The sequence below is a fragment of the Talpa europaea genome, assembly GCF_964194135.1.
Source record: "Talpa europaea genome assembly, chromosome: 7".
Taxonomy (NCBI): Eukaryota; Metazoa; Chordata; class Mammalia; order Eulipotyphla; family Talpidae; genus Talpa; species Talpa europaea.
The window spans coordinates 57,773,628-58,045,182 of NC_140074.1; the positions used below are offsets into that span (position 1 = coordinate 57,773,628).

At 37.9% G+C, this 271,555-nt stretch overlaps 2 protein-coding genes across 3 annotated transcripts; both read left to right on the forward strand.

Annotated features, from left to right (window-relative positions):
• Positions 1 to 44,331: 44,331 nt before the first annotated feature.
• Positions 44,332 to 175,558, forward strand: SLC44A1 (solute carrier family 44 member 1; the record flags this gene model as incomplete). Its single annotated transcript, XM_084239241.1, has 15 exons — positions 44,332 to 44,364; positions 89,759 to 89,848; positions 98,549 to 98,691; positions 126,141 to 126,277; positions 139,044 to 139,137; positions 146,205 to 146,374; positions 148,472 to 148,561; positions 151,152 to 151,291; positions 152,908 to 153,094; positions 154,034 to 154,199; positions 155,420 to 155,576; positions 156,260 to 156,343; positions 164,634 to 164,771; positions 173,041 to 173,277; positions 175,268 to 175,558. 15 exons carry the CDS (start codon positions 44,332 to 44,334, stop codon positions 175,556 to 175,558), a joined length of 2,157 nt encoding a protein of 718 aa, XP_084095367.1.
• A 36,708-nt stretch (positions 175,559 to 212,266) lies between these two features.
• Positions 212,267 to 264,174, forward strand: FSD1L (fibronectin type III and SPRY domain containing 1 like; the record flags this gene model as incomplete). 2 transcript variants are annotated; one of them, XM_084238160.1, is made up of 14 exons in its annotated part: positions 212,267 to 212,320; positions 227,461 to 227,556; positions 230,064 to 230,195; positions 233,480 to 233,581; positions 242,060 to 242,082; positions 246,059 to 246,180; positions 249,451 to 249,660; positions 250,720 to 250,818; positions 254,056 to 254,185; positions 255,084 to 255,116; positions 258,267 to 258,367; positions 259,067 to 259,318; positions 262,484 to 262,572; positions 264,052 to 264,174. In XM_084238160.1, 14 exons carry the CDS (start codon positions 212,267 to 212,269, stop codon positions 264,172 to 264,174), a joined length of 1,566 nt encoding a protein of 521 aa, XP_084094286.1. The 2 variants fall into 2 exon arrangements, with proteins under 2 accessions (XP_084094286.1, XP_084094287.1); XM_084238161.1 differs by lacking the exons at positions 212,267 to 212,320; positions 227,461 to 227,556; positions 230,064 to 230,195; ... (1 more) ...; positions 242,060 to 242,082; positions 255,084 to 255,116 and having other exon boundaries at positions 246,066 to 246,180.
• Positions 264,175 to 271,555: the final 7,381 nt, after the last annotated feature.

A 271,555-nucleotide genomic window follows, 5' to 3' on the forward strand; every position in this document is an offset into this window, starting at 1 on the left:
CTGGATATATTTCTCTGTGAAATTTAAATTTTTTACTGTTGGAAAAAATATTTAAACATTATACAGACTAAATTAAATCTGTGGAGCAGATTGGACCCAGGTTTAGACTGTTGTCTTAGTATCCTGAAAGGCAGTTTGTCTTAAGGAACTCCTCCTTCTGCTGTTCTGATTGTACACAGAGCTGATCCCCAGGCTACCAGGAAATCCTGAGCAGGCCGTGGGTGGGGTGCTCCTCTTTCCTTCTTCCTTCTGTAGCTTGTCTTGCTGGGGCCCATTGTTCAACTTTGCATGATGAATGCTTTGTTGGGTTCTATTCCATGGAGTTAAAGGAGCATGGAGTGTCTCTCATCACAGCCCTTCTTTTCTCGGAAAATAAATGGCCAGCTCCCTGAAGTTGGGGATTTTTTATGCAATGACTGTCTCCTAAGAGATTTATTGCAGCAGCTTTATGAGAGATTTGTAGTAAGTAGTGTTCGGGCTGTAGGTCTTAAATCCTCAATGCCACAGTCATAACTCTCCAGGAAGGAAATGATAGAAGATCACAGTAGCTAATATTGCATTATGATGATGCTGTCTCCACAGAAATGATTGCAGTCTTGCTGCTGCTGTCTTACTTAGGAAGCCTGAGCTCTTCAAATGCTTGAGATATCTATCCCGTTGGTGCCTTGTGAAATCCAGAAGAACCTACAGTCGAGGGGAAGAGAGAAAATATTTACTGAGTGTCTACCACTCCCTTTTCACATGTGGGGAGACTGAAGTTCAAAGAAATTATTTTTTCAAGGTCTCCAGCTATAAAACATCTCTGATTCCAAAGCAGATGTTGTCTACCATGCCATATGAAACATTTTTATATATGAGAGAATGTCTACTAAGTCAAAGTTGATAGGAGTGAATGGTGAAATATTTTTATCATTTTAGCCTGAATCATTCATTTACCCTGAACCTATTTTATTTTTAGACTTAGTGTACAATAGATGGGAAGTCCAGGAAATAAACAGAATGATATCATGGGGTTTCAATGAGACAAACCCACACAGTGGCATGAAGATGATCATCCCAGTCAGTTCAAAAGTCAATGTCATGGTGAAGAATGTCAGGGTACTCTTCTAGATTCAAAGAGATTGAAAAGATAAATTAGCAAATGCAGTATATAAACCCTAATTGGATTCTGGTTTTAAATGGAACTCTATAAGGCATTTTGGGAACAATTGAGAAAATATGAATATAATCTAGATGCTTAATGATAATCAGATTACTATTAGTTGTTGTCTTAAGAGAAAGGAGGAGGAAGCCAAAGTATGCAGGCATATTATGCGAGAGATTTGTATTAAGTATTGTTACTCCTGATATTATGGAAAGGCTCAAATGCTAGACCTGAACAATAGCCAACAATTCTTGTGTGATCTGCATCTTCCCCACCCACCCTACACACACTGTTATATCTCATCTCTCAACACTCTTTCTATCACTCCTACATTTCCTTCTTATCCCTACTCAAAGTTCATCTGATCCGGGATACCTAACTAGATTTCACTGATGCCACAAAGGTACAAGATAGTAAAAATATGCTTTTATAAAGCTGCATGAAAGCATCATAAAAGTGAAAAACCACTGTGGCAGTGAGCTCACAAGGTAACTATAGTTACTCACAGATAGTCCCCTCCCACACTGAATATGGCTGACCTGTGTAACCTGTAGGTTACTGCAGAAATGACAGAGCATGGATTCCAAAACTAAGTCATAAAAGATATGAGACTTCCATCTTGCTCACTCGTCCTGGGGGAAACCAAGCACCTTGCCATGAGGAAGCTAAAGGAACCCTATGGAGAACCACATGTGAGGAATCAAGGTTTCTTTCCAACAACCACTATCAACTGGCCATTCTTATGCGCAAGCCATCCTGGAAATAAGCTGTACAGTTGCAGTCAAGCCCTCATGTGACTACAGTCCTGACTAACATCTTCACTGTAATTTCATGAATGACCTTGAACTTGAAGCACCCTCTCCTGAATTCTGACCTACAGTTACTATGAGGGATAAGAAGTGTTTTTTTGTTGTTTAGTCCAGTAAGTTTTGAAAATAATTTTACATACAGCAAGATAATTAATGGATCCACTAATGTAACTCCTTTTTTTAAAGATTTTTTTTTTATGCATACAAGAACTGGGGTACAAGCCAAAGGTATGGGGGGTGAGAGGATTCACCAGAGACGGAGTGGGGAACAGGACAGGAAGACTGACTGAAATACACTGCTGAGGGGAGCAGCGGGCGAGTCAGGAGAGGTCTGCTGCGCCATGTGGGTCAGCAACCTGGGTTGGGATCAAACTCGTGCTTCACTGGCTATGGATAGCTTCACAGACTTAATCACTTGCACTACCAGGGAGGCCCCATTATCATAACTCTTAAGCCCTTTTAATTCATATAGTTCTATTTCCTTTAAGACCCCACCCATCCACACAAACCCACACAAGCTTAGCAAAGAAGTAGATCACTGTCCATGTGATTAATCCAAAGGGCTGTCCTGTACTTCTGGTTCACTCTTCCTTGCTTTTCCTACCCTCTTATAATTCGCTTTGCCTCTGTTGAATGATACTCTCTTCAAGTCTATAATGCTCTTGCAACAGGTTTGGGGCAGATTTCAGCTGCCACTCTCTGATTCTGTTAGTTTCCATTCAGAACCTTGTCCTAAATTTTCAGGGAGAAGATATCTCTAATTTTGGCCCCATCGTCACCTCAGGATTCAGGCAATTTAGGCAGGCCTACCCACCCTATCCTGCCTGGGGAGAAGGACTGAGCAGTTTACATAGGAAGATGAGCCTCCCTCATCTTGCTGGATAGGTCAGATTTTGCAACCCAAACTACTGCCATGCTAGACAACATCCTTACCTCTGCAAAGAAATAATTTGTGGGTAGAGATGATTATTCTGGCCTGTTTGCCCCATGTTTTCGACAGTCTTCTTTAGTTCTCTTTCAGCACCTTTCTGCCTCCATCAATGGGCTCAAATTCCATCAAGAAACATTCTCAGTATATATACACTGTGAAGGCCTCCCTGGTGTTGCAGGGGTTAACATCTCAGCAGTATCAAGCTATCACCAGCCACTGCAGCATGAGTTGGGTCCCCAGGTAGGGAGCTAATCCACATGGCACAGCAGACCTCTCCTATTTAACCCGCTGCTCCCCTCAGCAGTGTATTTCAGGTAGATCTGCCTGTTCTGCTCTCCACTCCGTCTCTGGTGAATCCTCTCACCTCCTGCACCTCTGGCCTACACCCCAATTCTTGTATACATAAGTAAATAAAAATAAATCTTAAAAATATATATATATATATATATATATACACACATGTGTGAATCCTTAATTCTAAGAGAGCCAGCATGTGCATTTATCTGTATGTATGATGTGTCTCTGAATATCTTGTATGTGTTTTATGAACATCTGTGTGTATATGTTGAAGTGTGTCTGTGTGTATATATCTGTATCTGTGCCATGCATTGTATGTACTTGTGTTTATGTCATACATGTATGTGTATGTCATACATGTATGTGTATATCTACATATTCTTGTGTGTCTATGTGTTGTGTGTCTCTATGTATGTATTTGTGGGGGATGAGGGAGGACGGAAGGCTTAAAAATTCATCCAGTTTCAACAATTTGGGATCCATACAATCTCCCACCATGAGGACACCTTAAAACAGGACAGAGTCTCAGTTTTGATAATCAAACCACAGTGATAAAAGATACTTGCATAAGATGAATATGAATAAAATATATACAGAATATACAGGAATGCTTTTGCAAACCTAAAAGTTTTCCCCAAAAAAGTTTTTTAAAAAACAGTTGTCCAGGGGCCTCCCTAGTGGTGCAAAGGGTTAAGACACAACCTATGAAGCAATCTGTGGCATGAGTTTGATCCCCAGGCAGGGAGCTACCCACTTGGTGCAGCAGACCTCTCCTGACTCACCCGCTGCTCCCCTCAGCAGTGTACTTCGATCAATCTGCCTGTTCTGCTCCCCACTCTGTCTCTGGTGAATCCTCTCACCCCATACACCTCTGGCCTGTACCCTAGCTCTTGTATGCATAAATAAATAAATCTTAAAAAAAAAAAAAAGTTGTCCAGATTAGCAGGAAATTTCATTTTTCCCAGTGAACTTGTGTCCAAAGGCTCCATGCAAACCTGCAGTGTATGTGCCAGTGATCCAGACCCCTTTCTAGCCTTGCATACTAAAACATTTAAAAGAAGATACAAATAAAAGAGAATTCTTAGAAAAAGACAAAGAAAAGAAGCACAAATAGAAAGACCAGCAGTTAATTTTGGGCAGAAGTGCATTTTTAAGGGAACTGTGGAAGGAAATCTGCCTGTGTGATTCTCCAGGTCTAAACTGGGTAAAGGGGAGGGCCCCAAGAGGAGCATGGGAAAGCTGCCTGCTTAGCAGAGCTTATAGGCCTTAGATATTCAAATCCTCCTTAGACTTGTGTGTGTTGCCATGGGTTCGACATTTACAGACGGCTGCTTGGGGTTTAAATATTCTTCTCTTACCCCCACCCCACAAGTCAATTAAGACATCTTTGGAGAAGAGTGGGTCTGCCTGGCTAGGCTTGGAAACAAAGTGCTCATTTCCCGGGGGGAATGTGGTCTGTCCTCACACTCAGCATCCTAAGCAACCTGTTGACGAGCACATAATTACTAGAACTGTGTGCTACACAATGAATGTTCTTGGAGATTTTAATGATCGAAGTGAATGAACATGCTTCAACATTTGGAAACGTGCTTGAGAAGAATAATTGCTTTAAAGTGTTTCATAAATTGTTGCTAGGAGACCGCATCAAGATGGGCCTTTTTACTTACAACTTGAAGTTCAACTGGCAGGAAATTCTCCCATTCAAAATATAGATAAGCAAGCAGAACAGTTTTAAAAAGAAAGAAAGAAAAAAGAAATCTACAGGCTGTTAGAGAAAATTTTTCACCAGAAACAAAAGGGAGAACAGGAAGCAAGACCATGCTGACAGCAGGTATGGACTTGCAGCTCAGATCTTACTAGATGATCGTGTCTTTTATTCTCAAATTTATCATTGGAAAATGGGGCTATCAAAAGCTAACTCATAGGATTAGTGATAATGAACCAGTGAATGTACTCAGCAGGTAATACTCAATATTTTATTTCATTATTTATATTTACTGTTCCAAAAGGTTGCAATTAATTTACAAAATTTTCCTGTCTTAGTTTCTGTTCCCATCAAAGGCTCCCTGTTATAAAGAATTGCGTAAAAAAAAAAAATTAGGTATAAGTGGCTATTTGGGAGGTAATACCTGGCAGTTCAAGTGACACAGTTAACAATATAAAACTGAAAAGGGAAAAAAAATTCAATAAAAGGTGCATCAATGAGCAAAAAGTCCACTAAGCCTCAGTCTTGCTGGCAATCACCTCATGGACCATATAAAACAGATTTCAGAATTCTACTAAGAGATAGGAAAGCTGGGTATAGTCAGAAGCGCGGGAGGGTGAGAGAACTCACCAGAGCCAGAGAGGGGAGCAGAGCAGGCAGAAGGACCGAAGCACATTGCTGAGCAGCGGGCAGCAGGAAGGTCTGCGCGCCATGTGGGACCCTCCTCTGGTGGCCGGGGAGCAGCCGGGGAGCAGCCGGGGAGCAGCCGGGGATCGAACCGGCGCTGCAGAATCTATACACTGATTCTTCGCCCATGTAGAAATTTCTGGTGGAACAAGAAAAAACCCTTAGGAAGAGAAGCAGGAAACTCAAGCATGTGATTTGGGAACCTGCTGAGTGTGAACTCAGAAGTGGGCCAAAAGACATGGGATGGAGCATGAAGACAGTGCGACACTAAAAAGGATTCAACAAGGCAAATTAATGAAGAAATTGAGATCAAATTAAAATGGATGGTCTGTTAAAGGTTGCTAAATTTAGCAAAAGTTTATTTTGTGGAAAGGATGGCTGTGATTAACTGGCAACATTTTTTTTGCCTTTTTTATAGACTTCCAATAAATAAAATAGCCTGGAACTTGGGTAAGAATTCCATCTTAGTAGGACCAATAAATGACTGAGCAAATTTTTTACATACAGCAGTCACTACTGACCAAAGTCTAAGGTAAGTGGAGCATTCTTATGGAGGTCACCTATAGATGGACTTGAGGCTTCAATCATAAAATTTGTGCCAAATTTAGTTGCATTTGGAAATTATATTACCATTCTGAATGGGTCAGAAAGCAAGTGCTTCAGCTACTTCCCCGCGGAGCAGTCCCTTTCCTGCCAGAAGTTGTTTGCCTCTGGATCACTAGCAAGCCAGGCAAGGCTCAGACATGTGATAATGGTAGCATTGTTTTCTTTTAAGAAGCCCATGGACCTCCCCGGTGGCGCAGCGGTTGAGCGCTGGGTTGCCAAGCTGCCCACAGCCTCTGCAGTGCCAGTTCGATCCCCGGCTGCTCCCCGGCCACCAGAGGAGGGTCCCACATGGCGCGCAGACCTTCCTGCTGCCCGCTGCTCAGCAATGTACTTCAGTCCTTCTGCCTGCTCTGCTCCCCTCTCTGGCTCTGGTGAGTTCTCTCACCCTCCCGCGCTTCTGACTATACCCAGTGCTTGTATAAATAAATAAAAAATAAATAAATCTTTAAAAAAAAAAAAAGAAGCCCATACCTCTTAATTAAGTGTTGCTGATGAAATACATGTCTGGGATATTCTTTTAAAAGGATAGGAGTATGTGGAGATAGATGGGAGGCTTGCTCATGAGCTAATGATGGACACCTGCGCTGGGCTTTTAGACTATTTTGTCTACTTTTGCATCTATTTGAGATGATCTACAATAAAAAGGTTTAACAACAAACCCAAGAGGGAAATAGGCTGCCTTAGGAGATGATCAGGGCACATACAAAGTCTGTTTTAGCTGGAGGTGCATTTTAGATCTAAGAATGTGCTCTTTAAAAGGAAGCCCTGGTCTCCCAGCTCTAGAAACAGGTAAGGGTGACATCCGGAGTATAGACAGCCAATGCAACTTCTCAGACTGATGCTTGAGCTTAGAGACCCAGCCCCCTGCATGTGGCTCTCTTTCCACTCAGAGGACCAGCCTAAGGTGTTTCATTAAAACAAGTCTCCCACCCCCAACATGTGAGTTTTCTAAGTTACTTCTGTGGGTGTGACCATGTTCATGATTATGATGGAGGAAAAGTGGGATTAATAAAAGAATCTAGAGCCATTTAGTTTTTATTATACTAAGACTCCATCATGAAGCTAAAATAATCACCAAAAGAATAATATTGCAATAAAGGCAACTAATATCTATTGAGAGCTGACACTAGGCTACACACTAAGCTAAACACTTTATTTGTATCATTTGTCACCACAAACCTTTGATTACTCTCCCTGTTTTACAGATAAGGAAAGTGAGACTTAGAGAGGTAGTATGACTCACCTGAGGTTGCATAGCTGAGATGTAACAGAGCTGGAATTCAAACCTGCTATATTAGTTTGCTAAGGCTGCCATAATAAAGTATCACAGTCTGGATGACTTAACAGAAAATTTTCTCACAGTTCTGGAAGGTAGAAGTCTGAGATCAAGGTGTTGACAGGATTGATTCATTCTGAGGGCCACGAGGGAGGGATCTATTCTAGTCCTCCCTTCTTGGCTTATAAATGGCAGTCTTCTCCCAGTGTCTTCATATTGGCTTCCCTCTCTATGTGTCTGTGTCCAAATTTCCTCTTGTTATAAGGACACCAGTCATATTGGTTGGCGGCCCACTCCAACAACTCATTTTAATTTAATTACTTCTTTAAAGACTATCTCTAAACACAGTTTGGAGGTACCTCGGGTTAGAACTTCAACAGATGAATTTTTGAGAGGATACAATTCAGCACATAAAACCTGTATCTGATTCCAAACTCTAATTCCTCACCCTCTTCACCAATAGGCTAAATTGCCTATCACCAAATGGACATTGGGCTGGGTAAAAGTATTCAGATTTTGTGTCAGTATGCCCAGTGTTCCCAGTGCACTGATTTCTTTGATATACTTGATTTCTTTGTCATATTTGACCTGATCCATTTGAAACTCTCCACCATTGATATATTAGTCAGGGTAAGCTAAGTTATGTAGAAGTAACAAATTACCCCCTCAAATCTCAGTGACTTAACACAGCAAAAGTTTACTTCTCACTCATACTGGATGCTATAAATGCTTCCATGTGATGACCCCATAATCCAGGCTGGTTCCAAAAAGTCAAAGTAGCCTTCTCTGGTTGCTAAGACAGGGGAAGAAAGAGCTGAAGGGCCATACACCAACTGAAATGCTTCCATCAAGAAGCATTTGTCATGTCACTTAGATTTACAGCACAGTAGCCAGAATTAGTCATATGTCCACTTCAATATAAAAGGGTTGGGCAATGAGCAAGAGCATGGAATGCAATTGTTCAGTCTCCACCTATTGATATTATGACTGGTGCAGCCCATAGAGTTCTTATGATTGCAAGATGCCCTTCAGCAATAGCCATCAGGAATATTTAAAATTGTATTATTGGGCCTCCCTGGTGGCGCAGTGGTTGAGCGCTGGGTTGCGAAGCTGCCCGCAGCCTCTACAGCGCCGGTTCCATCCTCAGCTGCTCCCCGGCCACTGGAGGAGGGTCCCACATGGTGCGCAGACCTCTCCTGCCACCCGCTGCTCCCCTCAGCAGTGTACTTCAGTCTGCTGGCTCTGGCTCTGGTGAATTCTCTCGCCCTCCCGCGCTTCTGACTGTACCCAGTGCTTGTATAAATAAATAAAAATGAATCTTAAAAAAAAATAGTCTTTAAAAAAATAAAATAAAATTGTATTATTTACAAGACCTGGAAATTACACAGCATCCCTGGGCCATAGTGAGGTCATGGAGAGAAAGAGAACAGGGACCTGGTGGGTACTGCTTCTATTGGAGTTTTGGGTAGGGGTTTAGGATTTCTAGGACTTACTGTGTATTTGGTAGTTTCAAGTCATACAAGCAGGAATTTAAAGTAGGTAAGAGCAACAAAAGAAGTAAAAAGGACAAAGAAAAGACACAAGTCATTCCCAACTGACTAGTTATCTAAATCAACCAGCATCTGTAAAATATAAGGAGCCTGGGGTAGGGGAGTAGTTATTATCTAGTTATGTGGCTGGCATTATGTTTGAGTCATCACTCTTTGAGGTGGATGCCCCTTCGATATAGATGCCTCAGCATCAGGCTTGAATCGGGCACTCGTATTACAAAAAATAAATGTCAACTCTGGGAGTTTACAGAATAGCAATGTTTCATTTACAATGACATATATATTTTTTTTCTTTCTCCCAATTTTCTTCCTATGTCTCCGACCTTTCCTTCAAGAACTCACCTCTCCATGTCTATCACAAATGTCAGCATACCTCATCACTCTATTTTCCAGCCTTCTGTCTTCTACCTCTATAGATTCTCCTTTTGAAGTCACTTCCATGCTCACATCTCCAAAGACCAAATGTACACTGAGTAATAACAACCAAGAACATCCATATTAAAGACCTAGATCTACAAAGATTACAAGCCACATAATAGTAGCCCATTAGATATCTCCTCCAAATGTTGCACAGGCTACTGAAACTTATGGAACAAATAATCTATTCTTTCTTCTCTATTTCCTATCTCTAGATCCAAGCCATCACCAAAGTCAGAAACTAGGGAATCATCCTTCATCCATCCTTCACTAACCGAAGAATCACCAAGTCCAGTATATTTTACTTTGTAAATATCTCTCGATTTGGTACCTTTTCTAAAACCTTACCACCACTACATTCTCTTTCAGGTTTTTCAGGTCCTTGTTGCTGTGTTAACCTCCTCAGTCATCTCTTTATCTTATTGTACCACCCTCCAATTATTCATTCCTGAACACGTTTTTAAAACTTCATTGAATTTCTATTGTGTCCCCAGACAATATACCTTGTGCTAGTTACACAAAGATAAAAGACACAGCAAAGTGGGGACAGAGAAAACAATTGAAATTTAGATAAGTTCAATACTTCGAGAGCCCAGAAGAGGGGCATGATACCCAGAAAGATCTTTTAAAAAGGCAATATTCATCATACTTTCCACCAACATTAAATCCTTCCATGGTTCACCACTACCTTCAAATAAAAGTTCAGACTCCTCTAACAATTGAACAACCCTTGTGGCCTTGTCTTCCAGCCCTTACAAGTTCTTTTTCCACTGTCTACTCAACTACTCATAGTTGCCCAAACCCTGGGCACCATGCCCACTTTTTCTAAGTCTGCTGGCACCCTCTGCCTGTCATGTCACAATATGATAGAATAATCCTCCTTTTACCTGCCTCTATCCAGTGTTCCTTCTCTATCACAGTGGAGAGAAGAGAGAGAGAGAGAGAGAGAGAGAGCAAGAGAGAGAGAGAGAGCTTGCATCAGCCTGGCTTAAGCAAAAAACGGATGTTGTAAGCATATGAAACTGCCCAGAGATAGCACTGGGCTTCAGTCCAGACACTAAACTCAAACACTTCACCATTTTCTACAACATAATCGTAAGTCTTAAACATTTCATTATGTATATGTTACCGAAGATGTGTGTCTGCTTGGGGAGGTGACACATGGGACAGACGTCTCTGCTATGGCACTGAGGTTGTGCTCTCTTCCCTCCGTCTCTCTGCCTTCTTCCTCCTCTGCCCTCTCCTAGGAGCCATACAGTTTCTTTCCTTGTTTCACGCAAAGCAGTTTAGAAGACAGTTTTTTCTTGATAAAAGGCCCTTGAGACTTCAACTTCTGCCCCAAGTGTCATTTCAAACATTTTTTTCTAATCAGATAGAGAGCTCTCCCTAAGAGAGTTCTGGTGACCACATTTTCTCTGCCTCATTATTTGTTGTTCCTTGCAGTCCTGCCATTTGGCTGTGGATAAAGATTGCACCTCAAATTCCAAACGAGTTTTTGGTTAATAAAGCAGAGGGCTCACTCACAGGAAAGCATTCCCTGGAGCCTGTTCCATTCATTCCACTGAGTCACCACAGTGCCCAGAATAGTGTTTGGCATTCATTATAGATATTAGATACTGTTTGTGGAATATGGAGTTATCTGAGTTAACAGCTTCTTATGAAGAGGGAATGGGTAATACCTTGGAGAAAGACAGGGCTATGGTGTGCCAGATGCCAGGCAAGGAGAGTGCGAAGGCAATTATTTACACATCTGCCCTTGGGGAAGGTGGTTCCCTGTATGTAAAAAAATGTGTCCATTTCTCTGTATTCTGTGCTTTCTGTAACTATATATTTCCTTTATCAGTTTTTTAAGTCCATGGGAGGTATTTTAATGGAAATTAAGATGTTCTGAACTGGGGCCTCCCCGGTGGCGCAGCGGTTGAGCGCTGGGTTGCAAAGCTGCCCGCAACCTCTGCGGCGCCGGTTCGATCCCCGGCTGCTCCCCGGCCACCGGAGGAGGGTCCCACATGGCGCGCAGACCTCTCCTGCCGCCTGCTGCTCCCCTCAGCAGTGTACTTCGGTCCTTCTGCCTGCTCTGCTCCCCTCTCTGGCTCTGGTGAATTCTCTCGCCCTCCCTCACTTCTAACTGTACCCAGTGCTTGTATAAAGATAAATCTTAAAAAAATAAAATAAAATAAACCCTGCAGTACCATACACCTCATTACCTCAATAAAAATAATTGAAAAAAAAAAAAAGATGTTCTGACCTTCTGACCTGACATAAGTGATTTTGGCCCCTCAGCAAGTGCCAAGTTCTTTGGGTCAATGTCAGTAGCTCCCAGTGGCTAGAGGTGAATGGTGGCCTGCATTCCCCACCATACAACCTCCACACCAAATGAGTCTTAGACCAAGTTCTGCCCAAATTACAAAGGTTTACTAGTCAATCCAATAACTGGTTCTTGAGAGTCTTAGGAGGCTCCATTTTCTGACTATACGTAATACACACCCCATCAGTTCTTAGGTAGACTCAAGCTGATGGTAGGATGAGCCAACTCTTTGTGGGGTCCAGTCACAGTTTTCATGAAGGAGAGACTCACAGGACCCAGGGAACACCAGACCTCAGTCACTGTACAGAAAGTTTGATCCCTGAACTTGCTGGAGCCACATACCTCATCCATATAAGAACAGTGAGGTTTCTATCTAATCTACCACATGCCTTTAACCATTGCTCATTTTACCAATTCAAAATGATTTTTTTTTTAGATTTTATTTATTTATTTTTGTGTAGAAGAACTGGGGTATAGACCAGAGGTGAGGAGATTCACCAGATACAGAATGGGGAGCAGAATAGGCAAATCTACTGAAATACACTATTAAGGGGAGCAGAGGGTGAGACAAGAGAGGTCTGCTGCGCCATGTGGGTTAGCTCCCTGACTGGGGTTTGAACTCATGACTTCGAGGTGGTAGTGCTGAAACTTAACCCCTAGGCACCAGTGAGATTTTGTTAAGGATATTTGAAGTGCTATGTAGCCATCTTCAAGATGTGAATTCTTAAGGAGAGAATTTAAAAAGCTGACCCCTATCCCAGACGATACATTGAAGGTCACTTGTAAATATTTTTACACGTGTAAAATGTATTAGTAAAGTAAATGACCATAAATGCAAAAATAAAATATGTAAAAAAATAATATCTATTCCATAATGGAACAGCAGTTATAGGGCAATAAGGAGAAAGGACTTCTTTTGTGGTAAGAGCAGAATCCAGAATCCAAGCAGAAGAGCCTCAGGTGAAAGCAAAAGATGGGGGCTTGGGAGGAGTCTGGCTGGAGGTCAGCGGATAAGCAGAACTCCCCTGCTTACAGATTAAATGACTTGTGTTTGTTTTCATGTTGGAGGCTGTTCTATCCTCCCTGGATTTGAAAGAACTAATTTCAGCCCCCCTTCTATAACTCCCATTTTTAGAAGGAGTGGTGGATTCTCCTGCTGTCAGCACAAATATAAAAATTAGGAACACATCTGATTGCACCTGTAGTTACCCACTTGCAGCCACAATTAACCATAAGCACTCTCCAAAAATGGCAAAAGCAGTTAAGCATGCCTGCAATTAAGTAATTGTGGGCATCATTAGTTGCATCGTTAGTCACATGAGTAACTTTTATGGTCGCCATAGCTACCTTCTAATACCAAATTACACACCCAATGAGGGAGCAATAGGACTAAAGACTGACCCCCCCCACTCCCCGCTCTAATCTTGTGAAAATTGTGTGCTTTTTTTCTAATTATTTCATACAAGTGAATGGGGAATGTGTGCAAACACAAACTATTTATGTCAAACTAAAAAGAAATGGTGTCCCTGGATCCTGTGTATTATGTTCATCATTTTCTTTCTTCATTTTGCTATACAACAAAGTAAACCAACCTTTTATTTTTTTTCTGGGAGAATCACTCACTTAAGATAACGAGGTAACAATATAATATTTCATTCTGTCTGATAAAAGTTTATTTTATACCATAGTTATCATTTCCCAATTTGAATATCTTCCACAAATTTTCAATTGGAGAGCTTCACTTCCTGTTCAAATTGAAATTATTAAATATTTCTTCCCAGAGGGTTTCAATCTAGAAGGAAAATGGGCACAGACCTTGGAGAATAGTTCCTGCTTGGAGAATGATGATCTGTGGAAATGTTACTGAGAAATGTATTTTTAATGAATCACTAGCCAGAGAATGAAACATCATGTTCTTACAAATCCCAAGAAATACATATTCACATACTAGATTAGAGAAGGCTAGAGAAATGCAAGTTTTAATTTATGTTTATTTATGTAGTTCCAAGATGCTTGCTATAACAACAGATTAATTATTCCATACTAAGTAAAATGTTTCCAATATACACATACCGAAAAGGATTAGCTAAGACCCATCAATATCATTTAAGTATTTAGAAAGTATGGAATAAATGACTGAACAGCTCATGCTCCATCATCTGTCTATTGGCCCATTTGCCATTTGGAGATAGAAAATATTTTCTCAGGCTTTCTGACTCTAGTCATTTTGGACAGAGATGAAAAATTTTTTTTTTTTTTAAATAGAGGCATGTTTATTTATTTATTTATTTGTTTGTTTGTTTGTTTATACATGCACTGGGTACAGTCAGAAGTGCGGGAGGGTGAGAGAATTCACCAGAGCCAGAGCGGGGAGCAGAGCAGGCAGAAGGACCGAAGTACACTGCTGAGGGGAGCAGCGGGCGGCAGGAGAGGTCTGCGCGCCATGTGGGACCCTCCTCCAGTGGCCGGGGAGCAGCGGGGGATCGAACTGGCGCTGCAGAGGCTGCGGGCAGCTTTGCAACCCAGCAATCAACTGCTGCACCACCGGGGAGGCCCTTGGACAGAGATGAAAATTTGCTTGGAGAACAATGCTGTCCATCAACAAACCCTGTGATTATGGAAATGTCCTATGTCTGCATGATCCAATATGGCAGCCACTAGTCATGTGTGTCTAGTGTATGCTTGGAAAGGGACTGGCATACCTAAAAAACTGATTTTAAATTCAACTTAATTTCAATAAATTTAAATAATCACATGAGGCTAACAACTACTGTTATTATACAGTACTGCCATAGTACATATGGCTATAGCCAACAGAAGGGATCAACAGTGACTTCTAATATGATCAAAATGTGGCAAATGGAGAGAAAAATACAGGAATCCTAGCTACCTTGAGTCTGTGTATTATAGGGCCTTGACCCAAAAGAGTGGGTTTTGCCTCTAGGGAAAGAATTCACCAATGAGCACTAGGTGTAGTTGAACCAGGCAAGGCTTTTTTAAAGAGATTCATGCATGAGGGAGTCAGTTTGGAAAGGAGTTAGAAGATATTTAAAGGTTAGGTCCATGGGTTGGGGAGAAGGAAGGCAGTGTCATAGCTTATTCTGGGTTGGGCTATGCCTGGACCTGGGCAGATAGGTTACATTGCAACTACCCATATGTGCTCTCTGCCTTCTTCTTCCAGGAAAATGTGAGATAATGATTTGTCACTTTTTATCTATCATGGCACCTCATGGTCAGTGCAATAGACTGAATTGTATGTACTGGGCTCTCCAGTCCATGATTTAGTCCATCCGTTCAAACAGGACCAGGGCAACTCATTCTACCAGCTCAAAATTTCTTTTACCTAGGCTGTCTTATGTGTTGGGAAATAATCCATGCAGACTGAAGCTGTAACTGCACTGGCCTGAGGCTTCATGGATATTTTTATTGACTCTATTCCAACACCCAGAAAGATAGCAGCAACAGGCCAAGTCCCTATAAATTCTCAAGGTAAAGAGTGAATCTCTGTCACGTGTGTCTTATAAGATCCTTTGTTATGGCTCACTGATTTTGAACAACTAACTAGCAGAGTCTGAAATCCATGGTCCTCTCTGGAGTCTGGAGTTGGCTCAGCATCTGGAGTTGGCTTGCCCAAGTCTCAGGAGCTGAGAACAGAGGAAGAAAGGAGAGTTTCCTAGAGATAAAGGGAGTGCTTCTAGAAGGGTGAATTGATGCATTGTGGCAGAAAACAAAATCCTGCTTTCAAGACTTTGAAAGACAAAAGCTCTGACCCCTTGAGCAATCACAGCAGAAATGAATCCAATTCAATTAAATTCAACTCATTTCAACAAACATACCCCAACATTACCTGGGAGCCTTCTGTTTCTAAGCAGATGTATGTGACAGCCAGGAAAAAGTGTTTCGTTTTGGAAATGTATCTGGCCTTCCACCTTCTTATATCATGTTGCTTGTACAATAGATCAGAGCTGATATTTTCTACCAGCTGGGTTTTAGGATTTTGTATTCTTTAGAGATTGTGCAAAGAATGGACCATAGTTCTTCAGAGATTCAATTTACAGTTGATTGAATGACTTGAGTGGCAGAGATCCCAAAGGTCATTCATTCATGCTGATAATACTGCTTGGAAACCCCAGACACATTCTACCAGTTTGCTCTCTTTACTTCCAGTTAATCTTGGGGGGAGAGAGGAGAGAAAGTATCAGACAATAAAGTAGCTGTTATTTGTTTATTCATTCAATAACAGTTATGATAACTATTATGGATCAGGAATGGTGGTTGGTACTAAAAGAACCATCAACAAAGTCAGATACTAAACAAGAATGTTGTAAGTAGAAAAGGCTCTGGGATTCAAGGCAGAAGACCTGAGTTCAAGTTCCAACTTTGCCAATAATTATTACTGTGATTTGGAGACAAAGGCCTCATTTGAAAGATTTCCAAAAATCCTTTCAGTTGTAAAACTAGATCTCCATTAGCATGACTAAGGCCTACTGACTGACCTTTGAGAACTGAAAGAAAAACACTCCCTCACCCTCAGAATTCAGCACACATATCTCCTATGAGATTCAAGCTGAGAGGACAAATTAAAGTAGAAGACGCCCAGTTCTTATATGCATAAATAAATAAATCTTCAAAGCAGAAGATACAAGGCACACAAGGGGTTAAGACACAGCCTATGAAGCTACCTGAAGCCACTGCAACATAGTTCAATCCCCAGCCAGGGAGCTGACCCACATGGTGCAGCAGACCTCTCCTGTCTCTCCCGCTGCTCCCCTCAGCTGTGTATTTCAGTCAGTCTGCATGTTTTGTTCCCCACTCTGTCTCTGGTGAATCCTCTCACCGTCGGCACCTCTGGCCCATACCCCAGTTCTTTTATGCATAAATAAATAAATCTTTACAAAAAATAAACTGTGGGAGAGACTAAAGACTCTATCCACCAATAACTGTCCTTTCCAATCTGACTTATCCCCAAATCCTTATGATTTTATATCTCATATTGGCCTACTTTCCATATCCACCTGGATCATCTTTCCTCTAGAATACCTCAGTTTCCTTCCTGACATTCCTGCATCCACCATAGGGAATTGTCCGCTACTTTTAAAAAGTGCTGCTAGAGCAATATTTTATTTTATTTACTTTTTTTAAGGATTTATTTATTCATGCATACGAGAACCAGGGTACAGGCCAGATGTGTGGGAGGGTGAGAGGATTCACCAGAGACAGAGTGGAGAGCAGAACAGGCAGATCTACACTGCTGAGGGGAGCAGCGGGAGGGACAGGAGAGGCCTGCCATGCTATGTGAGTATCTTTCCGGCTGGCCGGGATAGAATGCTTGCTGCAGAGGTGGTGGATAGCTTCACAGTGCTGCACTCAACCACCTGCACCACCAGGGAAGCCCTAGAGCAATATTTTAAATATGCTAATCTGACTATGCCATTCCTCTGATTAAAACCTTTCAATGACTTTACAGGACAGGGAGAGGAGCACCTCAAAACCCCCAAACCTGCCCACTCTAAATAGGTTCTGCCATCTGCTGCATCAAAACAAGCATTTAAGACTTTCCATGGAAAAGAACTTAAATACAATTAGTGTGCAACAAAGAAAAGACAAAGAATATAGTTTCCAAATCAAGCACCTGAAGTTACCCACCCTCTTGTGGGTAAATAACCAGCCAAACAGTGTTGGCCCAAGGCAGGGCCACTGAGGCCCAAAAGCCTGCCACAAGTCTAAGGCATGTTCCTGTGGGGACCCATAGAAAAGTGTCAGAAACAACTAGACAAGCCTGGGAGGAAAAAAAATCAAAATCAAGACGAAAGTTGCCATTATTAACTCCCCACAGGTCTCTCACCCACATCTGTTTCAACCAATCCAGGACCAAGAAGCAAGTGCAGTTTCTTCACATGTCTCTCTGCTCCATGTGCCTCCTCCAGGTCTCCTTCTGTCTCTGCATCCTTCTTCCTTCCTTCTTCAGTCCCCACTCCACTTTCTTCTCCTTCCCTAACCTCCACCCTTCCTAGCATGGGGCAGGGAAACTGGCACCTCCCCTTTCCCTGGGGACTACCATTATACTCTCAACCTAAAGCAAAAGACACACACACACACACACACACACACACTCACACTGCAACATACAGGCATTAATCAAATATACCAATTGTAAAGGCAGGAATGGACACAGTGCAGGTTTTCTGATCTCATGCAGACCGGGTAAAGGAGGAGTCAGAGTCCTCAGCAGTTTTTTGCAGGTCTTTTATTGGGGTTTACCAGGCATATGGCAGGCAGGGGTGCTGAGGGGCTGGGAGGCCTGCCAGCCCCCAGCAAGTCTTCACTCTATCTGGGCTCTCCGGCTTTCTCTGCTTCTCTCTCGGCTTCTGCTACTTCTTTCTCGGCTTCTCTTTCAGCTTCTACTGGCGTCCCCGTGACGTCGCTCTTAAAAGCACAGTCTTAGCCCAGGTGTACCCACTTCAGGTGCCCGCCATCAGGCATGCATTCAGGATCACAGGGTTCCCTCATCTATTCTGATGGCGGGAGGGCAGAAAAGCCTGATGTTTTACCTTACCCTACACCAATTCATGCAAAATTTCAAGAATCTAAAGAAAAGGTGAATGGCAGTGAAGTCGTTTTGAAGAGTGGGGATCTTGGGTTAACTCTGGGAAGAGTTTCACCAGAGCTCCCCTTTCAGCAGCATGCAGTGGGGTTCCCAGGTGCGGTTCTTTGCAAGACAGAGATGTTAGTTATGCAAAAGAGCAGGTTTTTTATGAAAAAGGAGAAAAGGAAAAGGATGTTTTCATAGACATAAGCGGGCAGAAAGAGCTGCCATTTAGAAGGAGCAGCCTTAGGTTTTATTGCCTTCTTTTGGTAAGGAGGGGCTCATCTCTGCGTAGTGAAATAAGTAAAATAACTAAGTAAAATTTTGGAAGGGCCCTGAGAATTTACAATGGCCCTCAATTTCCATATCTTTATCTCTGGGGTATATGCTCCTGACACTTTTGGTGCCTAAGGAATTTTAGTTCCTACAGCTGGGTAATGGTTAAATTCCTATAGCTGAGTTAATGGTTATGTCAATCACTTCTTCCCCCATCTCCAACTCCCGGCATTGTGTGAGCCAGTTTTCTGGTCTTGTGGTGTCTTCTTTCCAATTTTTCTATTCTTATCCTCCATCAGCAGTATGTAATATCTCTCCCCAGGCAGGGAGATCTGAGAAGTTTTCCCAGAGGAGGTGATATTTGACCCGAAATTGAAGGTGAATAAGACTTAATTAGGTAAAGCAGTGAGAAAAGTGAGCTTCAGACAGAAAAACATATACAAAGTGTCCTGTGACAAGTGGGCACACATTGAAGAATGCTGGTTTGATCAAGAGGAAGTTTCAAGGATGTGTGTGCATCAAGAAGTTGGAGAGGTAAGCAGGCTTTGTTGTCCATGGTAAGCAATTTCAATCTTATGCTAAAATAATTAGAAGACACTGAAAGATTTTTCTGGATATAAGATTCTTGGTTGGCAGGATTTTTCTTTGAACAATCTACCTATTTAGTAACATTCTCTAATTGATGACACTGCCATCATAGCTTCCTTAATTTCATCAAGCATGAGTTTCTTTGAACATATTTATAATGACTGCCTTAAACATTTTATCCATCAAATGCAACATCCGGGCCTTCTCACAGGTAATTTCTGTTGCCTGGTTTATTTGCTGTGTGCAGGTCACACTTCATATTTCTTTGATGTGTTTATATGGACAATTTAAGAAATAGATTGTATTAATTCTGGACGTTGATGCCCCCCACCCAGGGTTTGTTTTGTTACATTTTGGTTGTATATTTGTTTAGTGACTTGGCAAGAGCATTTCTCAGTGAATCCTGTTTCCCTTTCAGCTTGGAGTCTTTGATGTTGCTCCTCAGAGGGCACAAACAGCCTTGTATAGTCAACCTGTTATAGGGCAGCCCCGATATTGAACGGGTTGCCTGGCTGTGGGTCCTCACCCGCGCGCTTAAAAGGGACTTATGAATACTCCACTACAGGCACACACAAAAGGTTAATAAAAGGTTTATTTACAAGGGAAAAGGAAATAAGGAAAATGTACAACTCAGGGAGAAAATAGGGAAATAAAGTCTTTAATGCGTCCTACCCGATCCGACGACCTGGAAACCCAAAAAGTGTTAGGGGGAAGTGATGTCCTGAGTTAATCCCATACAGGCTTTGTGGACTCCACCCCCACTCCAGACTAAAACCATCAGGACATTGGGGAAGACAAATCCCATCACCACCAAGGGGAGGGTGGCTGGGACCTGAGGGTGGAGTTGGGCAGCCAGGTTGGATATAAAAAACCAAACACGTGGGCCTAGGGCTCTCTCTCTGGCTCGCGATCGCTCGCCTCCCGGCTTCACCGCTCCTGGCTGGCGGCCAGCTCTCAGAGCGCCATTTTGGGGTTCCAGATCGGCGGATCGGGTAGGACTCATTTAAAACTTTGTCTCCCGCTTTTCTCCCAGAGCTGTATATTTCCTCATTTCCCCTTCCCTTGTAAATAAACCTTTTATTAACCTTTCACGTGTGCCTGCAGTAGAGCATTGATAAGTCCTTTTAAGCGCGCGGGTGAGGACCCACAGTCAGGCACCCCGTTTTGTATCGGGGTTGCTCTACAACAAAAGCACTCTCCGAGCTGGCCGGACGCTGCGAGCTGGCGGAGAGTCAAAATGGGGGACCCCTCCAAAGCCCACGTGTCTGGCTGTATACGAACCTGGCTGCTTAACCCCACCCTCAGGTCCCAGCCACCTTCCCTTTGGTGGTGATGGGATTTGGAGTTCCCAGTGTCTTTGGCTTTGGCCTGGGGTCAGGGTGGAGTCCACAAAGCCTGTATGGAATTAGCTTTAGGAAATCCTTTTTCCCCCTAACAAACCTGGGATGACAGTAGTTTTCACAAGACTCTCTTAGTCTATTTTCTTGATCTCTCCATTAAGCTGCCTTTATTAAATTTCACTAATTGACAGCTGATTGCTTTATTGTTTTTGACAATGGCTGGGACATAAATTGATCCACAGTCTGAACCAATTAAATTCCAGCCCCAGGGGTAGTTCTTAAACCAGTCTTTAAGGCTTTATCTGACCCAAAAAAGGATCTTCTAAATGTTTCTTTCCCTGTTCTCTCTGATAAATTAGTTGGCCCACAGTTTAACCCCTTGAACCCCTGGGACTTCCAGTTTTCTCTTTACTGCTTACCACCAAAATTTTCATTGTTTTTGAAGGGCATCTTTTTACTTGAACTTCTCTCATGCTGTTTCAGATAAAATCAAGTTCACTGGGGAGAGTTCAGCACCTTGTTCTTAGGGATTGGCTCTTTCCCAGGGCAAAATCCTCAGGGTCAAGGCTCTGTAGGTGGGGGCAGGGACAGAGGTATGCTTCTTCAGCATAACATCCCTGCTTTACAAACAGGTAGGGGTAATAGCTTCTGGTCTTCTTGGTTTACCTCTTCTGGCATGAAATCTCCACCAGCAAGCAACCTAGAGCAAGAACTATAGGGTCCGCAGGGTTCTTGATCTGCTGTGCTTTGGATGGAGCTCGCATCTATGTGAGAGCTAGGTAGAGGAAGTGAGTCCCTGACCACTAGTTATTTCACCAGAAGCCAGGAGATGAGAAATACTGGTGATCTTCCCCTCCTGGAGAGACATCACATCTCTTGACAGGGAGCCAAGAGAAGAGCTCCATTTTCTTGGTGATATACCTTCCCAGATTGGAGCTTCTGTCATCAAGTTAACATTGGATGGGAGCAGATTATGCCAAAGACTCTTGCTATTCTTATTAATATTTAGTGTATTTTCTCTAGTAAAAATTTATTTATTTTTTTTTTGTTTTATGCCCTTCATGTAATTTCCAGGGATTTTAATGTGTGGTTTATATCTAATTTTTATCTCTATCTCTATATGTTTACTAGTTGTGTTATAGAGCAACCCCGATATTAAACGGGTTCCTGGCTGTGGGTCCTCACCCGCGCGCTTTAAAGGGACTTATGAATACTCTACTACAGACACACGCAAAAGGGTTAATAAAAGGTTTATTTACAAGAGAAAAAGAAATAAGGAAAATGTATAACTCAGGGAGAAAATAGGGAAATAAAGTCTTTAATGCGTCCTACCCGATCCGACGACCTGGAAACCCAAAGTCACTCTCAGAGTTGACCAGATGCTCCGAGCTGGCTGAGAACCCAAAAATGGAGAGCCCCCAAAGCCCACGTGTCTGCCTTTTGTATCCACCTGGCTGCTTAACCCCACCCTCAGGTCCCAGCCACCTTCCCTTTGGTGGTGATAGGATTTGGAGTTCTCAGTGTCTTTGGCTTTGACCTGGGGTGGGGGTGGAGTCCACAAAGCCTATATGGAAATAGCTTTGGGACATCCTTTTCCCCCTAACAGTTGCAGTTGTTTCTCTGAGGAGTATATCTATAGAGCCCCTCACATCACTGTTCCAGAAGCAGAACACCTGAGAGTTTTACTTTTTTGAAAGATTTTTTTTATTTATTTATGCATAAGAAAACTGAGGTGTAGAACAGAGGTATGAGGGGGTAAGAGGATTCACCAGGGAAAGAGTGGGGAGCAGAACAGGCAAATCTACTGAAATATATTTCTGAGGGGAGCAGCAGGTGAGACAGGAGAGGTCTGCTCAGCCATGTGGGGTAGCTCCCTGGCCAGGGATTGAATTAATGCCATAGTGGCTGGCCATAGCTTGTTAGCGCTGAGACTTTAACTCCTGTGGCCACCAGGGAGGCCTCCAAAACATTTTAATTAGCGGTAAACCTCTGGAATACTGGCTGCATTTATAATCCTAATAAATTTATTTCTGTTCTTTCCTCAGTGTCCTTAAAGGTAAATTAAGGAGGTAAGTGATCTGATCTTTGCAGATTCAACCAGCTCTAACAATCTAAGAGTCTATGTGCTCATGAATAGTAATCTGCAAGAAATAAATTAGAAAAGGAACAAAATGCTCCTCCTAGCAGATGCTAAATTTGAACCAGGACCAATGCATTTATATGGAATATGTGTTTTTCCCTCATATCCTTCTACTTCACATACGCGAAACTATAGTTTGAAAGAGAACAAGAAAAATAAGGTTTTACTCAGCAAATAATCATTTTTGTCATTGGCACAAATTTCAAGAATTCAGCAACAACTAAATGAATAAGCACAATTCAAATCTGCTGCCTTCTTGCATTTGTTTGATTTCTAATAATAATTTCCAGTTTTAAATTGCTTTTTAAAAATATTTTAGTAAGGGGGGCCTCCCCTGGTGGTGCAGGTGGTTGAACACAGCACTATGAAGCTGTCTGTAGCCTCTCCAGTGCCGGCTGGATCCCACCCAGCCTGCAGGTGAGGGTCCCACATGGTGCGGCAGACCTCTCCTGTGGTGCCTGCTGCTACCTTCAGCAGTGTATTTCATCAGTATGCCTGTTCTGTTTCCCGCTCTGTCTCTGGTGAATCCTCTCACCCTCCCGTGCATCTGACCTGCACTCCGGTTCTTTAATAAATAATTATTAGCATAGCAAAAGTTTGCAAACTAAATCTACTTTTAAACCATATTGTCTATTTTTGCATAAAATTACAGGTCAGAATAACTAAGCAGCAATTTTTAGCTGGCTTTGTTGGAATACTCCATATAGGATTCAGAGCGAACTGTTGACATCCGGTCCGTGTAGGCTTTTGGAACAAGTTGGTCTCATCAGACTCTACCTGGGCTTTTTTTTTCTCGAGGGTACCAGGGACTTTTTGTTGGCTGGGCTGTTCAGTCTTGTCAATGGAGGCAAGTTTATAAATCTTAAATAAATAAATAAAAGAAGATAATTTATATATATATATATATATAAGAGGTCAGTGAATACTTTAGAAAATCTTATGAAATAATATATACACCCTCTATCACATGCATAGTAAAAATGCATATATCCACAAAGTAATATGTGCAACTTGAGATGATTCCCCAACCCTTAATAACTCAGAGTTCCAAATAAGTTTAGATTGTTATTTATTATTTATAGAGGCCATTTTGAAAAGCTTTTTAACACTTATAACTGTGAGTGAAACAACATTAGCTCTATCTCACAAAAAGAAATGAGACTTCAAAGGAATTTACTGCTCATTGTTTTCCAGGAAGGTAAAAGAAAGAAATAAGGCTGCATTTTCCCCAGAGTGTTTATGTCTTCCAAGAAAAGGGAGAGTGAAGTCAAAGCCCAGTACTGCCCAAATTGATTCTCTAAGAGGAGACCCCCTTATTCTAAATGTGTTGGGGCCCTAAAGGGTTACACTTCTCTCACAATTCAGGGGCTGCAAGATAATTGCCTTGTTGCTGAGCTCCAGGTGACGGAGGAGAAAGATAGCAAGTTATATTCAGATTTGCTCTTAACTTCACATATTTGAATATGATTGGTCAAAAAAAAAATTGTAACTTCTGAAGTTACAATATAAATGAGAAATCACAATCTAGCATTCATTTTAAAATGGGCCTTCGTGGTCCCTCAATACCTTTGATCATTTGGTAGAATTAAATGTATATCCTTTCTGAAGGATAACACCTTCCTCCTAGGCCATGGAACCCCTCATGTAATTTTTCAAATGTAATGAATGTTACACAGTCAAAAATCATCAAGCATACAAATAAGACATCATAAGACCAACATTTAAAACAACAGAACAAATAGACAACATAAACAGATTCACACTTTTCTGATATCAGAAATATGAGACCCAGCAACAAAACAATTTTGCTTACTATGTTTTTGTGGTGGTGGTGGTGTTACTGTTTTAATAGCTAATAAAGAGTATTTTTTTAATGCTGAAAAAAGATCACTTCTGATTGGAGAAAAAAATAAAGAATAGGAAACTATAAAAAAGTGATCTGATATGAATATCTATAAATAAAAATTATGATGACCAAAATTAAACACTCATTAATGGATTACATTTACTAGAATTCAGAATAAATGAGCTAAAAATAGTTCAGAAGAAAATAACCAGAATGCCACATGAAGATAAAAATATGAAGGTACTTGGACTCAGCCTGGAGGCTCCCAGATTCCACCAGCTAGCTGCACCCAGACCAGCAATGAGCCTGGATTCTCCGAGGTCAACCAATGGGCATGACCCAGACTCAGTCTGGAGGCTCCCACTGTTGACCAGCTGGCTTCACCCCAACTCGGACTCATCCTGGATGCTCTCAAGGTGGACTAGTCAGCTGGACCTGAGTCAACCTGGTGGCTCCTGAGGTCACTAGCAGGCTGCACCCGAACTCAGACTCAGCCTGGAGGCTCCTGTGGTGGAGCAGCCACTTGCACCCAGACACGGCCTCAGCTTGGAGAATCCCAGGATAGAAAATTTGGCTGTACCCACACTCAGACTCAGCTTGCAGGTTCTTGAGATCAGCCAGGTGTCTGCATCCAGATTTGGACTCAGCCTGGGGCCTCCTGACAAGCCAGTCTACCTGGACTCAGCTTGGAAACTTCCAGGGCTGACCAGCCTGCTGCACCAGTACTCGGACTCAGCCTGGAGGCTGCCAAGTGTACCAGCTGGCCGCACCCACACTTAGCCTCATAGCTGCTGAGGTTGACCAGCCAACCCCACCCAGATTCGGGCTGAGTATGGAGGCTCTTGAGGCTGACCAGCAGGCCACACCCACACTCAGACTCAGCCCAAAGGTGCTGAGGTGGACTAGCCTGGCAGACCCAGACTTGGACTTGGCCTGGAGACTCTTGGGGCCAGCAGCCAGCAGCCTACAGTTAGCAGCCAGAGGGCCTGGTGCAGTACTCATACAGGCATTGTAGATAAAACATTCTACCTACTCTCAGCTTACACACAACACATGAATACATGTTGTGTGCATATAGCACAAAAGCCCATATTCCATACATGTGCACCACAGGCATATAACATATATAACACATGTAATATGCATGTAAATGTGCACACACAAACCACACATGCACTGCAGACACAGGACACTGCACGATATAGTAAAACATGCACCATATGCATGCAACATGCATAAAACTTGCTACTTGTGCCCACTGTGTACATAAAACAAGAGAACCCAAAAGATTCCCATAATGATTCTTTGGCATCCCCAGGCATTGAAGAAAGGGTGAGCAGGCACAAACAGGAGGCTCTGACTGACCCTTTCCTCTTCTTCAGGAACCAGGAGGGAAAGACTCCCACAGTGAGAAAGATAGATGCCCTCCCTGGCTGGGGAGGAAAGAAGAATTGGTAACCAGTCCGCCAAAGACACCAGAAGGCATCCAACAAGAAGAGAGACCTTACTATATGAGCGTTCACCAGCACATAGATCAGGATCCCTACAGTGGGCTAGAAGAGCCTGGAAGAAGATCTGGAGGAGACACATGGAGAGAGACATGCGAAGAAGGTGTTCTTGCTTCTCACCTTTGGACTTATACCAGGGACTTGAGGGACATGGAAGGAGACACTTGAAAGAGAAGAGACCTGGGTAAGAGAGCCATGGGGAAGGTAACAATGGTGTCCTTTATCTTAATGGTGATTTTGCTCTTTTCCTTCCAGACTTATCTGGCTTTCTCTACCCCATTCTTATGGTTCCCTTCCCCACTAGGTCTCTTAGACTTGTGGTAAGCTTTCAGGCCTCAGTGCCCCTGCTTTGGTCCAACCTTGTTTGGCTGGACATTTACCTATGATGAAATAGGTAACTTTGGGTGTTTCATTGGGAAAAATTTTAACTATATTCTTTCTCTTATCTCTATCTCACATGAATTGTAGGAAACTTCCTTTCCATTGAAAAAAGAAAAGATAGGGCCTCCCTAGTGGCACAGGGGTTGAAGTCTTTGTTCTATCAAGCTATCACCAGCCATTGCAACATGAATTCAATCCCTGGCCAGGGAGCTACCCCACATGGAAGAGCAGACCTCTCCTGTCTCCTGTATTGCTCCCCTCAGCAGTGTATTTCAGTAGATCTTCCTGTTCTGCTCCCCACTCTGTCTCTGGTGAATCCTCTCACCCCCCACCCATAGCTCTGGCCTACACTCCCTTTCTTGTATGCATAAATAAATAAATAAATAAATAAATAAATATTTATGCATATAAGAACTGGAGTACAGGCTAGAGGTGTGGGGGGTGAGAGGACTCACCAGAGACAGAGTGGGGAGCAGAAGAGGCCGAATGATGGAAATACACTGCTGAGGGGAGCAGCAGGTGAGTCAGAAGGGGTCTGTTGCCCCATGTGGGTCAGCTCCCTGGCTGGGAATCGAACTTATGCTAGAGTGGCTGCAGATAGCTTCACAGTACTACCTCTTAACCCCTTGTGCCACCAGGAAGGCCCCTAAAAATAAATCTTTTTTAAAAAGATAAAAATATTGGAAATATAAGCATTAAGATACACAGAGGATGGAGGGATTAGGTCTGATACACATTTCATTGAAGCTCTAAGAGGAGAAGGAGAGAACAAAACAGTTGTAATGCTTCTAAAAGGTATTTATTTTTGTCACAAATTAGGTATACATGAAGGAAAAAGGTAGAAAGGATGCCATAATCCTCATCACTCATCACTCAGATTCCATGATTATCAAGATTTTCCAAAAGTTGTTCATTTTCTTTCTTTCTCTTTTTGCCTTTCCTTTTTGGTGCATTTTAAAGCAATTTCAGAGCTCATATCATTTTGCCCCAAGAGGCAATATTTGAATATCAAATGATGGAGACTTTTCCAAAACCAATAAAAGATGCCATGCACACAGATTCAAAAATTTCAACCCTTCCCAAGCCGTATAAACAAAAAGAAATTCGTATCTGAACACTTCATACAGAAATCACAGAATGCTAAAGAAAGAGAAAATCTAAATAGCAAATGGGGACTGACATTATTTGCTCAAAGCAATTCAGTCAATATATGGCAGGAGGACCTCCTTTAGGGGTCACTTAGTTCTCAATTTAGCATCTTTTCTCAATACTAAATTAAGCGATGAGCGACACTATAAAATTTTTGCTCAGGTACCACTCAAAGAATTGATGTATTCGCATCTGCCTTCACCATAGGGACTAGAAGAACTAATACACAGTCCTTTACTTTAGAGCCCAATGACTTTGTGTCTTCATCTTATCAATGACAAAAATGACACCCAGTGAAGTTCCCACAAGTCGGGTAAAATTGAATATTCAGGAAACTTATGTTTATGATGAAAACTGCTAGCCAGGCCACAACTTCTGGAGAAATAGAGGTGCAAGGAAGAAATGTTTAAAAGATGGGGAAAATAGTCCATCTAATTTGAGAAAGTTATGCTATGCAAATATTTCTTTCTTTCATTTCATAATGAAAAAGGAACTCCATATCTTTCAAAGAAGTAGACAAAGGATTAAAAATGAATGATTTGTCATGTCCCTGGGGAGGTGAAGAACAATGAGAGAACCAACAGAATTCAAGCCACTTACAGCTGTGGTTAAAGGAGACTGAGTGAAGCAATCTGCAGCCACTGCAGCAAGAGTTCTATCCCTGGCCAGGGAGCTAACCCACATGATGCCGCAGATCTCTCCTGTCTCGCCTGCTGCTCCCCTCAGTAGTGTATTTGGGTCAGTCTGCCTGTTTTGCTCCCCACTCTTTCTCTGGTGAATCCTCTCATCCCCCAGGCCTCTGGCCTGCACCCCAGCTCTTGTATACATAATTAAATAAATGAATCTTTAAAAAAATAAAGGAGACTGAGAGAAAGGTGAAAACTAATGACATTTACTACAGTCTAGTCCAGACATTGTTGGAAAGTGTGAACTGTACAGAATATCTTAATCAAATTTTGTGTGGTGGATCAGAAATCTGTGATTGATGACAAAAATTCACCAATGTTTAAAAAACAAAGTTATTTTCAAATTTTAAAAGTTACATGTTCTTATTATAGAAATTTCAGAAAATATTGAAAAATCATACAATAAGATAAAAATTATTAATAATTCAGTGGCAAAGAGCTAGCCACTGGTAATATATTATTGTTTCTCATCTTCCATGTTTTTACAACTATTACTGTGACAAATATCCTCCTTTATAAATCTTTGAAAACAAGTGGGAGTGACACCAATGTCCAGCTCACAGCAGCAGCGCCAGCCTACCAGGGGTTTCTCCAGACTTGTTATTCCCACTGTCTGCAAGGATGGGGTGTATCTTTGCAAACCTCTTCAAAGGCCTTTGTAGCAAAAAAGAAACACACATTCTCATGGGGGCCTGGATGGCACAGGGAAGACCACCATAGTACAAGCTGAAGTTGGGCAAGATCATGACCACCATCCCCACTATGAGCTTCAACTTGGAAACCACAGAGTCCAAGAACATCAGCTCCACCCTGTGGGACATGGGCGGCCAGGACAAGATCCGGCCTCTGTGGCACCACTACTTTAAGAACACACAAGAGGGCCTCCCTGGTGGTGCAAGGGGTTAAGCACCACACTATGAAGCCATCTGCAGCCTCTGCAGCATGAGTTCAATCCCCAGCCCGCCAGGAAACAACCCACATGGCATAGCAGACCTCTCCTGTCTCACCCCTTGCTCTCCTCAGCAGTGTATTTCAGTCAGTCTGCCTGTTCTGCTCCCCACTCTGTCTCTGGTGAATTCTCTCATCCCCCTCTCATGCCCCACATCTCATACCCCAGCTCTTGTATGCATAAATAAATAAATCTTTTAAAAAAAAAAAAAACCGCACACACAAGATCTAATCTTGTTGGCTGACAGTAATTGCAAGAGTGCTTGAATGAGGGCCATGAGGAGCTCATGAGAATGCTGGCTGAGGACCAGCTCAGGGATGTCGTCCTGAAAGTGTTTGCAAACAAGCAGGACCTCCCCAACACCATGAAGGCAGCTGAGATCAGGCACATGCAGGGCCTGCACTCTGCACTGCAGGAACTCAGACATTCAGGCCACCTGTGCCACCAACAGAGACGGGCTCTAAAAGGGACTGGACTGGCTGTACAATCTGCTATGGAACAAGAAGTGAGCCTGCACTCCTCTCCTTCCTCTTGCTCCCTCTTTGCCCTCATGTTTCTCTCAAGTGACAGATGTACACCTGTGGTATGAGTGCCAGAAGCTGTTTTGAGGTTGGCCACAGAGCTTCACCAGGCTGTAAATGTGCAGACACAGCTGCACTAGCATTTTATTTAATGCAAAGTTTTTGTTTCCAGTGAGGCCATTTCTGGTACTCCTGTGCGATATTATTCAGCCCTTTTTCATTGTGAAAAGAGAACCAACCCACTGTTTATAACTGAGAAGGGATGGTAGGCATGTGTCCTCCAGCACTTGCTGGATCAGAAACCCCACACACTCCTCTGGGCTCCAGATCTCTGTTGCGATTCACTGTGGTTTTTAGCCCAAACTCAGTGCATTTTTAAAAATAGTTCAAAATACAAGGAGAACACTAGACCATAGAGGGAGAGAGCTGCCCCTTGTAGATTCTGCAGGAACAGCCTGCGTGAGGTCCTGTGCTGGTGAGACCACAAGACACTCATCTGCATGGTGACAATTGCGTCCCTGTGACTTGCTGCACTGGGTCAGCCCATACCCATAGCACCTATGCTTGTATTTGTGCTTAAACAGCCGCCCCAGAGGCTAGCTGGGGGATGTAGCCAGCCACCTGGACTCCTGGGAGGTGCATGGCCTTCCCTTGGGTCCGCATGGGGTCCTCTGATTGGACAACTGGCAGAAGCAGAGTCGGCCCCTCTGTCACTTGTCACTCTGGAATAGCTGGGGTCTCAGGTGGAGGAGTGCAGGCCGGTGGGCAGCTGGACAGGGCCGTGACAGCCCCAGAACCCTGGTTTTCTCATTCTGCCTGCAAGGGTCAGATTTGCCATCGAAAACGGTGACCTCTATTTTTTTCTTTTGTATTTCTATAAATAGTGAAGAAGCTGGAGCTGTCAAACTTTATCTTAGGGGAAAACCTCAGAATTGGTTTATCTGGTGTCGTGGAACCTCTTATTGCTTTCATTATATGATTTGTAATCAAAAATAAATCTTTGAAAACAAATTTGTTTATTTACTGTGAACAAATTCCTGGAAGTGAGTGTATACAAGTTAAAAATAGCACTTTTTAAGAGATTTGGACTTTAGTCAAGAGAGCTGTATATATATATATTCCAGTTTTGCCACTTAAGCTACTTCAACAGCATCTCTAGCTCTCAGTTATTTCTGTTAAAAAAAAAAAAAAGAAAGTAAAGGGGGCCTCTCTGGTGGTGCAAGGGGTTAAGCACCGTACTATGAAGCAATTCGCAGCCTCTGGAGCATGAGTTCGATCCCTGGCCAGCCAGGGAGCTACCCACATGGCGCAGCAGACCTCTCCTGACTCACCTGCTGCTCCCCTCAGCAGTGTATTTCAGTCAGTCTGCCTGTTCTGTTCCCCACTCTGTCTCTGGTGAATCCTCTCACCCTTCCACGCTTCTGACTGTACCCCAGTTGTGTATGAATAAATAAATCTTTTTTTAAAAAAACTCTAAAAAAATAAATATTTATAATGAAATTAGTGTATAGTTCCTGGAAGTGATCAGTAAGTGATTATTAGTATTTTCTTTGGATAAAAGATATAGGGGATTTTATTGGGTTTTTTCCTATACTTTTGTATATTTTCTAAATTAAAAATCATCTATTGCTGTTATTACAGAAAAACATTACTCCTTTTAGAACATAATGCTGCTTCTTTATTGGGTAATAATTCATATTTCTGTTTCTCTGTTTTTCTCTCTGCAACACAAAAGTAAGGCCTTCACAGTCTCTGTGGTTTTTAAAAGACTTGTAGAGAAAATAATAACAACTGAAACATGTTGAGTGCTAACTATATGCCAGGAACTTTGCAGTGGATGCCAAAGGCGGGGCAGTGGGAGTGGCTGTCCCTGCTGTTAACAATAGAGAGTGCATGGTCTGTAGGGAATTTTCAAAAACAATCAACCTTGTCTGTCTGCTTTTTATTGTAATATGTGCCCACAATTTTAAACATTGTCAATGATAAAACACTGTTTCTTAAAACGTGTTTAGTTGGTCTACCCTCTTAACTATTGAATTTTAATAATATGTAGTTATATAATACACGTATGGTTATGATATAACAATTATTATATAATATGCATATATGTATATATGACCTTCAAATTAGCAAATTTATATTTTATTACTTCTCACTTACTTGTATTGAAACATGAAAGTTAAATGTTACATGAATTAACATAACAGTGAAACTAAAGAACTCTTAATTATACAATCAACCCTGACGAACACAGCTTCATGGGTTTGCTTTGAGATTAAGTTCATAATAGTTAGGAATTGTTCAAGTCCACTTAAAGCATTGTTCATGTCTTTGACCCCTGTGGCATAACATATAGTTACATTTAAACAATAAATATAAATAAGCAGTAGCTCTAAAGATGAAGAAACAAAACTGGATTATTTTAATCCAATTATTCTATATGACAAATATGTTTTTAAATTATAGTTTAAATTTAAAACAGTAAAACAATGAATTGCAGGGTGTAATACCTTGCTTTGCAAGCATATATTTTAGTTCATACAAAACATATTTTTTGGTTCTTGTAATTTGAAATGTATTCTTTTTCATTATTGCTTTGAAATTAAAAGATAAATTAAGAAAATTATCATAACTGATAATAATTTGTAGCCAAAAGCCTTAAGCTAAAAATGATCTGTTCTAGGTGTCAAGCATGCCAATGATACCCCAGTAAACTTGCAAAGTGTTTTCCTCATGTAATAATCATGATGCAGGGCCTCCCCGGTGGCGCAGCGGTTGAGCGCTGGGTTGCGAAGCAGCAGCCTCTGCAGTGCCGGTTCGATCCCCGGCTGCTCCCGGCCACCGGCCACCGGAGGAGGGCACCACATGGTGCGCAGACCTCTCCTGCCGCCTGCTGCTCCCCTCAGCAGTGTACTTCAGTCCTTCTGCCTGCTCTGCTCCCTGGCTCTGGTGAATTCTCTCACCCTCCCACACTTCTGACTGTACCCAGTGCTTGTATGTATAAATCAATCAATCAATCAATCAATCAATCTTTAAAAAAAAAATCATGATGCAATCTCACAGATGAGGATATGGGTGCTTAGAGAATTTATGCAACTTCCACAAGTTTCCACAGCTAGTAATTTGCCAGGCTGGTTATCAAATCCAAATTTGTCTGACTCAAGAGCCCAACATTGCAACCAGTGTCAGGATGTTTGAGGTGCTAATAAGAAAGGCAAAGCAAGGAATAAAAGTTGTTGTGCTTCAGGCCACTTTTGAAAAAGAAGCCCTGCTTTGAAGTACATTACATTTACCATGAAACTTGACTCCTAAGATTATAAACTATCTCCACCATTACTCTCTTGAACAATTACCCAGGGGCCTGAAAGAGTTTATGCATCTTCCCATAGGAAACAATTTACTTTCCTTTCCCAGGAGAAAAAGGGCCATTAAGTTTCTAAATAAGACACCTTTTCCTATTACCTACTTGCTCTAATAGATGTTTAATTTTTTTTCTAAATAAAGTTAAAATAATACAGAGGATCTATTTTCAGAGTTTAGATGAACCAAATGGGCTTTTTCAATAGGTTAATACCTGAAGGCCTTGGTGCATATTCTATATTAACGTGCCCTGACATTTACTTCCTAGAGAGCCTCCAACATTTACTGTGTTTTTAAATGCAAAACTGCTCTCAAGCCACAACTTTTAATTCCCAGCTGACATTATCCTTTCCTTTCACCTGAAGTCATGAATGAATTGTGCTTGGCAACACATGAAGAAAATTGCTGATATCAGGGAAAGGATTGGTAATAGAATCAGAACTTTAATGCCGGATCAGGTTAGTGAAGTCTGTCCTCTGGCAAAATTTCAACTAGAACTTTCAGTGAAAGATCTCACGGTAGAAGGACTTAAATCCTAGGAAGGCAGAACAAGGGGGCAGGGAGAATTCGGACTTAAAACATTCACTGAGGAAGAGTTATATATCATAAAGGTTCTTGTAGTTTCACATATTTCTAATTTATAGATGAGAAAATCACTATTAGCAGAGGGACTAAAAGACTTGCCCTGGGGCCCTCCCTGGTGGCTCAAGGGGTTAAGTCACAGCACTATGAAGCTATTGGCAACCACAGCAGCATGAATTCAATTCCCAGCCAGGTAGCTAGTTAACATGGCATGGCAGACCTCTCCTGTTTCACCCACTGCTCCCCTCAGCAGTTTATTTCAGTAAATCTGCCTGTTCCGTTCCCCACTCTGTCTCTGGTGAATCCTCTCACCCGCCCCCTCGCACCCCTGGCCTGTACCCCAGTTCTTGTATACATAAATAAACAAATATTTAAAAAAAAAAAAAAGACTTGTCCAAGTCCTCACAACCAGTAAGTTGTTATACAAACCCACCAGTTTCAAATCTAGTGCTGTGCACTAGTTGCCTCTCCCATGCCATGACCACTTCTATCTCCAAAATAGCAGGTGAAGTTATGAAAAGAAAAAGCAATGGTTCAGAACATGGCAGTTGATTCAGTTGGGCTCTGGATGCCAAGCCTGCTAAATAACAACTGTGTGGAGAAACGATTAGCTCATATAGCAGTAATGGTAATACTTAGTAAATATTCCATTTCTCTAGTAGTTCTTCCTCCTTACAGGTATATAAGGACATGTAACTAGGACTAGCTAACAAAATGCAATTAATGTCATTTCTGGGCTGAAGCAGTAAAAAAATAAATCAATGGGACAATCACCCAACTCTTTCTTATCTCTGAGAGGCTGAAAGATCTTGAGTTACACAGAAGTAGCTAAAATGTCTTCATACTCCATATGCCTGGGTACCTGGATAACTGCATGGAGCAGATACTTCCAACCCCTTCTCTTGCTAGCTGAGTCAACTGTTGTATGATATACACTGTGAGGGAGAAATAACCCTTTGTTCTAGTAAATCACTTTGATTTGAGGGTAAATGTGTTGCAGCAGCATAATCTAATTAATTTTTTACCTCATTTTTCCAATCTCTAAAAAAGCGATGATGACATTTACTTAATAGAATGATTGTGAGGATTAAATGAGGCTCTTTAGAGGTTACAATTGAATGTATGATCAAATTAGTGAAAAGCAGGAAGAAGGAGTTGAATATATGGCTATTTTGGTGAATCATTGTCTCTCTAGGTTTTTTTCCAAATGTAAAGGAAAATAGACTATGTGGTCAGCAAAGATTCCTGTCACCAGCTGCAAAGTTTTTTTCTCATCTCTAAATTTCTCTTTGACTTCAAAATGTGTTCATCCAATTGTTTAACCCAAATTTAGTGTTAATATTCTGTGCCCATTGTGGTGTTACAAGCTCCAAGGTAGGTAATTGGAAGTGGACTTTTTCTAAATGCAAACTGAGGACCAGGCATACATTTTCTGAAAATGGAGAGATGGTTCTGGAAAAACTTGGCATAGTCTTTCCTACTTTTGAAGAAGTCATAAATGAAAGTCTCCAGGAAGGAGCCTAGGGAGGCTGATGCCAGTCCTCCAAGAGGGGAACAACATGTCATTTTTGCGTTAGTACTGTTTTAAAATATCTTTCTACATGCCTGCAACCAGCTGAGGGGGAGTAAGAGAGCAAAGCTGTCAGACCAGCAGCATCTTAATTATGGAGATTAGAAATTTTTTATGCAATTGACATAGCCTCTTCTAAATTACATAGTATTAGGGAAAACGAGTCTGTCGAGTGCCTATGAGAAAGAAAGAAAGGAGCTTCAAGAGAAAGAACAGGTGGATTGTGACAGTTTGTCCAATAAAATAATAATTGTTGGGGGCAGGGAAACCTTATAAACCATCTAATGTTACAGTTTTCATTGCCCGACACAAACCTCTTAATAGGACTTGAGGGCAGCTGGGCATGACAGTAACTAAGTTTCACACAGCTAGTCCAGCCAGATATCACAGCACTCTCCTCCCAAACCCACCCTTGTCCCCTAACCCTTCCTGTCCCAGCTCCCCTTTGCTTCATTCTGTTCTGCAGCATCACATTAGAAGACAATCTATTGGAGCACTTAGAAAGTGAATGAGTTGGCGGTCAAGTCAGGCTTGATTCCTGGGTAGTCTATGTCCTTTGCTCAGTGGGAGAAATATCAGTTAGTCTCCCTGAAGTGGTACCTTGGTATACTCAAAAGTTCAATTACTGCCCATGGCCTAGTAATTTCCTGCCAGGGATAGGAGCATCTGCTTCTAAAAGAATTGAGGCCACTGAAAGCATCCTGAAGACTGAATGCTCTGATGAGACTATGGAGGCCTCCTGTCAATCATACTTAGGCATCATTTGGCTGAATTGAGCAGGAGAGTTGATGAGTAGAGACAACAGCTTTAGCACCTACTGTTTTTATTATTTAATCTCTCCTTCCTATAGACCTCTCTGTAAGATACCATCATAGTGATCTTTATAAAACAAAATGCTCCATTATTCTCCAAATCCTCTGCTCCTCTTATCTGTAGGAGGTGAAAACTCTAAGGCCTGTGCATGACAGGAGGTACTGTGCATGACAGGAAAAACTTTAAGGAGTGCTAGGAACCATGGCAAAGGAGAGCTTGTCACAAGATCTCCCATCCCAAATGCTCTTCTGACACTGTGACATTGATATTTCTGCTATTGGGGATGGGACGGTGGTGACATCTGTAGTTCCTTCCCTTGAATCTGAATGGACCCATGACTATAGCCAAAGCCATACTATGTGCTGAGACCAAGTCACAAAAGAAATGAAATGCAGTGTGAGTCTGGTCCTCTTGTGATGCGCACACCATGTTGCAAGGAAGCCGACGTTACATGGTGAGATACACCCCCTAAGTATTATGGCATTAATCTCTAGGCTTGGGAGTGAGGAACTTTGAGATAATTCCTGCCCCACACATTCTATGAATGTCAGTCACTGCTGTGAACCCACAAAAGTGAGGATGGCCTCGTTGATCTTTCTTAATCCCTAGCACTGAGAGATGATAATAAAGAATTGAGTTATTGTTTTAACTAACCAAGCTTTCATTTGGTTTGTGATGCAAAAATAATCGCCAGAACTTAACAGATCTTATTCTTTTCTAAGCCTGTACCTTTCCTTAGGTCATTTTATGCTTAGAATTCCCTTTTTCTCCCCTATCTTCACTTAATCAAAACCTACCCTTATTCAGGGTCCCCCTCATTGCTACTTTCTCCATGAAGCCTTTCCTAATTATCACATTTAATAGTGATGTGTTCTTTCTCTGTACTGAGTATTTCACATATTTTCTCCACGATTAATAGGTCATTTGGGTGTACCCTTCTTCCCTACAGTCATTTTATGTAACTATTTTAATATTTTTAAAAATAGTACATGCTTATGTCAAGACTACAAATAATATACAAGGGCCAACTCAGAGACTAACTCAGTCTCTCCTTTCCATCTTATTTTTTTTTAAGATTTATTTATTTATGCACACAAGAACTGGGGTACAGGCCAGAGGTGTGGGGGGGGGGTGAGAGGATTCACCAGAGACAGAGTGGGGAGCAGAACAGGCAGACTGACTGAAATACACTGCTGAGGGGAACAGCGGGGAGTCAGGAGAGGTCTGCTGCGCCATGTGGATAGCTCCCTGGTGAGCCAGGGATCGAACTCGTGCTGCAGTGGCTAGGGCTAGCTTCATAGGTTGCGTCTAACCCCCTGGCACCACCAGGGAGGCCCTCTCCTTTCCATCTTAATCTATCTTACCCTAACTCCCCAATTTTCCTACAAAGATAACTGGCTTAATAGAGAGGTATATATTCCTTAGAAACTCACAGATACACACACATACACACAATTTATATAAACAGGATTTCATCATAATACTGTTTTATAAACTGCTTTTTTAGTTGGTGATATGCTATCTTTTGTGTCAGTAAATCCTGATCTACATCATACTTTTTAAATAACTGTATACTATTTCCTATTATTTAACCAAATATAAAAGCAATATGCTATTTGTAGAAATTTAGTTCCCCCACCCCCAATTTAGACTGTATAGATATTGGATACATTGGATACATTTCTAGGAGAAGAATTGTTGAGGTAAAAGAAAAATTACCTTTAAAATAACTTTAAATTCTGATATAAAATTTTAAATTCCTCTTTAAAAAGAGGTAATTATATCCCCAACAATAGTGTATGAGAGTACTATGACAATGGATATCATCAAGTTTTTAAATCTTTGCCTGTTTGTTAGGTGAGTGATAGCTTCTAATTTTTTCTCCTACAGTTTTATTATTAGTGAGGTTGAGTAGCATTTCACAATTTATTAGTCTTTGTACTTCTCTCACTGTGGATTTTGTCTATGGCCTTTACCCATTTTTCTATGGGTTGTTTTCAGTTGATTTTTTCTTCTCTTTCTTTATTTTTTAATTTATTTATGCATACAAGAACTGGGGTGTAAACCAGAGGTGTGGGGGGGGGGGTGAGGGGTAAGAGGACTCACCAGAGACAGAGTGGCAGCAGAACAGATAGATCTACTGAAATACACTTGAGGGAAACTGCAAGGGAGACTGGGTAGCTTACAAGCAAGAGAAATTTTTAATACTTCCCACAGTTCTGAGGGTTACAAGCCCAGGATAAGGGTGCCAGCATGGTCAGGTCCTAGTGAAGGCCCCCTTCTTGGTTCTAGGCTGCAGACTTCTATGTGTCTTCATGAGGTGGAAGGAGCTAGGATCTCTGTGGGACTTCTTTCATTTATTTATTTATTTATTTATTTATTTATTTATTTATTTATACAAGAACTGGGGTATGGGCCAGAGGTGTGGGGGTTGAGAGGAGTCACCCGAGACAGAACAGGGAGCAGAACAGGCAGATCTATTGATGCACTGCTAAGAGGAGCAGCGGACGAAGCAGAAGAGGTCTGCTGTGCCACATGGGTCTCCTCCCTGGCCGGGGATCGAACTGGTGCTTCAGCGGCTGCAGATAGCTTCATAGGCTGTGTCTTAACGCCTTGCGCCATGAGGGAGGCCCCTCTGGGACTTCTTTTATAAGGCACTAGTTCCATTCAGGAGGATCCACTCCATAACCCAAACACCTCGAAAATTCACATGCTATAAATATCATTAGGGGTTAGGATTTCAACATGTGAATTTCAGAGGATACAAACATTCAGAACTTAGTGGTCAACCCTTTATATATTGCTTTATAAATACTACCAGTTGTGTTTATGATAGCTTTTACATCTACACATTTAAAATGTTTATGTAATTAATCCTATTTGTCTTTTGCTAAAGTGTTAAGTTGTAGTGACATCCAAAGAAAAGCCTTCTGGGGCCTCCCTGGTGGCACAAGGGGTTGAGCACCGCACTATGAAGCAATCCGCAGCCTCTGCAGCACGAGTTTGATCCCTGGCCAGCCAGAGAGCAACCCACATGGCAAGGCAGACCTCTCCTGTCTTGTCTGCTGCTTCCCTCAGCAGTGTATTGCGGTCCATCTGCCTCTTCTGTTCCCCACTCTGCCTCTGGTGAATCCTCTCACTCACCCACTGCATCTCTGGCCTGTATCCCAGCTCTTGTATGCATAAATAAATAAATCTTTAAAAAAAAAAGTCTTCTATAATTCCAATATTATATGAACAAATATATTTTATTCCAGAATTTTTACAGAAAAAATAATTTATTCAAAAGTAATCATTCTAATGTTTCAAATAACCTTTCCTTTGAGACTTTCTGTGCATTTACAAATTTAAGTTCCTATGAACTCATTGACAAAATTCATTTACTCATTGAAGAAATACTTATGAAACATTCCTAGATAACAAGTTCTTTTTTTCTTTTTTAATTTTTTAAAGAGATTTATTTTATTTATGCATACAAGAGCTAGGGTACAGGCCAGAGGTGTGGGGGATGAGAGGATTCACCAGAGACAGAGCGGGGAAAAGAACAGGCAGACTGAGTGAAATACACTGCTGAGGGGAGCAGCAGACGAGTCAGGAGATGTCTGCTGTGCCATGTGGGTTGCTTTCTGGCCGGTGGGGGATCGAACTCGTGCTGCAGAGGCTGTGGATAGTTTCATAGGTTGCGTCTTAACCCCTTGCACTACCAGGGAGACCCAACAAGTTCTTTTTTAGACCTTTGGTACACTGAAGTAACTTGGCTAGTGGAGGTAAGAACATAAGGGTTAATGGGCCTCCCTGGTGGTGCAAGGGGTTAAAATGCAACCTATGAAGCTGGCCACAGCCACTTCACCACGAGTTCGATCCCTGGCCAAGGAGACACCCACATGGTGCAGCAGATTTCTCCTGACTCGTCCACTGCTCCCCTCAGCAGTGTATTTCCGTCAATCTGCCTGTTCTTCTCCCCACTCTGTTTCTGGTGAATCCTTTCACCCCCAACAGCTCTGGCCTGTACCCCAGTTCTTGTATGCATAAATAAATAAATCTTTAAAAAAAAAAAAAGAACATAAGGGTTAATAGGGAAAAATGTAAGGTGGCATTTTTTTTAACAAAATTAATCAATCTCTGTGGACCTCCTCTGAGCTTAAATACCATGTGGATTCATTCCACTCATTACATTTAAACTATACTATAATTCTTGTTTTAAATGTCTTTCTACCTCACTAAAACGTTAACGACATAAGGACAAGGAATGTACTTCATTCATCTTTGAATCCCTGGCATAAAGCTACGTATCTGGCTCATTATAGTGACTCAAGAACTATATTGTTAAATAAATGAAAAGCCCTACTTTACAAGTTGCCTCTTTCCTTCTCAAATTAATTCTCACCACTCTGCCTCCTTCCCATTCTTCCATATTAGACAGTCCCCCCCCAAAAAAAACAAAAACCAAAAAACAAAACACAACGCTAGTTTTGTTGGAAACAGCTTAAATCTCTGCAGACTGATGTTTGCATACAGGATAATCAAACACGTTTAGCTCATAAGAACTAAAAAATATTGAATAAATGAATACAGATTTTACAAACGTCACTCATGTAATAAAAGAAATGAGACACCTCCCTAAACACAAGTTCATAGCAAGCAATTTTAGACAACTTATAATTTCTCTGATCTTCCAATGAAAATCCAAGTGAACCATAAACAAAAGCCAGCGTCAATTAATACTGCAGAGACATCAACTTACAAGTGTGGACAGAAATGAAGTAGTGGAGATAAGGATTTATGATCGTAGCCTGACTCTTGCTGGGAACAATGTTGTCTTTTTCTATCACATGCCTGAATTCAGCAAAGGTTTTTTCAGGGGTTTCTAACTACAGGGATTAACTGGGAGGCTGAGACACATTTCCATCTTCTCAAATAGAGACCTGTTCTTGTCTCTGGTAATGAATGAACAGTAACAGTCCTTGGTTACAATTAGTTTTCGCTTTTGGAGCATTTCCCAGCGGTGATATGTGAATGCTTCCAGGAGGAGGTTGTGAGGCAGATCTGGAAGATAGGGCTCAGCTGAGGGGAATGTGCTCTTGTGGGACGCGGCTGTGAACACAGTATGTGCTAAAATGTAAATAACACAGTCAAAGCACCAAATGCCATATTATTTTTTTTTTAATTAAAGGACTATTCTGAGCATTTACACACACACACATACACACAACACATTTATATTTGTTGCCTCAAAATCCGAAATCACCTGGACAATGAGTCAGGCTTTATTAAAAGTGTTGGAAAGATCATTAGTTCAGTATTTTCCCTTGGTGAGTGACCAGCACCAAGCCCTTCATCCAAAGCTGGAAACTCTGAAATTCACACGGCCAATTATGCAATACTAGACTACTGGGAAGCATTTCTGGCTGGCTCAGCTGGTGATCCGCTTTTACCCTGCAGCACCAAGATTGATAGACCTTATAATTTTAGTGGTTAGTGCAGATGCTGTTCTTACATAAGTTTTAAAAAAATCTCTCTTTTTCTTAAAAGTGAAAGAAAAACAAATCTAAGCCATTTCCAAGTGGCTTGTTTGGATGGCACCTCATAGTGGAGAGATCAGTAACTTGATTGTGGGCTAGAGAAAACAAATTCTCCTTACGATGTCTGATTTTGTTGTAGTTTAATTTCATTGACGCTGTCTATGCTTGTTTATGAGAAAGAGTGAAAGGGAACAGTAGATTTCCCCCCTCTAAATCATTTCTTTTATGAGGTTTCTTAGAGGTAAGGGGGAAGGGAAAGAGACTCATTCTTAGAAGGTACGGAATATCAATTCATGAGCTGTTAGTTTCTTTCATGCTAATGAGGAGGTATAATTTTAAAACATCACATTCATATGCATATATGGTGCATACATACATAATTAGTATATTTACAAAGCACCTTGCAGAACCTTAGAACTCCTAGTTCCGTTAACCCTTCAAGGAAAAACTAGAGTTCAGATCGTTCCAGCACAGTGAAATGTGGTCTTTCAATTATATTCATCCATCATCCATGTTTTGGAGAAAAGGAGACCTCCAAAAAAGTGAAATACATTTTTCTGAAGCACTGCCACAGTCTGTTACATATTTATCTGCTTTGCAGTTCTAATTACAAAATAAGCACTAGCTACTACATGGAATAACTACACTAGCCAAAAAAAAAAAATTTATAATCTGAGAGAAATGCTCCCATATTGACTCTGCTAAGAGAAACAACTCCCCTTTCCTTGAATATAAAGAAGGAAGACAGATGGCTTCTTGTTTAAGACTATAATTTTACTTTCAGCCTCCTCCCTCAGTTAAAAACAAGATGTACTTTGAGGGAAAATCTCAAGGGAAGTTTTTTTTTTTTTTTTTATTCCTGCCTGTTTTGAATTATTCAACAAACATTTGAGACAGCTGAGGGAGATACAAAGGATAAAATGCTTTTCTTGTTCTCAGGGAGTTTACATTCGAATTGTGGAATTTACAGTCAGAATTGGGACCAAAGTCATTAAATTTTATTTTTTCCACTTCTTTTTAAAGGCCCATTTAATAGTTACTGTCAACACACTTAGGACTCAGCAGCTCAGTGGTATGGTGGATTCTCAGGTCAAACTGAAACTAACCATAGGCAAGAATTAGGGATCTCAAACAGTATTTGTTGAGTGCTTACCTATCTTTTAGTTATAATCAGTCATACACTGGCTTATAAATCTTCACAACAACCTTCCTGGCTAGCTCTATTATTAGAGGTTCACCAAGGAGAATAAGGCTTAGAGACATGGTGCATCCACAGTAAATGTGCTAGGAGATGGTATTGGAAGATACCAACCAGAATTCTTCTGTGGTCTTTTCTTTGGCTGTTGCAGGTTCCCATCTTGACTTTGCTTAGATTTCCTTTCAACACACACTATCTTTAAAACTTGCTGTCTTTTATTTGGGGGAGGCAGGCCTTCTAGAGTCTCACTCTGTTGCATCTTTGCAAATAACCTTTTTTTCCCTTTTCGGATTTTGAGACAGGATAAAAAGAAACATGAAAAAGGTTTGTAACAGCACCTGGTATGACAGTTCTTTTCATATTAACCATGATCTCTGGCTTTGTTCCTGCCATCTTTTAACTGTTCTTATCTCACATTCCTCCATCGTTTCTGCCAGGGTTGTAAATTTCTTGACAACACCTACTCTAACTTGTTGCTACCGCAGGGTGTAATGTCGTAGTGATAGGGACTTATACGAGAGCAGAAACTTTGCCATTTTGTTCACCTCTTTATTTCCACTTCCTATGAATTACTGGAACTTAATAAATATTTTTAATATGCATGAACTAATAATACTCGTTTATTGTTGGGGGGGTATTTTGTATAAGGGAGTTAAGATTCATGTAAGGATGAATTGAGATGCCGTGAATCCTTTTAAATATTCTCTATTTCCTGCACTTTATAACAGTTTCGACCTTGGTTGCATATCATTAGGCTCTTGGTTCACTTCAAGGCTTAGTTTCCACATCAGCAAAATGGAACTAGTCGCAACAGATGCTTCCTCGACTTCTATCACCTTACCCCTCCTCCAGGGAAGGGTTACCGTATACACACTTTCCTCTGGATAAAGAACGGCCGTCGCAGGGGTTCGTAGCCATTGGTGTCCTCGGGGTGCCTGCCTAGCAGCGAAAGCGAGGGGCTTCAGGCGCCTCAGCAGTGCCTCCCGTACCCGGAAGCAACACGGCCCCATTTCGACTGCGAGCCAGTTCGGACGGCGGGTTCCTCAGCCCCAGGCGTCTGCTGGTCCCGAGGCTGCGCTCTGCCTCGGTGCCACAGCCAAATGGTTTCGGCACTGCGCAGGCTCCGACGCGCGCCGAAGGGCCCGGCCTCGTTCTGACCGCCGCCGCCTGGCCGCCGACTCGGCGCTGCACTGGGGGCGGGGAGTCTGATGGGAGACGCGCGCGGCGCTGAGGAGGCGGCGGCCTGGGAGAGGGAGCGCGAGAGGAACTGGGCGCGGGAGGCGGGAGGCGGGGGACAGGGGGAGGCGCCGCGGCGGCCGCCGCCCGCCCCTTTCCGCTGGGGAGCAGCTGCAGCAGTAGGAGCAGAGCAGGAGCCGCGCAGCCGCCGCCGCAACCGCCGGGGGATGTGGCCGGCGCCCGCCCCGAGCCGCGCCGCCTCTTGAGTCCCCACCGCCGCCCGAGCAGCCGCCGCCGCCGCGCCGTGTAGGGCCTGGCCGCGCCCTCCCCGGGCGCCCGCCGGCTCGCATGCCGAGGGGCTCCGGGGCGTAGCTGCGCGCCCGGCGCCGCCTCCGGGCTCCTCCGGCCCCGCCATGGGCTGCTGCAGCTCCGCCTCCGCCGCGCAGGTGAGGGGCTCCCGCCTCCCGGCCGCCCGCCTGGATGCCGCTCCCGCGCCGCGCCGCGGGCGCCCGCCGCCCGGTGCCGCTGGCTGCCCGCGAGCCTCCCTGCAGCCCACTGTGCACTCCTGAGACTCCCGCCCCCGCTTCTCCCTCCTGCTTGTCCCGCAGATGCCCCCGCGCTCGCTCCGCGGCTGCGGGCTCCGAGGCTGCCGGCCCGCAGGAGCCTCTGCGCGGCCCCCAGTGCACCCTGAGCTCTTCCCTGCCCCTTTCCGATTTGGCCTCCACCCAGTCACACCTGAGCGGCCCGTCCCGCCCGCCTGCAGGTAGAGGCAACACAGGCTCCTCCTCTCTGCTCTGCCCTGGGTGGCACCCCCTTCCCTAGTGTTTCGGGCCTTGCGCCTCTCTTCCCTTCCGTGCTGTGTCCCCCCCAATCTCTCCCCCCCACCCCGCTTCCTCCTGCAACACCCACTGACTATATTTTCTGAGATCCCGGAGGAGTACCCCCAGCATGGGCTCTTCACCCTTTTGCCATCTTATTCCAGTTTCTGTTCCATTAGATATTCTGTCCTTTTCTCTTGGCCGCTGTCCCCCGTCCGGGTTCAAGTGTTTAAGTGGATCCTGGAGCCCTTGCGTGGCCCAATTCCCAGGTCCCACCCGCTCCTTTTCCACCATCCCCCCCTTTGTGCCTTGACCCCGGGCACCGCGGCGGCCTCCTGGCTCACCCAGGCCCCTGCGGGAGCGCCGAGGACTGGGCTGGGAAGGAGATTGGGCACCTGGTGGGTGACGGGAGCGTTAGCGAAACTCTCTCTTTGTTGCCAGTGTAACAGGAGGAAGAGGTGCCGAATTTAGTTTTTCTGTGGGCACTGGCAGAATGTTGTCGCTGAGGACTGAGATGCAGGATTTTTTTTTCCCAGCTTCTACCCTGCCCCCATCCGAATTTCTCTAACCTCCCTCTCTTGCCCATTCGAGCCCTTAACCTGGATGGAAATGTTTAGACAACTGTTTAAGGATAGAATGTAATAGAACTTGACTGCTGGCCACTAATAACTGAGACGGCCTGTTTGTAAATTACCTAATTTAGTGGATTAGTGAGTGTATTTACAAATACGATAAAGAGCAATCAGGAATACTGCATCAAACTGTCTGGTGGTAGTGTATGAAAAACAGGCTTTGACAACGTCTGGGATGTCATCTCACAGTTTCATTAGCGTAGAATTTAACTGTGGCCTTTGATTTGTGCGGTTTTTTTTGGGGGGGGGCAGAGGCTCTTGTTTTTAAAAATAAAGGCCAGTTGCTTCTTGGTGAAGAAAAATGCTAGTTTGGGGGAAAAATTCCTCCAGAGATCTAGCATCTGTGATAATGCCAGAAGTGTTTTGCTGCTGCTAAATGACTATATATAACTCAGTTTTAAATAACCTGCATACTTATTCTGAAAATCTGAGATCTGCTAGAGAAAATGACTAGAATTGCAGATGAATGAAGGATATTTATGTTTTTATCAAGTATCCAGCCTGTTTGTCCAGTTGTGTGTGTCTCTGTGTCTGTGTGTTCACACTTACTCGTGATCTTTTTTTTTCTTACTAGGATCATAGTCAGGCTGATTTTAGTTAAACCATCCTATTCAGGTGAAATAGCAAAGAAAAACTGTATGTGGTAGTGTTATGAAGAGGTGGCTAGATCAGGAATTTCATTTTTACAGGTAAAGGTAATAAAGGTGTAGAATTACACAATGTCTTTCAACTCGTTAGGGATTTTTTTTTTTTTTTGCGGGGGTAGAGAGGTCTTCATTATATAGTATTCATCTAATAATTACTTAAATATTATTCTCAGGTGTCTTTTATAGTACCTCTAAAGAACTGGACTTCTTTACCTCTTCTTTTGCTGGTGAAATGCGTTTAAGACCAGATAGTAGTCATAGTTTATGGATGGATGACCTGTTCAGTGCGTTAGCAATTATATTTAGGAGGGAGAGATGCTGCACCAAAACTCTGTTTTAATAACAGGTAGTGGGGCTTGGATTTGTTTGGATTATACTTTTCAGAAGGCTGTCACATACAATTTCTTTGCTTTTTCCTCCTCTTGCAGTCAGTTTCCTTCATGCCATGTTCTACAGACAAGATGCATGTCATGCACCCTGAGGGGTGTGTGTTTTTCTGTGGATGCCTATAGCCAATCAGCAACTGTTACATGCTTTTAGGTTCAGCTTTAGGGACCTGTCGTGTTCAGTGGAGCGTTGAAGAGCAGGTTTTGTGCCAAAGAGCTAGTCATCGTTGTTTTTTTCCTTATTTGAGATTTTACCATCATTTATCAAATGTCAGATGTTGTCAATCTGCTGACATTTAATTTTAAAGCTCTTTTCAGTAGCATCTCCAGCTTTGAATAATATTGTATCTATAAGTGTTGTGTTGAAACAGAATCACAATGCAGTGCCAGATCTCCCTGTGTGAACTCAGCATCACTTTGAACATCTGTAGGAGGCCTGAATTGTATTTTCAGACAGAACATGTTTCATTCACCCCTTCTCCTGGATTATAAACTTCCTGAGCATAGGAAACGCTTTGTTTTCCCATCTTTTTATTCACTGAGTGCCTCATTATACCTTCTGCATAGTATAGTATACAAATAATCAGTGATCAAAATGTATATACACTAATTTGGACATTTCGCTGGCAAGTAACATTGAATATCATTTTGGCCCTGACCCTTGTGCTATTTCACGTCCATGGACTGGTTGATTAATTCCAGGATCTTCTCCTAACCTCAAATTTGAACTATTTAAATTAAAATTCACCTCCCTTTCCTACATTCTTTCCTATTTTGTCAGTGGTACCTTCAGATTATAAAATTGAACAGGTTTTCCCTTTTCTTCTGGTGCTCTGCTCAATGCTTATATTTTAATTGGAGCAGTTGGCTAAAACATCTTAAAAGAGCTCGTCTGTAAACTAAAGATAACCTGCACAGCACACCAGAACAACATGCTTTAAGGTAATTTGCAGTTTGGCATAGTTTTTTTCAGTAGTATTGTCAGCAACTTTAAAACCCTGGCAGGTTTTGTCAATGTAAATATAATGTGTTTTCTTTTTGTAGTAGGGATTAATATTACTTTTGAACTCTATTTTTCCTCAGTTTCTTCTGTGTTGTACATCCTCATAAAAGAGTTTTAAGTATGGTCTTTCTTTGAGACTATTTTCATCTCTTATAATCTGTGCTGGTATTGTCTTCCTTTTCTTGGCTTTGTTGGGATATCATAATTTGCCATCAAAATAATTATTCTAATTTAAGATCTAGATCGAAAAAAATGTCACATTCTATACTAACTTGTATTACGTTGCTGAAAGAGCAAATTATTGGCAAAATAATTCATGCTATACGAGGTATGTACATCTAAGACTCTTAAGTATGTCTAGTAATTCAGGCTCCTTCTAGAACACTTAACTATGTTTTGCTTTTTATTAGTGACTACTACAGGTTGTTTGCTAATATAAGTAATTGCTTAAAGCAAGCCAACACATGATAGCCTTTGCTTAAAAATCTCTTTGAAGAGGACTTAAAAGTGTGACAGTCTTGAGTTTCTTTTTACAGCACTAATCCTTTCTAAGACTCTTAAAATTTATTCCCATCTCTCATAATTCATTTGTTCTGTTATAACCTGACATAATTTCTATTCTTATAATGTTAAACTTCAAAGTTCACTTGTAAATCTTCAGATTTATTAAATGGTCTTTCCCATTGACAAACCAGTTTGAGTGAAGGAGGCTTTTGAAAGATTACTTAGCAAATTGCCCTAAGTCTTTGTCATTAATGGCTAGATCATTATTTCTCACAGCAGTGCTTTGGAGGCCAGGAGATTTTGCTAGTGCTCTGAAGTTCTATGTCCTTCAGTTCTAACCTTAGAATTTGTGAGAGGGAGGAGGAGAATCTTTCTGATTGAACAAACTGCCCCTTATCTGTCTGACTTTAGGGGAAATGGTACTTATCTCCTGTCTTGTCCCATAATCTTCCAAGTGAAAGCTGTATATTTAACTTTCTTTTTCTAACTCTCACCTTGTTTTCGGGAGTAATGAAAAACAATCAAGTGGTTTGCAAATGCTGGTTAGCATTTGAGTATGTTAACTTTTCCTTAACAGAACTTTAATAATACTGGTTTCCCATATGCTCTGTGGAATTTGAAGTCACATGGTTTCAATGACATTTGAAGAGTATTGTCAATTATTGACAAGACCAAGTTATTCCATTAAAATATATCTAGCAAGTAGACTTGCTCTAACTGGAACAAAAATGTGATGGCAAGAAGAAAGGTTTTTGTTTTGTTTTGTTTTTGGATGTTGTGCTGCTAGCTTGGTAGAGCCTCTTCTCAATATATGTACATTATAGTTAATGTTAAAATAGGCTGGGCAATAATGTAAAAATGCTACTACTCTTCATATTGCTTTTCATGTTTTTATTTCTACAATCTCTCTGAAGTTGATTTTACTTCCTTATCATAGCCGAGGAAATACAGATACACAGATTGGGAAATTTGGCTGAAGTCACAAAGCTACTAGGTGATAGATGTGAACTTCAACCCAGCTTGGAAAATTAGAAGTCCTGTGGCTCCCTATGTTTATGTGCATGCCTGCTTCCCAAATCTTAAATCTCCATCTCTTTATCTTTATCTTTATTTTTTTAAAAAAGATTTATTTATTTATGCATACAAGAGCTGGGGTACAGGCCAGAGGTGTGGGGCATGAAAGGATTCACCAGAGGCAGAGTGGGGATCAGAACAGGCAGATTGACTGAAATACACTGCTGAAGGGATCAGCGGGCGAGTCAGGAGAGGTCTGCTGCGCCATATGGGTGCTGCCTGGCCAGGGATTGAACTCATGCTGCAGTGGCTGTGGATAGCTTTATAGGTTGTGTCTTAACCCCTTGCACCACCAGGGAGCTCCGTCACTTGATCTTTAGAAAAGGTCCAATCAATTAAAAATTTTCTTTTTTGTTCAGAAGGGCGGTTTATTAGGAAAAAGAGAAAAGAGATAAGAAAGTGCCTGCATATATACAAGCAGGCAGTGTTGGGATGAGATCTGCCTCAATAATATTTTGAATTAAGGAATTTTGTAGTTAAATTATGCCTCCATTTTGAAATCCCTGTAACAAACTAGCAAAACTCGTTCAGTTAGAATGTTCTCAGGCTTACCAAATGTTATTTGATGTGTCATCTTACTTAAACATGTTATTGGCTTGGGAAGGTAATTATTTACAAAAATATATATTCTGCTACTGGTAATTAGTTAATGGCAATTTTTCTCTTGCCCATCCCCTCAGAAGAAAGGAATATTTCAGTTTTTTACTTTGATTCAGATTATGCTGGGGACTCTCGGGGGTATTAGAGGCAAATTATTCCTACTATCTCACTTTTCTCTTGAGCTGTGTTGAATTTTGAGGTATGTAGTAGTCTGGGTGAGACTAATGAGGTAGCTAGGACCAGAAACCTATGCTTGATCTTTCTGTAGTACTGTTAATTCTTAATGTCTTAAGTCTTCTTATCTTCCTGACCTTGGTTGCACATTGGAAACACTTAGAGAACTTTAAAAAGCTCTGATGTCTGAGTCCTGCTCCCAGAGATTCTGAGTTCATTGGCCCAGGGGTACTAGCTGGGTATCAACATTTTTAAAAGTTCCCCTGGTGATTCTCATGTGCCACCAAGGTTAAAAACCACTGTTCCATACCTTTTCTTTAGGCATTTTAATCTCTTTCTGTGCTGTCATTTACAGTTCGTATGCTGACAACTCACAAATTAAGTTAAATTGAAGCAAATTCTGTACCAGCCTCTGATCTTTATATCTAACTGATTACTTAGCACTTCCACTAGAATATCTTGTAGGCAACATCAGCATTCTTAAGCAGCCAGTCTGTTGCTAGGTATATATCTCATATAGATACAAGGATAGGAAAGGACTAGTCCACTCCAAAATGGGCCGGTTGAATTTACATGGTAATTTTTTTTTAAAGATCTTTATTTATTTTTATACAAGAAGTGGGGTACAGGCCAGAGGTGCGGGATGGTGAGAGGATTTACCAGAGACAGAGCGGGAGCAGAACAAGCAGACTGACCAAAATATACTGCTGAGGGGAGCAGTGGGTGAGACAGGCGAGGTCTGCTGCGCAATGTGGGAATCTCCCTGGCTGGCTGGGAATCAAACCTGTGCTGCAGATGCTGTGGACAGCTTCAAGCTTCACAGTGCTGTGCCACCGGGGAGGGCCGGTAATTGTTTTGATAGCAGGAAAAAATGAATGGGACTGTAGGTGTAGCATCTTTAAAGAAAAAGCACTTGAAAAACTTCAGTCATCAGAGAGACATTGTTATGTCTACTGTGGGAATTTATCCTGTGAAAATGGTTCAAGTTTCTGGCATAGTAATATTTCTTCCCTTTTTAGTTCTTTTTGTTTTCTCATTTATTTGGAATATAGTGTAACATAATGTTCCTATTTTGAATTATTGGGGGCATCAGACAGTACTTCTGTTAAAAATTATTTTTGAAAGAGATTTGTATTTTTCAGTATGTTTTAATATATTCAGTAAGGGGGTACTAGTTTTTTTTCTTTTTTTCCCGTGGTGGACTCCTGTTTGATTTCCTATCAGTTGTATAATAGAATTTACTCTAAAAACATTTGGTTGATAAACTGCTGGAATAAATTTTTTTTGTAAAAAGAATATTATTCTTAATAGCTGCTCTCTACAGCATCCCACAAACAAATATTTAGTCACAGTCATTTGTTTGGTATGGAAACTCTGAACAACTTTTTTGCTGTTATATTTTAGGTTGCTAGAAGTGCTGAAAACATTAAACAGAAGTGTTTGAGTTTTGGCTACATTTTATAATGTAAAATAAGAAAAACAGCAAAAAGATGGGAAAATCGAAAATAGATGATTACTTCAAGATGTTCAAGTAACAGGGAAGACTTTACAGTTGGCTTTTTTGGGGTAACAGTATAATAATGATGCTAATGAGCTTGTAAGGTTTTTATTATGAACTACTTAGGATGATTCAGCTATAAGAAATTTAAACACTTAAATGTAAATAGATAAACACTAAGGAAAATTTACTTCAGAAATTGAGAGGTAGGGTGGCTTTCTCTTTGGTTAGTTCAATGACTTATTGTCAATAAGGACTTGAGTTCCCCCTTTTTGTCATTTTAAGGAAGGCAGTTTTTTTCTTACTTTGCTTTCCTTTCCATCCTAAGGTAGATGTGTGTCTTGCTGAGCTTACAATCCCCAGCAGTTTTCCTTTAATAGGAGTTAGGGAGGGCTGCATACTCATCCCTAAACAATCTCTAACAAGGGGGAGGAGAAGTTCTCAATAATTGGCTTAAACCAAGCAGGATTTCCCTGTGAGTCATATGAAGGGTGAAGCAACACTAGGACAAAATTATGACTGCCAGCAAAGCAGAGGGATGGCAATGGTGACTGGGTGAGCAGCCAGTTGTATCAGCTATGTAGTTTTTTGTTTTCTTCTGTCTGTAAAACACATTTATATAGTATTTCCTAACATTTATATAGTATTTGCTTATAGCTCCATTATAAAACTTTTCACAGCTCATAGTTGAAATCCACATAATTGTCCTCTTATTTGCCCAAGTGATGCTGCTTTGGCGCTACTGAAACTAGTCTTTCTTTTTTCCCCACCCCCACTGCCTCTTTCCCAGTCTGAGGCATGGATAGCTTATGGACAAAGAAGAGCATTTAAGGTTTGAGCAATGGTTAAGTGGCTAATTGGCATTCCCACAGCCACTGGTCCCCAAGAAAACACTGAAAGTTAGAATAACCTCTTTTCTTTCTAGGTCTGCTATCCTTAACTTCTCCTTTCTATGCATGTTTATCTCTGTCTAATTGGTACTCATTTTTTCTCTTTGAATCTTTTTCACCCCTACCTGAAGCATTGAGCCATTATACTGAGTAGAATATACTAGGAGAAAGAAGGAAAAACAGAATGTCTTTTCTCCCCCTACCCATTTAATTTTTTATACAACAGCAATAATAAACTGAAGATTCATCACTATTTAGAATAGTTCCTTTTTTAATTTAAATTTTATTTTTATATTCCCCATACAATTACAAACCCCTTATTTTGACCCCAATTCCTCCTTTCCCCACCCCCCACTGCCCACAGAGTGTCTCTGGTTCACAGTTTGTTGATTTTGATATTTTCTTTCTTATAGTTGTTCTTTTTCCTGGTCCCTTATTTAAGTTTTCTAGATTCCTGCTATGAGTGAGACCATCCGGTATTTTTCTTTTTCTTTCTGGCTTATTTGGCTGATCCCTTCCAGCTCCATCATGTTGCTGCAAATTGCATGTGTTTATCTTTTTTGAATGCTGAGTAATATTCCATGGTGCATATGTACCACATCTTCTTGATCCAGTCATCTATTTTTGGGCATTTGGGTTGTTTCCAAAGCTTAGCTATTGTAAATAGTGCTGCTATAAACATAGGGGTGCAGGTGCTCTTTGGAATTGATGTTTCTGTGTCCTTTGGGTAAATACCTAGGAGTGGAATTGCTGGATCATATGGAAGCTGTATGTTTAATAGGTCAAGAAATCTCCACACAGCTCTGCATAGTGGTTGGACCAGTTTGCACTCCCACCAACAGTGCAGGAGAGTTCCTTTTTCTTCTCAACCTCGCCAACATTTGTTGTTGCTAGTTTTTTTGATATGTGCCATTCTCACTGGTGTAAGATGGTATCTCATTGTAGTTTTGATTTGCATTTCCCTGATTACAAGTGATGTTGAACATTTTTTCATATGCCTGTTGGCCATTTGCATTTCCTCTTCAGAGAAGTTTCTTTTTGGCTCTTCTGCCCATTTTTTGACTAGATTATTTTCTTTGTTTTTGTTGAGTCTCATCAGCTCTTTGTAGATTTTTGTGATCAGTCCTTTATCATTAGTGTTGTGTGCAAAAATGTTCTCCCAGTTGGTGGGGTTTCTCTTTGTTTTTGTTATTGTTTCTTTTGCTGTGCAGAAGCTCTTTAGTTTGATGTAGTCCCAGCTGTTTATCTTTCCCTTCACTATCACTGCTTTGGGTGATGTGTCTGTAAAGATGTCTTTGATGTGCATATCAAGTAGTGTTTCACCTATATTTCCTTATATGTATTTTATGGTTTCAGGTCTTATGTCTAGTTCTTTAATCCATTTTGAGTTGGTTTTTGTGCATGTTGTGAGGTAGTAGTCAAGCTTCATTCTTTTGCATGTAGCAACCCAGTTTTCCCAGCACCATTTATTGAACAAACTTTCTTTGCTCCAATACATATTCTTTGCTCCTTTGTCAAAGATTAGTTGACCATAAATCTGTGGGTTTATTTCTGGATTTTCTATTGGATTCCATTGGTCTCTGTGTGTTCTTGTCCCAATACCATGCAGTTTTGATTATTATGGTTTTGTATTATAGTTTGAAGTCTGGGCATGTGATGCCTCCATTCCCTTCTCTTTTTTTCAGGAGTGCTTTGGCTATTCAGGGTTTTTGGTCATTCCATATGAATTTCATCAATAATTGTTCAATTTCTTTGAAGAATGACTTTGAAATTTTTATTGGAATAGCATTGAATCTGTATATTGCTTTAGGTAGGATGGCCATTTTAATAATGTTTGTTCTTCCAGTCCATGAGCAGGGGATGTCTTTCCATTTCTTTGTGTCTTCTATTTCTTTTAATAGTGTTTTATAGTTTTCTTTGTATAGGTCCTTTACCTCTTTTGTTAGATTTATTCTCAAGTATTTGATTTTTTTGTTTCAATAATAAAAGGGATGGTTTTTTTTTTTTATTTCTTCTTCAGATTTATTGTTTGTGTATAGGAAGGCTACTGACTTTTGCGTGTTGATTTTGTATCCTGCCACTTTACTGAACTGATTGATTAGTTGAATTAGTTTTTCAGTGGAGTTTTGGGGTTCTCTGTGTGTACTACCATATCATCTGCAACACTATTTAGAATAGTTCTATGAAAAGACCTCTCACAGTATAAAAATTCTCTAACAAATAGCTAATTTACAGAAGGAGAAATAATAGGCTAATATTTAAATATGTTCAGTCTTGCTAATAATCAAATTAACTCAAATTGAAGTGCAGAGACACATTTTTACACCTGTAACTTTGATAAAAGTTAACAGAAAAATATTAATTGTTCATGTGGCTTTGATTCATATATACTTTATTGATTTGTTGAATAAATTGGAATGACCCTCTTGGGACACTGCTTGATGATATACATTGAAAATCATTAAAAAAGTTAATGCCCTTCATTTAGTAATAAAAATATAGTGGTGCTATGTGCAAGATTCTTTCTACTGGGCATACTTATAATAGCAAAGGAGTTTAATTTTAAGCATAATATTTCTGGTATAAGTTTTTTTTTCCTTAATATAAAATTCAGTTGAATTTAGGCTATTATGTGCAGCTTACTCCCCCACAACCAACAAAATGATGCTCTCTTAATGGTAAATGGACTTCTGCCTTCCTTATAAAGTCTTTTCCCTATTGCTTTAAAGGGCTATTAGAGCCCAGAGATTATAGATCATCTTGTAATGGTAGGAGTATGGACTGCATAGCCAGACTGCAGGGGTTTGCAGCTCAGCTAGGTTATCTGGGCCAGATGTTTAAACATTTTGTGACTCACTCTCCCCAGTTGTAAAATAGGAACAATAATATTGCCTATTTCATAGGTTATAAATAAATAAATGTATGAATAAAACCTATCTCTTATGTGCAAACTATATAATCCATGAAAATATCTTAGACTATCAATATTAATGTAAATAAGCCTCTCAGATGTTCTCAGATCCATTAATCCCATCCTCTGTCCCAGATCCTTTCCTTTGAGTTTTGGTAAAGAGATACCAACTTCCAAAAATGTTAAATTCTGTCAGAATGATAAGTAATAAGGGTGAAATAAACAGCGATAATAAGGGGGAGTTAAATTGAGTGGTCAGAGTTCAGGGAATTAGGAAACTGAGAAAGGATGATTCAGCTAGAGAATTGACATCATATCCTGAAAATGAACCTCGAAGGAGGGAACACAGAAAGAATGTCAGGATGGACAGATTTTAGTAGAAAACAGGGAGAAGAAAAGACATTAGAGGAAAAGAATGATCTTAAGTGAAGGCAGGGAAGCTCTAACTTGCTGAATGTCAGTTTGGAAAGGAGACCTACCTGGAATGAAAAGAAGAGATGTTATATGTAGGGGAGGCATTAATATTTGAAAAGGGAGGGCAATGGCAGTCATGGAAGGGTTTTTAGCATGGTTTAAGGAAGATTAACCTGACAGTGTTGCTTGTGCCTGATGTGGTAGAAAGGGGGGCTACCAGAAGATGTTTACTAGCTCACACCAAGCAGAAGACACATTATGAAGTTGAAATAGGACACTTTCCTGATGTAATCTGGATATTTGAGATAAAGGATTGAGAACTGGTTTAGAATGCTATTTAATGGGAGACAGGTATTGTAATTGGTAGACATGGGAGTTTGAGATGGAGAACAGTGTGTGTGGAGGGGACAATGGAATTAGTTTTGTGTGGTAAAATTAAAGTGACACTGATAGGAATACCTCCATGTGGCAGTTTCCCAAAGGCAATTGAACACTTGAACTAGATTTCAGAAAATACTTTAAGTCAAGTGCATAGAGGAGATGCTTTAATGAGGGTGGGCTCCAAGGGGAGCACAGGGGCATGATACAGATCAGATGCAGGGAATAATCATCATCTGTTTTTAACTAGGGATTTCCCTGTGCTCACTGCTGGCGGCCTGTTTCACTTAATAAATTTCATTTTATTTTCCTAACTTTGAGATGGGTACTACTAGTATTTGTAACTTTTTACAAATTATGAAACTGAAACTGCTAACTTGTAAACCATGGAAACCACAAAAGCAGAAATAAGGAATGCTGGAGAACAGTGATGCATAGTTGCACAAATGCATAAATTGTTAGACTGCATGGTAACAAATCTCAGTGGATCTAGAACATCCATCATGATCTGATCCATCTCTGAGAGACCCACTTTTCTCACACCAAAATAGTTTTCTTTGGTCCTTTGCCCTGGACTGGTGATATTCTTGTGACTGAATGTAACTCCTCTGAATGTAACTGAATGTAACTCCTCACCTTCTGCTATACTGAGAACTACATTTAAATAGATACATTATAATAAGGTACATTTAAGTGTGTCTTAGTAGATAACACTTTTCTGTCCTTTAAATTCGGAGATTGTGTGTATCGTCTGTTTACTCTCGTGTGTGTGTGTGTGTGTGTGTGTGTGTGTGTGTGTGTGTGTGTGTTGGGGGAGAGATACTGGTTTTAAATCATTGTAGTCCAGGGCCTCCCCGGTGGCGCAGCGGTTGAGCGCTGGGTTGCAAAGCTGCCCGCAGCCTCTGCAGTGCTGGTTCGATCCCCGGCTGCTCCCCGGCCACCGGAGGAGGGTCCCACATGGCGCGCAGACCTCTCCTGCCACCCGCTGCTCCCCTCAGCAGTGTACTTTGGTCCTTCTGCCTGCTCTGCTCCCCGCTCTGGCTCTGGTGAATTCTCTCGCCCTCCCGCCTTCTGACTGTACCCAGTGCTTGTATAAATAAATAAATCTTAAAAAAAAAAAAAAAATTCTTGAAGGTCACCAACTTTGTTTTAAAAAAAAAAAAAAAATCATTGTACTCCAAACTTGACTTCAGAGTCAGGGTATGACGTTTTGGAACCCCTGATCGCTGTTCATTTTTGCCTGGGCCATTCTTCTTTTTTCCTTTTTCTTCTAAAAAAATATGTCTGAACAAATCTTACTATGGCAATAAGTTTACTAAGGGGGGCTACCCTTCCATCCTTTCCCCACAACTCAGATTCTTGAGGATAGTTTTAAATAAAGAATATACATAGAGTCAGTCAGCTTTTGGAGATCCATGGCTTCTGAAACTGTTGATATAGTTGATGCTAAAATTATTTAGTACTGAGTTCCAGTAAGACTCTGGGGTGCGGTAGGAAAGGAAAGGTGAAGAAAATTTCCACAATGAAGTTAACTCTTCAGCACAAATGATTGATATCCATATTAGGATCCACTTATGAAGGCGGAGATTTTTACTATCAAGACAAAAGTTAGAATTTTTTTATTTACTGAATTGTCTTTAGAAATTCAGCATATTTAAATAAGAGTTTACTCCCTTGCTTGCTTGGCCTTGAAGTTTTAAAGATGTCTTCTGCTTATGATATGTAGTTTCATGACAATTCTGAAACTGTCAAGTGTTAGAGGACAGTTCTAAAGACATTAACGTTTGAAGTCTAGAATGTTAAATACGTTTGAGGCTAGGCATACTTTTACATTAAGACAAACATTTTGCATTAGATAGTGGTGGATAAAGCAGATTTCAGTTAGGAGGATTTGGAAATAATCCTTTAATAAGGCACCTCATTTTAAAATTCAATACAATTCTAATTTTGGTGATAATATTTAAAAGTTTGTAGTTTAATCTGAGAATGTAAGCCAAGAACAATTGAAAACACGTTTCTTTCGAGAGGTTGTGGCAGAGAAGGAGCCTCCTGGCTGGAAAGGACACCTTCCCACCGTCTGATATGCACTGCTACCTGCCAGACTAAGCTCAGAAGGTGGTTCTCCACATGCCAGCCCACTTAATGATACTTATCTAAGAATACCTTAATCAAGGTTTCTCAAGTGTGTGCTCTCAGGCACCAGGATACTCCTCCAAGATGATCCTCCAAGAAAAGGTTCTGAAGTCAGAAACCTTGGGAAGTTCTTGTTTGTTCCCCCAAACCTCCACTTCCTCCCCCTTTTGTCTTTATAGTGCACATCATCATATTAAAGGCTTACTGTCCTCCTACAGTTCTTATCCCTACCTCCAGAAAACCAATTAGTCTTTGCTTAACTGGCTTTCATTGAACTTATTTGTCCTTTAATTTTTTTTCACTGCATCTTGAAGAACTATTCTGCAGAACATACTTCAAGAATAAGAGAAATATTCCTTGTCAATTCCATTCACAAAAGTGAATGCAGTAGAATGTTGTTGGTTCAGGTTGCTCTCAGGTAGAAAGTGCTCAGCAGATCTGAAGCAGTTTGTGCACATCACAAACTTCGACATGTTCTGTAAAATAATGGCAAAATAATGTAAATAAATTTCCAGTTACTCAAGCATATTATCATAGTTTAGATTCTTACAAGTGAATCATTTTATAGATTAATGGTTCAGTAAGTGGTTTCCAAAAAGATCCTTTACATTTGAAACTTCAGTATCTAAACTGCTGTAAGGCCAGCAAGTCCTACAAGAGAGGGAACCAGCCATGTGCACTTGGGGGTTGGTTTTCCTCTTTCCTCTGGGTCTGTTACAGAGACTTTAGGAACAGTGATAGTTGTCACTTAACACTTCAAATGGCAATCAGGAGATGGGACCTACTGATCAAATGCTGACTATTTCTTGTTGGAGGAAAAATTGAGAGAGATGATGTTACATGGTCTAAACAAATAATAGGTCCTCCTTAAATGTTTATTGGATAAATGTGGGGATATAGCTCATTCAGACACTAAGATTTTAGTTTATGATGCTAATGGTACCTCTTGAAATTATTATTAAAACAAATGTAAATTGTCAATGGAGAGAAGTAGGCATGAGCCTGAAAATTAAAATTAGCTCCCATTCAGAATATTTTAAGTTCATTCTCTTGGCTTTGAATCTGACCTTACTAGCATGCATTGCTACATTGTAATGGAGTCTTAGTGAAACAAGAGCAAGTCATAAGCTAGGGACTCTGGACCTCACCAACATCTAAGATCACTAGGCAATCTGCACTGGTGGATAGATTTATAAGAAAAGGCTTCCCTTTCTGCTTTCTCCCCCCTTCCTCCCAAACACACCTGTTTTTTTTGTTTGTTTGTTTGTTTTGTTTTGTTTTTATTATTATTGATGTACAGTGATAGGGTTCAACATTTATTGACAAATATGCTGCTCAGACTTCTAAGTAATGGGTTCAATCAAGAGTGAAAGTTTTGCTTTAGAATTATTTAGTCTATTTAGGAAAGTATACAGAGCAGTGTGAGGACTTGGACAGAGCATCAGATCACACTTGAATTGCTTTCTTAAATAGCCAAAAGTTACCACTGGCTTACAATAGGTAATGTGCTAATAGTCAGCACATTCTAAACTAATTTTTAAAACTAAGAATTAGAAACACAAAAGTACCCTAAAGGAACACAGACATTATTTTTGAAGTATAACCTGTGTCTCGACTTACCTGCTGAGGATAGAGTACAGTAAACGTCAGGATAAATTTATTGTATCTGTAGGCATGACAAGTATTTTATTATACAGGGTGAAAGATAAAATACTGTCCTTGAGTAGAAAAATAACAAAAGCTTCAGAAGTCACACTGACTCTCAATGCAGTTCCATAGAAAAGATAGTGTCTCCACTCCTTTGATATTTTTATTTCCATGCTGAAATGACCAACACTTAAGGTGTGATTTTTGTTCTTTGATAGATTAAAGTTGTAGAAACTTTAAAGTAGAGCAAATCAAAGATGTACTTTTTTAATTTTTTTCATTATTTCTGGTGACTCTTTTGCTGCTGATGTGTACCTTTGTAGACTGAGTGACTGAGTCACAGATCTGTGCCCTTTCACCCTTCCAGGACACCAAGTACTTTTGTCCTGGTCCCAGACTCTCACTGCTAAGAGAATGGTGCTGTGGCCACCAAGGTAAAGGCGATCCTTCAGTTCTTTACCACTGCTTCAGGCCATATTCTTGTTTCATTTTCAGATCTCCCACTCAGGCTTGTATCTCTTCTATTCTAAAGTATTTATATACCTCATCTGCTAAAAATATTTTAGGTGATTCATAATCAAATGTAAATATGTTTAAGATTATTGAAAAATCAAAAGCAAAAAGAAGTAGAGGAAGAAGGAGAAAGCATGCAAGTGAAATGCTTAAGCTGTTCTCACCTACCAATGTTTTCAGTCCCACTTCAGAATGGTAGTAATTTAAAGGAGACTGTTACATGGAATCCTCTTATAGAATCCCAGAAAGGGCAGGTCCTTAAGACTTCTTCAGTCTAACCCACCAGGATCATGCATTTTATGTCATGTCTACTAAGTGAATTTTATTCATGCACTGATTCAACATGTCCATCAGCAGATAACGCGCAAGTTCCTAAGACTGTTAATTCTACTTTCAATTAGAAATGTCTTTGACTACACTTGAGAAGAAAATAAAAAAGCAAACAGTATTTTAAAATGAACAATGATGAAAAATATATATAAATTTAAAAAATATCTTTGAATAACTTTTTGCATAACTGAACCCTCTGTCCATATAATGTTCTTGGTACTGATCTGTACTTAATAGCCAGAAAGAGTAAGTGTATACAATTTGCTTTTAATGTGTGCTCTGTGTGTGTATATTTTAAACTAAATTGTTAGTTTAAATAACCATTTCTAAATGTCTAAATGGTTCCATATCTTACTATATTTTGTACCCCAAGCCTCATTCTGATACGATTTAATTTTTATTTTTATCAAAACAATACGTGCATATATTTGAAACTGTTAGACATTCCTAATTGGCTTTTTAAACCTCTACTCAATTTCTTGCCGCCAATCACTTTTAAATCTTTTAACTAAAATTTTTGTCCTTCTGTGTCTCTAACATACTTCCTGATTCTTTGGTTTTTAATATTAATAACACCATTCTTGGTCCCATCCCATATCCATCTGCTGGACTTTCCAGGCCCTTAACCTTCTACTTTATGCAGGCTATAGACATATCATAGTTTTGTTTGGATCAATGTTCAGTCTTTATGACTACACAGCTGAGTCATAGATTTCATTATCCATACACAACTTTTTGTTGTCCTCGGAGGTGATAATTATTTTGTTTCACTGTTTACCTGGTTTTCTATGTACTTATTACTAATTGATCTCTTGCCTAGTGTGAATTTTTTTTGAGTCATCTCAGATACCTAAAATACTCTTCCAGTTCATTCTGTTGAGGTGATCTCTCCCATAGTCCCAATTGCTGCTGGTTGCTGCTGCAAAGCTATCAATTTGAAGTCTCCCATCATATTGTATTAGGGATTCCCTTATTCTTGTGCTGGATTTCCAATGATTTGAATTCCATGTACTTTTAAAATTTTATTTTCGAATTTATATACAGTAAAATTCACGTAATGTTTATTTCAGTGACAGATGTAGAGAACTGTGGAACCACCACCATCAAGATACTAAACAGAACCTCCAAAAATGCCTTCATGTTACCCCTTTGTAAATACCTCTCTTTCCTACGACACCCCAGCAACTTCTGATCTATTCTCTATCCTTATAGTTTTGCTTTTTCCAGAATGTCATATGAATGAATCATACATTGTAGAAGTCTACAAGTTTGTAGACTTCTGAGTTTGGCTTCTTTCCCTTAGCATAATACATTTGTGATTCCTCATTGTTGTTGCATGTACCAAGTGTGTTCCTTTTTATTGCTGAGTAGTTTTTCCATTGTATGAATATACCACAATTTTTCTTTTCACCTGGTCTGTTTCAACTTTGGGGTGATTATTCATAAAGTTAATATAAACACATATATGCAGTATTTTTGTGTGAATATAAGTTTTCATATCTCTTGGGTAACTATTTAGGAGAGGGATATGGTAAGTGAAGGTTAATAAGAAACAACCAAACTGTTTTCTGAAATGGCTGTACCGTTTTATGTTTCCATAAGCAATAAATTCCAATTTTTCCAGGTCCTTGTTTGCCCTTAGTATTGTCAGTTTATTTTTTTCATTTGTTGCTGTAGTTATAGAGTATAATTTTGTGGTTATAGTTCACGTTTCCCTCGTGACCAGTGATGTTGATCATCTTTTGTGCTTATTTAATATCTGTGTGTCTTGGTGAAGTATATTTTTAAGTCATTTGCTTACTTTTTAATAGGGTTGTTTGGTTTCTTATTACTAAATTTTGTATGCTTTGCTCATTCTAGACATAAGTCCTTTGTCAAGTTATATGACTTGCAGATATTTTATTCCAATGTTTACTGTATTTTCATTATTTTAATAGCTCTTTCAAAGAGCAAGCATTTAAAATTTTGATGTAGTTCACTATCATTTTTTTTCTTTAAATGATTGTGCTTTTGCTGTCATATCTAATAGCTCTTTGACTAGCCCAAGGTCATAATAATTTCCCTGCCATCCTCTAAAATTTTCTGCTTTTACATTATTTTTTTATTTTTAAAAGAAAAACCAAAAACAAAACCTTCATCACCATCCATTATACCTCCTCTGTTCTTGCTCCCACCTTCACCTTCTTCACTTTTGGTACCTCAGTTCTATTTTCAATATCTATTAATTTATTTTTATTTTGTTTTGTCTTTGTTTAGCTTCCTTATATTTTACATATAGGTGAAGTCATCCAAAATTTATCTTTTTATGTTCACTTTGCATAATCCCCTTGCGTTCCTTCTATTTTGCTGCAAATGGCAAAATTTCAACTTGTAACTGGATAGTGTTCCATTGTGTATACCACATCTTCTTTATCCAGGGGATGGGAGTTGTTCTTAGTACACGTAACATGTAAACTTCCACTTAGCCTTTTTGTGTCTGTGTGGGTATCCCTCCCTGCCTGCAAGCATTCAGAGGGGTGATGGTTGACAGAGATCTAACTGCTCTGAGATGGCCTTGCAAATATATCCTTCCATTTCTAATCTGACTGTCCCAGAGATACCTTACACCTGGAATTTGGAGGAGCTGGTGACATAACTTTGTTTGCTCCCTAGTTTTTTCTACTATTGGCTCAGACTTCAGCTTTTGGAATCAGCTAAGTCAATTATCTGCTCTTTTACCTGCCTTCTAGGTCCAAATGTTTTAAATCCACTTATTATTGGGGCCTCCCCGGTGGCACAGCAGTTGAGGCTGGGTTGCTAAGCTGCCCGCAGCCTCTGCTGCGCCGGTTCTATCCCCAGCTGCTCCCCGGCCACCACAGGAGGAGGGTCCCACATGGCGCACAGACCTCTCCTGCCGCCTGCTGCTCCCCTCAGCAGTGTACTTCGGTCCTTCTGCTTGCTCTGCTCCCCCTTCTGGCTCTGGTGAATTCTCTCACCCTCCCTCCAGCGCTTCTGACTGTACCCAGTGCTATGTAAATAAATAAATAAATAAATCTTGAAAAAAAAAGTCCACTTATTATTATCATTTTAGTGGAGTTTTGAAAGGGAAGCAGAATGAAATGCATATGTTCAGTGAGTCAGCATTTACAAGTCCCAAATCTCTCTCATCTGTTTGAATTCTAGTTTCAAACAGTTTTATTAAATATAATACATACCAAAAAAACTCACTAAACTAGATGTAGTCAGTTTTTTTTCCTGGATTCTTAATGTTGCATAAGGTCGAGTTAGCATTTTCAACAGGTTTGTTTACATTTGTTTATAGCTCACCAAAACTCGGTTGTCATCTCCCCCCCCCCCCCCATCCTGAGGTTCGCTCTCTTTTATTTTAAGGGAAAATAGACTTTCAAGTTTTTGCATTCTGCACACTGACAGGTAAGTGGAAATGACTGAAACACAAACATGAAGAAACGCTTTACAATTAAATCAATAATTTTAAACATTTATCTTACATGTCAGTGAAAACCACTCACTATTGTGAAAACAGGACAAATTATATCACAGAATAAACAAAAAGTTTTAAAAAAGTATATCCAAGTAATATTGTTTTTATGGTGTTTTTTATATTCTTCGTGTAACACTTGGTTTCTGCAGATAAATGAATCCCCTTCCTAATTCTTTAGTTGTTCATTTGCATACTCTTTCCTGTGCTCTCAGGCTTTATTCTTGTAGCCATCCAGGCATGCCAGGCCTCTTGATGATTCACTCCAGACCTTAATTTAACCAGAACTGGTTGTCCAGTGATTTTCTCTTAGAAGTCACTGTGGATTTGTCTTCTAAGCTTGTCACAGATCATACCTCTGTTATTAAACCTCATCTTTACTACAATAAACAGTCATTTCCTGAAGACATTCAACTTTTCAGACTTTCATGCAGCACTTGGGATACAGGAGCTAAGCTCTAATCCCAGCTCTGCTCCTTAGTTAGCTGGGTGCCTTGGATGACATATTTCACCTCTCGATGTCCCAGGTTCCTCATCTGGTGACTGGTATCCAGAATCCTCACTTTAGAGTACCTCACAATCTAGCCTCCACTGGCAAACCCAGCCTTCACTGGCAAACCCAGCCTCCGCTGGCAAACCCTAATGTTCTTGTAATGTTGGTATTTTAAAACATAAGTACAGGGCCTCCCTGGTGGCGCAGCGGTAGAGCGCTGGGTTGCGAAGCTGCCCGCGGCCTCTGCGGCGCCGGTTCAATCCCCGGCTGCTCCCCGGCCACCGGAGGAGGGTCCCACATGGCGCGCAGACATCTCCTGCCGCCTGCTGCTCCCCTTAGCAGTGTACTTCGGTCCTTCTGCCTGCTCTGCTCCCCGCTCTGGCTCTGGTGAATTCTCTCACCCTCCCGCTCTTCTGACTGTACCCAGTGCATGTATAAACAAAACAAACAAACAAGCAAACAAATAAAGAAAAACATGCCTTTATTAAAAAAAAAAAAAACATAAGTACAAAATTTGACTTTCCCTAAAAAATTTAAAGGTGTTGATTTTGACCTAGTTTTATAGACTGTCAGGAGCTTTTGGAATTCTGACTGAAGTATCCAGGGTGTTTGCTATTCCTTTGTCATGCTTTCATTGTCTGATAATTTGGTCAGCAAGTTAGTTGTATCTTCGTATTCATTTGGGGGAGGGCTTATTGCTTGTAGGGTTAACTGTAGGATGGTATGGCTAGCCTGTTTTCTTTGGTAACCTTCAGTTAGTTCATTGCCTTTGTGCATTGGTATTATTTATAGTTTCTATTGTTAAAAATATTTTTTATTTCTTTTCAAGACCTCCCTTTGGTTGATCAGCTCTTTTCTTGAGATCGTTCTATAGTTCTGAATATATTTGACCCGCATTTTAGTACACTTCCACAGAGGTAGTATTAGAGATGGGGGTCAACATACTTTAATGAAATTCAGCTATTTCATGTTTTTCTCATTCTCTACTCTCCTGTTGTACAAGGTCATGACATTAGCAAGAAATGACCTACTCAGGTATATGTGCTGGGTCTTTACTTCTTCCCACCAGGAAGCTGTTCACCTCTTCCTTTTCTAAGAACCCACAAACTCTCCTCTGATAGTCTGTCCTAGAATTTTACCTAAAGATGAAGTTACGCTCAATTGCAAAGTTTATGGAATTCCCTCTCCCCCTTTTTTATAAATGGGGGTGCTACATTAATCTTACTGTGTTGCATTCTTCTGTTCTTTGCTATTGCTCTAAGGTTGCTGACAATTGCTGAGCTGTTTGTACAAGTCTTCTTAGTGCTTGGACATGTAACTCATCTGACCACTAGAGTGTGAGCTCTTCTATGGCAGCCAGGAGAGGCAGCGTGCACTGGTCTAACATGTAGAAGACACTCAGTGTTTGTGTAAACATATATGGAGCATTGTAGGTTTCTTTCTGAATTCCCTCACCTATCCATCTATTAGGGGTCAGGGTTTACAGGCCAATGTAGAGTCCCATCCTACTAAATTTTGATGATACTAGTAAGAGAATACTTTCTTACTTGTGTTTAAAGTGTCAAGATATATTGAAAAAAGTCTTTTCAGAGTCCCTGCTGGTGTTCTAAGCATTGTGCTGGATTTTGAAGAAATAGAAATGAATAAAACGACTCCTGGTCTCATGGAGCTCACCACCCAGCGGAGAGGAGAGTATTAAAGAAGTGCCAGCCTTGAAGTTTTGTGTGTCACCCATCTTGTGCACATATTATACTGACACTGGAGGTCATCTTTGTGATGTTTCCTGTCTTCTATAAAATTTCTCCTAAGACTACCTCTAGTCTTTTCCTTTTTGTTAAAGATTTTATTTATTTTTGTGTAGAAAAACTGGTGTGCAGGCCAGAGATGCAGGGAGGGGGTGAGAGGATTTACTAGAGACAGAGTGGGGAGCAGAACAGGCACTGCTTAGAAATGCACTGAAATACATTGCAAGGGAGCAGTGGACAAAGCAGAAGTCTGCTGCACCATATGTGGTGTAACTCCTTGGCCAGGGATTGAACCCAGGCTGTCACTGTGGGCCTTCATAGTGGTAGTGCTGAGACTTACCCCTAGGCCATCAGGGAAGCCCCACTAGTCTTACCTATTTTTTTTTTTTTTTTTACATATTATATCTGATATATGCCAACTTTGCTGCTCCCATCCTATTCAAGTCACCATCATCTTATGTTTAGGTGTCTATTGTATTTTCTATCTTATTTTCTCCATACAATAGCCTGAGTGATCAACAGACTAACTCAAATCTTTAGAACTAATTCAAAGCTTAGAACTTTCTAGTAACTTCTATCACCTGAAGTATGATATCCAGACTTCTGTACCTTAATCTAGCTCTGCCTATCTCTTTACCTTCCATTCTGTTATTGTTCATTGTGTTCTGACTGTTTTCACTGTTTTCAAACATGTCAAGATATCTTTCCTTGTAGGGTCCCCCTCTTCTCTGCTTGGCTTTAACCCTCAGATATATCAGATTCACTTCCTTAGTTCTGAAACAGCCCTTCTAACCCAATCCTGTCATTTTCTATTTCCTTATTTGACTGTATTCTTGAAGTTGATCATCACCCGAAATCGTTGACATATTTTTACTAGCTTTCTCCTTTCCATAAGCTCCATGAGCATAGAGATTTGTCTGTTTTGTTGATTGTTGTATTGAGGGAGTGGAGAGCTAGCTGGTTGGGGAGCTGACCTGCATGAGCTGCAATAAAGCCTGAGGGAACAGAAAACTGACAAGCAAAGTCTGCTAGCCACAGAGCTAGCAGGAGTGAACTGGTAACTACAGGAGATGTTAGGGAGACACAGTAGCTTGTGGTTACTTTAGATATCTGCATCTGGGAGGCAGAGTGGGGCAATGAGGCAAAGGGGGGTAGTGGAGAAATACCAGAACAAGGGAACGTCCCCATGAGTGATTATAAAAGGAAACCTACCCCCAACAGTAACTGGCTCTTTCCTTGGACTCCTTCTGCTGTCAGGAGTCTTTATTTCAATAAAGGTGAGCTTGTTAACTTTCAGTCCAGTGTGTCTGTGATTATCCCTCATATTCCTCAATCACTAGAACATAAGAAACCCAGCTAATCGGCAACAGTATCCCCACTGCCCGGCACTTATGAGATGAACAGTCATTGTGACTGAATGAATGATACAGTATCAGTTTACATTTTCTGTGCCTTCCTTTTTAATTCGAAGTCCTTCTGTTGTGATAGGCCAATTTCTGGCAAAGACATTCTTTCAGACTTAATGAGCTTCCCTCTGGTAGCATTAAATGCTTAATCTTTGCAGTACCTTAAAACTATAAAAATCTAAATTCTGTTCTTTGATATCATTTATGGAATGAGTGGTTGACTTTCAACTGCTTCTTATCCCTGTTGGAATGATAAATGAAAAGACAAACTGGGGCTCTAAATTCTTTGGTTTCATAATTCTAAGTTTCTGCTGCTTGGTTTTTTGATACTCCACAGTCTTGACAGGCTTTCTCTCATCTCTTGGAGTCCTCCTGTTGAACCTTTTAGGCTTCTATAGCATGTGGTGATAGTTTTCTGGAAAATTTTGAGAAATCCTTGGCTTCATATTTATCATATAGCTGCTCTGGAACAGATCTTTCATTCCTTCCTCTCTGCCCTGGTATCATTAAAAAAAAAAAAAAAAAAAAAGCCCACAAAAAAGTACCTTTATCAATTCTGACTGAGCATGGGAAAAACTTTGTGAAGGAAAAGGAATGAAAATTGGTCTTAAAAGATGAATAATAACTTTAGTGGGACATAAGATAAAGGAACTTCTAACTTTAACCTACAAGAATACCCTGAGTAAAACATAGAATATAAATGTGTAATGTGTTTGGCAGAAGTTGTTTAGAATAATGAGGATATGTGTTCATATATAGTATGATATAATCTACAAGGTAGATTTTGACTTTAAATGCTAGAATCAGGGTTATGGAGGTTCTATATTCTAGTTTTATATTACTTTTGTATTTTGAGTATAGGAGTTATTTTTTTTTAATATTTGGTAAATTGAAGGTGAGAGACACCCCCGCCCCCAATAGTACCTAATATAATAGCTTGTATATAATAGGTGTTGAATGTTAAATTGAATTCTGATAAGAGAATTTAATCTTCCCAAGAATCTAGAAGGCCAAGTTTGTCCTAATCTAGAAAAGGAGAGAATGATTTTTTTTTATTGCGTTCTTTATATGCATCCTCACTGAGAATGTTCATTTTTGGCATTTTTGTTTCTTCCACATCACATTTCCTATTTATAATATGTGATCACTACAACCAGGAGGGGGATATTTAGCTTGCTCAGTGTCTCCATTGATTCTCATCCTTGATAATACAGTTAATAATATTTTCATAATCTTCAGTGTGGTGCTTGCTGTGTAGAGCCATCTTTATGCACCCTTTTCCAGTCAGAAAACTGTTTCTGTGTCCCTAAAAGAGTAGAATCTGGAGCCATCATGAAGGAATGACCTTATGTGTTAGATATAATTATCTTGTTCACAATGAGAAAACTGACTCATAGAGGTTAAAGGTTTACATTATTTAGCTGGTAAACACCTAAACTGAAATTTGAACACAGCTCATTCATTATGTTACTTTTTTTACCTCTGTTTTTTTAGATAACTCAAATTCCACTTAAGGTTGATGAATCACCTACGGGTCTATTGGAAAAATGCAACTTGTACTGCATTGGTTAGTCCATGTGCTGAAAGTTGGTCTTCCTCATCTGTTAAGGGACACTGGCAAATTTTAAACCTCTGGATTTTCTTGGGACACATGTATGAAACTAGACAATAAAAAGAAAAATAGGGCCTCCCTGGTGGCGCAGGCAGTTGAGTGCAGCACTGTGAAGACCTCTCCAGTCATGCCCGCTGCTCCCCTCAGCATTGTATTTTGGTCATTCTGCCTGTTCTGTTCCCCTCTCTGTCTCTGGTGAATCCTCTAACCCTCCTGCGCATCTGGCCTGTACCCTGGTTCTTGTATAAATAAAATAAATCTTAAAAAAAAGAAAAATGTTATTTCATACTGTATTAAATATTATGTTAAATAATTTCATCCAACATGTTTAATTTTTAATTTTCTTATATTTTCAACAGTGACATCATAATTCTCAAAAGGGGTTTTTCTTCATTTGGCTTGAACTATTGCTATTTACTGATAGAGTAAGAATTTTGATTAGAGTAAGAATCAACCAACATTTATTTTAAGACCTGTAGTGCTGATGAATTAGAAGTATGGGTGGATTCCTTATTGTCAACATAATTCATAGGAGATGAATGAACTACATTTTGCTTTTATTAATATTTGTCAGCTAAGTTTTTCCCTTTTTGTTTTTTCAGTTCTGATTGAACAGGTGGTCATGGGCTTGAAAAATCCATATGTAAACTCAGGATGCTGGACTCTTACGCCATTTCATGGTGGATGATTTGTATAAAATTGCAACTGAGTGAATTTCATTCAAGAATAAGAGTCTTAAAGATGTATATCCATTACTAAAAAATGTTATTTTCTGTATGTGTTCTCTGACTCTTTACTGCCATCAGAGAAGTAATAGTTTATACCATTGACATGTCAATATCATAGTTCATTAGCCAGTTTGCCACTGCTCTAAAATTGCTGTTTTTTTCTTCCTCAACAGAATGTGTCTCATTTTTTTGATTCTTAATAGTAATAATAAATTCCTTTTCCTGGTTTTTATGGTCTTTAGACATCAAATAGAATTTGTAAGTTGTAAGGAACCCTGAGCCCTGTGCCTTCTGCAGTTTATCCACACCTACAGTCACATGTGAGTGAATATGATAGTTCCTTAAGTTATCATTTCCCTATGTATCTGCATACATTGCACCCTGCTAAAAGACAGTGGAGGGTAGAAATAGTGACACCGATATGAGAAATAAAAATAGTGAATAAAACTAAAAAGTAGGGCATGTCGGTCAAATTTAGTTTATGCTCATTATGCAAACTTATTCATGCATTCATTAGATAAACAACTAATTCTTATTTTACTGGATGTTTCCCTGTAAGCAACACAAAACTTCTTTTTGCTTTTCCACTTCTGTTTAGTAGTGGTACACAGCATTAGATTCAAAATTCTCTCTGGACTTTGCCCTCAATTTGCTCATCTGGCCTTAGTCCACTGAGTAAGAATTATACTGGAGGCATACTGGCCTTTTCAAGTGAGAATCTTTATTCTGCCTGTACTTACCATGTTTTCCCTGCTCACGCTGATCACCCCCTTTTCTGAACACTTGGCATTTAATAATATATTACCATGGGTGATGTTACCTAAGTGTTTTATGTCGTCCATCCACCTATAGATAGCTATCTTTTTAAAGCATAAAGATTAGGAGGCTCTGTCATTCTGGGCATAAAACAAATACTCATGTTTAATAATATGAATCAAATAAAAGTAACATGTAACTATTTGCTAGGTGTTTACTTTGTTGTCTAAAGTGTTACTCATTTTACACTTAGTAAGTCTCACAAAGTTAAGAGGAATTAAGAACCCAATGGTTAAGTGAGTTGCCCCTAGGTCAGATGGTAGCTTCTTGGAGTAGAGCCAGCATTTGTAAACAAGTTTGCCTAACTTTCAAACCTGTGTTTTTTTGTACTATATGAAAGTCTTTTTAGCTCTAGTTGAAGTGTGTGTATGAACAATTGAAAGAGTGAAGAAGAAGTCTGAATTTTTCTGACCGTGATTTTCTTTGACAGATACTTGATATTGCTCCCCATGGAGTTATCATGGGCACAGGTTATGAAGGATAATAATTCAGCTATTCTTGTTCTCAAAGCATTTGAATGTAATGGGCAAAATAGACACATTTGTAGTTAACTTATGTAAGTGGCAGGATGCATAAGAGCTCTAAAAGAAAATTAAATAGTCTGTGGGTCCATGGAAGAGATTATTATTTCCACTTGGAGAAATTAGGGATGGATAGTTCCAGCATTTAACATTTGTTCTGGGACTTGATGGAAGGATAAACATTGGGAAAAGAATTTGTACTTTAGAATTTGGAGAATGGGGTTCAAATTCTTACACCACCACTTACCAGGCAGATAATCCTGGGAAGATTAGCTCAGAGCTCTGACTTTTTCTCATTTCATAGCACTTACCCATAAGGATTGGTGAGATTATAGGGGAAAATTGCAACTAAATCTCTTAGCATTGTCCCTAGTACCTAATAAATACAGTAAAAGTTAGTCAGGGTATTTCTTTTTAATTAACCTATTCCTTTATCACTGAGGTACTATTGGTTCACAACACTATCTGATTTAGTGGCATAGGCTCACACCTCCTAAGTTATTAATGGCACCCTCCCTCTTTGTTTCCATTCCCACCTCCCTCTCCCTCTAGTGAGTCAGGCATGTTTTAATTTGTCATGATCCTAGGTTTATATCACAGATGATAGCTCCAATGTTGATTTTAGCCATTTCATCAAAATGAATATTTTTATAGCCATCAGGGATAGAAAATATGATCCAGAGCTGCGCACGTGTCAGAAATTTTAGGATTGCTTAAGCTTTGTAAATTCATCTTCAGAAGGTCGTGAATATTGACTTTTTGTTGGTCAAATTTTGCTTTAAGTTCTTGAATTTTGCTCATGAAAATGTGAGCCATGCTGTGGGACAAATGCTTGATAATCCCTCGGCCTGTCCCCGAAGGAGGAACTTCAGAGCAACCACAGTCACTGAAAGTGTGAATCCTTCTTATAAAATTTTATGAATTTCTTTTGGAATTGATTTTTAAGATTCTCTAATTTTTGAGTCTGAGGGCTGGTTAGTTGTGGAAAATGAATGCAGTATCTAGTTGATTAACCCCCACACCCAATTTGAGTCAAAATATTTGTATTTCCTTGGTTGTCTGAGCAGTGTTCCTGTCCTTCCCCCACCCCCCACCACAGCTTTCAATTTTGGTGTGTTCAGTGTCTTGTCACATCATGGAAGGACAATCTTGTGAGTCGCTGGGGGGTCTGACAAGTTGAGCCACTCAAAGCCCTTTAATTCTAACAGTTCTTGATCTGAGAAAGAAGCTCAGTTACTCTCTTGAACAAATTTTCACACCCTAGCTATATGACAGCTTTAAAATAAACTTCTGTGCAGTGCTTCTTTCACCTCCTTCCCAGTACTCTTTAAATTTGTGATGATGAAGGCCATAACCTCAAGACTCATCATCTGTCACTTCCTTTATCACGTTAGGCAGTGACCTTGATTCATTCATTCAGTAAGTAGTTGTTGAGAATTTCTATGTGCCAGGAACTATTTTGGGTCCTGATGATACAACAGAACACCATGCTGCTTTTCTAGTGGACAAGACAGATGCACAAATGAGTAAGATATATACAGATTAGTAGACAAAGATACAGGCTGCTATGGGGAAAAGTAAGTTAGAAAAAGGGCTCGCTCCGGCCACGAGGGAGCGTCCGCGGCCCGCGCGCCGGCGCCGCCTGCAGCGGGGAGGCGCCCCCGGCCCCCCCCCCCCCGAACCCCGCGCGCTGGACGGACGCGGGGAACCCCGGAGGACCGCGCCCGCCGGACAGGAGCGCATGATAAGTATGATGCTTCTTCCATAATACATTCGGATGTTTTCAGCTAAGTTCACTTCTGAAGTATGCGGTTTCTTCAAATGTTGGCTGAAATTTGTCCTTGCGCATCATCCACGCTCACCTGCAAAACGTGCAGTTCATAATGGAGCTACTGTACTGGCTGTTGGAAGGAGGAGATTCTGAAGAGAGAGAGATTTAGCCATCGGTCTGAAATTTCCTGTGGTCTGTTTCAATGTAGATGCAAAGGACATGGAAAAAAACCAACTGCTCAAGTGGTTTAAATATGTTTTGGATGTACCTATTTATAGCTTGCAGCATTTTTTCCCATTAAAATTCTCAGTTGTCACGAAGAAGGGTATGCTTTTCTTGACCACCCATTTTATTGAAAGTCTTAGTGTTGAAGAGTATCACCATTTAATCAAAGTTTGGAAAAATAAAATGATCTTTATACGTTGGAAAAAAAAAAAGTAAAAGGAAGTAGAGTGAGTGTGTGTGTAGGGATGGGGGTGCGCTCATGTGTGCAATTCCTAATACACCAATGAGGAACAGCCTCTATGAGATTCTGATGTTTCAGCAGAAACCTGAAGGAAGGGAGGGGACAAGGTGTCTTGATATCATAGAAAGCAGCATTTCAGGAGGAAATAGCCATTACAAAAGTCAAGAGATGGAAGCAAGCTGAGAGGCTGGAGAGGCAGCAAGACCAAAGTGGTTGGAGGAGAGTATGGAGAGAAAGGTTGGGTCAGAACACTAAAGCACGTAGGGCATTGTAAGCATTATATAAAACTGATGGCTTTTGTTCTACGTGAAGTTGAAAAATGTTGTGGGTCTTTGAGCAGAGGGTTGACTTTCCAAAAATTAAAAGGCTCTCATGTTACTGAAATGAGTGTGTGAGGGGACAAGGACAGAAGCAGCTTGAAGTCTGTTGCACCAAACCAGGCAGGAGATGATGGAGACTTGAACCAGGAGATGATGGAGACTTGAACCAGCCGTGGAGAAGTGATAAGCAATGGTCAAACTCTGGAATTGTTTAGAAGGTAGAGCCATCAGCATTTCTTGATGAGTTGAATATATGGTGTGAGAAAGAGGCCACAAGGTTTTTACTCTGACACCTGATTAGGTGGAATTACCATTTACAGATCAGGAAAGGCTGTTGAAGTGTAGGCTGTGATTATCCAGAAAGAGATCCTAAGGGAGACCATGGTACTTGAGTGTTCAACCTCATCACATGAATATAGTTCAGAATTTGCATCCCCTCTTCATTACAGGCATTTCTCTGCCTCATCTATGATTTAAACTTTCCAGTATTTAAATCTTAAATTCCTTGATGTCAGGTACTTAATGTTTATTAGGTGACTGGATTAACAGTCTCAAATCTCAGGTGGGCTCCACTGTGACAAGTTGGTTGCTTTAGACAAGTTGGTTCTGTGAGGTATACAGATGCTTCTGCTACAACACGTAGGCGAACCCAGAAAACACAAAGAAAAACCTCAACAGTAACTTAAAGATAAAATAACCTCATGATGTGCAAAATCAGTTTGCCACTGAAAACAAAGGGCTAGTGAGAAAGAAGTAGAATTGGGACAGAAGGCTTGAAACTCTTCATAACCAGTAGTCCTAATAGAAGGACTAAGACAAAAACTAGCATGGGTTACTGATGTTGGCTCCTAGTGTCACAGTCAGGAAATTTGTTGTAATCTTAAACCCTGGAACTCATGATCTCTTTTTTGAGAAGTAGGTCTTAGAAGGTATTTGCTTCTAATAGAGGTCTTTTCATCAAAATTTAAAATTTGATCCAGGATATAGCCTTCTTAATTAGTCCATTATTTAAATACAGGGAGAAATGTCTTTGTAGCTTCCTCTTCTGCCTTTGCAGCTTTGCCAGATAGCTTGAAAGAAAGTATAGTTAGTCATTTTTTAAGCCACTGAATCAGACACCACATGAAAATAAATCACTTATGTAGATTTTTTTAGCTGTCTCTATGCTCTACCCCTGTAAGGTCTTTTGCTAAGGCTTTCCCTTTAGTAATCATGAGGAAACTTGTGTCTGATTATTTGGAAAATTTTTTTTTGAGGCATGTTTTATTTATTTATTTGTTTGTTTGTTTGTTTGTTTTGTTTATACATGCACTGGGTACAGTCAGAAGTGCGGGAGGGTGAGAGAATTCACCAGAGCCAGAAGGGGGAGCAGAGCAGGCAGAAGGACTGAAGTACACTGCTGAGGGGAGCAGCGGGCGGCAGGAGAGGTCTGCGCGCCATGTGGGACCCTCCTCCGGTGGCCGGGGAGCACTTGGGGATCGAACAGGCGCCGCAGAGGCCGCGGGCAGCTTCGCAACCCAGTGCTCAACTGCTGCGCCACCGGGGAGGTCCTATTTGGAAATTTTGACATGTGGGAAAAATCGCATGTGAGCTAATGTGATTTTTCCATCATACTGACATCATCCATTTGTTTGCCAGTTGTGTATGAGATCCTCTGTGTTAGAGCACTCTACAACTGTGCTATTGAGTTAGGGTTCCTAAGATCTGATCTGATGTACAACCTAGGACCAACTGAAATCTGTCTCCTTAGTGGGTAGTCTAGTTTCAGGCTCCCAAGGTGAAGTTGGTGGGCAGGAGTTGGGAAGAGTGGGCATCGCTGGCTCTCATGAGCTGGTGCAAACAGCTGCAGCACACACTTGCACAGATGTGGCAGAGCATGCTGAGAAACCATCTAGAGATTTCCACTGGTGAGAATCTGTTCCAACCTCCCTTTTCCAGAAAGCATAAGATAGAGATACTTGAAAATAAAAGTCCACTCTTTCGTATCATGGAGAGTAACCTTGAGCTGGACCTGCAAAAGATCTCGGGTAGAAAGAGCCCTGTGAGATCGCTGCGGCCTATGCTGGGAGCAGCCTCTTTGGGGACAAAGTCATACACTGGCTCAGGTCTAAGGGGGAAAATTGTTTCTTGGCAAACACTTAGCAGCAGAAAAAGGACAGTTAGACCAGAGCAGAGCATGTTTCCCTTGGTTTCTTCTCTTTCTGATGCCCGCGATACTATTGGCAGTTTTTTACTATCTTCCTCTGTCTCTGTATATTTTTTTATATTCTCATCTTTGTTTTTTATTCTCTTTTTGATACTGTTCATTGCTGTCTATAATAGTGTTCATAAGTCTGGTCTCCCGAAAGATCAGCCTGGGCGTGGGAGAGTGGGATAGTTATGTGTGAGAGCATAAAGACTTGTGCTCAGTCAGCAGGGAGGTGACCCAAGAGATGTTTTGTAGCAGAAAATGGGGCCAAACACATGTCTTAATGCAGCCAGGGAATCCAGTACAGTGGAGACATATATACCATGGAAATCCACAAAAGTAACAAATGTGTACCTTTTCTTTTTCTCCTCACAGAGCTAGTTGTTAAACAGTTATCAATATACCACAACTTTTACTTCAGCATGTCAACCAATTTGTGAGTTTTTTTGTTATGCAGAAATAAATTTTTGTACAGCCAAATCAAGGAAAGTTTCAAGATACAGGATCTTGGGGTTCCATCTCATGCTTGAGTGTGAATTGTTTCAGGACCAAGTATTTTTATTCCACAGTGGACTATTAGCTGGTCACATGGTAACCCTCTGTTACATGTACCATCTTAGAGGTGTTTCTTTGCTGTCCTATTGGTAATTCAAATAGAAGATTGGTTTATTATAAGGGCAACTGTGCGCAAGAAGCAGAATTTAAAAGAAATTCAGAAATGAAGACTTTCTGAATATTGTCAGCAATTATTTGAAGTCTGTGGTTGAGAATCATTACTTTGTGGAGTACAGAACCTTTAACCTGAGTGGGATGGGGGCATGGTGAAAGAAATAAAGGTAATTACTTTTAAGAGGTTAATGAAGATTAATCTTATAAGAGTATTTTTAATAGACACAGAAAACTGGCTGATGGAAAGATGACTTGCCAGATTGAATCCAAACCACTAAGATAGAAAGGAGGTCTGCCTGATCATGAGACTTGACTGAAGATAAACAAAATTGGTTTCTTATGAGTGAGATGTTTTAGTGACTCATTGAGCTTGGAGATTTGCAGATGTTCGTGTTTTTTAGAGCATTTATTTATTTAAGTTTGGTCTGTTAACACTCATTTTGTTGGTTGATTTTTTTAAGAGTATTTTTAATACCTGTCATTTATAGGACTATTAATTTGATGATTCAGTGTTCCTCCTCACATATTTAGGTGTTTCTGGCCTTTTTGTGTGGGTTTTTTAAGTCCCTTTAGACCGTTAGCTGGTTTTCATTAATTCAGCTTATGATGTGCCCATATATTTTCTTGAAATCCTTTGCTGACTTGGAACCATTGCTCTCTGGGTTGGAAGAATTCCTGTAGGCTTCAAATCCAGTGCCCCATTTGATGCTTGGGTCCCCTGTTTTATTCTTTTTCCATTTCAGACATAAATGCTTAATCTTGATTTGTGAGAGCTGGGTTCTACTGAGAATTATTAGACTTTGGGGTCTTTGTAACAATATAACATTCTCCAACCCAGCAGTCACTTGGAGATAACCAATTGGACAAACTTCCAGGTAGCTGAAGAACCACTTTTTCTGATCCTAAAATGTTGGCACCATTTTAGTGGTACCTACTACAGACCACTCTGACCTCTCACTTTAAAACCTGGGCAGGAAATGGGGTGTTGTTGGTCATAGGATCAGATTCTAGGGCCAGGCTGTACTCAGGATTCATGTTCCTAGGGCTTCCTCCATGGTCCTTATCTATCCATGGACAGGAAAAGGATCCTGGAGGTTGGTGTAGCTTACACAGCTGGCTAACTGAGGCCATTATGAAGGTTCAGGAGCTTCCTGTTTGTAAATTTTGTTAAAATGATGTGAGAAATTCTCCAGAAGTGTTCTAAATAATAGCCCTTTAACATTTCTGCTTATAGAATTTGAATGCAGAGTACTTGGTGTGGTCCAGCTTTTACCGAGGAAGCTGACTGATGGCTGCCAGGAAGCTTTTACCAAGTATCATTGACCTGAAAATTCACCAAACCCTGGGACTTTGGAGGCCCAGAAACTGAAATTTGCTAGTCTATTTAGAGTGCTTCTTTCTGTTAAAGTAGATTCACATAAACCAAAGTCATCACACACTTGTCAACTCAGAAGGCTATTTTTTTTTTAAATTTTAAAGATTTATTTAATTTATTTATACAAGCACTGGGTACAGTCAGAAGCGCGGGAGGGTGAGAGAATTCACCAGAGACAGAGTAGAGAGCAGAACAAGCAGACTGATGAAATATGCTGCTGAGGGGAGCAGCGGGTGGCAGGAGAAGTCTGTCGCAACATGTGTGACCCTTGCCAGTGGCCGGGGATCAAACTGGCGCTGCAGAGGCTGCGGGCAGCTTCACAACCCAGCGCTGAACTGCTGCACCACCAGGGAGGCCCCAGGAAGCTAATTTATTAAACTAACATAAAAACCAGACAATTTTTGTCAGCTTGGCTAATTTTTAATAAAACCAATTACTATTTAAGCATGATTATATTTATTCTTAATAGAAAACTAATACGGATATTAAAAAAATCAGCCCAGGGGCCTCCCTGGTGGTGCAAGGGGTTAAGACCCAATCTATTAAGCTATCTGCAGCTACTGCAGCACGAGTTCGATCTGCAGCCAGGGAGGTGACCCACATGGTACAGCAGACCTCTCCTGTCTCACCCGCTGCTCCCCTCTGTAGTGTATTTCAGTCAATCTGCCTGTTCTGTTCCCCACTCTTACCCCCACATCTCTGGCCTGTACCCTAGTTCTTGTATGCATAAATAAATAAATCTTAACAAAATTAAAAAAAAATTAGTCCAGATATGGAATGTATAAATAAAAAAAAATTCTCATCCCACCTCATAAGATAACAGTTGTTAACAGCTTTGTGTATATTCATCCAGGCTCTTGGAGAATGGAGCAATAACTTCTATTGCTTTACTTTTTCATTTTTCATAGTCTCTAGTTATGGTATGCACACTGTCCGTCAACTTGTGGGAAGCCAGAGGACAGTCAGGTTGCCTAATAACATGGAATCAGATGAAGTGGTGTAAGCTGGATCACCCACAATGCAGCAGCTCAGTGGCCTGAATTATCTGCTGCCTGTCACCTGCACCCCAATATAGTTTGGAAGGACAGTGTCAATATTTATCTTTCAGACAATTACTTTTCAGTATAGTTGGCTGTGCATAGATCTTGGTATCTAATAGGTGTTGTGTAAATAGTAGCAGCATATGTACCTGCCCTGTCCAATCCTTTTTTTTCCTGACAAGCACATTCTTTGTGTAGCTCTGTTCATATCACAATAGTTTTGCCTTGGCTTGTGTGTCCATTGGTCTATTTGAGATGACTTTTCTGTCTCTACATTCATCTATTTTATCTTATCTTCCTTATATGCAGCATTAATTCTCATTTTCCCTTGTTCTGCCTATTAGGGGTTAAACTCTTCTATGAAAATCAGCACTTTATCTGGTAATTCTGATAACTTCTGACTGTTCAGAAAATGCCATTTCATCAAATTTCATTATTATCCAACTCATTCCCTTATTGAGACTATTATGCTTTTACATTGTTATATACATAATGTGGCTGTAGTAAAAATATGAAGTCAATCAAAATATCAGTAGAAATCAACATGTCTATATGTAATTTCATATAATAACTTTATTAGATATAATTCACATACCATATAGTTCACTCTTGTGCAGTGCACTACTTAAGAGTGTTTGTTATAGGGGCCTCCCCTGGTGGCGCATTGGTTGAGCGCTGGGCTGTGAGGCTGCCTGCAGCCTCTGCAGCACCAGTTCGTTCCCCCGCCACTGGCGAGGGTCCCACCGGAAAAAAAAAAAAAGAGTTTTTGTTATAGTCACAGTTGTGTGATCATCACCACAATCAATGTTAGTAAGATGTTTGCTTTAATACTCTACCACTCTAATGGTTAGAGACCTAGCCTTGTTCATTCATTCATTAAATAAATCTACGGAGAGCCTACAGTGTGCCCAATACTGTTCATCTACTGAGAATATAGTTGTGACTGAAACCAAGTCCCTGCCTCCAAGTAGGCAGAATTGTGAGAAGAACAGACATTATATATTCAATCACTTAGGAGAAGATTCTATTCACATTGCTTTGTGTAGTATAGACTTTTGCCTGAATAATTTTAAGCGCATATTACAAACAGTGCTTATCCCTCATTTAAATTATAAAACAGGGGCCTCCCTGGTGGCACAGGGGTTAAAGTCTCTGAGCTATCAAGCCTTTGCCAGCCTCTGTGGCATGAGTTGGATCCCTGGCCAGGGAGTTAATCCACTTGGCACAACAGACCACTCCTGTCTCGCCTGCTGCTCCCCTCAGTAGTATTTTTCAGTAGACCTGTCTCTTATGCTCCCCACTCTGTCTCTGGTGAATCCTCTCACACCCTGCACATCTGGCCTATACCCCAGTTCTTGTATGCATAAATACATAAAATAAACCTTTTAAAAATAAATAAATTATAAAATAGGCAAGTTAGTCTTACCCTCAAGAATTTCATAATCTACTGGGAAAGCAAGTAATTATAATATGAAATCATAATTACCATGTATGTGGTTAGATACATAAGGAAATCTCATCCATATTTTGGGGGTTCCTAATTTATTTTTTGATTGTAGTAGCGATTTGGTCACTTAAGCATTCTTGGCACTGCCACAGAACTGAACATGGACTTGTTTGCCATTGCTATGAACTAAAAGCATCTTCATTGGCAAAGACAATATTTGATTTGGATTTACAACAAACTTACTCCATTCTACCCACCCATTAGCTTTGTTATTATTGTAATTTTTATTTTCCTTCTCCATATGTCAAGCACAGTTTTCATAGGTAAGAAGTCAGTTCTTACCTGTTCCATCATGAAAAGGAGCACGATTAGATTAGGTGTCCTATATTGACTACTTATGAATTCTTGCTTTAAAGAAATGGTTATAGTATAGCAAGAAAAGTCAATAAACCCATCAGCAGTGTGGAAACTGGCTGTACTGCAGCAGATGAGAGTTGCAAAGTAGAGCTTTGGTCCTATCAGTCTGTCCTTGGTGAAATCAAATACTGAAGACATTCTGATACTTACAGGATAGGATGGGGGAAAATGAAGCCCATACAAAATGACATAGATAGTAATTTTTAATTAAAAACATTGCTTGCCACTGCATCAGAGGAAAGATAAGTTGAAAATACTGTTTGAAGATTGCAGTGCAAGGCTTATTTATCTAATTTTGACTGTGTATCATCAATGACAGAGGTAAATGATGCTATTAGGTATGTTGCAAATCAGAATGAACTTGATCTCTGCCCAGTAATTATCATGTACTCATGTCTGAGAAAGACAGTCACAAAGAATTCTGATCTATGAAGGAGATCTTTGTTAAAGTTACTGTTTTTAGGGCAGTTGGAGGAAGAAGGCATCAGTCATAGCTCACTGTAATCTACCAGCATGACTTTCTAAAAGCCTCTCTATTTGCCACTCTCCCCTTTTTTCCTTAAACAGATGAATGTGATTTAGCATAAAGTTCATGAAAAGCAGTTGGACACAGATGTTTGTATCTTTCCACTAGATGTGTCTTACTACCTTTAACTGCCTGTTGAAATCATGCCTTTATTTTTACCTTTCAAATATGAATTGCCATCACCAGGTTTAGCAAATGAAACGGATTACTTATGGTAACTCTAAGAAGTTATGTACTCCAAATCCTTGACAGAGCTTTCCCAAAGGACAGGCGATATCTTTCAAAATCCTATTACAAGATTTTATTTGCAAGCGCTATGAACAGAAGGCTGAAAGCCTCCATTTTTATTGCTAGCCAACTTCATCAGGTTTGCTCAATCTATTGAAAATTGTGGCAAAAATGATACACATCAGCTCTTTTATTCTTTCGTTACTCCTCTGCACAAATAAAAGCATATTGGAGAATTTAATGAAGCAGTTATGTCCTTGGAGGAAGCTTTGAGGATTTGGGGTGTATGACTATTTGTCATTAATACTGTAGGTTTTTTGTGTAAAACAGATTCACGTGAACAAAATAAAGTCCTCACAGATAGGGCAATGTTTGCCACAATACATACTTAAATTATGCAAATGCCTGTGTAGCAGTGATCTAGGAGGTGCATTCAGTGACAATTACAAACTTTCCTCCACTTGTGATGGCATTACATCCACTTACACCCAGTGTATGTTGAAAATATCCTATTGAAAAAGCATTTAGTACACCTAACTTACAGATATCCTACCTGAGCCTAGCTGACTTTAAATGTGATCAGGACACTTGGATTCGCCTACAGTTAGGCAGATCATCTAACACAAAGCCGGCTTTTAATAAAGGGTTGAATATCTCGTGTAATGTATTGAATATTGTACTGGAAGTGAACACAGACTGTAGAGTAGCACTGTTTACCCTGATGATTGCATGATTGATTGGCAGCTGGGCTTTGCTGCTGCTGCCCAGCTTCACAATATTCCACTTATTGCTAGCCCTGAAAACATCAAAATTCCAAATTTGAATTACTGTTTCTATTGTATGGTTACTTTTGCACCATCATACAATCAAAACATTGTGGAACCATTGCAAGTCATGGACTGAGTGACTACTTCTATGCCAGAGTAGTTAAAACACGGAAAACAATGGCAGAGGTGCTGGCATCGTGAGACAGGTTTGGAAATGATCTGTTTACTCAGGAAGCAGAGATGGGGATGTTCCAGAGGGAAATTAGGGAGGGGAGAAACTGAGAGTCAATGAATTATTAACACTTCTAGGGCCTCCCTGGTGGCACAAGGGTTAAGACGCAACCTATGAAGCTATCCGCAGCCAGTGCAGCATGAGTTCAATTCCTGGCCAGCCAGGGAGCAACTCACATGGCGCAGCAGACCTCTCCTGACTTTCCCGCTGCTCCCCTCAGCAGTGTGCTCTGGTTGAGCTGCCTGTTCTGTTCCCCACTCTGTCTCTGGTGAATCCTCTCACCCCCCACCCTGTGCCTCTGGCTTGTACCCCAGCTCTTGTATGCATAAATAAATACATCTTTTTTTTTTAAAAAAAAAAAAAACACTTCTAAAGGATGTATATAGGAATCTGCTGGGTGAGAAGCCTCAATCTGGTTTGCTTTGGCCTTTGTAGGCATAATTGACTTTTCACTAGAATCTGGGAAAGGCCCCCTGGATAGGATCTGTGCTGCCAAGATCTGGGCACACGTGAAGGATGGCATTCATAGGCTTGTCACTAGGGGTAGACTTCAGGTTATTGGGATTCCTGGCCTACACGTTTAACTCTCCTTATTGCTAGCCTATAGGAATGCAGGCATGCATCAGTGAACTTCTAAGGGAAATTTTGATTCAGTTTTATGCTCAGTACTTAATTATTTAATGAATACTTACGCTATACCTCCCAACTGATAAAAACATGGAAGTATGAGCAGCAATATAGTTGTGAACTATTGCCACAAATAGTCTTAGAATAGATGCTGATCTGTCCTTTATTTGCAGGGCTAACCTGCCTGTAAACCACTTCCTTCTAGCCAGGCTTCCAAGCTGCCATTTATTGTTTCTTTGAAAGTAGATGAATGTCACTTTCTCTAGGGCAATGACAATGGAGTCTGTAGTTATTTAGCCTATAAGAAATTCTAACTTGCCGCCCTTCTCCTATTTGTATCCAGATAGTACTTTGTGTTGGGAGGAAACTCACCAACACATCAACATGAAAATAGTATTCTGGTAGATTAGAAAGCATAGCCCTGTGCTAATTTTGCCAGAAAACAAAAGATTTTTTTTTTGCAGTTCCAAGACTGAAAGATCCCTTCCTAACTGGAGCAACCATAAAAATCTTTTAAGTATAAAAAAAACTTAATGGCTATGAACTGAGAAATGGCTGATTTTTTGATTTGTTTGTTTTAAGCTAGCTTAATGTTCTGTTTGTTTAATACTACTAAGCATTTCTGAGTTGAAAAATTCTTATTTGGCAGAACATATTTAGCCATCATTGCTACCAACCATTTTTAGTAAGTTTTGGGTCCAAAACAAATTCTATTTTAGACACTGAAGAATCGTTTTTCAGTGTTTGCTCTAGAAGTTTATGAGGTAATTTTAACAGGTCTCACAAAATGTTTGCTTCATGGTTCCCCATCTCTTCCTGCAGTACTTTTTACACATCAATGTTTTGGCATCACTCATGACAGTTATAGTACTTAGTTTGCTTCTTTCCCATTAAACCAGAGCTCAGTGAAGGAGGATCTATCTCACCTGAGCCTGAATCTCAGGAACTTTGTGTGGTGCTAGTATTTATTTGAAGAACAAATGAAATGCTTAAGAATGTTGCCTGAAAATCAAGTAACTTCCTAGCATAATTGTATATAAACATTCTGTAGCACAATTTCCATTATTTTCAAACCTTACAAAATAACAGGTATATCAAGGAGAGTCATAGCATGCGGTGATGATGTTATTCTACTACTATAAGAATCTTTTGGGAAGCTTTGCACCTCAGTCTTAATTAGGAAAAAGTAATACATACAGTCTTGGGCCTCCCCTGGTGGCACAGAGGTTGAGCGCTGGGCTGCGAAGCTGCCCCCAGCCTCTGCAACGCCGGTTCGATCCCCGGCCACTGGCGAGGGTCCCACATGGCGCAACAGACCTCTCCTGCTGCACCCGCTGCTCCTCTCAGCAGTGTGTTTCGTCAGTCTGCCTGTTCTGTTTTCTGCTCTGGTGAATTCTCCCATCCTCCTGCACTTCTGGCTGTATGTACCCAGTGCTTGTATAAATAAATGAATGAATCTTAAAAAAAAAAAAATTGTAGTCTTGCCTCTAGATTATGAACCTTGTGTAAGTGTGAGAAAAATGATTGTAATGGGAGTGTTGTTATGCACATGTATTCATATCTTTATTTTAAAACTTAAAAAAAATACTCTATTGTGGAAGGTTTTTAACCTTTATTCAAGTTTGACTGGTATCATGTTCTTTCTGCCCAAAGAACTTTCTTTAACATTTTTCATAATCCAGATCTGCTGGCAATAAATTCTCTTAGGTTTAATTTGTCTGAAAAGTCTTTATTTCTGAGAGACTCGTATCTGGATATAGAATTGAGTTAATACTGTGTTTATTTTAGCAATTTAAAGATGTCGTTCAGTAGTTTTTTTGCTTGTATAATTTCTGGTAAGAGGTCTGCTTAATCATTGCTTTTCTGTATGTGATATGCTCTCAGTGGCTGCCCATCAAGATGATCTTTTTATCTTTGGTTTCCGACAATTTGAAATTAAGATGTCAAGGTGTATGTGCATGCTATTTATCCTCTTTGACATTCTCTGAGGTCTTGAATCTGTGCTTTGATTTCTTTTATTCTTTTTGGAAAATTCTTAGTCATTATTTCTTTAAATATCTCCACTTCATTCTACCATCTCCTTCTAGAATTCCAATTATCCATATGTTATATCATTTGATATTTCCCTACCCTTCTTGATTGCTGTTTTTGGTTTTAAATTTTCATTTTTATTTATTTTTGTATTTCAGTTTGGGGAATTTCCATTGACTGACTCTTCTTTGACTTTATTTGTTCTCTCATTGGCTGTTGTTTACTAATGCATCTGACAAAAACATTCTTCATCTCTGTTGCCATATATATTTTTTTTTATTTCCTTGACTCTTTTTATAGTTTCTATCTCTTTCCTAAAATTTGATGAGTTAGGTTTCAGAAATCTATTTCCCACTTATTTTCTCTGAACCTTGGTTTTCTCGTTTACTAAGTAGGAGAATTGAGAATATATCATAATAACAGAAATGTTTTGAGAATCAAATGAGATTTTATAAAATAAATGTGTGCCCTTGAGTAAGCCCCTTTCTTTCCCTTCCCTGGGAAGGGACTAGAACTGTTTGATTACTCTGGTTCTATTAGTTCCTAAATTGTAAGATTCTGTGAAGGAAAAGGGACCTAATATTTATTGACAGCCTTATTAATTTCATGTAGGATCTAAGAAAGGTATAAAAAGCACTTTCGAAAAGTGCTTTTCTAAGATATTCTACTCTTGCTGGTCTATGTGGATTTTAATTGGAAGAAACAGAGACTATTAAATCCAGTTACCACTTGGTTAAATCTGTTAAAGAATCATTAAAATTTTTCAATAGTTGGGTTTCCTGACTCACTTGAGAAATTTCATGGCTCATAAAATATCTCACTTTCTTTCCCTGTGCCTATAGGGTTGGCTATATTAAATTATCAGGTTGGCTCCTAAATTTTACAATGTGGGGGAGAGCTAATGGAGGATTTTGTTCTTTACTGACTTGTTCAAATAAATGACATTCTCCTCAGATTTGACTTCTCAATTGTAGACCTGGGTTCAAATTTTCATTGCTTGGGCTGATTATTTAACTTCTGAGACCACGTTGCCTCATTTGTGAAATAGGGATAATACCTAAATCAGAGAGCTGTTTTAAAGACAGAAGATATAATGTGTATAAAGCTTTCAGTAAAATGTTTAGCACTAAAAATAGTAGCTAAAATGAAATATGGTACTATTAAATCAAATTTTAACTAAAAGAAGGGGAAAGGTAGCTTTAATACTCTTTTTAATACCTTTTAATGGAAAAGTTCACCTGGTAAAAGGATTTTTTTAACAATGGATCTGACAAATGTATTTTGATGACTGATTATAACCAAGACTTGAATCTTCACATTAAATTCATAGAATAGCCCTATGAAGTAAGTGTTCTGCCTTTGAATAGGCTTTGTTTATCTGAATGACAAAGCAATAAGCCTTTGTATTCATGTCACTATTTTTTTCAAAGATTTATTTATTGATACATACAAGAGCTAGGGTACAGGCTAGAGTTGTGGGGGGTGACAGGATTCACCAGAGACAGAGTGGAGAACAGAACAGGCAGATTAACTGAAGTACACTGCTGAGAGTAGCAGCGGGCAAGTCAGGAGAGGACTGCTGCGCCATGTGGGTTGCTCTCTGCCTGGCTGGGGGATTGAACTCATGCTACAGAGGCTGTGGATAGCTTCATAGGTTGCGTCTTAACCCCTTGCACCACCAGGGAGGCCCTCATGTCACTATTTTTTACGTGAAGCCTCTACCCTCTGTCTACTTCTTATCCCTATCTAAAGATTTTCTATGTATTTGGCACTTAGTGAAAGGTTTTCTATATATATTTGGCCCAGAAAGGGCACACAAGAAGTTGAATTGAATTTTTGAGATGTTGGATCTTTGTGTTTTTCTGGTTAAGAGTAGATGAAATTTAAGCGTTAACAAACTGAATGTTGGTATAAGGAACAGTACTTAGAAGATAGTTGTGGATAATCAATGTGAGGCTGCTCTCACCTCCATTCATACTCTGTGAATATACACACACATGCACACACACCACACACACACATATATAAAGCTATTGCTTTAGAAATCTATAGAAAGTAAATAAAATGAATTTCAAAGCAGTATTCAAATCCTGTGTTTGTAAGTAGTTTTACTGTAAGGGATATTATGCAAGATTGAAAATATTTAGGGCCTCCCCAGTGGCGCAGCAGTTGAGCGCTGGGTTGCGAAGCTGCCCGCAGCCTCTGCAGCCTCTTCAGCGCCGGTTCGATCCCTGGCCGCTCCCCGGCTACCGGAGGAGGGTCCCACATGGCGCGCAGACCTCTCCTGCCGCCCGCTGCTCCCCTCAGCAGTGTACTTCGGTCCTTCTGCCTGTTCTGCTCCCCACTCTGGCTCTGAATTCTCTCACCCTCCCGCACTTCTGACTGTACCCAGTGCTTATATAAATAAATAAAAATTAAAAAAAAAGAACCCTGCTTAAAAAAAAAAATTGAAAATATTTAACACAAGAAGCTTTCCTTATTCATACCCTGAGCAAGTGTCTGAAATACAGACCACAGTACAGCACTCTTATTTGAATACCACAAAAAATTATATCAAGTTATATTTGTAGGTTCTTTCTTACATAACAAAACTTTCCACAAACCTGTATTCCTGATCATAGATTTTAGAGTTGGAAGGAGCACAAGAGATGTAATCCAAGTCTTTCCTGCCATCCAGATAGATGAAGTGATTTATCTAAAGTAATGTAGCTAACTAATGATAGAACCAGGGAGATAACAGGAGTCATTCATCCCTTATGCCATTCTTTGGAAAAATTGCTTACCCACCCTTGTTTTTTAATGCAAAGAGTCTTGGGGTAAGTTTTTTTTTTTTTTTTCATCACTGACTAGTGCTCTTTTGTTTCTTGTGTGGGTGTCTGAGAACAATAAATGGTGGTTTTTTGCTTGAACAATTGAACAGTGTAAGACACTAAACAAGAAAAAGGCATTTGTTTAGTTAGCAATTTAAGGAGGCAGTGGTGATAGCTCAAATTCTCTTCCCTTAACGTTGACAGATAATTTAAAGTTGAAATTCTTTCTTTTTTGGTGGGACCCTCGCCAGTGGCCAGGGATTGAACTGGCACTGCAGAGGCTGCAGTCAGCCTCGCAACCCAGCATTCAACTGCTGCGCCACCAGGGGAGGCCCTAAAGTTGAAATTCTTAATCTGGGGTTTGAAATCCTAAACTTTTATTAAAATTTTGCAAATATATGTTTACCTCCTAAGAAAGGAATATATAGCTTTCGTTAGATATATAAATAAAAACTATTGTTTTAAAGGAAAGCTAAGTCAACCTGATTGAGAACTCATTCCCTATACTTGTATTCTAAATACTAATTATACCAGTGGGCTCCCTTATCTTCAGCCCCCTTCTGCTTATACACTTTCCTGCTAACATATCTTCCCCTGATAGTTTCCTGGATCCTGTTTTGAAAGGCACTGGAGGCACCAGCCTTTTTGTGAGGACTTTTCCCATAGGTTTCTCAAGGCTGCCTTCTCTTCCCCTTCTCTGCATGCTCTTCCTAGGAGAGGGTGTGAGACTCAGAAATTTTTGTACATTAAAAAGCTCAGGGGTGTTATTTCAATTACATTCTGGTTAAAAGGAATTTGTGGACTGACTTGAGAAACTAAGACTATTGCCATAAGAAAATAGTGCAATCAGAATTCTAATCAATACTTTGTAAATTAACTTTTAGAATGTCTCTCGTTCTTTAGGGAATCTCTGTGTTTGATCTAGAAACTACACTTTCCAAAAACAAAATAAAAATCTGTGGATGGTGTTTTTGAAGTTACCCAGATTTGTCTGTAAAAATGTTTTAATTTCGTTTTATGTTCTTGAATTTGGAAGACTTAGAAGACTCTACCCCTGAATAGAAATTTGCTTTAATGAATAGAAAGAGAATATATAAAATGCACATTCTGCATTTTTAAGTCTAGCATCTGGGCACACAAAGAAAATACTATCACTAAGACTGGAATTGGAAGAATTTGTTCATTTGTTTATTCAGTTTAAAAAGTCCTTACTAAGTACATATCATGAACCCTCAGGCATCATGTTAGATGCTGGGAAATGAGAAGTGATCTGTTTTCTAGCAAAACTCACAAATCTGCTGGGGACACAGCTCGACAAATGACCAGTCAGCATACTAAATAAATACTCTAATAGGATACTGAAAAAGCACTGGTATCAGAACTTGGTCTGACCAGGAGGAAGGGTAGGAGTTAGGATAAACTTCACAGAAAGATCCCAGGTACTTGAGTTGCAACTTACATATGTTCATAGAAACTTGTCAGGCAAAGATGGGATGTAGGTATAAATGGTGTGTTTTGTGCTTTTCCAATTTTAACTGAATTTAATCTTTACTACTCTCTTATATTTTCAATTAGAGTTCCAAAAGAGAATGGAAACCACTGGAGGACCGCAGCTGCACAGACATACCATGGCTGCTGCTTTTTATCCTCTTCTGCATTGGGATGGTAAGGAAAGTCTCCCAGAGGATCAGATCCTGAACTCATGATCTGAGTGAATGTGGGGAATTGGTTTAAAGAGGGGGCTTGTTATTTATTGGCTGATTGATTTTTAAACTACTCCTGAATTGATTTTAACTGGAGATTCTAGGATACCATTGAAGTGGGTTATAATTTGGATAAATCCCAAATTCTTTTGTTTAATAATTAAAAATCTATTGAATTTCCATTTCAGGTATCCCTGACAGCAAATTCTTAAGTGTTACTTGCTGCCATATTGTAGGGGCATATTCTTCTATACAATGCAGTGATTTTTGTACCCTTTGATTATTTATTTATTTATATATTTTTTGTATCCACATGAAATGTGAGGTCAAATTTTTGGAGTAATTAGAGGTCCAGAAAGAAAGTCAGATCATGCAACAAAAATTTCTGTGACCTGTGATATTGATGGTGTGATAAGCAGAGCACTGGCCATGGAATCAGGAGTCCTGAGTATCTAGCCCACTCACATAAGCCTAATGGCTAACTCTGTGCCTGTCAGTTTTCCTCTTAGGGAGTTGGTGTTCTTTATATAAAATTAGAGGTTTGCTGGATGATCTCTATAATGCTTCCAGTTGTGACATATTTTAGTTCTTAGAGAAAAGAGCTCTCTGCTTCTTCCCCTTTCTGCCCATACTAGGTCTCTGCTGCCTGCAGTGTCTACTATAATGAATGGCATCTCTCAGTTGGAGATCAAGGGACCTGGTGATTTTCCAATGGGTGAAGGGGATGGAGGAGCAGCGTCCCTAGTACAAAGTGTTGGGGGTGTGCATATTCAAATTTCATACTCACTCTGCCCAGCAGGAGTTTCTGACACATCCTTCTTGGGGACTGCAGAGTCATTGCCTGTGTGCTAGGCTGGAAAAGAGATAGGAAACAGTTGTTTTAAAACTAGCTGATATTTAGAGCTAGAAAAAGGACTTGGAAATTCTCATCTGGTTCCTCTGCTTAACCTCCTTCACAGATTAAAAAGATCAAACCCAGAGATGGAAATGACCATTCCAAGGCTATATGGCTAGTTAATGACAGAGCTGGCAAACAACCCCAGTCTTTTTTTTTTTTTTTAAGATTTATTTATTCATAGAAGAACTGGGGTGTAGGCCAGAGGTGCAGGGGTGGGGGGTGGTGAGAGACAGAGTGGGGAGCAGAACAGGCAGATCTACTGAAATGCACTGCTTAGGGAAGCAGCGGGCAAGGTAGGAGAGATCCCTGGCCAGGGATCGAACTCAGGCTGTGACCGTGATAGTGCTGAGACTATCCCAAGGCCTCCAGGGAGGCCCCGACCCCAGTCTTTTAACATCCAGGCCAATATTCTTTTTTCCCACCTTTTTCAAGAGGACTGTGCAGATGGTGTTGCTCTTTCTTAGCCCTTACAACTCAAAACACAATAATGTTACCTCAGGAGCCTTTTTTTCCACTTGTGTTATTTTTACCCTCTTTTCCCCCACTACTTTTTTTTTTCTTATTGTGTCTCTATGTAACTGCCCACCTTAGAAATATCATGTGAGAATCACAGAACAATCCTAATCATGACTGATAGGTATAATTCTAGCTACCCCCGTCTGTTCCGAACAAGGAAAAGAAAGTAGTAAATTTTATTTTATTTTATTTTTTTTTTTTAAAGATTTATTTATTTATTTATTTATACAAGCACTGGGTACAGTCAGAAGCGCGGGAGGGTGAGAGAATTCACCAGAGCCAGAGCCGGGAGCAGAACAGGCAGAAGGACCGAAGTACACTGCTGAGGGGAGCAGCGGGCGGCAGGAGAGGTCTGTGCGCCATGTGGGACCCTCCTCCGGTGGCCGGGGAGCAGCCGGGGATTGAACTGGCGCTGCGGAGGCTGCGGGCTGCTTCGCAACCCAGCGCCCAACCGCTGCGCCACCGGGGAGGCCCGAAAGTAGTAAATTTTAATGAGATAGAATGAATCCAGTAAACTGAGTGCTAGTTTTAAGAGTTACAGACAGCCCAGCTTCACCAAACCTCTAGGCTTATCCCAAATATGAAGGATATTTAGAAATCTTAAAGTAATCCATTTCCTACCTTGGATTTTAAACATATTATTCAAGAGTCTGTTTATTTAATTTAGTAGCATCTAAAACGTAGCAGCATTAGAGTCTTTGCTAACAGCATTAGTCCCCTCCTCTTTCACCCCCCATTTAACCCTGGGACGAATAGCAGCTGACCTTTTGAAATTATGTTTATAAAAAACATATACCTGCCACCCACGGGGCTTTTGATTCTCCATGCTAAAATAACTCAGGAAAGTGCAATCATTAATGTTAATGGGTTGATTTGGGAATGACTTGAGAGTAAGGAGCTATTTGTTTACTGAAATGTTTTAATGCAGTGGTAATTAATATTATGTTGATTTCAGTGATAATTAAGATTTCAGTGATAATTAAGACACACTGTGTATATTTTTATTTTTTTAAGATTTATTTATTTATGAATAAAGAACTGGGGTGTAGTCCAGAGGTATGGGGTTGGGGGGGGTGAGAGGATTCACCAGAGACAGAGTGGGGAGCAGAACAGGCGGATCTACTGAAATATGCTACTGAGGGGAGCAGTGGGTGAGATAGGAGAGGTCTGCTGCACTATGTGTTTCAACTCCCTGGGTGAGGATCGAACTCATGCTGTAGCAGGTGGAGATAGCTGATGGCGCTGAGAGACTTTAACCCCTGCACCATCAGGGAGGCCCCCCTTTGGATTTCATTCTGTTTTATATTAAAAAGAATTATTCAACATACATTTGTTGAGCATTAGTCATGTATGCATTTTTCTCATTAAAATTTCCCAATTATTTTAGATAGGTTTTGTCCCCAGCTTACAGACAAGGTATAACAAGGTTAAAGAATAACTAGTCTAAGAATGTACTGCTGGTAATAAGTGGCAAAGTAAAATAGAAGCCATAACTGTCTGCCCATATTCTTTTTACTTGGTAGCCTAGCTACCGTCTTCATTTACAGTAACCTTTCTCACTTATCTTGTAGCCTAATATTCAAACCATATCTTTATTCACTGTCCTTACTTAAAGTTCTTTGCTTACTCTTTGATATCTATGCTGTAACTCTGAAATGTATTTTAGGATCTTATCTTTTACTCATCTTTATCATTAAATCTTTTTATTTATACATGTCATCTCTTCATGAATATTTATACTTCTCTTTTATTTCTTTCCTTGCTCGCAAGGATTTTTCATGCTCAAATTGTCTAGAACTTAGGATATTTTTCAAAGTAAATTGCCATCAGCTTTTTTAAAGCTATGATCTTCCACATCTGAACTTTCATCAATATTTTGAAATTATAGGACATGTACTTGCCCTCCTCTAAATAATTACATGTAGTTTGTACTTCTAAATATATGTTTTCCCTAAGGTAGTAAACAAGTGATTCCCAGTCCTAGATGCATATTAGAATCGTCTGGGATCTTTTAAGAAATATTTGTTCCAGTGCCCTACCTCAGTGAATTTGATTTCATCTCTGGATTCTGATTTCATGTTTGTGATTCTAATGTTCATTCTGGATTGAGACCCACTGTTTTAGGCACTGACAAGCCCTTTGATCAAGAAGAGATGTGACTCGGTTTAGAAAGAGCCCTCAGAGTCAATGCTAATGATAAGATGTGGTCTAATCAGTATTTATACTCTAGGCAAATGGTTTAGTATTTATTTCCTCCTCCTCTGATACACTTAGGAAGCTAGGGTGATGGCCAGGGTGTGGAGAAGGGAGGCTAAAGAGTCTTCTCACTTTGGCAGGCTAGTACAGGCCTGATGCTGCAACTAGAGATAGGGTGTGGGCAGGAAGGAAAACGACTTGGGAAAATGTGGAATGAGAAAATGAGTTTTAGAAATGCAGAATGTGTGGGTAAGATCAAGCAGTTGGAAATGCAGAATTGAAATTATGGAGAATGATATGAATTAGAGCTGGGTTTAGGAGATATCATCACATCGGTTGTCCCTTCAGGCCTCTTTCAAGGACCTTTTTATTTTATTGCATCAGTCTCATTCCCAGAGCATAGTGTTTCTACCTCATTAACTATTGTTGAACATGCAGCATGAAGTGAAGGGCCCACTGCAGTATTTAATCACCTGTGTTAATAGTCTGTGCTTTGCCAGGATCATAGACTAGAAAGTACAGCATGCAAAAAATAAGGTTTCCTGCAAAAAAATAAGGTTACCTGATCCAAATGATTGCCTGCTTTCTGTAAAATCCTTTAGTTTTTTTCTTTCCTTTTTTTTTTTTGGTGGTAAAATTTATATAACATAAAATTTACCATTTTAACTATTTTACAGTTCATTTAAATCCATTTGCTTTTTAATCTACTCTTGTGTTTTAATTCTCAGTCACTGTAGTGGCTCAAATAGCTTTACACTTCTTCCAGCAAGTATCCCCTGAAAAATTTTACTTGTAGCTACTTTTCCTTAGAATCATAAAATTTTGGAAAAGAAAAGGTTTTTATAGATCAATCCAATCCTTGTAGCACGTAAGGGAAATGAGGCTCAGAGAAATATAAGAAATATTTGTGGCAAAGTTGGGTTCATTTTTCAGTTTCTTGTCTGTGTTTTTTTCTTTCTCAAGTTTTTTTCTTTCTCAGCTGAGCTCTGATTTTGCTCACTCTTGCCCTATTACTTTCTTCTTTTTTGAGAACATTACAGTTCTTTCAGAGCAAGAAAGGTTATCCTAACCGTTTTACCACACACCACACCTTGCATTTGCTTATGCGAATAAAGACTTATTGAGTGGATATTACCTGAGTTTCCCATCATTCATGTTTTCCTCCTTTTTCCTTTTTCTTAGAAAAATGCACTTATTAAAATTTTAAGGAAATCCAGAAATGTGGCCAGCTTGGCAAAAATACTTATTTTTTTTCTAGTTTGCATATATTAATTCTGCTTCTGGCATCAAATCCTATCCTGTTTGCTGGATCCATTTGCCTCTTTCTCAGGCTTCTCAGGAGAGGAAGGGCAGAAGTGAAGTATTTCTCCAAAGTTTGACAATTAGTCATTAGGATACTGACTCCAGGTGTTGATTGAGGACAAGTAAAGAAATAAAGGAGGTAGTTTTTGAGGTTAAAAAAAAAAGCATCTGCATATATTTTTACTAATTCCTGGGAGAGGGCTATATGCACAAAAATTGTCCCCTCTCTTTATATTGAAACAGTTAGCCATGTCCATACCTCACCCTCACCCTGTGCAAGGTTTTGTTGACTCTTTCCGTCCTCCTGCCCCCCACATACTAAGCTAGGACCTTCTGCCTTGTGAAAGTCAAACATACTGAAATAAAATGAGTTCCCTTTTTTTACTAACTTTGAATAAAACTAAGCAAAAGCTCTCAAGTTGAACTAACCTTGTGATGTGAAGAGAAAATGAGCACAGTTCCATTCATTAGCAAATTGTCTTTCTGCTGTGTAGGTATTAGGTTTTCAGATCTTGCCTGTGATCCACTATCCAGGGTATACCTTTATCTGATTTGAGTCACCTCCTATTTGTGATTAGATTTGTCTCCCTCTCCTTCCTCTCTTAAAATAATAGTTCTCTAGAACTATCACTTCAAAAACTCAGCCATTTTAAGATTTTAGTCCTGGTTCTCTTCTTACTCATAGACTTATTTTGTCTCTAGTGGGTTGTTCCCTACCATGGGCTTATAAAGGCTTTCCTCATGCCCCTTATCATTTGCTTCATTGATGCGATTTCCTTCTATTGAATGTCCATTTCTCCTCCTCTATGCAACCATTATATTATTTAGTGTATTCTGTAAAGCTTCTCTCCCTATTTTAATTTCACGTAGCACATTATTTTCTCTTCTGAAACTATATTGCTTCCTGTATTTGGATTTCAAAATTGTTTTTGTTTTTTTATTTAAAAGAGATGGCACTTTTAATTATATTTGGCCTAGTTCCCCATTGTCTTGCTGTACCATATGGGAAGACCCTGGGATAACAGTCATGGTTCCTTCCTATCTTATTAGCTTACTGTTCTCCTTCCTTTCTCCCCTGCAGCTTCTCACTGTCTGTACTCTAATGTTTTTGGAAGTGCTTGTAAGTTTAAATGGCCTATTTGAAAATAAGGCAGTGTCCTGTTTCACCACATATATGTAACATTTATAATTTATATTCTGCCTTTATCCCAGAGGGATGTGAGGTAGCTTCTAACTATGTTAAAAAATAGTTAGAAAGGGAAATCAAACTATTAAAAGGAATATTTCACCCAAAGCATTTATCAAACAGAAGAAGGAAATTTCTATAAAAAGTGAAAGAAGAACATAACCTTTTAATTAAGCCAGGGCTTTGCTATTTTTGACTAGTAGTGAAAGAAGATTGTAACTGTGGTCTGAATGTTTCTATGTAGTAGCAAAATTACTGGCAGTGTTTCGACTTCTTTCCCTTAGAAATTTTTGTTCTAAAATACAGAACTGAAGGGATGTTTGGTTAGTCTCTAGTTACTGTTGTCAACCTCTTTAGTTTGACTTTCACATTCAAATTTACCATTAACAGCTACCAGTTATTGATCACCTGCCACATACCAGACCAGCTAGGGGCTAGATGTGTGTTATCTCATTTAGTCCTCATCAGTAGACTGTGAAATAGATACTGCTACTCAGCTACTCAACATTAGGGATGAGGAGGAAACAGTCTAAGGTAATTTGATCAAAATCACATACACATAGTGAGTGGTGGAGGAAGGGTTTGAATTCAGGTCTAAAAAGACCTCATTTCAGATTCTCATTTTATTACTCTGTGATGCTTCTTTAAGAACTGCATTTGAAAGATTAGCCATTAAACTTCCTAATATTTACCTCTTTTTCCAGTTTTTGTTCAGTCTAGGGTTTCCTAATTTGAGGAAGGACATGCTTAAAATGGCATGCCGGTGTACTCATGTGTGTTATGATACTGACCAGCCACGTAGAACCCCAGTGCTAGTAGTTAGCTACTGCTTCGAGGCAGAAGGGCACTAACATTTACTGGACAGTCATTCTGCATATATTATCTCCTGTAATTTTCACAGCAGTCTTTTTGGTAAGTGGTTTGAGCCCCAACTTATAGATGAGTAAACTGAAACACAGAACATTAAGCAAGTTTGTCCCATGTCACACAAGTAGAAACTGGAGTCATCAATATCCCATAATCAGTACAGATTTGTGTTACTCCACATCCCACGGTCGTTCCCTTACAACATGTTCTCATTCCTGATAACAATAAAGATGATATTTATTGAACACTTACTATGTGCAAAGTAGGATTCTTGCTAATTTACTGGATTATTGTATTTAATCCTTATAGCAACTTTATGAACTACATACTCATTATCTCCATTTTACAGGCAAATAAATTAAGGTACAGAGAAGTGAAGTAACTTGGCAGAGAGATCAAAGAGCTAGAAAGTAAGGAATCAGGGGTAATAATCTCTATTCCAAGTGTACTTTCTTACCAAGCATAGTAGTTTAAAGAAGTTTCAAATAGCTAGAGCTATGTTTCTATTCTCTGCCTTTCTTTTTTTGACCTGCACAATAAAAGTAATGGAGTTGTTTTGCAAAAAGTGTTTGCTAGCCTTTTTTTTTGGAAACTGCCTTTCAAGGGATATACTATTTTCTAAGGCATTACATGTGAATACAGTATTTACAGTGGAGGCAGGTGAAATTTATCACCTGCTTTAGTAAGTGCTGCTCACAATCCCTAACCATAATGAGTTAAACAATGATAATCTTTGCTTTCATTAGCCATTTAAATAAAGATAACAGAAACTCAACATTTTAATGACCAAGTCACAAGAATGTTTTTGTCCTGGTACTATCTTTTCTCCTACTACTATCATTTTATCAGGGTGTTTCACCTTACTTCCTGTTCTTGTACCTGGTAGCCTACAGTTGAATATTTTATTTGAGTATTCTAATAATTGCTTTGTTTTCATCAACACAGACTTATCAAGCACGTGAGCTTCTGAAACATCTCCCATTTGCATTAAGAACTATGATGAAGCATAGTCCTGTGAAGTGTAGTGACTTCTGTCCTACTGCCCTTGAGTGTCCATTATTAACATAAATGGTAGCTCTTCATCATGTCATTCTTTGGCATGTGTACAGCATTAATGAAGGACACACTTTGTATGTACAGAAGTAATATTAATACTTCAAAACCTACATACTTAATTCTTCATTGAATATTTTCTTTCATCCCTTGCTGTTGTTCATTCAACAGAACTCCTCTATACTACTAAATAAAGCAAAAGAATAAAGAACGCCTCATTTGAGCCTATGTTTTTCATCTTTATTAGCTTCTATGGCCTTAGGCAACTTATTTAACCTCTCTGGACCTCAGTTTCCTCACCATGAAGATTAGAGATAATGTATGGTAAGCACCTAAGACAGAGCCTGGCACAGAGCAGATCTTCATTACGGAGAAGCTGCTGCTATTATAAAATGCAAAGGCAATCTCATGATGTAAAAGCTTGAGATTTGTTTTGTTATAGTAGTAAATAGTGTTTCCCTGTGGACTTCTTTGTGCTGCTCATGTGAAATCCAAGGAAAACAGTGGAATAGTGTTTGCAATAAGAAAGATAGCTCTTTGTTCCCTTCAACACACAAAAGAAGCTCATTATCCTATCAAGTAGTGACTGTTGCTATTGAAATGGTTTATTTGTATGTTTTTTTTTTTCTGTGTTTCTTTTCTAGGGATTTATTTGTGGCTTTTCAGTAGCAACAGGTGCAGCGGCGAGACTAGTATCAGGATACGACAGCTATGGAAATATCTGTGGGCAGAAAAATGCAAAGTTGGAAGCAATACCGGACAGTGGCCTGGACCACACCCACCGGAAGTAAGTAGACTTGCTGAATGATGAAAACATGGAAACTTTGAAGGGCTCTGGTGGAGAAAATCCTGCTCTGTTACTGTTGCAAAGATAATATCTTAGTAAATTTTCATATGACTCTTATTGGTGTTTTTTGACTTTTTAAAATTGTCCACTTGAATCATTCCTGTTGTTGGTCTGTAGATACATTTTCCAAGTAACAAAATTAGCTGCCATGTTAAAATGGGCTGCCTTAAGATTTTAAAGGATAGACTTAATTTGAGAAGGTTATGCTTGGTTCTTCTTAACCTAAATTTTAACCAGAAAATAATACTTTTCTTCCTAAGACTATAGTTGATGGGAGATTGATAGGATGAATTGAATTTTGAAACATTAAAATTATAAAGAAATATTTTTATATGCATCACTTTTAAGTACCTGTTGATTTCCAATTTATAGATTCTTTTTTTTTCAATTTGTCTTACATGCTCAATGTTCATCTTCTTGATTTCATGTAATTCCTGACTTAATCGCCTGTTTTTCTTCAAAAGAACTATTAGTTTATTTTTTTGAAAGTATTATATTCTATTATATCTTCTTTTTTTTTTTTTAAGATTTATTTATTTACACATAGAAGAACTGGGATACAGACCAGAGGTGCAGGGGGGTGAGAAGATTCACCAGACATAGAGTGGGGAACAGAACAGGCAGACTGACTGAAATACACTGCTAAGGGGAGCAGTGGGCAAGACAGGAGAGGTGTGCTGCACCATGTGCGTAGCTCCCTGGCTAGTGAGGGATAGAACTCATGCTACCGAGGCTGTGAATAGCGTCACACTGCTGTGCTATTAGTTCATTTTTAAATGTGAAAATATATTTTAAATATATTTTAAGTGTGAAAATATATTTTTTCATCAACTATGTTTTATGTTATGATGCCAAAATATTCTTCTGAAACTATGTATTTGTGCCCCATCAGACTTTGTTATGCATTTTGAGTATCAAAGTAGGTCTACAGAATTAACCAAATTAATTTTAAGTCAATAGGTTAACCAATTCAATTAACACACCTTATAGAAAAGGCTTAAGTGGATAAAAACATTATTTAGGCTGTAATTATATTATGAAGCATTTTCCTGGATTTTATAGCCATATTAATGTTAATTATCTAAATCTCTTGGTTAAATCTGTGCCCCCACTAAAAGTGTAAGGTGAATTTGATAATTTCACAAGTTTGAAAGAAGTCAGTAGGTAAGAAATAAACTTGAAGAAAAATAATTAATTATATCTCAAATGTATTCCTCCATATACCAATGAGGATTGGTATAGTGTAGTCAGCAAGTATATGATACCACCCTGTGAGTTAGGGGTAGCAAAGGTATAGAAGGATTGAAATACTTCACAAAAGTCTGGTTGTCAGTGGACTATCCAACACCTCCTATGAGTTCTTCTCTTGATATGCACCTGCGTCCCTTGACTGAAACAAAAATTTGACTCAGTAATTTAGAGGATTGTTTCACTTACTCCTTTTTGATTTTCTCATGAAATTAGCACAACATTTTAGCTTTGCAATATTTCTAGTGACAAGACTACTAATTTATACACACAGATATTTACTTCTAATTTTGAAATAATTTTAGACTTGTGGAAATTACAAAAGTGGTGGTAGAATTTCTTGTGTGTGTGTGTGTGTAGGTAGCATCTTTGCTGTCAATGTTGTTTTAACCCTTTAATGCTATACCAAATATAAAATATTACCATTTAGATAACAAAGAGATAGAAGGAAAGGATCTCTACTCCTTCTGCTCACATGTTTATGGCTCCTTTCCTACCTTGGTAATATCACACTTCAGGCGTATTCTCACTAAGAGATTTGTGTAAATGTCACTCTTCACACTTAACCCTGTAGAGGATCATTTGGTCAATTTTTTAATTTTAATTGAGCAGGCTTCAAGTTTTGGGGTTTTATGAGTATTTTGATTAGGAAGAGAACCTAATTACTTTAAAAAATGGTTCTTTTCCCTGAATTCTTAACATATTCAGGAACCATTTATGGATACATATAGGGAAAATAGTTTCACTAGTATAGCTGTTCTTTAACTCACGTACACATGTTTAAAATGTATTTTTGAACTCTGTTTCTTGCTTCTCTGCATATGAACATTTAAGTGTTGAACCATCTAAGTATTTCTGTTTATAAATCATAATGTCTTTAAATAAGTGGTAAGTTTTTTAAAAGACCTTTTCCAGGTAAGTCTGTACTCTTTGGAATTCCAAGTAGGCAGATGCCTTTTGTGTTTGTTAGGTTTACCCCAGTTTTTTTTTCTTTTTGAAAACATTTATTTAGTTATGCATATAAGAACTGGGATAGGCCAGAGGTGCAGGGGGTGGTGATGAGGCGGGTGGTGTGAGGTCTCAGCAGAGACAGAGTGGGGAGCAGAACAGGCAGGTATACTAAAATATACTGCTGAGGGGAGCAGCAGGCAAGATAGGAGAGGTCTGCTACACCATGTGAGTTAGCTCCCTGGCCAGGAATCAAACTCTCTGCTGCAGTGGCTGGCGATAACTTGATAGTGCTGTGTCTTTAACCCCTACACCACTAGAGAGGCCCTACTCTAATTATTTTTCATTGAAAAATGCCTTTGTTTCCTCCTTTTGTACTCATTTCCTCATAAATTTTTCATTTCATTATTATCAACAGGACTTTCCTTAGCAATGAACTATTTTGAACTTTACCTCAACTTGACCTTGATCACTTTCTCCTACCCTTCACCCCCAGACTCTAGTACCCTGGTGCTTACTATCTCCATACATATTTGTTGAATAAGTTAGTGAAGTAATGAATCAACCTCGAGTACAATCATTCCTTACCTTCACGAGTATTATTTATTTCATCAGGAAATAAAATTCTTCCCATTCTTCAGATTGCTAAATTCCACTTATCCTTAAGCACTCAGAGTAAATGTTACTTCCCAGAGAGGTCTTTTTTGATGTTACAAGTTAAAATAGAAAATTAAAAAGTAGTCTCTCATTGTGCCCTGTAGTGATACTATTAAAAATGTATTTTTTGATTATTTTTTAATGTTTCTTCACAGTTCTGTGAGAGCAGAATTGATGTCTGTTTTGTTCACCGCTATTATATATATACACACACACACCCCTAGAATGTAGAAGGCACTCAGTTAAATGTTTGTTGAGTTGGTAAATAAATTATTTCTGTAGAATATGATCTGAATTACTGAGTCAGCGGATCTGAATACTTTTAAGATTATCAGTTTATATTACTAAATGAAGGCTATTCCGTCTATACCTGCCAACAGTATTGAGATTACCTTATCTTGTCAGTATTAGCAGTTTTTATGCACTAATTTGATCAACTGGAAACTGGTGTTTCACAGTTTTAATTTGCATGTATTTGATTAATCATGAGTGTGAATCCTCCTCACCCCCATGTTTGTTAGCCTCTCATGAAGGAGACTGTTCTGCTAGCTTATCTATTTTTAGTTGTCTTACCTCTAGGCCTCTCCATTCTTTATATTGTGGTAGGATCAAGTATTTTGAAAGGCAGCCCTTGGATTTTTCCTTTTCCTACTCAAGGCCTGTCTTTTAGGGTTTTGTCTGTAGTATCAACTATGAATCCATCTAGCATTTGCCATTCCAGGCTCCCTGCGACTTTGGCCCATTGCACCTCTTCAGTCTTCTCTCACTGTCTTTTGGTATGGTATTGTCTATGATAGTTGATTCTGTCTCTGTGCTATTTCTGCCATCTGCCAATCAGAATTCTTGGAAGACTTCAAAGGTGGGTCTCATAACTGTCCTTTTTATGAAATTTTCAAACCTACCCTTTTCCCATAGTGATTTGTATTATCTAAACTTCCCTAACTGATAGTTGGTTCTTTTTTTTTTAAATTAATTTCTTATTAATTTGAGTTTCTCATCTGCCTGTATTACTTGTCAGTTGCTACATAACAATATTACCATAAACTTAGTGGTAACATATTTATTGTCTCATAATTTCTGTAGGTCAGTAATCTGGATATGACTTAACTGGGTTTCCTGTTTCAGAGTCTCACAAGGCTACAGTCAAGGTGTGGAGGAAGACCCCCTTTTTAAGCTTATATAGTTGTTGGCAATCCAGTCCTTGAGGACTGGATTGTGGGCTTTAGCTCCTTACTGGCTCCCAGCCCTTAGTGCTTGCTTTGTGGTCTTCTCTATATGTTGGCTTAATTCATCAAGCTAGCAAGGGAGCAGAAAATAGAGAAAATTTGCTAGCAAGTGAAAGTTACAATCTATGTAATGTAATAATGATAGTGTTGTCATGTCAGCTTTGCCACATTCTACTGGTTAGAAACAAATTGCATGTCCAAACTCAAGGGGAAGGGATTATATGAGAGCAAGTTTTGTCTACCTACCAGATTTAAATATCCAAGACTTACCTGAGAAGGGCTTACTGAATTGCAATAAAAGAGAAAGGAGGAAAGTCAGGAGAGAAATGGGAAAATGACATGTTTTAACTAGAATATTTAAAGTGCCAAGATAATTATAAGATTTCTGTTAGTAGTAAAGAAAAGGCAGTTTTTTCCCCTTATCATTCTACTGGTAATGTGTTATTTTTCTCCAAATAATAATTTTGATCTCATAATTTATTTACAATAATAATAAGGATGCTGACAATATTCATCAAAAACAGGAACACACCAACTTCAAATGGGTCATGTCCCCAAAGTTGATTTTTAAGTTGGTTGCTTGATATGTGTAAAGTTTTTCTGCATTGAAATGATGCTATAAATATGGATTTGATCCTTTATCTTAACACCATAATTTGTAAAAGACGAAGGGGTCTTTAAGATTATCTAGTGTGTAACTTCTTTATGGCTTCCCATCAAATAATTGTGTCAGCTAAGACCTGGAGGAGAAAATGATTTGATTTGTAACTGAGATATGTTGGTAATGATACTATAAAACTTGGGTGTGTCTTACAGCCATTTTGTTTGTGGTAGAGTGTGGGGTAGTAATAATATATGTTGAACTCTGATTGACAGTTCCAATAACAACTCTTCTGCCATGTTCTACATTGCCTACAATTTTCCAAACCACAAAGCTAGTCTTAGAGTGTATTTTTAGATGGGGAATTATTATTATACTAATTGTTCCCCGAGAGAAAGCTTCCTATTTCCCATATTAATTTTAGATAAAGCAAGGATGTTTCTGATTATATGGGGGCTGTGCTGGGGCAAAACATCTATCTCTATTGGCCCTTTGGGAAAAGATGGGAAGAGGGGAGGTATTCTACTTCTACTATGAATATTTCCTTGTTTCCAGTGTCTGCATGGGAGAGCAATGACAAGGTAGCACTGGCTCTTAGTATGTAGAGATGATAGTAAATCTGGGTGTGTGTAAGTAGGAACTTCTTTTAATCTTTTATGTAGACTTTATATCATCACTAGAACTCTGTTCTACCTTCTGCAGATAATCCTAACAAAGAGGAGCATAGTGTCCACCAAGAAATTTTCCCAGTGTTTCTCACTTATCAACATTGATTTTCCATGGGGATTCGAAAGTTATATTTTTTACACAAATCTACCTTCCCTTTTTTATCTTTCCTTTGGAGGAGGCCATTTGAAGTTCATTTGGTAATAAAGGTTCTATGACCCTAAAGTGCCACTCAGATATCAGAAAATCAGTCTTAGCAGAATGTACAGAAAGTAGAAGTTATAGAGGGTCATGGCATGCATGTGGATATAATCTATAGGCGGCATTCGACTTAAAACCTTCAGTTTCTTTCATAATCTTAAGCAGGCTATCTCATGAAAATTAGAGTCTGAATTTTACTTCTTTTCTTTAACTGTTCTAATTCCCTAGAAATCCACAGCTTAGAATGTTTGTGCTGGAAGTGTCCTTATGATTCTGGAACCCTGCATTTTACCAGTGAAGAAAATGGGGCCAGGAAACATGAGTGACCTGATGAAGCCAGGGTATTTTGTCTTCCTTGCCAGGATGCTAGCTCTCCAGGAAGGACTAGCTGTTTAGTTTCCATGCTCAATTTGGAAGCTGTAACAACGTTTGTGCTACAGACCATATTGGCTCTGCTTAACCACACAGTGATTCCAGGTCCCCACCTTCTTTGCTTTTGTAACTGCTCTCTCACAACATTTAAAGATGGAAGGAACTCTTAGCATATGGGAAGAAGAAAAGGCAAGTGCTATAAATGAATAAAGTTATAACTAAAAAAATCTTTGAAAGGAACCAAAACACCTATCCAACCTATGAAGACTTTGAGGATAATCTTCTCAGTTTCTCTGCCAGATTTAGAACATCAATTTTAATGATGGTATGCATTATCCTCATTTTACATTGTGATATTTTTTATCACTTGTATATTTTAAATATTTAGTGAAAAATATGTAATTTAAACTGATGTTACTTTTTATTTAGTAAGGTGATTATTTAATAGATAGTAGGCTATTTAAATATCTCTATTTTAAGATCTCTACATGTATACAGAATGGGACTTCCGTGGCCAGTGATTACCTTCTCTAAAGCTCAGAGCTATATAGGTTTAGTGTCTCTGGTTCCTTCTACCCCATGATTGCTTGTTACATATTAGCTTTATAAAGGCCTACTTAGGGGGTGGTTATGATATTGTACCACTAAGTAGAATGTGTTTACTTTTTAAATTGCTTGTGAGAAGACTACCAAACTTTCTGGGCCTGCATCATGTCATTTGACTCTTTCAGGAAGAACATTTTTATTTAGTGTATTTATTTGAAGATTTTTAAATATTTATCAAATCCTGTTGACTATGTATACCTGTCCTTATTTGAAAAAGAAAAATAAACATTATAGGTAGAATTTGCTAAAATATTTGCTTTGAGGATCCCTTTATCAGCCTAGTTCAGATATTCAGGATTATGTCACTAGGACTAGTTTCTCTCCCTTAGTGACCTAAATTACTGTTTACTGAGTGACTTTTCTTCATTCTTGAAAATTCTATGAATTATTTTCTTCATTCTTGAAAATTCTATGAATTATTTTATTTAGCCCTCAGCAGATATGTATTGAGTATTTACTGTGTGCTGGAGACTTCACTAAGGATGAAAAAGGTTTAGTTAAACTCATTCATTTACTCATGAACCATATTTCTTGGCCATCTTTGGGTTAGGCACAGGAAATTATACGCAAGCAAGATAGGCACCCTCCTTTATTTCATGGAAATTATAATCAAGGGGAGAAGACAGAATTTAATAAAAACATTGTACAGTCATCAAAAGTCTTACAAAAGGAAAGGTATAAGGACACTAGAGAAGTTCTTGAGGATGTGGCCCAGGCTGAGGTACTATGGAGCCAATAAAAATAATGCTGAAGAAGTATATCCTTTAACATGGAATATTGGTAAAATATTATTAAGGAAAATATTGGGTTTTTTTTCTTTTTTTTTCTGTATGCATTTTCATTTTGGTTATATTCCCTATACAATTACACCCCCTGCTTATTTTGACCCTAATCCTTCCTCTCCGCCCCCTCCCCCCCCCCGCAGTATGTCTCTGGTTTATAGTTGCTTATTGATTTTGATTTTTACTTTGTATTAATTAGTCTTTTTCCTGGTCCCTTATTAGGTTTTCTAAGTTCCTGCTATGAATGAGACCATCCGATATTTAAGGAAAATATTGTTTATTATAATGTAGCTTATATATGTAATTATATATATACACACATGCACATACAGGTATGTAGAACAATATGGAATAACATGAATATTTTAGCAGTGTGGTTTTAATATTCTTTTATACTGTTTTTCCTGTTTGCTACAATCAATATGTATTACATAGCTAATAAACTAATAAACAGAATAAAAAGGAAAAAGACATTCATTGTCCTTGTACTTGAAGAACTAGCATTCTGGGTCTGTTACAGGGCAGGGAGAAGGGCAGCCCAAACCCCGCAAACCTGCCTATTTTAAATGGGTTCTGCCCTCCGCGGCATCAACACAAAACATATGAGACTTTAATGGGAAGGAACTTTAATACAATTAGGAAACAATACAGAAAGGCAAAGAATCTAGTTTCTAAATCAAGCACCCGAAGTTACCCGTCCCCTCATGGGTAAAACTCCATGCAAATGGGATTGGCCCAGAGCAAGGCCCCAAAGCCTGCCACAAGTCTAAAGCATCTTCCAGTGGGTACCCACAGAAAAGGGTCAGAAACAACCAGACAAGCCCGGAAGGAAAAGAGCAAAATCAAAATCAAGATAAAAGCTGTCATTGTCACCTCCCCACGGGTCTCACCCGCATCTGTGTCACCCAGTCCACGACCAAAAGGCAAGCACAGTTTCTTCCCATGTCTCTAGGCTCCATGTGCCTCCTCCAGGTCTCCTTCTGGCTCCATCTTGCTTCCTTCTTCAGTCTCCTCTGCAGCTTCTTCTCTCCCTGCTCAGCTCAACCCTCCATTTGGTTGGGACAGGGAACCTGGAACCTCCCCCTTTCCTGGGGACCACCCTGTTACAGTTCCTCTAGTGAGGAAGACAAAATAACACAGATTAGTTGTGACGGTGCAGTTTGGGACAGCCTACATAAATGTTGCATATGGAAAGCAGCTTCCTGGGTTCCTAACAGCTGACTGGATGGGGGGGTAGGGGTGGACAGGAAAATAAAACAATTTAATACTAGCACTGGGAGCATCATTGCATTAGATTCTGCTGCTGTTGTAACAAATTACTACAAGCTAAGTGGCTTAAAACAACAAAGTTCTATAAATCAGAAGCCTGCACAGCATGGCTTAGTTGGTTCCCTGCTCCAAGTTTCACAAGGCTGAAATCAAAGCGTCAGCAGAGCCATGTTCTTTTCTGGAGGCTCTGGGGAGTGAATCTTCTTCCATGTTCATTTGAACTATTGGCTGAATTTGGTTCCATGTGACTGTGGAACCAAGGTCCCATTTTCTTGCTGGCTGTCAGCCACAGGTCAAACTTCAGAGACAGGCTGTCTGCTCTATACCTGTGGTCTGTGCTAGTGGTTCCTTTGCTCAGCAACAGCAGGTCAAATACTTTTCATGCTTCCATCTTTGAGCCTCCCTTTCTTTAAGTAACATGTTCATTCCAAATTGTTCAGTTGGGCTGAAGAGTCAGCCAATTACTGGGTGATCAGGGACAGAGTAATTTTAAGTAGGATTTTAGAGCCCTAGTAAAGTGATTGGAAGTTCAGAGGAAGGCTTTCATGCTCACGGAAAAATCGAATAAAGTAGGTCTCCAGAAGGAGGACACACAGGGAGATTGGGAGGAAAGGGGTGGAAGTCGGGAACTGGTGAATGGATGGTCATGTGTATTCTTGGGTCAAGTTGTGCCTCTAAGAGCCTATATCTAAGAGGAGGGGATTCTAACCAGAATGCAAAACTTGGTTCTTGTCTGAAACTACAGTGTGGGTTGAGTCTACACCTTGGCTAAAGTATGGTGAAGGCTGGAGACACAGGAAGGAGCTCCTGATGTTACAGAGCAGCCCCGATATAAAACGGGTTGCCTGGCTGTGGGTCCTCATCCGCGCGCTTAAAAAGGACTTATTAATACTCCACTACAGGCATACACAAAAGGTTAATAAAAGGTTTATGTACAAGGGAAAAGGAATTGAGGAAATGTACAACTCAGGGAGAAAATAGGGAAATAAAGTCTTTAATGTGTCCTACCCGATCTGCCAACCTGGAAACCTGAGACACTCTCAGAGCTGACTGTGAGCTGGTGGGGAGCCAAAAAGGGGAATCCCCCAAAGCCCACGTGTCTGGTTTTATACCAAATCTGGCTGCTTAACCCCACCCTGTTTCCAGCAACCTTCCCTTTGGTGGGGATGGGATTTGGAGTTCCCAGTGTCTTTTGGCTTTGGCCTGGGGTGGGGGTGGAGTCCACAAAGCCTGTATGGAATTAGCTTTAGGACATCCTTTCCCCCTAACACTGACACTGACTTGTGTGATTGTAGAGGTTTCAGAGAGAAGAGAAGTAGTACCTTAATCTACTGTGCAATTTGAATAAATGGAAATACTCTGAGCCCTTGAAAATTTTGGCTTTACTCTGAGGGAAAGCACTCTCCTTGCCCTCCTGTCAAATACTCGAATTCCAACATTAACCTTCCACCTCTTGTAGCTGGGTCATGATGAGAAAGAGCACCTAGGTAGAACTGTTATAGGGCAACCCCGATATAAAACGGGTTGCCTGGCTGTGGGTCCTCACCCACATGCTTAAAAGGGACTTATTAATACTCCACTACAGGCACACACAAAAGATTAATAAAAGGTTTATTTACAAGGGAAAGGGAATTAAGGAAATGTACAACTCAGGGAGAAAATAGGGAAATAAAGTCTTTAATGCTTCCTACCCTATCCGCAGACCTGGAAACCCAAAGGCACTCTCAGAGCTGGCCGGACGCTGTGAGCTGGCGGAGAGCCAAAATGGGGCAACCCCTCCAAAGCCCGCGTGTCTGGCTTTATACCAAACCTGGCTGCTTAACCCCACCCTCAGGTCCCAGCCACCTTCCCTTTGGTGGTGATGGGATTTGGAGTTCCCAGTGTCTTTGGCTTTGACCTGGGGTGGGGGTGGAGTCTATAAAGCCTGTATGGAATTAGCTTTACGACATCCTTTTCCCCCAACAGAACTTCACCTGAACTTGCTTTTGTGGACTCATTTTGCCACAAATTGATAAGCATTTAGATGGTAACACTTATGATGTTCTAAATGGAAATTTATGGCATTGTTTATACAGTTTCTTCCAAAGCTTTTATCTTTCTTGCATGGAAAATATAAAAACTTGTAAATGTGCTAGCTAAATTTTCAGAGGGTAAATTTATGGAGACCTTTTTGGAAAATATTTTTTGTCATTTTGTGATCATACCACTCTTTAGCCTGACTTTTTAAAACTTTTTACTAAGGTAACATCTATATTGCTAGTAACTCTTCCTCTAGGATAATACTTGCCATAGGTAATACTGCTAACAATTTGAGAGATCCAACTACATACCTAGAAAATGCAGGGGTAGAAAATTGGGAAGTTTGCAGATATCTAAATTGCTGGGAGCCATACTACTCATGTCGTCTGACAAAGGTCTGGGCATGGAGCAGATTCCTGAAAAGTCAGAATCTTGTTAGTTGACCCTACTAGATTCTCCTTATTTGTTTATGGCTAGTTTCTACCATCGTTAATATACACATTTAAAAGTAAAACTGTGAATGCTTTTTGATCAATTACTGAATAACCAATTTGATGGCAAATGGCACTGTGTGATACAAATATTACATTTTTTATAAAATTAGTAATTCTCTGCCAAAAGGCAGTAATTCAACATTTGGCCTTACACTGACAAGTGAAAAAACTTCTGGGAACAAAAGGCTGTAAACGTCCCTTGGCCAAGTCTTTAATATGGATACTGTGGTCTTTTGAGGCAAGGGCTAAATGGAGAAGGAAATTCTCTTACTTTAAAGTTAAAAATAGCAGTTGGTTGACAGACGGGAGCCATACTCCAAGTGTAAGAAAATTCCAAATAAGCCAGGAGGCATCATAGCCGGCTCCTGCTAAATTCTTCCTGTTTGTTTAGGGCTGATTCCTCTGGATGTGACAATTAGTATGGTAGCTGTTAGAGTATGCATTTAAGAATAAGTCAACAACAATTTTGTGATTGATTGAGCTAATAACCATGGCAGCACAAATAATGCACTTGAAAATAGTCAATGTTACAACTACTGATATGTCATGTATTAACCATTCTGGGGACCAAAAGCTATAACCATCTCCTACCCTGCCCCTGATAAAATATTTGTAGTGCCTTACAACTACAAACAACAATCAGCAATCTTACAGAAAAAGAAATTTTCCCTTGATCTTAAAGTTAAATACGAAAACTAGTCTGACTAGGTAAGTATAGGAGTAATAGATAGAAAAAACTCTTTTATTAGATTAGGAGAATTCCTCCCTTAATTGAGAGCTGGGGGATAGGGAAGAGTCAGTGTGGCTTGCCTGGCATTAACGCCCTCCAGGCCCTTCATTCCTTAATATCAAATCAATATTGAAACACTATACTGTAGATGATGATTTCTATATAAAAGCCTTCTGTTTTTTGCTTTAATCATTTGGTTAGATGTTAGTCTAAGCTTTATAGGTTATTTAGAAAAAAATCCCTTTGTCTCCCTTCCCCCAGGTAACTTCCTGCCCTTTGTTTCCCTCAGCCCTTAGTTAATCCTTCACTATGGCAAACATAGAAATGTTAGTTGCAGTCACATAAGCTTTTTGCTAGTAATAAAAATGACTGTTTAAGGTAAATGACTACTCTAAGAACACTTTTGTTTAGCAACTGTGCCTTCTTTAAATCAAAAAATAATAAATGTCACGATCTCTGCAGGTGGGCAAATAGACCCTTGGCTGTTCTTGAGAAAGATGTAATAATTGTTATCTTCCTGCCTTAATGCATATGCTTATGCATTCTCACAGTTTGCTTGAAATGTACAAATAAAGGGCTGCTGAGACCCTCAGCAGGATGATGTCTGCTCCCTGATCAGGTGTCTGCATTTCCTCACTCCCCCTCCCCCTCCCCCTTTCCCCAATCCCTCAGATTCGGACGGGAACCCCTGACATGACAGTTTGCCCAGGCTGGTCCCTGGCACTAAATAAGGAAGTAAATAGCCACTAGCCAAATTAGATGACATGAGTGCACCCAGACAAGGACAGGGTGATTGGTTATCCTCTGTGTTATTATCTTAGGTGTGTACATTTGCCACATCTTAGTTAAACAGCCGATTACACTTGCTCAACCCAGTCTCACTATGTGGTTTGGTTCCACATTAACCAAGTAGCTATAGAGTCCAAAAAGCTTTTGTCAGTTACATCTAAGCATGTAGGTATGACCTTTGTAATATATTGTACTTTAGGAAATTAATAACCACTTCAACTGTGAATTTTGTTATCATTAGTTTGCCATCTTAATGTTCATCTGTATTTGAGAGTTGAGGGCTACTAAGAAATTAGAGGGTGCACAGTTTGCAAACAACCACCCTCATTTCAGACACTAATTATAAGTTTGAGTATCCATAACAATACCCTCATGTCTGATATCAGTTACAAATTCAGATAGCTACAAGACCACATTAGGTTCAATATTTGTGGTTATTACAGGGAAAGGTTACAGATTAAAATCAGGTAATGAAAGTGTAACAGGGTGGAAGTGTAACAGGGTGGTCCCCAGGAAAGGGGGAGGTTCCTGGGGACCACCCTGTTACAAAAGAAGTGAATAGGGCAGAGCTTCAGGGTTTTCTTCCCATGAAGTATGGACATGTTAACTCCCAGGTGTTGACGTGTGACAATACACATGGAGTGTTGCTAGCTGGGAAGTTCACCCAAGCCTCAGTGTTCAGAATTTTATTGGAACTCCATTATGCAGGCAGATTCTTTGCTTAGGTGACTCACTCAGTATCTAGCCCCTATGATTAAGCTGATAACCACATGAACTAAAACTGCCAGTCTGTATGATATTGCTGATCTTTCTAAGTGGTCGACTCTCACCCTGAGGTCTGGAATGTCCACTTTAACTCACATTGTTAGACTGTGATCTAAGGCCTCAGGCAAATAAAGACAATCCTATAAGGCTTAGAGGTCAACTTCCAGAAGCGCAGGACAAAATCCAGTCCTCTTTCTGGGTATACTGATTCACTTTAGATTAAGTTAGATTTTGTAAAGTGTGTTTTAAGGATGAAATTTAAATTATTGTATTTTTATACTTTTATTGAGATATAACTTGCATATAAATTTACCCATTTTAAATGTATAGTTGAGTTTTGATAATTATATTAGAATGTACTCTCTGCCACAATCCACACTTCTGTCATTCCCAGAAAATTACCTCTTGCTCCTTTGCTGCCCATCCTTGCCCCATCCTTATCCCTAGGCAACCACTGGTCTGCTTTCTGTAGGTATAGATTTCCGTTTTCTAGAATAATATCCACATGGATTCATACAGTGTGTTGTGTTATCTATGTGGCTTTTTAAACATAGCATAATAATGTAAAAATCCATGTTGTTAAATATAACAGTAATTTGTTCTTTTTTAATTACTGTTGTGTTCCATTGTGTGGCTATACCACCTTTTGTTTATCTTTTCACCAATATTTGGATATTTGTGCCATTTCCATATTTGATTTATTTCTATTATGAATAATGCATTATGTTTTGTGGACATATATTTCATTACTGTTGAGTAGATACCTATGATTGGTATTTGCTGAGTCATATGTAAAACATGTTTAACTTTATAACAAATTGGTGGTTTTCTAAAGTGACTGCACCATTTTACATTCCTACTATGAAAGCATGAGGGTTGTATTTGATCTGTCTTCTCTTTTGTTGGTCTTTTTAATTTCAGCTATTCCAGCACTATCTCATTGTGGTTTTAATTAAAACATTTCTATTGACCAGTGAGAGTGAGCATCTTTGTTAGTGCTGGTTGACCAGACATATATCTTCTTTTGTGAAGTACTTAAATTTTTTGCACATTTTTAGACAAATTGGCTTTTTAAAAATGAATTATAAGAGTTCTTTATATATTTTGGATACAAGACCTTTGTCAAATAGATATCTTGTAAATGTTTTCACTGCTCTGTGGTTTATGTTTTCATTTTCTTAATGGTATCTTTTGACAAGTGAAAGTTTTTAACTTTGATCAATTTGTTCATTAGATAAATTTTTAAGCCACACAATAAAAATGTATCTTTTATTAGTTTATTTTAGTGTTTGAAGAAATTCCTGTACTCCAAAGTCACAAAAATTTTTTTCTAAGTTTTCTTCTGGAATTTTTTTATTCATTCAGCCCTAATAGTTATATCTGTGGTCCATTTTGATTTAATGTTTTTGTACAATGTAAGAGGTCAAGATTCATCTCCCCCTACTTCATCCTAAAGCCCACATATTCCAGGAGCATTTATTGAAAAAATTCTTTCCACATTGAATTATGTTGGCACTTTTGTCAAAAATATATTTAAAGTCTGAGGGCATAAAAGGAAGCAGATGGAATTTCTAGTAATGGCAGATACCAATATTATAGAGAAATAGTCTATCTTAAATTAATATAATACCTTATTTTATAACACTGTTTTGAATAATTAGCTTCAACAAATATATAAAAAAATGATAAATGGAATGGGTATATAGAGAAAAATAATATTTGCCAATGACAAGGAACTATAATCTAAATGTTAAATTCAACAAAATATATCTTGAAATGAGATGCTTAAATCATGGGTCATAAAACATACACTTAACTGAATTCCATCATCATTTATTTTATCAGTAGGCAGAAATAATGAAAAAGATAATACTTGTTTTATTAAATAAAATTTAGAAAGATATAGGAGTAAATACAGAGAATTATAATGCTTAATAGAAAGAAAAAATAATAAGAGAAATATAATCTACTTCTGTTTGATAGTATTCAAACCAAACTAATTTATAGATTTAATACAACACCAGTTAAATCCCAATAGGGTTTGAATTGAACTTGATTAATAGTGTAAATCACAAAATAAAGAAGGAGGCAAGAACTTCAGGCAAAAGACATTTTTAAAAAATATTCTTGTTCACAAAATAATTTGAGAGGAGTAGATTTAGGTGCATGCATTGTAAGACAATTAAATGGGGATAAAATACCAGGATTCATACCAGAAATAGAGAGGTGATTAGACCAGAAATCTAGACAAAGTGTTATTACTGAAGTTGAGCACCAAATTAACAGCAAACTTTCTGACTTTGAAGGCAGAAAGGAAACTGGTGGGTTTCAACAGAGCTTCCAAATCCAAAGGTCTCTGGGCATACACTATAAATCATTTAAGTGGGATGGGAATAAGAAGACAACAGGGAATGTTAGACACTTTGAACTTCATATGTGTGTGCCTCATAAAAGGAGAATGCTATTATTCACTTATAACTGATTTTTAGCATCTGAGAAGATGGGCCTAGTGATGCTAAGTTTTCAAGAGAAGCCAGAAATCTATTATTTACAGAAAGAAAGTAGTGAGACCAGATGACCTCCATTGAGGCTGCTATAACCCAGTACAGCAAATTTCTCTCAGTTCTGGAGGTTGGCAGTTCAAGGTCAAGGCACCAGCACAGTCATGTTCTTATGAGGGCTCTCTTTGTGAATCATAGCTGGCATCTTTTTGCTGTGTCCTGACACAGTGGATGAAGTGAGGGCTTTCTCTGGAACCTCTTTTACAATGCACAGATCCTATTCATGAGTGTTCCACTCTCCTAATCTAATCAACCCCTTTACCCCTCCCCTCCCAGCTCTAAATACTTCCCAATACCTTTGAATTTTTGATTCACTATATGAATTTTGGTGGGGAGACACATTCAGACCAGTGTACCTATTAGTGTTCTGATTTTCAAATATTGACAATTAGTATAAGAGCCAAACAAAACATGTGTGGGGGTTACTCATTATCTAAGTAAGGGTCACATTTCTGTAGCTGTCATTGCCTAATTAGTGATTGTGTAACATAGAAGGGAAGAAATGGGGTTTTGCCATTCTAGATCCAAACCTATTACAAAGTATATTAACAAGACTACCTGAATATAGACTAATAATGGGACAAAAACAAAATAGAAATGTCCGAAATCAACTGATAGTGATTAAATACCAGAGAAATAAAATAGAAACAAAAACCAATGTGTGTTTAACCCAAAGCAGTGTTGATAATAATATAAAGAAAACATTTAGATTGATTCTAACCCCACACCATGCAAAATAGATTCTAGATGAGATAAGAAGTTTTAAACAAATAAATTAGACTTACCTTTGTTGTAGAGAGGACATCATTTATGAATTGTTAAAGCAATAAATAAAATAAAGAAATTACAAGGTGGGCATGTTTGATTATCAGAAAGTTTATTCTCTGATAATAACGATAAAACCAATACAATAAGAGGAGTACTTGTAGTTTTCATATGATGGGTAAGATTTATCATATCATTGAGGATATGTCTAAAGATAGATCCAATAGGCAGATAACTAGTGTTAATTTACATTGTAAGCCAGCACACTTTACACAGGAGAAAAAAGCTTTATTGTGCTTGATCTGAAGATCTTCATTTGTGAAATTGAAGATAATACTACTTCCTAGGGTGTTTTGGATGAATAAATTTGAAAAATGATATATACTTCTTAGCACATTGCCTGGCATTGTCATAAATGTTAAACTGCTATTTATTATCATTTTCCAAAGCAAGTTTCAAAGTACTTATCAAAGCATCTTCCCTTTTTAACCAACAAAAGGGCAACACAGCTATTTTAACCAAGTTTATATTTGTGTAGTTTGCAAAGCACTTTCATGTGTTCTGTCTCATTGATTCTCACTCTAGCCCTGGGAACTGTTTGACTTTCTTCTCAGTGGAGCTTTCAGAATTCATTCTTCCATAGTCACAGCTTGGTCTTTGTGGTCACCCTTAATTGCTCCACCTATAAAATCAATTCAAACTAATTCAAGAATTCTAACCATAACCTTTCTCTCCTTCTAGCTTGTGTGTTCTTTGCCCAATGGAGTTTTTTTGATCTCGGGTACTTTGATTCCTATACTTTCTCCTAAGTGCTCTTTTTTCCCTCTGTCTTTATCCTTATTTTCTCTTGTAATGTGATTTTTGAAATAATATCTAGCGTCTTTCTCTCTCTTACTCTGTGTTTCTCAATGATTAAATAGGAACTTATGGGAAAAGGATTTGAATGGACTTTCTCCAGTGAAGAGAATGAGGAACCAATAAGCACATGAAAAGATGCTCAATAATATTAGTCATAATGTTATTGCTAATCAAAACCATGAGTTAACCACTTCATATTCAGTGGAACAATTACAATTACAACAAAAAACACATATATTTACAAGTCTTGGCAAAGATGTGGCTTTCCCTTAGGCATTGCTGGTGGAAACATAAAATGATGTAACTGCCTGCGAAGTCTGACATTTCCTCAAAATATTAAACGTAGAGTTACCATGCGACCCAGCATGTGCCTCTCCTTGGTATTTACCCAAGATAAATAAGAACTTATGTCCACACAAGTACCTGCATCCAAACGTTCACAGCAGTATTTCTAATAGCCAAAAAGAGAAATAACACTAATATGTACTAACTGATGACTGGATAAGCAAAATCCATGCATATAATGGAATATTATTCAACCATAAAAAGGAATGAAATATTGATGCCTTGTATAACATGGATGAAATTTGAAAACATTATATTAAGTAAAAGAAGTCCATCAGAAAAGAACGTATTTTATGATTCCACTTCGATGAACTGCACAGAATAGGCATAATGACTGCCTAAGACATTATGCCCAGAATAGGCATAATGGGGATAGTAACTGCAAATGGGTGTGAGTTTTCTTTTTGGGGCAATGAAATGTTCTAAAGTAACATAATGGTGATGGTTGAAATGACTTTATAAAATACACTTAAACATTGAATTGTACAAAACATTGAACTGTACAGTTTATAGGTCAATTTTATGTGTGAATTATATCTCGATAAAACTGTTAAACTAAAATGAAAACTGAAACCATGGCCATTGGATCTTAGCATATATTATTTCTCAGTGTGAATGCTGAAACAAGTTGATTTTGAGAATATCTCCTCTATCTAGTGTCAACAATAAACTTTGATTTAGGAGTGTTCTTCCAGTTAACTAGATTAAGTGAAGCCTTTTGGTTTTTGTAGCTCTTGTAAAATATTTTTTAAGTATGTTTTTAATTTGTTTTCTTGTCTCAGTTTAGTGTAAGAGACTCAATTTGATAACCGATTCTTGGTTACCATTTCAGTAATTGTTTCTCTCTTTACATTACGTGTATAAGGAAGATAGAGACACCGTAGCTAAGTAGGAACATCATTTATTCATCCCACATGCTTTTGCAGTCCCATGCCTTTGTTTTGCAATGTTAGAATCTCTTTTGGCTCTTTGCTTGTCTTATTTTACTCTCAGTTTTAATCTCTTTGGGGTACTTTGGCAGTTTGCCTTAAATTTTGAAGTATGAACTGTCTATTCTATGACATGCAAATTTACCCACTCAATTTTGCTCCCAACTTTAGGAGAGTCATGATTTCACCAAGGTCCAGAATCTCAACTCTACACATTCACTCTGGTGATCACAAGCACTCCTTAGAGTAATACTATCATTTATATGTCAACAATTCTAAAATCTCTGTCTTCTGTCCAGATTTCTCTACTATAACGCTATAACCAAATGTCTAGATCAACCTCGACACTCCACAGACACCCAGATTCAAATTTTCTAAAGTTGGAACATGACCTTTATCTCTCCTTCTGAGTTCCCTTCTTGAACAGAGCACAAGTCTCCACCAGAATGTGCTAGCCAGCCTGGGCTAAATCAGATGCCAAACATCGTTCTTAATTTCTTCTTTCCCACCACATATGATCAGTTATAAAGTTTTCTTAATTGTGCCAAATGCTTTTGAAATCTGCTGCTTTTCATTCCCATTCCCACCCTAGTCCAAGTCAGCATTTCTTGGTAGAGATTCAGTAGCCTCCTAACCAGTCACCTTTCTTTCTTGCCTTTTCCACATTCATCCTCCATATTTATTTTGGTGAATTTTGCTCACAACTTCAGGAAACTCAAAATTTCACCAAGGTCCAGAATCTCAACGCCCAGTGGATTCCTAGCATCTTTAGGATCAACTCCAAACTTTCTAATATCTTTATTAAGACCCCCACATGATCGGACCTCCCCGGTGGCGCAGCAGTTGAGCGCTGGGCTGTGAAGCTGCCGGCAGCCTCTGCAGCCCTGGTTCCATCCCCCACCTCCAGCGAGGGTCCCACATGGCCCGCAGACCTCTCCTGCCACCCGCTGCTCCCCTCAGCAGTGTACGTCAGTCTGCCTTTTCTGCTCCCCACACTGGCTCTGGTGAATTCTCTCACCCTCCTGCGCTTCTGACTGTACCCAGTGCTTGTATAAATAAACAAACAAATAAATAAATAAATCTTAAAAAAAAAAAAGACCCCACATGATCTAGTTACAGTTTGCCTATCCAACCATCTGCTCTTTCATCACACCTTGATAACTTTTGCTCATTGTTTAGATTCTAGCTTTAAATTTCCCTTCTTTTGGAAACTACAATCCTGGCTCTCCATTTTTGGGGCCCTTTTATGATCCTTGCCTGTCCCCTTTTCTCTGTGATAGTGTTTATGCATTGATTTTTTAATTGCTTCCCTACTTCTGGACTGTAAATGCTGGGAAGGAAGACACTTGTTTGTATTGTTGGTCTCATTTATCACTATATTGCTAGTGTTTGTTTAGTCCTGCACCCAGCAGAGGTGTTCAATAAATTTTTGTTGCCTGAATGAGAGTGTTTTTTCAGCTAAAATATGTTCTTTATTTTTCCCTCTACTTTTACCTTCCTTGGCAAAACCTTACACAATTACCATTCATCTATTAATTCAGCAGCAGTGGAGCTCCCTATTCCACACTGTGTTAGGCACTGGGGATATGGTGATTAATTAGACAGTCAAATAGCCTTCTCAGAGCTGCTGTTGTACCAGCAAAAACAGATAATAAGCAAAATACACAGTGTGTTAGTGACTGTAATTTGAGGAGAATCAAATAAAGCAGGAAAGATGGATAAGGTACATGGGAGTAGAAAACTGGCATTTTAGATAGCTGACAGGGAAGGCTTCTTTGAGATGCTAACTTTTGAGTGAAGCTTTGAATCAGTAAGGATGAGGGAACTAACAATAGCCATGCTGCTATCTAGAGAAAGAACATTCCAGGCAGATAGATGTGCAAAGGCCCTGAGGTGAAAGTATGTGAGTGTTTGAAGAAAAGAAAGAAGACCCATGGGAAGTAAGGTCACAGAGATAAATATAGTTTGAGTATTATTGTCTTAATCTGATCCATGGGCCTCCTCCACAGTTTTAAGTTGTTTTCAGCTCTTTTTTTTATTGCCTCCACTAAACCACCCTTGTCCACACCCCCATCTATCTCCATGCCCCATCCCCTCCACCCTTTTCCTATTCCCTCTGGTAACCATTATTTTCTTTTTTGTCAAGTTCAATTTTTTATTTCTCCTATTGTTTGTGTATAATTGTGGGGGGTTTTTGGGTATTCCTTAGATAAGTGAGACCATCTGATAACTGTCTTTTACTTTTTGGCTGATTTCACTCAACATAATCACCTCAGGGTCCGTCCATTTTGTGCTAGTTACCACCTCTTCATTTTGAGCTCTTAATGCTTTGAGTTTACCAGAAGGGACAGTGAAAAGCCTTTCTTCTTAGCAGTTACCTGTGAATCAGGTGCCACAGAAATGCTAGTATGGACAACTGCCATGTGGGTTAGCATTTCATTGTGTCTTTGAAGGTGTGGTACATGCTTAGACTTTTCTTTTAGTAAATGCTTTCTTTCTCAAGACAGTTTTTGCTTTTCTTCACTAGGATTGGGGATAGTGACAAGACTTTCCTCTATCGCCTTGCATCATGTTACCCTCAGTTCACCACCATCTTCTTCTGTTCTCTTTAATGTGTCCATACAGCATTAGGACATTATGAATATTGTGCACCTCTTGCTGTCACTATCTAGAGTTATAATTTTTTTTAAAAAAGATTTATTATTTATTTATTTATTTATTTATACAAGCACTGGGTACAGTCAGAAGCGCGGGAGGGTGAGAGAATTCACCAGAGCCAGAGCGGGGAGCAGAGCAGGCAGAAGGACCGAAGTACACTGCTGAGGGGAGCAGCAGGCGGCAGGAGAGGTCTGCGCACCATGTGGGACCCTCCTCTGGTGGCCGGGGAGCAGCCGGGGATCGAACTGGAGCTGCAGAGCCGGAGCCTTAGAGGCTGCGGGCAGCTTTGCAACCCAGCACTCAACCGCTGCGCCACCGGGTTATAATTTAAAGACAAATCACTGCTTTCTACATGTTTCTTTCCCTTTAAGTTTGTTCCTGGAAGGCCAATCAATTTTTACTTAATTATGTATTATACATTGTAGTTGATTGTGTTGGATTAGCTTGGGTTTTATCCATGTAGTGTGCTGACCCTGCAGCTCCAGCCTTACTTAATACAGCCCATCATGGGTCAGTTGGGTCCAACCCTGGCTGAGATGACTGGTCTTGCCTTGTTGGCAACCCACATAGTAAGAGGCCGCCTCTAGACAGAATTCCATTGTGGCTGAAGTACAGGTGCAGGGCTCTCTACAGTTCATATTTAGTGACAACAGAAGCCCCTACTAGGCTGTCATGTTTCCACTTTGGTGTGATTCATTAATGACACCACACTCTGTAGAAAGGGACTGTATATTGTAAATTGATATGAAGTAATCATTGGAAAAATGATCAGACTCCATTTTTATTTCCCTTTGGGGAGAACACATGTCAGGAATCACTCAAGAAGAAGGGGACAGGGATTTTTCAGCCGGCATTGTAGCTTCAGTGCTGCAGTGCTTCTGTCCTGATTAGAGAGGAGAGAAGCCAAATTCGGCAGGAGGCGGCCAGCAGACCTAGTATCTGCTTGCCACCTTTTGCTCCAAAAAACCTTGCCGCAGAGAGTTGCCATGGCAGCAGGAGGCAATTTAATGGCAAAGGCTGTGTCTGGAACCGTGATGCCGGTGTGCCAGCCCTCCCTCTTCTGGCCTCCAACCTGAGGAGCTGTAATTCCCAGGGCATCACTGTGCATGGCCATTAGAAAGCATGTTGCCTAAAGGAACAGAGCTGTAAACCCCTCCTACTCTAAAGAAAGGCTATTTCTTCTGTTTCCTGCTTCTCCTTGGCCTGTAGCCCTTCGAAGTCCCATCCTGTCTTCCACCATATCAGATTGTTTGCAATACCTTAAATACGTTCTTTTGGGCTTCTGTGCTTTTATACCTGTAGTTCCCTCTGCCTCAAATGTGCCCTTCCCCATCTGTCTGGAAAATTCCTACTCTCTTTTGAAATGTGGCTTAGATACTGCCTCTTCCTTCGTAATGCTTCCTCTAACTTCTTAACCTCTGCAGAATCGTACTGTGTCCTCTACCATCTGAACCTTGCCACATAAACATGTCATTTTGAAATGCACACATTTGTTTTTTGTCTCTTGTGTAGACTGTGAGTTACTTGCATTCAAGAACTCTTTTTTATGAATTTCGTATCCCCAGGGCCTAGGTCAGGAGTGAACATTTAGTAAACACTTAGTAACGCTTATTGTGTGGATGAAATATTTGCACATCATCCTACCTAATCCTTATCCCAGGAGCATTGCCCCCATGTAGAGGACAGCGCTATGTCATGTCAGAGGCAGGCTTCATCTGCGCCGGTGTCCCAGAGGAGGACTGTTCGGACATACTTGCCTGACTTGATTGTCTGTAACTGACTCTCCATTACATTTATTCTCACTTTCTAGCTTGAATTGGAGTGGCACTGGTGGAAAGAGCCAGTCGTCCCAGGGTTCAAGTCAGTTGTAGCATTTGGGGAGTTGCTTGACCTGTAAGTCTTGGTGCCCTTTGTGAATTAGGATGTGTCAGAACACCACCTAAGATGCTTTGTGGCCCATAATAATTCCTCATTAAATCTTACTTTCTTCATCTTGTCCTATCTTCTGTGAAGAGACGAAAGCAAAAATAAAAGCTTAAATATAGTTTTTGAACCATCTCTGACATGTTTATCTTGATCAGATCATTCAGTGTTCATCTCCCTGCTCTGAACACAGCTTTAAAAGTCACCTCTTCTGCCTCCCGTCCTTTGTGTGAGCTTACATCTTTCACGCCCAACCTTTGCCTCTTTGCCCAGGTTTCATCTTTGACACATCTGCCCCTTAGCTCACTGTGTCAGAGACTATTTAGTTCTCTCTCTCTCCTGCCTTGTGTGGATAACTTTTTAGTGTATTTTAAGAATTTTGATTTAAAATGAATTCATCTTTTTTCTCTTTCAATAATTCCCAGAAACTACCTTGACTATAATATACATTTATCTACTGTCCATCATAATGTTTGATTTACAGTTTAATCTGGACATTATTCCCATCTGATTTGTAAGTTCAAAGCTTGCTTAGACTATTTTGCCGTTCTCTTTAGAAACCTGTTCTTCTCCCGATCATGTCGTCATGCTATGTGTGTGTTGTAAATGCAATGCTTGTTTCGTTTGTGGAGTATTTTTCTTTCATTGCTTTATTTCCTTCTTTCATCCCCACCTGTGGAATTATATTCATTCCAGCTCTCCTAAAGGAGATAGAACTTAATCAAAACAGGTTTTTAAGTTATTAATATGTCTACTAGCAGACTCACTGAGGATAGCAATGAAAAAATTTGCTTTAATTTCAATTTAGGATTATCTGTAACAGTGGATGTCCACACTGAAAGGATGGTCTGTAGAGCTAAGGTGTGTAATCTGAGTTGTCTGAGATGTTCTCTCAGAATTTGCATGCCTGTGTCCATCCCAACCTGGTGGATGAGTGAAAGCAAGCTGAGGATTTAAGAAACCTTTCTAAAATATTTTATAACCTCTTACTTAGTATCTCTTGCCCTCTTAATTGAAAACAATTCATCTACAGATTTGTTAGTTATAGTAATCTGGTCTACCAAAATCCTGTAATACTGTCAAAAGTCAGTTATTTGTTACTCTGTTGAGGAAATAAAATTGCCACATTATAGTTCGTTTTGTTTGTTGTGAAAACTGAAACTAATGTAATGATTTGTTTACCTGGCTAAGGGCATTTTCAAATCAAAAGGCAAGAAAGTGCAGTTCTAATGAATCATAAATTTGTCTGTTTGGTGCCAGCACTATTCCTACTCTGTAAATATTCACTTAAATACCAATTACTTAAAATATAATTACTTATAAATAGGTTGCCATGAATTTTATGAAATAAAGAATGCTACAAACAGAATATTCAAAGTTAATATAAAATAGTTAAAATTATTTGTGGGAAATATTTTGAAAATAGAACAGATTGGAAACAGTGAAACTCACAATTCAGAAGGAGTAGGTTTAATCCATGCTCTGGCTCTTATTTAGCTCTCTTGGACCATTTAGATAGGCCTTTGGGGCCTCAGCTTTGTTATGGTGGAATTGGATGACCCCCATCTCCTAGAGTTGTTGTGGCAATAAAATAAAGTCATGAATGTGACAGTTTGCTGCAACCAGACGTCGAGTGTTAATAGATTCTGAAGCTAAGACCTGTATTTTGTGTGTGTACGTGTATGTACAATCCTGTGTGGCATACGTGCATTCAAATATGTAAAATATGTAAGAAATTAAGTTCACTGTGTTCTTGGACTGTGGAGGTAAGTGGTGATTTCAAGTATAGTGTATGTGTGTGCGCGCGTGCATAAGTAACACCATTTTTAATTACTTTAAAAAATTATTTAATTATTTTTTACTCTGTCGAAGTAGATTCTTCTAAACTGTATCCACAGGCTAGAAAACATGAAGTATTGATTTACAGTATATGGTCATTATAGCCTTATTCTCACCCTGTTGTTCTCTTGTACCTGTGCTAGACCAGTTCTGAAGATCTGCTTCTTTCTTCTCAAGGTTGATGGCTGAACAGTCTCAGAACCTGTAAAGGGTGATGCCTTGATCCAGTCTATGCCTTCTGGGAGGCTGGAAGCCTCTGGTTTTCATTCCCTTTTCCCAAGTCTGGTTTTCTGGTGTCACGTGATTTCTAAAGCTATTTCTCAAGGAATTACTTGTCACTTGGAGCTATGCACTTAACTCCACCCAACTCGAGTTCCACTGCCCATCTACCTTTCCTTCCACCCCCAGAAATACACAGCAGGATTACCATGAGGATAAATGACTTAATTTGTGTAAATGATTTAATACAGTGTTGGGTACATAGTAAGTACTCAATAAATATTATTTTAATTTCTATTGTTATAGTATTAGTGGGGGTGGTAGTAAAGGATCAGTTTTTGACAGCCTTAAGGACCTGAGTGTTCTTTGCCCAAGGGCTGGCTTTGTGCAGCCCCCTTTTTTTGCATAGGGTCCCGGACATTGGCATGTTCAGTAAGATGTACATTGCAGATGGAGGAAAAGTTAGTAAAGTAAAGCTTGCTTCCCCACAGATGTCACCAAACCCTTCACCTATACCCTAACTCTTTGTCATCAGTTCATGAATCCCACTTCCAAACCACATCTTTCTACCTGTTTTCTTTTCTTTCCTTTTATCTAGATACAACATTAATGGTATTGGGGCCCCTTATGGAGATTCAAAAATTTATTTCCTTAGTTTTATTATAGCTTATACCTGACCTCAGTCTGGGTTCTAGTACTAGTACCTGTTCTACTGAAGTGTGCAGTGTTATTCCACCTGCAAAGGTTTATCTGGCTCCCCCCTCTTTTTTCTTTGACTTATTTTTTCCTGTGGTATCCTTTTATATTGTCCATCTCAGAACATGTAATGACTTTATAATTTTGCTTTTCAATTTTGTCACCAAACTTTTATATTTAATTATGTTTTCTGATTTGAATAATATTCTGCATAGCAATAGAGTTTAATGATGTAGGAAAGGCTATTTGCAGATATATGAATTTATAAAACTTTCTGTGAACCCAGGGCTGGAGGTTCTATAACTGTTGCATGGAACCCTTCCAACTTATACTCCTTCTCTTGATCAATAATGTTAGAGTCTTTCCTTTAAGAGTATTTGATTCTTACTTTCTGTTTGGGCAAATGATAACATCCCCAGTCTTTGTCATCTATTCTACTTTATAACATTAAAAAGAAATTTAGCAATTTCTAACTAATCTTCCTTTTTTAAGTTTAAATGTACAGGATGCAAAAAGGATAACTTGTATTGGGGGTTATTTTGTGTCTATGTAATGGACCACTTCAATAAATAATATCTCCATTTATAAGTAATTTGCATTCTTTCTAGAATGTGAGAATTCTAAAAAGTAAAAGAAAGAAAACTGAAATAGCTTTATTCTAACTTTAGCTAGTTTTGGTATATATCCCTTTGGTCTCCATTCAGTTGATATACTCAATTCCATACAAATTTAGAATTCATTTTTTATAATTATATATTCATTAGCTGAAGTTTATATATTCATTTTATAATTTTATATATAATATATTTATTAACTAAAACTTACATATAAACTATCATTCCCACTACATAGATATATTGGGATATTCCAGTAATTTTTTGGTATTAATTTGACCAAATAAAATAAAGTTAGTTATTTTTTAAAAAACCAAAATAGACAATTTCTGATTATAAAGTACACATTACAAAAATTTAAATATTAGAAGAGTAGATCAAGAAAAATATAATTCCTGTAGTTGCTCCATGCTCACATGTTAAAAAACATACTTATAAGCAATTATTTAAAAAAAATTCATCTGTGATTAGGTTTGTGAAGTGTTTGTCATGTATGATTAAATCTGAAGGCATTTGGAATAGGTGTTCTTTTTTTTAGGCTTAGTAAAATACGCAGTGAGGCAGAGTGTTTTATGAAGTAACATCTCAATATTTTTCTCCATGCTTTAGGTATGTATTCTTTTTGGATCCATGCAATCTGGACTTGATAAACCGGAAGATCAAGTCTATAGCACTGTGTGTATCAGAATGTCCAAGACAAGAACTGAAAACCCTGAGTGATGTTCAGAAGTTTGCAGAGACAAACGGTAAGACAATAGGCCGCTAGAGTGTACATCCAGTCTCTTCCTCTCATTGTTCAAGATCATGCATTCCAGTATAAATTTTTCCTAATGTTAAGCAGCTCTACCAGGAACCTTAAAAAGAAAATTGAAAGCACTTTTGTACTTCCTTGATAAAATATGTTATAATCACCTAGTGAACGTGTTAAAAACCTAGATTCCTTGGCCCTACCCAGGGAAATTATGACTGAGTAGGTCTTTGAGCTCTAGAGGTTCATATGTTTTACAAATGTCTCAGGTGATTTTGACGTAGCCTATTTGAGTACTTGGGGATTTTTAAACTATTCTATGTATAATTTTCTTTTTTTTTCTCTTCCTAAGTATTGACTACCAGTATTTCAATCAGTATGTTTTTATTTCTACCCTTTGATAACAGAATAATCAATATGTATTTATAGGAAATTTAAATGTTTCAGAAAAAATTAGTGAAGAAAATCAAAATTCCCCCATTTTTAGTGTTAGTATATATATAATTTTGCATTTTGCTTTTTAATTTAATATTATGTCATAACTATTTTTCTAAGAATTAAAGTTTGAAGAAGTAAGGTTGAGCATATGAGAATTAGCTGCAGTCAATTTCCTGAACACTAAGTTCTGTTTTCTTGGGTTTCTGACCTCCTCAGTACATATGACTTGCCTCAGTTCTCTTCAAAGAATTTTTTTAACCTCCCTTGTGCTCCCCTAGAGCCTGTGTATTTGAACTTGGTGAGATTTCATTTTGGTATCTTGTATACAGGAATCCTCATAGCTGCCTCAGTCCTGCCCACATCCACAGGCTGGTTCACGTTCCTTGGAACAAGGGCTGACTCAGGCATCTTCCTGGTATAAAGCCTGAGTGCACAGCTCTACACACACAGCGTGATTCCCAAGTCTCTTGGGCAGGGCCACCAGCCTACTGAAAACCACAGGCTTTCAGGCTGTCAGTATTCCTATCTCAGCCACCCATGCCCTCAGCATAAGGCAATGGTAATAACACGGGATTGACATCACTCTGGATTCCAATTCCTCTTTTGTCACTGACAGGTTCAGTAATGAGGGACAGTATGGTAGCCTCTCTGATCCTAGATTTCCTCATCTGAGAAAATGTAAGTTAAGAAAATAATGCCTTGGGGCCTCCCTGGTGGCGCAGTGGTTGAGCACTGGGTTGCGAAGCTACCCGCAGCCTCTGCAGCGCCGGTTCCATCCCCGGCCGCCAGCGAGGGTCCCACATGGCACGACAGACCTCTCCTGCCACCCACTGCTCCCCTCAGCAGTGTACTTCGTCAGTCTGCCTGCTCTGCTCTCCCCTCTGGCTCTGGTGAATTCTCTCACCCTCCCGCGCTGCTCACTGTACCCAGTGCTTGTATAAATAAAAAAATAAATCTTTAAAAAAAATAAAATAATGACACAGCTTTAAAAAAAAAAAAAGAAAAAAAAAAGAAAAGAATGTCTTGGGTCTCTCCTGGTGGTGCAGGCGGTTGAGCGCCACACTGTGAAGCTGTCCGCAGCCTCTGCAGTGTAGGTTTGATCCTGGCCGCCAGGCGAGGGTCCCACATGGCGTGGCAGACCTCTCCTGTCTTGCCCACTACTCTCCTCAGCAGTGTATTTCATCAATCTGTCTGTTCTATTACCCGCTCTGTCTCTGGTGAATCCTCTCACCCTCCTGCGCCTCTGGTCTGTACCCCGATTTTGTATAAATAAATAAATAAATCTTTAAAAAAAAAAGAAAAGAAAAGAATGCCTCTATCATAGTTTGTTGAGATGATGAAGAATTCTGTGAACTTGGTGGGCAGTGAATGGAGGTATCAGCTACTCTTGAAGATCTCATTTTCTGTTCTTACATGATTTCTCATATGACTTTCTGTGTCTAGTACCAGAACTATCAGCCCTGCCATCAGGTTTCTTAGAGGAAGGATGAGCTGTCCCTCAAGGGGATTTCTAAAATCTCAGACAGTGTGAACATACACACTGTATGTACACTGGTGGGTGCTGTTGATTGGTTAAGACTATAAACTGTGCTGCCAGATCATTGGGGTTCAAATGTTGGCCCTCCTTCACCAAGTTACTCTATCTCCATGTTTCAATTTCCCAAGTTGATAAAATAGATTGATGAGGATGTGTAGAATTGGAATCCTTATGCACTGTTGGTAGGAATGTAAAATGATGTGTTTTCTATGGAAAACTGTATGAAGATTCCTAAAAAAATTCAAAGTAGAATCACCACAGGGGATTTTTAGAGCAGTGGAAATACTTTGTATCATACTATAATGGTGGGTACATATCATTATGTACTTGTCCATTCCCGTAAATGTATAATACTCAGAGTGAACCCTAATGTCCATAGATAACTATGATGTGTCAAGTAGGTTTATCAGTTGCAGCAAATGTTGGTAATGGGGAGGGTTCCTTATTTGGGGCGGATGGACATGTGAGAAATCTCAGTACCTTTCTCTCAGTTTTGCTGTGAACCTAAAACCGCTCTCAGAAGTAAGTATTTTTTAGAAGTAGGTTACCATATGATCCAGCAATCCCACTTTTAGGTCTATATCCAAAAGAATAACAGAATTTCAAAGAGATACTGCACACTCATGTTCGTTGCAGCATTATATAATAGCCAAGCTGGAAGCAATCTAATTGTTCATTGCTGCATGATAGATAAACAAGTATGGTATATGCATACAATGGAATATAAACCTTTAAAACTAAGGAAATCCTGCATTTGCTACAAAGTAGATGAACCTCAAGGACATTTTGCTTAAGTGAAATAAACCAGAAGCAGAGACAGAACTGCTTGATTCCACTTATGTAAAATATCTACAATAGTCAACTCTTGGAAGGTAAAAATGTGATTGCTAAGGGAAGGGGCTAAATGGAGGTTTGCTGTTCAGTGGGTGCAGACATTCAGTTTGCATGATGAAAATATTCTAGAAATCGAGCCTCCCATGGTGGTGCAGGCAGTTGAGCACCGCGCTGTGAAGCTGTCCGCAGCCTCTGCAGTGTAGGTTTGATCCTGGCCGGCAGGCGAGGGTCCCACATGGCGCGGCAGACCTCTCCTATCGTGCCCACTGCTCCCTTCAGCAGTGTATTTCGTCAGTCTGCCTGTTCTGTTCCCCGCTATCTCTGGTGAATGCTCTCATCCTTCTGCGCATCTGGCCTGTACCCCAGTTCTTATATAAATAAATAAATCTTTAAAAAAAAAAGTCTGAAAAAAAATTCTAGAAATATGTGGTACAACAATGTACATATAATTAGCATATGTACATGTTTTATGTACATATGTATGTACAGTTTTATTAGTTTTTTAATAAGTAAAGTTTTAAAATAGTTAAGATGATAAATTTAATGCAGTATGATTTTTACCACAATTTTTTTAAAAAAGGAAGGAAATTGGGCCTCCCCAGTGGTGCAGCAGTTGAGCGCTGGGTTGCATAGCTGCCTATGGCCTCTGTGGCGCCAGTTCGATCCCCGGCTGCTCCCCGGCCACTGGAGGAGGGTCCCACATGGCGCGCAGACCTCTCCTGCCGCCCACTGCTTCCCTCAGCAGTGTACTTCGGTCCTTCTGCCTGCTCTGCTCCCCGCTCTGGCTCTGGTGAGTTCTCTCACCCTCCCGCACTTCTGACTGTACCCAGTGCTTGCATAAATAAATAAATCTTTTTTTTTTAAAAAAAAGGAAGGAAATTCTGACACATGCACAATATAAACAATTTGAAAGAACCTTGAAGAAAGTATGTTAAGTGAAATAAAACAGTCACAAAAGGACAAATACTGTATGATTCTACTTTTGTAAGGTTCTTAGTCAAATTTATACAGACAGGAAATAGCATGGTTGTTGCCAGGGACTGCATGGAGAGAGGAACGGAAATACTGTTTTATGAGTAGAGTTTCAACTTCATAAGATGGAAGATTCTGGAGATGGAGGTAGGGATGGTTGTACAACAGTGTGAAATGTTACTGTACATTTAAAAATGGTTAAGTTGATATAGTTTTGTTGTTATTGGTATTTTCCCACAGTTAGAAAGTTCATGGAAGAGAAAGCTCCTGCTTGAGGTTGCAACTTTTTAAATGATAATTTTAAAGCTTTATTTCAAAATGCAAATAATAACATAGCATTTTTCTTATTAGAATGAAAAGATGATATAAGCCCTTTTCAAGGAATTTTGGGTTTCCATGATAACATTTGAAAGTACATTTAGCACTTAGCTATTCATTCATTCAGATGAACTTTTGTTACTTTTACAAATTATTTCACATATTTTTAGGGAAAGCTTTTGGCTCTTATAAGTGATGTTTGTTTTAAGTGAACTTTTAAAGCTAATAAGATATTCTTCAGCTTTTTGTTTCTTTTAGAAAAGAAAGGAATTATTGGACACTTAAGTTTGAGGACCATTTCTGTCAAGTTAGTCTGACTAGAGAGCTTGGTAGAAATAGTTGGGAATTAGATTGGTTATGTGGAAGTGCTATGACTTTACATAGAACTTTCAGGGACAAGCAGGAGAATATAGATGAATAGAAAGGTGTAAGTTCTAGGCCATGCATTATGTGGTACATTTGTACATAGGTGTACATAGGTGTACAAATGTACATTTTATTATTATAGTTCACAGTTTATAACACACATAAATCTATATGCTAGAGAATGAAACAATTCTTTTAAAAAAAAATTAAAGTTGCCAAAAACCATAAGGTCTCAGCATTAAACTCCTTTGGTTCTGTGTTTTTCATCCTCCTGCCATAGTACGTGAGTGTCCTGGGGCAGAATCCTGTTCTATTCATCACTGACGATTAAAGCCCTAACACAAGCCTTCACACAGTAGCTGTCCATAAATGTCGTTTTGAAAGCCTGATGGACAGAATTTTCCTCTTCATCTCTATTGCACCTTAATAATTTCTCATTCAACACACTTTCCCCTTTACTTAATTCTTTTTTTTTTGTTTGTTTACTTAATTCTATACCAATGTGTGTTGCCACCAGCAGGTAAATTGTTTAGCTTTAATTTAATCAGAATGGCTGTGAAATCATTTTCTTTTTATTGATGTCTAAATAATTCATCCTAATTCATACATTTGTCTCATATACATGCACTCAAAGGGGTTATTCATCTCTTTTCTTCACATAAGCCCTCTTTTCTTGCCAGATGCCTTAGAGGGAAAACTGAGACCATCTGGTGAGATCTCCCTCTGAGTTCTTATTTCAGCAGAACAAGAATTTCCTCTTATTCTAACTTTCCTTCCTTCTAGTTTCTGATGAAGAGGTTGCTTCTTTATTACCATTTTTGAAAATAATGTTTACATAATATACATTGTAGGGGAGAATCTCCTTCCCTCTGAACCTGACCTCAGCTTTATATGAGATTTTTGTTTTAACCCCACTAGACTATGACAGGTAGTAAAGGAAAAGGGACCCTCCTTCCTGTCTCCCCTCTTTAATTCTGCCTCTACCATCACCTCTGTCCACAGTCCACCTTTTACTTCATCCCACTGCCTTCAATGTTCAGCATGCACATTTGAGTCTGAGATTTAAGCCATGTGTTTTCTTTCAACAACCATTCATGGTACCTTCAGCCATTTATTGGTACCTGTGCAGTGCCAGAAGCTTTGCATGTCGTTTTATTCTTTCCACTTGCAATCTAGATTCAAAACAGCATCTTAGAAATGGTAATGATCTGTGAGTAAATAGTTTCTGGGTGCATGTTCTCAGTTGGTGCTAATAGTCTACATGGAATTCCTTATTTGTGTTTAAACTTATCAAACTGTTTTATACTGTATATTTTGTTTTCTCTTACACAGTAGTAAACAGAGAGAAAGCGTACTTTCTTTTGCTTGTTTCTCATTTATAGCATGTGGAGAGCATGCTCATTTAAGAGAGCTTCTTCAAGGTATATTTTGTATAAATTCTGAGAGCTTTATGACCTACTACTTGGACCATTTTCACACTTTGAGTAGAGCCAAGTAGCTTGGTGCCTTCTCAGTTATATTTGTTTTGCCATTGAAAATCATGAAAGATTGTGTGATCCATCAGATAAAATTTGTTAATACTAATAAACCTTTTGATAATTACTATCTAAGTGTTAACTGTTGAGTTAGTATCACTAAGAGATTAGTTTATTGCACTCTTTCTTACTATCAGTAACAATATAAAAAACCATAGAGTTAGTATGCATTCTTTTTGGCACAGTGAGCCAAAAGATTGAACTTGATATCATTTATAAATAAAATGATCAACCCTAGCAACTGAGTTAGATAATATCCAGGGAAGATTAATTATTAAAAATGGGGGGGGGGATCCTTACATGTGATAATGCAGTTTATTACAGTGCTTTCATTCACCAAATGATTATTTAGGACCCATTAATTATATACCAGAGATAGGAAGATAAGGTACAGTCCCATGTTTAAGGAACTTGCAGTGTAATCTACAGTCAAACTTCTCTTTGTCCTCTGGAACACATAGGAGTATTGCACTTAGATGGTCAAAATTAATTAATTCAGCAAATATTAATTGTGTGCCTAGTATTTATCAATAGTGGTTGACAGAGACTATCCTCCTAGTTGATTAATTGGTGCTTCTTGAGAATTGCAAATATGTTCGTACTTCTCATTGGTAACTAGAAATTGGAAAATTGTCCTGCATTCCTCCAACATGTAAATACATAATACTTTCCTGATTACGCGAAAGGAAGAGAGAGAGAGAGGTTAAATTCATTGGATTTTACATGGTAATTTGTTTTTCATAATGAAAAATGTTCTACATTGATTTTCTTTTTTATTAATTATAATTTTTCTAAATCATGTTTTTTCAGGAAACTTTTTTCTCTTAATTTTAGTGTTTCCTACAAATATCACTATGGTAGTAAATCAAACAAAACTTTAAAGCAAGAAGAATTAACCTCCATTTTGCCAACTCCTATTTTGTATCTTTGTTTCAAATAATTTAATGTTTTAGACCAATGGCTCTCAACTAAGGGCAGTATTTCCAGGCCGCTCCACCCCCAGGACTTACAGTAATGTCAGGAGATAGTGTTGTTTGTCACAATAGGGGAAGGGAATAGGGGAATTCTACTGGCATCTAGTGGATGACCAGGAACACTGCTAACCATCTGGCAATGCACAAGACAGCCCACTACAACCAAGAATTCCCAGGCCCAACATGTCATAATACCAAGGTTGAGAAATCCTCTTTTAGATAATATACTTTGTAGTGAATGGTTGAAAGCATATGGACATTACACATAATAGGCAACACCAAAATGTAAGAGATTAAAAAATAGGTATTTCATTCCCTACTCTATTAGGATGTCTGTTTTATTGAACAAATGACTTTTGACAGCTATCTCTGTGCCAGTAGATAAGGGTTACAGATTTTTCAAAGGCATAAGGTCCCAGTTCCCAAAGAGCTCACATGCTAAAATCAGAGATGATATGTAAACCAGAGTTGCAAATTTATATGCTAGCTTTTATAATAGAATTTAACAGAAAGCAACTTTGGGAGTGTCAGAGAAGGTTTGATGGAAGGAAAGCTTCAGTAATTTGTAGAATGGCTGCTCAAACTTGATTGCTTATTCAGAGGCTTTTTAGAAAAAGATAGCCTAAGCAAAGGGAGCAGCATGTGAAAAAGTCTAGAAGCTTGTTAAACAGGAGCTGTAAATACTCTATTTTAGAAGATGACACTGGAGTTTTAGGTAGAGCCTGCTTTAGGGGGATGTTGAAACCAAGGAGTTTGGAATTTATTTTGAACACAGAGATAGGTATAATATGGTTAATGTCCATTTTACAAAGACCATTCTGATGGTTTTGTGCAGGATGGAGTTGTGAAACCCTTTGGGAGAGTAGTTGAATGTACCCAATAAGATACCAAGTCTAAGATACCATATGAAGATCTGATTATCAGGACTTGGTATTTTGAATGTCTTAAACATTATGGGAATAAGCGATAGATAATGAGAAAGATAAAGGATGGTTAATGCATTTTTATCTTGGAGATTTTGTGGATGATGGAGTCATTTAACTTTGATAGAAAATATACAAAAGGAGACAGAGCAGATTTGGAGAGTGGGAGATGGGAATTTTTTCCCCAAGACTTTTTTTTTCAGTGAGGTAAAGATTTACAACATTGTATGTTTTTAGGAGTACAAGTTCACACCTCTTCATATGTATGTTTCCACACCACACCCACTGTCCAATTACTGATAACCCTTCACCAACATCTATTAGGTCCCCTCCCTCTCCCTTTCCTCTGGTAACCTCAGTTTTTCTGTCAGAATCCAAGGGTTTGTGTTGATTTCATTTTGTCTGTTACTTTGCTTTCTTTCTATAACACATATAAAGTGAAGTCATGCTAGATTTGTCTTTTCCTTCTGACTTATTTCCAGTGCCATGTTGTCACAGATGGAAAGATTTAATTTTTTTTTCTTAGCTAAATTTAGTATTCCGTGTGTGTGTGTGTGTGTGTATGTGTGTGTACACACACATCTTCTTTATCCAGTTATCTGTCCTTGGGCACATGTCTTGACTATTATAAATAACTGCAATAAACATAGAAATGCATATATCTTTTTGAAATTGTGTTTTTGCATACTTTGTGTAGATACCTAGGAGTGCATTGCTGGATCATATGGTAAATTTTTTTTTAATTATTTTAGGGATTTCCATACCATTCACAGAAGCTGTACCAGTCTACATACCCACCAACAGTATATGAGGGTTCCTTTTTCCTCCATGCTGTTAACACTCATTTCTGGTCTTCTGGTATAGACCATTCTCCCAGGTGTAAGGTGTTGTCTCACTGTGATTTCGCTTTGCATTTCCCTGATGACAAGTGATGATGTGCATTTTGTCACGTGTCTTCTAGCCATCTGCAACATGTTGTTTTTGAAATATTTGGAACATATGTTGTTGTTGTTTTGTGGGGTTTTTTGCCCAGGAACTTCTTGAATACTTGTCTGATTGTGATTCTTAGGAATGACACAGAAGAAACAGTGTGACTAAGGAATAAAGAATCTATTTCTAGATTTGTCAGTGATTGCTTATAAAGCTTTGGAAGTATTATTTTTTTCATCTGTAATGTGTGGAGTGTGGTGACAGAAACATACCTCTTAGGGGAGTTGGTGTAAGTAATATTGAGCTAAAGAATAAATAATTGAATATTATAAAGCATTTGAAAAATTGTGGTAAACATTCTGGGGGCTGTGAAAACCTTTTGCCAAGACAATTGTTTAGATACCCCAGTTAGTTCTTAAGAACACTTATTTTGATGGCATTTGAATAACATTGCCTGAGTTCCCTCTGGTGTGTTTTGGTTTTCCAAAACACTTTTTATTACTCTGGTATGGTCTTTCCCTGCTTTTTGCATTAGAAGAAAAACTTTGCCTTACTCTTCATGATCAAACCTCTTGTACTAAGTGTTGTTTATACTTGAACTATAAAAAATACTCCCTTAAAAATAGTCACTGAAAATCCATTAGCTAATAAATAAGAAAAGAAAGGCAATTTTAAAATGTTTGCCATTATTTGACTGTTTTAATGTTCTTCATTAAAGTTTCTCTGTCCTTCAACCCTTTGAGCAGGGAACAGTATGTTTTCTTATGATTGTTACTACTAATACTCTCTAAAGATCTTTTTCTTTAATCTATTTAGTGCAGGATCTATTTAGTACTGGCCTCTGTCCCAGAATACCATCAGAGATAAGGCTATTATCCTTTCATTGAGTTTCCTGGGAAAGTATTTATAAAAGTGAACTCTGTTGCACCTGCTGACCTCCTTTTTTAAGTGAAGAAAGGGTGGGGATGGAGATTATGTTCACTGAATTCAGATTAAGCTGGGTGTTTTGATAGCATTCACTCAAAGTGCTTTAGTTAGGGTCTCTTATATTGTGTAAATAAGTTCCATCTTGGACTCTGAAAGAAGTAAGTTGACAATTTTGATGAGGAAGTTCTGTAGTTATTGGCACAGTTGCTATTTTTTCCTGAGTGATTCTATAGTCAGACTCCCAGCTATATTAGGATTCATGTAAAACAGTTGGGATTCTGTCATGTTTTCTCTAAAATTGCTATAAATAGAATCTAGTGGCATTATCTTCAAACATAAAAGACAATCATTTTAGAAGAGTAAGAGATTTAATGCTCATGTTTAACTTTAAAAAAATGGAAAAGTGATCAATAATCACTTCAGAAGTTTAGTTTCCTATTGAGTCTATCTTAAGAAAATAAACTTGGACAACAGTGCCATGTAACTTTAAGTGTCTCTTTAAAAAGTAATTTTTTACTTTTTTAAATTACTTGATGCTTTATATACAGTAGATATTACCTGTATTTTTGTAAATATGCTATTATGGTCCATATATTTAAGCACTTAGCAAGTTGGTTGCTGATCTGAGGGCAGCATTACTGACTAAAATGTTAAGTTTTTGTGGCTTTCTGAAAATACTTTTGATTAGTTACACAAGCTATAAATGAAATAAAATTACTGTCCCAACAACTTTTTTCCCTATATTCCCCTCTAGCTTCTTCTCACATCTTTCTATTAATTTAATATTAAAATCTGCCATTTTCACTTCACATTTTACCTTCAACTTTTTCCATAGTGATACAGTATTAAAGTCCATTATTACTTTACTGCAAATGCAAAATTATTCTCTAGTATTTAGCAATTGTTACAAATAAATTAGTAATCGGGGAGGAATATCAATTAATAATATATAAAAATAGTTTACATGACATAATATAGGCAGTCCTGTGCAAAATTGGAACTAGTGCCTAGATCTTCTCAGTAAACATTTCTGCAACAAACTTTATAGTATTCTAGTTGCTACATTACAAAATTAGGTCAATAAAATAAGAGTTATCAAGGATTTGATGGACTGTGGATTTTATATATTCCTTAGATAAATGGTTGTGTACATAACTAATCTAGGGTTGAATTTAAGCTGTTTCAAGCTATCTGAAAATTGGGAGTCCTATTATTAACTTGTTCATTTATTTACAATTAATTTTTCTTGTTTTTAAATTTAAAAAAAAGTATTCTATGAATGCAGTTACTGAAAATGTTTAGTAATAGAAAGCATAGGAAAGGGAGACAGAACATGTAGTTGAGCATGGGCTTGTTATCAAACAAAAGATCTAGGGTTTAATTCTAACTCTTAGCAGCTGTATCATCTGTCCAGTCATTTACCTTATCTCATAGCCTCTATTTCCTCTTCTGTAAGTGGGTTAAATAATGCTTGCCTTAGAGAGTTATGGCATGTGTGTCTGTATATATATACATATATAGAGAGAGAAAGAGAATGAGAAAAGGAAGAAGGAAAAGCAGCAGCAGCAGCAGCTGCTCATCTAGCAGTGACTTTCTAATTTGTACCCAGTGTGCCAAGTCCCTCACATACTCCAAAACTCCTCTTGGGATGAGAAACTTTAATGGGGGACAGAACCAGTGTTGGGAATGTATTGTTTTTGGCCTAACCCTCAAAACCACTGGGGCTAGAAAGCACTCTTGGTTTCTTCAGTAGGGTAATTTTATCATGTTTCTTTGAGTCAGTTGTTTGGAGGCATTCCTGGATATAGTTTGGTCAGTTACAATTTAAAGAGCCTGGGCCTCCCCGGTGGCGCAGTGGTTGAGCACTGGGTTGCGAAGCTGCCCGCGGCCTCTGCGGCGCCGGTTCTATCCCCGGCTGCTCCCCGGCCACCGGAGGAGGGTCCCACATGGCGCGCAGACCTCTCCTGCCGCCCGCTGCTCCCCTCAGCAGTGTACTTCAGTCCTTCTGTCTGCTCTGTTCCCCGCTCTGGCTCTGGTGAATTCTCTCACCCTCCAGTGCTTCTGACTGTACCCAGTGCATGTATAAACAAACAAACAAACAAACAAATAAATAAAAATACATGCCTCAAAAAAAAAAAAAAACAATTTAAAGAGCCTTTTTAAGGAAAAAAATACCTGAATACGTAAAAGAACTGCCACATAGCAAGTACTCAGTAGAGTTAGTTATAGTCCTTGTTGTTATTATCTTTATTATAATTAAAATTTGCACATAACCTCCTAGAGAATAATCAGATTGAGGACTGATATTATAGATCAAATCAGATTCTTAGCATTCTATAACATATGAAAGTTGTTTTTGTTTTTAGTTTTTATTTAAAGATTTTTATTTATTTATATAAGAACTGAGGTACAGGCCAGAGGCGTGGGAGGGTGAGAGAATTCACCAGAGACAGAGCAGGGAGCAGAACAGGCAGACAGACCGAAAACACTGCTGAGGGGAGCAGCAAGCTAGACAGGAGAGGTCTGCCGCACCATGTGGGTAGCTCCCTGGACGACTGGGAATCGAACCTGTGCTGCAGAGGCTGCAGACAGCTTCATAGCTCTGCACTCAACCCACTGTGCCATCGGGGAGACCCTGTTTTTATTTTTTTAAACATACTCTCTTTTATTTTTTGTGTAGAAAAACTGGGATGTAGGCCAGAAGTGCAGGGGTGAGAGGATTCACTGGAAACAGAGTGGGGAGCAGAACAGGCAGATTTACTGAAATACACTGCTACGGGGAGCAATGGGCACAGGAGAGGTCTGCTGCACTGTGTGGGTTAGCTCCCTGGCTGGGGATAGAATTCAGGCCTTAGCGATGATAGAGCTGAGACTTAACCCCTAGGCCACAGGAAGACCCAATGTTTGAAAGTTTTATGTGTTAATATTAACATATAAAGTAAAAGTGAATAGCAAGTGAATTTCTGTGGACTCTGTTGTGGTAGCTGACATAAAACTTTTCTTTCAACAGGCTCAGCACTATGTAGCTACAACCTAAAGCCTTCTGAATATACTTCATCTTCAAAAGCCTCTGTTCTTTGCCCCAAACTACCAGTTCCCGCAAGGTAAATTTTATTTTGTTAACTTGTGAATTTTGTTTTTGTAGGTAGATTTTAAACTACATGTTATTCTGAAAAACATCACTTGATGATGCTCTGCACCCTGAATACTTTTACATAAAAATGTAAAGGCTAGTAGTAAAAATGACACTGTGCATTCATTTATTTTTTAAAACGATACACATAGGCACACACCTTTTCTCATTCTCAAGCATTTTAGATTTCTTTGGGGGCTTATTTTTTCTTCAGTGCCATAATTTTTAGGAAGACAAAACTGCTGAATCATTATAAAATGTACAATGAATTTAGAAGCCATGTCTCATGGTCTCCAAAGATTCTTTGAAGTGGATCCTAGTAATATTTAGTGGGATTGTTTTTTGACTTATAAAGTTAAAAAAATGCCAGTGATCATTCTTTATAATTTGTTTGAGGCTATAATAGACTGTTTGCCGTATCTTCTCCAAGCTCTCATTCAACAAATATTTTATGTGCCCAGTGTGAATAATGGGTGCATAGATGAAACGAGAAATGTTCTTTTTTTGAAAGGATTTTTACAATATTTAAAATTATTGATAGATTTCATAAAAAAGGAAACAAATTTTCAAACATTATAGAACATATCTTCAGAATTAGATATATCACTAACCATGTGTGAGAAGAATATAGAATTAAAACCACATTTATTATATCTCAGTATATAACACCAAGCTATTGGATAAAATTTTGAGACTCATTGTACATCTGTTTTCCTTTGAATTGCTTATGATTGTAATTTGTGCTTTATTTATTTGCATTTGAACTTCCTGTTGAAAGTAATAAAGGACATATCACTTAAATTGATGCTGCTCTTTAGTTATGTCAAGTAGGTATTGAAATTGAAATTAAAAGCCTATGGACATATAAATTAAAGGACTACTTTAAAAGATAAGAGGAACTTATAAATTTTGGGCTTAGGTAGGAGACTCTAGTCATGAAAATTGAGACTATTAGGGAGGCTGTGATAGTAAAGAAAAGGAGGTCCTTTGAAAGTCATTGAAGAAAATTTTATCAATGTAAAAACCAGGAGTGCTCTACTCTTATTTACTCAACTTATTTTAAATGCATACTATGAGTATAGAATCACTATTATAAGACATAAACATACTATGAGGATAAGCAGAAAACCCTGGTGTGAGGATGAGGATGCTCTGCTTCTGTATAACATGGATGGGGCAGGGATGGGGCTGTTCATACCACACCCCTTCCTCTGCCTTTCATCTCTGATTTCACCCTGCTGAGAACTACCTGGTCCTGGTTATGGTGGGTGATCCAGTGTTTACTGCTTACACATACACCCTCACACACACATACACACACACCCTCACAAATGGCATCCTAGGGACATTCACTGGAAGACGAAGCTTACTTTCAGGGTCATGGGTTTTAAAGACTGGAGGAAACATTTGACATCTAACAAGATCATCTGTTAAAGTCTTAATAATCCATGATGCAATAATGAACGTATACCTCATAAAAACCTGACTGTATACTGTGTTTGTTCTGTAAAGATCTTCTTTTTTTTCTTATTTCAGTCCTTACGATCTAAGTATCTTACCACTTTTGTCTGAATTAAACCTATTGGAAAGTGAAAGAGAAGAAACAGCTGAAAGAAGGAAGGCAAACTGGGACCTTATAAATATGAGTCATTTTAGTATTTTGCAAGCAAAGTGAAAGACTCAGAAAACAATAATTTTGTTTTAATAAAAAATTCGAGCCCTGCTCCATTCTACACATATTATTAGACACTAAATTTCCAAAGATGAATAAAATCTAGTTTCTGTCTTCTTAAAAGTAGGAACAGTATGTTTGTTGACTTTCTTCATTTTGATATGCACCAAAAGAACATCACATGACAAACCTGTGATGCCAGCAAATGGCCTTCAGTGTTTTTACATATCTCTTGCTCTCCTCCTAGGAGCAATCTGGCAGGGCAGGAAGAGCTGAATTTTGAGTCTGGATAAGCCTAGAGGTGAATTCTCTGACACCACTTTCTGTCAGTTTGAGCAAATTTCTTAACCCCAAGTTTCTTCATATGTAATGGGAATATTAATATTTCTCTCATGGTATTGTAAGAATTAAAGAATATGCATTAAACATCCTATCATTATGTCTGGCACTTGGCTTAGAAAGTATTATTTCTCTTAACTTCTAGAACCTCCTCCATAGTCCCCAGTCTTCCTAGGTACCCAGGCATCTTCTCCAGAGGAAGGCAGTCTGCTTTAGAAAAACCTTTTTTAAACACTTGTGTCATTTAATTAATTGCCAAATGGTAACGGTTCCTAAGAGTTTTTGAATTTTAAGAGCCATTGCCTAGAAATGCTGTAGTTTACATAAATTAGTAACTCTTTTCTTTTTAAAGATTTATTTATTAATGCATACAAGAGCTGGGTGCAGGCCAGAGGTGTTGGGGGAGGGGGGTTGAAAGGATTCGCCAGAGTCAGAGTGGGGAACAGAACAGGACGATTGACCAAAGTACACTGCTGAGGGGAGCAGTGGGCAAGTCAGGAGAGGTCTGCTGTGCCATGTAGGTAGCTCCCTGGTGGCCAGGGGATCGAACTTGTACTGCAGAGGCCGCAAACAGCTTCATAGGTTGCATCTTAACCCCTTGAGCCACCAGGGAGGCCCTAAATTAGTAGCTCTTGCAGAAATGGTAAGCTGAGTAGTAGGGAAGACTAGCTAGCCTATACACTTATAGTGCTAACATTTAGGTATATCTAGAGAAAATAGCAATACTAGAAACAGATTACGTAAATTCAGTTTATTCCCAAAATACTTATTTTGTACCTCTGGATGCCAGAAAAAATACTAGTGTAAGGGGGTTAATAACATGATGTGGACATGAGAAACTAAAAGCCAAGAAAAATATGTATTCACATTTTTAAAACAAAGGATTCAAGGTAAATTAACATTTATAAATAATTTTCTCTGTGCCAGCCACTATATTAAGCTTTTTAAATGTATTACCTCATTTCACCCTTACAATATCTATAAGGATGTTACTCCTAATTTATAGATAAGAAAATAGAAGTTAAGAAAGGTTAAATAGGTTACCCAAGGCCACAAAACTAATTGCTGAAAATCAGCCTTTGAATCCAAGATCTTATAAACCCTATACCACAATTAATTTTATTAAAGGAGTACAGAAATGAAAGGAGAAAGGAAAGGAAATGTATAAAAACCACTGCAAAGTGCTATTTAATTTTGACTTATTCCTTACCTTTTGTGCAAGAGTCTACAGAACCCTTTATTGTTATTCATTCTTAAATAAAACTGTTAGTTAGAATCATGTGTAATTACTTATTTATAACCTGAAGTTTTAATATAATTGTGTGAGATGCAGTCTCCTAACTCCTCTTATGAGTCATATGTACAAGAGATAATAGGCCTGTTTGTCATCACACTTTGAGGGTGCTCGTTAACTGTGATAGCCTGAAGATGGACTGTATGTTTGCCATGGTTAGATACAATTTTCCAATGAGTAGGTAATTTAAAAAAAAATCTTTAAAAGACTCATTTTAGATTCATTTTGCTCTTGTTGACTAATGTCTCAATAATGTGAAACAACATCAGTTCCTAATGGGACTCCATTGACTTCTTAAAGATTCAATATTCTGTGGGCTTCAAAAGGTAGGAAAATTTACTATAAATAGAATTCTTTGTGTTCTCTTAATTATGAAGAAGAGAGTGTGTCATTTAGGTTAGACATTAAAGTAAAAATGATCTCATAAGCTAGTTTCTCAGAAGTATTTTCTGAGAAGTATATGAAATCAGCTAACTCATCTCATTTTAAATTATATACATGGCATTTAAGTGGTGAAATGTTAGGCAAACCATTTCAGTGCCATGAGTACATAGATTTTTTTAATAAGAAAGCAATTCAAGTATTAAAAACTCATGACTGGTCAAGTATTTGTTAAGAAAAAGAGTGACACATGAGAATTTAGTGCTTTTTACTTTGATGATAAGTATTTAACTTTATTTTGCTGTGTCCAAATGTTATCTTCTCTTTTATTTGCCTTCTATTTCTGTTATTCTTTACCATGAAGAGCAGATTTTGACCATTTTGATCATCAGCTAAACAGCGTAGTCAGTCAGCTTGTGCTAATTTTATACTTTCAGATTTAGAACTGTCAGGTTTCTTTTAACTGTCATAGAGTGATTTTTAAAATAAGGGAATGTAGTTATTTTTTCACAGTTCTTTGAAAGATATTGTAAAAGTACTCTTTTCAATTGGCCAATGTTCATATAAAGTATAAAAATGACTTGAAATGATAATTAAGAGATTACTTGACATTTCCTCATAAATAAATGAAGAATTAAAATTTTAAGAATATTAATTCTTCCCTTTTAAATAATCTATCCTCATTCTAAGTCTGAAAAACACTGACGATGCTGTGCATATTACTTCTATTAATTTGGAATCACTGACTTATGGATGGGCTTACTATTATTGTTATGCTAGTATCTGAAATAGATATTCAAAGGACACAACTCCTACCCTGTTAGCTAACAGATGGAGAAACAGAGGGTGGAGGAGGAGAGTGATAACATTGCTGTGTAATATTAGGAAAATCACCCAGGGCTTTTGAACCCAAGTCACTTTTTCTTTCCTTTATCACAGACTCCACTGTCTTTTGGGAATGATGTGTATTTCTCTTTGAGTGTAAAAATACCTCTACATCCTGTTAGGATATTGGAGATGGAGGGAAAGTCACTATTAAACTGATAATAAAGTTCACTTACACTTATCTGATGGGAAAAAGGAAATAAGCAGGGCCAAGGAAATGGGTGGATATTAAAAACAAGTAAAAGACATCAGGTTTCTTGCAGTGGATGTATTTTATATTCTAGAGTGGAGAAAAGTGAGTTAAATAGAGGCTACATCAGAGATGATAGGGTAATAGATAAAACACATGAAGATATAGATTATCATGGAACAGAAAAGACTTTAGTTTTGAAGAATAGAAAATTGGGGTTTAGTTTAAAATATGGTTAGAAGTCCTTAGACAGAAACACTAATCTGGCACAGAGAATATTATCAGGAAAAAAGTAGTTGTAGGTCCACAACCAAGTTGTCAGTTTAAAGGTTTCTGTCCCAAATCAGCCTCCATTAACTTAGGAACTTATAGTTATTCCTCTTTGATTCTTTCCTATGATATTTTTAAACAAAGTCCATTTTACTTAAAAGAATACTATAATTTGGGCCTCCCCTGGTGGCGCAGCTGTTGAGCGCTGGGCTGCGAGGCTGCCAGCAGCCTCTGCAGCGCTGGTTCGTTCCCCGGCCGCCAGCGAGGGTCCCACCCAAAAAAAAAAAAAAAATCTATAATTTAATATTTTTATATCATTAGTGAAGGACAACTTTTGGTCAAAAAACCATGACTTTTGTACCTGAAATTTAAACATTACTCAGAAGGCTCTGACTTCCAGCAGTCTTATGACAAAATATATCTTTAGCATTAACTTTTACTAACCTCATTTTGGAAGTATACACAAATGTACCCACTAGTCACAGTGGCAGTTTTTTTTTAAATGAATGTTTGTGTCACATTGTCACATCATCATTTCTTGATCCATTTTACTGAAGCATGTCTAAGATAAAGCTAAGATAAAGACTAAGATAAAGATCTTTACAATTATGTTTTTATATTGTTCCAATGAAGCTTAACAGTATGGAAGTTATTACTTATTCTTACTCACAATGGTGTTCATTTACCAGCATTTAAAAAAAAATCAATGCATAGTTTACTTGTATTCTTATTTGAAAAGAAATAATGTGCTTTGAGGAAGGGAACAAAGATTCCAAGGTGTTCAACCACTAATTTTACCAAAATACAGTGCTAACAAAGAATGAGAACACGTTTATAACATTCCAGTCAAAAAATGTATTTGAGCTGAGGCTGATAGTCCTATAAATAATTCTGAAAATGTGGGATTCATGTTTGCAATGACTAAATTTTAACTGAATGCTCACATAATTGTGCACTTGTGCAGGGACACACATGATGCTCTTAGAATACAAACAAATAATTACTTGAGGGTATGTTCATAGTTCTTTGTTTAAAATCTCTTATTGATTAGACATGCACAATCCTCTGAGAGGCTGAATAGAACCATGTTTTATAACAAACCAGATTTATGTCACAGTTCACACACAGCAATGTTCCTTCATGAGTTAAAACTGCAGTCAATGTGTGTAAGCCCAGTGTAACCAATTACCTCTGTTTTGGACACAATCTCATCATAACAACATAAAAACAAAAGAAATTAGCCCTGAATATACTGATGTAACAAGTTAGATTTTTCACTTGTTGATATTTTCTGTTCACATTCTTATGTATATGTCTTTTATATGGAGATACAGTCATCACATTAGATTAAAAATTTTTTCCCCTGTACTATTACATCATAAATGTTTACATATGTTAGTATTCATAGCTATTGTTTCAAATAGCTGCATATTATGCTGTAAGTTGATGTCTTGGCATGACTAATTTATATGAGACTTATTGAGCGTGTGCCCTAAACACCCTTTTTAATCTCAAATTTTGTATGCTGTTCTGAGTTTTATTAATGGTGGCACATTTCAAACAAAAGCATGCGTGTTTTTTATTTTTAAGTAGCTTATGGTAAAAATTTATTTTCAGTTCAATAAAGTATGTTTGTAAGCTTTGTCATTTGCCCCTTGATTAATAGATGTGTAGGCTGAGGAGTTTTAAGTGTTTGGTTTGCTTTCGGTAGTTTTGTATGTGTGTATGTGTGTGTATATGTGTGTGTGTTTCTTTTCAGAAGGGGAGGGTAATGTCTTCTGTTGGAATATGCACTCCACCCTCTTTGATAAAGCTTGTGGTAAGATTTGCATCACTACCCATGACAGTCATCTTCATAGCATTAAGCTCACAGCTCTTAGCTCCATATGATGTGTGGAGGGTGGAGTGTATTGCAGTCATATTCACCTTTCATTTGTGTGTTTGATGTGGCATTTATATTAAGTAGGAGTAATTTTTTTTCTGATTTTTTTTTTCTTGTGTCACCAGTGCACCTATTCCATTCTTCCATCGCTGTGCTCCTGTGAACATTTCCTGCTATGCCAAGTTTGCAGAGGCCCTGATCACCTTTGTCAGTGACAATAGTGTCTTACACAGGCTGATTAGTGGAGTAATGACCAGCAAAGAAATTATATTGGGACTTTGCTTGTTGTCACTAGGTAATTGTTTTTCTCATTATTAGCTATTGCGTAGTACTGCAGTAGAAGACTGTTCTGTCTTTTAGTTGAAATATGAAAACTACCAGAGATACTTGTAAAATGTAAATTTCCCTTAGTCAAAATAATTGTTTCAGATTATATATAGTTATGAATATTGCATATATGTTGATATAAATATATGTGTGTATCTATATATATATCTGAAACTCATTTCCCATCTTTTTTCTCTCATTGGAGATAACCGGTGTTTTCCCAAACTTTGTTTACTAAGTCCATAATATCCTTTAATATGATAGCAGGAGATTTCTTTTAATGAATCAACATCCCTTTGTTTTTAGTTATGACTCTAAGAAACATACTTGCTTATAAAAGAGATATGAGACATATTCTCATATATTTCCATCGAAGAACAGACTGAGAGATTAGTTTTGCAATGTGTATTTTTTTTCATTGGTACAGTTCATAATATTACTAAATTGTTGGAAAATTTATGACATATCCACTTCTTAGCCATTATCTGGTCAATAAATAGATAAAATAATCAAATAAAAATGTTATTTTCAAGAGGTATATGCCCTACATTATTTTAGAAACTCTGTAGCCATTTCAGAATTTATAGATCTTTTTTGTTAGAAATAGTTAAGTGTAGTAGGAACCAAATAACTGTTCATTACATAGTAAATTTAGTATTTATGCCTTTAACAGCAGTTATAGTCATTGAGAAGATACTAGCTGTATTTCCGTCTTGTCATTAGAGAGTATTTTCTTTTTGCTTAGGTAGTACTTGACTCAATTGAGATAATGCTGTCCATATGAAAAGCTATTTCTGTGATATTTGAAACGCTCCCATCTGTTTTTGGTTCCTGTACATTTATTGCAAAAGTGAGTACCTTAATAATGTTACCTAGTCATAGATCCGAACCTTTTATTTGGCTTTGCAGATGGTCCAAAAAAACTTGACTATTAATGTAGCTTTGTATTATCTGATTTCTGAAATAGTTAATACTTTAACCAAAGGGAATTATCTGTAATTAACACACACACACACACACACACCCTTACAAATAGTGATGTTATTAAGCCGTTGGAATTCTATTTTCTATTAGAATGGTTCTCTTTCGAGGTGTAAGATCTTTGTTCATTAGTTTGTGAAATGAGCCTTGAAATCATTAAAGGAGAAAAAAATCATGATTTCAGAAATGAATTTTCCCATGAAAGGGTTAAATCATAACTCACTCAAAAGTTTAGCACTTTGGACTTTAGTGTGGGGGGGGTAGAGGAGTTGAATAAATTTTTCAAGCTAAATTTTGTTCCTTTTTAAAGAGCTTCTCTGTCAGGACTCCTAAACTCCCCAGTTAATCGAAGTTGGTAGCTATGGGTGTGCTATGGTGGTAATATCTGATGGGGGTATCTGAGTATTACCTCAACTAAAAATAAATAAATAAACAAATGAATAAATGAATAAATAAATAAATAAATAAATTGAAGTATCCTTTCGTAAATAAAAAAAGAAAAGAAGTTGGAGGAATTTTGGCCTTCATAGTCTTCAGGATATTATTCCATAGGACCAAACTGTAGCATTTTACAAGAGAAACAATGAGGAAAGATAAAATGCCATCTGGCATGTTGACTGTTGTTGGTCCTGAAATCCAGAGATTCCTCAAAGAAGTGTAGCACCTATGTAACTGATCTCTGTCTATGTGTGGTAATTTTTCTTGTCACCAACATTGCATGTCATTCTCCACACTTTGTGTGTTGGCATGTATGTCTGCATGTGAGTTCTGATGTCTCCCCGTGGTGAATCCACAACAGTTATGTGCTGTTTTAGAGTCACCATACGCATTGCATGTATTCTTTTCTGCCGTTTATAAACCTATAGTTAGGGGTTTTGGGTTTTAAGTGATTTTCTGTTCAAGTGACACAAGTTCCAAAGTTTAAGTGCAAAAGCAGCCCATTCTTTAGCTAAATTGTGGTCATGTCCTTTTTAATCGCAAAAAAAAATTGTTTCCCTAGGAATAAAAACAATTGAAACAGTTTCTCTTTATATTTTCTAGTGTTTTCAAATAATATTCTGCATGTTCTCTATCTTCCCTACAGTTCTGTCCATGATTTTGATGGTGATAATCAGGTATATATCAAGAGTACTTGTATGGATCTTAACATTTCTTGTCATACTCGGTTCACTTGGTAAGCGGCTTATTTCTTTGGTTTTTATTAATTAGAATTAAGAGTTTAACGTTTGCTTTTAACTCCATCATTTCAGAACCACTTTATTTTAAATAATTTTCCTCTTATAAGGCTTGTGAATTAATTTATAAATTGTAAAAAGACTGAGAAGTGGATTGTATTGATAGTTCACTGAGAGGTGAACTAAATCTAATAGTATGGCAAGGTCATTGACATTTGGAATAAAAACAAGTGGAGATGTTTTATAAAAAGGGGTTAACGTTGTTCTGTCATTATCAGTTTTGGGGGAAGAGCCCAAGAGAAAAGAAAGGAATTGAAGCTTTATACTGTTTCTTACTCTTTAATTTTCAATTGATTCTTCCAGTGTCCTCTGCTTTTCAAATGAAAGGACCCTTTCCTTTTATCTTACATTTTTTAAAAGGTCTAAATCAGCCAGACTTCGCTGTTGAAGTTCTTTTTGAAGTGTGGAAAAGTGTTTGTTCCTGGCAGGATAATTGTTTGTGTGTGTGCACGTGTGTGTGTGTGTTTTAATTTTTTAATTTTATTGCTCTCTTCCTTGTATTGACATTCTGTTTTCTGTATTTTTTAAAATTGTTTGTAATGAAACAGTCTTTATTTCTATATTATTATCTTTAAAAGGTGTTATTTCCCCCTCCCAATTACAAATGTGATACCTACTTATGGTTTTAATACTTCCTTGAATAAAATACATTCATGTACACTACATTATAACACAATTACAATAAAAATATATAAGAGGAAGGTTTTATTTCTTTCACCTCCAGTTACTGTTACACTAGGCATTAATTTCAATGTGAGTTTTGGGGAACCAGAGACATTTAGTTTATAACAGATGGATAGGTTTTATAATAAACCCCAACTCTATCCCTTACTAGGTATGTGACATTTGCATACTACTTAACATTCCTAAATTTCAATTATCATTTGTAAAGTGGATCTAATAATACCCACTTAATAGTATCATGGTAATTAACTTTGGTCACATCTATTGCACAGTTCCTGGCACAAATTTAAATGTTTAATAAATGTTATTCACAGGGTCATTGTAAGCAGTGTCCTCCTTAATGTGTGTCATTATCTTATTCTTTTTGCCTTGAACTACAATGTTTTATTCATGTTTATAGAGAGTTTATTTTATTTCATTTTTGAGAGTATTAAAAAGTTTCTAAACAATTTTCTTGTACCTTCAAGTTTAAAATGGGTCTTTCTCTTTCCCTGAGATATGTTTCATAGACTTATGGTTGTTTTGATATGTTTACTTATTTTTCAATAGAAGTATTGCCAATAGGTAAGATATAGTATTTCCCCTTGACTCCATTCACTCTTTATTTGAGGCAGATACAGTTCAGGTTAGTTTAGTTAGATCTTAGACCAGTTTCTTTTCTCCTGGCATTTATCTTGTCCAACATATACATAGACTTCTGCTCTAAATCTTCCTTTTCCTTACCATCACCTGCAAGGCTCATGTGTGATCTGATCCCCAGCTATCTCTCTCCCCACATCTCTTACCAGTTTTCTCCTTGCTTATTGCTGTAGCCACAGTGATGTCCTTCTCCCTCCTCTCCTGCCAGACATGGCCCCACTCAGCATCTTAGAACATGCTTTTACTGCTTCCCCTGAATAGTTTCATAGATTGCTTTCTCCCTTTGACTCTGTTTTTCAAATATTTTCTCACCGATGAGGACTTGCTTACCCATCTTACATAAAATCACATGCTTTCCCAGCCCCAGAATTTTCTAGTCCTCTTACTGGGTGACTTTTTTCTTAGACTTAATTTACTATGTTTTTACTTGTTTCCTTATTCTTTTGTTTCCACATTACAGTATAAGATTCATGAAGGGGGAGAATGGGATTTTGTTTTGTTCACTGCTCTTTCTCCAGCACCTTGAACAGTAGATAGTGTAAGTCCTCAAAATGTTTAATTTGAATGAAGGTGTCTGATGCAGCTCTCATAAAGAAGCAGGTGTGCCTCCCTCTTTAGTTCTTAGAATCTCTAAATCAGTGATGAGGATTAAAATAAACTCCCATCCTTAACACCCACACTGTCAAGCTCTCCACGACTTCCTGTCTTTGCTCCTGCGTTTGGTAGGAATTGCAGATATTTCATCAACTGCACAGCCGTGTCATTGCTAGGCACTGAGTACAATGCAGACCTTTGTCTTCCTCGGTGTCATAGCTAATGTCTGTGATCTTGACCAGGCTCCTTCATTTAAACAGACACTGAGGTACTGTCTGTGACCCATTCTCAAGGATATCTGTTTTTGCTGACTCTCAGCTTCAGAGTCATTAATAGATAGAGTTGAAGGAGGTCTGTGTGGTAGATTGAAAGATTTGTAAGTGTGTAATGTAAGTGAAAGATGAAAGATGAAATGAAAGATGGTAGTGGGGTAATTAGAGCTCCCCTTATGCTGGCAAAAAGTCAGAGCCATGTGCCTAGTGCCTACTGGCCAGATGAAGTGTTCCTGTGATATATCATGATGATATATAGGAAGGTTCAGAAAATTGAGGCTTTATGTTATACACTTTTTTGTACTACTTGTTGTAAAAAACAATTATTTTTTGTCTCCAGGTGGCACAGGTGTACTGTGGTGGCTGTATGCAAAGCAAAGAAGGTCTCCCAAAGAAACAGTTCTCCCTGAACAGCTTCAGATAGCTGAAGACAATCTTCGGGCCCTCCTCATCTATGCCATTGCAGCTACAGTGTTCACTGTGAGTATAAGATTAGCTGTGTCTTTTAGGCTTATGTTTTTATTTACAGGAGATCATTAATGGAGCAGAAACTCAGCTATAATTATTGCATTCCTCACCCTGATCTTCATTAGGTAAAAATCTCTGTCTACAGTGTATGACACACTTGAAAATCTTCAGAAGGCTTCCCTAATTGATGAATGCTATTGGATGCATCTTTGTGTATTGTACTGTGTGCTATTTAAGAGAGCATTTTCACTTAGAATGTTCACAATATGGTTAGCTAGTAAGAATGTATTTCTTACTGTCATAGACAATGTAATCATTTTTTGAAGACAGCTCTTTTTACTATAGAAAAGTATGTTAACATATAGGTCAACTCATAACATTCTGTCTACCGGTTCACAAGTTATTTTTTTCCTTTTAAGTTTTCTTTTCACATTATTTAAAATACATAGTGAATTTCACTGCTTACCCACAATTTGTAAAATTACAACTTAATATGTGGTTAAATAATCTGTATTCCCTCCCATGGTTCATCTCCTCTTCCTATTGAAAAAAAGGAGAAAAAAATCTCAAGTCTCTTGTAAGAGAAACCCCAACCATTTAATTAAGCATTAGAAACAAAAAAAATAAAAGCACTATAAAATCATTGATCCCAAAGTTATTTGTTATTATTTCATAAACTTTTATGAATCATCTTGTAAGTACAATTTGTCATGCTCTGTCAGAATAGCAGGGGACAAAGAGTGAATCTGATATGGACCCTGCTCTTAGGAGTTCTTGGTGCAGTAAGGGCATGAAGGTATTAATACTTCCCTGCTATGAAGAGGGGCCCAGTGAACTAAGGTGGAGGACTGTGGTGCTGTGGTGGTGGGTATGGTCCTCTGAACATTTGCGGTGTTGTAAACCAGTGTTAACTCATTAAAAAAAAAACACACACAGAAAGAGGGGCTTCCCTGGTGGTACAAGGGGTTAAGTGTCAGCACTATGAAGCCATCTGCAGCCACTGAAGCATGAGTTTGATACCCAGCCAGGGCGCTGACCCACATGGCACAGCAGACCTCTCCTGTCTCGCCCGCTGATCCCCTCACCATGTATTTCAGTAGATCTACCAGTTCTGTTCCCTACTCTGTCTCTGGTGAATCTTTTCACCCCCGCACCTCTGGCCTACACCCCAGCTCTTGTATGCATAAAAAATAAATCTTTAAAATACATGTATATAATATATATATATAAAAAAAAAGAAACTTGGTGTAGGGAATCTCCCTGCTTTTGTTGATCATGTCATGTGGTTCTCCCCATTTTCAGAATGACGTACGTCTATTCAAATAAGTGTCTCATTCTGTTTGACAGCACATTTTGATTTGTATTAAGTGAGAAAAGAGAAGGTAGAAGAATTCCAGGATTTCCTAATAATTTAAGAAGTCCTTTCATGCTTAGCTTTAAGAACATTCTCAATATACAATTGAAAATGCTAAGTGCTACAAGAGAGATGCAGACTGATAAAGTGTTATTGGGATTCAGAGAATGATATTTCCACATATTGGAATGAATGTTTATGTTAAAAATTCTACCCTTATCCTCCCAACTAAAAACAATAACTGGAACCTTTACCCTCCATTCTCTTCATACAGGTTATCTTGTTCCTGATAATGTTGGTTATGCGCAAACGTGTTGCTCTCACCATTGCCTTGTTCCACGTGGCTGGCAAAGTCTTCATTCACTTGCCACTGCTAGTCTTCCAACCCTTTTGGACTTTCTTTGCTCTTGTTCTATTTTGGGTGTACTGGATCATGACACTACTTTTTCTTGGCACTACTGGTAAGAAGACATATTACTTTTTTCTCATAGTGATAAGTCTGGTTTGTATTAAAATATTTTAAAATATCAGTGAGATGTAATTTCTTCAGACATTTATTCACCTGAGGCCCAATAGCCCTCATAACACATTCCCTGTTGCAATTTTTAGGTCATCCTAGCATTGTAGGTCTAGACCTGGCAAGGCCAGAAATTGCATCCTTCTTTTGAGATGGTTGTAGATTTGAGATAAGCTCCTCTACTGCTTTGAACATTTATGTACCCTGAGATGGACGAGAATGCAGTACTACTCTGGAGTTGCCTCAAACCCCAAGTAATCACCAAACATCAACTTTCTTTCTTGGGATTTTTTAGTTTGGTAATGTCATGAACCTTAGTAGAACTCCTAGTGGGGAAACAGTTCATATTTAGACTCTCAGATATTCTTGTAGCTATACTTAATATCAAAGGTTACACTGAAATGAAATGAATTATGAGTAGTGTAAGTTTAGAAAGCTTATATGTAACTTCTGATCATTCAACACATGCTTACTTTGATAAGAACAATTCAGTTAAATATGCTAAATTTTATACTAATAATTTAGACCTAATAATTTAGGTCTATAATTTTTGAACAGATAGTATCTGAAAAATAAAATTAAAGTGTTTCGAAATTCAACCCTAAATTAAATAACTGATAATGTGATAAGAACTGTATTAAAATAGAACAACATTGAAAAACTTTGGATGATGCCTTTGGGAAAATCAGAAAGCTTAATTGTACAATGTTTGACTTCACAACTTTCCAAGTGTTAATTATTTTTGTCCCTTAATGAAATAGCACTGCAGTCATCAATTTTGTTGTTTGGGGATAGGGCCCTATTGCTGGAATTTAGACTAATAGCTGTACTTTTTGATTTATACTTTATGTGCTTCTTTTCTCCTTTCTTGGTATTTTCCTAGGCAGCGCTGTTCAGAATGACAAAGGCTTTGTGGAGTTCAAAGTTTCTGGACCTCTGCAGTACATGTGGTGGTACCATGTGGTGGGCCTGATTTGGATCAGTGAATTTATTCTAGCATGTCAGCAGATGACTGTGGCAGGAGCTGTGGTAACTTACTATTTTACTAGGTGAGGATTTGTACTTGTCAGAAAACTTAATACCATCTAAGTTATTGAGTCTGAAGGAGCGGAACTGAGTTTCATTTCTTTAAAAAGTAATTGGAAGTGGGGCCTCCCTGGCGGCGCAGGGGGTTAAGTGTCAGCACTATGAATCTATCCGCAGGAACTGTGGCACAGTTCAATCCCCAGTCAGGAAGCTGATCCACATGGTGCAGCAGACCTTTCCTGTCTCTTCCGCTGCTCCCCTCTGCAGTGTATTTCAGTCAATCTGCCAGTTCTGCTCCCCACTCTGTCTCTGGTGAATCCTTTCACCCCCCACAACTCTGGTCTGCACCCCAGCTCTTATATGCATAAATCTTTAAAAAAAAAAGTAATTGGAAGTGAATATGACAAAAGGTTAGTTGATAATTCTGGGAAGTAGGAAAATGAAACATTATTTTATCCTTTGTGCTTTTCTGTAACTTTCTCAAAAAAATTAATCAGAATGGCAGATCATGATGTAACTTGAATTACATTTAGCAGAAGAATTAATTTTATAGTACTTTATATACTTTGCTTTATAAAAGATTCAAAATACAACTAGCTTTTTAAAATTGCTTGAGGGACCAGGAAAAAAGAATAACTATAAGAAAGAAAATATCAAAATCAACAAACAATTATGAACCAGAGACACTCTATGGGGAGTGGGGGGCAGGGAAAGGAGGGCTTGGGGTCAAAATAAGGGGGTTGTAATTATAAGGGGAATATAAAAATAAAATTTAAATAATAAAATAAATAAATAAATAAAAAGAAAGTAAAAAAAAAATTGCTTGAATCAGAACAAGTGTCGTGATTCTTTTTCTAACTTCAGAGCTGAATATAAGTTGTAGGTCATACTTTTCCATTAAAACAAGTTGGCAGATCTAGATTGAATATCTTTTTAACTTCTCTTTTCTGAGTATATAGTTAACTTTGTAAGTATCTTCTAATAAAAGATTTCAAAGCATAGTTTTATTTATTTTAAAGTAATAGAGCATACAAACCCCATGAAACTATCATAGAGAAATGAAATATTAATTCCATATGTTACACTTTTAGCATTTATATTAGTTACATATCATTTTACCATTTTGTCATGTAGCTAGAAAAGAAAAATTACTTTTTTCACTGCATTTGCACTCTCAACCATTGTGCTTCCATACTGGTCTAGTCTTCATTTTAATTGTCTTTTTTGGTCATTTTTAAAACAGGGATAAAAAGAACTTGCCATTCACACCTATTTTGGCATCTGTGAGTCGCCTTATCCGTTACCATCTTGGTACTGTGGCAAAAGGATCTTTCATTATCACACTAGTCAAAATTCCACGAATGATCCTTATGTACATTCATAGTCAGCTCAAAGGAAAGGTAAGAGGAAAATACTCTTCTAGACTGTCTGTGAGTACATTCCAGACCTCAGACTTGTGTGTAGCAAACCAATCAATGATGTTAAGTCCAAGTTATGAATGTTTTTTCTTCAAAGTTCTTATTAAGTGGAATCTAGTCCTTCTGACCTTATCTCCCACTCTTGCAGTCCATATGCTCTGGAAAATGCATGTACTCAACTATCCTGTGCTTCTCTTCTTGTGTTGACGCACACACCTTCCTCCTAAAACCTCTTCCCCGTTCTTGACTGCAGAAATAGTATGCATGTCAACATAGCTTAGTTCAAATGATACCTTTTCATAAGAATCTTCCATTTCCTCCCTTTCTCTCAAATAATGTTGTCTCTCTCTGTTCTCTGTGCTCATAATACTTGGTATCTGTATTGTATTCTGATTCTAACCCATTTATGGTTAGCATTTTTTCCCTCCTATTAGATTGTACATCCTTGCAGGTCTTACATATCTCACTGTACGCAGTATTTACCAGATGCATGACTTAAATGGATTGAAAACAATTCATTAGATTTTGAGGAAAAATTAGTGGCATGGAGGCCTTAAAGCACAGCTGTGACTTTTTAAATTTTAATTTTTCTAATATTTGGAATATTCTATATGATGATTTGATTCTTTGGGTTTTTAATTATTTTAATTTCTCCTCCTTTCTAGGAAAATGCTTGTGCTCGATGTATGCTGAAATCTTGCATATGTTGCCTTTGGTGTCTTGAAAAGTGCCTAAATTATTTAAATCAGGTAAAATATTTTAAAATTAATTGATCACTTTCTAAGACAGGTTCTTTGTTTCTTCTTCCAAGATAGAATAATATAACTTAATGAAAATGTTTTTTTCACAGTGTTATACGTTGTGCTTTAATTGTCTATTTCAATCATATCCTTACTTTTTTTTTTTAATTTTTTTTTATTTTTATTTTTTTTTATAATAAATTTTATTGTTATATTCCCCAACATATCCTTACTTTTAAAAGTACTATATATTCTTACTTAGGCTCATTATTAAATAATCTTAGTACCTGGATACAATATCATCAGGGTTCTTTTATTTCTCCTTAATTTATATCATTTTGTCTTTGATTTTTCCTGAGAATCTGTTGATACTTAATTTTTTAAAATGTTTGAAAGCTTTAGTTTAGTGGAAAGCTGTTGTGACACTCCTTTTATGCAACTATCAATTATCATTCAAAACTAGTATGTTCTCTATGCAGAATATTTTTTTTTTTTGGTCCAACTGCTCAAGACTATGTTATAGGCCTGGAAAATATTATCAGCAGAAGTACTATTTTCAATGTGAATGGAGGATTGATACTAATGGGATAAAGGTTCTTAGGGGAACGGGTTAGGTATCTGTCTTTCTATATCTGAGCATGTAGAATTCTCTGTGAAGTACTCTTCCTCTCTTTTCTGTATTTTTTTAAACTACTTTTCTCCATTCCCTGAAAATCAATTCTAATGGCTTCAGCACTCATCTAACAGACCAAGGGAAAAATTGACTTTCTCATTGTTTCCTTCTAAGTGGGTGAAAGGTAGCACTCCATGATGCTCAAAGGATGATAATTCTGTAGCCATAGTGTGGGCATGCCTTGAGTTTGCATTATTTCAATTCTATGGTTAATATGAAAAAGCGGGCATCGCATTTATTTGATAAAATATATCCTTGTAGATTGTAATATTCTATAGATATACAGTGTTCGAAAGGTAATTCTTAGAATAATTGGTAACAACCATAAGAATCTGAAAAATTATATTTTTTAAAAATTTGGTTTGGAAATGACTCATCCTATCAAAAAGTTGATGGATACAAACAAGATGATTATCATTCCATCTTATACCCATCACTAAATAGCTTATCCTCAGAGAGACAGGCCAAGTCCAGTTCACTGTCTCACTTCTTACAATCTTCCCACAGGGATGTCTTGCTCTTGCAGTTTCCCAAATGTGCATAGAAGTCTTCTCCAGTACTAACTGCTACTGATCCTAATGTTTCTGCCTGAGCATCACCTTCAAGAGCCCTCCCCTCACCTCCCCATTGACCTTCCACAGCTCCAGTTTATACCTCTATGAAAACACTAACATATTATATGGAAATGGTCTTGTTACTTCTTATTTCTACCTTTGGACTTTTAGCTCCTGATAGGCAAGGATCTTTTTTTTTTTTTTTTTTTTTTGGTCTCTCCAGAAACTATCACTAATACATAATAAATTTTCTTTGACTGTTTTCTAAATCAATTATTAGTTTATCAGTGAATATCTGAATTCATAAAGACTCACCAGGTGAGTCTCAGATTCCTTCTTCAGTGAGAGGAGAAAAATAGGCTCTAGGGAAGGATGACATATAATACACATAAATCAACCCTTACAGTGCCTGGCTCTTGGTATGCACCTGGTAAATGTTGTTCTCACTCTCTCCTGTGTTTTTTATAAAGAACTCCCAAGGTTTTGCTCTAAGATAAGAGAGCTATGGTGAAGATAATCCTAAAGGCAATTCTAAAGGTCTCTTTTCTCTAAAAATAAATGTAATATAAAATACTGAAGAGTTTGGAAGACCAAGACAAAAACAGAACATCTTCCATAATCTCACTATGCTAACATAAGTTATTCATTAATTAAGTTTGAGAAAAATCTGTAATATTTTACTTTTAGTGTAATAACATCTGATGATCTAGACGCCTCATCTGTATAATGGGGATAATAATTAGGTCTGTAGTGTCCATTAGTGTGAGGATGAAGAGAGGGATGGCCACATGCTGTGAGCAGATGCTCAAACACCAGAAATCCTCACAAGTAATGACTGACTCTGTTGTACTCTTCACAGTTAAGGTCTTACATTTTTTAATGTGCTGCATTTTTTTCTGTTGTCAGGATTTTCACACTTTTCTGCTATGGTTCTTCACTTTTATGCTTAGAAAGAGTTGATGATTATGTGCTCATAATTGTTTTTGTGTTTGCTCTTTAGCCTTTCAGAGATTTACTTTTTTAAAAAACAAACTTAACTCTTGTTTGTCTCGGTTTAATCAATTGGCCAGGGACTCCTTAGTGACAACTCTATATTCTTCTGCTGTGAAATGTCAATTTAATCATGTATTAAATTCTTACATATCATCCTTGACAAGTCTGTCTCAGGACTTTTTTCTGTATGATTCATTTGCTCATTCTTATATCAGTACCACAATGTTTAATTACTGCACCTTTATTATGTATCTAAAATAACTTATGATGCAAATTCCTCTTTCTTTTTTCTTGAGGATTTCTATCTAATCACCATACTCTCTGAAATCATTTTTAGAGCATTCAATAGAGAACAATAAAATAACTACATCAATTATGGTGTCTGCTAACCTTTATTGAGCACTTACCATATGCCAGGCTCCGTGTTTGACACTTTACCTGCACTCTCCAGTTTAGAGTTCCTTTTTCATTGTAACATCCTTTGGAAATAGTTAGCGATGAGTCAATACACATTTGCATTATTTTCCTCCTATCCTTTTCTTTGCTGTCATTCCTGAGATGAGCATGTAACCTGAAGAGAAAAGCCTTGAGCAGGGCTAGAAAACTCAAACACTTGCAGGGTCAGTTGAGGTCCATAGTGTTACTCATGTAACTGAGTGCAGCAGGCAGGGTCCAATACAAAAGAGAATGATAAAGACTGTGCCAAACTAGGGAGCTCATATTTCATCAAAAGATGGCAGTCATGACTTAGCTCTCATATATCATTGCCATGTGAGAATTTATGGACAGTCTCTTCTAGTTTTCAAAAGAAGCCAAAAATCTGAATGTTTGCATTTTATCTCTGCTATCAAAATGTTAACAACTAATTTAAATGAAATAAATCTGAGTGAGTCGGATCAAATAGGTCTTTGGGCCACAGCATGTCAGTTGTCTCTGTGCCATTAGTTTGTTGGTGAATTTAGAGGATAATGATGCAAGAATGTTGATAGGGAGGATAAAATAGGTCGGATGATTTTGTAGCACAATATGAAACTCCATGATCCCAAACCACACTCTAAGGCCAAACAGCGTGGGAAATACAGCTGGCTTCAAACAAGAGCTTTAGATTTTTTAAAACAAGCCATTCACTGTTTATAGCTTAGGTGTAGAGGTTTGCAAATAAAGTAAAATGTGAACTGCTCTTTGTTTCTGCAAGTGCTTATCTTAATGTGACAGGAAGGTGATTATACATCTAATCTACTGATAGCAGGTAGAGTTCACTTAGGTAAAGTTTGTTACAACTAGAATCTGTTTCTGCTGGGCATTGGATTATTCAGGCCTTGGTTTACTTTGACACTATTTGGAGATAGTACATTTAACACTGGAGGGTATCTGCTCTCTGGCTGATAAGCGCTTAAGATTATTAAGCTTTTCTCTACAAACTGTGAGTGGAAGTTGTAAAGAATACTTTTTGAGTTCTGTACTATCTGATTTTATCCTAAGTACCTTATATACATTATCACTTCCTCTCCACAGCTGCATAAGGAAAGCTTATTTTTCTCTGCTTATAGTCGAGAAAACTGAAACTGGAATCTTGTAACAGATCACATGGCTCATAGTTGGAGGAAGTTCTCAAATCCAAGTTTGACTACGTCTTGACATTAGATTATACTGCCTTGCATATAAAAATATACATTTTGTGCATGCTAGAGAAAACTGGTTTATTATAGAAAATGTTCCAAATATCCACATTTCATGCTCTAAACTAAGCCAAGGAATTGATTTTAAAGCCAATTTATATATATATATTAAAGTTTGCAGCATATTTTTAATTCTTACGATCCTTAGAAGTTGTAGAAACTTAGAACCAAACTGAATGAAATCTGTGGTATAAGTTTGTGTCCCCTCCATTCCTCACTCAAAATGAGAAAAGGATTCTCTTAATTGTCTTTCTCCTTAATTAATTTATAATGATTCACACATAGAGTTACATATATCCCTTTTCTCTTTTCTTACCATTGCTATCTACCTTGCCCTTTAAGTGAGTTATGATGCAAAGGTTTTAAACTTTAAGAGAATTTTTAGGTCATTCAGTAAAGAAAGGAAAAGAAGGCATGAAAATGTCACCACAATCATCTGCATGGTGATCCTTTGCCTCAACATACCTTCTTCCACATAAGCAGTGCTTTTTCATTATAGGTCATCACACAAAAATGCTACCAGTTACCACATGGGCTAACAGGCATCTTTTCAAAAAGATTTCTGGAATGGGATTCTTTATTATGTTTCTGAGAGTTGAATAGTCCTGAGTTTATGTCTGACCTGAACAGATGGGTACTAACTCTGTGTTAATCAGTGATGTCTCTTTGGGAAATTTAGCTCATAATCAGGAAAGCTATCTGAGAGGGTGAGTGGGCTCTAAAAATTTCAACTAAGTACTCTGCAAAAAGCACAGAAAACATTAAGTACGGAAAGCCACAGAGGAGTCAGAATTTCTTCAGGGCCTTAACATGATTGCTTTCAGCTTAGGAAGCATAGAAGCAGAGGGAAATTTCATTAGCCTGCCATCACCTGTAGTGTCTTTTTCATCCTGAAGAGGCCACCTGGACCTTTGTATGCCACATGTAACTCCTCTTTCTGCTTTAGATGTGGGAGAAAGAGCTTATAAAATAGGTCCTTTGTTCAGTTAAGATGAATACAAAGGAGTTGCACAGATCTGTAGGAATATTGGTTTATATCTGTGAGTATATCCCATACCCTGGAACTGAGGAATGGAGAAAAAAAAATCTCTGCCTTCTTCTGTGTCTACAAATAAAAGGACATATGCTCTAAAAGTAGATGGAATGCATGGGGCAGGGTTGGGGGAGAAAAAAAACGCAGCAAAAGAAAAATAATAATTTTCAAATAAATTGAAGCTTCTTAAAAATTATTGATGGCAACCAAAAAGTTTTTATAGTTTAGTTTGAAAGTGGTGGACTCTCTCTCTTAGGTGTGTGCATCCTCTCTTGCTTCTCTTTCTAGGAAAGTCATGTTCAAACTGGAGAGGGTAAAACAGCATAGTTAAGGGTGAGTTGTTGGTCCTCATTGGGGGAGTAGGAATTAAAACAATCCTTAGTGATTTAAACAGGTCACCCAATATCCTTGATTCTAGACATTGTGATTTTTTTAATGTCAGGAAACACTTTATAATCAATATCTTTTGGTAATTCCACTGGGTATTTCCCCCTGAAAGCCTGATACTAAATAATTGGCTCATTCATCTCTTGGTCTATTGTCTTAATTAGGAAAAATAGGAGAAATAGCTTCTCTTTAGAGAAGCTATATCTTAGATAACTAAAAACAGTTTTCAGTTGTTGAACTGAAGATTTGTAGTTAAAAATGCTAAAGAACTAGAAGCTGGTCGGAAAGGTATTGAAAGACTTGAATGAGCAAACATGGTTTGTATTTGAAAGGGATAAAAGTTGTGTTCCATGGACTCTAAGAAAGGTTGGTATTGATCCTTGGTAATACTCTAGAATAAGGATCAACAAAGTTCTTCTGTAAGCTACCAGGTGGTAAATATTGTTGCTTTTGTGGGCCAAAGAGTCTCTATCACAGTTGCTCAGTTCTGCCATGGTAGCATGAAAATAGCCACACGCTGTATGTAAACAAATGAGGATGGCTGTGTTCCAGGAAAACTTTTACAAAAGAAGGTAGCAGACCAGATTTGGGCACAGGTGTTAGGTTACTACCCGTGCTCTAGAGTAAATTGTTAAATGGGTTTTGTGTGTGTGTGAGGGAACTGGGAGCTCTTTGGGATAGATCAGAATGGGGTAGTTCTTCACTATTTTTCAACAGAGCTATTGATACACAATTTAAGTATTTAGTTTATTTGTAGTCATTGAGGCTTTTGGAAAAATGTCCAAGAAGCTCTGTAGAAGATGAAGAAATAGGGAGCATTACAGTTAAGTATTTAACATAGCACCTATTATTTTTTCACTCATAAGCACTGGCAGATGACAAGAGAAAGCAACAAATAAATGGTAACAGAAAAACTTTATAGTATGATTTCTTTAAGATATTTCATATGTAACCTTTTCTGTAAGCATATGTAGAAATATATTCTGATAATAAATTATTTCCATTTGTATGATGGAACTCCATATATTAAAATCATACTGTTTCTCAAGGAGCACGATAATTTCCTACAGCTTCATTACTGAAAAAAATTTATGAACCACAAGTAGTCACCTACTCGGTAAAGTCCTATTTCTTGGCCCTGAAATGTTCTGCATTGTTAATCAATGAATTTAATACATATAATGGCAAATTAAATTTTGATGACTCAAATCTCATCTTCACACCAGGTTCCTATTAGCTAACAAGCATATAGTTGGAACTTGCATAAATTAAAGATATCTTACCCAAGCTCAGAACTTAAAACCTTACAGAAAACACAATAGAAAGTGATACCTTTGTGTCCAGCAGTTTTCCAACATCTTTAACAATTTAGACCCACCAACAATTTTTTAACTCAGGATTAAGAGTCATAAAATCTATATACTTTTGGGCCTCCCTGGTGGCACAAGGGATTAAGCACCGCACTATGAAGCAATCTGCAGCCTCTGCAGCACGAGTTCGATCCCCAGCCAGCCAGGGAGCAACCCATATGGCACAGCAGACCTCTCCTGACTGGCCCACTGCTCCCCTTAGCAGTGTATTTCAGTCAGTCTGCCTGTTCTGTTCCCCACTCTGTCTCTGGTGGATCCTCTCATCCCCCGCATCTCTGGCCTGTACCCCAGCTCTTGTATGCATAAATAAATAAATCTTAAAAAAAATCTATATACTTTTCCTTTCTGAAATTACAGTGTGTTTGATGTTAGAGTACTTGTACATATTTCCATAAAATACCAATGCTATTCTTGAATGTAGTGTTGAAAAAAGGAAAAAAATCAGTCTGTGATTAGTGGGTCAAAGAGGACATGGGGCAGCATCCAAAGCCGATGTCATTGAATAAAAGTGTGTCAGCTGGGACTCAGGACTACAAGGGACAGAAAAGCCAGCTCAGTCTGACCTAAAAAAAGAGAGAGTGAGAAGAGGGGTGAGGGGAGACAGGTGAGAGATTCTTAGCGATTTATTAGCTTCTGAAGCTGAAAATTCAGAAATCAACCTAGTTCCTAATGTGCAAATATAGTTCCCAAATACAAGTGCCTGGTTTCTCTCTGCTCTGACTTTCATGGGAAGGTGTTAGTCTCACCCTCTCTTTCACACTTTGACTGCTAGCAGCTCCAGGCTCTTCTCATTATGTGGTTGCTGCAATTCATAACCCGTATACCTCACTGTCCAACAGAATAAAAGAGATATTCCAACAGGAGCACCTATACAAGAGAAAGGAAATGTCTTCTTCCCATAGTCCTTAGGGAACATCATCTATTTTCATGGGCTCTGATTAATTTATGTGCAAATCCTTGAACCAGTATTTGTGGCCTGTGGGTTGGACAGTCAAGACCCACCCGAAGAGCTGTAGGTTGTGTCAATCACCTAGACAGTAGGAGAATGGGGAAGGGCTATTTTTTCAGAGGGGATTTGGTGTCTTACCCTCAGGAAGGAGGGGTATAAAATGTTGGGCAGCAAACAGTTGTCTACTGTAAGAGTTTTGAAAAGTGACAGCAGAGAAAAAGCCCCAAGCAGGAGATGAGGTATTCTAGATACAGCAGCACAGCAAATTGATGCCTGTACACATTTGTATAGCTTTTAAAGCATCTCTGAAATGGTACTAATAAATCACTGATACAATGATGAACCTGAGGCATCTGGAAAAGGTTAAATTAGCTTTGATTCATTAAGGCAGGTGAAAAGTTAATGAATATTAGAAAGGTTTGTGTATGTTTTAACAATACCAGTATTTTAATAAGACCAAACTAACCCACCCAAATTTCATTTTATCATATCAGTGATCCTTTTTAAATGTCTCTTACTTCCTTTTGCTTAATCTGTAACTCATCAAAACTGCATGTTTAATTGTAAAATTTTTTTTAGGTTATGCTTTAATTATGCTTGGTTTATATCTCAACAAAATAAGATAACCTTTACTGATGAAAATGTTTTTGCTATTGTTCAGAATGCATACACAGCCACAGCTATCAACAGCACCAACTTCTGCACCTCAGCAAAGGATGCCTTTGTCATTCTTGTGGAAAATGCTTTGCGTGTGGCTGCCATCAACACAGTTGGGGACTTCATGTTATTCTTAGGCAAGGTAAGATCAAGTTTATTATTTGAGACATACAACTCTCTCTGTCTGCTTATCTATCTATCTGTCTATCTCTCTAGAGATATTTGCTCTTTAATTTTAAAAATATCTAGCCCCCCCCCAAAAAAAAAAAAACGGAAAGTAACTTAATATATAGCAGACATTCACAATGGTTTTAATATGTGCCATGCACTTTGAGTACACATTTTTCTCATGTGCACATGAAACATTAACTAGAATTGATACATTGGGTCACAAAACATATACGAAAAATTTCATGAACTTCGAAACCATACCCACTATCTCCTCTGACCATAAAAGTATCAATCTGGAAATCAACCACAAAAAGAAACCAGAGAAAATCTCTAATATGTGGAAACTGAGCAGCACACTACTGAATGGCTATTGGATTAATGAAGAAATCAAACAATACCTCAAAACAACAATGAGAATACAACCTTCCAAAATTTATGGGACACAGTAAAAGGAGTACTAGATGGAAGTATGTAGCAATATAGTCCCACATCAAGAAATAAGAAAGAGCTCAAATAGATAACTTTTCTCTCACCTCCAGGAACTTGATAAAGAAGAACAAACAAAACAAAAAGCCAGTAGAAGAAAGGAAATAATGAAAAATAGATAATAAATAAATGAAATAGTAATCAAAAAGATAGTCCAAAAGATAAATGAAACCAAATAGACAAACCTCCAGCGAGGCTCATAAAAAGAAGGAAGGGAAAAAATGAGAAAACTCAAATAGGATCAGAAACAAAAGAGAAATTATAAAAGACATCGCAGATATTCAGAGGATAGTAACAGATTGCTATGAACATTTGTTTGTTAGTAAATTCAATAAACTAGAAGAGATGGACAAATTCTTAGAATTATATAACCATCCAAGACTGAATAGAGACTAAATAGAAAATCTGAACAGACCAATTCCGAGCAAGGAAATTGAAACAGTAATTAAAACTCAACCAAAAAGCAAAAGCCCAGAACCATATAACTGGACAAGTAAATTCTACAAATAAACATTGAAACAGAAGTTAGTAGCTATCCTGCTCAAGCTCTTTCCAAAAACTGAGAGAGAATACCTCCTAACACATTTTATGATGCCAACATTATTCTAATACCAAAACTAAACAAAGACAACACAAAAAAGAACAACTACAGACCAATGAACACAGAAGCAAAAATTCTCAACAAAATTTTAGCAAACCGAATCTAACAAAGCATTAAAAGGATTATACACCATTACCAAGTGCGATTTATACCAGGACACAAGGATGGTTCAAAATATGATAATCAATGTAATTAACCACATCAATAAAGTTGAAGCATGTGATCATACCAACAGACAAGAAACTATTTAATAAGATGCAATGTCCATTTATGATGAAAACCCTTGAAAACCTGAGGATAAATGGAACATATCGCAACATAATAAAAGCCATATATGACAGAACCACAGCTAACATCATTCTCAATGATGGAAAACTAAAATCTGGTACAAGATAAAAGTGTCCATTTCACCACTATTATTCAACAGAGTATTGGAAGTCCTAGCTAGAGAAATTAGGCAAGAGAAGGATATAAAAGGAAGCCAAATTGGGAAAGAAGTAAAGCTTTTTGCAGGTGACACAATAATAAACATAGAGAACCCTGAAGAATCTGCTGTAAAACTAATTGAAACAATAAATTAATTCAGCAAAGTGGCAGGTTAGGAAATTAATACACAAAATCACTTGCTTTCCTATATGTAAACAATGGGTTGGAAGCGAAAGAAATTAAGAAAACAATATAATTATACCAAAAAATAAAATTAAGTACCTAGGAATAAACTTAACAAAAGAGGTGAAGGTCCTATACAAAGAAAACTATAAGACATTGTTAAAAGAAATAGAAAAAGGAACAAAGAAATGGAAAGATACTCCCTGCTCATGGATTAGAAGAATTCACATAGTCAAAATGACCATTCTATCTAAAGCAATATATAGATTCAGTGCAATCTATCAGAGTTTCAGTGGCATTCTTCCAAGAAATAGAGCAATTACTGAAATTGGTATGGAACTTTAAAAGACCCAGAGTAACCAAAGCAAACCTGATTAAAAAAAAAAAAAAAAAGAGGAAGAATGGCAGTATCGTATATGCAGACTTCAAAGTATACTACACAGCTATAATTGTAAAAACTATTTGGTCCTAGAACGAAACCAGACACACAGATCAATGGAATTGAATTAAGAGCCCAGAAATAAAACCCACAATTATATGGACAGTTAATTTATAACAAAGATGCCAAGAATATACACTGGAGCAAGGAAAGGGTCTTCAATAAGTGGTGCTGGGAAAACTGAATAGTCAAATGCAAAGTAATGAAATTAGATCACTATTTCACACCATTCATAAAAACCAATGCAAAATAGATATAAGACTTGGATGTAAGATATGAACCTTAAAATATATAGAAGAAAACATTGGCAAAATACTTCATGAATGAACTTCAGTGATGTCTTCGGGGATTTAGCTCCAGCAACAAGTAAAACAAAAGAGAATATAAGCAATCAGAACAACATCAAACTAAAAAGTTTGCACATGACAAATGAAACTATTACTAAAACCATCACTGCCCCATAAAAAAATTGGGCAGAGCAAAAATACATGACTGGATCAAGACGATATATACACAATGGAATATTATTCAGCAATCAAAAAAGCTAAACTCATGCTATTCGCAGCAACAATGATGGAGCTAGAAGGATTTATACTCAGTGAAATAAGCCAGAAGGAAAAAGAAAAATATCGGATGGTTTCACTTACAGCAGGAATGTAGGGGAACCAAATAAGAGATCAGTGTAAAAAAATAATAACAGTACAAAACACAGCAAAGCAAAAACAGACAATTATAAATCAGAGACATACTGCGAGGGAGGAGGCAAGTGAGGGGTCAGAGGGAAGGAGGGAGGAGCACAGGGGACTGAGGTGGTGGTGCACAGGTGCATTAATGAAGGAAACTATGGGGACTACACCTGAGTGGGGGGGGAAGGAAATATTGTTTAAAAATAAACAATGATGTAAAAAAAATAATTAAACAACAACAACAAAAAATTGGGCAGAAGAGCTAAATAGGCACTTCTCCAAAGAAGGCATACAATACTGGCCAATGGGGACATGAAAAAATGTTCATCATCACTTATGGTCAGGGAAATGCAAATCAAAACCACAATAAGATAGCATCTCACACCTATGAGAATGCCTCATATCAAAAAAATCCCCAAAAAACCTGGAAACAAACAAGTGTTGACGAGGATGTGTGTGGAAAACAAGGAACCCTATTGCACTGTTCATAAGGGTGTAGATTGGTCCAGCCCCTGTGGAAAACAGTATGTAGGGTTTTTCAAAAGAGTAAAAATGGATCTGCCATACGACCCAGCACTTTCACTCCTAGGTATCTACTGGAAAAATGCAAAAACACTAATTTGGAGGGAAACATGCATTCCTGTGTTCATTGCATCACTATTTACAATAGCCAAGCTATGGAAACAGTCTAAGTGTCCAAATACAGATAATTAGATCAGGAAGATATAGTATGGAATACATCTATGTGTTGTGGAATACAATGGAATACTACTCAGTAATCAGAAATGATAAACTCCTGCCATTTAAGGCTGATTGTAGAACTGAGGCTAGCAGAGGAGAAGGTGAGGAAAGGAAGGGTGAGAACAATGGACTAAAATGGTGGGTGGACTAAGGGTGTTTTGTTGGGTATGGTGTCAGGACAACACCTGATAGGGGAGAGCTTATACTTCAAAAACACAACAACATTGTTAATCGATGTTATTTCAGTAAAGAGAGAAAGGAAGGGAAAATTTATTGGTATAGAGATCTCATAGTACTGTGTAATTTTAGGCATCTGTCATCTAAAAAGAAGTAAGAATAAACCTGTACAGAGAGTTGTTTTGAAAATTTGTAATTAAACTTCTTTTATGACTGTTGGATTTGTTCTTGGCATGTTTGTACAGTAAGAGGAAATTTTTTATAGTAATGGTTGAATGAGTAAATTCACATTAAGGACTAAGAATAGTGTCTGACATTGTCATTAAATATTACTGTTATTCATATGATATATAACTAATTTAGGAAGTCTTCAGATTTTTATTTATTACATATTTAAAATGTATTGCAAATGCTAAGAAAAATGTGAATTCACTTAAAATAAAAACACGCACATGTGTTTACTAGATTTTAAACTCTCTTTACTGACTAACATAGAATCAGGACCTAGAATAGCCCCTAGCACAGTACTAAGAGCCACTCTATAAATATTTGTTGAATGAATAAAAGGACATGATTAACCTAAAAATTACATTTTTACAATTGGTACAATTGATATTGAAAATTAATTTCAAGCCTCTCTTCCATTTAACCATAGTAAGATAATATTCCTATATTGAGTGTGCTTTTCTTCTATAGTGGAAATATACATAAATGATAAAGTATACTGTTTTAAAGTTGACTTTGAGCTTTTTAGCAAGCTAATGACCTATCACTAGTTGACTTATTATAATTCACCTAGTAACCAATTGTAAAAATATAATTTTTAGGTTAATCATATCCTTTTATTCATTTAACACATATTTATAGAGTGGCTCTTAGTACTGTGCTAGGGGCTATTCTAGGTCCTGGTTATATATTTGCCAGCAAAGAGAGTTTAAAATCTAGTAGAAAAGGTTGTTGTTTATCCCTCTTTTTGCTTCACATTACTATTATATTAATAGTATTATATTAATAATATCATATTCCTATTATATTAAAATATTTTAAGCATGGTTATAATATTGTTCTACATTTATTTAACCCAGCCCTTTTTTTAAAATGTTGGGCTGTTCTCATTTTTTTAATAATATAGTGTATGTCACAGAGAAACCTTTGTATTCAAATCCTTGCCCACATCAATACTTATTTCCTGAGGCCAGAATCCCAGAAGTAGAATTAATGAGACAGAGTACATAATAGGATTCTTGATGGATGTGTTCTGCCAAAGTGCTTTCGAAAAGATATAATTTTGAATAATAAATTTATAATGTTTTTTAAAAAATTTTAAAACCATGAAAGATAAACATTTTTAAAATGAAGAAATCCAAAAAGGAGAAAAATAAGAGGAAAAAAGATCTGGGTTTCCAGCATGCTAAGATAAACTTTTTTTAGTTTTCCTTTTTTAAAAAATGTATCTCTAATAGCATATTAATCTTTTGGAATGCTTCTTTCATTACAACTAAGTTTGCAAAAATAGCTTCTGATCAGGTCGTTCAACTAGATAGATCATAATAAACATTATAAAACATGGTGTCGGGAATGAACTATTGATATTGGCAGCAACTTGGATGAATTTTGAGGGCATTATATAATGAATGGAAAAAGCCAGTTTCAGAAGATTTAATACTCTGATGTCATTTACATAATATTCTTAAAATGACCACATTATGGAAAAGTAGAACAGATTTGTGGTCACCCATGTAGAAAGATGGGGTTGGAGGAAGTAGGGGTAACTGAAAGGTTAAAGTAAAGAGTCCTTATCATGGAAATGTTCTGTATCTTGACTATATCAATGCCAACATCTTGGTTGTGCTGTGTTGTAGTTTTGCAAGATGGTACTACTCGAGGAAAAGGATACATGGAGCCATTCTGTGTTATTTCTTACAACTGCCTGCCAATTCACAGTTATCTCAAAAATTTAAATTTTAATTTAAAAAAACCCTGAATTTTAAAAAGGAAACAAAATGTAATATCATGGTTTCCTTTTCCATGGAGTCCCAGTATTTTCATGGATTAGTAAATTAGATATGAAAAGGGCCATAGCTCCTCAAGTGACTTGTGATCTCTGATTACTGACCTACCCATAGGGTTCTCAAAGATAAGAATAGAAATTTGCAAGCTATTTAAACATTTTAAAGTCTAATAGAAATTACATGTCATCCCCAATGAAGCTATGCCAAAAACCCACAAAATCACATATTTCTCTGCTGCTGTGTGAAATTATTTTACCTCTATTTGATAGAACTTTTCATTAGAACACTAATTACATGTTTTAGTTGACAGTGTATTTAACTTTGATCAATAAAAGTTTAGAATATGAATTATTATTTATGGGGCTATTTATTAGACAAAATACTTGAAAACATGAGTTCATAGGGAAAAGACAAATGCAAGATCTGTGGTGGCAAAGAAAGGAAGTAACTAAGATTCTGGTTTGTTCAATGCTTTCAGAATGCTTATTTCAACATTATGTGATGTATGTTCTATTTTCTTTTTTAAAGATGGAAAAACAGACTCAGAAAGATTAAATGAACTTAAAGTCACAAAACTAAGAAACACTAACTTTGTGATTCAAATGTCAAAGGACTTCTGGCTTCTGTCAAAGGACTTCTGCAGAACTAGCATCCTTTTCCTTTTGTTTCTCATACCCAGCTGTGAATGAATCCCTTTTACTGCATCACCAATAAATTTCTCCTCCAGAACAAGAGCATCTGAATGTAATATTATCATCCTATTACAAAAAAGATTAAGCAAACTTTCCCAATATATTTACATTTATTTATAAACGTTTATATTTACATTTAAATAAACGTTTATATTTACATTTAAATATAAACGTCTATATCTAACTTTCCATCTCAGTAGCTTTTGTCTCAACATCAGCTTTGAGCCACACCTTCTACCTGTAATTGACTTTTAACCTTTCACATGAGGTTTAACATTTAGTGGCATAGTGAGAGAATAAAGACCCTTAGCACATCCCACATCCACCTCCTTTGGGCGGATGTAAACAGTTTAAAGAAAAGTATAAGAAATAACTCACTGTAAAATTGAAACTAAAAGAGTAAAACAAAATAGATGTGATTATCTGTGAAAATCACCCCAGAAAATAAGATTTGTAAGTGTATTGCAACAAAAATGGTAGAAGTTTTCTAAACCTTGGGCAGACCCAGAGTTGTTCCCTAAAATCAGCTGAGAGAGGAATCAGTGTGTAGCTTAACTGATATTTGATTTAATTGCATTTTAATTCCTGGCTGAGGGAACAGTGAATGAGAGATGTTTCTGTATTTTTATTTATTTTTTTAAAAGATTTATTTATTTTATTTATATAAGAACTGGGTACAGTCAGAAGTGCAGGAGGGTGAGAGAATTCATCAGAGCCAGAGCCGGGAACAGAACAGGCAAACTGATGAAATACACTGCTGAGGGGAGCAGTGGGCGCAGCAGGAGAGGTCTGTGCACCATGTGGGACCCTCGCTGGCAGCCGGGGATCGAACCGGCGCTGCAGAGGCTGCGGGCAGCTTTGCAGCCCAGGGCTCAACCACTGCACCACCAAGGGAGGCCCCCTTCCATATTTTTAAATAGTGGAAAAAAGACAATGGAGAATTCTGTCTGTCGTCATCACTGGACCAGGAAACTCATTCTCTTCCTTTGTTATCCAGAACTTGATACTAAACCAAGTAAAGGACTGAGCAAGAATATTTCTAAGCTTCAATATAACCTCTTACTACTAGGTATCAGTATCCAGGAATCTGCTGAATTTGTGCCTGGAAAGTACAATGAAGATAGCATCATGAGATCTTTATTTGCTCATCATTATCTAAGCATCCTTATTTATTCTGCTCTGTGAACTTGGCCAGGTTGAGTAGCATCTCTGAACAGGTTTCCCAGTCTATAAAATGAGCATGATGGGAGTGGGGGGAAGCAAATATTGTTTAAAAATGAACAATGATGTAAAAAATTTAAAAAATTAATACAAAAAAATAAACTACTCAGAGGGCAATTGAAAAACTGAAATAAAAAGTATTGAAAGAACCACAGAATATTTTTAAAATTTGGGATAAAGTGCTGCATGCAAGGTGATCAAGTATCAGAGTAGATAGTTCTTGACAATCAACAAATTGGCTATTTGTTATATCCCAGCAGCATGGATTTTTTGGCAGCCGCTTTAGTCACAGGTAGTTCAAATCTGAGCTTCATGGTAAATCATTTTAAGCTTACCACATAGTCTATGCAAGTATAACTCTCAGAAAACGTATTAGTTTTTATGTAAATCATAAACATATAAAGGATGATTTAAAATTTTTATTCTATAATATACATGTCTAACTGTAAATATGGAATGGACTTATGCAACCATCATTTATAAATAGTCAAGAGAATTTCAGATCTGTAAGTGATGACATAAAAGTCATTTTCTACAGTAGGATATTAAATGTGGTCTTTTTTCTCTCTGCTTCAGGTGCTGATAGTCTGCAGCACAGGTTTGGCTGGAATTATGCTGCTCAACTACCAGCAAGATTACACAGTATGGGTGCTGCCTCTTATCATCGTCTGCCTCTTTGCTTTCCTAGTCGCTCATTGCTTCCTGTCCATTTATGAAATGGTAGTGGATGTATTATTCTTGTGTTTTGCCATTGATACAAAATACAATGATGGGAGCCCTGGCAGAGAATTCTATATGGATAAAGTGCTGATGGTAAGTATTCTAAATGCCCTTAGGGTTAAAATACTAATAAAAATATTTTGTGAGACAATTCCCTATATTTAATTCCCTTTATATGCAATGGAGTAATTCAGAACTAAATCTTTAGCACTCATGAGTGTGCTCAGTATACACAAAACTATTTCAGGTCTACCTAGCTCGAGCAATACCCATTAATTGTCCTGAGTTCTTTTTTTAACCTAATTTTTAGCCCTTGAATTCAAACATTGGACCACTGAGGTTAACGAGAGCCTTTTACTGAAATGACGCTCAAAAACAAAAAGTCTAATTTCCCAGGTTGTAGTACCTGCCCTTTCCAATTATTATTGCTATTGGCATTGTTAAAACTTGTTATCCTATGTTTGTCAGGCCAAAATTGAAGGTGTCCTATAATGAATGCAGATTAATAGATCCATAACTGGTAGATAGTATTGTTTTCGATTTTTTTAAGATAAGAATCATTACATTCCGATTCTTTATAGTAATGGAGCCTCTGTTGCTTCCCCACATAAAAACCTCAATTAAGTTTTTTTAATTTAGAAACCATATTAAAATAGTTTAAATGCTATTATTACCAATGTCAAATGTTCCTAAATTACAGGTCCTTTTTAGTAATATTACTTTGTCACTAACTTTGAAATATACCCATCTTAAGAATGAGTAATACTAAAAACCAAATATGAGGCTTTGAAATAACAAATCATCTTTCAGGAACATGGTTTTTCCAGTTAAATCTAAAATAAATGTGTTATTATATAGGCTAGATTTTTTTTTTTCCATTGCAAAAATTCCAAGTGATCTAACAGACCTGTTTGGTACTGATTATCTTTTATTGAGACATCATCACTAAATTTTGACAATTTTTAATATCTAAATATAGTACTAGCTGGTTTTTTTCACAATGGCATTTGACCTATGAGCATTGTATCATTCTTGTGACTAAGACATTTTTAAATGAGATTATATGTGTGATTCTTTTTAATTATATAATTCATTTATACAGAGAAATCATTTGGATTGATCTATTTACAGGGTTTTTTTTTTTTGTTTGTTTTCATTTTCACTGGCCAAATATATTTCACAAAATAGTCAACGTTTACTTGGATGGATCAACATTGTAAATCTGCCATGACAAGAATTTTAAGACTAGGATCTCATTTTAACAGAAACATTTTACAATAAAAGATTAATCAGTCTTTTTTCCAGCATATGAATAAATCGACCAAATAATGCAAAAACGGTCAAATTTCCCACACAAATCATTGTTCCTCTGTGACTGAGACATTTAGAAGAAAAGTTTGCTTTTGGTTTTTAAACTACTGATCGAAAGCAGAGTAAAATATATTTTCTCCTATAGGAACAAAAATATATAATATAAGGAAGTTCTCCATAAACTTTGGCAGGATAGAAACTTTTCCTTCAGGGGAATAATCCCATTTTAACTACCTTTAAGCACAGGTGTGGTTGTTATTCTCTGCCTGCTTTAGGTGGTAATTTCAAGGTCAGACATATTTTCTCTAAGTAGCCTAATGACTGTTTAGCAAATCAAATTTTTATGCTTAGTATTTATACTTAGTTTTACCTTTTAGGATTATTTTAAAAAGGAGGTTTGTGAAAAATGTTCTCATGTCATTTAACTCTGGTGTGGAAAAAGTAAAACAACAAAATAGTATTCTAAGTGTGTGATAATAGTCTTTTTTTAAGTTAGGTATTTCTTCTTCCAGATAGAACTAACTATCTCTTTAAACCTAGGTAAAATTGTCACAGTGAATGAATGGAAAAAAATGCTTGTATCAATAGGTTACAGTCTATCCTCACAAATTGAGCAGCTCTTGTGTGTAATACTATGTATTATTTATTGCTGTGTGTTTAGGCCATCCATTTACCAAGATTGAGTCAAAAATGTAAATGTTTAAGATTTCACCTACCAGTCAAAAAACTGAAAGGATATAAGAATTTATGCATTTTGGTCCCTGTTTTACAGGAATTTGTGGAAAACAGTAGGAAAGCAATGAAAGAAGCTGGTAAGGGAGGTGTTGCTGATGCCAGAGAGCTAAAGCCGATGGTAGGTGGCGATGAGGAGGTGGCCGCCCTCCAAGAATTTCACTTTCACTACCTCTCTCTCTCTGTCTTCACTGACTGCACTTCTTCAGGAGAAGCTTTTGTTATCTGTGTCACGCAGGATGTGCTGCTCTTTCTGTTTGTGTGTTTACCCATCACTTGGATGGCAGAATTCTTGTCACAACTGAGACCACCTTCTGTAAATGTAAGCTGAAAAGAATAGCATCTATTTCAGTATTTATGGTATATTATTTTTGTCCCTGAGATGAAATTGCTGTTTCACTTATTTTCTTTTTAACTCTAGTGTTTAATTTTCATCAGACTAAACATTTGGTTGTGCACCCAAGTGACAGTTAATTTTTATCATTTTGGAGGGTGATAATAGCAATTCTTTTCAGCTTGCTAAAATTCATATTTCCCCCCTTTTTTAATACTGGTTTGTTTAGTTGCTGTCCTTTCCCCTTGCTAACTTTTTCTTCTGTTGCCTAGATTGTATTCTCTTTGTTTCTCAAGTTATTTTTCAGTGACAAACAAGGCTATTTCCATCAACACCCATATTCCCACTCAACAGGACAACCTGTTCTTTTCCAACTTCAGCTTAATTTTTTCTATATCTCCATTCCACTTTGATATAAAAAAAACAGTCAGTATAAGAGCATCCTGAGTTGCTTTCCCCATAGATATTTTCCCTGCTGTATAATGACAGATGTCTCCAGAATATATTGGTCTAATTACTGCCTTACATTGCATACATATGTATTTCTTGTTAAATAGTTTGTTTATTTCAAAAGATTTAAAGGCCTACGTTCTTAACAGTTCATTTTAAATAATGTGCCATCTGATTGCATATAATGTCCAAAAGTGTGAGGTGAATACTCTCCATTTTTTTCTTCCTTACACTTTAACAAATGGTTTGATTTATAGCTTTCCAACTTAAGATATTCGTATAAAATAACACCATATGAGTATTTAAGAGTAAAGGAAATGGGTTCCTTTAAGGAGAGGAGCGAGGCTATGTGTATATACAAAAATAATTACGTACTCCTTGCAAATTAAAGCCTCAGCAAAATATTTAGGATACGTTCTTTCCAATCCTTGTGTTTTGGTGATGCTCTTAATAGCATCGATGATTATATATAATAATATAGTGAAGGTTTAAATGTTTAACTTCCCAGGCACAGATCATTCTGATCATAAATAAAGGATGTTGAATGTCCGTGTAGCTCTTAATGTCAGTGTGTATCCACCAAAACTGGACTGAATGGGGATGGAGCCCTAATCAGTAACCCCTCCATTGCAGTGCCTCATCTTTCCCTTCTTTCTGTATTCTTCTTACATAAGCAGAGAAGATCCAGTCCACCTTGTGGTTTCATTAAGGAAGGAGGAAGGCTTTCCTCCTGGCACTGTTCAGTTATCCTTATTTTTCAGGGAAAAAAAGATTCCAAGTCTAAAATTTTCAAAGGCAAATACAATATTAAAATGTAAATCAATCTTTTCCTTAGCATAAACCATCCTCTCCCCCCTTAACTGTCTTTCTAGCTACCATTAAATTACTCTTCAGTAACAATCATTGAAAGGGAAAATTATTGGGAGGTTTAGGACTAGCTACTTTGACCACTGATCAGCTACATTTTTTAGTGAAGGAAAGATTATTTGTGGTAGACAAGAATACAAATGTGCCTTCTCTTACTTAGACCCCTGATTTATAGGTAATACTCTAGGAGAATTGCCCAGTTTATGTGGCATTCTATCAGAAGCCAAAGATTTAATAAGATTTTTCCCTGATACTACTTATTAGGGATGACTGTCCCTTACCTCACGAACAATGCATTAAAGTTTCCATCCAGTTTTTGTTTTTATTATGTCTTGTTCATCAGTTCATTGCTTGCAGGTTAATGGCAAAACTCTGCCGTGTCCCAAAATACATCTTTCATGTACATCATTCTTCTGGTGCTTTGGATATTGTAGTATTTTGTCCCTAAGAATGATGTTTTAAATGGTTAAAAAACTTCCCAGGAGAGAACCATCCAGTGCTGACCACTGGGTAATTAAATTCTGGAAGCACATCGGTACCTCAAATATTTTTCTCTTGCAGTATGCATGACAAGAGTTGACCCTTACTACCTAAAGAATCATCTAAGAAACCCCACTCCAGAATTTGGGCAGTGGTAGAACTAAGGATTGCTTATTTGTCTTTGCTTGGTTTACACATGTTATTCCCTTAGGTGAATGTTGTATGAAGGAGGGTATTTTGCCCTATCTGTAGAAACACTGCTGCTTGAGTTCACTGTCTGTCTCCTTCCTTAATGGGGTATTTTAAGTTAGTTCTTTTTAGTCTATAAAATAATGATCAGGAAAATAAATTTTTAAATTTTCCTTTTGATGGGGGGCGGTCATTGAACTAAATATAAGTACTTCTAGTATTTCTCTTTGATGTGTTTCTGAAAGAACCTCACCAAGTTAGGACACATTGAAGCTTTGTGAGGTCTATCTGTAAATCTTTCAAAGTGATTTTAGAACAGTTTATCAAGTGTGATACAGAGGTTAAAGAAAAAGACTTTCTGGCCATCTGTTTGCTATTGTACAGAAAAAAAAAACTTAAGAAAAAAGGGAGCGAAAAGTCTGGGCACATAGTAATATAGGCCGGAGAAGTATTCTCTGCTGATCTCAGAGATGATCCCGAAGGAAGTGTCAGTTTCAATATTCCTATGAATTTTAGTCCCTGGAATAAAGATTCAGGAGAGAAGAATTCTCAGTGGATTTTTCTTTGTTGCAATTTGTGACCATCTGTGTATTTGTAACATCATTCATGATCTCCTTTTAATGGTAATTGTCTAAGATTATACTCTGTATGACTTTGTTTTCTAGGCTTCGGGAGCAAGTTCTGCTTGAACCTAGCCGACCGTTATGGAACCCATTGACATTCCAAAACAATATATACACATAACTATGTATTTGTGTGTGTGGGTGTGTGTATATATGTATATGTATGTGTGTATATATATATGTGTATATATATATATATACACACACACACATAATCAGCCAAAATCAGAGAAAAGGAACAGGGATTTAATACCTTTTTTATGCTTATTTTTGTCAAACATGTACTCCTTTCATACGGGTGGCTTTTACAAGGCAACTGCCGTCATTTAATGTTTTCAATTGTAATTGTCTTAATGGAAATGTTAAGATTCATATCTGATTAACATTTTTAATAACTTAGAGGAGATTTTAACTTTAGTTGTTTAAATTAGGTAAAACTGTTGTACTGAATTCTCTGTCTGAAGTTTATTCAGGGGTGATTTCCCTGATGTGTGCATAAAATCAATGTCTTATTTTACTGATGCATAAATCCTAGTGGAATGAGACTAGGCATATGCTTTCAGATAAATAAGAAATTACTCCAATCACTTTTCCCCAATCAAAAAAGCCATGTCATTTTACTTTTAGAAACATACGAGTGGACCCAATAAGGGAATTTTCATAATAGCTCATGCTTTTGTCAGCCAACATTAAAAAGGAACCAACTCCTCAGGTATTTGTAGTTTACCCTAATGCTTCTATAAGAGAGTAGGTAAAAAAGAAAAGGGTAGATAATCTTTCTTATGCAAACTGTTTTCTTATATTTTGTCTTTTAATTTTGACTTTAGTAGCATCCTCCACACATTTGTGTGCCTGATTTGAAGGAACGCTGGGGCACCCAGCCAGTTTAGCCTTTAAGTTTCTGTGCATTGATTTGCAGATTAAATAATGCTGGCATGAATAAAGAAGGGAGAGAAACATGGAACAAAGCATTAAAAATTCCAGTGCTTGGGCTTCTGCTTCAGAGGAACTTCAGTGGCTTAGGGCTAAATGGTCATTTTTTTCAAATGCTTGCTATAACATCTGAAAACATACTGGCAGGTGCTCCTCTCCTTGGCAATTCATTGAGTATCCAGAATTCTACAATGTTTAACTGAAGAATTGGTTAATGTTTTGATCCTCAAGTGTTGAATGTTTTTTTGTTTGGGGATGGGTTTTGGGTTTTTTGTTTTTTATTCCTAAAGCTTACCAGATATGAATGGCTAATATTCCATTGTTCTGCTTATTGTAATGGTGAATGCTTTAAGAAAAAAAAGTGTAATTTGCTAAGAATAATTCATGATCTGTTTATGCGATAACTCCTTTTTGTTACAATTTTTTTAAAAAAAGCTATTTTTGTTAATGTAAAGTAAATATTTCAGAGCAAATTTTTTAAACTTATTGCACTAAATACAGGCTCTGTACAAAAAAGAAAAAGCCTCAGCATTTTATCATTCCATGGAAGAAGAATCATTTGAAAGAAAAGCATTGCCTCCTACCAGAATCAGACAGTGAATTAGACCGGTATTATGGAAATGCATACAATTAATGTCACTAGGGCTTAATAAGCAGCTGTTTGCTAATGTGCTTCCTTTCAAAGGGTTGGACCTTTAAATTGCTGCAAGAGGTAAATTATATTTTTTTTTTAAGTATCTGTCCTTTATGCTAGCTAGGCTAAAATTTGCTAAATGCCTTGGTTTCTTTTCAAAGCTTGTGTAATACTTCTGATTTTTCAGAAAATTTGCAATAAGATTCTGGATTTAAAACAAAAAACACAAGAGCTCATATCTTGGCAAGATCTGGGAAACCAACATTGTATGACTAGTAGCTATTCTGACACAATAATTCTTCAGAAGTTAACATATAACATCTAATGTCACCAAGCAGTAGCATTGTATGCTTTTATATCATTTGAAAAGGAACAAATACAATTATGTAACTAACAATTATCCAAATAGGTGAGAGAGCAAATCATGTAAGAAAATTCAGAATGCCTTCTGCTTAATAAATGCACAGGTTTTGGACATTAAGAAACATTCGGAACTAAATTTAAGATTGGCAAAAGTTTGGATGATGGGTATCAAAACAGAAGACATTCCAGGAGCTAGCTATTTTAGCAAATGCCCCTCAAAGTGACCAGATGGAAGTCTTGAATTTGGAAATTAGGTTCTACTCACTTGGACATCCCAGCATCATGGACTTGCTGCTTCCTGTTCCATTTGCTCGCAATCTCAGCTATTTGGAAGCCACCAGGAATGCTTTCTAATTATCATTTGCAACTAGAACTGTAATCAGAAAGAAATTTTGTATTTTTGTATAACCTGATTGTGTGCCATTTTATATAACAGGTCCTGTTTTACAAATAAATTTTGTTTTACTAACATTGTGTTTAGAAATTATGATCTATGTGTAACCATGTCATTTGAGTTCTAAATTAACTTCCAAGACTATTTTCCCCAAGTAAATTTGTGTGCCATCTAGGTAGATATATGCAAACATGCATATATATTACACAGGCACACACAGAGAGAGATTTGATATATAGAATATCACTCTCATGAGCTTCATTCCTTGATTCATTTTCTAAAGACTCACAAAAACATCTTAGCAATATTTAAACATTTTGAGGTTATGTTTGGCTATTACTGCTGCCTCTTTCATTCATTGCAAGTCATTCTTCAGCGAGCTATGGGCTGCCTTACTGCTGTTTGCTCACTGCCTCCATCTTCTGCCCAAGTGAGAAGAGTAGATGAACAAAAATTATCTGTGAAATGTGGCCACCTGAATAACTTTATGAACCATTGACTCTGTGTTGTGACTTTTGTCTTTTTCTGTGGTGGATCTTCAAAACTCCATTCAGGATTCATATCGCCAGAGTTAGAAATAGGTTTTCTATTGTAAATGGTGATTGCAGTGACCAGAGAATCATTATGGCTTCTGGCATCAGATAATTAAGGCTCTGGTGCATGATTTAGACTTTCTAGACTCCTGTGTCATAAGTAAGCTCTGCTGTAATATAATAAATATGGAAGGGAAAAGGTTATATTTCGGTATAAATCCAAGACACCCATCTTCCAGTGCAGTAGCAATAAAACATTAGGGAATTTAGCTAGAGCACTGAGATTGCATAATCCTGTATGAATAAGCAGAGCTTAAAGCAGATTGTTCCTCTAAACCATTTAATCAATGTTTAGGATTAAAGCGTTTATCCTATCCGATAGCATAATTAAATCCTAAGTTACTGAATTTTAAGTAGCTTAACTGTGTTGGTCCCTAAACTTTTTCCATAATGACTGAGGAGTCATTATGGAGTCATAATGAGGAGTCATTCATGGAGTCAATTTTAAAATTATGCAGAAATAGGTTATTTATTTATGGAAATGCTCCCACTCTCCCCTTATCCCCCCCCAACCTCCCCCTTTTATAGCAAAGAACATCAAGCTGCTGATTCTCAGTGCCCCTGACATTAGCATTTGCCCAGGGCTCCTTCCCTTCCCTTACTTTTATCACAGTAAGGGGGGAGTGAGGAAATGACTGTTACCATATCCCGGTCCTGAGCTGCTTTAAAACAGAGTAATATCCTCCCATCCTCCTCCTCAAAATAGCTACAAATTACAGGCACCAAATAGATGTGAGGCCACAGCAATGCCCCTGAGACTTTAACTATTTCCATCATGTACCATTGCTAGATAATAAAGACCATTTTAGAAGGTCCTCATGGCTGCAAAGTATAATTCTGGGTTCACTGCTAAAACCAGAGCAGCCAATTACGGTGACTTGAACATTTTATTTTTGGTCAGTAATTTCATTTGAGTTTTTGGGTTTTCAAAAAATCTTACATAGCCTTCGAGAAAGGTCTTTAAGCTTTCACCTTTCAATAAGTAAGCTGGCTACTGCTGATTAACAGCTACTTTTTTAAAAAAGTACTCAGTCTAGGTGCTTACCAGTGCACCTGCCACAGAATCTCTGTCTTCATGCATTCTACCTGACAGATAGGAGTGCACTTTAATGGCTTCCCTAGAGTTGTTAAGAGATGATCTGTGAATGTATATTGGGAAATGGTGGGTTCATAGGTAAATGCGTAGAACAGAGATTTGTGTATTATATATTTACAACATAGAATGCCTTTTAAGGTATTAAAGTGCATACTGCTTTAAGTGCATATTCATGTACCTTTGTGTACTAAGGAATGCATGTTAGTAGCTCTTTTGAAAAGTAAGCACTTTTGAAAAGTAGCCACACATAGTGGCTACTTTTGGAATCCTTTCATCTTTGTGTCATGACACATAGTCCAAATTTTTAAAAAGCAGGGTCCTTGAATGTGACAAGAGAAAACCTAAAGTTAGAAAACTTAAGAAATAAAACAAAAACACTATGTTGTACACACTTATAAATTTTTTAAAGTCAACTCTCCCCATCCAAATTTCATAAAGTTAGGCCAAATTGTTACTCTAACATATTTTCAGATGAAGATTTTTAAATCCAAGATTTAAATTGTTGAAAGTATCTTTCATACAGAAAACTTTCAACATAGTTTTTAGACTAGAGATTTTCTGTGGATAACCCTTTCTATAGAAATCCTATTGTGCCCTTTCTCCCCCACTTCCCTTCATTTTTATATGTGTGAAAAAGACAAATGATGTTTCCATTTAAATATTGCATGAACAATTACCACTTTTGTAAGTTACATTGACAGAATTCAAGTTTGATATTTTCTAAAGTAAATTTATGGGAAAGATATGAAATTGTGACCCATGTATTAGGCTATTCTGTATTGATACTCAATTTTACAACTTGAATGATTTCCTGGGAAATAAACCCTTCACACCAGGGAGTTCAGGATAATAAAGCTTTCAGGTCTAGTCAAGATTGAAAACTTTAAAATTTCCAAATGTTTCAGAAAATTTTCACTTATATTTGCTAAGACCTGAATTAATATTTGATATTCAAAAACAAGTTCTTGATGTTTTGAGGGGACGAGGAGCCTCTTTGAGAAGATTAAGAAAATAATGGACTCTTTTTAATTCACATAGTATATCTGTGAAATTTAAGATGCTAACAACTTCAGGGTCCTTAGACTGCCAGTCTTTACCCCACTTTCCTCTCATTCAAAAGGCTGCTCTAAAGTTGGTTTGATAATGTGTTTTGCAATGAGGTAGTGATTAGACCTCCTCTGAAGATATTTTTTAAGATGCTTAACCAACTTCTGACCTGAAATTGTTTTTGTAACTTAACAACTTAATTTAGTACTAGGTTTGAAAATAGAAGCCTCATCACACTGAATGGCAGGATGGGCGACACTAAATCTTCAAGACAGTAAGATTTACTTCCTTTGTGTGTGTGTGTCCTGGGGGATTGGGGAGATTTGGGGAAGGTACCACATGATTTGCAGTGGACAAGAAAATGCAATAACTGAATAGGATAGCCTTGTAATTACTCTCTACCAAAACACTTGGTGTTTTTTATTATAGCTCAGATATGACTTAAGTGTCAGTGCTATCAGGTCACTATCTAAAAATCCATCAGTCAACATGATGAAAACAGTTGATGATGATGAATTAGTAAACTCTGTGTAGTCCATAGTTGACCAAAAAATGTTTTAATGGAAAATTGGAGGAACAGATGCTGGGGAGAGAAATTCAAAAGTAGTTTTTCCTGCTTATGTTAATTAGGAAGGCATTTCTTGTTTGGAGTTTTCAGTCACCCACTAGAGCAACTTGGACTACTCTGCCAATGGGCCTGTGCCTCCAACCCAAAACTCACCCCATCTTCCTTCTTGAGGGAAATGTGGCTTTCTTCACATCTGTACCTTACTATTAGTTAGGGGTGCTGCATCTACATGGAAGGCCATCTGGCCCCTTGAAAAAGCAGGCAGAAATCCTTAAAGAAGTTTGAAGTTGTTTGAAGATTTGAATCCAGTGGGTCATGATTTATAGTCAGACATCAAATTATTAACTGAAGAAAGCAGTGGAAATCTCGTAACTGGTGAAGAAATTGGAAAGGTCAACTCACAGCTCCAAAAGAGCTGAAATAAATCCTCCACAGCAGTAAATGGAGACCATGGGTGGAAAGACCCAGATGTAGGGTGGGAAGGAGCCTAAGGCCAGTGTAAGTATCTACACTCGATATGCTCTTTCTCATAGAAGGAAATATATGACTTAAAGGAAAGTCCCGTTGTGAATCTGATCCACCCATCCTGTCAGCTAGCAATATAGTTTGAGTCAGGCTTTTGTTGTTTTTTAGGAATATATGTTAAACCATGTGAGTACAAGTAAGCATTAACCAGGACTGGGGCCAAGCTATTGCTAGCATCCCAGGGACCCTTCTATCTGCCCATAGAAGATGTGAGCACATTCTTAATGGACCGTGCTGTTTATCAGATCAGGGTTGGATTTTTTTTCTTAAATTGTGTTAGATACCTCACAGGCCAACCATAGGGGCTGATGACTGAGCCAGACTATTTATTAGGGGAATTTTCCCTGTTCTCTGGGTTCCAGTCATCTGTGCTCAGAACTTCTTTTTAGCCTCTCTTGTTTTGTTGGTTTTCATTTTCAGAGACATCGCATGGGGGAGAGTTTTCTTCTATTCTGTTACCTAAGTGCTACTAGATTATGTTGACTTTCTGCAATTTTCTGATTTCTTCCCTCCTATAAAGGGGTACTGGGAGCTTCATAATGGGGGAAAAAAGATTCAATTATACTGTCTCAATATTCTTGAATGCACTTTGAATAGATCTTATACCCAATGAAGTGGGTTGTTAGCTGATTTGATTATAGCAGGAAAAACCTGACAAGAAACACAAAGGTGGGGATGAAAGTGTGGCAGGTACCTAACAAAATGACAGGGGCCCTGGAAACACAACCAAAGACTAAAGCATATCTTCCGAAGACCAAAGGTCCACCCTTTAAGTACTGGTTGACATAGCCTTTCTGAACTGGAGTTTAGAATAGAGCTCTTAAAATAAGGCAGCCATGTTTGAAAGATCAGGCAATGCAATAGGGACCTGCAGTTGATCTCTGAGGCTCTGAGCCTTTGCATCCAGTGCCAGGCCCCACCTAGTATATGGAATGATGAGAATAGAAAATGCCCATTAGTGTGTCTTGATTTCTTACTGCTGTGAAACCAGCATGAGAAGTATGTTATGGTGCCACATATTTCTCAATCTGATGCCTTTTGTCTTTTTTTTTTTTCTTCTTTCTTTCTTTTGCATTTGCATCCTATTTCATAGTGTCAGAATGAATTTTGTATTACGTCCTGTCTTCGTCCATTACAAACTGTAGGATCACAATTAAGCCTTCCATGAATTCCGTAGTTCGGGATTTTTTACCTTAACATTATTTTGAGTTTTTCCTTTTTACAGTGTCACTACACTGTATTCAGGTGGGGAAACAAACAAGTAGGTGCTTGAACCTGCCCCCCACACATGGTTGTAGCCCTAGTATTTGTGACTGTCATTATTGACACAGTGCAGACTTTACAAATAGAGCAATATGCTCTCACAGGACTTTTAAAATATGTATATTAAGCAATGAACTTTCTGGAGCTATCAAACCTTGCTGGGAAATTAACTTCCAAGAACTCTGAATTGGATGGAATTCCATCTGACTTTGGAGTACAATGAGCCTATATGAAATGGAGCTTTGAAATGTTTTTCTTGTGCAGAAATATGAACTAGAAAAAAAAAGTGCTGATCTAATGCTACGTTTTCTCTGTGTACTGACTCAGTTGCCAGAATTATAATGAAAACTGTATTTTAGTCTAACAAATGTATAGAATTTTTTATGTAATAAATAAAATTTTCTAGGAAAGAATGCCATTGTCTACTGTGTTGAAACACGTTCCCATGCCCAGGGTGATGAGCAATTCTAGTGTAGGGGAGAAGAGATTATTTCCCCCTATACTGAGATCTTAGCTGAGACTACTATAGTAGAAGACAGAATAATGAGGTAAAAACATACAGAAATTTTTTGACATGTATACCTCATGTATACATGGGAGATACCCAGAGGAAAATGAGTAACTTGCTGAAGTGGTTTGAATTCACACTTGAATACCATCTTAATCAGGAAGAATAAGAGGGGGTGTAGGCCTCTGGGGGGAGAGGAAATTATTTTTAGGAAAGACGATTGTGCCCTTAGATAAATGAATAGATGTGATCGCTTGTAAGCAGGTTTTTCTGGGCATGTAATCTCCTCTTCTGTGATGAATTAATTATCTTCCCTGGTTGATGAAATCCAGAGAAGAGGATTTCTGACAATCAAGATCCTTTTGGAGCATCTGTCTTTAGGAAGATAAGGAAAGTTCAAAGCTCACCATGCATTTGCTGGTGCTATAGCTCAAAATAAGATAAAGGGGCATTTTTGAGATGAGCTATCTAAATTCATGTTTGTGGATGGCACATTATGTTCAGTAGCAAGTGATCAGGGGCAACATCTTGGTTTCAGAATAGGTCGGTATGCTGCCAAGGTGCCCTGAAGTTTCTCAGCTACTCCTTCCTAGTATCTCTCAGCATGTCCTATGTTCCTAGAAGAATGAACTGTAAGTGTACAAAAAACTAATTTCTGAAGCACACAGTTCATCCACTGCCTAGCCAGCTTCCTAGTTGGGTTCCGAGTCTCCCTGTGATGCTAAGATTGCAGCTGAATTCAATCATCAGGCAGACTCAGAAGCTTCCGTTAGATAATGTGTATCATAGAAAACACTCGCGCTTGGCATGGTGCCCTGCACGTAAAGCCTGGGTCTGTATTACATTAGTGGAATTGTGCAACTGTATGCCGTGATTTAAGCAGTAGCTTTAAGTCTGGAAAAATCAAGCTTTGGAACTCAAGAGGGGTGGTAATGTTCTTAAATGGAAGCTCTTTTGCAACACCAATAAAACTCTCTTAATTTGGTTTGTAATTTTAGATTTTTTTGAGCAGTCCAGACTGCTCTGACTCACATTGATAGAGTAATGCCCCATCACAGCTCTGGTTGCTTATCAATTCCGTCATGACAAAAGCAGTTGTAGAGCATTCCTGAAGAGTCCTCAAACACTAGCGTGCTCCAGATACCGAAGATTATTAACCAATCTGGAGAGTGATTCTTTTTGAGTGACTCTGATACAGATTCACGGTTTCTGTTACACGGTGACTAAAGAGTCTGCGCAAAGCTGACAACTCCTTAAAGGAACCCAGAAGTCTTTTCTCTCTCTTTGGCTATGGAACCGTATACTCTGAATTCAACCTTAAATAAAGAAAAATATAAGGATTTCTCTTCAGAGGCATAATACTTGTGGTTACTATGTAGGTTATAGTTGAAATTTAAGCTTCTGTCATGGACCCAACCTAATTGCCCATCATCAGATGACTGAATGAAGAAAGTGTGGAATATATGCCTAATGGAATACTATCCAGCTACTTAAAAAGATGAAATAGTATCTTTTGGGAAAAATGGCTGGACCTTGAGGTGATTATGCTAAGTGAAATAAGTCAGAAAGTGAAAGACAGCTACCAGAGGGTTTCACTCATTTGCAGAATATAAATAACCAAAAAAAATAAACTGGCAAAACTGAACAGAGATCATTTTTAGACTGTGAAAAATATACTGGTTACCACAGAGGATGGGAAGAGGCGGGAGGGAAGGGAAAGTGATCGGGTATTGCACTGGAGCTTTGGTGGAGGGTGGGTGAAGTGTGTGCTCATATGAAGGTGTGAAGTTGTGCTCCCCAAATTATATAATGTGTAAATGGTTGGAAAATCAATAACATTGGAAACTAGATAAAACGAAAGAAATATAAGCTTCAAACAGTGTTCAACATTCTCACATGTGTAAGTTTCAGAAAGAAGTAGGTATCATGTGAGACTCTGTGGCCTGAGATCTTTGATTGGGTGTGGTGAAACAACGCAGGAGACCATGCCTCTTGACATTATTTCTTTAGCCATGGCAAGTATCAGGGAAAGTAAGAAATAATTTTTGCCTCTTAATTTTATTTCGTGCCTCTTTTATTGTCCAAATCCTAAGAAAAAGAACTGGAAGGTGTACCTAGGTTACATTTAGGATTCTGGAGTACTCCAACCTAAGTTATTAGTATTCCTCACACTTACTTTCCTGTTAATGCACTTTGGTCAGGGAGACCACAGGAGTCATTCTGTGTCCTCAGTGGGTCATATCAGGAACCACATGTATCCCTTTGTCTCATAACTGGAGATGTTTCCCAAGTGGATCATCCTGGTCTCTCCATTATAAATTCACTATTTCTTCCTTTGTATTTAATCTTGAGAGGAAATATTTTGAGATCTAAAAATCCTATTTTCACCTACCTTCATCCACCAGCATTAGGGTCTATTCAAGAGTCTTCTTTGGAACAACTACTGTGGGTTTTGACTGAGGGTGATTTTCTAGCTGGTGTTTTACTATAAGGAAGAGATTTCCCTTCTCTCCATATATTAATAAAATAAATACCAAATTATATCCTTATTTTTTCTCTTATCATCATTATATTTATACCAGAATTGTCTGGTTTGACCAATAAGAGCCACTCTGTTTTTGACCTGTCCTAATCATTCTTTGTGTCAGTCCTTGTTTACCGACACAACCCAGATGTTTCAGGCTCGTCTTGGGCTTTCCCTGTCTAAGTTCTGTAATCAGGCATGTCTTCAAGGAGCGCTGATCTCTTTTAATGGAAACTGGTACTTAGAAGTCAAGATCTCTGCCACTAGATGTACTTTTTCTAATAGCTATTATTGAAAATGTAGAAAATTGGTTTTCTACCTAGGGATTTTGGGGAGCATTTGTTTGTTTTATGAAAGGGCAATATGAAAATATTGAAAAACCTATTATCTTGCTACTGTCCTGCTACCAAATCTATTTTTATTTTGTACACATTATTTCTAGTTCTACACAGGAATACCTATATGTATATATATATATATGGGAGTGTGTGTGTGTGCGTGTAAACCTAAGTCACTTGCACCTTCCTTTTTTCACTTATAGTAAAGCCTAAATATTTCTCCATCCCACTACCAAGGCTTGGTCCCTCTCCTCTAAATGGCCACCCATAGTTCCAACTAACCTCTGTGTGTCCTACATGGAGTTCTTTCTTCCCCAAAGTGGGTATATAGTGGTTTTTAGGTTGTAACTGTCAAGTGATAGCCTCCTGAAAAATCTAGCGTCTATGTTTTTGCTTCAGTGGAATTTTCTCATTTGCATAAATTTCCAGAAGTAAAAAAAAAAAAATTAAATTGTAACAATTTCTTTTCTTTTCTTTTTTTTTTTTTTTGGTGGGAACTTCGCCGGCAGCTGGGGAACGAACCAGCGCTGCAGAGGCTGCAAGCAGCCTCGCAGCCCAGCGCTTAACCACTGTGCCACCAGGGGAGGCCCTAACAATTTATTTTCTTCAGCATCTTCTCTACTGTCATCTTTCATAGGTCTTTCTCCTTCATGAATGCCTGAAACCCCAACAGTGGGTTGTGGTTTGTCAGATCACCATCACAATAATTACACAGAAGTCCCTGCCAGGTGCCAGGTTCTGTGCGAGCTGGTGGCTTGCAGAGGTGTGTCTGCATTTTACTCCTCACGGCAAACATAAAGCAGGACCTATCTGAAGAAACTGAGAGACAAGAAGGTTAAGGAGTTTGTCTAGTGTTGAAGGGAAGATCCAGAACTCAACCCAAGACCCTTCTTGCTCCAAACCCCTCACTTTCCCACATACAGCAGCCACATTCACATGATGTGCTTGTTGGGCTGCCACACTTGCTCCCCCTGGTTAGCTCATTTTTTGAGCTAACCATTTTTTCCATTTTTTCTTCAATATAAGCCTGGTTATGGAAGCTCATTCTCTTTTTCCAAATTACAAAGGACAAGGCTCTTAGGAGCTAAGCTGACAGCAAGAGGAATATAGGTGAAGCAGACATTAATTGAAGGACCAAGCCTAAGGCTTGCTAATTAATTTTAATCCAAGAGGGGAATCCAGTAGAGACTGCAGATTCCTGATGTAACCAAAAAAAAAAAAAAAAGGCCAAAATAATAGTTGCTAAAATAAATGGTAGTTTATATTGCCCCAAAGCAATGCATTATAGTGATTAATTAGCGGTGTGAGCTCCAATTCAAGCACACCTGTCCCTCATAAGCTATATGGTCTTGGGCTTCAGCTGCTCTAGACCTGTTTTCCCACCTAATTAAAAGAGTAGTGATAGCACCCCAATTTGAGAGTTTTTGTGATGATTACATTATGTCATGTCAAGTGTGCAGGGCAGTGCCTGGTACATAGTAAATGCTCAATAAATAATAACTTATTATTTGGGTCTTTTGCCTTAGTCTCAAGCAATAGCATATTTTTGCCAAAGATGTGGACAAAGAAATGGAAGGAGTAGCCAAAACTATAATTTGCCCAATATTCTTTTTCTCAGTCTTTCCTGGTAACAGTTACCTGATTTTTAAGTGACATAGAGCCATTCCAAAGACTTCATTTCCTAGTCCCTCTTGAGCTAAGTTGTGACCCTGTGACTCAGTTCTGATAGAAATGACACATGAATAAGATGTTGCCAGGAAAATGTTGTTAAAGGGAAGGCCACTTGCTTCTTCCTTGATTTCCTCTTTCCTGATGACTGAATTCAGATGTGATGGCTACAGGTCCAGCAGCCATTCTGGACAATGAGGTGAGCTTGAGACTAGAAGACATGCAGGATAGAGTAACAAAATAGAAAGTTCCTAGTTATTTCTGGCACCTTGGCACACTGTCAGCTCTGGACCGACAACCTCCAGATTCCTTGAATGAATGTCATCTTAGCCGCTGTTTTTTTTTGTTTGTTTGTTTGTTTGTTTGTTTGTTTTTTTGTGGGACCCTCGCCAGTGGCCGGGGAACAAACTGGCGCTGCAGAGGCTGCGGGCAGCCTCGAAGCCCAGCGCTCAACTGCTGCTCCACCAGGGGAGGCCCCTTAGCCACTGTTATTTGAGGGAAAGGGTGGTTTAATTACAACTGAACACAATCCTAACTAAAACCAGAGAGATACCATATTTTAAGGTGACTCTGTACTAAAAGCACTAGCTGCAGAATTCACTGGCAAGCAATCAGCTCAAGAGCAATGGACTAAATCTCCCCGTACAGTTTAGCAGTGATAATGTGCTTCCGTGGGTTCATAAAACCAGCCTTGCAATGGCTGAATGAGGTTGATATGGCCAGAGGGGGAGGGGGAAGTTTCTGAATGAACCATCTTGCAAAGGAGATGGCAGAGTGCCCGTCACAGAGTTGGTACTCAGTGGTGTGTGCCCCCCTTGCTCCACCTCTCAAACAAGCATCTGCGCTCAGGGCACCTCTGTGTGAATTGACAGTGGGATTTTTCAGTTCAGGGGATTTCAGGCCTCAGGATGTGTATGGCAGGAGCAAGATGCCTCTGCATTACTCTTTATAGGTCAGCCCCCATGCAGGATAATAACATATGGGAGTGTTTTCAGAGACAAGCCTAGAAAAGACATCTGCTTTGGGAAAGAGACATCTCAGAGTGTAGGAAAGGAATGATGATTGTATTAAAATATCTAAAAGGTTGTTACTGAAAAAAAATCCTTCACTCTTGTCATAAGCCTCTAAAGGGTATTAATGGTTAGGAAGATAGATTTCATCAGTTGATTAATATCTAATCTCCTCTTAATATGAGGCTATGGTGGTGACTGCTCATTGCCCCACACAGTATTCTTTCTGCCTTTCTTCCTCATGAACAGAACCCCAATATGGTTCTGGTCAGCAAAGTGCCCAACTAAAATACCCACTTTTCCATCCTCCCTTGAAGTTTGAGACAGCCCCGTGACCTATTTCTGACTAACAAGATGGGTAATGGGGAGTCCCCAGAAGGTTTAGTCTTTTCATAATAGATGCCACCCATCACCCTGGTTTTCCTTCTTTGGCCTATCTGGAATGGAGCTGTGATGTCTGGAGGAACAGCAATCACCTTGAAAGCAAGAGTAAAAATGTACGAGAAACATGGTAAGGCAGACAGTTGGAAGGGGCTAAGTTCTGGAAGACATCCCTACACAGCCTCTCTCATGGAGGCTTGCTGTCCTCTGGGCGCGTTGCTCCATAAGAATTAATCCCTTCCTTGTTTAAGCCATGCCTTCTCCTGCTTATCAGTAAGGATGTAATGATACCTTCCTAAAAAAAAGCAACCCCTAGATGACTGCACCATGGTAGAGGAAGTGATCCACAGCCACAGAGAAAGACAAGCAAAGGCTGAGTGGCACTATTGCAGCTGTGAGGTAAGAAAGCAGTATTGGCTATGGGTGGGGAGGAAGGATGGAGTCAATGACCTCTAAAGTCTGTTCTAGAGTAAAAACTTCTCTAATGGTCAGGAAGTTGTGTTTTTTGTTTGTTTGTTTTAAAGTAGAGAGACTCTTTTTAAAGGGCATAGTAAGTTTGGTCACTGAACAGATATTATTTCTCTGTGGTCTGCATTGGGATATGCAGTTTTCATTACAGCCTTGAGGAGCACGCTCGCCCTCAATTTCTGCCCTGATCCCATAACCATGTCATGGCACTTTTCATTTAATTTAAATTTAATAGAATTCTACTTTGTTTTATTTGTAGTAATGCAATTTACCCCACATTTTTAATACTAGGATTTTTCTTTATCTTAGGTTTACAGTGTTAACATGGCAGTGAGACAGTTAGCAGTGTTTTGATTTTCAGATGCTAATGGATTTATTTTTTTGTCTGTGTTTTAAAGAATGAACTGGAATGTTTATTAGTCCTGAAACCTAGCCACCTGGGATCAATTTATTGGTAGAATTTCTGTAAATATGTGAGTGTTCTTTTTGGGAAAGAGGAACTTTTTTAATGCCTCTCAGGGTGGAAGGCAGGTTCATTTGTGGGTGAACATTAGAAAGTCTAGTTTGAGTCTTATACACGGTTCATAGTTGATCCCTTGTGACCTCAAGCTGAGACCAGAGGATGAGCTGCATGACTTTGTGAAGGTGCCCGATGGTTCCCGGCAGGCTAGAAAGGCTCACTGTGTTTTTGGTGACTAAATGAACGTATGAATTCCTTTCCAGCCTGACTCTCTCTGAGTCAAGGCTGTGAGATGATGTTGTACAGTGCATGCGGGCGCAAATCGGTATTTCTTAAAGTGCCTCACAATAGGGGTTGAGTGTATGTGCATAGGGAGAGGGGGAGATAACGGGGTGCTTTTTTAAAATGGAAATTACTTAGGACCTCGCTACAGACCTACTGAATCAGCTCCTGGGGCTCTGGGCATGGTAACAGTTCTCAGGTGATTCTCCTGTGTAATAAATGTTGAGAACTATAGCGCATATACTGGCTTTTCCCGCTGAAGCTTCCACAGAGACAGGACCCTAGGAGGAATTCTAGCTGCTGCAGGATTTTGGATGATGGTCCCTGTAAAGGCATCCATAGCTCATGTGTTTGTCTCTGTCGCCACCTGCTGGTTGAGAGTGAAGCTCAGCAGACATTCGCCCCCTCAAACTACACAGGTGTTTTCTTGTGGGGCCTGGGACACTGATGGTGCTGATAGTGTTTGGATTCAGACGGCGACTACTAATGTATCCAAAGTACCAGGTACCCTCAGGACATCCGCTTTTATATCTGTGTCCTCTTTGCACCCCTTCAGGTGGAAATATTTGTCGTTCCATTATTTTACATATTTCTTGGGACAGATGCTCCTGTTCCCATCATCTGAAACCCCACCTGCTTTGGGGCTGCTTCAGAAAGGACTGACTAAACCCTTACATGAGGGGAGTTATTCTTTGAGGTTGTTTTGGAGAAATAATGAGAAGACAACTTTTATCTCTCATGAAGACTCCAGGCAAGATAAAGAAAAAATGTTTCATGATATCTGAGAGTAACTGGGTTCTTTCCTTTACTCAGTCCTGCTCTCCAGGAGCTCACAGGTCAGGCGTGGAGTGGATGGGTGTGGTGGACACAGTGACAAAGTTTGCAAGGTGCAGAGGGGCAAGAAGGAAGTTGTGCAGTCAGGAGTAAGTTCTGTTCTTACAAATCCTATGGAAATTACCAGGTCAGATGATCCCAGAGGAGAGACTGGGGTGTGCTAAGGCAGGGCTATAAAATAGTATTTGGGGTGTGCACACTGAGAAAGGGTAACAACCTCCTAGTAATTTGCACTTGTTCAGTGAGATGGGAGAGATGGAGGATGGAGCCCAGGAGCCATGCCAGGCCTCACTCACCTGCCACGATGGTTAGATTTCATCCTAGAGTAGCAAACACTGAAGAGTTTAGGATTTTCTTTTGATCCGATTGTTTATTCCACTGAACTAGCAATGCACAAAGTATAGCAACTCCTTTTTGTTCAAATTCCTGATGAAGATTGTACCCAATAGTTGAGAATTTCATACAGATTCAACACAAAAAGTCCCAAACCACGTGGCAAGTACTTTAGCGTTGCAGTAATTAGACCTGGCCTGTGTGCCCTCACAGAGCTGGATCTCTGTGCTCCTTCATTGTCTTCTCTTTATGTCCTAACATGCCCCCCCACCACCACCACCACTTTGGCACACAAACCTGGAGAAATCCCACTGTTGTTTTTATTAGTGTCAAAAACTAAATACTGGTTCGTTTTCAAAGCCCAAGGCACAAAATAAAACAATCATTATTCTGTGCATCATTTTGCACCTTTCTAAAGATAAATGATCATGGACGTATTTCCATGTTGCCTTTTACAACAGGTGAGTTGCTCACCTGTGGTCAGGCCACACAGTCTACACCCTCTCTTGTGAGCGATGGATAAACAGAACGTCTTTGTCCCTCCCTTCTCCCTTCTGCTTGGCCCTCAGTCACACTGTGCTTCTCCTTCCACACTCAGCCATGGTCTGAGGGAAACAAATGGCATTTGGAATCTGACAGACTTGAATTTTAATCTCTGCCTATCCCCATTGCCTAATCACTTAACTTTTTCTCTTTCTTTACCAGGCAAAAAGATACCTTCCCTTGAGGACTGAGTAAACCAGATCTGTATAAAATGCCTGTGACCAGTGCCCAGCACACTATAGATCTTTAATCAATGTTAACACCTCTCTTCTTTTTCTTTTCTTCCCTTGATATCACTGAGTCATCAAAAGACCAGGACGCACACAACCTTCAGACTGCAATAGTGCAGGTGGCCACTAGTTCCACTGTCTGTGCCACTCTGTGGGGTTTCCCTGAAACAGGTTGATGAAATAAGAGACCTTGTCTTAGTTTACAGATCTTCTGTCCCAATCTCTCTGTAAAGATTTCAGGTTCTTTCACTCTGACGATCATGAACCAGCCACCCCTCTTCCTAGTCTTGCTGTTCTGTCCAGTTCTGTCAATATTTGCTCAGGACTGAACATGGAACACAACTTTGATGTGATCCCCAAAGCCAGGCTCTCCTGACTTCTGGGCGGGGCGGCCCCATCTGCATAGATAAGAAGCTTGTGCCTGTCTGGCCCAGCCCCAAATCAGGATAGGATCTCTCACTACTCATTCCCAAGTGTAACTTTCTTATTGGCAGATACTGCCTAACAGACTGAGGGGTCTTGCTTATTAGCCAAAGGACATGATTCTCAAAGATTTGGTCTAAAGTTAATCTTTGATTTGAAGGGTCAACACCAGGGGGGACAGTCCCCATCACACATGTCCCATCCTGTTGCGCTCATCTACTCTTCCTTTCCCGGATGTAATGAGATGTTGGTAAATTATGACTGAACATAGCTTGGCAGTGAACATGACAATCAAAATAGAGCCCAGTGACAAAAGATCGAAAGGTCATGAAATAGACTCACAAACTGCAGAACCCCCGTGTGAGGATAAAGACATGAGGTGGAAAAATGTCAGCTTGCCCAGCTTTGGTACTAAACAGCACTAGGAGAAATGCCTGCCCAGCGGTGGCTGCAGCCAGGGCTGGTGCATGACAAGGGGAGATAATGATGCTGCTGGAATGTAACCCCGCTCTAGCTGTGTCAGAAGGATTTTAAAGTTGTTCAGCTAATTTTTATTTTAGTGTTTAATAGGCTCTAAGGGTAGGAAAGGAAACTGTGCCTTCAAAGGAAATTGTAACTTTGCAAAGAGAGTATCTTTCAGGAAGCACCTAGGTCAGGAGGAAGAGCCTTTGGACAGATCACTGTCCAAAGGACAGTGGGACAGATTGGGACAGCCACTTGTCCCAACCTGGGATTGAGAAGGTTTGAGCATCCTCTGTTCCAGGAAGCTTCTTGTTTGCTCTAGAACACCTAACAAATAACCAACTGCTAATAATTAATAGTTCTTTTGGTAGCTCCTACCTTCTGACATGCTCCACAGTCTCTGACTAGGAGCCCGGTTGCATGCTCTCTGCCCTGACTGAGAGCAGACTCTGCTGTGCTGCTCCTGCACGGTCCTCTTGGCTCTGTCCTCTGGAATAACTACTGATGCCTCTGATCAAATGTCTGTTTTGTTTGCCATTATTTAGAACAATGCCACAGTCTCCGGGATGCTTCCCATCCAGGACCCCCTGATCTGGATGGAATCCCCCCTATTGCTGTAGCACCCCAGTATTTTGCAGGAAGGGAGGGGGGGCCTCTTTTGACACAGGAGTTAGAGTCTCAGCACTATCAAGCTAGCACCAGCCATTATGGCATGAGTTAGATTCCCGGCCAGGGAGCTAACCCACATGGCACAGCAGACCTCTCCTGACTTGCCCGCTGCTCCCCTCAGCAGTGTGCTTCAGTCAGTCTGCCTGTTCTCTTCCCCACTCTGTCTCTGTCTCTGGTGAATCCTCTCACCCCCTGTACCTCTGACCTACACCCCAGTTCTTGTATGCATAAATAAATAAAAATAAATCTTAAAAAAAAAGAGAGGGAAGGAGAACTGTCATATTTTACTTCTTGTTTGAGTACTAGGAAGAGGCGAGAAGTCAACACACTAAATTAAGTAAAAGTCATGGGCAGTGGTAACTTTTTATTACTTACAGAATGTTGGCCCCCTGTTGGGAATGGGAAATTAAAATTACTACAACATACTTTAATTTGTCCTGGTGCCATGATGCATGGTGGGATATGAGGAGACTTACAAAGACTTTCTTTTATTTCAAAGCAGTCTACAAAATGCCCAAACATTGAACTAATTATAGTCACACATACAGGTACATGTTTCCCTGCTATCTGAAAGTAGAACTATGGTTTGGTAGGCTATTTTGAGAGTCTGGAAATGCTAACATTACAATTCATTTACATGTTTGTTTGTTTGTTTGTTTTTGGTATTTCCAAACCTCAGAAGAACCTACCAAATCATATCAAAAAGATACATTATACTTCCCGATAGTGGGGAAAACATGTATATAGCATGATTTTGATAAATAAAAGCTATTCCACAAATTTTGAATAAACATACAAATACTCAGAATTCCAAAGTTTTGACTACATCATCTATTTTAAAAAGACAGATGTTAAACCCTTTTGAAAATCATTTTATTTTCACTTTTTTTGCACTATAAAATGATACCTGGAGATGGTTCCTCTAGTCTGATGATAAAGCAAAATGCATTCATATTTTATGAGTCAGATGTGCTAGAATGGCATGTGCCGCTTTAGGGAAAGCTACCATGTATGAAAACTTACTAGGTGAAAGCTACTGTTATGGGCTTGTATGTCTTCTCTCTTCAAATCATGGGACCAAGATTGTTATTTCCATTTTAAAGATGAGGACACAGTGACTCAAAGATTTAAGCAATTACCAGAGGTCAGAGAGTCTCTAGCAAGTTACTTTAGTGGGTACTGGAGCCACAGCCATGGAGAGCTCTGGATTGCAGAGCTGTGTGTATGATGGCCCATGTGCCAAGAAGACGGCGACACTCAGTCAGGTCTTGCATTAGGGGCACAACCCTCCAGGAATCTGCTTTTTTAATTCCTTTGGCACGTAGGTGCATTACCATTATCTCCCAGCTTTACAGAGAGCCCAGGTCTTCCAATGACTAGCAGTAAGTGTGGTATTATACATGCCAAAGTCTTTTACTAAGTGTGGGTCAATAGGAGAAAAATAGTGTTGTTAGTTTGAACTTTCCAGACTGAGTTACAACAATAAGGAAGCCCACAGTGCATGTTTTTCCTTGAAGTCAGAGTCAAATCTAGCAACTTGCTTGGCTCAAGCCAAGTCCTGTGAAATTTGCTCTCAAATCAAGAGGTGGAGGCGGCTCTTGTATGCACAAAGGGGCCCTCACTCCGGGGAGCACCAGCTCTGGCCTTTTTTATGGCTCCATCCTTCTCTATCAGCTGCCATAAAACAGACCGCGGACTAGGGCAATCCTACCTCAAAGCCTGGAGAGGCGATGTGGGCATTGACTAACAAGGTAAAATTTTGTATTTTAAAAGTTCAGTGTAAAATGATTCCCTCTAAATTATAGTTCCTTTCAGCAAAGTCTGGTCTCAGTGCCTTATTTGTGTCTACACAAATTTAAACATTTTTTCACCAAATTCTCAGAATAGCATCGCCTACCTCAATGAAGAAGGAATTTTCACCCATTGGCCTAGTGTCCAGAGCTAAAGAAGAAGTTTGTGTGTAGGCTTTCCAAGTCACACACTTCAAAATTCTGGAATCTTCCATAGCTCTTCCTTCACCCTATCACCTCCCAGCCCCCAACAAAGAATAAAGCTAATTTATCTCAGGCCCTGTGTGGGTTACAGAAGGTACTTGACTAAAGGTTAGTTACTGAATGAACAAAGGAAAAGTGGGAGGAAGGGAAGGGAAAAAAAAGGAGGAAGACTTAGAAATTGCAGATTTAAAATCTACCCTATTGTCATCAGAGTGAGGAAACGGCTCTTTTAAAGGTTATATGGAATGAATATGAAATGAATGAATATGAAAAATGTAAAGAATGTGCACATCTTTTAACCCAGCAATTCCATATTTAGAAATCAGAATGTGTGAAAAGATTTTGCTACATTTGTTCCTAATTGTAAACCCTAGATTTGTTCCTAATTATAAAATACTGCAACCAAACAAATGTCCAACATTAGGGAATCCGGTCAATGAATTTCCATACATCTACCCCTAATCTTCTCCTGGTCTCTCCTGTGTCAGTAAAGAGCTCCACCATTAAATCAGTTGCTCACGCTGGGAACCTAGAATCATTCTTAAATTTCTCTCCCTCTCTTTCAACTTGTCATTTCAAGTTCTCTCACTTTCAAAAGCTACAGGGAGTCATCTTATAAATGTACTGACTTAAACAGGCAATAGATGCCATTGTGTACATATTGTAAAATTTTCTTTCCACCCTCCCTCCACCCCCATCCACGATTAGCAGTCGAGGGCAGAGATAACTTCTCAAAGTGTGAACAGTGCCCATCCTATAATGATCCAGGATGAATTCTGCTACTTCTGAAAAGTCAGTCTTTTCATACCCACTGATGACCAAGGAGTCAGAAGAAGATTTAATAATGGGTTCCAGCCTTTGCATCTCTGCATTACATTCTTTAGAAAGGGAGAGAGTACACCCTGCATTTTCTTCTTCTAACATCAGCATTATGTTTAGAACAGGACAACTTACAACTGGAAGCCCCTCCTATCAAGAACTATTACATCTTACTGTCAATGACTCACTGTTCCTACTTATATAAACTATATTAAAATTTGTACTTATTGGAACAGCTCTCCCAGAGTAAAATCTGTTGGACTGCTTCCCAGATTTGAACTCTCACTTTGATTATCATTGAGATTTTATTTCCAGTTAACACTATCAAAGCAAAAAGTCAACATCTAAAGAATATATGAACACTTTCAAGGGATTACTCACCATGGGTACAGATGAAACAGTTCATTCAAGTAGCTGGGTAAGTGGGTGTTGATGACTCCATAACATCATGAAAAATGAAATTAATTTAACTGACAACCATAAAGAAACATGAACAAGGAAGTATTGGAAAACAAAGATATGAAACTATATATATAAAGTACTATGTTTTAGATGACTTAAGAGGTGTTTCAAGGTTAATTTTGACCAGATGCAATCAGTTCTACTGGAGCATCAAGACCCTCGCTATTGCCCTCCTCCCTTCCTACCCCTTCCACAGGGCAAGAAGTCTACAGGGTTTAGGGGATGTGCATCTCCAATGTCCATTTCCTCCCCTGAAGACCTCAATGGAGAATCCCAGGACACTCACCACCACACTCATCACCACCCCCATCCTCACCCACTCACCAAACAAGGCCTATATGGGTCTCTTCTCCAAGGGATTCTGGCTGTGGCAGGTGGAGTTCATGGAGCTAGAATTAATGGATTTGGGTATCCACAGGTGAGTGTGAAAGTCTCCATAAGGCATGAACTGGAGCATGGGGTGGGAAGAGAATGGGAGATGGGTCTTCTACTTGTCCTCGCTTCAGCCCCTGCAAATGTTAGCAGTCATACTGTTGGGGAAACAGTATGTCCTGAATGAACTCTAGCCACTGATGTTTTATGGACTCTACCACCACCTCCATGCCAGAGAGATCCCAGGAACCAAGGGCTACAACTTCCGTAATGCTAAAGCTAAGTTATACAACTTACAAATTCAAAATAAAATCTTAAATCCTGGAATGTGTACTACACCACTATTTCCACAAGGTGGCAATATCACAGCTAATAAATAGCTGTGGAGCCGGGTTACTCCTTGTATTGCCTTATTCCCAAGGTTATTTTGTGGTATGTTTGATCTTTGATATATGGTGATATTTACATTCCTTTTAAACCCCTAAAATGTAATATATTTTATTGTTCTTACTTTTTAATTATAACTTAAATAATTTCCGTGACTAGGCAACTATGATTTGAGGGAAAGGTTTTTTTTTTTACATTTCTGTAATACTTTCTGTATTTTTCAATATCACTTAAATTATTCAACAATAATTACATATATTTAAGGAAAAGCAGTAAAGATGTTTCCAGAAAAAGTACATATCTCAACATAGAGATTAATCCAAGATTCATCCGAGATTTAGAGTTCATTGCAAACAGCAAAAACATCAATCAGTCTTAAATTTGTAAATGCAGAGAGGCCTTCTAGGCTCCCTGTTAAGGCTATGTCTCTCTTCCTTCATCATCGTGCTGTGTTTTCTTGTACCAGTTTTGTTTTCTGTAGTTTTAGATTCTACTTTCACATCTGTGAGGGCAACTCTCTACATTAATCTTCATTTTGAAATTTTACTTAGCAGCTCTTGTCCATAATTCTTCCAGATGAAATGTACATTCACTTTAGACCCTTCCAGTTGTCTACCTGCCACTTCTCCTTGGATTTTCTAATAAGCAGGTCAAACCTAATATTCCAAAACCAAACCCCCTTCCCTGGCAAATGACATTTCCCTTTCCTTTGCTGAGAATGAAAACCATAATGATCCTTGGCCACTCTGATACCCACAGGCAGTCCACCAGCAGAGCTACTGAAATACAGTGCTGGGGGAGAAGAGGGTGAGACAGGAGAGGTCTGCTGTGCCATGTGGGTAGCTCCCTGGCCAGGGATCGAACTCATGCCGCAGTGGCTAGTGATAGCTTGATAACACTGAGGCTTTAATCCCTGCACCATGAGGGAGGCCCACATGGTTATTGTTTTTAACATTTTTAGAAACTGCCAGACTATTTGACACAGCAGCTACACCATTTTATGTTCCCAGCAGCAAGGTATGGCACTCCCAACGTCTCCACTCCAAGGTATGGGAGTGCCATACCTTGCTGCTGGGAACATAAAATGGTGTAGCTGCTGTGTCAAATGTTTATTCACCATTTGTACATCCTCTTAAGAGAAATGTCTACTCACATGCTTTTTAAATTGGGTTGTTAGTCTCTGTGTTGTTGAGTATAGTTCTTTATTCTACACTCTAGATCCTCATGCTTCCTGGAAACTAGACTTCTATCAGATATTTGATTTGGAAATATTTCCTCCCATTACATACATTTTATTTTTCTTTTCTGTTTTATGAAGCATAAAAAGTTTTTAATATTAATGAAGTCCAATTATCTTTTCTTTGACTTTTTTGGTTGTTATTTATAAAAACTGCTGCTTAATCCAAGAGTCAGCCCAGTGTTCTCTTCTCGGAGTTTGAAAGTTTTAACTCATGAATTTAAACCTTTGTCTATCTTGAGTTAATTCTATACATGATGTGAGGTAAGTATTCAACTTTTATTTTCAAGTATGGATATTCAATTGTCTCATGACCCTTTGTTGAAAGACTGTTCTTTATCCTTCTCTGTCAATAATTAGCTAGTAGGCCCAATATCTTGTTAGAGGTAACAAAGGCCACTCCTTGTTAAAGGTAATAAAACCTTATCATCTATGTTTAATAAAATGCTTGTTTTTCTGTTCTACTTTGTATATGGTAGAATATTAGTGAGGAAGAGGAGGCATCTGGAGGATTGCATAAAATTTATCCAAAATGATATTAGATATTAACAAGCAAGTTATAAAGAAGGGAAAAGACAATGATCTCTTGAGCCCAGAAGTTTTGTCCTCCTATCTTTGGGATCAGAGCTTTGTTGCAATACAGTCTGTCAGAATACCTAAAGATTGCTCCCTAACTTCCTGTTTATTGGTTCCAAAGAGCCTCGGGTGACATGCTGTAGTTTGTGTCTGGTAATGTTCAATCTTGATGACAGGCGGAACAAGAATCATAACCCTGCACCCTAGAAAAAAGATGACGTTCTGCTTAGCACGATTTCTGTTACAACACATTAAGGCAAACCCAGAAAGACAGCCTAGATTTCTAAATTAAATTATTCCCTTTTTAGGTTGCTTAAAACTGAGCCTTCCATTTTTCATGACGACTCCATTAAGTGAGAGAAAAGGCAAGTCACAGATTAGGGAAAAATGATATTTGCAAAACAGAGTGGATAAAGGGCTCCTAGCCAAAATTTAAGAAGAACCTCTTTAAATCAATAAAAAAAGAGAACCCAAGTAGGTAAAAGATTTGACTAGTCTCTGTACAAAAGAAGATAGTCAAATCTCCAATAAGCTTATAAAATGGTGCTTAGGGCCTCCCTGGTGGCGCAGGCGGTTGAGTGCCACACTGTGAAGCTGTCTGCAGCCTTTGCAGCGCGGGTTCAATCCTGGCCGACCTGCGAGAATCCCACATGGCGAAGCAGAACTCTCCTGTCTCACCCGTTGCTCCCCTCAGCAGTGTATTTTTTCAATCTGCCTGTTCTGTTCCCTGCTGTCTCCAGTGAATCCTCTCACCCTCCCGTGCATCTGGCCTGTACCCCACTTCTTGTCTAAAAATAAATAAATCTTTAAAAAAATAAAAAAATAAAATGGTGCTTAACCTTCAGTTATCAGGGACATACAAATTAAAATCATGATGAGACGCTACTACCCATCCAATAGAATAGTTAAAATTAAAGGTATTGACTAGGTTGTAGCCAACTGTAGTCCAACTCTCATGCTGCTCCTGGGACAATACAAGCACACTGGAAACTTGTTTGGCTGTGTAATTAAGACTAAAAATAGATGTAGATCCTAAGATCCAGTGTATGTACTCCTGTACTCAGCAGAAATACATGTACATATGCACCAGGAGACATGTTCAGAAATGTTCATGAAAGCATTATTCGTAAGAGCCAAAAACTAAAACAACTTAAATGGCTACAACAGCTGAATGGATAGATAAATTGTTGTAAATTCATATATTATCATACTACACAGAAATGGAAAAGCGAATTAAAGCAAACTTGAAACATAAATAAGTCTTACAAATATAACATTGAGCAAAAAGCCAGACACAAAAGATTAGATGCAACGTGACTCCATTTAAAATTATGTGTAAGAATAAGTAAAGCTAATCTCTGGCAAGAGAGATCAGAATAGTGTTTACTTTGGGAAGTGCTTTCACTGGGAGAAGGCACTGGAAATAGCCTATATGTCTGTATTGATGTAGTATTTTGGTAGATATCAGCATGAAAATTCATTTACCACCTATGCTTGTACATTTTATTATACTTAAATTAATTAAGATTTCCAGACACCATCCTCTGTTGTATGAAGTTAATCAACTACCAGTAGACAACTGGAGGAATATTCTCTGAGAGGGCAAAACAGGACTTGCGGGTGGGAGAAGCATTGGTGGTACCATACTAAAATCAGGTGATTAATTGGGAGTATTCATAGTGAAAATAGAGGAACTGAGGCCTTTCACTCCCACTTTCAACTCCCAGAATTCTAGCAAGCAGGACTTTACCCAGCAAATAGAATGACATTGGCTTCCTTGGCAGAGTACTGGTAGCTAAGACAAAGTAGAAGGACACCTTCATAATTATGAGGGAGAATCAAATTACACTGTAGAATTCCATGCTTTATCCGGACTATGAAATAAATGGGAGGGTCGACTAAAAACATTGCACACGTGACAGGGATTTTTATGGAGTTTTACTAATCATACCAAAATTATAATCATAGAAAACTGATCACTCTGACTGTTTTCTAAATTAAAAATATCATGATAAACTTATTATTAGAAAGAAAATTAAGTCAAAAGAAAACAGAATGAAAGAAAAATAATAATGAGAGTAAAAGTTTAAAACTCTTTAAATTCATCTTGCATTTAACAAATCGGTACTATGTATCTGCATTTTGTCCGCATTGTTTTAGTACATCTGTGAAGAAAACAGTCTCACAGAACATATTGGGAAATGCTTATGTAATAATTATGTGTCTACTCCATGTAATATTATATAGACATTAAAATAGATACATGAATAGGAAGCCTTGAAATGAAAGTTCTAATCATGACTTAGGATTAGTTACATGCTGTGAGTTTTTTCATGTTCAAGGTAGTAGGAAAGATAATACACAAAAGCATCATATAAAATCTTAATCAGACGCTATACTTTACTTATATTTGTACTTTTAAATGATATTTTAAAATAAGAGGAAAATTAAATGTAATGTGGTCTTCTGGATGGGATCCTGGAGTAGAAAAGGATGTTAGAAAAACTAATGAAGTCTGAATAAAGTATTAATCACTATGTACCAGTGTGGGTTCATTAGTTCTGATAAATATACCATAGGGATGTGAATGTTAAGAATAATGGGCGGGGGCCTCTCCCTGGTGGCGCAGGGGTTAAAGTCTCAGCGTTATCAAGCTATCTCCAGCCACTGCAGCATGAATTCAATCCCCACATGGCACAGCAGACCTCTCTTGTCTCACCTGCAGCTCTCCTCAGCAGTCTTTTGGTGGATTGGCCTGTTCTGCTCCCCACTCTGTCTCTGGTGAATCCTCTCCCCCTTCTTCACCTCCCCCCCATCTCTGGCCTACACTCCAGCTCTTGTATGCATAAATAAATAAAAATAAACCTTAAAAAAAAGAATAATGGGGAGAATTATAACAGGGCTCTATGGGAACTCATTATCTTTGTATTTTTCTGTAAACCTAAAACTGTTCAAAATTTTAACATTTACTTAAGTTTAATAAAGCAGGCGGGGGCCTCCCTGGTGGCACAGGCGGTTGACCACAGCCCTGTGAAGCTGTCCGCAGCCTCTGCAGTGCAGATTCTATGCCAGCCGCAGAGATACCCACATGGCACGGCAAACCTCTCCTGTCTTGCCCGCTGCTCCCCACAGCAGTGTATTTCGGTCAGTCGGCCTGTTCTAGTCCCTGCTCTGTCTCTGGTGCATCCTCTCACCCTCCCGCGCATCTGGCCTGTACCCTGGTTCTTGTATGCATGAATAAATAAATCTTAAAAAAAAAGCAGGCGGAAAGTACTTTTATCTCAGTCTTGGACAAATCACACGTTGCCATAAGGCAAGAGTTCAGCCACAGACAGTAACTATGCACCAACCACTGTTCAGATGTCTGTCTAATCATAGGTCTGTAATTTTTGGGGTGATAGGGGAAAAAATCATGAAAGTTTAAACTGCACATCAGAATAAGTACAATCATAAAACATAGAACTGATAAGATAGCAAAGTTGTGATAAAGTGGTGCTAGAAAAGAGGAAGCCGTTGTGGTGCCTTGAGTGAGGAGCTGATGCTGTGAGAGCGACGATTTAGGATTGATTCAGTCAGCAGTTTGAAAAATCAATTGAAGTTGAGGAGAAACCTGAGGCAGGGAGATCAGATAAAGAGGCAATAAAGTCACAATGAAATGAAATGAAAGTCTCAAGACTGAAACTCTGAAATAGAACTTATGGCAAGTGTTTCAAACCTAAACCTGTGTTAAGTACCTGGGCACAAGCAGACCCTACTGTGGCTCAGAGAACATTAGTCTGTCTCTGTTAATCATTGGGGTTTTTTGTTTTTTTTACACTGATATTTCAATGATATGCTTTCATTCAGAGGTAATCTACCTCAGGGAATGTCCTCAGTGAGCCTATCAACACATGGCTAACCAGAAATCACCGTTAGATACTTGAACTACTTCATGTCCATTTGTTCCAAGTCCAGACACTCCTGGAGTCTTGTCAGCACTCTAACTTGTCACCTCTGCTTGTCCTGCGGTGGCCCTATGCTGTTTGATAGTCAAGTTTGAGTCAGTTCCTTTTTCTATTTTTAACCCATCCTATTGATTTTGCTTAAAACTTTTAAATTGGAAATGATTTTAAACTTAGTAGAAAAGCTACAGGAATAAGAAAAGCACTCAGAACACAATCGACTCTTATACCTATTGGCAAACATCTCTCCCTTTCTATAGATGCATATTTTGTATATATGTATTTTTTGTATTATCTGTGTACTCTTGTATGAATGTATGTAACCTAGTAACCTATAACCATTAGCGAGCAATTTGCTTACATTGTGGTCTTTCAGTCCTAAGTACTCCAATGAGTATTTCCTAAGAGTAAAACTATCCTTTAACAAAACCACAGTACAGCTGTTAACTCTGGCACATTTTTCCCTCTGTTTCTTTTATTGAGCTGAACTAGGGGAACACTTATTTTCCAATGTAACTGTGTCACACAAGTGAAAAATTCAGTTTCATTTTTATTGCAAGTTTTGTTTTTTGAAGAAAAACATAAAATCAGATTTTTAGATTTTTTTCTTGCTCTTTTATAACTTTGACAATCATTCATTATTATCCATACTGGTTATTGATTTTTGAAAGTGGTGACAGTTATATAGATACCCATCACATTTGTTTGTTATCTGATGAATCTTTGTCCTCGTTGTGTTTTCTTGAAACTGCATGTGAATACTATATGGACAGTTCTTATTCCCTTGGTCCAGAAAGTTTTGTTGAACTTGATGTCAGTGCACACAGCTGGAGTGCCCATCTCCTTCACAGAAAATTCCCTGAGGGGCATGCTTCTTGAAGCTTACTCCATGGTTGCACTTGTGAATGACGGTGGTCACTATCTCCTTGATGACATATTGGCCCGTCTCTTTGTCACCCATTTTGCTGGGCCCAGATGGAAAAGGAATAGCTGGTGGTGGTGGTGTCGAAATTAGTTTTGAGCTTGATTCTTTATGTTTGTTTGACTCAGTTGTTCAGCTATTTTAAAAAGTCAAAGAACAGGGCCTCCCCGGTGTCACAGCAGGTTGGGCACAGCGCTGTGAAGCTGTCCGCAGCCTCTGTGGCGCAGGTTCGATTCCTGGCTGTCCAGGGAGCTACCCACATGGCGTGGCATGTCTCTTGTCTCGCCTGCTGCTCCTCTCAGCAGTGTTTTCGGTCCGTCTGCCTGTTCTGTTCCCTGCTCTGTCTCTGGTGAATCCTCTCACCCTCCCGCACCTCTGGCCAGTACCCCAGCTATTGTATAAATAAAATAAATAAATAAATCTTTAAAAATAAATAAAATGAAATATCAGAGAATCAATATTGATATCAATAATGGCAAACATAAATCTACCAGTCATTATTATGTGTCAGGCACAAAATAAGCACTTTATATTTATGAATGCATTTAATCCTTACAACAACTTTAAAGGGACACACTGTGACTATCTTCATTGTACACATGGGTAAATCTTGGCACCGAAGTAAAATAAGTTGCCCACAAATATACATCAGAGGGCTAAAATCAGGATTTGAACCCAGGCTTTCTGAGTTCAAATATCTTTCTTATTTGTTAGCCTCTATCAGTGTGTGTGTGTGTGTGTGTGTGTGTGTGTGTGTTTACCCTTCTTACATTTCACAATGTCTTCTCTATCTTCTATAAAGATGACCCCAGTTCTTTCTTATTATTGATTACTTCTCCTCTTATCATTGTCCCCTAGGCGATAAAGCATTCATTTTCTTGATGTGTTTATTTTTCAGCTGAAGAAAAGGTGACTGATCCCATGAGCCCGGAAGAATGGACTCAGAGGAGGCTGTTTATACAAGGTTCTCCTACTCACCAGCTGTTGAGAGTGTGGATAAAGAGCAGGATCTTATTACTTCAATGGAAGTGTGTGACCATGTTCCCAAACCACCAACAGCCAAGTGGATTGGGTACAATGGGGCTGCCTAATAAATGATTAATCAGAAGCATTTGATATAAATCTGTCTTGGAGCAGTGTCTTCATACTTAATGTTGTCTTCTTATCTAGCCTTGCGTATGCTAACATGATGCCTGCTCCTTCTCACTGCTGTGCCAGTCCTGGTCTGAAGCTGGATACTAGTACAGTGGATACTCTTCAGACAGTCTGGACTGGGCCTGTGTGACTGCTATTTATAGAGGCAATATGGGTTAATAACCACGTAATGAGTGCCTGTTCCATGCCAGTCATTGGGCTGGGTGCTTTACAAACATTTAATCCTCACAAAAGCCCTTCAGGTTGTGTCTATTATTTTCATTTGCCCAAAGGCAATTGAAGGTTCAGACAGGCTGTGTGCTGAATATGAGGTCACACAGCTGGCAGAGTCAGAGGTCAAATCGAGATCTAAATCCAAAGTCCCTCCACGTTAACATGCTGCTTGCCTCTCATTGCTCTGGAGATAATTAGCTCATTATATCATCACTGGATTCCCTCATATAGTGTTGGGGACTGTAGTATATGTTTATGGGAAGTATTTGAGAGGGAGGATGGAGGAGTCTTTAGTGAAGAATCGCAGATTTATTTTCTAAGAAAAATAACAATGTTCTTTTAGATCAGAGGTTGATAAACTGTGGCCTGTGCATCAAATCTCACCCCCAACCTATTTTTGCAAATAAAGTCTTTTGGGAACACAGATACACTGGGTCCTTTATGTTTTGTCCGTGACTGATTTCTCTTCATAATGGCAGAGCTTCATAGTTGTAACACAGACCATATCATCTGGAAAGCCTAAAATACCGACTCTGACCCTTTCCAGAAAAAATTTTGCTGACCCCTGTTCTAGATGACTTAGAAAAAAGCCAAAAGTTTTCATTAAGGCCAATTTATTATTTATTTATTTTTCTCTGACTGAAAACTTCTTGAAGCTTTGCAATGCTGAGATAATCACTGTCCTCTAATGTGGGTGGTGGGGATGGGGTAGGGGGCTGCAGGGGTCTAACTTGGGAAGAAAGTGCAGGGCAGGGAGCAGAAGGAAGAGGTCTGGACCCCTGTGTCCCCAGTCAACTCCTCACCCCAGATTTATCCCACTCAAGTCCTTCTATCTCTCCTGCCAAATCGAGTTTCCTAAAATAACTCTTTGCTCATAAATTTGTAAGTGTCTTCCCACGCACAGCATGCTCAAGTCCTTAAACCCTGACCTTAAATTCTGGGACCATAACAGCCTCTCCTTGCTAAATTCTCTCTCCATGTCCTTTCCACACACCCCCTGTCCCCCCTTTATAGTGCATAAAAATAAGAAGTCAGGCCAAATTTGAGTTTATATTTCAAAACCAATTTACTTGTCTTTGACTTGATTTTATATAAGCAGAAAAGCAGTATAATACCTGCAAGTGGTGTATTTATTAACAGGAAGCCAGGCTGAGCTTTTGTAGATGATGCCACTTCACATGAAACAATATTATAAACAGAAGAAAAAATCATAAATGTATCAGTTATCTTTCTACAGTAGACATTAGCCAACTATAGGTAGAATAAATATTCTCATTAAGAATTTTTAAATTGGGCCTCCCCGGTGGTACAGCGGTTGAGCGCTGGGTTGCGAAGCTGCCCGCAGCCTCTGCAGCGCCGGTTCAATCCCCGGCTGCTCCCCAGCCACTGGTGGAGGGTCCCGCATGGCGCGCAGACCTCTCCTGCTGCCCGCTGCTCCCCTCAGCAATGTACTTAAGTCTGCCCACTCTGCTCCCTGCTCTGGCTCTGGTGAATTCTCTCACCCTCCCATGCTTCTGACTGTACCCAGTGCTTGTATAAATAAATAAATAAACAAATCTTTTTTTAAAAAAAAGAATTTTTAAATTATTTTTAAATTGCAGTGTCATAAGCTCTCTCCCACATTGCTGTGCATTTTCCATAAAGATAATTTGTCGTGGCTACAGAATACTCTATCTCCTAATACCTTGCCAATATTTGGGCATTTAAGGTTGTTATTAATTTCATCTCATATCTATTCCTGGAGTTGTCATTGTTTCCTACCTTTGCTAAGGCTGTTTTTTTGACTTGGGAAGGATCCCATCTTCCCTTCCTAACTGCTTATCTTAAGTCCTACCCTTCCATTTTAAGTTCTGTCCCCCTCCCCTTTCAAGCTACTATTACTATGGAAAAGTTTAGATAACCTTCTGAATGAGGGGTGGATATCAAGAGACTTATTTCCCTAGGAAGTGTCAACATCATGCCATCTGGACCAACAGCAGCAGCATTGCAGCATCAAAGGGGTCACAGACACTATTATTTCCTGGTGTGGTACTCAAGAGAATGGTTTGTTTTAGAAATGGCAATAAATGGGTAATAAAGAGTATGTACTGTCTACATGTTAGGTATTATTTGAGCACTTTACATACATTGCCATTTATCTCCGTGACAAGTGAGTGTTGTTAATACTCTCATTTCACAATAAGAACACTGAGGTACAGAGAGGTTAAGGCATTGCCCAAGGCCACACAAATGGTAGATATGGTCTTTGAATTCAATCAGTTTGGTATCAGTCTGCGTATTTAGCTAATGAAATAAAAGAACAGTCATTCACTATGGCCTTTGACCTCCCTAGTCTCAATCACCCAGCCTCAATCTGGCCCATACCATTTTCAGAGTATGTGCAGAAGGAGAGGGACTGCTGAGTGATGTTCTTATTGTTCTAGAAGGCACCTCCATAAAAGGGGAAGGAGCACTGAAGAACAGTGAATAGGCGCCATTTTCCCTGCCCCCACCTACCTGAAGCTGCTTTGGAAGCTGCTTTGGTATGTCCCAGCATTCCAGAACCAGATTTCCCAAAGGGGGGGGGGTAGTTGGGAAGGAGCAATTTGGGTATATAAAGAAAGGTAGAATGAGGAAGGGGGAGGAACTTGGAGGAGATACATAGAAAAGAGACGTGTAGAAACTCTTGGAAGAGATAATTGGAAAATTTCAGGTGGATGACAGATACATGGGGAGATTGCTCCTGGTCCTTGTCAAAGGAAATGGCAGCCATTATCTTGACTTCATGTTCAGTTTTACAGTACACTTTGAATTTTGAGTCTTTCTTTCTACCCCAAGAGTCTGGGACCTGCCTAATTCCTTTCTTACAGTTCCCTCCCAGAAAGTACTCTGGACTTGTAGCAAGCTTTTGGGCCTCAGTGGCTCTGCTTTGAGCCATGCATATTTGGCCTGATATTTGCCCATGAGGGGATGGGTGATTTTCAGAGTTTCATTAAGAATATCCTTTCATCTTCCCTCTGTATGCACACTGATTCTATTAAAAATCTTTAATATTAAGGCTATGCTCTTTTGCCTTTGTGTGCACAGATGGCTGAATCACTTTCAGAGAGTACACCCCTCAACAGTTTGGGGTTCCTGATTGCCCCGGTTTACATGCTAACATTATTAGGAGCAGTGAGTCTGTTGCTCTGTGTCAGAGGGACCTAGCTAAGACTCACCCTCCTTTCACAAGGAGGATATCAACAGATAGATGAATTTGCTGTGTTCTTGGTCATTCTCTGAACATTATGAGTACAGAGGTGTTTTCACAGTTAAGGCAGAATATGAACAAAACCCTCACTTATCTCATTGTCCACAGTGTCTAGCAGAAAACAGACCATCACACAAGGGGGAGATATTGTGACATAGTAACATCACAGTGGCTTGGGCTCAGTTACCTGCCCTCTCATCCCCTCTCATCTCACTCCCAGAAGGAGTGGGGCCTTTTACAATGGATCCTATGAGAATGGGGATGCGAAGAAGAGATTTAGAAGACATCCCAGAGGTGAGGGTAATTTCAAAGCACAGTCAGAAAGAAAATGAATAACTATTGACCTCTAGTTTGCAGAATGATAGAACATCAGGGTTTGGAAAGATGTTAAAGTTTCTCTTCCAGTGCCTGATCCTACTAGGACAGCTCTGCCATGCAAATGCTCAGCTTCTTCTTCGATACCTCCACTGATAGAGACCTCACTATCAAACAAATTCCATTCCAGCTCTGTAAGGTTTTGTTAGAAAGTTGGATTTTTTGTTGAGGGGAAATCTGTTGTTCTGTAGCCTCTACCAGTTGGATCTAATTATATCTGTGGAATGCTAGAGAATGTCAGCTTCCTCTTCCACACAACATCCCTTGAGAGATTTGAAGTAAATGCCATGTTCTCCCTAAGTTTTTCATCTGCAGACTAAAATACTCACAGGTGCTTTTAACATCTCCCACATGATTTCCAGGTCTCTTACCAGTAAGATCTGTGTCCACCAACCACTTACTGCTTTCCTTAGAATTCTTCAAATGTGGGGTAGATCATCCCAAGGAAGTCAGCCCACATCAGACAGAACCATGCTTTCACTTTTATGACAATTATAGTGCATATATATATATATATACATATAGTGTTTTTTATATATTTATATAAAATGATTTCCTGGCCTCAGAAACTAGTGTTATGAGTTCCAAGGGATTTCCAGGACTTCGGGGAAGTTTGGGTTTTAGTCAGAAGAGGGCAGGGAATAAAATTAGTTAGGTTATATGGCTGGGAAGAGATGACAAGAGATAATATTTTTTGAATGCTTATTACATGCCACTGTGCTAAACACTTAACATGAATTATCTCATTTAATCCACTCAACAATTCTGGCAGGTGTTATGTTGCCTATTTCCCAACTGAAGAAGCTGGGGCTTAGAAGAGCTCAGTGCTTTCCTCAACTAGGTGGCATACACTAAGACTCAGCCCAGATATTGAGAGGGCGCCCTGGGGGAAGATCTGGGCTTACAACAAAGAAAAACATCTCACCAGAGATTATACTTCAGGAAAGACAGGTATAACAGTGAATGGGGGTTCAGAGGTGAGAATAGGACTTCTCAGACCCCCAAAAATTGAGAGGGGGGAAAAGTCAAACTAGAATGCCGCAGGATAACATGCAAGGGAATAATAACAGTAACAGTTGTTAACAACATAGTAAACCAGGCATTTTGCCTACTTAATCTCCTTTAATCCTCACAACCATCCTAACCAGGAATTACTATTAGAATCTCTATGTTACAGATGAGGAAATTGAGGCTTATGGAGGTTAAATCACTCACTGAAGGCTACACAGCTGGTAACAGGAAGTGGTAGGATTTAAATTCCAACTGCTGACTCCAGGTCCCTAGTTCTAGGCTGACTCCCAAGAGGAAAGACTGTTGGTGACACTTAGGGGAAAGACCTTTCTCTCCCAAGAGACTGGAAAGCCCAGAACTTATGAAGGAACTCAGGGCTAAAGGTAATGCCTGACAGGAGAGGACAGAGAACCTGGTTTTGGAAAAGACAATTTTGCCAGACTCTACATCAATAGTGCCAACACTGAGGCTATTTTAACTTAAGATTTCCTCAGAAAGGCAGTCCTAGAGGCCCAGAAATGTCAATCAACTCACTCAGAATCAGAAATCGAAGAGTTAAAACACCATCTGTTTTTATGCCTCTGTAGTTTCTTTTTACCCCTTAGTAATTTGCTTTCTCTTATTAGTTGAATGGTTCTCAAACATTGGAAATGCCTAGAGGATATGTTAAAACACAGATGCTGAGGGCCCGACACCCAGAGTTTCTATTTACTAGGGCGGGGGTTGAGACCTGAGAATTTGCACTTCTGACATTATCAGATGATGCTGATGCAGCTGGTTTGGGGATTATATTTGAGAACTACATAATTTTTAGTTTACTAGTAAAGCTACTTGGGAAATGTCTAAACTGGCTTAGCTGTGAAAAGTTAAGTACAGACAAAGCAGAGGATGTACCCTCAAGCTAAAAACACTGGGAGTGGCTTTGGGGGTGCCCTGCCTGCTAAGGGACTGGTCTGGGAGAGTCTTAATGGGCTGGGGAAGATCGAAGTCACAGCCAGAAGAAACTAGCTATTCCTGGTTGGGTAGAAAGCGGACAGCTCAGGGTAAGCTGGGCAAGGGAGACAGACTAGCCAAAGAAAGAGATCTGGTGAGGGCAGAAGTCAAATGGGGTAGAGTTCTTGTCAAGAGCCACAGCTCCTGGCTGGGCTGCAGGAGCCAGCCTGGAGATGAGGAAGCCAGGAACCAGGAGTGAGATCCTGGGATTTGGCCTTGTGGTACAGCCTGGCGATCACATTTCAGCTGCAACTCACTGTCTCCAAAACCTCTCTCGGCCTCCTACTCTGATTATGTCCACAGCCTTAAAGTGCCCAGGAGTTGTCCTTTTGTTATAGGACAGGGAGAGGGGCAGCCCAAACCCCGCAAACCTGCCTATTCTACATGGGTTCTGCCATCCACCGCATCAACACAAAACATAGGAGACTTTAATGGGAAGGAACTTTAATAAAACTAGGAAACAATACAGGTAAGGCAAAGAGTCTAGTTTCTAAGTGAAGCACCCAAAGTTACCCGTCCCCTCGTGGGTAAAAGTCCATCCAAATGGGATCGGCCCAGAACAAGGCCCCAAAGCCTGCCACAAGTCTAAAGCACCTTCCAGTGGGGACCCACAGCAAAGGGTCAGAAACAATCAGACAAGCCCAGAAGGAAAAGAGCAAAATCAACATCCAGATAAAAGCTGCCATTGTCACCTCCACGGGTCTCACCCACATCTGTGTCACCCAGTCCACGACCAAAAGACAAGCACAGTTTCTTCACGTGTCTCTAGGCTCCATGAGCCTCCTCCAGGTCTCCTTCTGGCTCCATCCTGCTTCCTTCCTCAGTCTCTTCTGCTGCTTCTTCTCTTCCTGCTCAGCTCCACCCTCCCTTGGGTGGGGCAGGGAACCTCCCCCTTTCCTGGGGACCACCCTGTTACACTTTGACAAGTAGTGAGGTGAGGTCTTCGCAGCAGCAGAATTGGGGACAGCCGCTTTTTCCTCTTGGTGGTGGGTACCACAGTACCAGGCATGGAAAGCCAATAGTTGGGTGGTGTGACCTCTGCAGCTGTCCAATGGCTTGGCTGCATTTCTTCCTCCTGGGAAAATGACTCAGCTGCAAAATGTTTCTATACAGAGAAAGGGCTGGTATGTACGGATGTGGCTGCAGCAGTGCCCCAGTGGCTGAGTGCCTGTCTGTCCCCCCTGCTCTTTATGAAAGCAGAACAGCTTGGATAGATGGTTCCTTCCCTTGGTACTAAGAGAGGGGGCACCTTTCTACAGGACTGAATGCCATTACTCTTTTCAGCTGACAGGAGAAAAACTGGTTATAGACTCTCCCTGACCTTCAAGTATTACCTACTCAACCAGCTGTTTTTTCCCCTTTTGTGCCATCCATTCTGTTTCTTTTCTGTCCAGTTGAAAAGGATTTATTGAGTGTATACTAGGTGTTAGGTCCTGTGCTGGGGACATAGATATGGGTAAAAGAAATCTCAGTCGTCAAAGAAATTACAATATAGTTGGCGATTAGAGCACTATAAGATAAACTGTTTGTCAAGCATAGACCTCCTTGTCTCCTCCCCGCCTCTGTATATTCTGCTTCTTCCAACTAGAATGTTCCTTCCAGAGCTTTTCATGACTCATTCTCTCACTTCACTCAGGTCACTCCTGAGAGAGTCCTTCCCATGGAAAACGGCATCCTCTCAATTTTATGACTCCATTTACCTCATGTAATTTTACTTTATAGCACCTCTAACTATCTCACATTATTCATTTATGTCAGCCTCCCATACTAGATTTTAAGCTCAGCGAGAGCAGGACCTTATTGCTAAATTGCTTGTGGAATTGGTACCAAGATGTAAACTTCCCTTTTGTTCATTCTCTTAAGTGATTGTCCAATTAAACTTTTCTGAGACTCTCGAGTCACGGAATTGGAAATGGGCTTTGTCTGCTATTTCAAGCCTACCTTTCCAAGTCTTCTAAAGTTCACACTAGTCCCTCAACTCGGACCCGGTAGGTTCCAGCTCCCTACCAGTAACTATAATTTATAGAACATTAACTATTCACTAGGCACTTCATCCTCACAGTACTCTGCAAGGTCAACATCATTTCTCTTATTTTATTGAAGATGAAACAGGTTCAGGGAGAGACTAGCTGAAAATCACTCAGATAGCAAGGTGCCCAGGAAGGCCCTTTGGAAAAGGTCTACCAGGCTGGGGTCTGTTCACGTTCCTATAGGCCTTGCCCATGATTCCACTGCATGCCCGGCCCGGTCCTTTCCTTCTCACCACACAGCTGGGCCTGATCTAGCCCGGCTGCTCCCTCTGGCCTGTGCGCAGAGGAGCTTTAGATGCTTGAGGGATGGAGAGGAATCTGATTTATTTCCTGGGCCAGAGCTTTCCTTCCCGTGCCCTCCCCACCGCCCTGCTGCTGGCTGCCCAGTGGTCCATTCCAACTGGCAGCGACTGCGTGCGTGGAGAAAAAGGATGGGGGAGGGAGGGAGAAGTTCCTCCCAAGGACCCGCGGGACGACGGGCCGAGCACGCCCTCCTCCCGCCTGCGTCCTCCGGGTACCCGACGTGCCCCCGGCCCCGACCCCGACCCCATCCCTCCGGCGGCCGCAGCGCGCAGGCGCGGAGCCCTCCTCGCCCCCGCCTTCCGCGCGCCGCCCTTTCACCCTGGCAACCGCGGCGCGGCTACGGCTACGGCTACGGCTACGGCGCGCGCGCGGACGGGGCGTGGACGGGGCGTGGCGGCGCCGGGCGGCGCCGGTGCGGGCTGAGGCTGAGGCTGAGGCTGAGGCTGAGCCTGGGGCGGCAGCGGCGGGCGGAGGAGAGCGGCGGTCTTGGGTAGCGGTCTCGGCGTGTCCGGCCTCCGTCAGCCTCCCGACGCAGTGTGGGGCCCTGCAGACCTCGCTCCTGGCCATGGACGCCCAAAAAGTGAGCGGGGGAGAGGGGCGCGGGCCGCGGGGCCCGGCTGGGGGGGGGGCGTGGCGCCGGGCCCGGCGTGGTGGGCGGTGGGCGGTGGGCGGTGGGCGCGCCGGGCCCGGCCAGGCTGCTGGGGCGCAGGGCGAGGCTGCTCGGCCTTCTTCCCTGGCGAGAATGAATGAGCCCCCTCCGGGCGGGCTCCTGTCCTGCCTTTGGTCCCCGGCCCTGGCTGCAGAGGAGAAAAAGGGAGCCGTCTCCAATTTTTTTATCTGTTATTTTCTGCAGTGCTTTAGGCCCCCATTGAGGGTCGCAGCCTCCCATCGTCCTGGAGCGGGTTTGTCTGTCCTCAGCGGATGAGAAAACCGAGGCATATGGGTTCACCCTGCTGAAACTCCCACCCTTTCTTCACCCAGACATCTCTTTTCGCACAATACTGGCTCCTTAGGTCGGGAATCAATTCTACTTAATACCACTCCCTCTTGTGTGACCCCCTGCAAGCCCTCCCCACCCCCGAGTTCTTCAGCAGATCTTAGGGTTTCCTATTTGTTGAACTGAATGAAAAGATGGAAGAGTTGTCAGGGTAGCAATGCCACCCTCTTTGACCAGTTGGGTGCTGCTGGTCTCAGTTACTTTAGTGGTTGTGCCGTGTGCTTTGTACTTTCCGAATAAGTTAATGAAAGGATGTGCAGAACTAGCTGTTTTAAAGAAGAAAAAAATATTTAGAGAACGTAGCCAATGTTTTGATCGAAAGCGAGTTATTAACGTTCAGTGGTAATTCTTATGTAAAATTCAAACATCCTGTTCTCTTTGTTAGATTATGGTGTAATTGTAATATAGCGCAGTATGGGAAGGAAAAACAAGAGTTATTAATAATGTAGCAGGGAAAAACATGGGCCTATCCAAGAGGCCATTCTTTTCTATTATTAGATAGAAAGCATTGGAAGGACTTACTGGAACCACATATTCTATGGTTTTGCCTGGAATTGTCTCCTTGGGGAGCAGTGGAGGCATGACGAATAGTATAGTGGTGTGTTATGTGTGGACTATTGCCATTTAACCAAAGTGCACATGGTTTCATTGTGTGGTGCATTTTCAAACCCAATTGGGCATACTTTTACATGACTATGGGTAGGCCATTTTTTAAGATTATATTTCGGGTGTTCTGAATTTGTATGGTTGTTTAAATATTTCTGCCTAAGTTTGTAAGGCACTTCACACTTTATATAACGTTTTAGATAAAAGTCATGTGATATCTGAATGGGAAGTTCAGGGCAAATGGAAGAGCAAAGACTTGGTGTCTTAGCAACTTGGGTTGCATGTTGCTATTTAGTAACTTTGTGTTCGGGAGCAAAGGACTTAACTGCAAATCCTCCTCTGCAGTGGAGGTAAGATTGTATGCTAGGGTTATTGTAAAAATGAGGTGAAGTAATTCAGAGTGAAAATATTGTGTTTTAAAGTTTACAAAGAATAAGCACAAGTGCTCTGCTATAAAGTATAATGAAAATTTATTTTAATATGGATTATTTTATTTTTTCAGGCATGCATTATCCCTCACTTTAAACAGAACTCAGGAGTTAGAGATTTTGACTTCTTAGCTATAGGACTAAGATCTGAACTTACTTGGTTTCATTCCAAATGATGTATTTGAGTACCAGTAAGCACCAGGTGTGCCATTTGAGGTAGTGAAGAATTAGCTATTCTTTTTTATTGGCACTGATATACCTTATTTGTGATAATTTTTTCTGAGAATTAACTTTTCCATATTAGAAAATGTGTTGAAATTTATTGATGGTATTAAATAATTTTTCTAATTAGAACATTTTTATTTTGTTTTATAGAATAAAACCAGTATTTGGTGTTAATGCTCATAACCTCTTTAGTGATTAGAATTTAAGCATCCTTATGTCGTGCATTGCGACAGAATTAGTTGTGTATGCCAATAAATAATGAACTAAACTGGATATTTATTTCTTTTTAAGACAGACAGTAAGTAGTATACCACTGGCATGACTTTTCTTTCCTGCTATAGAATTTTTTTTTTTTTTTTTTTGTGGGACCCTCGCCGGCAGCCGGGGAACCAGCAGCCTCACCGCCCAGGGCTCAACCGCTGAGCCACCAGGGGAGGCCCCCTACTATAGAATGTTATAAACAGAATAGTCAGAAGAATTGTAACTTAGTGCAACAAATATGGTTAATTACTGCAAGTGGCAGAGAGATTGAATATATGCCTATTTGTAAGGCATTGGGATTTGGGCTTTGAATTATTAAGCATACTTTGGAGCCAGGTCTTCCGTCCTACTATTTATGAGCTGAATGAATTTGGGTAATTTGTTTGTGACTCTTACTTCCTCATGTACAAAATAGAGATATGAATTGTACTTAACTCAAAGGGTTATTGTGAGGATCTTATTAATTTTTAAAAATCACTTAACAGTGTCTGGCAGACATTAGCACAGTCTGTTAGGTATTGTTATTTCATAATCCCAATTTGAGAATACTTTGACCTTTCATTGATAATCTGTATAACTATTTTTTGAGTCTGGTCTAGCCATGTTTTATCTTTGTCCTTAATTTTTAAAAAAAAATGTTTTCTGTTTTTATGTCTATAATAAATGATTTCAAATGATGGTGCCAAAAAAGTTGTTAAATCCCAATCGAAAGAGGATTGCAAGTTCTGACTCATGGGATCTGACAATAGAGGCTAAGTTAACTGGGCAGTCTTACAGAAGCTTGATGGTGGCTAGTCAGCAAATGGATTAGCTTGACCAGCTGCCTTTTTGTCTGTGAAAATAACTTGGGCTTCAGTGTTGTGTTAGCAACAGATGCTCTGTTTGAGCAGAGGAAGAAAACATAATTGCCTTGGGTATGTAAGGCATACTGTTGGATACAGAAAACCACAGTATTATTGCCTAGAAATAAACAGAGGGATTTTTGTTTATATTGAGTTTCTGGGACACTTTTGTGAACAGGATGTGTTATGGATAGGTGCCTTTCTTTGATACTCAGACCTTTTGATTATGCCCTTAAATGGTTTTAAGATAAAATCCCAAAGGTTTCTTTTTCTTTTTTTTTTTTTAATAGAGGCATGCTTGATTTATTTATTTGTTTGTTTGTTTGTTTTGTTTATACATGCACTGGGTACAGTCAGAAGCGCGGGAGGGTGAGAGAATTCACCAGAGCCAGAGCGGGGAGCAGAGCAGGCAGAAGGACCGAAGTACACTGCTGAGGGGAGCAGCGGGCGGCAGGAGAGGTCTGCGCACCATGTGGGACCCTCCTCTGGTGGCCGGGGAGCAGCCGGGGATCGAACCGGCACCGCAGAGGTCGCGGGCAGTTTCGCAACCCAGCGCTCAACCGCTGCGCCACCAGGGAGGCCCCTCCAAAGGTTTCTTTACTTGATCAAATGTTTATGTTCAAAGACAACATTGAAACAAATAAGACATTGCACCTTTCTAGAATCTTGGCACGTGGAATTTGATAGTTTAATTTGTTGTACAGGAGATCATTCATACATTAATAGTGGTTGCTGTTTCTAGGAAAGGTATATGCTGTAGGAATAATAAAGGTGGAGAGGAAGGGAGAAGGGATCCAACAGGAAGGATGTCTCCAAGAGCTTACTTTTTTCATTGCATGCTTTTGCCACTTTTTCCTGAGTATTTTTTATTTTTTAATTCGAAAGGGTTAGTGACAGGCTAGGCTTGCTTGTACAAGATTAGACAATCTAGAATGAGGAGATTGACCTGAGTAAGGATAGTTTTAAAACTTGACAACCTGCTGCAAAGAGCATATCTACTCTTGGCTTTTTTATCCTTTATTTCTTTCTCTACCCTGTATTTGTTCTCCTTTGTTTTCGTATCATGTCCTAGCAGTTCAAAGAATTCCACCATATCCAGATAACCCATGGTCTCATATTCAAAATTACTTACCAGTTTAAAAAAAAATCCTGGGGAAAGGAGAAATGAATTGAAATTTGAACATTGTTTTGCATCCAACATAGTTAGACTGTTTTAAATAGCTCTTATTCAGGTTGCACAGATAAGGAAAATGAAGCACAGAAAGGTTCAGTGATTTGTTCAGTCACACAGCTAGCAAGTGGTAGTTTGGATTCACACCAGGTCTTTCTTCACAGCCCAGCCTTTTTTCATTACCATCCATCTTTCCTGAGTCTTTTGCCTTTACGTGCATGATTAAAGTAATCAAAACTTAAGATGTTAATGATAATAAACCTCTATGAAGTAGTGTCTGTTTGTTTACAAAGCTAATTAAGTCTCCTGAACATAATTGATATATGGTATGGTACATGATTTAGATAAAAATCTGAAATTTGGTCTCTCCTTGCTCCAGAAAAAAATCAGTTTTCCTCTCATATAGGTATTTCCCTCATTGCCAGCTCTTTCTCATTTTTTTTTGGGGGGGGGGTCTTAGCTTTCTAGTGTTGAGCAACAAGAAAGTGTAAATAAACATCATACTGACATGCTCACAATCACTGTATTTAAATATAGATGTCTGTATTTTGTTGAACTTGGCAGTTTTTACAAATTAGAAATATTGTGAAGCTGATTCACTTTTTTTAAATTTAATGTAACGCTTCTTTGCAGTTCCTGGTTTCATGTAAACAGAATTATTTATGTAGTAAACACATACTGAATGTTTGCCATAGTGATAGCTATTCCACTCAAACCTAGGATAGACAGTATTTTGAAGTTTGTGAGTTTTGTCTCTAACTTTATACTTTTATATTCTCAGTTGGCCCCCTTCCCAGCCAGAAGATCTGATAGAATCTGGTCTCAGTTATTGATGCTTGTTGATTGATAGCTAATTATATTTTGAATTAATTTATAATAAAGGGTTAACATAGCCAGTTGTGCCCTTTTGTTTCATAAAAATAGAAGTAAAACAAGTTTATTGCAGGAAAATAGAAGATATAGATAAATCAAAATAAAGTAAGAATCACCCATAATCCTGCCACTAAAAGATAACCTCTTTTAAAATTTCTATGTATTACATTCCAATCTTTTAAAAATGCATATAATAGTTCTAAAAAATTGTGGTAATATGCTGTGTACACTGCTTTATAATTTACCTTTCACTTAATATGCTGCTTTATGTTTTTCCATTCAGTATCATTCTACAGCACTTCTCATGATTCAGCAGAATTCTTTTGCGTGAATATTGTACTTTTAATCAGTACCTTTCTGTTGTACATTTGTGTTGAGCTCAACCTTTTAATGTTACAAATAACACTGAGATAAACTTTCTTATAGCTTTAATTATTGGAGTCCTTTAGTAGAAATGGAATTACTGAGTTAATGTAGGTATAGTTTTAAAAATCTTTTGAAGTGTATTGCTAAGTCACCCTTCAGAAGGGTTATGTTGCTTTATATTGCTTCCAGCTGTATCCCCAACCGCCTCCCCACCTCCCTTCATCAGTTGGTGAGAGCTCTGTTTCCCTTGGCTGAATATGAGCTTCCTAAACTCCACTAGATGGCACTCCTGGTTTCAAAGGTCATTGAGTATGGACTAGACTTCTTTAGCCTCTGACACACTCTATTTCCTCAGATTCTAGATGGTAAAGTACCCTTTCTTCTGACGCAATTATCTTACAAATGGGCAGCCTTCCTCACTGGGTCTTTCCTTTTTTTTTTTTTTTTTTTTTTTTGTGCACAGGTACTGTTCGCAACTGTTCACTGTTAGAAAGTTGCTGCTTAACAACTTTGTTTATCAGATTCCTGAATTCCTCGACATACATAATTTTCCTTTTTCAGCTTCTTTTCACACCAAGTGAAATTCTCTTGTGTGTGTGTTGCCATAGTGTGTGCTATAGTCCACTAGTAAGATTCTGGTTATCTAGCTTGCCAGCCAGATAGAGCTTTCTGAATTTCAACTCTTGATACCTAATTAAAAGTGAGTTTATTAAATTTACAATGTATAGGGTTAGTAAATAAAAATAAACTTTTTTTTAAAGATTTATTTATTTTTATACAAGAGCTGGGGTACAGGCCAGAGGCGCAGGAGGATGAGAGGATTCACCACCAGAGGCAGAGCGGGGAGCAGAACAGGCAGACAACCGAAATACGCTACTGAGGGAAGCAGCAGGCGCGACAGGAGAGGTCTGCCATGCCATGTGGGAATCTCCCTGGCGGGCCGGGAATCAAATGGGCACTGTAGAGGCTGTGTGCAGACAGCTTCACAGCGCTGCGTTCAACCCTCTGCACCACCGGGGAGGCCCAAAACTGTATTTATATATATATATATATATATATATATATATATAAAAGACGATGTCTGTCTTAATGCAAGTGGCATGATTTCTGGTGGCATTTAGATGTTGTCCAGGAATGCTATATGCTGGTTTCTTTACCCATTTGCTTTGTTACAGGGATTCTATGATTGTTTTGTACAGTCCCCAGCAGCCTAGGTTCATATAAAAGTCCTTACTCTGGAGGCAGCTTTCTGAATTTTAATTCGACTGACATTTGATAGCCATGTAATCTCAGACACACTTTGCTTAACTTCTCCAACCTTACCTTTACTCAACCATAACAATGAAAGACTAATATACCCCCTTTTTTTAAAAAAAAAAATCTGTTATTATGAATATAAAAATACTCCATATTAATAGCTTAGTACAGTCCCTAGCACATAGAAAATGCTTAGTGAATACTAAATGAATAATAATTTGATCCCCCCCAAAATTGTAGGCTGATTAGTGATATTTGCTAGATTTCTGTATCTCAACTGGAGTATTAATGTAGAAATTGAATTAAAAGATTCTCTGGTATGAATAGGTGCTTGTGGGAAATCATTTATCAAAATATTTCTCTAATTATGACCATTTGGTATTTGATGCCCTCTAATTAGACTAACATCTAAATCTGGGTATAATGGTTTTCTGCCACCATCATAATTTCTGTGTGCATCATAATTTCAGGTTCTTGTTACACTGGATAGTTTCCTATTAAGAGGCCCAAATTGGGAGAGTTTTTTATTGGGTGCAGTAGAGTTAAGACCCACATTTGATTCTGGCATCTTCACATGTGCTGTGCTAAACCCAGTGGAACCATGCCATTTCAAATGGTGAGAGTTATCATGTTCTCAGACTTACAAAATGATATAGGCATACAGTTAGAATAGCTGTCATGCTTTTATCTGGCATGGTGGTATGTGTTACAACCTATTGATCAGTTCCAGCTTTTTCCAATCTTGAAGTAAAGTCTTAGTCCTTGTGGTACACACACATGTTCTGACCTCCTCCTTTTAATGACCCTCTGATCTTTACTTTCATTTTGTACAGTGTAATAATTAAAGAGTACAGGTTCAGGAGTCAGACTGCCTTTATTTCAATCCTGATTCTGCTACCTATTAACTCTGAGATTTGAACAGCAACTTAACTTCTCAGCTTCTGCTTTGGAAAATAGGGATAATAGTATGCTACCTCACAGAGTACTTGAGAGTATTAAATGAATTATATTTGTAAAGACTTAAGGTAATGAGTGATTCTTAAGAATATGAAAGTGTTATTTTTCTCTTGCTCAGTCTGTTGGTTGTGCTTTTACTTTACATGACTTGTAATGACTGTAGGCATAATTTTTAGCTGTGCTCCTTTAAAGAGGATGCCTTGTACACTCCCCAAATCACTTTGATCCAGTCCATAGGAATGATCACAGTTTTGCTTAGGTGGGGTGTATAAAACCCTCTTTCTTGCTAGCATAGCAGTTTTGTTAGTCTAATTCCATTGTCAGGTAATTGACAGGCGTAATCCTGATACAGTAGTGGGATTTTTGTTGTTGTTGTTGTTTGTTTTTTGAGGTCTTGGTAACTGTGGTACTTGGCCAAAGGGTAATGACTGAGATTACAATCTCTGTGGACTTCCTCTTGAGAAATATCCTCTGTATTTTATAATGATAATGCAGAATTGATATTTGTCAAAGCATATCTTCTGACCTACATTTTCTTAAATAATGCAAAATATAATATTATTTAGATAAGCTTCATATCATTTATATTGTCTTTATCCATCTATGTTATCTGCCACTGTCCATTAGTGTTTGGAAGGTAATGGAAATGAGATCTGAGATGAAATCTGAGACCCTTTTGGGCATCCTTTCAGGTTGACAGAGTAGATGAAAGTTGTCTTTGCCCTTCTTCACTATCAGACTGATAATATACTGATAATGCAGTAAATATATAAAATAGTTGACTCATTCTATAAATACATTTTTGAAACTGTTTAACAATTCATTGTATACATGCTTTACAACAGTGGTAATAGCACTGGAACTGCTAAAAGTGAGAACTCCTTGGTGGGAAAACAAAGCTTGTGAGAGGAGCCCACAGTAGACTGCTGCAGTTGGAATGCAGCAAGAGAGAGAGGTTAGGTATGAATTGGAGTAGGAGAAGTAGGCAATGGTAGATTCTGCAGGCTCACCTTACAGATTCCCTAAGGTCAGGTTCAAGAGTATGTTAAAGATTTTCAGTTACATTCAAAGATCAGTGGTAAACTATTGGAGAAGATTAAGCAGGAAGAGTGATGCTATTGTATATCTCTAGCTACAGTATAGGGACTTGATTAGTGGGGAGAAAGAATGGATCAGAGGTTAGTTAAGTTTTGCAAGAGTAAAAGTTGAGATATGTTATTAACTTGTGCTAAGTAGGAGTGATTATAGAACTCTTTAGGAGGTAAAATCTACAGAACTTAGTGACTAACTCTAGAGCACAAATAAAGAGGAGAGGATATAAGCCAATGGGCCAGGGTTTTGGTTTTGTAGCTGGTAATGCAATGTGCAGGGAGCACTGAAGGACAGCTCAGGTTTTGGTGGAGACATTATGGCACACAGATTTTAGAAATGCTTGTGAGACATCCAAGTGGAGAATTCAAGTAAGCAGGTGGGTTTAAATGCCTTGAGGAGAGGTGCTTCATCTAATGGTGTTCCAGTTGTCCACAGTATATCACAGGCACTGAGACTTCTGACTGGGCTTTCTACTTTGTCAGTTACTTGTGTCTCCATTGTAAAAGCTATGACTAAATTTGGAGACTCAGAAGGGATGTATTCACTTATCTCCAGGGATTGCTGTGAGAATTAAATGAGAACTGCTATAATTATTTAATTTTTCAGTACTATAAAGCTTTATGAACATTTATATAAAATGTTAATCCCCTTATCAGATTCTATATGTTTATATATAACCTTTTATCAGTATTTGATTATATTTTGAGAAGAATGTTTCTCTCACAAAACTTCATAGATAAGAATTTAAATATTTACTCTTGTAGTTGTTTACAAACACAAGTTTATGCTTCTGGAAAAATTGTAAGTAAAAGTTCTTAGATTTTTATTGAGAATATAAGTACCTTGTTTGGATTTTGCTATTATTACCCACAAAGAGTTACTAAACATCTAGATCTGTGCTGTCCAATATCACAGCACTTGTCACATGTGACTATAAAAAAGGAAATCAGTTTTTTAATGTAATACATTTTAAATAAAAAAATAAATGCAGATCCTCAGTTCTATCCATATTTCAAGAGTTCGTTAGTGTCTGTGGCTTAGTGACAGCTTATTGGGCAGCACATTTCCACTACAACAGAAAATTTTACTGGACAGCAATAAAATGGAGAGTATGAGACAATTAAATAGCCAAGTATTTTATTTAAACAAGAAACATTTTTAAAGTCTGAGGTATTTACTACTGAAATTACTTATGGTTCTACAGCATCAATAAATGTTGCAATGAATGCTATAATTCTAGCTACAAATTTATCTACTGTCATGTTTAGCAAATTTTTTTTAAGATTTATTTTATTTATTTATGCAGACAAGAGCTGGGGCACAGGCCAGAGGTGCGGGGAGGAGGATGAAGGGATTCACCAGAGACAGAGTGGGGAACAGAACAGGCGGACTGACTGAAATACACTGCTGAGGGGAGCAGCGGGCAAGTCAGGAGAGGTCTGCTGCGCCATGTGGGTAGCTCCCTGGCCAGGGATCGAACTAGTGCTGCAGTGGCTGCGGATAGCTTCAAAGGTTATGTCTTAACCCCTTGCTCCGCCAGGGAGGCCCTATATAACACACTCATACATAGAGTTTGTTTAGAGAATTTTTACAGAGTTTATAATTTTTTTTATTAAAATATTATGTTTTAAAATTGTTTAATCCTAGGAAGCTCTACAAAGGATCATTTCAACTCTGGCAAATAAAAATGATGAAATTCAGAACTTTATTGATACACTAAATCAAACACTAAAAGGAGTCCAGGTATGAATTTTTTATTTAAAAGTTTATATAAATATGTTGCAATGAATGATTGTTGGGTCTTATCAGAAGTATAAATATATTCCATCCATCAACTCAAGCTTATAAATTAATATGGGGGAGAGTAGGGTTTTTTAATGGCAATAAATAAAATGTTTTTCTTGATATTCCTGCATTCTTCCCGGATAGAACCAATAGTAAGAAAAAGAAAACTCGAGGCAAGTTGTTGTTGGGGAATATGATGGTGTTCACTTTTGTCCCTTTTCATTTTATGTTTGTCTTTTCTGATTCCAATTAAGAGCAAATTGTACTTTTCATAAAGTATTGGGAAACTTAACACATCTTTTATGACAAGTAGTGGAAGAGGTCTCCTTGTAGAACTAGGTAAAAGTAAAACATAGAAGTAAAAAGTAGAGTGCCCATTGAGGAAGGAGAGCAATACTTGTATGGCCCCAGGTTTGGGCGATAGTTCATATTGTAAATAATTAAATGTTGGTTGTGAAAAGACCCTTAAGATAATCTGGTGATGCTTTCCAGTGAATGTGCATTAGTGAATTTAAAGCTCATTTCTTTGTGAAGTAAGTATAGAAAGTTTGTAGACACTTAGAGTGAATCGTTCCCTATGGATTCATCTTTTGTTTGTTTTAATCTAAATACTTGCCTGATTCTTGGCCTGTTAAACCTTATGGTCTTTCTGTCTCCTATATTTTTAATTTTTCTGTAATTGAAGTTAGTTGATTATCAATTTTACCATTTTAACTGTCTTTGTTGAACTATTTTATTGGAAAATTTGGTCAATCCACTTTCTTCAAAAAAAGTTGGTGGTACTAATATTTTTGATGTGTAGAAGAGAATTATCATTTTTGGCATCTGGAAAAAGGCCTTATTGTAGAGATAGCTCTTTTTTTTTTTTTTTTTTGAGTGACATACTATTAGAATTTTAGAATCCAGAAAAAAAGCAAAATAGAGGGGGAATTGAGCTATATTCATGTCATGAGAGGTATAGCCAAGAGAGAATTAAAATTTTGCCGATCAGTTACTGGAGGGAGGGCAGAGCCCAGTTCCTTTTTATGGATAGATAAATGGAGGTCTAGGAATTTAAAACAGCTAGTCCAGAGTCACACTGTCACTGGTTTATGTGGTTTTTGACTTAGGTCATCTGTCCACCCATCCCTTCTTCCACAGCTTAGTCTCACCATTGTAAATAAATTAATAAAATGATTAATACCTCTTTTGGTATCAGACTCCAGTGAGAAGATGTCTGGTTTTTAGAGACATTTTAAACAAAAGTTTGGGCTATCATATCGCAGTAGATGGTACAGATTGATTCTCTTAACCAGAGCCAATTTGCTGCTTTTAATTGACTGATTCAGCTAAGATGAACGAAGCCTAAAAATAATTTATTCTATCTCATAATTGTTGCAACTGTGGATATTGCTTACCTAGAGATTTCACAGGTATTTTCACTCATTTCTTTTTTTTTTTTTTTTTTTTGGGTTTTAAATGCATATTTTATTTTATTTTATTTTTTTTTATAAATTTTATTGTTATATTCCCCATACAATTGCAGCCCCCCATTCTGACCCCAATCCCTCCCCTCCCGCCCCCGCCCCCCTAAAAGTGTCTCTGGTTCATAGTTTTTTGTTGATTTTGATTTTCACTTTCTTATAGTTATTCATTTTCCTGGTCCCTTATTTAAGTTTTCTAGATTCCTGCTATGAGTTATTTTCACTCATTTCTTACTGAAATAGCAGTACTTTGCTAAAGGAGACGATGAATGAAAAGACTTGAAAAGCTTTATTGATTCTGCTACTAGTAACTGCTTGCGTAACTTTGGGCAATAGTATTTTAGTTCATAATATTTCATAATATTTAGGAATTTGAGTATAAATTGTAATCAATAAATGTCTTCTGATGTCACTAAAATTCAATGTTTGACAAATCTCTTATGAATTGTTAAAGAATTGCTAAGTCTTTTAAGTTCTGTGTATCATATGTAAATACTGTGTTTTAGAGAACTGAAAGATTTAAAAATTTATGCAAAACCATCTCATTCTCATATGCCCAAACTGTTCTTCAGAGTTGTGGAATGAGAATCTGTAGAATATTTTATTAAATGATGATTCTGATACATAACAAAGTTTGATTACCACTGACTTAGGGGCTGCCTCAGAGTCTGAAGGTCTGTACAAAGTTGGCAACCTTAAGACTGTATACCTTTCACAGTGCCCTGTTCAAACAGTATTATAAAAGTTGAAGTGAGTATGGACTATTTGATAAGAAGCTACTTAACTCAAAACATAACTGAAGTACTACTATGAGCATTAGCAGCCAGCTTTCTTGGATTTATCTATTTTTAAGCCTTATGTCAAAATTAGAATTTTGTTCTTGTTATCATGTTAGACTGAGATGGTTTTAGATAATATGACTCTATATTCTCCTTTGAAAAGTATTGCCTTTAGTTTTTGTTTAACAGCTTTTGAGTAAAATCATCGTTTTGTTTTAAACAGGAAAATTCTTCTAACATACTTTCAGAGTTAGATGAAGAATTTGATAGTTTGTACTCTATATTGGATGAGGTGAAAGAAAATATGGTTAGCAGTATCAAGCAGGAACAAGCTCGTAAATCACATGAGTTACAGGTGAGATTATACAAAAGTGTTCAGTGCTTGGTTTATCAGAAGCAAAAATTAGTAAATTTCTGATAAAAGTGTAGTTTTACTGTGTAGAAAAATGAATCTTGACTTTGTTTTGATCATGGATATCTTGTTTAAGCATAATATAAAGTTTACCCTCTTAATATTTTTAAGTATATCTTCCAGTAGTGGTAACTATATTCACATTATAACAGCTCTCTACAACCTTTTTCCCTTGCATTCCTGAACTCTAGACCCATCAAGTAACAATTCCCTATTTGTCCCTCCTCCCACCTCCTGGCAACCACCATTGTACCTTCTGTTTCTGTTGTTTTGACTACCCTAGTTATGTAAATACTGTAATTAGAACCATACAGATTTTGTCCCTTTTGTGACTGGCTTATTTCCCTTATCAGTGTACTCATGGTTTGTCCATCTTAATAGCATGTGTCAGAATTTCCTCCTTTGTTATGACAGTGATGTTGCATTGTGTTTATATACCACATTTTCCTTATCTAGTCTTTTCTCTATGGACATTTGGGTTGCTTCCATTAATTCTAGATGGATTGAAAACCGAGAAGTAAACCCTGAAACTATAACATCTTTTCATATACTTGTGGCTATTTATATATCTCTTTTGAGAAATGTTATTCAAATCTCTTGCCCATTTTTTAATTGGGTTAACTTGTGGGGTTTTTGGTGTTGCCGTTGAATTGTAGCAGGTCTTTACATATTTTGAATATTAACCCCTTGTGAAATACATAATTTCAGTTATTTTCTCCTACTTCATACGTTGGTTCTGTGATGGTTCTCTTTGATGTGGAAAAGTTTTAGATTTTGATATAGTCCCGTTTGCTTTTTGTTGCCTGGACTTTTGATGTCATTTTCAAGAAATCATTGCCAAGGGCCTCCCTGGTGGCACAGCAGGTTGAACGCAGTGCTGTGGAGCTGTCCGCAGTCTCTGTGGTGCGGGTTTGATTCCCGGCCGGGGCAGACCTCTCCTGTCTTGCCCACTGCTCCCCTCAGCAGTGTACTTTGATCCTTCTGCCTGTTCTCCTCCTCACGCTGTCTCTGGTGTGTCCTCTCACCTCCTGCACTTCTGGCCTGTACCCCAGTTCTTGTATGCACAAATAAATAAATTAAAAAAAAAAGAAATCATTGCCAAATTCAGTGTCATAATGCTTTTCTTCCATGTTTTCTTTTAGGAGTTTTTTAGGGCTGACTTAGCGATTTTCAATCCATTTAGATTTAATTTTTATATATAATGTAAGGAAAAGTTCCAACTTCATTCCATTCTATTTGTTGAAGATTCTGTAGTTTTCTCATTGTGCAGCTTGGCACTTTTACCAAAGATCACTGATCATATTGGCTTTCTATTCTGTTCCATTGGTCTATTTGTCATTATGCCAGCATCACACTGTTAGGAGGTGGTGACAACAGGATGTTAGCACCATCTTCTCTTCCTTGTATCATCACTTTAGGTCTTTGTTTTTATAGTCATCCCTTTTTTTCTTCTTTTATCTTATGCTCGATTATCTTTTGTAATTCTTATTTACCTTTCCTTCTCAATGTCACAGACATTTTGGTAGTTTTTTTAAAAAATAGAAATGGTGACTTAGGGGAAATCAGGAGATATTGAGGGGTTAATATGTTATAAAATAAAATCAGTTCTTGAGACATAAGCTTAATCAATATAACTGTTCGTTCTTAAAGTTATTCTCATGTTATGATTTGAAGGAAAGCTATGGTGATATTAGCATTGTGGAAATTCAAACCACGAGATTTTCTTGGGATTGTTTAAAAATCAGATATTAATAAGAACAATTTGGCTTCTGATACCATTTCCTTGTTCAGAGAAATCTGATCACTGTGTCCTTCCTTTGGATTCACAAATTCCACAGCACATTGTTTTGTTAAGATATTTTAACAATTCCTCTGTAAGTTAGTCCTCTTGAAATTATACTCCTTTGTACTCTTCCCATTTTTCATGTGCCTTACCGCTTCCATTTTCTTAGAATAAGCTATTACTTTATCCTAAATTTTCACCTTAGTGTGGATTCTTTTATTTTTAATAATTCCTTGCAATGCTGTATTTTTCTTCCTATTTTTTACTTTAAGACTACATTGTCTTAGTCTGCCTTAGTGATCCTATATAGACCAATTATACCTACCATTTTGTTCTCAGTGATTTTGCTTAAACTTTCTTAAAGTTCTTCAACAAAAGGGGTATTTCAAATGATAGTTTGTTAATTCTTCTTTAAAATGCCTAGGAGGTTTACTCATAGAAAGAGCAATATTATTATGAAATCGTGATTATGTTCTTAGAATAACATGTGAAAACTTATTTTAGCCCAAATTTTGACTGAACTTTTTACTTCCCCAAAGTAAGATAGTAGAACTCATAGAAACCAATAAAATGAATAATAATTTATCTTTAGTGCTGAATCGTAAGAGCTAAGTAGATTTGACAATATATGTTATTCTGAAGAAGAAGAATGTTGGGTCAATTTGAAAGCTTAGAAATTGGTGTTTATTTATTGGAAGGTAATACTGACAATATTTTCACATGACTGAGCTTAATATTAGATTTACAAATGATGGAGAGAGAGAGAACTGAATAAGAAAGAGATTTGTTAGGTGAAATCAGCACATTTCCACGACTGTATCACTGTAACTATAAGGGCCCATCACAATAAGTTACCATCTTTTGTTCCTCTTCATTCTTTCTCTTACCTAGGCCCTTGTGTTTGTGATTCCTATGTTATCCAGTCATGGAGTGCTAAATTAGCATTTATCATAGTATGCATTACTTGAGTAATATGATAAAATGATAAATGGCGTAAGATTGTGTTCAGTTGAATGTGCCTATAACTGGATTCACAAACTTCAGCTTAAATAGTTAAATATCATCAAGAAGTTCAGACTTTATTGTAGAGTATGTTATTTGCATATGAATTTTTTTACATTTTAATTTAACTTGATAGTTTCATGACTATTAATTAAGAATGGTCTTTAAGTTCTATCCTAGCTATTTATAATTGCTATATTTCCTTTTGTGTTTTTAAATGATGGAGTATATTTGTATATGCAGTTAAGCTCTTTTGGGCAAATTATGGAAGGATGTTAAGTACAATATATTGATATAATTAAAATATATATGTGACTAGCATCTTTAGTAGCTCTCTAAAATATCAGTTATTGATAATAAAGTGGTAAGTTCACTATTACAATATGTATTTAAGATTCTGATTATAATAGCTTTTATTTTAATTTTCTTTTTCTTTCCTTAGAGTCAGCTTAGTCAATGTAATAATGCCCTGGAGAACTCTGAAGAACTACTAGAATTTGCAACACGATCATTAGATATAAAGGAACCTGAAGAATTTTCAAAGGTACAAAAACGAATCTTACTTTAAAGGAAATATTGCTTTTTTTAAATTTATTTCTTTTTTGAATTTTTTTTGAATTTTTTTTTTTAAAGATTTATTTTTTATTTATTTATACAAGCACTGTGTACAGTCAGAAGTGCGGGAGGGTGAGAGAATTCACCAGAGCCAGAGCGGGGAGCAGAGCAGGCAGAAGGACCGAAGTACACTGCTGAGGGGAGCAGCGGGCGGCAGGAGAGGTCTGCGCACCATGTGGGACCCTCCTCTGGTGGCCGGGGAGCAGCCGGGGATCGAACCGGTGCTGCAGAGGCTGCGGGCAGCTTCACAACCCAGCGCTCAACCGCTGCGCCACCGGGGCGGCCCAAGTATTGCTTTTTAAAAAAGGTTTTCCTTTTTTAATTTTACATTTATTTCTAATACTAAAAAAAGGCTTGGAATTCTTTCGCTTACTTCAAAGCAATCACTTAGAATTATGTGTCTTTAGGATCATGAACAAATTACTTACTTTTTCCTTAATTTTCAGTTCTGATGAACCAGGTTTTCTTTTTTAGTTACATCTATACTGGTCTTTATTTTAAAGGTACTTGTGAATTTTAGCTGAGTCAGACCTTTGTTACAAACACTTCATATTAAGGAAAGAAGATTGAGAATGCCATTAGCATTCCACAAATCTAGTTTTATATTCAGTTCTATAAATTGACTGGGAAAACATCATCCCTTGATACATATGAGCATGGTAACGTAGTGAAATTTCTTATTAAATTTGTCATTGAATGTTCCACTACTGATGTAAGAATTGTTGGAATATTTTATGAAAATGTAGGCCCTTATATTTCAATATAAGGAATGTGTTTGATATAAAAATAAAAAGAATAGTGCATGAAGGCCGCTGTTTTAACTTAGATCCCGGTGTTTAAGAGATTTCAAATTTTAGATTCTTATTCCCATATTTAAGTAGAATTGTTTTTAAATTATCAGCTTATCAAATAAAAACTGAAAGTTGTAGAATATAAAAATGTTGTGAAAAAAGTAGGAACTTTATCTAAATAACTAGCAAAGTATATACTATGACGCAGAAGTCTTATCAAGATAAGATTTTCTTACATTTTCTTAAAGGACTATCTGGTAAGTGTTAGGAAGGTGGTTTAATAATCTGTTTGTGTCCACCAAGTTGTTTCATTTTGTGAACGTGAAGGTGGTAAACTTCCTTAAGAAACTAATATTTGCTAGCTTACATTTCTGCATTTTGAAACTGAATGTTTAAAAATTGATTCCTTTTAAGAAACTGAATCAAAGCATAAGTAATATTGCTATAAAACAGTGAACTGATAGTTCTTAAATTTGGAGGTGGATTGTTAGCAAGCTTACTTGATAGAGTTTATTATGTGAAACAATTATGAGGGAAATGTAATATGTTTTAAAAGTATATTTGAGCACTCAGAGGGCATTTATGTGATAATCTCAAATATCTGGAATATAACCTAAAACATGCATAAAACAGTCTGTCATCAAAATATGTGTAGTATAGTTCATGGGGTAGAGTTGGTATCTTATATTCTTACTAGTTTCTCAGAGTCTCTTGTATAATAATTTATACATAGGACTAATTTTCAGGGTTTTTTTTTTCTACTTGCCAACAGATTCCCTTTCTAGTGGAATAGGGCAACTGTTTATGACAGACTTAGTCATAGCAGCAAGATTAACAACTGAGAACCATAGAATGAGGAAAAGATAGGAAAACTATAAAGTATGTACACAGCATGTCTTTGAGTAATATCACTTTGTCCTAATGTTGATGAAAAGAAAAAATCCGATTCCCAGCCAGTGCTGCTCACTGTAGAGTTTGCAGTTCTCCCCGTGTTTCTGTGACTTTTCTCTGGGGAATTGAGTCTCCTCTTACACCCCAAAGATACTCCAGTTAGGTTCATATGTCTCTAACTGGTCCCAGTTTGAGTGAGTGGGGGTGTGTTGAGTACCCTGTAAAATGGAATGGGTCCTGTCTAGGGTGGGTACCCACCTTGCTCCCTGAACTGCTAGGATAGGCTCTGGCCACACATGACCCTGAACTAGAAAAAGTGAGTTGAAAAACGAATGACATGAATGAATGAATGAGTATATGCTATTATTTTATATTAGAAGTGTTTTGGGTGTTTATTTAGAAGTTTGGTGATATTTTTATGACCAGGAATTTAACTCATATCTATTAACTATGGCAAGACTGGTTTCAACATTGTTTTACCGAAGGTGCTAATTTCCAAGAACCACCTAAGGATGTTAAGTGAAGACTTGCAGTATTGAAAAATAGGTTGAATCGAGTTGTATTTAAATAAGGACAGAGTTTTAGAAAAACTGTAATAAAAGTTTGCTTCTCCCAAATATCTTTCCATTAGCATTTTCAGTGTCCTTCTGTTCCCTTCATCTGAAAGGTTACCTTTCACTCTCCTTTCCAGCTTTATTCCCAGCCAATTGTAGATTCGAAAAGTTCTGATGAAACAGATCACATTGTGCCTTAAATATATTTTTTTTTTAAATGTGCAACTTTCCTTCTTATTCTGTTTTGGTCTTCTCTTCCAGAGTTTAACAATATAGCTTAGTAACTTAAACCATTCAGAGACGTAGTAAAATGCCCTTGTCATTGTTTCCTAACCAGAAAGCTGAGTTTATTGTTTAAGAAAAATGCCTAATTGGGAGTTGCTTGTAGTTTTTTTTTTTTTTTTTTTTAGTATGGCCAAATTGTATCTAGATAATGGTTTGATTCCAAGTAAAAAATTAACTTTACTTTCCTAGCTAGTTGCATGGACTATATACTTCTTGCTTCAGATACCTAATTGCTGACCAAGTAGGGAGAGAGATGATTTTGAAGACTAATTATTGGACTATCAGAATATTAGATATTTGGAAGAGGAAATTCTTTTAAGATACACAATTTGTGACTAGTCCATATTAAGGTGATTAGGTCAGGTTAATATGGTAGATGATGAGGACCAAAAAAATCAGTTTACTAAAGTCCAAAACATGAGTTTTTTCCAGACTTCATTATCTTCAGTAGGAATATTTTAAGTACTGATATTTAAATGATCATGTTGTATTGCTCAACATGAGAGTTGAACATCAAGTTATTTACCAGCATTAGACAATCTGAAAGTAAGTAAAAATAGCACAAGTGAAAAAGGAGTTTAGAACATATTTTCAAAAATATTTTTTAAACCATTGGAAGTTTAGATGATAATAAATATATTCAGAAAGATCACCAGCAATTGAAATCTGGTCATTGCTTTACTTCTGAATGAACAAGTAGTCAAACTCTATAAAAAACCTACGCTTTTTGCTAAAGGCTGGCCTGCACAACACTGCTTGGATCCTTTGCCAAAATTAATATCCTTGACCCTACATCTCCAAATTTAGAAATTGAATTCTACTTATGAAAAGGAATGAAATAATTTCCAAGTCATTGTAAGTAGCCAGCCCCCTCATCTCAGGTGTGGCACACAGTACTCACTCAGCTGTCAAACTAGAAGGGAGTTAATGGTTACCTGCCTCTTGGTGCCTAGGATGGAATAAAAGTACAGAATAAAGTGAAAGGGAACATTGTCATCTGCATTTGATCACAATGAAAAAGTAAAAACAGTTTTTTGCATTTCTGTCCTTTCACTTAGAATGACTCACCACTGGAATATTGTTCAGTGAGTGTTAGGCTCTGATCACTGTGAGGAGGGAATAAAGAGAGGTTGGGAAGCCCATTTCTGCAGCAGGGGTATTGCGGAAGATCCTTGGATGGGGTTGGTCAGGAATGCTGAGGGAAGAGAGTCACATCAGCAGAAGCATTAATTTTTCAGTTAGGAAGGCAATTTAAAAGCAAATCTAAGTATTTGTTTTGGTTTTTTAAAAAAGATTTTATTTATTTTTGCATAGAAGAACTGTGATATAGGCCAGAGGTGGGGTGGGTGGGTGAGAGGATTCACCTTCACCAAAGACAGAGTGGGGAGCAGAACAGGCAGATCTATTGAAATACACTGCTGAGGAAACAGCGGGTGAGACAGGAGAGGTCAGCTGCATCATATGTGGGTTAGCTCCTTGGCTGGGCATAGAAATCAGCAGTGGGGAAGACTGTCATCCTTAGGCCACCAGGGAGGCCCAAATCTAAATATTTGTTTAAAATAGCTCGAACTATAATATTTAACCTTTATTTCATTTGTGGGTATTTGTTATATATATAACATTTGTTATAGAAATGTCTGCTTTTATACAAATGTACTTAGTCATAGAGCAGATCTACACAGCAATGCATTTATATTGATTTCAAGTGATTTCCTATGGCTTTGTGAAGACTTTGAAAAAAAATTTTAATAAACAAATAAGTGTATATATAGAGAATATAAAACTTCTACTATATGGAAAAACTGGTATGTAGGGTTTTGGGGGGTTTTTTTGAAAGTGAAGAATTTTGTTCTCTTTGAGTCCATTGATTTCTCAAGTTATTTGTTATGGTAGCTGGGTGAGATAAGGGTAGACAGCTCAGTGTGTTGTTAAACAGTATTAAATATTTGCTTTTAATCATTTTCAGATTATTTCATGGAACCATCACAGAAGTATCTGTTTCAAATTAATGGGAAAATCAGAAGAATGCCAGTTTTAATATCTAGCTATTGCCAGATTCATCATTTTGACAATGTTAGTGTATTTTTCTTGCAGCAGTTATTCAGAACAGGTGTATTCTCATTTTTGTTGCTATTTTTCAGTGTTCTGATTTTAACTAACATTTACCCCCCTATTGTTTTCCCCATTTCACCATTTTTTTGAAAATGTATAATTTATTTTAGGTAATTTTAAGTAGTCAGTGTCTACCAATAAAATAGCTTGTGATGGACTTTTAGGGATTGAAGATATCTTAAGTACTCATCAGTTTTTAGATGAGGTAACTGAGTCCTGAAATAGGTAAATGATTTGGTGGTTAATGTGAGTTGTTGCAACTCAGACCTCTTAAACCTTAGTCTAATGTTCTTCATTTTTTTGAAGAGTTTCAGAGTTTCTGCTGATGGGGGAGGATTTTAGAAATCTCAAATTTTGTTCTTTGGGCAGATGATCCATTGAGTACAGCAAGCAATCTAAAACTTTTTTTTTTAAGATTTATTTTATTTATACAAGAGCTGGGGTACAGGCCAGAGTCGCGGGAGGGTGAGAGAATTCACCAGAGACAGAATGGGGAGCAGAACAGGCAGATGGACGGACCGAACCAATACTGAGGGGAGCAGCGGGTGAGACTGGAGAGGTCTGCTGCGCCATGTGGGAATTTCCTTGGCTGGCCGGGAATCGGGAATTGAACCCGCGCTGCAGAGGCTGCGGACAGCTTCGTAACGCTGCGCTCAACCTGCTGCACCACCAGGGAGGCCCTAAAACTTCTTTATTATTATCCCCATTTTAACTGTGTTTAGAAAAGATGGTTCAATTAGCTGCAACAAAAATAGAATTGTTTTAGTGCACTTTGCTTCTAACTTTGTTTTGTAAAGGTTTTGAAAAATGAGGATATTGTTAAGAAGAAATATAGAAACAATAAGATGTTTAACCTTCAAAATACTTGATAAATTTGCAGAAGAAAATAATTTTTATATCCATTGCAGATTAAAAATAAGACTGGGAAAAGATCTGGTTTAACTTCTTTATATTTAGTTGGTGATCTGAAGAACCATTTGATTACTCTTGTGTTGTACTTTTAGTACAGTTCTGTTTAAGGAAGTTTGGTTCTAGGTGACAGATTCCCATAATGTATAAAATAATCAGAATAGTAAGATTTATTTTTTTAAAATCACCTGAACTGAATGGAGGGAATGAGAAAGAGAGAAAAGAACCATCTATGATTTGAATAGAGAGAAATGATGTTGGCAAACAAGATTTAAGTAGAAGGTAAATAATGATGTTGACTAGAGTAACATGGTGGGTGCTTCTTAAAGACTTTCCAATAATACATAGCATCATAACTTAAAAATCTAAGCATTTCCTGAGACTTCTTTATAACTCAAGTGGAGTTATGTAGATGCAAATAAATGTATTGGAGACAGAGCAGTGATAAATACTCAAATCAGTTGATATTTGTTAACAGGGATGTTTAATTGACAAAATGTATTACTCTTGAAATTGAAATTTAGAGGCATCAAGTGACATAGTAATGTGCATCTGTGAGATGCCTTTTGCTTTGGGGAAGATATTCCAGGAAAAGATTAATATGTTCTTCAGTTTTAGACATTTTTTAAAATTGGGCTCATTTTAAACAATGTCTTCAGAATTTGAGACTTTCTACCCTTTTAGCATTCCATCCTTCTGCAATTACACAGTGATTATATGGTAAAATTTAAGCCTAAATCAAAGAGCAACCACAGTTTTTAGTGCTTACCAAACAGGTGTACATACATATTTTTGTATAGATGGGGCAACAGTTTTTCCTAGATTATCTGGCTTTTAGCTATTTTTTTCTGGTTTGTTATCCTAGTACATTAACAGTTTTGCATGCATGTTTATATGTGCAAGTGTGCATACAAACACACTAAAACATGATACCTTATTAAATGAAGAAACATTAGATACAAAATTTTATCATTATGGTCATTTTTAAAATCAGTAATGGCCTTTGTAGCGTTGGGTTATTTGAGAGTGACTAGTAAGTAGCGTTCCTCTAACCCAAGTTCTAAACCAGGTAGGAAATAGAATAAATAATAAAGCTGATAAGAGGCCAAATATTGATAAAAATTTTTTTGGAGAATTTGCACAGTGGGCAAACTTTTTAATATTAAATACTAGAATTAGACTTATCCATTCAGGCATCATCAGTATGTAGCTACCTCAGATCTCTATGGTGAGGGAAGGCTATTGCAGTGAAACTTAGAGCTTAGAGAGCAAAAATAGAAAGTTCTGTGTGTACAAGCAAGCTCTAATAAGAGGGGAAGTTGCTGAGCCACTTATTTCGAGTTTCTCATTTCGAACTCATAATCAGATAAATCATACCACTTTCCTAGCAGAAATGAGGGACTAATGCACAGTTAAGAGAGTAATGTTAGTGGCACTTTTCTTTAAACCTAAAGAAACATCAGCTGCAGAGAAGGGTCTCCACTTTCATTCTACTTAACAGTTATATTAAAATCTTTGCCTGGCAATTCTAGCTAAAATGACAATGATTTTTTAAAAATTGTTGTAATTGACTTAATATTTTTGTTGTCCTTAGTATTTGACTTAAGGCACATGTTTTAGATAGCACAGTGCAAGGCTGTTTGCTGTATTGTGTGATGCTTGGAAAGATCTTTAGAAACATTAAGTACCAAAATTCCCTAATAAAGAAACAGAATAGTATACAAGGTCACAGAATTGATTATGATAGTGTTAGTACTGTATGATATACTGATCTCCTAAATCTCAATTGCTATTTTATGTAAGGTACTCAGACCAGAATATTTTAAGATGAGTATAAAAATGATCACTATAAAATAAGAGCAATATAAGAATTGAAGAAGAGAGGCAACAGAAGCATTGCTATATATTTCTAACTAATGTTCAATTAACATTAATAATGATTAAAGTATTACCATGTGCCAAGCTCTGTGTGAGACAGTAGATATAAGAATATTGAGCAAAACAACCATGGACTGCATATATTATTAACTATGCTGTGGGAGAAAGGAGATTTTGTTGCACATATGATGTTTTTTATAAATGGGTCAACAGTTTTTGTGTGCAGTTTTCATTTTTTAATGATTATACAGCACCAAGTTATAGTTATAACTCCTTCCTAAACTTGTGCTAGCAATCTCCAAAAAAAAAAAAGACATGTACTGTAGAGTTAAGTTGGCAACTTCTATGAAGTCATCTGAGGGAAAGACCCCATTGTTAGAAGTATTTCTTTGTTTCTCATCTGCATTTTTGCCATTGCAACTTCATTCTATGGGGTAAAGGATTTTAGAACTGCAGCCTAGTTTTATATGTTAGCAGGCAACTCTCAGAATACAAAGTCCTTACCCAGTGAAGGCATATAGAGAAAACTTGGAACAACCAGTATGAAGTGGTGAAAGAGATCTGTGAAGAATTGGAGAGCAGATTTGCAATGTTAAAGAACACCATCAGAATACATAGAATGTGTGCCCTGTGAAGGACATTGGTTGTTCTAGTTGAAGAGTGTCAGACTGAATGAAAGTGGTGATGTGTATTGATAATTTTAAGGTAAGAAAAAACATGTATAGTCATTTGGAATTAGTTTGAAAGGTTAAATAATCTTCCTTTTAAGGAGATTTATATGGGGTCTAGGTTTTCTACTGTAGTTCTAACATCACATTATTCATACTGATGCAAAACTGTACAAATTTCCTGTAATTTATATTTTGGTGACTATGAACTAATCTATTCCAGGGTTTATATCCTAACTTATCTTGCATGTCACTGCCATTGAAACTTGCATGAAAAGCACTAACTGCCTTCTTTCTCTTCTCCCTGATTTGCTCCAAGGCTGCCAGACAGATCAAGGATAGGTATGGTATAAAACCTACATTTTTATTTAAATATCGATACTGAAGTCAGAAATGAAATTCTACAACGGTTTCTTATTAGCATCTCTTTGGTTAAAATAAAAATACCTAAGGACCAAATACAAAAACAAAAAAAGAGAAAATATGCTTACTGTATATCTGTATATTTTCTGGAATAAGCAATTTAAAAACAAAGTCATGGACATTTGTATGCTTTCAAAAGAATTTCATTTCTGGTATAATATAGTTAGTTTTAGTACAGTTCTTAATTAGCTGTGTTAATGGTTGGGGAACCATTTTGAATAATTGAAAAATAAATATTCCTAGAATGCGTTTTTGGTTTTTAAATTTAAATATGAGTAGTGTGTCTTATTTTCTGAGAAGTCACAACATTTTAAATAGTCCTCAAGGGCTGAAGCTCTCCTTCTTCATTGCTGTTCTGTTTAACACCTTTGTATTCTCATTCCATCCTGTTCCTGGTGCCATCTCTATCTTTTTCTAATGCCACTACTACCTAGTTTATAAGAAGAGAAAATTAAAATGATAAAAAATATTTTGACTTAAGAGATCTTTCTCATTGGTAGATTCAGGATTAAGAAAGGGAATTTAGTACTTGTAATGAACACACCAAAAGACTAAAGAGGCCTTTGGAGTGTTTCTACAGAAGGAATGATTTTGATCTGCCTGGCTAGTCAGTGAGCATCGACTGTAGTGAGATTATCACTCAGAGTTTCATCTTTCGAATATTATGAAATCCTCTGAAAGGCACAGCTCTTCTAAGTACAACTCTGAATCCTAGGTTAAATTATTCTTAAGATAATTCATAAAATTATTTATTTTGGAGTGTGTGAAAACCAGTATCTTTATTGTTGATCTTGCCTGAAGATGTTAATTCTGTTTCTCTTGAGCTCTTTTATTTGACTACAGGCAAAATACACATGCCATAACATTCTTAACACCGATATTAATTTTTGTATTTTTAGGATAATTAGGGAGTAGTTAAAAGCTAGGACCATTTGCATTTTGAATGTAAAAAGTAGGTTCTAAGAGTTTAAAGGTGAACAATATTGACTGTATGAGGAATGATGCTAGGTAGGTCCACCCTAGCTAATTTTTTTTTTTATTTAACTACTTTACGAAGTCCTGCTGTGATCTCTGATTTTCTGCATTAGAAGTCACTTCTTAGGGCATTGGACTTTCCAAACTTTTTACGAGAATCCTTGCCAAATCTTCTCTTGTTCTCTCCCCAGGATCTGTATGGTTCCGTACTTCCCAGAATGCTATTCTTACCTGACTTATTTTTCTTTGTCCACCTTTATTTATCAGAATTTAATTTTGTGATCATTTTTCATTACTGGATGTATTCTATAGTGAAGTTTGCTTTTTCTAAGCCAACCACTGACTGGCTCTGTTGTAAATTTTAGGTGTTTTCCCAGGAAGCAGACCTTTAGAATTACATCAGTACCATTTATAATAAAAAAAATTAAACTTATAGTCATAATAAAACAACATTTTCACTAAGGAAAGAAAAATTGCTCCCTTATATGAGGGTAGAAATGGTATTTTAAAGAGTGTTTAACATACTTGAGCAGGAAATGAGAGATCTGAAAATGAATGTATCTGTGAGAATACAATATTTACCATTTACTGTGATAGAAGTTATGCAAGAAGAGCAGTGGTAATAAGAGGGAAAACCAAAGATAGAAGTAAAGATAAAATATAACTAATCTTTAGTACTTTACAGATCACTAGAATATACTTCTGGGCACTTAGTAACTTTTGGAAGACGATTAGTTGAAATTATTGTAGTAATTAGTGCCTCCTGAAACAAAGGGTCATGAAGGGAAGTGTAGTTAGTTACATAGATTTTTTTTTTTAAAGATTTTATTTACTTATTTATGCATACAAGAAGTGGGGTGTAGGCCAAAGGTCCTGGGCGGGGTGAGGGTTGAGAGTATTTACCAGAGACAGAGTGGGGAACAGAACAGGAGGATCTACTGAAATACACTGCTGAGGGCAGCAGCAGGCAAGACTAGAGAGGTCTGCTGCGCATGTGGGTTGCTCCCTGGCCAGAGATCGAACTCTTGCTGCAGTGGCTGGTGATAGCTTGATAGCACTGACTTTAACCCCTGTGCCACCAGGGAGACCCAGTCAGTTACAGAGTTTTGAGGAAATGTGTTTATCCATATATTTTACATTTATTTTCTCTTTGCAAAAGCAAAAGTAGGAGGAAGGGAGTCTTGTATTCAGTTATACTTTTGGAAATAAATCAAGAAAATCATGGTGGAGTAAAACATAGGTAACCAGAAGGATCTTGTAGAGCATTATCTATGGATTTTAGATTATTAGTTTGGGTTTTGAGGCACAGTTGTATAAATATATTCAAAGTTCAGTCTTTTGAAAGAAGATAGTAATTCTGTGTATCTCTTGATTTATGGAAATTGGAATTTTTATTGACTCTTTTTTTTTTTGGTTTTGATAACCTTTGAAATGTGTTTTTTGGGGAATATTTTGTTTCCCCAACAGTTTTCAAACAAATAGCCAGGCTTAGAAGTAATCAAGGGGGCATTTACTAAGTATCTATCTGAATATATATAGCTCTTTCAGAAATTTCCAAATCAAAAATACTTGAGCCTGTAAAGAACAATATCCATATTCTTTTTTCCCTGACATTAGTACAATGTGAATTTTTATTGAGAACTAGCAGTTTAAAGTAACATGAAATGCTGTGTGAAATACTGAGCATTATGTTTGATGTTCATTAAGTGTAGGTTCCTTTCTCCATATATTGCATTTTAGTATAGCACTTTCTTTATAAATAGATCAGCCTTGTGGACTCATTGTTAGTACTAAATAAAGTGATTATTTTCATAGTATTAAAATGAAATAAAATAAGTGACTATGGCAATGGTTTGACTTTTTTTTTAATCTCAAAATGACTGAATACAGTAAGACTTTTCTGTATTGAACTTTGGAAATTTTGGCATGTTTTATAATATTGCTGGCCAGGTTGGATTTGATAATGAATGAGTAAACCTGATATTGCTTTTGTTCTTTTCAGCTCTGTTTACTTCCTCTCCCAAATTGTGTACTAGGAGGACAGCATTCATGAATAGTACTTCCGTAACATTCTTTGACCAAAGATTAAACGGGGTGCTAACTTTGTGATCCTGGCAGAAATTTACTATAAAATGAAAAGCTAAAATCTGAGATAAAATTACAAATTAGTAGTATATGAGTTTCTTTTAATTCCCAGTTTAAATGGATAAAACGGTTTACCCATATTTTGGGTAAAATGAGGTCTGCTATGGCTTCTTATTCTTTTTTTATACCACGTTCATCTAATAAATATATATTGATATTCTAATATTTTCATGGCATGTGATTTCACAGAGCTCTTTCTCTTTGTATTTTCCCATCAGAGCGATGCCTACTAGCATGGTATTCAAAATAGTGATTTCACATCTCTTCTTTCTCATCCATGACTATCTTAGCAATTACTAAACTCTACAGTATTTGATCATTGTACCTCTGCTCTCATTTGAAGATAAAGGAGTTGTTGAGATTATTATGGAGAATGTGTGAATCAGGGCACATGTACAGGTTATTTTCTGGCAAATGAAAAGGAGTGAGACTGGCATCAGGAAGTCAGTGAGATTGAGTGTACAGAGGTCTTGTGATTGCGGGCCACTGATGACGACTTGTATTGAATTCTTGTCTCGTGATGTCACATTTGTGTGCAGTTTTATAAAACTGACTGGAGGAAAATCCTTAAGGTTATATTGATGTGTTTAAACTGGAAAACACTTCACAGTTTTCTTAATTTTCAGAAGACCTTTAGAGCTAATTTCTTTTAGGTTTTGTTCGCTTTATTATAGTTTTGAAATCAATACAGTGACACATTCCTGTCCTTTTATAAATTAAATGAGTTGATATTCTTATTCTTTTATTTTTAAAAATATCTTTGTGTTTGTCATAGAGTAACAATGGCTTCGGCTTTTCGCCTTTCTTTGAAACCAAAGGTCAGCGACAACATGACTCATTTAATGGTAGATTTTTCTCAGGAAAGACAGATCCTGCAAACTTTGAAGTTTCTGCCAGGTAAGTAAGTACACACATAACATGTAAAGTTATGAATATAAAACTTTTTTTTTTCCTGCAAGATTTTTCTGTAATGAACATCGGAATATACAGAGAAGGAATAATTAAATTCCAGGAATAAAAAATAAAATATGCTGGACTTTATTTTCAGAGAATTATTTTACTGGTAGTAAAATATCCATTTTAAGAATCCCATTTATGACTAGTTTGACCAAGAGAAACAATATACCATTACATTTGAATCCTGGGTATCACTTAGTTGCTGTATAATCATCAAGTTATTTTAACTTTGCTTCATTTTCTTCATCTTTAAAATGTGATGTTATTCTTCTAGGTTTTTAGAAAGATTAAATGAATCAAAAGCTTTATTTTCAAAAGCTTTATATTCAGGCATGTGAAATAGTACCTGGCACTTAGTAATCATAAATGTTAGGTTGTTATCTTTACCATTTTTGTTGGACTTACTATTGACTCAGATGGAATTTTATTTCCAGTAATAATATGTTAAATTTAGTTTATTAGATAATTCAAATCAGGATATTTTAATAGCCAAAACCAGTTGAAATTAAGTTACAAATTATTGTCTATTTGGGTGAAAGAGCCAGTTAAGGACTTTTAGGTCAGTATTCTCCTTGTAGTTATATCAAGTTAATGGTGCTAATAGCTAAAACAATATGGACACAGTGATTTGAGGAATCAACATAGCTCTTGAAAGTGAAGTGATTTATTTATAGGCGGTTTGTTATAATGACCTTTTATTTTGGGGAGCATACCTGTTTTGGAATAGGAAGTTTTGATTGTATGAAACCATTCTCCGAATATATGGTTAGAGACTTTAAAATATGATTGAACAAAATTTCAATGTCATTCTTCAAAGAAATAGAACAATTATTGATGAAATTCATATGGAATCACAAAAAACCCCGAATAGCCAAAGCTCTCCTGAAAAAAAAAGAAGGGAATGGAGGCATCAGACTCCCAGACTTCAAACTATACTACAAAGCCATAATCATCAAAACCGCATGGTATTGGAACAAGAACAGACATACAGACCAATGGAATCGAATAGAAAATCCAGAAATAAACCCACAGGTTTATGGTCAACTAATCTTTGACAAAGGAGCAAAGACTATGCATTGGAGCAAAGAAAGTTTGTTCAATAAATGGTGCTGGGAAAACTGGGTCGCTACATGCAAAAGAATGAAGCTTGACCACCACCTCACACCATACACAAAAATCAACTCAAAATGGATTAAAGAACTAGACATAAGACCTGAAACCATAAAATATATAGAAGGAAATATAGGCGAAACACTACGTGATTTGCACATCAAAGACATCTTTACAGACACATCACCCAAAGCAGTGATAGTGAAGGCAAAGATAAACAGCTGGGACTATATCAAATTAAAGAGCTTTTGCACAGCAAAAGAGACAATAACAAAAACAAAGAGAAACCCCACCAACTGGGAGAACATTTTTGCACCCAACACTAATGATAAAGGACTGATCACAAAAATCTGCAAAGAGCTGATGAGTCTCAACAACAACAAAGAAAATAATCCAGTCAAAAAATGGGCAGAAGAGCTTAAAAGAAACTTCTCTGAAGAGGAAATGCAAATGGCCAACAGGCATATGAAAAAATGTTCAACATCACTTGTCATCAGGGAAATGCAAATCAAAACTACCATGAGATACCATCTTACACCAGTGAGAATGGCACATATTAAAAAAACTAGCAATAACAAATGTTGGCGAGGGTGTGGAGAAAAAGGAACTCTTCTGCACTGTTGGTGGGAGTGCAAACTGGTCCAACCACTGTGGAAAGCTGTGTGGAGATTTCTGGACCTACTAAACATAGAGCTTCCATATGACCCAGCAATTCCACTCCTAGGTATTTACCCAAAGGACACAGAAACATCAATTCCAAAGAGCACCTGCACCCCTATGTTTATAGCAGCACTGTTTACAATAGCTAAGCTTTGGAAACAACCCAAATGCCCAAAAATAGATGACTGGATCAAGAAGATGTGGTACATATATACCATGGAATATTACTCAGCATTCAAAAAAGATAAACACATGCAATTTGCTGCAACATGGATGGCGCTGGAAGGGATCATGCTCAGCGAAATAAGCCAAAAAGAAAAAGAAAAATACCGGATGGTCTCACTCATAGCAGGAATCTAGAAAACTTAAATAAGGGACCAGGAAAATGAATAACTATAAGAAAGTGAAAATCAAAATCAACAAAAAACTATGAACCAGAGACACTTTTAGGGGGGCGGGGGCGGGAGGGGAGGGATTGGGGTCAGAATGGGGGGCTGCAATTGTATGGGGAATATAACAATAAAATTTATAAAAAAAAAAAAAAATAAAATATGATTGAAGAGACTAAGTAGTAGTCCTGAAACTATAATGGAACTAGTAGGGGTAGTACCAAGGGAAATTTTAATTTTTATGTTACAGATAAAATGTTCTAGGAGAGTTTATAGGAGGAAGGCGTGAGAGAAGGGAACCATGGTTATAGAGGAAGAAAGTATAACTTGTCAGTGAGTATCTACATATACTTTGAAATTTGAGAATTAGTAACCTTTTTATATTCACTCACAAGACTCTAAGAGTAAAACTGCATTAAAGGAGAAATACACATTTTTCAAAATTGTATTTAGAACACCAGGTAATTTAAAGTAGTTTGGTTACTTCCATCATTAGAATCAATATTATTGGCAAGAGACTGGATTTTATTTTAGTTGTGAAAATTTGAGGTTGCAATATGTTGTAATATGTCAAAATATTACATAACCAGTTAATTGAGATTTTACTTTTAAGTAGAATAAAACCAAAGGTTTACTTATGGGGGAATAGGGAACTAAATTTCAGGGTAGGAAATCTCAAAAGGTGAAGTTTTCTTATTAACCTTTGGTTTCAAAGCAGTTTATTCTATTTTTGTCAATGGTTTATTTTTATAGCTGCTTTAGCAGGTTTAAAGTATATGTTCAAAAGTAACAAATTATTCTTGATTCTGTATCCTTAGAATATTTGAATTACTTTCTGCCAAATAAATTTATGAAAATCTTTGAAACCTAAATTTTTAAGTGGAGCTTTGAAAAATAGTCATTTTGCATTTCTAAGGTATTTCTTTTTTAGACTAATTCAATTTAATAATTCAAAAACAATATGAAAAAACGTAGTGTGAATGACTAACATTAAGTATTTGATTAGTATTATAATAAATGAGAAATAAGTTTTTCTCTTTTTCTAATTCAGTTCCCAAAGCTCCAGAGATTGATCCGGTAGAGTGTTTGGTGGCTGACAATGCTGTAACAGTATCCTGGAGAATGCCAGAAGAAGATAATAAGATTGACCATTTTATACTGGAATATAGGAAGACTAATTTTGATGGACTTCCACGTGTAAAGGATGAGCGATGCTGGGAGCTAGTTGATAATATTAAGGGTACTGAATATACACTGTCAGGTAAAGCAAATACATTTCATGAATCATCCTCAGAAAACAAATGTAATTATGAAAAATATTTTGCATTACTTTTAAAGATAAAGTATTGTTCTTCCTTTAGCTGAGCTAACTTTTTATATATTCAATATAGAAGTGAATTTTCCTAAAATATAAAAAAAAATATTTCATTTAAGCACTTCTGGATATTTGCAGCCTGGTAGAACATTGTGATACAAACATGAAGAGATGTTCTGTAAACAAAATACTTCAGGGTAATATTTCATTTTTACCTTGGTTTTCTACCAATAAAAAATGCTATTAACTTTTTAGATGTATGTTTTGCCCTACATTTTAATGATACTTTAAATATTGTTTCCTTGATACTTCTATGATTACCTTCATGATAATACTTAAAGTAGAGTTGCATCTTGGTATTAGAAAATTTGTGTTGGTGTTCTAAGAGTGTTTTTAAAGATAATTCCATCTAATGGGACTTTGAATATTTGAAATGGCCAAATATTGTTCAGTGCTTTCATGCATGAATATTGACATTACTATTACTGAGCACTAAACATTTGTCAGGAATTAGGTTGAAGTCTTTCACACAATGCAACCTGACATCTCATTTCGTCTTTATAATCATAAGATAGGTTTTATCATTTCTGTTTTACAGATACAAAACTGTGGCTCTGTCAGGTTGTTGAAAGTTTCATAGCTAATAATGTTTGGACTGAGATTTTAGTCTAGATCTGACTGGCTTCACAGTTTTGCTGTGAAGTTTTGCTTCATTTTATCGTTAAATTAATTTTTCACATAAAAAATGTTTCATAAATACACAAAATTTTTAGGGTTTCTGCTTTCTAGAAGTTGCATATATTACTTTAAATTGTGTTATCTTTTCTTGAATAAAAAGATGAAGATAGAGAATACCTTCTTACCACTGATTTTTTAACATATATTTGTACTTTTCCTAAGTAAAAAGATAGTTCCAAGGAGGAAAAAATAACTATTTGAAGTTTTATACACATATTTTTGGAGTATATTCCTTTTCATATCTGAAAATGATTTTCTTTTTTACAGGCTTAAAATTTGATTCAAAGTATATGAATTTCAGAGTGCGAGCTTGTAACAAGGCTGTGGCTGGAGAGTATTCTGATCCAGTGACCCTAGAGACAAAAGGTAAGATCAATAGCTATTTATCTAGCATAACACAAAATTTAACATTTGAAGTTATTCAGATCTTCTTGACATCCATTTCATGTATGGTTGCATATTTTCTCTCTCTCTCTGCTTCTCTCGCTCTCTCTTCCTTTCTCTCTCTCTCTCTCTCTCTGATTCCCAAAAATAGGAGTGATAAGATAGAGACATTAGCACTACAGTAGTGGTTTCATTAGGTTTTTCTCTGTCATACTATTCAGATGGATAAAATAATCTAATGACAGTACTGTTGTATTTGTTGGCAGCTGCTTAGTTTACAAAGTTCAGTCTGTAAATACATAAGTATCACTGAGATTGGCCAAGATTTTCCCAGGGATTAGATTATGACTCAATATTGGGAAAGGACCTTATCAGTTTAGGTCGGGGCCTCTATATTTTCTTAAATCTTACTGCAGAAGTGGACATTTATATAGTTTGTTGATGTTTACAAAGTACTTTAATATTTCTTCATTTCATAATTAAAATCTTGAGAGAGAAGTTGAAAAGATATTATTGATCCATTTTATAGATGAAAAATCTTGTAAAGTTCAAATATTAAATGATTTGCCCATAGTCCCTGGAACTAGCTTGGAAAAATTGTGATTTCCAAGTTTGCTACCATCCCTTACTGTGTGCCTGGAGCCTAGATGCTTCTGGTCTCTGAGAGCAACTTGGATTTAGTTAAAACTCCCTTAAATGATGTATTTTAACATAGAAGATTATCTCGGTATTTACTGATTTTAAAATCTTAATGCTAGAGATTTTCCCAGTTATGAAATAATTAACTGGGTTTACTTCTACAGCTAGACTCTATATATTATTGTAGGTACTTGGGCCTTAACTATTCTGTAGACTTCTACTTCATGTAACATTTGAATAGGTTTGCTTGCCAGAAGTTTGATATGATGTAGAGAAAAATATAAAAATATGAGAATATTTTATAAGAATAAAAATTTGAGAGCTGTAAGTTAAGAATAAGACAAATTCAGAAGAATATGTTTGCATCACAGAGATCTAACAAAACTATCTTGAAGTAACTTGTTGGGATTGGTAGTGTTTTTATTTGAGAAGTATAGATAACTTAGCCAGGAAATGCTATTATTCTGAAGTATTATCAAACTCTGAGATGTTACTGTGGTTTATTTAGTCATAGGTATAGGCAGATAATCTTGTCTACATAATTTGGACTGTTTTCAGCTCTTGCCAGGAAAAAAAAATTCTTATTATAATCCCCCCTGTGGAGCATCATCTTTGTTTTTATTTATATTTTTGAGCATCACATCTTTTTATTTCTTTTTTTCCTTCTCATTTACCTTTTATACTTAGTGACCAAACTTGGACTTATATATGGTGAGGTGTACATTTCAGTGTACTTTCCATAACTTCAGGAAAATGAAAATCAGCTCATAGTTTTCAGAGTTGGTCTGACTGTGACTGTTAATAGTGTTTGTACCTTAACTAGCCAAATTCTTGGGCTTTATATGTGTAGAGAAAGACTAAGTTGATTCCAATCCTTTTGGGCATTTGTTACTGTGAGGTAAACCCCCTGTGATGGGGATAGACTGAAACTCACTGGACAGGTCTCAATTTTGCTTAATCCTAAAATTTCAGTACCCACCTATTAAGGAATTCTATTTTAATTTTTACTGAAAAGCTGTATTACTTTTTTCACATTTTGTATTTTGTTCACTTCTGCTTGGATGCAAGTTTTAAAAACTATTAACTTGCATGGTAGGAGATATACTAGAAGTGGTTATGCTCAGTTGATTTGTATTTAGAATGCTGTTTTGTTAGTAAAGACAATGAACAATGGGTCAGAGGCATAGTTGAGATTAAAGTGCTCTTTGCAGAATAGCAGAGGATAAAAGGATTCTTGATTCACTTGGTAAACAAACACAGTAGGTTCCTTTTATGTTTATTTTGTCATCTGATGATGCATAGTTCATAGACATTGAAAGCCTTAGCTAAATCAAGCAATATCTTTAAGTGAAATGTTATCAGGGAATATTCCTTCAATGAGTAACTACCAGACATTTGAACTTTTAGAGGGAAATATAACTAACCAAAGCAGACTAGTTGCTAATTGTAGTAGGTGAAATCTTGCTTTAATACAAGATTCTAGGAAATACATTTTAATATAGGATGACCTATGCAGTACTAACTGTGAATCAGTACATGTTAATGATTTCCCCTTAATTACCAAAGAGAGAAGGTAATACCTTGTTACACTGATTACCTAAATTAGCAATTCTGATAAAATCTTGTGAGTAGTATAGGCAGTTCTCCCTGCCCATTTGAAATTTGAAAAATATAGTTTTGACACAGGTTTTTAAATTTGTTGTAATTTGAGTGCTCTCCTCCACTCCCCACCTTCTTCGGCCATGTAAATCAGCATGACCTGTTTTCCCTTTTTTGTCTTAATTTGAAACTATGGAGCATTTTTAAGTATGAAATTATTAAGTATTGCAGTATCAGAAAGAAAATGTGTATGCCAGGCTATAATTTTTTGACACCACATCATTTTTTCCTCATTTATAATTCTGTCAGCTCTGCTTCCTGTTTGGTTATAACAGTTAACTATTAATCAACTGATATTCTTTTTTTTTTTTAGATTTATGTATGTATGTATGTATGTATGTATGTATGCATGCATGCATGCAAGCACTGGGTACAGTCAGAAGCGCGGGAGGGTGAGAGAATTCACCAGAGCCAGAGCGGGGAGCAGAGCAGGCAGAAGGACCGAAGTATACTGCTGAGGGGAGCAGCGGGCGGCAGGAGAGGTCTGCACGCCATGTGGGACCCTGCTCCGGTGGCGGCTGGGGAGCAGCCGGGGATTGAACCGGCACTTCAGAGGCTGCATGCAGCTTCACAGCCCAGCGCTCAACCGCTGCGCCACCGTGGAGGCCCTCAACTGATATTCTAATAACGGGAAATTAAGGTTATTATGTGTTGGAGTTTCTAGCAGAAATTCCAGTGACCAAGCAAGTACTGTTTTTTTATTGGAAGGTAGGAGAGACAGAAAAGTATAAGGGGAAATAAAGTAGAAATTAATAAATTATAGCCTTATTATTACGGGCTTTAAATGTAGGATCAGAAATTTGAACTTGATTCTTAATATATAATATTCAGTCGAATAAATGGGAAAATAATGGGATAGCTGTGCTTTTGACACTGAAGATAAGCTCTATTTCTTAAAAATTGAAATACTGTTTTGGATAGCACTTAACTTCGCTTTGGATAACTCATCATCCCATTTGAACCTGAGAGTTGAAGATAGCTGTGTAGAGTGGGATCCCACAGGAGGAAAAGGTCAAGAAAATAAAATTAAAGGAAAAGAGAACAAGGGCAGGTAAGCCAGTTCATTATATCTGTTATCTGGACTCGTGCTTTTAAATTGATTCTTAACAGTGACTTACATTGAAATTGTTATCCTATGTAGCAATATGATTTGTGGTATGTTAGTTAATAACCAAAGTGAAGAATGTGTTGTTAGTCCTTAAATTTGTCATTAGCATTTCACAGTCCTCTTCTTTCTTAAACCTTTTTTTAAAGATTTCTTTATTTATGCATACAAGAGCTGGCGTACAGGCCAGAGGTGCGTGAGGTGAGAGGATTCACCAAAGATAGAGTGGGGAACAGAACAGGTAGAGTGACTGAAATACATTCCTAAGGGGAACAGCGGGAGAGTCAGGAGAGGCCTGCTGTGGCATGTGGGTAGTTCCCCGGCCAGGGATCAAACTTGTGCTGCAGCGGCTGCAGATGGCTTCATAGGTTGAGTCTTAACCGCTTGCACCACCAGGGAGACTGACCCCTTTATACATTTTCTATTTCAGTATTGCATTTCTTTAAAGTTTTATGTACAGCAGCTTAAACTGCTTAGAGAGAGGTTCCTAGTACAATTCCTGAATTTTAGGCTGATATATCACCTGTATTATATGAAAGTCTGCATTGACTGCATCTACAGTTTTTAGTGTGTTCAACTCCCATATCTTACCCTAATCAGCCTCCTTCTCAACTGAAAGGCAAACTTGAGGGTCTTTGTTGTTTCACACTTATTTAAATAGTCTGAAAATATGGATCCCGTTTTTAGTAGAGGAAAATTTTGCTCAAACTTAAGGTTATCGTACAGTGTGTTACAATAGTGAATAAAAAAAAAATTCCGTGGCAAACTTCTGATAATAAGCTATTATAATAAGCTATTAAATTATGACACAGTCTCTTAACAGGTACTTATTTTTATCTGACAGTGTCCATGTTACTTCACTGAAGAAACACTCAAGGTGATAATCTGTGTCTGTCTAGTTCTAGGACTTAGTATTTAGCTTGGCTGAATAACTTTAAATTTTTTCTTTTAACTAATAAGCAGATACCATTGCAGCAGCTTTGATAAACTAAAATACTGCTTTGTGTAGACTGTCTGCCCTGGTAGCTTATGTTTTGAATTTATGGCATTATAGTGTGCTGTATATTATTTGGATTCTAGTATAAATGATAACAAAACAATAACTCTGCTTTGAAGTCTTTCCTGAATTATTTTCTCTCATCTGATTTTTTTCCCCTGCATTTATTTACACCTGGCATCTTTCTTGTGCTGTTTTCAATATATCTAACATATAGTATTGCTTTTATTTGTATTTGACAGAAGGTAGGTTTCGAAATGTTATATATTTTCTATTACTCATGCAGTTTCAAAAGCATCAAGGATAAAAAATAAAGGTCATTTGCTGAAGTGATTATTAGGACAGTGCTAGAAAGATGAATCAATTCAAATTGCACAAGTAATAATGTGTTAATTTGAAGATACCACTTTTTACCAGAAACTGATATATGTTCTCTTTTTAGAATTATCTTCCTCCCTACGGTCTTTTTGCTCATTGGTAAAAATGATTCATAGTAGGTGTGTTCACTATCCTATAAGTTGTAAAGTGCTGCTGGATTTAATAGAGTCTGGGAAGTTTCATTTGGTCATTTGGAGATTTCTAGACTGCTTGTATTTAACATTTCAGGTAACAGTTAACCCTGGACCAACACAGGGTTGGTTGAGCCCTTGGTATATAACCAGGACTAACTATAAGTTATACTCAAAGTTTAAACTGAGAGGAAGGGAAACCTCCACATTATTCAGGGGATGGGTATTATTATTTTTATGGCATTATGTATGTAAGCTACTTATAGAAATATATATTATTCTTATCATAAATGCTTGTTCACTGTAGCATGTCTGCTGGATATTGTAAGGTTTATAGTAGTAAACTCTGGTTCTTCCTTCAAGAAATTTACCCTAACTTACGTAAATTTTATATATACATATGTATGTAGAAAAGTATGTCTATATCATTCATCCATGTCCACACACAAATAATAATACAAAGTAGAAATCATGTGTAAAGTAAGTGCGAATAAAGGAGTTTAGAAGAAGGTGTCCTGAACTTCTAAGTGTTGAATCAGTGTCAGGGCAGTGAACCAAACTGAAAGCAGTAATCAAGTCTATTTCCTTACCCTGATTGTATAAGTCAGAGGCGGCAAAGAAAAGGCTGCTAGCTCCCACGGTCTGCCGTTTTTTCCATAGAATGGCACCATGTAAGGGTCAGGTGAGTAAATCAGTGCAGATCGCAGATGAAGGATATCTAGAGGATCATCTCACTGCCTAGGAAGCCACAAATAAAAGGTTGCTGCTGTTTTGTTTTATGATCTGAAGGCCAGGAAGATGGTTAGAGTTGGGAAAGGTTAGGAGTAGATAAATACTGAGACAGAGCGAAGAAACCCTCCCACATCACTACCTCTGCCCCCAGTAAGAGGATCTCTGCAGAAGCTGCTGCAAGAGGTCTCAGCTGAGACTTTCCATTCCTAGTTCAGTTGTATCCCCCTCATTCCCCAAGGAGTCTTCTGAATAGAAATGTCTAAACTAGGAATGTCGATATGCATATAGCATTGGATGGAGGTAGGACTCCAAACATTGCAGTGAACTAGTTCTGTAACAAGTGTGGTGTGGAGAAGGCAGACACATATGTGCGCCCCAACCCCACCCTAGGTCTGCCAGGTAAAACCTTATAATTGCCTATGGACCTGAAAGGTCACATACAGGATTTGGGCCTGGAGCTAGACTTCTCAAAAGAGTTATTTAACTGCTAGGATCTGAGAGACCTTCATTAAAGGAATGAAAACTAGTTCTGGAAGAAGTGGAAGAATTTGTGGCATTTGGATTTGAAGTGATAGAGGGAATAACAAAAGGAAAGGCAATGAAGCATATTGTGTGAGTTAAAGGAACTCTAAATGATACATTTAGCTGCATAGTGCTCCCTGAAAGTGAGAAAGCAAAAAACAGATTGGGAGCAAATCAAGAACAACCTGAAATGCTAAACTAAGTTGTTTATAAACAGTAAGGAAGTACCTGACTATTTCAAAGTAAGAAAATCATCCTTAGGTTTATCTGGTAAACAGTGAATAAAATGAAACAGGTAACAAAGAGATCATTTGGAAGCTGGTATAACGACCAGAATATATGCAACGAAGAGCCTTTATTCAGATAGGTGAGTGACTGAGATGTCTTACTGGGGGTGGGAGGTAGAGATCCTGTTTGACATAAGATAATAATAGCCATTGTACTTCTTCAAAAGTGTACTTTGGATTTGGAGTTTAGAATGCCACAATGGGAATTCTCCTTAATTACTTTCCTCTGAAATTTAAACTGCTGTTCTCAGTAGATACCTGTTTTTCTTTTCTCCATGCTTTCCCTTAATTTCTTTTACACTGGTAAGTTATAATAATTTTTTTTCTAATGCAGTCATTCAATTGAAATTTTATTTTATTTTAAAATCTATGGGATTTGATCTATTTTGAATTTTTGAGAGTTAGTGAAAGGCATAATACTGTTCAGTTTACTTTGTCATATAATTTTATAGAAGGGGAGGTCAGGATGGCTCTTGTCCGTTTTAGTAAGAAATGTTTTATAATACTTGATATTGTCATATGCATGAGTTCAAGAAATCCAGATGACCCAGAACAAAATACCTACTGCTTGTTAAAATGGTTATTTCATTTTGATTATAAGTAGTCTATTTTTGCCTTTGCTTTTACTTAATTTAGCTGCAGCGTATAGTACACTATCTTTCTTGGGTTCTCTTTTTTCTTCAGTTATTTTCCTTTTGTCTTACCTCATTTTGACTTTGTTTCTTATTTAAACTGTGTTCTTTGCTTAAGCCTTGCTCACTGTCTGCATGATATTAGTATTTTCAGCCTGCTTAATGTTAAATAACTTCTTAAATTTGAGTATTTATAATTGACACCTGTTTTATATTAATTTAGATAAAATTAAGTGCTGTTATTTTTACAACATATTTAGAAATCTTTTGACATGTTCCTTCCATGATTTGTAATTTTAGTTTGTGAAACATTTACAACATAATTGTTTTTCTTGTGTTCCTTTGTAGAAGTGGTACACCATCCCCCAAACGGACATCTGTAGGCTCCAGGCCACCAGCAGTGAGAGGCAGCAGAGATCGTTTTACTGGGGAATCATACACAGTGCTGGGTAGGATAAACATCATGGTTACTCACAGTCACATTGATGGGCTTTCCACTCATTGAGATCTGGAGTGACTGCCTGTGTATTGAATAAATCTTTGCAGAAGCCTGATTACTTTGGTGGGATTTTGAGTTGTCTTACTATTAAAGTGGCTAAAACTCAATACAGTACTCCACGTATTTTTCTAACCTTTGAGGGGCTAGTATGGAAGAAAAGTTCTGAAGCCTTTTATATTCAGAAAAATTAGTTATAAATACAAAGTGAAATTATAGTAGATACTCTACATTTAGTGTCTGTGTGCTAACATGATTATTCAAAATTTTTGTGCCATTCTGTGGGATGAGAAAGAAGTGAGAGCCTCCTTGGTGGTGCAGTGGGTTGAGTGCAGCGCTGTGAAGCTGTCCGCAGCCTCTGCAGCGTCGGTTCAATTCCCGACCAGCCAGGGCGATTCCCACATGGCGTGGCAGACCTCTCCTGTCACATCCACTGCTCCCCTCAGCAGTGCCTTCGATCTGTCTGCCTGTTCTGCTCCCTGCTCTGGCTCTGGCAAATCCTCTCACCCTCCCATACCTCTGGCCTGTACCTCAGCTATTGTATAAATATAAATAAATAAATAAATCTTTTTAAAAAAGAGAAAGAGGTGAAAATCTGTGTGTTGATAAAGAGGAGGTTAAGAGTCAAATATGTCTTTCTGATCTTTTGTAGGAGACACTGCTATTGAAAGTGGACAACATTATTGGGAGGTCAAGGCCCAGAAGGATTGTAAATCCTACAGTGTGGGAGTAGCATATAAGACTTTGGGGAAATTTGATCAGTTAGGAAAGACAAATACTAGTTGGTGTATCCATGTCAACAACTGGCTACAAAACACATTTGCAGCAAAGCACAATAATAAAGTCAAAGCCTTGGATATTACTGTTCCTGAGAGAATAGGTGTATTTTGTGATTTTGATGGGGGTAAGTTTTCTTACTTTCTCATAAGTTCTTTTATCATAGTTGGTAGTTTTTCATTATCTTTACTGGTAATCATTTATATAGAGTTTCCTTTGGTATTGTGGTTAAAGTTGTTTTGACATACTGTGAATTGATCAATTTTGGCTCTAGAACTGACTCAAAGGATATGTGATATCAACCCAGAACCTTGCAGAAATACTTCTCTATAACATACTAAATGTATCAGAAAGAAAGATTTTGCTCATTTTTGCTCATATCAGTTTCATTACACTTCTGCTTTCTTCCTTTACCTTGTTTTAAAAGAGAGATGATGTCATATTTTTCAAGTTGAACTAAATCTTAGAAATTACCCAGTCCATCTGCCACATGATATAAAATCCTTAATTACATTATATATGCAGGCGGTTGCCACTCCCATGAAGAATTCAGTAAACCGCCTGTTTCTTGTTGGACAGCAGTTGATTAGGAAGTGTTTCTTGAATTGACTCACTTTTTTACCTAGTAACTTCTGAGATTGTTGCTCTTAAATTTTGTCATATGATAAAATGTACAATTATGTTTCCCTAATCCACATTTACTTGATAATCCTTGTAGTTTGAAAACTACTGACATTGCTTCTCTTGACCTATTTTTCCAGGCTAAACATTCTCTGTATCATTAGCTGTTGCTCAGAATTTTCCAAGACCTTTCTAATTTCCTATGATTGTGTACTACGTCAATATATTTTTTAAAGATTGGTTCTTAGATTAGAACAGCTTCTGACCAGCACAGGACAGTGATTTGGCTACATAATCTCTAATGTGATTAATGGCCCTGGTGACCTATATTGAATATGTAGCCACTAGATCTTTTTTCATGATGTTCTTTCAAATTGCTTTTCCTGCTTATATTGGGCTACTTAGTGATACCATTTTTGTAACTTAAGTGAAGAATATTACATATCTTTCTTAAATTTTATCTTAATATGTTTAGCCAAGCTTTCCCTCCAGAAAGTCTTCTAAAAATTAAACTTGATATTTATCTTTTGTAAAAACTTCTTTAAGCTTTTGAATTAGTGATTTGATGAGTATATTCTCTACTGACCTCTAAATATTTGTAAAAAAAAATTGTGAAGACGATGTAGTGTTGAATTAGGGAAAAAGCAATTACCTGGATACTTCTCTCCAAGTTGCCATTTTTACCTAATAAAGGCAATTTTACCGTTTAAGTAACATTGTGTTCACATAATTCCATGAACTATCAACCTCATTACTTATACAAAAGGAAAATAGTTAATTTGGGTTTTTACTTTTAGTGATGAGATGTCAGTTTCATTACACTCTTGTTTTAATTCACTTTGACTCATATAAATAATATTCCTCAGGATAAAAGGCAATTTGTTGGCACTTTTTTTTCTTTTTTAACTGTCAGTGTTAACATTTGCTTCTCATCTTCTCTCCTTTTTTCCAAGCTTTGTGATTTCACAAAGATAGTAGTGAGATATGTAATTACTAGCCTAGAGATTATAGGGCATATGAAGGAAAAGTTATTATGTAGAATGAGATCCGAATGAAGGCATTGAAAAAAATAGGTTATTCTATTTTTAGGAGTCAAGGGAAGTGGATTCTGCACATTTTAGAAAACTATAGTCATATGATGATGGTCAAGTATTTGAAATGACAGCAAGTAAATGGTTAAATGTGGATGAGATTGTAAGAACAGGTAGTAAAAGACTTTTCAGAAGGTATACATTGAGTAACATAGGGAGGACCATGATTACTCTGTTCAGTAATATATATATCTGTACTCCCTGGCAAGTGTGTTTGTTTTTTTTTTTTTTAACATAGTAAACCCTTAATTGAGTGAGTGATTAGTAGTAGCAAGGTGCTGGCAGTGGGGAAGATCAAGAAGATTGGGTATGATGTTGTGAAAGTAGAATTCATAGGACTTGGAAACTAAATAATGGACTGGAGGAGGAGAGACAAGGAAGGGTTGAAGTTGACTGTCAGGTTCCAGCTGGTGCGAACTATAGGATATTAGTGTCATCAACAGGATAGGGAACAAAGAGTCCTACGGGAAAATTAGGTGCCAACAGGATGACCATGTGGCATGGCTGGCAAATATTTAGAAATTTGTTGCTAGAATTCAAGAAGAGAAGTAGAACTGAAGCTAAATATTTGATATAGCATCACAGAACAGCTACCGGAATTTTCACTAAATAATAAACTACTACTACTCTGCTCATTATGACCGTATTTAAGTTAACATTTTGAGGTAATGTATACATAAAGTAGCCAGTGTTTTAATAGTAGGTAAAAATGTTAATTTCTTTTTTATTTGGTGAGAACTGATAAGGGAATACTGTAGAGAGAAAAGAGAACCTGGACAAGCATCTACATTTGGAATAGGAGAAAAAATGAAGTCATTCTCAGGGCTAGGATTTAATCCAAGAGAATAATCATGGAGTAGAGTTTTTAAAAGTGCTAATGGCTGTAAGGAGGATCAGGTTGTTCAGAGGTAAGAGAGACAGAGGTGTTTTATTTGCATGATTGTGTTGAAAGACAAACTGAGGTCAGGGGGTTTTAAAAATTAACAAAGCTGCAGCAGTGATAACTGCTATGATTTTAGAGACTGAAGTAGGTTTAAAGTAGTTAGAAGATAAGATTTAATAGAGTCAATCTTAAATGGTAATAGAATTTGATTAGAAATACTGGTTATAACAAAGGAGGAGATCTTATACCTAAATCACAATGCTGTAAACCAATGTCACCACAAAAAGAGAGAGAGAGAGAGAGAGAGAGAGAGAGAGAGAGAGAGAGAAAGCCTGGTTATAGTAAACACAAGGAAGCCTTGCTCTTTTTTTTTTTTTTTTTAAACAGGCAAAGGAAATCATTTGTTAAGTAAGAAAATAGTTTATAGTTGAAAAAGTACTATAGTGCCAGGTAATGGCAGCACTATGGAGATCTTGAAAATCAGGAGAAGAAAATTAGATTTGGGCATTTTCTTAAATTGAACATGTTTACTGCTGATTTTCAAGTGATAATTACTAGTCCAGTTCTTACAGTTTGTAACAAAAGTAATGCCAAAATATGCATTGTTATTTTATGCATGATTATTTGTGACTTAATAAAACGTTATACTTTTTCGTATAATAAATTAGACCTTTCTTTCCCCCCCCCTTCCTTTTAGGTCAACTTTCTTTCTATGATGCAAACTCAAAACAGTTGTTATATTCTTTCAAGACAAAATTTACTCAGCCAGTCCTACCAGGTTTCATGGTTAGTATCTAATTTGTGTTTTATTTGGCTTGGCAACATTAAGAAGAATAAACTATGTTTTATAGTTGGGGAAACATCTCTTATTTTTATATTTTATTTTTTCTTCATATTCCTCTCTCTTTCCCCAGCCCATATCTTCCTATCTTGTAATTGTCTGTATGTTTTTGGTATATTTTATTCAAATAAATGTTAATACATAAAAGAACACAAATCATGAGGATGCAGTTTGATGGATTTTCACAGGACTACATGTACTTCTGTATCCAGCATCTTGGTCAAGAAATGGACCATTACCACAACCTCATAAGACGCTTTGCACCCATTGCTGGCTCCTAATAGCCCTCCTCCAAAGTGGTTACTCACTTGAGTTTTAATATCATAAATCCATCTTGCTTCCTTTTCAGCTTTGTATAAATGGAATCATACGGTATCTTTTTGGCTTAACATGCTTATGAGATTTATACATGCTGCTCTATGTGGTGATGGTTTACTCATTTTCGTATAGTTTTCCATTTTATGATTATATCACTTTATCCATTCTGATTTGATGGATACTTGGGTAGATTTTATTTGGGACCATTCACAAATAGAATTACTATAGTCTTGCTTATGTCTCTTGGTAAATGTGTGTATATATTCCCATTAGTTACATATACTTAGGATTGGGGTTGCTGGATCATATGGTATGTGTATGTAATATAATCAGAGGTAATGGAGACTTCCAAATTGTTTTCCAAAGTCAGTTATACTAGTTCACCACCAACAATATATGAGAATTTAGGTTCTTCCACATCTTTATCACCAATTAAGATTATCTTTTTAAAAATTCAGTCCTTCTGAGTATGATGTATTATTACACTGTGGTTTTCATTTGCATTTTCTTAGTGACTCATGCTGTTATAAAAATTTTTATGTTTATTGACTGTTTGGATAGACTCCTGTAAAATGGTTTTCAAGTCTTTTTTGCCTTTTATTTATTGGGTTCTATTTTGTAGTAAATAGTCTGAGCCTTTTGCCTGATGTATTTATCGCAATTGCAAGTATCTTCTCAGCTATGGCTTTCCTTTTTCCCTCATAGTGATGTGTTTTGATTAATAAAAATGTTATTTAATCTATTGATATTTTTATTTATGGGTGGGTGGCACTTTTTGTGTTCTGCTTAATCCGTATTAGCCCCAAAGTAATGAAAATGGTCTTATTTTTTTCTAAAAACTTTTCCTTGTCCATAGATACAAACTTCATTTATAATGCCAGTATGATGTAGAATTGCTATGTTTGGTATGAATTTGGAGTGAAAATACTCTCTTTACTTATTCCCAGACCTTTCAACTTCCTCTCAGTTCAAATATAGCAGTTACAAGTTTGAAATTTTTTCATGTTCATGTATATGGCATTCTGCTTTTCAAAAGGAAATTAAAGGGTCGCTTAAACTCTTAATTTGGCTTGAAATTTGATAGAAGCTGTGTTTTTGTCTTCTAGGTTTGGTGTGGTGGACTTTCTTTGAATACTGGGATGCAAGTTCCAAGTGCTGTGAGAACATTTCAAAAAAGTGAAAATGGAATGACGGGTTCAGCTAGCAGCCTAAACAATGTTACTCAGTAATGGCTACTGGAATGTGTTTATTCCCCTGTCTTTTCATTGAATGGCCTTTTCTGTGCAGCTACTAATCACAGAAATTTATAATGATGGAAATCAGGTTTGCTACGTCCTGCTTTAACACCTGGAATCTGTTAGCATTAAGCATCTAGTATGAAGCATTCACAGAAACCTCCTGCGCAGTGTCATAGAAGCAAGCAGATGTTGAAGAATCTGAAGTTTTGAAGAGTAAATGGGGGTAAAGGGCAGTGTTTTAGTTGTATAGAAACCCATTTTTGTGTTTCTTGGATTACTTTGACTTTTCTAGTATGTATAGTAACATCTGGTAGTCCTAGGGCCTGGGCTGAAAAAACATTTGAATTTTTGCCTTCTTTCCTCATTACTACCTATTTAGTTCTTGCACTGAAGCTTTAAAAATATATAGTCCTCTAAGGGTCTCTAAAAACTGAAATAATTGGTTGGAGATGTAGAAAAGTTTTCTTAGAATAGGGGTTTATAAATAAATTGAGTTACTGGCTAGCTTTATATCATTTTCTCTTTTCCATATATTTTGGTATTTTTCTTTTGGTTTAACTCAAAATAGAGTAGGAATTTTGTGGACATAATGGCTTAAAATCACCCAAATTTTGTTTTTTTACCTGCTGCACTACTGGTGGCAAAGGGGATAATCTTCATATGTTGCTTTCTTTAAATAGACTTCTTTTCATTCCATCATTTTGCATGATGGGTAAAATTTTCAAAAGCTTTATATTTTCTGATTTTGTTGTCTACTTTAAAACCACTTTCAATAGTTATCTGGTAAAATCCCCACTTGCATTTGGTAATACATGATAAATATATTGATTTTTAACATTTTTAGTAGAAATGAGTTTATTAAAGTTACTGAATGGTAAGAAGGACAGGTTATAAAGGGAGGTGCCTAAATCTATCTTTTACTGAAGTAATTTACATCTGCTTTTTAACTATACATGGAATAGTTTGAACAATTTTTTAAGAAATCCACATATCTGACTTACTTGGCACCTAAGTTTTTCAAACATAACTATTCAGAGATTATTTTTCTCTCAGTCCTTTTATTTGCTTTCTAAAAGGGGTTAATTCTTCCAAAAATTGATGGAGAAATCTTTCTCAAACTTATGGAAAATATGTTAAACAATGACTAAAACCCGTGGTTATCAAACAGATAACTATTTTTTAAAGGTTGATTAAAATTTCTAACACAGTTCCTTTGAGCCAAACTAAAAGTTGTACTTACAGTATTTAAGAATGCCTTGAGCATTTTAAAGAGGTCTACATTTGTGTTTTCCTTTATTTTTGAAGCTTACCTTGTCATGTTGACTTTCTTTTCATTTTATATTGTGTTAAAACAACCTTCTCCGAAGAAGTGACTGTTGCTGCTTACACTTGAGGTGGTTTCTACTGAAAGACCTGTGGAATGGTAATAGCTAATTTTCTCAAAGTTTACTGCTTACTGATGGCTTTTTTTTTATTGGTTAAATCTAAATGAGCAATTTCATTTGAACTGGGGTCTTATTTTTCTGGAGGACATTCATATCTACATAGTTGTTTGGTGATATGTTGGTAATTTTAAAGGCTGTAAGGCAGCCTTTAATGAAATATGTTCAGAGAGATTCTTTTGATTATCCAACAAATATAATTTTGGTTTTTGTTCCTTGTGGAGATTTAGAAGTGTTCTATTCTCTGTAGCAGGGTTATCCAGGACCTAAGGAAACAGGAAGCTATAATTCCCTTTTATAGTCCAACCTAAAAGCAGTAATTTAGTGGTCTAGTTGCTTTATGTGAACAGTTATACAATAAATTTTAGCAAACATGACACAGAAAAAGTCAGGAATTCTTATATAAAATTTTTTACTATTATGTCTGATAAAATTTTGTCGTCTTACTAATTCAGTGCCTTCTTCTCCTCTAAGCATACTCTCGTTCCATACCCCATGCGTGTCAACTGATATTTAAGCCAGAGCCCATTCTGTTGTACTGGTGAGGGCCTTCTATTCCAGGGACATGGGCGAAAGGAACTGTTAATCAGGGGCTGGAGGAGTGCATTTGATTCTTTCCTGTGCTCATGTCATCATTTGAAATTCTTCATATAAAATATTCTAATATTCATTTGGAAAATTCATTTGAAATAATACCATTATTACTCAAAATAAGAATCTGAGGTTTTCTTACTCTGCCTCTTTTTAAAGGTCTCCAAAATTAAAGAACAAAATGTATGGATTATATTTAGTTGTTTTAAATTTGTGTTACTTTAAACTGGAGAAAGTTTGCCACCCTCATTTTCAAACTAGAAAATAATCAATGGTAGTGCCTACTTAAATAGTCTTAAAGTACTTGACCATAATAGATAACATTCTCACTGACATTTGAATTTAAAAAATGTTAACTCTTTTGCTAAATTTAACATATCATGAAAAGTTGATACACCCTTAGAAACATTCTTTATTGCTTTCCTTACTCCTTGTCTTGGCAGGTCAAATAAGATTGCTGTCAGTAAAAGGATGCTTAAGAGGTTGACTGTAATGAATGCATCACAGGTGTAAAGAATGATGTTTTATAAAAATATGCACCAAATATTGCATTTTTCTTTTAGCAATTGAATTCCAAACCAGTTTTACTAACTGCATAAAGAAATGAAGGAATTGCCTTAAGCACTTTAGAAAAAGAAATATCTTTCACAATTCATTTTGACTTTCTAGGCTGACCATGTCACTTATGTCTTTATCTTTTGGTAAATATGTATACATCAAGCATTTAATAAATCAGTATACATTGAGGCTTAATGTACAGTGATTCATTGAATGTTGTCGGTGTAGGTAAGTCGAAAGTATTAACAGCTTGTTTATTCCTGGGGTTAAATTTATGATGGCATCTGTACAAACCTGAACTGCTGCTGTAGAGCTAGACTTGGCCTACTTTGTGCAGCAAATAGTAATTTTCTCCATGTTATCATCTTAAGAAACACAGTGGCTTAGTTGTGTTTATTCATTTATGGAATTAAAAACACAACAATATCTTATATAATTTGAATTTTTTGTGACTAATCCTTGGTGGTATAAGTGATAAAAGTAAATAATTTGTAATAAAAGGTTTTAATTAAGGTAAGAAATTCTATTTCATGATGTACCCACAATGATTAATTTTTCTCTAGTACCTTTTCCACAAAATTACACTTATATATTTTTGTTTCTTTTGGAAACATGTAAAATTTTTGGGAAAGGATATATATGGAAAAGTCATTTCAGAGTATTAATTTTGAAAAGAATGGTGTATAGACTTCTTACTCTAAAATAATGTACTTGGGACCATATTTTCAAATCATCATCATGATTCTTTTTTTAAAAAAGACCACATATTTTTAAAAAGGCCAAGATCAGTTCATTTATTAGCAAATTCATATGACAAATATGAAAGTGTCTGATATGATAGTCTTACTCTGTATTCAAATTTCCAAAATTAGTGGTTTGATTTACTGTTAGAGTTTTGCTGCTTTTAAATGATGTAACAAAATTTGCACCTCAAAACAATGTTTTGCAGATAGGTCAGAAAATTATTTATCAAATGAATTTGCTATAGTTTGTAAAAAATTCAAATTAACTGCATATAATATGTTTCACTTTTATGTAGTCACATGAAATTTTTCTGCAAAGGTTTCTTTTTTCATTTTAATTTTACAATGGATATGTTCTTTTAGGAAAGTGTATGGTCAGCATAAATTTACTAGAGATCCAAGTCACCATAAAGCAGTTATTTTTAACCAAAATATACATTTCATAATGCTGGTAATGGAGCATTATAAGAGATCATGAATGTTTCCTTGATCATCACAGAAAGATTACCTCACATTCAGTGTAGTTTTAGTTTTGTGCTTGTCTTATTCACATTGTGCAAGTATTTATGGTCCTGATGTATCTTTGGAATATTTGATTATTTTGAATAATTTGAGCTTTCTGAATAATATGGATTAAATGGATTGCTTTTGGTATATGTTGTTTTTGTTGAAAAGAAAGTGTTGGACATAAAATATAAAGGTTAGTATTGGCTTATAAACAAATGCCAAAAGTGCCATAGTACTTTTCTGCTCAGATTACCCAGTTATTAAAACAGTATTTGTTATATTGGGGTTATTATAAGATACTGTTGATTCATTATCATTTCAGCTATGTTAGTTTAATCTGATATATTGCTTAATGGTACCCATTTAATATAAATTGGTCCTTGGGAATAATGGACATATAGAGGATTTCTTAGTATGTAGGGCAGAAGGTTGGTGATTCTGTTTGCATTTGGGTTGGAGCGTTTTAAGTTTGGACCAATTTTAAAGTGTGAGTAATTGGCAAAAGACATTTTCAAAATTGGCAAAAGAACTTTTTGGAGAATTTAAGGGCCACAAGAATGCATAATTATTTTTTTTTAACTTTTTTTTTTTTTAAATTTACGCAATCACTGGGTGCAGTCAGAAGCGTGGGAGGGTGAGAGAATTCACCAGAGCCAGAGTGGGGAACAGAACAGGCAGAATGAGGAAGAACACTGCTGAGGGGCGCAGCGGGCACAGCAGGAGAGGTCTGCGCACCATGTGGGACTCTCACCGGCGGCCGGGGAATCGAACCAGAGCTACAAAGGCTGTGGGCAGCTTCGCAGCCCAGTGCTCAACCGCTGCGCCACCAGGGGAGGCCCAGAATGCATAATTTTTTAAAAAAAACATTTCCAGTAACTCTGAGGTACCAAAGCATGGAGTCCAATTTATCTTTTAAGGGAAACTCTTTAAAATCAAATTTATTGCTAAGTCATACTATAAAATATATAATAGCTAAAGTTAAGGAGTATTTATACTAGTTTTTGAAGCCACTAGTTTTTGAAATTTTGAATATGATAAAAATATATTTTGCCTTCATTTCTCTTATTTAAAATTAATGACCTTAATTCTATCATATACTAGATCTATGACCTCTACATGTATCACTTATCATCTTTGGGTCTCCATTGCCTTTTACATGAAATAATTGGAACTTGTTCAGCCTACCTCACAGGGCTGTTGTGAGGAACAAAATGGAGTATGTGAAAACACTTCAACAACAGTAGAATGCTATATAAATGTAATATTTTCAGTTAATATTGGATTTAAGGGTTTAGATAACTTCTAGATGCCATCTACTTTGCTACAGCATGTGCTTAAAGTGGTATCGCCAGGACTTCAAATGTTATTTTTTTAAAAAAAACACAGACAGCCCTGATTAAAATGCCCTTTAATATTCTTTAGTTTGTGCATGACCTGTGGCCTTTTGTATTTTCTCATCAAGTCTGTTATTCTATATCAAGACTTACAGAAACTGTAAAATTTCTCCCACAGCATTAGTATGTCAGTGTAGAATAATAATATGAATTAAATTATATTTCTTTCCAAGCATTTGCACTTCCAATTTATGACTGTTCAGTGCCATATGCAAAGACTGAATTTGGCCTAAATTCCTTCTAAACAATTAACAGTTTGCTGTCATGGGATAAATGATACAAAGTATATGTGCCCACTTAATATTTGTTGCATTGTCATAAAAAATAAGAATTCAGAACCTTGTCAATCAGTTAGTCTCTCCTATTTTGCTTTAAATTATGTTTATTAAATAGTTTTCTGATTATCTTGATCTATAGATGTGTGTTATCTATATCTATAGGTATGTCTGTCATCTGGACTGGTTTTGGTATGCAGTTCTGATAATAAAAATTCTAATTTCTCAGGTTCAAACTTTATGTTATGGTTGAAGAACATTAATGAAACACTTACAATGTCCTCAGTGCTGCACACTAGTGTTTTGATAAGCATATTGCCGCATTTTCCTTGGAAATAAGCCAGCCTTTTAAATAGTTTTTTAACTTTAAAATAGAGCATTCAAAGTGGAGTTACTTGATGTTGAAATGATTGTGTGTTCTGTGCAGAATGACCAAGTTCTTAAAAAGAAGCACCTGGAATATCTCATCAAAAAATTAAACTTTTTTCTGCTTTTGCTTTAGTGCTTGCATTTATCAACTCTCTTAAGTATCCACAGTGCACTGTTAGGGATTAGAAGTTAAAATTCATAGTCTTTTTGCCCCAAACAATTTTGCAGCAGTGTTTAACAGAATTTTATGCAGTGATGGAAAGTTCTATATTTGTGCGGTCCAGCATAGTAGCCACAGGCAAAGCTCTTGAGCACTGTAAAAATGGCTAGTTCAACTAAGCAACTAATATTTTAAATTGATTTAGATGAAAAGAGCTACATATTGTTATTAGGTGCTATTTTGTACAGTGCAGTCATGAAACTGGCTATATGAAACTAGTATAAGTCAGGAATTTAGTTTGTCTTTGGAACTTGTACCATTTTGGTAGATGGCAACTAAGAGAAAACAGGAACAATTTGTATTCTAACTCAAAGCTAAATTAGGAGAAAAAAGAAAGCCAGTTAATGACAAGATGAGAATAGAGTGCCTGTAACTAAGATCATTTTTACTGAGAGAACGGATAATCCATTAATCATGTAGAGGGAGGAGTGTGAAAAAGATTAAAAAAAAACCAGTACCCTCATATTAAAGATGAATTGTCAATGGTGCAGCTTTTCTAGAGAAAAATTTAATGATGCCAAGATTTTAAATAGACATACTTTTGAAAAGCTAATTCATTTTTCTAGGTATTTCACATATACTCACAAGTATTAATTGCAGCCATTACGATAGCAAAATACAAGCAATCTTAATTGAAGAGAAAATGAGCTAGCAGAATTTCAGAGACTTCCCTTTTCTAACTTGCACCATCGTTATGTAGCTGTCTAGATATATTCTACATGTCTATGTCATTGACTCTCTCCCCTCCCCAATAAATGTTACAAATGTGTAGACCATTATGGGAGTTGGCTTCCTCAGTTAGGCCCCTTTCCTTGGTATATCAGTGCTACTGTGCCTGACTGCAGGTCTGTGGGAAAAGAGCTCAGGAAATTGTGTGTACTGTGCTTTTCTGTCCAGCTGTTTCCATTACTAAGCCCATTGAACATTATACTTAATGGTGCTAGTACTATGTTTACGCCCCTTTTATACAAGGTCACCAGGATAATTAAACTGGTGCTGTTACAGAATATTCTTTTAATGGAAAGATACTTGTGACATGAAATAGAAAAATCAAGTCCAATAGTATATAGTATGATACCATATGTTGGTAGACTTGGACAAGATTCTCACTCTCTTACTGTGACTCTACATGAAATGGAAAGCTGATGGTGCCAAAGAACTGTATCTGTTTGGAGCCCTAATCCCACACCCACTATCTGGACCAGAGAGACAGAACCCAAGGTAGCAGACAGCAGGACCCTGTCCAATTAGTTCCAAAATTTGCTTCAAGAAT